The sequence below is a fragment of the Oncorhynchus kisutch genome, unplaced genomic scaffold (assembly GCF_002021735.2).
Source record: "Oncorhynchus kisutch isolate 150728-3 unplaced genomic scaffold, Okis_V2 Okis01b-Okis20b_hom, whole genome shotgun sequence".
NCBI classification, from domain to species: domain Eukaryota; kingdom Metazoa; phylum Chordata; class Actinopteri; order Salmoniformes; family Salmonidae; genus Oncorhynchus; species Oncorhynchus kisutch.
The window spans coordinates 3,277,722-3,497,295 of NW_022261978.1; the positions used below are offsets into that span (position 1 = coordinate 3,277,722).

The 219,574-nt window shown below is 45.8% G+C and overlaps 12 protein-coding genes and 1 long non-coding RNA gene across 20 annotated transcripts; 6 read left to right on the forward strand and 7 right to left on the reverse strand.

The window, feature by feature from the left end:
• The first annotated feature begins 6,286 nt into the window (after positions 1 to 6,286).
• On the forward strand, positions 6,287 to 24,762 carry LOC109876261 (centriolar coiled-coil protein of 110 kDa-like). 2 transcript variants are annotated; one of them, XM_031811163.1, is made up of 8 exons: positions 6,380 to 7,997; positions 8,315 to 8,433; positions 15,440 to 15,625; positions 16,245 to 16,361; positions 16,479 to 16,571; positions 16,791 to 16,904; positions 23,230 to 23,315; positions 23,818 to 24,762. In XM_031811163.1, exons 1-8 carry the CDS (start codon positions 7,499 to 7,501, stop codon positions 24,035 to 24,037), a joined length of 1,434 nt encoding a protein of 477 aa, XP_031667023.1. In that variant the 5' UTR covers positions 6,380 to 7,498; the 3' UTR covers positions 24,038 to 24,762. The 2 variants fall into 2 exon arrangements, with proteins under 2 accessions (XP_031667024.1, XP_031667023.1); XM_031811164.1 differs by lacking the exon at positions 15,440 to 15,625 and having other exon boundaries at positions 6,287 to 7,997; positions 23,818 to 24,761.
• Positions 24,763 to 25,406: 644 nt separating this feature from the next.
• sirt7 (sirtuin 7) lies at positions 25,407 to 31,200 on the forward strand. 2 transcript variants are annotated; one of them, XM_020468706.2, is made up of 10 exons: positions 25,407 to 25,816; positions 26,246 to 26,383; positions 26,661 to 26,765; positions 27,279 to 27,349; positions 27,577 to 27,649; positions 27,762 to 27,860; positions 28,110 to 28,346; positions 28,666 to 28,746; positions 29,172 to 29,278; positions 29,663 to 31,200. In XM_020468706.2, exons 1-10 carry the CDS (start codon positions 25,712 to 25,714, stop codon positions 29,871 to 29,873), a joined length of 1,227 nt encoding a protein of 408 aa, XP_020324295.1. In that variant the 5' UTR covers positions 25,407 to 25,711; the 3' UTR covers positions 29,874 to 31,200. The 2 variants fall into 2 exon arrangements, with proteins under 2 accessions (XP_020324295.1, XP_020324296.1); XM_020468707.2 differs by having other exon boundaries at positions 25,706 to 26,034.
• A 1,937-nt stretch (positions 31,201 to 33,137) lies between these two features.
• LOC109876257 (zinc finger protein 180-like) lies at positions 33,138 to 40,425 on the reverse strand. The gene is made up of 3 exons (XM_020468708.2): positions 40,257 to 40,425; positions 36,423 to 36,597; positions 33,138 to 33,961 (listed from the first exon to the last, which is right to left on the reverse strand). Exons 1-3 carry the CDS (start codon positions 40,263 to 40,265, stop codon positions 33,159 to 33,161), a joined length of 987 nt encoding a protein of 328 aa, XP_020324297.2. The 5' UTR covers positions 40,266 to 40,425; the 3' UTR covers positions 33,138 to 33,158.
• A 6,350-nt stretch (positions 40,426 to 46,775) lies between these two features.
• LOC116358803 (ethanolamine-phosphate cytidylyltransferase-like) lies at positions 46,776 to 72,066 on the forward strand. The gene is made up of 13 exons (XM_031811005.1): positions 46,776 to 47,094; positions 51,658 to 51,746; positions 51,877 to 51,925; positions 52,120 to 52,232; positions 53,710 to 53,861; positions 54,128 to 54,169; positions 55,062 to 55,200; positions 56,164 to 56,246; positions 64,545 to 64,622; positions 65,779 to 65,844; positions 67,456 to 67,521; positions 67,616 to 67,704; positions 68,635 to 72,066. The coding sequence occupies exons 1-13, from the start codon at positions 46,973 to 46,975 to the stop codon at positions 68,750 to 68,752; spliced, it is 1,206 nt and encodes a 401-aa protein (XP_031666865.1). The 5' UTR covers positions 46,776 to 46,972; the 3' UTR covers positions 68,753 to 72,066.
• Positions 68,851 to 76,385, reverse strand: LOC116358805 (uncharacterized). Its single transcript, XR_004206485.1, has 3 exons — positions 76,066 to 76,385; positions 75,735 to 75,791; positions 68,851 to 72,522 (listed from the first exon to the last, which is right to left on the reverse strand). It is a non-coding gene; the product is annotated as an uncharacterized LOC116358805 (long non-coding RNA).
• Positions 72,743 to 110,900, forward strand: LOC116358804 (guanine nucleotide-binding protein G(o) subunit alpha-like). 2 transcript variants are annotated; one of them, XM_031811006.1, is made up of 10 exons: positions 72,744 to 73,593; positions 73,706 to 73,881; positions 77,511 to 77,602; positions 88,778 to 88,870; positions 89,831 to 89,991; positions 94,005 to 94,133; positions 103,200 to 103,329; positions 103,472 to 103,543; positions 108,339 to 108,426; positions 108,731 to 110,900. In XM_031811006.1, the coding sequence occupies exons 2-10, from the start codon at positions 73,746 to 73,748 to the stop codon at positions 108,919 to 108,921; spliced, it is 1,092 nt and encodes a 363-aa protein (XP_031666866.1). In that variant the 5' UTR covers positions 72,744 to 73,593; positions 73,706 to 73,745; the 3' UTR covers positions 108,922 to 110,900. The 2 variants fall into 2 exon arrangements, with proteins under 2 accessions (XP_031666867.1, XP_031666866.1); XM_031811007.1 differs by lacking the exon at positions 88,778 to 88,870 and having other exon boundaries at positions 72,743 to 73,881.
• Positions 110,901 to 111,664: 764 nt separating this feature from the next.
• Positions 111,665 to 113,486, reverse strand: LOC109876260 (neuropeptide B). The gene is made up of 2 exons (XM_031811424.1): positions 112,882 to 113,486; positions 111,665 to 112,244 (listed from the first exon to the last, which is right to left on the reverse strand). Exons 1-2 carry the CDS (start codon positions 113,149 to 113,151, stop codon positions 112,116 to 112,118), a joined length of 399 nt encoding a protein of 132 aa, XP_031667284.1. The 5' UTR covers positions 113,152 to 113,486; the 3' UTR covers positions 111,665 to 112,115.
• Positions 113,487 to 115,037: 1,551 nt separating this feature from the next.
• LOC109876262 (N-sulphoglucosamine sulphohydrolase-like) lies at positions 115,038 to 126,883 on the reverse strand. 2 transcript variants are annotated; one of them, XR_004206513.1, is made up of 11 exons: positions 126,504 to 126,882; positions 126,135 to 126,295; positions 125,710 to 125,815; positions 125,417 to 125,502; positions 124,081 to 124,314; positions 123,853 to 123,934; positions 122,665 to 122,868; positions 121,002 to 121,199; positions 120,229 to 120,435; positions 116,010 to 116,111; positions 115,038 to 115,748 (listed from the first exon to the last, which is right to left on the reverse strand). XR_004206513.1 is itself a non-coding variant. In XM_031811218.1 (11 exons), the coding sequence occupies exons 1-11, from the start codon at positions 126,592 to 126,594 to the stop codon at positions 115,640 to 115,642; spliced, it is 1,539 nt and encodes a 512-aa protein (XP_031667078.1). In that variant the 5' UTR covers positions 126,595 to 126,883; the 3' UTR covers positions 115,038 to 115,639. The 2 variants fall into 2 exon arrangements, 1 of the variants encoding a protein (XP_031667078.1); XM_031811218.1 differs by having other exon boundaries at positions 121,043 to 121,199; positions 126,504 to 126,883.
• A 61-nt stretch (positions 126,884 to 126,944) lies between these two features.
• On the forward strand, positions 126,945 to 146,342 carry LOC109865144 (sodium-independent sulfate anion transporter). Of its 4 annotated transcripts, XM_031811215.1 has the most exons (18): positions 126,945 to 127,145; positions 133,067 to 133,282; positions 133,530 to 133,743; positions 134,478 to 134,586; positions 136,702 to 136,894; positions 137,806 to 137,891; positions 137,962 to 138,026; positions 139,515 to 139,529; positions 139,967 to 140,109; positions 140,180 to 140,358; positions 140,727 to 140,799; positions 141,026 to 141,137; positions 141,430 to 141,485; positions 142,003 to 142,143; positions 142,252 to 142,379; positions 142,941 to 143,040; positions 143,177 to 143,310; positions 144,726 to 146,342. In XM_031811215.1, the coding sequence occupies exons 3-18, from the start codon at positions 133,553 to 133,555 to the stop codon at positions 144,822 to 144,824; spliced, it is 1,824 nt and encodes a 607-aa protein (XP_031667075.1). In that variant the 5' UTR covers positions 126,945 to 127,145; positions 133,067 to 133,282; positions 133,530 to 133,552; the 3' UTR covers positions 144,825 to 146,342. The 4 variants fall into 4 exon arrangements, with proteins under 4 accessions (XP_031667075.1, XP_031667073.1, XP_031667077.1 ...); XM_031811213.1 differs by lacking the exon at positions 139,515 to 139,529 and having other exon boundaries at positions 126,946 to 127,145; positions 137,962 to 138,041; XM_031811217.1 differs by lacking the exon at positions 139,515 to 139,529 and having other exon boundaries at positions 126,946 to 127,145; positions 133,578 to 133,743; positions 137,962 to 138,041.
• A 12,718-nt stretch (positions 146,343 to 159,060) lies between these two features.
• On the reverse strand, positions 159,061 to 169,513 carry LOC116358896 (zinc finger protein 37). The gene is made up of 3 exons (XM_031811210.1): positions 168,827 to 169,513; positions 162,341 to 163,772; positions 159,061 to 160,643 (listed from the first exon to the last, which is right to left on the reverse strand). The coding sequence occupies exons 2-3, from the start codon at positions 163,433 to 163,435 to the stop codon at positions 159,435 to 159,437; spliced, it is 2,304 nt and encodes a 767-aa protein (XP_031667070.1). The 5' UTR covers positions 163,436 to 163,772; positions 168,827 to 169,513; the 3' UTR covers positions 159,061 to 159,434.
• Positions 169,514 to 171,147: 1,634 nt separating this feature from the next.
• Positions 171,148 to 189,383, reverse strand: LOC116358897 (zinc finger protein 501). Its single transcript, XM_031811211.1, has 5 exons — positions 188,997 to 189,383; positions 187,724 to 188,339; positions 184,636 to 185,672; positions 174,414 to 175,032; positions 171,148 to 173,978 (listed from the first exon to the last, which is right to left on the reverse strand). The coding sequence occupies exons 2-4, from the start codon at positions 188,012 to 188,014 to the stop codon at positions 175,029 to 175,031; spliced, it is 1,332 nt and encodes a 443-aa protein (XP_031667071.1). The 5' UTR covers positions 188,015 to 188,339; positions 188,997 to 189,383; the 3' UTR covers positions 171,148 to 173,978; positions 174,414 to 175,028.
• LOC116358818 (zinc finger protein 580-like) lies at positions 173,486 to 173,968 on the reverse strand. The gene has a single exon (XM_031811051.1). It carries the CDS (start codon positions 173,966 to 173,968, stop codon positions 173,486 to 173,488), a length of 483 nt encoding a protein of 160 aa, XP_031666911.1.
• Positions 189,384 to 195,448: 6,065 nt separating the features above from the next.
• Positions 195,449 to 210,028, forward strand: LOC109877498 (uromodulin-like). The gene is made up of 9 exons (XM_031811052.1): positions 195,449 to 195,509; positions 199,384 to 200,187; positions 200,490 to 200,575; positions 201,074 to 201,226; positions 201,869 to 202,020; positions 206,653 to 206,901; positions 208,168 to 208,318; positions 209,411 to 209,486; positions 209,672 to 210,028. The coding sequence occupies exons 1-9, from the start codon at positions 195,449 to 195,451 to the stop codon at positions 209,689 to 209,691; spliced, it is 1,752 nt and encodes a 583-aa protein (XP_031666912.1). The 3' UTR covers positions 209,692 to 210,028.
• Positions 210,029 to 219,574: the final 9,546 nt, after the last annotated feature.

Here is a 219,574-nt window from a genome sequence, read left to right on the forward strand (position 1 = left end):
ATTGTCCGCAACTTCTAGAGTACAAATGACCGATTTCCATCATGGTTTTATAATCACCGCTTATTTGCCGTTAACTAGATATCAAAACCTAGACAGTATTGAATATGTTTGCTTCATCTTCACAATAGGTTGGGGAAACCCTGCCATAGGCTTTAATGGAAGTTACTTGCTGTGCAGTAGATGGGAATGCTCTCTCTCTCTTCACACAGTAACTAAATGGGCAGGAAAGGGGGTGGAAAGGGAGGAGGAAAGGGGGGGAGGAAAGGGGAGGAGGAAGGGGGGAAGGGCGGAGGACAGGGGGAAAGGGAGGAGGAAAGGGAGGAGGAAAGGGGGGGAGGGAAGGGAGGGGGAAGGGAGGAAAGGAGGAAAGGGGGGAAAGGGAGGGGAGGGAGAGGGAAGGAGGGAAAGGGAGCAGGAAAGGGGGGTGGTTTTAAAAGTACAGAAACTGTTTAAAACCACAGGAATGGTTGCACTGATGGTTTTGATCAACCAAGAAAGTACAGAGTGCTGCAAATCTCGACTGAAAAGGTTTGATAAGAAAGAACCCTTTCCTTATCTCTTTAATTTGAAACTCACACATCTGGCATTTAGGTGTACGTACTGTATATAGTGATAAAAATGTAAAATATCTATTTTGATTCTCTTTTAAATGGGCAAAAAATATATATTGTTTGACTGGTGATCTGTGAAATTGTTCTGATGGAGTTTTTGGTCCTCGTAATCTCTTCCCTCCTCCCATTTGCTTTCGTAACTTCTGATGTTGTTCTACTTTTGACTGTGGCAAGTCCTGTGGCGTTTCAAACATTCTGTGAGCTATGTGTTAAGGGTTTTTGGAGAAACATTTTAATATACTCAAATTAGATAACGTAAAGCAAAAGTGGCCACCACCAAGTTATATTAGTTCAGTTTGTTTAGTTTTGATTGTTTTGTTGATTTGTTCCTCCTCTTGTTGTCGGGCACACATGAATGTTGTCGTGGTGACTGTTGTCAAGTGAACGTCTATATATGCAAAAACTGGTGTGGGGCTTGAGGAAGGAGGCGGAGCTAGAACTGCTAGAGCTTGATGAGTAGTGATGTCGTGGTTGGTGGTCTAAAAGTTGTTGTCAGCTTAATAAATTCAGGTACAGTGTGACTGAGGTCAATATCTTTTATACAAGTGCTTATCTATATAACCCCCCCCCCTCCCCTCCCCATAACACACCACATGTTGGGTCAACTGGTGAGCATATGACTATATGACTCAGGGGTGTTTCTGTCTATGCCTCCCAAATGACACCCTATTCCCTTCATAGTGCACTACCAGGGCCCTGGTCAAAAGTAGTGCACTATAAAGGGAATTAGGTGTAATTTGGGACACAGTCTGTGTGTGTCTCCAAAGTATACAATGATCAGTGAAAAGCTATGAAACAAGTAGTAGAGTTTTGTGAATATGGGAATTATTAGTAACAAATGACCTGGAAATGTAAAAAATCTGTGTTTTGTAAAATGTTCTCTATGGGGTGTAATACATTATTATAAATCGCAGTGTCACAGTACTTTGTATGGGGAAACACCCTAATGTGACAGTGAGTCCATTTCATTGTAAGTATTTATTAATTGATAACTAAATTATTGTACTTTTTTTGCTATTTGTAGATAAGTAATGCTGATGTATTGGTAACCATGGGAATGAACTGTTTTGTCATCGACCCTTTAATTTATTGATGTACATACTGTATTGTTTGTTGATAAACAGTTGACTTTATTTTGTATATGACCAATAAACACAATTTGAAGAGGACAAACTGTATCTTCCCTATTGTTCCATAGTTATATAGGGGTCCAAATCACTGGGTCCAAATCACTTTGGGCTTTAAAGTCATGAGCCAGCAGACAGGCATGACAGGGACCATAGGAGTTGGCAAGTCTGCACAAACTGATCTGGGACCAGGCTATAGGCTATAATGTGACTATATGATGATGCAGACAGCATGACAGGGACCATAGGAGTTGGCAAGACTGCACAAACTGATCTGGGACCAGGCTATAATGTGACTATAAGATGATGCCTGAAAAGTCTTTGTAGTCAGTCAATTTGAAGAAATGTTCAAGTCCTGGTGTATTTTATAGTCTATTCTGTTGCTTTATTTTACAGTATTGTAGTCTGCCTGAATGTCTGACGATGAGGTGTTTCTCTCTGGTTCGTTCATCTTTATTTCAACTTCAAAGTCGTCATCCCAAATGGCACCCTATTCCCTTTCTTTTAGTGGCACTACTCGTCAAAAGCAGTGCACTGTATAGGGAATAGGGTGTCATTTGGGACACAGGCAACACCTTATTTTCTCTTTCCAGTGGAATCCAGTTAAAAGTGGGGCGATGGAGGATGACTTAATTCCAGTAACCTCTCAGCGGTGGACATATTTTCTGGCCCAGATATTAGAACAAAGGGCAGAGGCCTCCGTCGCTGATCTAGACTGGGTTTATCGCTACACTGTGACGGATTGATACCTTCCTAGGTGCTAAGTAGTGCACTATATAGAGAATAGGGGTGCCAGGATGCATAGGGCTCTGGTAAAGGTTGTACACTATATAGAGAATAGGGCACCATCCTCTGTCTGCCTAGTTCTATCAACACTATCCATCCACAACATGTATCTGACCCGGCTCCATTTTTCTCTCCCCTCCATCCTCCTCTCACTGCTCACATGACCATTTGTGACCTCTTAATGACGTGAGTACGCTTGAATAATGATTAATACATGACATTTGTGTTTAAGACCCATGGACTTCCCGTTGATGGAAGAAAAATAGAGTAACATTATGCACAGCATACGTTGACCCATCGACCTTACATGGACTTTATGCAGCACATTTATATAGAATAGAAACAAATACAAATAAAATGTATATTACAATGGACGTATACCTTAGTGTAGAATCATCACTATAATTGCTAAGATCAGCATTTATTTAGCTGATTCGTCAATTCATTATCAGCGGTCCATGGACGTGCTACCAATAAACATCAAGATCTCGGTATGTAGTTTTTAAACTGTTTTATTACTGTCCGTACAAATGAATCATATTGTGTTTACTCAACCTATTAGCCAGTAACGTCAGTAGGTGGCAGGAGCAAATAACTGACCGAAGATTAGTTGTTTGTCAAAATACCCGGAGAGTTGTAAAATACGAAACGAGTAGGTTTCAGCTATTTCGCGCAGGTTTGCCAACTAGCACTTTCAAAAACAGTAATATCAAGATAATACAACTAATTATCGCTAATATATACAATATATAGGTTAATTAATGACATTATAGACGTACTTAAAGTCGGACTTGGAGTTATTTTGTGTGTTCAATCTTGAATCCAAATCCACCTGGTGTTGATCCATGACGGGTTTTGTAGACGCCATGACACTTTCCTCCAAACTGTCAGTTTGTTGTCTCGACGAGGCGGGTGAAATGTAAACATACAAATGATGTCTCTTGGAAATTTGTTTAATGTAATAGTTTTAAAGCCATTCGCTAAGCAATATTTTTGGCGAGTGTTTGTAAACGTTGTTTGATAAAGTTGGCGCTATTTTGTTTGAATGATTAGTTGACCGTTAGCTAACTTTCTAGATAACGTTAGCCGCTAGCTAGATTAGCTAACAACAAGAAAAAAAGAAAAAAACTATAGTTATTTCGTGATCATCAAATAATGCATTGCTATAAAAACGAATTAACGAACATTTCGTTTTGTACAGATGGAAGACTATGAAAAGTTCATACAACGCCGACTTTACGAACGGCAAAGGAAGGATAGCAACGACCACAACAAGAACCAACGCCGGACACTGGAATCACCATGTACTCGCCACGGATCATCAGCGATCCGTTTCCATGGCTCACCCATCCTTCCTCCATTGGTAAGGCTCGTGTTGCTGTATAACTCTATGGATATCACCACTTACATGTTCCATGGTATGTTGCCTGTGAGGAATGATGGAGCTAGTTATATGCTAGCCAGGGAACCAGTCTTTTTGCATGACAATTCCATACGGAGTTGGAAAGAGCAGAGACGACTGGCACCCAGGCTAGCTAGGTATTTATAGTCTTTATATTTTTAACCTACTGTTGAAGTCGTTGTTAGCAAGGGCTTTTCTGTGACTATATGGTATATGCATATGACTTTCTTTTTTGGGCCCTACTAATGATATCTATCATTATAAGACACGCCTCTCTCATGGCAATCACATATTTGAGGCCCAAATGGCACCCTATTCCTATATAAGTCCTATGGGCCCTGGTCAAAAGTGTGTACTGTAAAGGGAATAGGGGCACATAGACAAAGTCTGACTGTGTTGCCACACTCCCAGCTCACAGGAGTGCAAAGAGAAGAGATGCAGAGACACAGAGAGCAGCCAAGAGGACGATGGATAGGAGGAAGACTCAACCTCTGACGAGGATGTCCTACTTCAGAACATTCTACACAGTTCAATAAATCCACATGAATTTCAAGTCAAATAAGGCTGGTTTCCCAGACATTGATTAACATTATTGGAGAATCTCTAAGGCTGGGAAACGGTCCCATATAATTTAATTATACACTCTGCTACTTCAGCTAACTTAATGTATTGCCTAGCCTATAAGGTGAAAAGTATGTATTTATGTCATAACAAAGTTATGATTGTTTTCATTCTTTTCCTGTTGTTCCTGGTCATGTTTTTTAAATGAGTTTTCTGTCTGGGTATTCTAGCTGAGGCAAAGCACCAACACTGGAGGAGTTCTTTCAGGGTGAACCAGGACTAACGGCAACCAAAACCACCCAACCTACACCACAGCAATGTCCGCCAGGTTCTAATGTCGCAGAATGATGATGTCACCGAGACCAAGGACAGCTTGCCGGGGTTGTCCTCCCCACCAACCTTAACCGTCATGCATGATGGAAAGCAGGCATCCTCGTCCGAGGTCCTCCTATGACGTCGACAGCCTACGGCGCCTTCACAACAAATCACCTTACAACTCTCCATAACACCACCACTGTGAGGGAGACCTTCCTAGATAAGCTGGTCTGTGACTCAATGACACCTTCTCTAGCTAGAGAGACAACCACAACACACCAACCAGGTTGCTCCACAAACAGAGACCCGGACCAGGGAGAGACTCTTGTATGACCAGGATAAGACCACCAATGCTGAGTGTGTTCTGGAGGAGGACCTGGGTTCAGAGATAGCAACGGTGGATCCTCTAGCTGACATAAGCCACCAGTCTTCTGGGTACTTGACGTGTGAAAACGCGGAGGCCTGGGTCCTGAGTCGGACTGAGGCTGGGGAGAGCATTTTGTCAGGGCCCGAGGAGGGGACAACCAGTTGGAACTGGGGAGTTTCTCCTACACAGCACCTCCGATACAACCACAACCAAGGCATGTAATATCATCAGCCATCCTCCCATTGATGCTGAAGATCTGGAGGAGGGGGTCGTCCCCGTGTGACGATGACCTCATAACCGGTCGCCCCGCAGATGAGGCGAGCGTGACGTCGTCCTGGTGTAATGACGTCATACCAGACTATTTAGAGGAAGCGTTGGTGAAGAGGCCTCTAGAGAGCAGAGATATCACACCTCCTGTAGAAGACCGCAGAGCAAGTCACCCAGGAAAGAAGTGTAGCACTGCTAATATTGTGGCCTTTCCCCCAGCATCAAGCCTCATCATCACTATCAGACCGTCCTGAACCCAAGATTGTAGTGACATGTCCTCAGGCTGAGGCCTCGACACCGGACCTCTGCAAACCAGACCAGAACCAGGCGTCAGACTTAGACCTGGACCGACCGGAGGGACCATACCGGCTCAGCCTCCAGACTCTTCTAAAGAAATCCCAGGCCGCTTTGGAACGCCCCAAACCAGGCAGGAACCAGCCAGGATCAGAACCAAAGAGCCAGGCTGGAGATGTAGACTTGGACCCGGAACCAGAGGCCAGGGCCGTACCGCCTCAGCCTCCAGACCCTGCTGAAGAAGTCCCAGGAGCACCGGAGACGCCAGCGTCAGCTGAAGAAACCAGGCCAAGGCCTCTACTTGTCCTACCAGGTGAGTGTTGGATGTTATTTTATTCATCTGTTTTATTGACTTCTGTTTGTGTGTTCAGGCAAGAGGGCAGACATATTAGAGGTTTGAAAAACCATCTTTAGCTTGGCTTTAAGTCAGTGGTTTTACTGTTATTTAGACATCTTTTTTTAGTTTTCATCTCATTTTTTGTGGTCTGTTTTTTATCTCCTTAATTTGAATGTTTTTACTGTAAGTTGTTGTGATTTGAAATGTTTGTTTTATTTTAGGACCCAGGAGGGCCTCGACACACCAGGAAGATGGAGGAGGAGATGAGTTTCTCAGACAAGGAGAATGAGGAGTTCCTGCAGTCAGGGGAGAGTGGTGGCGGAGGGAAGGAAAACCCGGGACAGGGATTGGAGAAAGGATCATCTGGGAATGGGAGTCCAGTTTTCCGGACCGCCACCACTAGAGATATTCCCTAAGGAAGCGTGGGTTCAACGTGAGGAGGAGAAGGCGAGGTCTAGCATTGTGGAAAGAATGGGACTCGAAAAAGGATGTCGTGAAGGAATATTGAAGGAATTGGAGGGCTGGAAATGGGCCTTCACATTTGGTTGGTCTAGAAGGAGACACCCAATCTCCTCCAGGAGTGGAGCTGATTGATGCTGGCTCGGCAGTCGAAGACATCCAGCTACACCTCTCACCAGACGTCACAGCAGCACCGTCAACACTAATGAGAACCTTCCACATCCTATCTCAGCCGATGCCTCCATAACCCAGAAATCATTCTACCTAGTCAGGGAGAAGAGCTCTACCCTGCCGAGGCCTTCCTCTCTGGGGGGGTAGTAGGTTCCAGACCGTCCCTACCCCCCAGTTTAGTATGAGCCCTATCCGCTGTAAGAGTAAAGGAGACAGTGGGGGAGGAGGGCGTGGCACCCCCAAGAGGCAGATCCTGGTAAACACACCTTTGAATGTAGACAACGAGGTAGGGTCAGTGACTGGGCAGGAAAATGTTGCTTGGACCAAAGGCATCTGCATAGAGCACCCCTAGTGGCTGGGGGGGTGGTATATCACAAGGCTTTACTGCTCCTACAACTCCCCTAGTGGCTGGGGATGGTACAACACCTATGCGTAGGAGCTCAGACCAGGCAGAACAGATAGCTCAGCTGGAGCTCAACCTGTCCAGCCTCAAAATACTGATCTCAGACCTGGAGTCCACACTAACAGAGACACCAGAGAGCCACCAGACACACACAACAGCCACACTGATAATAGTAGTAACCTTACCATGGAGCCGCCACATAAATACATGACTACCCATACACCTGAGAGTCAGGCAGAGAGTAACCCTTACTGACAGTGAGAAAGGAAGAGGGGATGGAGGTCAGAGGTCAGCTGGTAAGATGACGGTGGTCCCCTGTAGAGTCCAGGGGTGTGACAGCGTACCTCCATTGGTCAAGGAGGTGGAGATCACTGTTACAACAGGTTACAAAAAACAAGATGGTCGCCAGCAGCAGCCTCTTGCAGCGCGCCTCGTCACCTCCCTCACTCAGAAGAGGAGAGTTTCTGACGTGTTCCGGAAGGTTCCATATGATGTCATCAAGGTTCCGTCGGAAGTCATCAAGGTTCGGAATGACGTCGTCAAGATTCCAGCATCACACAAAACACCTTTCTCCGTCCTCTCAGACGCCAGTAACAACCAGCACCAGCCAATGGAGTGGAAGAGTTATCCGGAGGACCCCGCCCACTTCCAATCCATCAACCAATCGTATGACGTGGACACGCCCTCATGGCTCTGGCTCCAGGGAGGGGTCAGGGTCAGAGGGGTCGTTGAAAGGTCATGACCCCGCGGGGAAGCAGCTGACCCCTGAGAACGGAGGTGGTGGTCAGGGAGGGGCGTCAAGGGCCAAACGTAGACTGGTCATGCACACGACAGAGGGGAACAGGGGAGGAGGACGAAGAGAGGTGATGGACAGGCCTCCCTCCAGTACTCCTGAAGGTAAGGCCAGCCAAGGACCACAGTGGGTTTAGATTAGGACGTCTTCCTTTCTGAGGTACAGAGGTAGAGAGACAAACATTCACATAGTAATGGATGGTCATCTCAATCTTCATTCCATGTTTTCTCAATCCATTATATAACATTCAGTGGCTCCAAACTCAAATAAAGCATTTTCTGCTGTTTATTCATTCATTATAAAGGCAACAAGTGCAGAACAAACGTTTGTCAATCCATAATATCCCTGAATAAGAGTCTGTAAAGCACATCAGACTCCTAGCTAGCCCTTCCTGTCTGACTGTTACCTGTCTCTCTCCTAGCTGCGGTGCAGTCACACAGTCAGGAGAGCCAGCAGCTGAAGCAGCTCCAGCTGACCCATGCAGGCCAGGTCAGAGCCCTGAAGGAGGAGCAGAGGAGACAGCAGCAACAACTACTGCAGGTGAGAGAGACCGCTGACCAACACCTCAATATGACCACAGTATTACTACTATAGCTACAATACTAACCACAATACAACCTCTTACAAGTTTGTACTCAATACAATTTCAATTCCAGTCAAATCAGAAAGTAAACCAAATTCCAATTCCACACTCCTCATTGAAAGGCTTTGAAGAGAATTGGTAATTGTAATTTCAGTGTACTTCCTGAATTGTCCAGAATTAAAAGGGAATTGACCCCAACCCTGACCTCTAAACAATTGATGAAGCAGCAGCAACTACTGCAGTGAGAGAGACCGCTGGGCCGCAATATGACCACTACACTTGCAACTCCAATAACTGTGACGTCTAACCAAGGTCACCTATAAACCCAGCCAGCTGGCAACCAGGTATCCTCCTGCCATGCTTCTCTCAATCAATTCCTCCTCTCTCCTCCTCTCTCATTCCATCTCCCTCCGTCCTCTCTCCAATTCCTTCCTCCTTTGCCTCTCTTCATTCCTCACTCTCCTCTCTCAATTCCTCCTTCCTCTCTCAATTCCTCTTCCCTCCTCTCAATTCCTTCCCCTCTCCCTCCTTCTCTCTCAATTCCGCCCCTTCGCTCTCTTCCTCTCTTCTCTCTCTTCTCTCTCCTCCTCTCATCTCTCTCTCTCAGCCTCTCGCCTCTCTCTCTCTCTCCCTCTCCTTCTCTCTCTCTCTCTCTCACTCTCTCCCTCTCTCCCTCTCTCCTCCTCTCTCCCTCTCTCAAGAGTCTGCCTCTCATCTCTCTCTCTCTCTCTCTCATCCGCCTCATCTCGCTGCTCCCCTCTGACTCTCTCTCTCAATTCCTCTCGATTTTTCTTTGGTTTCTCTCTCTCTCTCTCTCTCTCAATTCTTTTGTTTCTCTCCCCTCTCTCTCAATTTCTCTCTCTTATTCTCTCAGATTCTTAAAATGCCCCAGCTTGTTCTGTTACATCAACCTTAATGTTCCTCAAAAGAGAGACAGGGATTTCAGCTCCTTGGCTTAATTATATCCTCACACACACAGCTTGTGTAGACTGCAGACATATGCCCATTACAAGGGACCTTGAAACTCTCCTCCAGTTTTAAGGACCAGGGAGAGATTCTACTATAAATGTTTCATTGGAGCCCTAAGAGGAAGTGTGTGTGTGTGTGTTAAACTGAAGGACAACCAACACGTTAGCTGGCGTCCATTCCTTGTATTTCAAATAAAATGTTATGCCCCGAATACAACAGGTGTAGTAGACCTTACCGTGAAATGCTGAATACAACAGGTGTAGTAGACCTTACCGTGAAATGCTGAATACAACATGTGTAGTAGACCTTACCGTGAAATGCTGAATACAACAGGTGTAGTAGACCTTACCGTGAAATGCTGAATACAACAGGTGTAGTAGACCTTTCCGTGAAATGCTGAATACAACAGGTGTAGTAGACCTTACCGTGAAATGCTGAATACAACAGGTGTAGTAGACCTTTCCGTGAAATGCTGAATACAACAGGTGTAGTAGACCTTACCGTGTAATGCTGAATACAACAGGTGTAGTAGACCTTTCCGTGAAATGCTGAATACAACAGGTGTAGTAGACCTTACCATGAAATGCTGAATACAACAGGTGTAGTAGACCTTTCCGTGAAATGCTGAATACAACAGGTGTAGTAGACCTTACCATGAAATGCTGAATACAACAGGTGTAGTAGACCTTACCATGAAATGCTGAATACAACAGGTGTAGTAGACCTTACCATGAAATGCTTACTTACAAGCCCTTAACCAACAATGCAGTTCAAGAAATAGAGTTAAGAAAATATTTACTGAATAAACTAAAGTTTTAAAAAATAAATCAAAGTAACAAGAAAATGACAACAATAACGAGGCTATATACAGATGGTTAGTCAAGGTCATCTGTACATATACAGTGCCTTGCGAAAGTATTCGGCCCCCTTGAACTTTTCGACCTTTTGCCACATTTCAGGCTTCAAACATAAAGATATAAAACTGTATTTTTTGTGAAGAATCAACAACAAGTGGGACACAATCATGAAGTGGAACGACATTTATTGGATATTTCAAACTTTTTTAACAAATCAAAAACAGAAAAATTGGGCGTGCAAAATTATTCAGCCCCCTTAAGTTAATACTTTGTAGCGCCACCTTTTGCTGCGATTACAGCTGTAAGTCGCTTGGGGTATGTCTCTATCAGTTTTGCACATCGAGAGACTGACATTTTTTCCCATTCCTCCTTGCAAAACAGCTCGAGCTCAGTGAGGTTGGATGGAGAGCATTTGTGAACAGCAGTTTTCAGTTCTTTCCACAGATTCTCGATTGGATTCAGGTCTGGACTTTGACTTGGCCATTCTAACACCTGGATATGTTTATTTTTGTTTTGGATCATTGTCTTGTTGGAAGACAAATCTCTGTCCCAGTCTCAGGTCTTTTGCAGACTCCATCAGGTTTTCTTCCAGAATGGTCCTGTATTTGGCTCCATCCATCTTCCCATCAATTTTAACCATCTTCCCTGTCCCTGCTGAAGAAAAGCAGGCCCAAACCATGATGCTGCCACCACCATGTTTGACAGCGGGGATGGTGTGTTCAGGGTGATGAGCTGTGTTGCTTTTACGCCAAACATAACGTTTTGCATTGTTGCCAAAAAGTTCAATTTTGGTTTCATCTGACCAGAGCAACTTCTTCCACATGTTTGGTGTGTCTCGTGCCAAACTTTAAACGACACTTTTTATGGATATCTTTAAGAAATGGCTTTCTTCTTGCCACTCTTCCATAAAGGCCAGATTTGTGCAATATACAACTGATTGTTGTCCTATGGACAGAGTCTCCCACCTCAGCTGTAGATCTCTGCAGTTCATCCAGAGTGATCATGGGCCTCTTGGCTGCATCTCTGATCAGTCTTCTCCTTGTATGAGCTGAAAGTTTAGAGGGACAGCCAGGTCTTGGTAGATTTGCAGTGGTCTGATACTCCTTCCATTTCAATATTATCGCTTGCACAGTGCTCCTTGGGATGTTTAAAGCTTGGGAAATCTTTTTGTATCCTAATCCGGCTTTAAACTTCTTCACAACAGTATCTCGGACCTGCCTGGTGTGTTCCTTGTTCTTCATGATGCTCTCTGCGCTTTTAACGGACCTCTGAGACTATCACAGTGCAGGTGCATTTATACGGAGACTTGATTACACACAGGTGGATTGTATTCATCATCATTAGTCATTTAGGTCAACATTGGATCATTCAGAGATCCTCACTGAACTTCTGGAGAGAGTTTGCTGCACTGAAAGTAAAGGGGCTGAATAATTTTGCACGTCCAATTTTTCAGTTTTTGATTAGTTAAAAAAGTTTGAAATATCCAATAAATGTCGTTCCACTTCATGATTGTGTCCCACTTGTTGTTGATTCTTCACGAAAAAATACAGTTTTATATCTTTGTTTGAAGCCTGAAATGTGGCAAGAGGTCGCAAAGTTCGAGGGGGCCGAATACTTTCGCAAGGCACTGTAGGTGGGATAAAGCTGCTCTGCATAGATAAAGAGCAGCGAGTAGCAACAGTGTAAAAACAGGTAGCTTGGGGGTAGAATCTGTTAAGGAGCCTTTTGAATCGAGACTTTGCTCTCCAGTACTGCTTGTCGTATGGTAGCAGAGAGAACAGTCTATGACCTGGGTGACTGGAGTCTTTGACCATTTTTTGGGCCTTCCTCTGACACCGCCTACTATATAGGTCCTGGATGGAAGGAAGCTTGGCCCCAGTGATGTACTGGGTCGTACGCACTACCCTCTGTAATGCCTTACGTTCAGATGCCGAGCAGTTGCCATACCAGGCGGTGATGCAACCAGTGCTCTCGATGGTGTAACTGTAGAACCTTTTGAGGATCTGGAGACCCATGGCAAGTCTTTTCAGTCTCCGGAGGGGGAAAAGGTGTTGTCCTGCCCTCTTCACAACTGTCTTGGTGTGTTTGGAACATGATAGTTGGTTGGTGATGTGGAAACCAATGAACTTGAAGCTCTCAATCTGCTCCACTACAGCCCCGTTGATGTTAGTGGGGGCCTGTTCAGCCCACCTTTTCCTGTAGTCCACAATCAGCTCCTTTGTCTTGTCCACGTTGAGGGAGAGGTTGTTCTGGCACCACACGGCCAGGTCTCTGACCTACTCCCTATAAGCTGTCTCATCATAGTCGGTGATCAGGCTCACCACTGTTGTCGTCAGCAAACTCAATGATGGTGTTGGACTCATGCCTGGCCATGCAGTTGTGGATGAACAGGGAGTACAGGAGGGGACAATGCAAACACCCATGAGGGGCCCCCGTGTTGAGGATCAGTGTGGCAGATGTGCTGCTTACCTACCCTCACCACCTTGAGGCGGCCTGTCTGGAAGTCCAGGATCCAGTTGCAGAGGGAGGTGTTTAGTCCCAGGGTCCTTAGCTTAGTGATGAGCTTTGAGGGCACTATGGTGTTGAACGCTGAGCTGTAGTCAATGAATAGCATTCTCACATAGGTGTTCCTTTTGTCCAGGTGGGAAAGGACAGTGTGGAGTGTGATTGAGATGGCGTCATCTGTGGATCTGTTGGGGCGGTATGCGAATTGGAGTGGGTCTAGGGTGTCCGGGAGGATGCTGTTGATGTGAGCCATGACCAGCCTTTCAAAGCACTTCATGGCTACTGATGTGAAAATCATTTAGGCAGGTTACCTTCTGTCTGTGTGTGTCTGTGTAGCTCTAACACCATCATTAACATAAAGCTGTTTCATAATAAAACCTGTCTTCTCCTCTCCCTCCATCATTGAGGATGTGTTGCCTGTAATACAGAGATGGAGGGAGACAGGGATGTAGGGTAGCTGGGCCGTGGATAGAGAGAGAGGGAGACAGGGATGTAGGGTAGCTGGGCCGTGGATAGAGAGAGAGGGAGACAGGGATGTAGGGTAGCTGGGCCGTGGATAGAGAGAGAGGGAGACAGGGATGTAGGGTAGCTGGGCCGTGGATAGAGAGATGGAGGGAGACAGGGATGTAGGGTAGCTGGGCCGTGGATAGAGAGATGGAGGGAGACAGGGATGTAGGGTAGCTGGGCCGTGGATAGAGAGATGGAGGGAGACAGGGATGTAGGGTAGCTGGGCCGTGGATAGAGAGATGGAGGGAGACAGTGATGTAGGGTAGCTGGGCCGTGGATAGAGAGATGGAGGGAGACAGGGATGTAGGGTAGCTGGGCCGTGGATAGAGAGATGGAGGGAGACAGGGATGTAGGGTAGCTGGGCCGTGGATAGAGAGATGGAGGGAGACAGGGATGTAGGGTAGCTGGGCCGTGGATAGAGAGATGGAGGGAGACGGGGATGTAGGGTAGCTGGGCCGTGGATAGAGAGATGGAGGGAGACGGGGATGTAGGGTAGCTGGGCCGTGGATAGAGAGATGGAGGGAGACGGGGATGTAGGGTAGCTGGGCCGTGGATAGAGAGATGGAGGGAGACGGGGATGTAGGGTAGCTGGGCCGTGGATAGAGAGATGGAGGGAGACAGGGATGTAGGGTAGCTGGGCCGTGGATAGAGAGATGGAGGGAGACAGTGATGTAGGGTAGCTGGGCCGTGGATAGAGAGATGGAGGGAGACAGTGATGTAGGGTAGCTGGGCCGTGGATAGAGAGATGGAGGGAGACAGGGATGTAGGGTAGCTGGGCCGTGGATAGAGAGATGGAGGGAGACAGGGATGTAGGGTAGCTGGGCCGTGGATAGAGAGATGGAGGGAGACAGGGATGTAGGGTAGCTGGGCCGTGGATAGAGAGATGGAGGGAGACAGGGATGTAGGGTAGCTGGGCCGTGGATAGAGAGATGGAGGGAGACAGTGATGTAGGGTAGCTGGGCCGTGGATAGAGAGATGGAGGGAGACAGGGATGTAGGGTAGCTGGGCCGTGGATAGAGAGATGGAGGGAGACAGGGATGTAGGGTAGCTGGGCCGTGGATAGAGAGATGGAGGGAGACAGGGATGTAGGGTAGCTGGGCCGTGGATAGAGAGATGGAGGGAGACAGGGATGTAGGGTAGCTGGGCCGTGGATAGAGAGATGGAGGGAGACAGGGATGTAGGGTAGCTGGGCCGTGGATAGAGAGATGGAGGGAGACAGGGATGTAGGGTAGCTGGGCCGTGGATAGAGAGATGGAGGGAGACGGGGATGTAGGGTAGCTGGGCCGTGGATAGAGAGATGGAGGGAGACGGGGATGTAGGGTAGCTGGGCCGTGGATAGAGAGATGGAGGGAGACAGGGATGTAGGGTAGCTGGGCCGTGGATAGAGAGATGGAGGGAGACAGGGATGTAGGGTAGCTGGGCCGTGGATAGAGAGATGGAGGGAGACAGTGATGTAGGGTAGCTGGGCCGTGGATAGAGAGATGGAGGGAGACAGTGATGTAGGGTAGCTGGGCCGTGGATAGAGAGATGGAGGGAGACAGGGATGTAGGGTAGCTGGGCCGTGGATAGAGAGATGGAGGGAGACAGGGATGTAGGGTAGCTGGGCCGTGGATAGAGAGATGGAGGGAGACAGGGATGTAGGGTAGCTGGGCCGTGGATAGAGAGATGGAGGGAGACAGGGATGTAGGGTAGCTGGGCCGTGGATAGAGAGATGGAGAGAGACAGGGATGTAGGGTAGCTGGGCCGTGGATAGAGAGATGGAGGGAGACAGGGATGTAGGGTAGCTGGGCCGTGGATAGAGAGATGGAGGGAGACGGGGATGTAGGGTAGCTGGGATGGAAGGAAGGAGGGGGGATCTGACACTGAAAAGGAGACGATCATTAGTTTAATTCATGAGGGGTGCTGGTTAAGTGCCAGATAGTCGCTCTGAGCGCTAATGGTCCTCTCTCTCTTTCTCTCTCATTCCTCTCTCTCTCTCATTCCTCTCTCTCTCTTTCCTCTCTTTCCTCTCTCTCTTGCCTCTCTCTCTCATTCCTCTCTCTTTCTCTCTCTCATTCCTCTCGGTCTCTCTCATCCCCCCCCCCCCCCCCCCCCCCCCCTCTCATTCCTCTCTCCCGTCTGTTAGATTCTGGCCGTACGTTACCAGCTACTCCAGAGTTTGTCCTTCCCTGTGTCCTCCTGCCCCACATCCAGCGCATGTCTAGGGGACAACACAACCTCCCTCCTCCCCCTCTCTTCCATCCCCCTCTCCATCCCTCTATTCTCCCCCTCAGCAGGATCCCTCCTTTCAGACCCAGACTCCCCCTCACGGGTAAATTCAATTCACACCTGACTGACTTTGTATATTTGGATCTTCAGTTTATAATCAACAAGTGAGAAGCACAACAGTTAGTTGTAGGATGATTCAAGTCAGGGTGTGTGTATGTGTGTGTTCGTATGTGTGTGTCTGTGTGTCTACAGCTACAGTTGGCCACCAGTTGAAAGGACCTTGAGAATCTGGGTAGGAAATTAATTGGTTGTCATTGACAGAATTGGTATTTCTCCTCTCGTCTCGTCCCCTCCCCTCTCCCCACCCCCTCTTCTCTCCCCACCCCCCTCCTCTCTCCCACCCCCCTCGTCTCGTCCCTTCCCTCTCCCCACCCCCCTCGTCTCGTCCCTTCCCTCTCCCCACACCCTCTTCTCTCCCCACCCCCCTCCTCTCTCCCCACCCCCCTCCTCTCTCCCCACACCCTCCTCTCTCTCTCTCTCCCCATCCCCTCCCCCCACCTCTCTCCCCTCCTCTCTCCCCACCTCTCTCCCCACACCCCTCCTCTCTCCCCACACCCTCCTCTCTCCCCACCCCTTCCTCTCTCTCTCTCTCCCCACCCCTCCCCCCACCTCTCTCCCCTCCTCTCTCCCCACCTCTCTCCCCCACCCCCTCCTCTCCTCAGTCTCCCAGGTGTCTGTCTGTGTGTTACGGTCCCCTGGTGGCAGCAGCAGTGAAGGGATACCTAACCAGGAGGCTCCTACACACAGAGAGAGTGGGACAGCTGCTATGTACCATCAAGGTGACACACACAGTCTCAGAAACACACAGCCCATCATGGGATTTATCAAAGATGTGATTTACGGATGTGTGTTTAATCATTTATTTTGTGTATGACTGTGTGTGTCCCCTCCCTCAGGACACGCAGCAGTTCCTACAGTCCTTCCAGCCCCAGAGCCCTGGGAGAGACAGCAGGCAAGACCTGGTGCTGCAGGAGAGAGTCACACTGCAGGTAACTAACACACACACACACGCGCACAACACCGTCTCTACACACGCACTCTGGCGTGCACAACACCGTCTCTACAGACACTCTGGCGTGCACAACACCGTCTCTACACACACTCTGGTGTGCACAACACCGTCTCTACACACACACACACTCTGGCGTGCACAACACCGTCTCTACACACACAGAAGACTAATTCTCAGGAGTGGTGTTTTGTTCCAGCTCCGCTCGGCGCGTTATGAGGTCCAGGACATCTTCTGTCTGTCAGCAGGAGACAGGATGCAGATCATCAGCTGGGACAGACAGCTGGCCAGGGACAGAGAGATGAGACGCAAGGTAACCACTGGGGGGGGGGACAGAGGGATGAGACGCAAGGTAACCACTGGGGGGGGGGACGGACAGAGAGATGAGACGCAAGGTAACCACTGGGGGGGGGACAGAGAGATGAGACGCAAGGTAACCACTGGGGGGGGGGGGGGGACAGAGAGATGAGACGCAAGGTAACCACTGGGGGGGGGGGGGGGGACAGAGAGATGAGACGCAAGGTAACCACTGGGGGGGGGGGGGGGGGGACAGAGAGATGAGACGCAAGGTAACCACTGGGGGGGGGACAGAGAGATGAGACGCAAGGTAACCACTGGGGGGGGGGGGGGACAGAGAGATGAGACGCAAGGTAACCACTGGGGGGGGGGGGGGGGACAGAGAGATGAGACGCAAGGTAACCACTGGGGGGGGGGGGGGACAGAGAGATGAGACGCAAGGTAACCACTGGGGGGGTGACAGAGAGATGAGACGCAAGGTAACCACTGGGGGGGACAGAGAGATGAGACGCAAGGTAACCACTGGGGGGGGGGACAGAGAGATGAGACGCAAGGTAACCACTGGGGGGGGGACAGAGAGATGAGACGCAAGGTAACCACTGGGGGGGGACAGAGAGATGAGACGCAAGGTAACCACTGGGGGGGGACAGAGAGATGAGACGCAAGGTAACCACTGGGGGGGGTACAGAGAGATGAGACGCAAGGTAACCACTGGGGGGGGGGGCAGAGAGATGAGACGCAAGGTAACCACTGGGGGGGGGGACAGAGAGATGAGACGCAAGGTAACCACTGGGGGGGGGGGACAGAGAGATGAGACGCAAGGTAACCACTGGGGGGGGGGACAGAGAGATGAGACGCAAGGTAACAACTGGGGGGGGGACAGAGAGATGAGACGCAAGGTAACCACTGGGGGGGGTACAGAGAGATGAGACGCAAGGTAACCACTGGGGGGGACAGAGAGATGAGACGCAAGGTAACCACTGGGGGGGGGACAGAGAGATGAGACGCAAGGTAACCACTGGGCGGGGTACAGAGAGATGAGACGCAAGGTAACCACTGGGGGGGGGACAGAGAGATGAGACGCAAGGTAACCACTGGGGGGGACAGGGAGATGAGACGCAAGGTAACCACTGGGGGGGACAGAGAGATGAGACACAAGGTAACCACTGGGGGGGGACAGAGAGATGAGACGCAAGGTAACCACTGGGGGGGGTACAGAGAGATGAGACGCAAGGTAACCACTGGGGGGGGGGCAGAGAGATGAGACGCAAGGTAACCACTGGGGGGGGGGACAGAGAGATGAGACGCAAGGTAACCACTGGGGGGGGGGGACAGAGAGATGAGACGCAAGGTAACCACTGGGGGGGGGGACAGAGAGATGAGACGCAAGGTAACAACTGGGGGGGGACAGAGAGATGAGACGCAAGGTAACCACTGGGGGGGGTACAGAGAGATGAGACGCAAGGTAACCACTGGGGGGGGACAGAGAGATGAGACGCAAGGTAACCACTGGGGGGGGGACAGAGAGATGAGACGCAAGGTAACCACTGGGCGGGGTACAGAGAGATGAGACGCAAGGTAACCACTGGGGGGGGGACAGAGAGATGAGACACAAGGTAACCACTGGGGGGGACAGAGAGATGAGACGCAAGGTAACCACTGGGGGGGGACAGGGAGATGAGACGCAAGGTAACCACTGGGGGGGTGGGGGGACAGAGAGATGAGACGCAAGGTAACCACTGGGGGGGGGGCAGGGAGATGAGACGCAAGGTAACCACTGGGGGGGGGACAGAGAGATGAGACGCAAGGTAACCACTGGGGGGGGTACAGAGAGATGAGACGCAAGGTAACCACTGGGGGGGGACAGAGAGATGAGACGCAAGGTAACCACTGGGGGGGGACAGGGAGATGAGATGCAAGGTAACCACTGGGGGGGACAGAGAGATGAGACACAAGGTAACCACTGGGGGGGGACAGAGAGATGAGACGCAAGGTAACCACTGGGGGGGGACAGGGAGATGAGACGCAAGGTAACCACTGGGGGGGGACAGGGAGATGAGACGCAAGGTAACCACTGGGGGGGGGACAGAGAGATGAGACGCAAGGTAACCACTGGGGGGGTGGGGGGACAGAGAGATGAGACGCAAGGTAACCACTGGGGGGGGGGCAGGGAGATGAGACGCAAGGTAACCACTGGGGGGGGGACAGAGAGATGAGACGCAAGGTAACCACTGGGGGGGGACAGAGAGATGAGACGCAAGGTAACCACTGGGGGGGGGGGGGACAGAGAGATGAGACGCAAGGTAACCACTGGGGGGGACAGGGAGATGAGACGCAAGGTAACCACTGGGGGGGGACAGGGAGATGAGACGCAAGGTAACCACTGGGGGGGACAGAGAGATGAGACACAAGGTAACCACTGGGGGGGGACAGAGAGATGAGACGCAAGGTAACCACTGGGGGGGGACAGGGAGATGAGACGCAAGGTAACCACTGGGGGGGACAGAGAGATGAGACACAAGGTAACCACTGGGGGGGGACAGAGAGATGAGACGCAAGGTAACCACTGGGGGGGGACAGGGAGATGAGACGCAAGGTAACCACTGGGGGGGACAGGGAGATGAGACACAAGGTAACCACGGGGGGGGGACAGAGAGATGAGACACAAGGTAACCACGGGGGGGGGGGGACAGAGAGATGAGACGCAAGGTAACCACTGGGGGGGGACAGGGAGATGAGACGCAAGGTAACCACTGGGGGGGGGGGGGGGGGGGGGGGGGGGGATGAGACACAAGGTAACCACGGGGGGGGGGGACAGAGAGATGAGACGCAAGGTAACCACGGGGGGGGGGGGGACAGAGAGATGAGACGCAAGGTAACCACTGGGGGGGGACAGGGAGATGAGACGCAAGGTAACCACTGGGGGGGGGACAGAGAGATGAGACGCAAGGTAACCACTGGGGGGGTGGGGGGACAGAGAGATGAGACGCAAGGTAACCACGGGGGGGGGGGACAGAGAGATGAGATGCAAGGTAACCACTGGGGGGGGGGGGGGGGGACAGAGAGATGAGACACAAGGTAACCACTGGGGGGGGACAGAGAGATGAGACGCAAGGTAACCACTGGGGGGGGGGACAGAGAGATGAGACACAAGGTAACCAAGGGGGGGGGGGACAGGGAGATGAGACGCAAGGTAACCACTGGGGGGGGGGGGGGGACAGAGAGATGAGACGCAAGGTAACCACTGGGGGGGGACAGAGAGATGAGACGCAAGGTAACCACTGGGGGGGGGGACAGAGAGATGAGACACAAGGTAACCAAGGGGGGGGGGGGGGACAGGGAGATGAGACGCAAGGTAACCACTGGGGGGGGTACAGAGAGATGAGACGCAAGGTAACCACTGGGGGGGGGGGGGACAGAGAGATGAGACACAAGGTAACCAAGGGGGGGGGGGGGACAGGGAGATGAGACGCAAGGTAACCAAGGGGGGGGGGGGGGGGGGGGAGATGAGACGCAAGGTAACCACTGGGGGGGGTACAGAGAGATGAGACGCAAGGTAACCACTGGGGGGGGGGGACAGAGAGATGAGACACAAGGTAACCAAGGGGGGGGGGGGGACAGGGAGATGAGACGCAAGGTAACCACTGCGGGGGGAACAGGGAGATGAGACGCAAGGTAACCGCGGGGGGGAACAGGGAGATGAGACGCAAGGTAACCACTGGGGGGGGACAGAGAGATGAGACGCAAGGTAACCACTGGGGGGGGACAGAGAGATGAGACGCAAGGTAACCACTGGGGGGGGGGGGGGACAGAGAGATGAGACGCAAGGTAACCACTGGGGGGGACAGGGAGATGAGACGCAAGGTAACCACTGGGGGGGGACAGGGAGATGAGACGCAAGGTAACCACTGGGGGGGACAGAGAGATGAGACACAAGGTAACCACTGGGGGGGGACAGAGAGATGAGACGCAAGGTAACCACTGGGGGGGACAGGGAGATGAGACGCAAGGTAACCACTGGGGGGACAGAGAGATGAGACACAAGGTAACCACTGGGGGGGGACAGAGAGATGAGACGCAAGGTAACCACTGGGGGGGGACAGGGAGATGAGACGCAAGGTAACCACTGGGGGGGGACAGGGAGATGAGACACAAGGTAACCACGGGGGGGGGACAGAGAGATGAGACGCAAGGTAACCACGGGGGGGGGGGGACAGAGAGATGAGACGCAAGGTAACCACTGGGGGGGGACAGGGAGATGAGACGCAAGGTAACCACTGGGGGGGGGGGGGGGGGATGAGACACAAGGTAACCACGGGGGGGGGGACAGAGAGATGAGACGCAAGGTAACCACGGGGGGGGGGGGGACAGAGAGATGAGACGCAAGGTAACCACTGGGGGGGGACAGGGAGATGAGACGCAAGGTAACCACTGGGGGGGGGACAGAGAGATGAGACGCAAGGTAACCACTGGGGGGGTGGGGGGACAGAGAGATGAGACGCAAGGTAACCACGGGGGGGGGGGACAGAGAGATGAGATGCAAGGTAACCACTGGGGGGGGGGGGGGACAGAGAGATGAGACACAAGGTAACCACTGGGGGGGGACAGAGAGATGAGACGCAAGGTAACCACTGGGGGGGGGGACAGAGAGATGAGACACAAGGTAACCAAGGGGGGGGGGGACAGGGAGATGAGACGCAAGGTAACCACTGGGGGGGGGGGGGGGACAGAGAGATGAGACGCAAGGTAACCACTGGGGGGGGACAGAGAGATGAGACGCAAGGTAACCACTGGGGGGGGGGACAGAGAGATGAGACACAAGGTAACCAAGGGGGGGGGGGGGACAGGGAGATGAGACGCAAGGTAACCACTGGGGGGGGGTACAGAGAGATGAGACGCAAGGTAACCACTGGGGGGGGGGGGGACAGAGAGATGAGACACAAGGTAACCAAGGGGGGGGGGGGACAGGGAGATGAGACGCAAGGTAACCACTGCGGGGGGAACAGGGAGATGAGACGCAAGGTAACCGCGGGGGGGGAACAGGGAGATGAGACGCAAGGTAACCGCGGGGGGGGGGTGACAGAGAGAAGAGACGCAAGGTAACCATGGGGGGGGGACAGGGAGATGAGACGCAAGGTAACCACTGGGGGGGGGGACAGAGAGATGAGACGCAAGGTAACCACTGGGGGGGGGGGACAGAGAGATGAGACGCAAGGTAACCACGGGGGGGGGACAGAGAGATGAGACGCAAGGCAACCACGGGGGGGGGGGCAGAGAGATGAGATGCAAGGTAACCACGGGGGGGAGAGATGAGATGCAAGGTAACCACTGGGGGGGAGACAGAGAGATGAGACGCAAGGTAACCACGGGGGCGGGGGGAGGGGGAGATGGCCATTTGAGAACAAGTTCTCATTTACAACTGTGACCTGGCCATGATAAAGCAAAGCAGTTCGACACAAACAACAACACAGAGTTACACATGGAATAAACAAACACATGGAATAAACAAACATACAGTCAATAATACAGTATAAACAAGTCTATATACATTGTGTGCAAATGAGGTGAGATAAGGGAGGAAAGGCAGTAAGTAGGCCATGGTGGCAAAGTAGTAACCATACAGCAATTAAACACGGGAGTGGTAGATGTGCAGAAGATGAATGTGCAAAATACACTGTTTTTTTATGCAAGTGAACTTGTGGATACCATTTGTATGTCTCTGTCCATTAGGAAGGAAGTTAGAGGTGGTATTGCTAGCAGATACCATAGACCTCCAGTCGTTATGCTAACGCTAGTTAGAAATTGCTCTAGCATTAGTGAGCAACATCTTTCACACTGCACACAGAGACATGACCTCATCAGACTCTGGGGAAGTAGACAAAGGGCCTCACAGCCAAAATCCCCAACTATCTCTACGTTAACACTACAATCGCCCTCTAAACCCGACAAATAGCATTTAGGTATCATGATGACATTTGAGATAAATTAGTGACTTCCTAGTGCACAATAAAGCCTCCAACATGAGATGCTTTGGGGTCTGGATAGAAAGATCATGAGATGCTTTGGGGTCTGGATAGAAAGATCATGAGATGCTTTGGGGTCTGGATAGAAAGATCATGAGATGCTTTGGGGTCTGGATAGAAAGATCATGAGATGCTTTGGGGTCTGGATAGAAAGATTAGGATTGAATGTGGAACAAATATACATCAGCATACACACATTGAAGGTGTGTGTGTGTGTGTGTGTGTGTGTGTGTGTGTGTGTGTGTGTGTGTGTGTGTGTGTGTGTGTGTGTGTGTGTGTGTGTGTGTGTGTGTGGTGTGTGTGTGTTTGGGTCCACAGACTGGGGAAACGGGGTCGACCAGGGGGAAGACTTCTCTGTCAGCTGCTACACAGAAAGCCCTGGAGAGGAAGAGAGGAGTCATGATGTGAGTCCTGTAATAGAAAACGTGTCACTAGACCAGATAGTTATTGTATATAAAACAGACATTGTCTGAGCAAAACAGCAAGTGTATGACTTGTATGTTCAGGGTTATCAGCACACGGTCAGGGTTGTGTTAATAACATGTTTGGTTATAGAAGAGCCATTTTATTTTTTTTATTTTACCTTTATTTAACCAGGCAAGTCAGTTAAGAACACATTCTTATTTTCAATGACGGCCTGGGAACAGTGGGTTAACTGCCTGTTCAGGGGCAGAACGACAGATTTGTACCTTGTCAGCTCGGGGGTTTGAACTCACAACCTTCCGGTTACTAGTCCAACGCTCTAACCACTAGGCTACCCTGCCGCCCCTGGTGGGCAGTAGTCACTACCCAAGCTAGTACAGCCCAGGCAGTGACTACTGCCCACCATAGTGATATTATGATACTAGTAAAAGAGTCCTACTGTCTCATTAATCAACCTATTGTTCCCCTCTCTTCTCCCATCAGGAGGAAAGCGGCAGAGGGGCAGAGGGGGACTGGAGCTGGGGTTGTAGCTGGCCAGAAGGGCCCTCTGGCTGGGGCAGAGGGGACTGGAGCTGGGGTTGTAGCTGGCCAGAAGGGCCCTCTGGCTGGGGCAGAGGGGAACGTTGTGAAGCAGATACGTGGGTCTTTTCGACCCAACCCTCAAAGGGTCCCCAAGACCACCCAGTCCCGCAGATCTCGGTGAAGAATGTCTACTTATCAGGCTAGACTGGACCGGAACTGGGTCGTGTTCATTTTGGCACAGTGTAGCAAAACGTTTTGCACAGGAGAACAAAAACGAGTGTTTCTTATTGGACAAATTCAGGGTCATATTCATTAGTGAAAATGTTTTGGAAAACGAAAACAAGCGTTTCTTATTGGACAAGTTCAGGTAGTCCTTCCCTTGACCCAGGAAATGAATACTGTTGATACCTAAAAAGATATACACACACAATCCATCTTACTTAACCCTAAAACAATAGGCCCCTATGGGCCCTGGTCAAAAGTAGTGCACTATAAAGGGTTGCCATTTGGGACGCTTCCATAGTGTTTCTTGCTAACCAGTGGACATCTGGAAAGTATTGTATTTTAACTTGATTGTATTCTACAAAGACACAACTCACTGCATTCAAATGCATCTTAGCTACTACATGCTGTATGTGACAATCTATTCTTACCACAAGACCTCAGGACTTGTTTTTGGACACACTGTTTGTCATATGTTAGTTTTACACATTTTATACTATTTATATTTCCTATACCAATTTGTGGTACGGTATTGGGATGGCAATGCAACCAAAGCCCAGAAAACCCAAGTCTATATTTGAAGGTCTGTTCTGAGTGTTCATCTTTCCTACTGTTTTTGTTCTAAATTATTTAGAAGTGTTTTTTAATAAAGTTTTTTTAAATAAAAAATTTACTTGTCAGGTTGGTTTAATGTAAACTGAACAAAAATATAAACACAACATTCAACAATTAACGATTTTACTGAGTTAGAGTTCATATAAGGAAATCAGTCAATTGAAATGAATTCATTTAGGTCTTAATCTATGGATTTCACATGACTGGGCAGGGGCACAGCCATGGGTGGGCCTGGAGGGCATAGGCCCTCCCAATTGGGAGCCAATCAGAATGAGTTTTTTCCCCACAAAAGGGCTTTAATACAAACAAATACTCAGTTTCATCAGCTGTACGGGTGGTTGATCTCAGACAATCCCCCAGGTGAAGAAGCCGGATGTAGAGGACCTGGGCTGGTGTGGTTACACACGCTCTACGGTTGGGAGGCCAGTTGGATGTACTGCCAAATTCTCTTAAACGATGTGAGGTGGCTTATGGTAGAGAAATTACCATTCAATTTTCTGGCAACAGCTCTGGTGGACATCCCTGCAGTCACATGCCAATTACATGCTCCTTTGAAACTTGAGACATCTGTGGTCTTGTGTGACAAAACTGAACACTTTATAGAGTGTCCTTCTATTGTCCCCAGCACAAGGTGCACCTGTGTAATGATCATGCTCTTTAATCAGCTTCTTGATATGCCACACCTGACAGGTAGATGTATTATCTTGGCAGAGGAGAAATGCTCACTAACAGGGATGTAAACAAATTTGTGCACAAAATTTGAGCGAAATAAGCTTTTTGTGCGTATGTAACATGTCTAGGCTCTTATCTCAGCTCATGAGAACAACACTTTACATGTTGCATTTATATTTTTGTTCGGTATAGTTATAAAATTAATTTCTGAGTTCTAGTAAACGTTAATATTGTGAGAACGCCAGTGGGCGCAGTTTTTTTTCGAAAGCTACATTTGGCCTATTCGACGACATCCGTCCATAGCTGTCGTTGGTTTGTCTGTCAGTGTGATTCCACGTCTGTGAGAATGGAAGAGAAACCAGACACAGGCGCGTCTTCTCGGGATGAGAGAAAAGCTAAAGAGAAGGCTGAAATACTGCAAAGGGAAACCCAGCGGAAGAGTTTCAAACTGGTCAGAGAGGAGAGACTGGAGATTTGTGTAGTCCACTGTTTACAAGCTAGCTAGATGTTATGCTAGACGGCTAGCAAGCTACACCGGCGGCTTGCAAAATAACACTTATTGCAATGCACTGCAACGTTTAACAATGTTGAACTTTGGATAAAACTCTGACAGTGTTCGTACCGAGTGACATTTTCAAGAGTAGATATTGCCCATTCATGTATTCCAAAGTTAGTAACTTGCATTCTTTTGCGTCATTCTCAATGTAAAATAAGCAGCTGACAATGACTACCGAAATGTTCAGGGCTCATAAAAAGCTTCTCCGAGTAGGAGTACTGATTTAGGATCAGTTTTCCCTATTAGATCACATGATCCTAGATCAGCACTCTTACGGTTTATACCATTTGTACATGTAATTATCTATCGTCGCCTCCTTTCCAGGTAGCTAAGATCCTGAAGAAGCGGGAGAGTGAACGGACGCAGGAGGAGTCTGCGGATCTACTTCTGCACCAGGACACCGTACAGGAGCTGTGTTCGCGGCAGGTCCGCAGGAACCTTCTAAAGAGGAAGCAAGAAGAGGTCTGGTTGACGCATCTTTAGAACTGCCCAATAACACAGCCTGGTTCCAGATCTGTTTGGGCGATCTTCCCAACTGCTTGTCACTTCAAACATGACAATTTCATTGGAAGTTGGCACAAACAGACTGGCACCCAGGCTACCAATAACATGGTCTAAGTGCTGCGCTCTCTCCTTGCTTGTCTCATGTCTTAGTCTTTACTGACCTGAAACACCAGGCTAGGAGGGGTGACTATTAGCATGGAATTTGCTTGATATCTCTGTCTTTGTGCTGTTGTAGGTATTTGATGATACAGAGGACCTGAGGTGTAAAGTGGGACAGTTGGCTGAGGCAGTCAGACAGGCTCAACACCTGGTTATCTACACTGGAGCCGGGATCAGTACGGTAAATACTGGGGCTCTGTATTTCACCCTATGGCTGTGCTCCACTGGTCTAAGGGACAGTTTTATTTATGCTATCATGTCAACTCATTGTCATGCCAACCAAATATTTGGCAGCAGTGGCGTTGGCAAGAGCACACACAGATCTGGGGTCAGGGTATAACTTTGTTCTGGGGTGTGTTCACAGGAACCGAATGGCCAAAAGGGGAGGGACTAACCTGAACCAAAATGAAATGCTTGTTTTCATTGCGAAAGGTTTCTACGGTGTGCACTCATATAGCCTTTTTCAAATCTCTCCTCGGGGACCCCCGGCCGTTCTTGAACTTTTCCAGAGGTAGCACACCTTATTCAACTTACAGGAGTTATTAGGGCCTTGCTCAATGGCACATCGGCAGATTTTTCACCTAGTCTGCTCGGAGTTTCGAACCAGCGACCTTTCCGGTTACTGGCCCAATCGGCTAGGCTACCTGTCACCCATCATGACAAGAGTGACATGTGTCTGTGTCATGTTTTGCAGGCAGCGTCCATCCCAGACTACAGGGGACCAAATGGGGTTTGGACACAGCTACAGAAGGGCAGAGCAGTCAGGTGAGACAGGCTGGAGTACACAAGATGGCATCTTCGTCATACTGCACGTAATTAAGTCAACAAGATGGCATCTTCGTCATACTGCACGTAATTAAGTCAACAAGATGGCAACTTCGTCATACTGCATGAAATTAGGTCAACAAGAGGGCATCTTTGTCATACTGCATGTAAGTCAAGAGGGCAACTTCGTCATAGTGCATGTCATTAAGTCATCTCTCTCTCAACAGCTCGTCAGACCTGAGTGAAGCAGAACCTACTCTTACACACATGTGTATCAGGATGCTGCATGAGGAGAACATGGTCAGTGAGCTGGTTGTGTGTCGTCATGGACCTTGTGCTTTTAGCTTCGTCCGATTATTGAGGTGTCTGTATGATGATTTCCAACGTGTGTTTGGCATTCGTGTGTGTGCAGGTGCAGCACGTAGTGTCTCAGAACTGTGATGGGCTCCACCTGCGTAGCGGTCTTCCCAGACACACCCTCTCTGAGCTGCACGGCAACATGTTCATCGAGGTAGGACACACACACTCTCACTACATACAGTACATACAGTGTATACTACATACACTACATACAGTATATACATACAGTATATACTACATACAGTATATAGTATATACTACATACAGTATATAGTATATACAGTATATATTATATACAGTATATATTATATACTACATACAGTATATACAGTATATACTACATACAGTATGTTCCACCTAAAGAACTCACTGCATTATTCTGACATTTCCTATTTTACAGGTGTGTACTTCCTGTTCCCCGGTGAGGGAGTTTGTGCGACTCTTTGACGTGACGGAGCGCACCGCGAGGTACCGGCACGGGACGGGGCGTCGGTGTGCCCACTGCGGGGGCGAGCTCAGGGACACCATCGTACATTTCGGGGAGAGGGGCACCCTGGAGCAGCCTCTCAACTGGAGGGGGGCATCAAACGCTGCTGAGAGGGCTGACGTTATCCTCTGTCTGGGCTCCAGTCTGAAGGTAAGGACCACATGTACTAACACACAGCATCAATGAAGCCTGAAGGTAAGGACCACATGTACAAACACACAGCATCAATGAAGCCTGGAGGGTAAGGACCACATGTACAAACACACAGCAGGACTGGCAGGATGAATAGACTAAAACAGAGTGCTGCCACCTCACAGGACAATGAAATTAAATGCAAAATGAAATGAGACTTCTGTGAATATTGAATAGAATTGAGTGTTTTTTTTTGTTGTAGAACCTTGACTGGCTCCTCCTACTCCGTTTGTATGTCATCAGTGTGGTTAGACTGATCTTTCCATCTCGTTACCAGGTGCTGAAGAAGTATGGCTGTCTATGGAGCATGAATAGACCTGCTACCAGGAGACCCAAACTCTATATCGTCAATCTACAGGTCATCTTGCTACTACTTACCATGATCCAGCGTCTCCTAATCCTGGTCCCTGGCATTGCCCCAGCATTAACATATTCATGATTAGTGCTAGGACAATGCTTTTTTAAATTGTACCCCTTTGGGCCCCCGGGACCAGGATTGGGAAACACTGACTTGAACCAATAAAGCCTTTGTGTTAGAGTTGAATCTTGATCATTCAATGTAGTTTCACTTAGTTCTCCCACAGAGATGGGGCCCTGGTCACAAGTAGTGCACTATAAGGGGCCCTGGTCACAAGTAGTGCACTATAAAGGGCCCTGGTCACAAGTAGTGCACTATAAGGGGCCCTGGTCACAAGTAGTGCACTATAAGGGGCCCTGGTCACAAGTAGTGCACTATAAGGGGAATAGGGTGCCTGATTGATGATGACCTCTGTCTTGTTTTAGTGGACACCTAAAGACGACCTGGCCACGCTGAAGATCCATGGGAAATGTGACGACGTGATGCGTCTCCTTATGGAGCAGCTGAACATTCAGATCCCTGCCTACAACCAGTAAGACCTGTCTCAAAACACACACCTCGGCTGTCTTCACTAGGAAGCGAACTGGTTGGAACGGGGAGGGACATACCTCAACTTGTTGTTGCTAAAAGTTTTCCGTTGCAAATAGTTATTTTTTAAAAATGTAACCATTATTTAACTAGGCAAGTCGTGATCAGTTGAATGTTATGGTGTTGAATCGGTTGAGTTAGTACGAGGACAATCATTTTTTAATTGCACAGCTTTGGGTCCCCAGGACCAAGATTGGAAACCACTAACTTGAACCAATAAAGCCTGTGTTACAGAGTTGATTGCTATTAGTTATGCTGTGGTGTGCACTAATGAATACACCCCACCTGGATCACCCTGACTGACTCATTCCTAACTGCCCTTCCTCAGGACAGAGGACCCTGTACTCAGCTTGGCCACGCCGCTGAGACCAGAAGAGGAGGACAGTTACACTCGTAAACTCATAGCTCCGCCCGCTGGCGGGAAGGACTGCTCACCAGACTCCCTGGGACAGGGTGGAGGAACAGCAGTACAAGGAGGCTGGTTCGGACGAGGATACTCCAAAGGGAGGAAGAGGAAGAGGAGGAAGGTGGTGGTGTAGCAGAACGTTAATCATAGTAGAAATTTGACACACGATTCTCCATCTCCTTTTTGTTCTGATTGGTTGTTTTGAAATGGACGTTGATAGTAAGGAAGACGTACCAACAGAAAGAAGTGAGGGGGGAAAACCTCACTAAGACGGAGCTGTTTGTGATGCAGAGTATTATGACGTATTATTATGGTTTCAGATACTACCTCTCTAAGCCTGAGGGAGCATCCTAATAATCTCTCCTTTCTGGTCGTCACTAGTTACCACAGCCGCAAAGTCACAAACCCTGCCTCTTTCCCTGCCTCTTTCCACAATTTAAAATGTCATTTTAACCCTAACCACACTGCTAACCTTATGCCTAATCTTGAATTATGACCAAAAAGCCCCCCCCCCCCCCCAAAAAAAATGAATAAATAAATATATATGATATAGCCAATTTTGACTTTGTGGTTGTGCTATCTAGTGGAAACACTTTCTCCTGAAGTGTGCACTTGTTGACTTCCCGTCATGGGTTTAAATGAAAATGGCCGGTATTTGGAAACTCCCTATGATGCCTACACTAACCCAATGCTTTTAAGTTTGTGGGGAGTAGTGAACACTTCAGGAGGAGAGATTATTGGGCTGTAAACTTAAGAGTTTTGTTTTTCAATTGAATGGTGCTTTTATGTAGTTTTCATAGGAGTGGTGTTTTGTGTTTGTTACATGCACAGCACCTTACTAACTTTCCTCAGGGTTTCCGTCGGCGATGCCATCCTATTACAGTACAGCACATTCATGGCATTAGTATCTGTCATTGGATGGTGTTATTGTCAGGCATTTGGTTTTACAATAATGGACGTGTGAATTTAGGGTTTGTCCCAAATGGCAACCTATTCTCTATGGGTCCTGGTCAAAAGTAGAACTCTACATGGGGAAGAGGGTACCATTTGGGATGGAATCTCAGTGTTAAATGTTGTGTTTTCTTGGTGCTACACATCAGTGTTCTCCCCAAAGAATAGAAGAGTCGCTGCCCTCCTTGTGGACTGGCTACGTCACTATGGAAACACTTTACAAATAATGTGACTTATTTCTTTTTTTGAAGCATAAACCAGGTTTCCATTCAACCGTTTTGTTATTACATATCAAAATATGGAAGACCAAGGTGGGATACTTTTGTCTGTAAAATGTATTATGCAGGAAATGTCGGTGTAAACGCTTTTATGAGCAAATATTGATTTAATAGCCGTCATATTAAAGTTAACTTAGTGAGAAGACCACTTCTGTAATCACGTGACTAAGACTCGTTAGGAAATCATGTCGTTTACTAGGCTACAGATTAAATAAATTACGATGAACTTCACAGGGTGGTGAAAGTGCACGGTGATGAGCTTGATGCTCCTTTCAATAAATATCGAGGGTCTTATTCTGTTGACGTGATATTCGATGCTTGGCTGCCGTTTGACATAATGTCATGTAGCCGAAACCAGCACTGTACCTGAGAGCTGTTGGCTAGAGCACAACATGCGATGGAATTTTTTATTTGGTACATGGGAATTCAACCATAAAAGGTATTTTTAGGTGCGCTACATTTTGTTGCTCTAGATTTTTTATTTTATTTTTTAATTTCACCTTTATTTAACCAGGTAGGCTAGTTGAGAACACCTTTATTTAACCAGGTAGGCTAGTTGAGAACAAGTTCTCATTTGCAACTGAGACCTGGCCAAGATAAAGCCTAGCAGTGTGAGCAGACAACACAGAGTTACACATGGAGTAAACAATTAACAAGTCAATAACACAGTAGAAACCAAAGGGGGAGTCTATATACATTGTGTGCAAAAGGCATGAGGAGGTAGGCAAATAATTACAATTTTGCAGATTAACACTGGAGTGATAAATGATCAGATGGTCATGTACAGGTAGAGATATTGGTGTGCAAAAGAGCAGAAAAGTAAATAAATAAAAACAGTATGGGGATGAGGTAGGGAGATTGGGTGGGCTATTTACCGATGGACTATGTACAGCTGCAGCGATCGGTTAACTGCTCAGATAGCAGATGTTTGAAGTTGGTGAGGGAGATAAAAGTCTCCAACTTCAGCGATTTTTGCAATTCGTTCCAGTCACAGGCAGCAGAGAACTGGAACAAAAGGCGGCCAAATGAGGTGTTAGCTTTAGGGATGATCAGTGAGATACACCTGCTGGAGCGCGTGCTACGGGTGGGTGTTGCCATCATGACCAGTGAACTGAGATAAGGCGGAGCTTTACCTAGCATGGACTTGTAGATGACCTGGAGCCAGTGGGTCTGGCGACGAATATGTAGCGAGGGCCAGCCGACTAGAGCATACAAGTCGCAGTGGTGGGTGGTATAAGGTGCTTTAGTGACAAAACGGATGGCACTGTGATAAACTGCATCCAGTTTGCTGAGTAGAGTGTTGGAAGCAATTTTGTAGATGACATCGCCGAAGTCGAGGATCGGTAGGATAGTCAGTTTTACTAGGGTAAGTTTGGCGGCGTGAGTGAAGGAGGCTTTGTTGCGGAATAGAAAGCAGATTTTCGATTGGAGATGTTTGATATGAGTCTGGAAGGAGAGTTTACAGTCTAGCCAGACACCTAGGTACTTATAGATGTCCACATATTCAAGGTCGGAAATGGCAGGTACAGGTGTTCACCACCTTGTTAAAAAATCCTGGGGAGAACCCTGCCTCACGTTTACATAATGTTACTGGAACTTCTGTTGTTCCCGTCTTTTTTAATAGAAAGACGCTCATGGGGAAGTTTCTCATAAGTACATATCTGGGATCAGCCTCCACAATCATAACCTTAACAGTTAGTGGGGGGGGAATGACCCGGGATCAGCGTTTAGGAGCAACTTCTTTACACCGAGAAAGGCAATGATGAGCACTGAGTGATCATGATTACTACCATCATTACAATGTGAAGCCTTGTGGTAAGTCTCTACTTTGCTATATGTATAACCCTTTTGTTTCAGAGTTACTGTGAAGTCAACCCGAAGGCCAGCAGATGGCGATGTTGAGTAGTTTCATCTTGAGTAGTGTCATTTTTCCAAATAAAAATAAAAAGTACGCTGACCACGCAGCCCCTTGGTCCACTTCCTTTAACAGCCTGTGACAAGGAGTTAATGACATAAGATACAGCTCTGAACACCCCACCACACACCACTCCTACTCCAAGACGCCTGATACATATGGATCCAGAGCTGCATATTATCTACACAGGTTACCATGGTAATCAGACTGAGTAAACTGTTAGCCAATGGGAGATAGATGACTCTTTGCAAGATGTTTTCTAATGAAACTGTATTTAGGGATCTTGAACCGGTGCCAGAGAGGAAAGGGCTTTCTGGTGTTTTTTCAGTGACTCTGAATGAGCAAAGCTTTTTCCACATAGACAAGAGTAAGGTTTCTCTCCAGTGTGTGTGAGCTGGTGTTTAGTCAGGTTGAAATCTCTAGCAAAACTCTTCCCACACTGATCACAGCTATATGGTTTCTCTCCTGTGTGCATACGTTGATGTGTAGTTAGGTGACCTGAATTCCTGAAGCTCTTCCCACATTGATCACAGCTGTAAGGCTTCTCTCCTGTGTGTGTGCGTTGGTGTGTAGTTAGGGTCCCTGATTGATTGAAGCTCTTCCCACACTGATCACAGCTATATGGTTTCTCTCCTGTGTGTATGCGTTGGTGTGTAGTCAGTTGTCCTGACGTCCTGAAACTCTTCCCACACTGATCACACCTATACAGCTTCTCTCCTGTGTGTATGCATTGGTGTGTAGTCAGGTGTCCTGAATGATTGAAGCTCTTCCCACACTGATCACAGCTATAAGGCTTCTCTCCTGTGTGTAAGCGCTGGTGTGTAGTCAGGATTCCTGATACAGCAAATCTCTTCCCACACTGATCACAGCTATAAAGTTTCTCTCCTGTGTGTATTTGTTGGTGTGTAATCAGGTGTTGTGATTGTTTGAAGCTCTTCCCACACTGATCACAGCTATTGAGACGTTCTGATCTGAAGAGACTCTTCTGGAGAGTTGTCTTGTCAGCATCACGTCGTTGTTTAGGATCTCCAGATGATAAGCCCCTCCCACTGAGAGAGCAACGGTTTGGGCTGTACCCTGTGAAACAAAGATATTGAATAACATGGACATCTGAATCAGGGTACCTGACGGGACTTTAGTAAATGCAGAAAATTGCCAAATCAAAATAAACATTTTTTTATTTGATGCCGAATTCGAACATATAAAGTTTGTTTGTGAAAACTATTTCTAAGATGTATACTTTGTTTTTCCTGAACTCACTGCACTCGACCAAAAGGAGGAGACTTGAGCTGCTCCTGCTAGAACATATGCAGATTAAACAGGACAAAGACATATCTGACATGGGCAGAAAACTTACATTGTTGTTAATCTGGGGCAGCAGGGTAGCCTAGTGGTTAGAGCGTTGGACTATTAACCGGAAGGTTGCAAGTTCAAACCCCCGAGCTGACAAGGTACAAATCTGTCGTTCTTCCCCTGAACAGGCAGTTAACCCACTGTTCCTAGGCTGTCATTGAAAATAAGAATTTGTTCTTAACTGACTTGCCTGGTTAAATAAAGGTAAAAAAATATAAAAAAATCTAACTACACGGTCTAATTTACAGGAGCTGCTACAGTGACAGAACACCATGCTGAGGAGAGTGCACAGTTATGAACTTGAAAATGTATCAATAAACCAATTAGGCACTTTTGGGCAGACTGGATACAACATTTTGAACAGTAATGCAATGGATCATTGAATCAGTCAAAAACGTTGCACATATACTGCAAAATCTAAGTACGTGTACTATGCATTTTGCTCGCATTTGTGCATCACAACACTGAAGTGTAAGGAGCCTCCAATTTATAAATAGACCGGATCTTTATATTTACCACTTGGGTCCTGTTTCAGTAATAATGAAATCAGACCTTCTTGTTGCGTGTCTGATATTCTACCATTTATACAGGAGTGGTTAAAACATGCTAAGAACGGTCCTCTGAAAATATCCCAAAAGGTTTGGTCTTGTCAACTGGTATGCTGTCCAACCATGGAGTTTTCCCAGATTCATTCATCAAGAAGTTCCTTCTGTGTAACTTGGCTTCACATGAGTCTTTCTGTACAGCTGTTCATTTGACATTATTCATAGAAAAATAATCCCTACAGTTCTTCGGTTGGTGGAGATGGAGGAGACTGAAATGAAAACGCTTAAAGTACTTTGCTTCCTCTTTCAACATATTGTTTGGTGAATCATGGGGTGACTAGATCATCTTCCTCTTTCATCATATTGTCTGGTGAATCATGGGGTGACTAGATCATCTTCCTCTTTCATCATATTGTCTGGTGAATCATGGGATGACTAGATCATCTTCCTCTTTCATCATATTGTCTGGTGAATCATGGGGTGACTAGATCATCTTCCTCTTTCATCATATTGTCTGGTGAATCATGGGGTGACTAGATCATCTTCCTCTTTCATCATATTGTTTGGTGAATCATGGGGTGACTAGATCATCTGTCACAAGTCATTTGGTGCATTTTTCCTACTGTCATAACTAGTTTGTTGCCTTGACAAAGTCCTTTCTGAAGATTGTTATGAATATGAATAGTGATTCATTTACGTCTGTCCCTCGTTTTAAGTTCAACCCTGTTTCATAAACTCAACTCTCGTTTCAATATGGTGAAACTATTCCTCAAAAAAATTCAAATCCAAAAGAAACAATGAACATCTAATAGTCAAATCAGAGTAAAAGCAGGTGAGCTGGTTCTACTGGTTTTGTCAATTTACTGCTGTTTTGTGGTGGAAAACTATGCAAGTCAACCCTTTTACCCAAACATAGACATGCTAGAAATGTTTCTGTTGTTGTGAAGATTGCATTCAATTGCCGCTCCCTGTTACACAATACAATCTTCCATCCCCCCGTCACAAGCGGTTTTATGGCTGATTTAAAGGACTATTTCACCCATGTAATCCAGTGGTTTTGATGTTTTCAGTCGTCCCTTGTTACATTCAACCGTGTCTCTTTATTTGGCACATAGGCACTTAGTACAGTAATATTTGTATTCAATATGTCTTGAGATGAAAAAACATGTGTTCTATTAAGTTGAACATGTGCTCTATATGACAGAATGTTCAAATTAGGTGAAATATATATTTTGGACCAAGTTACACTTTTAAAAATGGGTGAAACTACCCAGATATTTTAATCAATATATAATTCATCAATTAATGACTAAAGTGCATAAAGATGGCAGAATTATGATATGAAGTCATAGTTTTAGAACTATCCAGAAAGATTTGAAACTACGGTGCTCGACATTGTTCAATCTTCCAATAAATCAACACACTCTACTTTTTACGAGTTTTCAAACTGCCAGCGTCTTGAAACTAAAATTGAGATCATGTTTACTGTGCTAATGACCATACCAAAAAAACAACAAAAGATAGCAGTGTGGAAAACAGTGAACTCAGAAAAAGGAGTAATGTGGTAAGTACATGCGGGCCGCCATCTTTATGCACCTCCGCTATCGTTTCAGAAGCAGACTGTAGTCTAATCTACACACCATGGTTCTTACTAAATGAAATCCAATTTCCCTCTTCCTTCTCTTCTCCTCCTCTCTCAGTTCCACTCTGCCCCGGTGTTTTCCTGCAGTCGACCAGACGCAGCAGTAAAGCGGTCCCGCGAGGCGTTTGACCTGGGGACTCCGTGAGGGTAGAGGGGAACGGGCTAGCTTTGTCCTGTTGGCCGCAATAAATATCAAACATAGTTTATCATTAAACCAAATATTGTATCACTTTAGTCAACACCTCTGATTTGGGAGCATCTCTAGAATATCTCCGTTTTCCTCAAATGTTAAATCGTTCACTACTTCCCACTAATCTAATAGCAGTGTGTTGGTGGAGGCATGGGCTAGTCAGAGTTTCCATCATATTTACTATACCAGTAATTTACTTTCAAAACAGAGGAAGAGGCGACTTGTGGCTTATTTGATCGAATATACGTTTCGTAATTATTAAGTTGTTACGAGTGTACTGATAAAAGTAGGACACGTGACATGTCAGCAATATTGAGAGAAAAAAAAAACACTAGTGCCAGGTCGACATTAGTTACCATAGCCACAAAGTCATAACCTGTATTACTTTACCCCACTGGTCATCTATGAACGTTTGAACATCTTGAGGAACAATCTGGCCTTAACAATTTATCATCTTAAAATGTCATATTAAACCTAACCTTAACCACACTGCTAACCTTATGCCTGACCCTAACCTTAAAATATATATATATATTTTTTTAGTTTCCATGAATTTCTACGATATAAATGTTTTACTTTGTGGCTGTGATAACGACTACCTTCCATTTTTTAAGACACTTCTTTTCATTGCCATTACACATAAGAAGCCAACCACTGGCAATTCATTATGGGGTTTAGTTACAGGAACGTGGTGTCTCACCCCACAACAGGGGAGCTACAGAAGAGTTAGGAGAATGAATGTGGACAGAATAATAGCTTTGGATGGGTGGGTGATAACCAGAGGAGGCAGATGGGATTGTATGGCAGGGACCTTAGTCCCACAGTACCTATCGCGGTGACAACCAGAAGAGGCAGATGGGATTGTATGGCAGGGACTTTAGTCCCACAGTACCTATCACTGTGAGTCCACCATGGCTCCTCCAACCTCCAGTAGTTGATTTACACGTGTTGGAGAGAGTACAGAGAGACATGTAGGCAGGGAGGGGGTTGATCCATGACAGTTCTTTAAAAGGCGTCTGGAAAGTGTCCATCTGTATTCTTTACCCCAATATACAGATGGATGGAAAGACCCAAGGACAGGTCAGACTGGACCAGCCTTTGTTGAACAGGAAAGTGGCTGTCAGGAGACGTATTACAGACCACCTGGCTGTGTACATGGCAGCGCTGATGGCCAAACTGTTGGCCTTGCAGTGGGTGGAGGAAGTCAAACCAGACAGAGTAGCTATATGTTAATGTGCTGTGTTGATGAGTCTGTAATCATTTAGCTCACATAGCAGACAAGGAGCGCTACATGAGGAAATTCTAATTCAGGCCCGGTTGAGACAGATGGGTGTCCATATAAGGTTTGCTTGGGTCCCGGCCCATGTGGGGGTGGAAGGGAATGAGGAAGTAGATGCACTAGCTAAACAGGCCATTAGGAGAGGAGCAAGTCAGAGGCTGAGGGAATGATATGGGCAGTGGTGGTGCAGAGATGGCAGGAGCAGTAGAACAGTGACACTAAAGACAGGCCTCTATTCACTGTGGTGGTGCAGAGATGGCAGGAGCAGTGGAACAGTGACAATAAGGGCAGGCCTCTATTCACTGTGGTGGTGCAGAGATGGCAGGCCTCTATTCACTGTGGTGGTGCAGAGATGGCAGGAGCAGTGGAACAGTGACAATAAAGACAGGCCTCTATTCACTGTGGTGGTGCAGAGATGGCAGGAGCAGTGGAACAGTGACAATAAGGGCAGGCCTCTATTCACTGTGGTGGTGCAGAGATGGCAGGAGCAGTGGAACAGTGACAATAAGGGCAGGCCTCTATTCACTGTGGTGGTGCAGAGATGGCAGGAGCAGTGGAACAGTGACAATAAGGGCAGGCCTCTATTCACTGTGGTGGTGCAGAGATGGCAGGAGCAGTGGAACAGTGACAATAAGGGCAGGCCTCTATTCACTGTGGTGGTGCAGAGATGGCAGGCCTCTATTCACTGTGGTGGTGCAGAGATGGCAGGAGCAGTGGAACAGTGACAATAAGGGCAGGCCTCTATTCACTGTTGACATTTTAGTCATTTAGCAGACACTGATCTAGAGCGACTTACACAAACAATTAGAGTTAAGTTGCTCAGAGGCACAGACAGATTTGTCACCTATTCGGCTCGGGTTACTGGCCCAACGCTCTAAACTGCTAGGTTTACCTGCCACCCCTATTCCAGGTACAGAGTAAAGTAGGGGAGGATGGTAGGAATGGACAGAAGAGAGGAGGCTTTCCTTACAATGCTAAGGGTAGGACACAGCCAGGTGAATAAGTGATTACATGTGACAGGAAAGCACCCAACAGGAAGGTGTAATTACTTCCAGGAAACAGAGACAGTGGAGAATGTACTGATACAGTGTGGGCAGTATGATAGGGAAACAGAGACAGTGGAGAATGTACTGATACAGTGTGGGCAGTATGATAGGGAAACAGAGACAGTGGAGAATGTACTGATACAGTGTGGGCAGTATGATAGGGAAACAGAGACAGTGGAGAATGTACTGATACAGTGTGGGCAGTATGATAGGGAAACAGAGACTGTAGAGAATGTACTGATACAGTGTGGGCAGTATGATAGGGAAACAGAGACAGTGGAGAATGTACTGATACAGTGTGGGCAGTATGATAGGGAAACAGAGACAGTGGAGAATGTACTGATACAGTGTGGGCAGTATGATAGGGAAACAGAGACAGTGGAGAATGTACTGATACAGTGTGGGCAGTATGATAGGGAAACAGAGACAGTGGAGAATGTACTGATACAGTGTGGGCAGTATGATAGGGAAACAGAGACTGTGGAGAATGTACTGATACAGTGTGGGCAGTATGATAGGGAAACAGAGACAGTGGAGAATGTACTGATACAGTGTGGGCAGTATGATAGGGAAACAGAGACAGTGGAGAATGTACTGATACAGTGTGGGCAGTATGATAGGGAAACAGAGACAGTGGAGAATGTACTGATACAGTGTGGGCAGTATGATAGGGAAACAGAGACTGTGGAGAATGTACTGATACAGTGTGGGCAGTATGATAGGGAAACAGAGACAGTGGAGAATGTACTGATACAGTGTGGGCAGTATGATAGGGAAACAGAGACAGTGGAGAATGTACTGATACAGTGTGGGCAGTATGATAGGGAAACAGAGACAGTGGAGAATGTACTGATACAGTGTGGGCAGTATGATAGGGAAACAGAGACAGTGGAGAATGTACTGATACAGTGTGGGCAGTATGATAGGGAAAGAGAGAGACTGATACTGTATGAGGGAGAAAGGGGTACAGGAATTGAGGTTGATAAGCATACTGAGTTGAACATCGTTAGATAACAGTCGCAAAAATTTATATTTTTTTCATATAATTAATAATCTGACCTTCAAATAAGTGGAGGTGAACAAGTGTACACTTTGAGAGGAAGGAGAGATGCTTAGGCGTAGATTCCTCCGCATTATAAAATAGGACGCTACTTTGCCGAAGGAAAAAAAAATCCCAACAAGTTTTACCGTCATGTTCTTTTGTCCAGCCGTTTAAACTGAACACAGCAATGTAGAGGATCAAAGATGATGAAAACTAGTCCTAGACGTTTTATACAACACATCAGACCTACACTGTTAAAAGTAAACCAGACTTACCGGATTCATCGTGGAAGCTATTGTTTATTCCGCGTTTCTTACTAAAGAAAATAAATGTGTAGGCTACAGCGCAGTTACTATGTTGTCACAATGTTAACAGAAGGTTTGGGGGGTTTCCGGCCGCAAGAGAATTCCAGTCTCGATGTTGCAACCGATGCACACCCCTAGACCAGAGCAATCAAACATCTACTTAAATATCCAAGCTCAATTACTTTATGACAACATAACGTCTCACATCACATGTAGGCTAATCTTACTTCAGAAAGTTATTTGATAAGATTGCACCGATCTATAAAAGTCGAGTAAAGTCAAGAAAACAACCAACAACACCACTTTCACTAAGAATCCTGTTTTCTGCTATCGGCTACTTTTACCTGACAGCAACTTGGAACAGAGTTCTATTTGAGTCCAGATGTTCTCAAGGCTGTTGTTGCATCTCCCTCCATGCAGCCTGGAATCATAGAGAGAGACAACAAACACACTTTATAACTGGTGAAAAACTACACCTGATACTTCCATTAAGCAGGAAAAAGTCTCTATCATAACAGATGTGTAGCACTGTAAGACACGTGTTTCTCTGTTGTTGTTTTAAACCTGTTTTATTCTCAGGACCAGGACTATAACGTTGAGTGTTGTGACACAGGGAAACAACATATCCTGGTCTCTTCTACATAATACTACATTAAAAAAAAAGAATATGCAATCAGCAATGTAAACAAAACAAGAAAACATGAACCTACATTGCAGATGTATGTTTTACTGTGACATTTACATGCAAGCATTCGTTCTGCGTAAACAGTAGAATGTTGAGGTATAATATTATCAAGTGTATTTCCAGAGTGAAGAGAGAGAGGTTTGGTAGGAGACCTTACTGGCTGTGAGGAAACAGAAGAGTGTGAGGTCTGTGGTTGACCTATAAGTACTGATGGGCAGAGCTGGCTTCCTGCCCCCATGATGCCTCTTCCTAACAACCGACACATCATTCAATTCACAATGAAAATGTGTGAACATCTTTCTGGAGCTTAATACACAATAAGGGAAGTTTGAAGATATCCATATTCAAATCCTTTCAAATCTATGCATCAACATCTGACAACACTAATAGGCCTGTGGCTTCTGTACTTCTATATGTCCCATAATACAAGAGGTCTATGCTCCTTGTAAAAAAAAAAAATCGTTGTTATTATAGATTTTAATACGCCCACGAAGGTTCGACCATCAGGCAGGGCCATGACTACACCAGTGAGGAACCAATTAAGTTCCTGCCTAGCAACAGAGTTTTATTGGCTGTCTAGATGTGCAAGGAGTTGACGCCTCACCTAGTAGGACGGTATAAATATATGTGCTTCTATAATCATCTCTTTGTCTTTGCAGCTGTATGACCCAGTGGGTGAATCACGTTGGGTGAATCACGTTGGGTGAATCACGTTGGGTGAATCACGTTGGGTGAATCACGTTGGTTTGAGCTTTTTCTAGTTGTCTGTGAGTTTTTACTGTTTGTTCTGAATTTAACAATACACACCTAGTATTGTTGAAACATTATTCTACATTATACAGTTATTTAATGGATAATAGGAGTTAATGACATAAGATACAGCTCTGAACACCCCACCACACACCACTCCTACTCCAAGACGCCTGATACATATGGATCCGGAGCTGCATATTATCTACACAGGTTACCATGGTAATCAGACTGAGTAAACTGTTAGACAATGGGAGATAGATGACTCTTTACAATATGTTTTCTATTGAAACTTTATTTAGGGATCTGAAACCAGTGCCAGAGAGAAGGGAGATGAAAGATAACAGGTTTGTGCTTTCTGGTGTTTTATCAGTGACCCTGAATGAGCAAAGCTCTTTCCACATAGACAGGAGTGAGGACTCTCTCCAATGTGTGTGAGCTGGTGTTTAGTCAGAGTGAAATCTCGAGCAAAACTCTTTCCACACTGATCACAGCTATAAGGCTTCTCTCCTGTGTGTATGCGTTGGTGTGTAGTCAGGGCTCCTGATTGTTTGAAGCATTTATATGATTTCTCTGATGAGATTTTAAGGTTTTAGATACAGCGAAACCCTTCCCACACTGAGAGCAGTGGTATGGTTTCTCTCTGGTGTGAATCCCTCTGTTTAGTAGAATTCTTCCCACAGTCAGAGCAGCAGTGGTAAGGTTTCTTCCCTATATCTCTCTGCTGGTGTTTCTTGATGTGTCCTGTTCTGGAGAGACTCTTCTCTGTCTTGTCAGCATCATGATGTTGTTGAGGCTCCCCAGATGATAAGCCCCTCCCACTGAGAGAGCAACGATTAGGGCTGTCCCCTGTGAAACAAAGACATTGAATAGTTAGGTTTTGCAAATATGGGTCCATAAACAGATGAGTTGTTCCATGAATTGAATGCCTTTTGTGTCCCTTTCATATTTTTTCTGTAGAAATTGTGCACCAATATTAAATTTTAAATCTGTTATATTTAATAAAGTTCCCTTTAATACAGAACACATGGAGGATTCGATTAATCAGATGTTTAATATGAATAAATACTTGGTAAAGTGACACAATTCAGCATTGAGGTCCTTCTGTCAACCCTGTGTAACTTCTAGAAAGATTTTAACCCACCTAATACAGAGTTTGGTTTTTCAATTGAATGGTGCTTTTATGTAGTTTTCATAGGAGTGGTGTTTTGTGTTTGTTACATGCACAGCACCTTACTAACTTTCCTCAGGGTTGCCGTCGGCGATGCCATCCTATTACAGTACAGCACATTCATGGCATTAGTATCTGTCATTGGATGGTGTTATTGTCAGGCATTTGGTTTTACAATAATGGAAGTGTGAATTTAGGGGTTGTCCCAAATGGCAACCTATTCTCTATGGGTCCTGGTCAAAAGTAGAACTCTACATGGGGAAGAGGGTACCATTTGGGATGGAATCTCAGTGTTAAATGTTGTGTTTTCTTGGTGCTACACATCAGTGTTCTCCCCAAAGAATAGAAGAGGCGCTGCCCTCCTTGTGGACTGGTTACGCCACTATGGAAACACTTAAAAAAAAACGTTATTTGTTTTCATAGACCAGGTTTCCATCCAACCTAGACAAGGTGGGATTGCACTAGCAGCTAACCCTAAACCCATTAAAACCTCACCACTATACCAACTAACCCTACACCCATTAAAACCTCACCACTATACCAACTAACCCTACACCCATTAAAACCTCACCACTATACCAACTAACCCTACACCCATTAAAACCTCACCACTATACCAACTAACCCTACACCCATTAAAACCTCACCACTATACCAGCTAACCCTACACCCATTAAAACCTCACCACTATACCAACTAACCCTACACCCATTAAAACCTCACCACTATACCAACTAACCCGACACCCATTAAAACGTCACCACGATTCCAACTAACCCTACACCCATTAAAACCTCACCACTATACCAACTAACCCTACACCTATTAAAACCTCACCACTATACCAACTAACCCGACACCCATTAAAACGTCACCACTATACCAACTAACCCTACACCCATTAAAACCTCACCACTATACCAACTAACCCCTACACCCATTAAAACCTCACCACTATACCAACTAACCCTACACCCATTAAAACCTCACCACTATAACAACTAACCCTAAACCCATTAAAACGTCACCACTATTGTGCTGCTATCCTGTTAGAAGGTAACAGATTATTTTATTACTGTGGTTAAAATGGATTTTCATTGTGTTCCATGGTGTTTTCGCCCCCTAGTGGAGCTTTCTGGTACTTATAAAGACTGTACGGAAACAGGAAGTAGAGTAGTCGTTCTGTACGCAGAGAAGCAGCTAAAAACAACGCTATGGTGCAGGTCTTTCAGTGCAGTTTTTTCTTGTCACGCTTCAGCCTCGGAAAATATTTGTGTGTAATTGCTAGTGATGATAATCTTGTTATTGATATTGTTTACTTATCAATGTTAGTTGCATTTACTCAAACAAATGACCTTGCCTTTCATGTATGCCTTCAGCCGTATTACTTTGCTCGTGCGTCATGTAAACGAAGGAGAACATACAATACTTTAGTTTTATTACTGTTTCTAGTGTAATATGCTTTGTTATTGTACAGAGTTGGTGGCACATTATTAGAATAATGAAAGGAGTTCGCTAGTTGCTACTCATTTGGTAATTAGCTATCTGGTTTGTCATCATGCCAGATACATTGTACCTTGGCACGTGCTTTGTATTTATGCAAATTCAACTTGAAATGTATAATGTACAGCTGCAGTATGTCGATGTGAATTGAATACGAAAGTATATTATTTTCTGTATTTTGAAGTCTCACAACATAAACGTTTTCAATATATTAATTCAAGAAAAGTCACGCCTTGGGAGTTTTATTGAAGACTTCGTTGTTAGCTATCTGTCTAGTTTTGCATGGGAACGCAATTTCAGGGAAGAATAACTATACAAACTAACCCAACACCCATTAAAACCTCACCACTATACCAACTAACCCTACATCCATTAAAACCTCACCGCTATACCAACTAACCCTACACCCATTAAAACCTCACCACTATTCCAACCCATTAAAACCTCACCACTATACCAACTAAACCTACACCCATTAAAACCTCACCACTATACCAACTAACCCTAAACCCATTAAAACGTCACCACTATTGTGCTGCCATCCTGTTAGAAGGTAACAGATTATTTTATTACTGTGGTTAAAATGGATTTTCATTGTGTTCCATGGTGTTTTTCGCCCCCTAGTGGAGCTTTCTGGTACTTATAAAGACTACGGAAACAAGGAAGTAGAGTAGTCGTTCTGTACGCAGAGAAGCAGCTAAAAACAACGCTATGGTGCAGGTCTTTCAGTGCAGTTTTTTCTTGTCACGCTTCAGCCTCGGAAAATATTTCAATATATTAATTCAAGAAAAGTCACGCCTTGGGAGTTTTATTGAAGACTTCGTTGTTAGCTATCTGTCTAGTTTTGCATGGGAACGCAATTTCAGGGAAGAATAACTATACCAACTAACCCTACACCCATTAAAACCTCACCACTATACCAACTAAACCTACACCCATTAAAACGTCACCACTATACCAACTAACCCTACACCCATTAAAACGTCACCACTATACCAACTAACCCTACACCCATTAACTCACCACTATACAGCTACCCTACACCCATTAAAACCTCACCACTGTTCCACTACAGCACCAGTCTGTTTGTTTCCCCCCTAGTCTGATAGTTTTCAAAATAAAAGACTGAATGTGATACACAGCATCCGAGAAGAGCATTGGCGACTCTAGCATGGTGGTGGAAAATGGTGTTTCAGAAAGTACACACAGTTTCCCTGTGGTTTTATTCTGCCTGCTCGCCGTTAAAGGGGAAAGTTACCTAAAATCCCACATTTCCCAAGTGATTCCATACATTGAAACTAGTTAGGTGGAGTTCTCCTCTCTCTCCCTACAGTGTAGAACTGGAGAGCTGCTAAAATGAGTCATGTGACGTGTCTTTGTGCGGCTCATTGTCAGTCAAAGAACAATTAAGAAAACCGTGAATTGAGGACAAATTACTTTTATTTAAAGGGTCTGGCCAAATTAGCTATTTTAATTAAAAATACTATCGGTTTTAAGTCAGGAAATGTGTACTTAACACCTAAAACAATTGTGATGATTTTATATTATTATTTCAGGTGGCCGACTGCAACAACAGGGAAGGAGAAGGCACATTTCACCAAACTAATTTCAATGTTTGGGATTTTAGGTAAACTTCCCCTTTATATGGAGGAAATCTACAACTTCGCAGCCTGAATGGAGAATGTTTTATCTACGAACCGGTCCATGGGGATATGAGTGTATAGCAGGGATATAAGCATATAAACCCTGTCGTCTACACCTGTTGTATTGGCCCAATAACGTTTCATTTGATATGATAAAACGACTCAAAACGACTTCAAACGTTGCATGACGTATGTTTTTCTCTCTCAACCACATTGGTTAACAGGAAAGTGTTCTGGTACTTTGTTTACACGCTAATCGCGGAGATTTATTGGAAATGTATAGGATGCGTTCGTAACTTCGCTCTGGCTATCTACTCCGATTTCAGAGCACTCTCGTCTGAGTGCCAGAGCGCAGAATAACTGATGAATTTACGAAAGCTCAACACCTGTTGAAAATGTCTGGTGTCAGTAAACGTCGGCAAAAAAAAAAAAAGCAGCACAGTTACAATCACCAACCACTTGGATACAATGAAATAAGCCTAACCAGCTCTGCTAGGACGAGTAAAATGTTCAGAGCGAGGGGTTCTCTCATTTGTGCCTGGAAGTAGCAAGCCGGTTAGCTTGGGCGCTTGACTGCCGTTGTGAGGTTAAAACGCTCAGATCAACCCTACTCCGCGAAACCCTCTGTGTTTAAGAACGCCCTGAGCGCACCCCGGCACCCGAGATTGAATTCACGAACACACCCTAAATCTACGTTGTGCGGGTTTGCGTAATCACGTGATGTGAGTTTTTACGCAGCCAGCAGCATGGCCGCTACCTAGGAGTAGTCATGGTTCGACCGTGACGCGAATTCCACTCCAAAGGAGGCGTTGTCCTACCGGCGGGTTCATTCTTACGTTAAACCGGGGGATGGGATCACCCAACCCGTCATTTTAACGGCATTATTTTATTATTTTGTGGTTTTAGCTCAGAGTTTTAATATTATTTTATCAACATGATCAAGAACGGTCACCACACATCGAGTGAGCAGGGGATAGAGAGCGGTGCTAAGCAGGGAGACTTGGCTTGCAGCCCAGAGAAGAGGAAGCGCTCTGTCCGGGTGTGGTGTGATGGCTGGTAAGTCGTGTAGCTACGCCTCCTGTCCAGCTAGCGACTTATATTAGCTACATGTACAACGTTGCCTAGCTGCGAAAAGGGTTTATATCATGTTTGGTGGTCTGTTGTGTGTATAGTAACCTCAGTAATTTAAGTAGCTAGGTAACGTTAGCTAGGCTAGTGACTAACTGTTAGCGTAGCTTTACCAACAATGTTACATTTTGGTTGATCAACTGTTGATTATAACCACTAAGCTAGATAACGGCACATCGTTACATTCCGCTTCACACCAACTGGCTAACTAGGTACTTTTGCTACTTTGTAAACATGAACTTGAGTTGCTGCATGGCAAAACAAAAGTGTCTACTGATGTGATTATTTTGTGATTTCAAATACCCCTAAAGTCAGATAACTACAGTACCTACTAGCCAGCTATACTGTTTCAGTTGCTACCTTTCTGAGAGAGGGGCTGTGAATATGATCACAGCCTGCCCGTGTCGACCAGTAGGAACGGAATGATCTCAGCTAGACTTAAGTTTCTGTGCACATGGTTTGCTAAATGCGGTTTAGGTAGGATGTTACGTAACCTTGGCTGTCACTGTGATGTATGGATATTGGGGAGGCAGGTAGCCTAGTGGTAAGGTTGTTGGATCGAAAATCCCTGAGTTGACAAGGTAAACATCTGTCGTTCTGCCTCTGAACAAGGCAGTTAACCCACTGTTCCCCGGTTCTCCTTTGCACCTCAGTATCTCTACTTGCACATCTATCACTCCCGTGTTTAATTGCTGTATTGTAATTGTTTCGCCACCATGGCCTATTTATTGCCTTTCCTCCCTTATCTCACCTCATTTGCTCATATTGTATATAGACTTTTGTTTTCTACTGTATTATTGACTGTGTTTGTTTATTCCATGTGTAACTGTGTTGTTTGTGTCACACTGCTTTGCTTTATCTTGGCCAGGTCGTAGCTGTAAATGAGGACTTGTTCTCAACTGGCCTACCTGGTGAAATAAAAATGTAATAAAAAGGCCGTCAATTTAAATAAGAATTTGTTCTTAAACTGGCTTAAATAAAGCTTATTATTGGAGTTGCAGTTGCTGACTTGCTGCTAGCTAACAATTAGCCTGGTCCCAAATCGGTTTGTGTTTGACAATTCCTTGAGGAGCAGAAACAGACTGGCACCAGTCTAGTTGTCTACAACCATAGACCATATCAGTTCTAGCTCTGTGTATGGCTACAGCCTTTCTCATATACAGCTGACCTGTACAGTAGTTGGCTGGCAACGGTTGGTAGGCCGGAAGAACGGTCATTCATTTGTTGATTGATCTGAAAGCCACTGTTTTAGCTACTTGGTATCAATTTCATGCTATAGAAAGGTATACAGACTAGCCCAAACTAATACCTCTTATTACGTTTATAATAACTGTATTTTACTAACTGTAAACATGACGAGCCCAGTGGGACTAAGGCTGTTGTCATGGCAACACTACTGTATGTTGCAACGCTTGACTTGTTGTCAGAGGACAATGTGCAGAGTGACATAGTTAGCTACCCAACCCAGTTGGCAAGGAAGTACAAAGTCCACCCTTATCAGCTGACCATAGCATCACATCTCCTAGTGTGTGACACTTTTGTTTACGTTTATATTTTGGTCATTTAGCAGACGGTCTTATCACATTGATGTTTGTTTCCCAAACAAAAACAGTTGTTAACTTTCAGCAGTAGCTTGGCATTAGGTCAAGTCAACACCTGTTTTATTTGGTGCATGTGACAAATAACATTTGATTAGTAGCTAATAGGCCTTTATTCAAGTTTGTAAAAGACATGAATGCCTGATAAGGCTCCTTCCTGGGTGACGTTTCCCCTAGCTACAGATCTAGGATCATCTCCCCAATCCTAACCTTAACCATGAATGGGGGAAATGCCTAAATGACCCAAGATCAGAGTCTACTCTAGGGGCACCTTCTTCCTCCCTTGATAAGGATGAGGTAGAAGCTCTGTGATCGATTCTGCTGTCTGCCAGGTGGAGAATGACCTGCAGTAACCTTTGTCTCCCTGTGGATTAGAGAGGAGTCAGGAGAGTAAGTTATTAGCCAAGGCCAATAACACGCTCTGATGCCCTTGCTCTGGCTTGGTTCAAATACTTTACCTGGGTTATATTCATTAAGTCAACTTGTCCCATAAAGAAATGTGCTTGTTTTGTTTCAACCCCATACGGTGTGCACTAAATCAATAGGAAATACCACCCTGGCTTACTATCACTGATTCAACACCACTGGATAGGGGAAAGTAAAGGATTCTACTACTTAGCTTTCACCTATTAACAGACACCAGATCAGTGATTAGGCTCTTTCAAAGAAGAAGGGGGAGGAGGAAGGAAGGATGCATTTTGAGAGTACTCAAACAGGGCTAGTCTCTCACTCCCGCCAATCCACACCACCTAGTACCTACAGCCTGCATTGTGCTCATCATGGGATGTGTCCAAAATGGCAGCCTATGTTGTGCACTTCTTTTGACCAAGGGCACCTCTTTTGATCAGAGCCCTATAGTGCACTTACTGTAATACTAAATAGCCTTTTATGGGGTAGTGTCCCAAACTGAACCCTATTCCCTTTATAGGGCACTACTTTAGACCAGGGCCCTATTCCCTTTATAGGGCACTACTTTTGCCCAGGACCCATAAGGCTCAGGTTAAATGTAGTGCATCATGTAGGGTACAGAGTACCATTTGGTTCGCTGACGTGGTCTTGCTGAGTTTACTTGAGGCGAGAGCCGACTGACTCCCACCTCCCCGTTCTCACCTTGTGACTGGTGGTGGCATAGCTATAAACACTGCTCTCACACAGACACAGATACTCTGCCCTCGTGGTACCCAGACAGAAAGCTAGTTTGTGATAGCTTGTTTTGACATGGTATAAATAACTAACCAACCGTCTGTCTGTGTACATAGTGATTAAGTATTAATAACTAACCAACATAGTGAACATGTCGTCCAGTGACAGATACAGCATGGGGGTGGCAGAGGGGTCTTTTAGGGGGTGGCAGAGGGGTCTTTTAGGGGGTAGCAGGGAGTTCTTTTAGGGGGTAGCAGGGAGTTCTTTTAGGGGGTAGCAGGGGGGTCTTTTAGGGGGTAGCAGGGGGTTCTTTTAGGGGGTAGCAGGAGGGTCTTTTAGGGGGTAGCAGGAGGGTCTTTTAGGGGGTAGCAGGAGGGTCTTTTAGGGGGTAGCAGGGGGGTCTTTTAGGGGGTAGCAGGGTTTTTCTTTAGGGGGTAGCAGGAGGGTTTTTTAGGGGGTAGCAGGAGGGGTCTTTTAGGGGGTGGCAGAGGGGTCTTTTAGGGGGTAGCAGGAGGGTCTTTTAGGGGGTAGCAGGGGGGTCTTTTAGGTGGTAGCAGGGGGGTCTTTTAGGGGGTAGCAGAATGGTCTTTTAGGGGGTAGCAGGAGTGTCTTTTAGGGGGTAGCAGGTTAGCTACTTAATTAATACTTAATCACTATGTAAACAGACAGACGGTTGGTTAGTTATTTATACCCACTATTCTGGACTGCCATGTCAAAACAAGCTATCACAAACTAGCTTTCTGTCTGGGTACCACGAGGGCAGAGTATCTGTGTCTGTGTGAGAGCAGTGTTTATAGCAGGGGGGTCCTTTAGGGGGTAGCAGGGGTTCTTTTAGGTTGTAGCAGAGGGGTCTTTTAGGTTGTAGCAGAGGGGTCTTTTAGGTTGTAGCAGAGGGGTCTTTTAGGGGAGCAGGGAGAGGGAAAGAAAGTGGGAGAGGGCGAGAGATGAGTGATAAGAGTACATCAAAATAAAACAGAAGCACTCAGTGTACTTTGTTACAGCGGAGTATGTCCCAAATGGCACCCTATTTCCTACAGCCTACAGTGTGCACTCAGAATAATTTCTTTACATGGTGGAATGAATTAGAGGGAGTGGCTGTTTGGCCAAAACCCAGCAAGTTATGTGGATAGGACAGACCTATCAGAGGCAGGCTCTCTGTACTATAGTGGCAGTGTAAAGGAGAGTTGTTGGGAGTCCCCAGTTGATCTGCCTGTCTGCTGGTCTTAGCCTGGGATACTGTCGTCTTGGTTACACCTCAGGGATAATTCCCATGGTAATCCTGGTGAGAGGAATCAGTACTTACACACACACATTACAGAGAGAGGATGACACACATACTGCCAGATCCACACATTGTACTTTCCTCGGGCTGAATCCTAACCTGAGAAACGTAACTTGTTTTGTTCAGTGTAAATCCTACCATGGCTGGTCATCATGTGACCGGAGGACAGAAGGAGGACGGAGCAGAATGTAGGGTTGTGTGGGGTGATGGGTCTGCTGTGTGGAAGGAGAGAGAGGTTCCTCCATATCTATTCCATGAGGGAGGGGAGTGAGGGAGTGAGGGAGGGCAGGCAGGCAGGCAGGCAGGCAGGCAACCACCCACCACCACCACCACTGGATAGAGATGCCAACTATCAAGTATAGAGCAGCTTCTCATTAAAACACTAGCCCCTCCCTTAGACCAGCTCAGTTATACACACACGGTCTGTCCCACGTTAATGACATCATGCTCTCTCTCCCTGTCCTGTAGTTATGACATGGTGCACTACGGCCACTCCAACCAGCTGAGACAGGCTAAGGCCATGGGAGATTACCTCATCGTTGGAGTACATACAGATGGTGAACACACACACACACGGAGACACGCATATTAATCATAAGTATCTCATTCTCTGTTTCTTCACTTGTCTCTCTGTTCCCCTCCACTACACTACAGTAATATACAGTCACTTCCCTTCTCTCCCTCCAGAAGAGATCTCGAAGCACAAGGGTCCTCCTGTCTTCACCCAGGCAGAGAGGTATGAAAATCACTGCATTTCATTTTCATGTAAATGGACAATAAAGTTGTGGTATGTAAATGGACAATGAAGTTGTGGTATGTAAATGGACAATGAAGTTGTGGTATGTAAATGGACAATGAAGTTGTGGTATGTAATGGACAATGAAGTTGTGGTATGTAAATGGACAATGAAGTTGTGGTATGGTGTTGTAGGTATAAGATGGTGCGGGCTATCAAGTGGGTGGATGAGATCGTAGAGGGTGCTCCCTACGTCACCACACTGGACACACTGGACAAATACAACAGTGACTTCTGCGTTCACGGAGGTAAGGGGGAGGGAGCGGGAGGTAAGGGGAGGGTAAGGGGAGGGAGGGAGCGGGAGGTAAGGGGAGGAAGGTAAGGGGAGGAAGGTAAGGGGAGGGAGGTAAGGGGAGGGAGGTAAGGGGAGGGAGGTAAGGGGAGGAAGGTAAGGGGAGGGAGGTAAGGGGAGGGAGGTAAGGGGAGGGAGGTAGGGGAGGGAGGTAAGGGGAGGAGGAGGTAAGGGGAGGGAAGGTAAGGGGGAGGGAGGTAAGGGGAGGGAGGTAAGGGGAGGGAGGGAAGGGGAGGGAGGTAAGGGGAGGGAGGTAAGGGGGAGGGAGGTAAGGGGGAGGGAGGTAAGGGGAGGGGGAGGGAGGTAAGGGGAGGGAGCGGGAGGTTAAGGGGAGGGAGCGGGAGGTAAGGGGAGGGAGCGGGAGGTAAGTGGAGGGAGCGGGAGGTAAGGGGAGGGAGGGAGCGGGTGGTAAGGGGAGGGAGGGAGCGGGTGGGGGAGGTAAGGGGAGGGAGGGAGCGGGTGGGGGAGGTAAGGGGACGGGAGCGGGAGGTAAGGGGACGGGAGCGGGAGGTAATGGGACGGGAGGTAAGGGAGCGAGCGAGCGGGAGGTAAGGGAGCGAGCGAGCGGAGGTAAGGGGAGGGAGCGAGCGGGAGGTAAGGGGAGGGAGCGAGCGGGAGGTAAGGGGGAGGGAGCGAGCGAGCGGGAGGTAATGGGAGGTAATGGGAGGGAGCGGGAGGTAAGGGGAGGGAGGGAGGGAGCGGGAGGAAAGGGGAGGGAGGGAGGGAGCGGGAGGTAAGGGGAGGGGGAGGGAGGGAGGGAGTGGGAGGTAAGGGGAGGGAGGGAGGGAGGGAGGGAGGGAGCGGGAGGTAAGGGGAGAGGGCGGGAGGTAAGGGGAGGGGAGCGGGAGGTAAGGGGAGAGGGCGGGAGGTAAGGGGAGGGACGGAGCGGGAGGTAAGGGGAGGGAGCGGGCGCGAGGTAAGGGGAGGGAGCGGGAGGTAAAGGGAGGGAGGTAAGGGGAGGGAGCGCGAGGTAAGGGGAGGGAGCGCGAGGTAAGGGGAGGGAGCGGGAGCTAAGGGGAGGGAGCGGGAGGTAAAGGGAGGGAGGTAAGGGGAGGGAGCAGGAGGTAAGGGGAGGAGGCGGAGGTAAGGGGAGGAAGCGGACGCTAAAGGGGAGGGCGCGGGAGGTAAAGGGAGCGGAGGGGAGGGAGCGGAGGTGAGGGAGGGAGGGAGCGGAGTGAGGGAGGGAGCGGAGGTAGGGGGAGGGAGGGAGCGGGAGGTAAAGGGAGTGGGACGTAGGGGGAGGGGGGCCCTGACAGATCGATTTGTTACTTTTTACAGGAGAACAGGGACTCATCCTCCTTCCATATTTATGTGTTTATTTAGACAGTTGAGAATGTACATTCCAGGCTGCAGTGGCAGAACAGTGTCAGAGGTGGGATTCTGTCATGTTGGGCTGATGTCAGAAACTCCAACGTTGTCCTTGTGTACCTTAGATGACATCACTCTGACGGTGGACGGTAAGGACACGTATGCGGAGGTGAAGAGAGAGGGCCGGTACCGGGAGTGTAGACGCACCCAGGGGGTCTCCACCACAGACCTGGTGGGCCGCATGCTGCTCATGACTAAAACCCACCACAGTAACATCGTGAGTACCACACACACAGAGTGCACACTGACCCTACAGTACCATAGTGTGTGTGCTTACAGCAGGGGAGGCTGGTGAGGGGAGGACGGTTCATACTAAAGGTTGGAACGGAGGGAAGGGTATTAAACACATTCCATTCATTCTGCTCCAGCCCATCCTCCCCAATTAAGGTGTCACCAACCTCCTGTGGCTTACACTGTTGTAATGGCAGAAATCACACAGGACTGACCTCAAGCAAAACTCTCTCTTCCTCTGTCGGTTTACAGGACAACTCAGACTACCAACAGCACACGGACAACTTTGGGAAGGTAAATATTACTATTCAAATATATTCTGGAGAGGAAGTGGAGATGACAACACTCTGTGGTTGTGGATTATTCTGAACACAAGGGGGCGCAATTCCCCTGCTCAGGACAACCATGGTGTGCTGTACATCTCAGTGAAAATAGTTCTGTAGTGTATTCAGATGGAATGTTCAGAAAGTTAAGTCCGATTTTTATTTTATATTTTTTAACAAAACGTCTCTTTGGAACATCCATGTGAGCCTGCTTTCTGAGGTGTTACTTCTTCAGGCTTTCCGACTACTATGAGATGGCTGGGTTTCTGAGGAGTTCCTCAGGCTTTCCAACTACTATGAGATGGCTGGGTTTCTGAGGAGTTACTTCTTCAGGCTTTCCAACTACTATGAGATGGCTGGGTTTCTGAGGAGTTACTTCTTCAGGCTTTCCGACTACTATGAGATGGCTGGGTTTCTGAGGAGTTCCTCAGGCTTTCCAACTACTATGAGATGGCTGGGTTTCTGAGGAGTTACTTCTTCAGGCTTTCCAACTACTATGAGATGGCTGGGTTTCTGAGGAGTTCCTCAGGCTTTCCAACTACTATGAGATGGCTGGGTTTCTGAGGAGTTCCTCAGGCTTTCCAACTACTATGAGATGGCTGGGTTTCTGAGGAGTTCCTCAGGCTTTCCAACTACTATGAGATGGCTGGGTTTCTGAGGAGTTCCTCAGGCTTTCCAACTACTATGAGATGGCTGGGTTTCTGAGGTTAGGGTTTAGAATGGGCCCTTCCCCTCTCTCCTCCCCTCCATGTTCTCCCCAGGGTCCTAAGGGCCACAGTCTATGGACAGGAGTTGGGATAGGTTTGTGTTAGGTTTAGATGAGGGTTAGAGGTTATGACTATAATAGTGTTTCGTCTCCCCAGGGTCCTAAGGGCCACAGTCCATGGACAGGAGTGTCCCAGTTCCTCCAGACCTCCCAGAAGATCATCCAGTTTGCCTCAGGACAGGAGGCCCAACCTGGGGACACCATCATCTACGTAGCCGGGGCCTTCGACCTCTTCCGTATCCTTATGTATCGCTGTGTCTGTGAGAGAGACAGACACATGGTGGTTGTGTGTCTGTGAGAGAGACAGACACATGGTGGTTGTGTGTCTGTGAGAGAGACAGACACATGGTGGTTGTGTGTCTGTGAGAGACAGACACATGGTGGTTGTGTGTCTGTGAGAGAGACAGACACATGGTGGTTGTGTGTCTGTGAGAGAGACAGACACATGGTGGTTGTGTGTCTGTGAGAGAGACAGACACATGGTGGTTGTGTGTCTGTGAGCTAGACAAATGGTGGTTGTGTGTCTGTGAGAGAGACAGACACATGGTGGTTGTGTGTCTGTGAGAGAGACAGACACATGGTGGTTGTGTGTCTGTGAGAGAGACAGACACATGGTGGTTGTGTGTCTGTGAGCTAGACAAATGGTGGTTGTGTGTCTGTGAGAGAGACAGACACATGGTGGTTGTGTGTCTGTGAGCTAGACAAATGGTGGTTGTGTGTCTGTGAGCTAGACAATGGTGGTTGTGTGTCTGTGAGCTAGACAAATGGTGGTTGTGTGTCTGTGAGAGAGACAGACACATGGTGGTTGTGTGTCTGTGAGAGAGACACTTGGTGGTTGTGTGTCTGTGAGAGAGACACTTGGTGGTTGTGTGTCTGTGAGAGAGACAGACACTTGGTGGTTGTGTGTCTGTGAGAGAGACAGACACTTGGTGGTTGTGTGTCTGTGAGAGAGACAGACACTTGGTGGTTGTGTGTCTGTGAGAGAGACAGACACATGGTGGTTGTGTGTCTGTGAGAGAGACAGACACATGGTGGTTGTGTGTCTGTGAGAGAGGCCGAGACAAAGGGTGGTTGTGTGTCTGTGAGAGAGGCCGAGACAAAGGGTGGTTGTGTGTCTGTGAGAGAGGCCGAGACAAAGGGTGGTTGTCTCTCTCTCTCTCTCTGTGTGTGTTATTACCTTGACCACTCCTCCCCGTCAGACATTGGTCATGTTGACTTCCTAGAGACGGTCTACAAACAGGCTGAGAGGCCTTACGTCATCGTGGGACTGCACTTTGACCAGGTATGTACACACACACAAACAAACACACACACGTTCAGAAAACGCTGACCCCATCAGATTCAGTCAACATTTGCACTGAGCCAAAGGGTAGAGTTGCCACTTTCAAGATGCGGACTCTAACCCGGAATTTATAAGAAATCTTGCTATGCCCTCCGACGAACCATCAAACAGGCCAAGCGCCAATACAGGGCTAATATTGAATCGTACTACACCGGCTCCGACGCGCGTCTTATGTGGCAGGGCTTGCAAACTATTACAGACTACAAAGGGAAGCACAGCCGCGAGCTGCCCAGTGACACGAGCCTACCAGACGAGCTAAATCACTTCTACGCTCGCTTCGAGGCAAGCAAAACTGAGGCATGCATGAGAGCATCAGCTGTTCCGGACGACTGTGTGATCACGCTCTCCATAGCCGACGTGAATAAGACCTTCAAACAATTCAACATTCACAAAGGCGCCGGGCCAGACTGATTATGTGCTCCGGGCATGTGCTGACCAACTGGCAGGTGTCTTCACTGACATTTTAAAACATGTCCCTGATTGAGTCTGTAATACCAACATGTTTCAAGCAGACCACCATAGTCCCTGTGCCAAAGAACACTAAGGCAACCTGCCTAAATGACTACAGACCTGTAGCACTCACCTCCGTAGCCATGAAGTGCTTTGAAAGGCTGGTAATGGCTCACATCAACACCATTATCCCAGAAACCCTAGACCCACTCCAATTTGCATACCACCAAAACAGATCCACAGATATCCACACTGCCCTTTCCCACCTGGACAAAAGGAACACCTTTGTGAGAATGCTGTTCATTGACTACAGCTCAGCGTTCAACACCATAATGCCCTCAAAGCTCATCACTAAGCTAAAGACCCTGGGACTAAACACCTCCCTCTGCAACGGGATTCTGGACTTCCAGACAGGTCGATCCCAGGTGCTGCTACCTACCCTCAACACAACTGCCACACTGATCCTCAACACTGGAGCCCCTCAAGGGTGCGTGCTCAGTCCCCTCCTGTACTCCCTGTTCACCCACTACTGCGTGGCCAGGTACGACTCCCAACACCATCATTAAGTTTGCAGATGACGCAACAGTGGTGGGCCTGATCATCAACAACGACGAGACAGCCTATAGGAAGGAGGTCAGAGACGTGGCCGGGTGGTGCCAGAATAACAACCTATCCCTCAACGTGATCAAGACAAAGGAGATGATTGTGGACTACAGGAAAAGGAGGAACGAGCACACCCCATTCTCATCGACGGGGCTGTAGTGGAGCAGGTTCCTTGGTGTCCAAGTTCCTTGGTGTCCACATCACCAACAAACGAACATGGTCGTAACACACCAAGACAGTCGTGAAGAGGGTACAACAAAATCTTTTCCCCCTCAGGAAACTAAAAGATTTGGCATGGGTCCTCAGATCCTCAAAAGGTTCTACAGCTGCACCATTGAGAGCATGACTGGTTGCATCACCGCCTGGTATGTCAACTGCTGGGCCTCCGACCGCAAGCCACTACAGAGGGTAGTGCAAACAACCCAGTACATTACTAGGGCTAAGCTGCCTGCCATGCAGGACCTCTACACCAGGCGGTGTCAGAAGAAGGCCCTAAAAATGTTTAACCCCCAAGCCATAAGACTCCTGAACAGGTAATCAAATGGCTACCCGGACTATATACATTGTGTCCCCCCCCCCAACCCCTCTTTTACACTGCTGCTACTCTGTTTATCATATATCTATAGTCACTTTAACCATACCTACATGTACATACTACCTCAATCAGCCCGACTAACCGGTGTCTGTATGTAGCCTCGCTACTGTTTATAGCCTCTCTACTGTATGTAGCCTCTCTACTGTATGTAGCCTCGCTACTGTTTATAGCCTCTACTGTTTATAGCCTCTCTACTGTATGTAGCCTCTCTACTGTATGTAGCCTCTCTACTGTATGTAGCCCCTCTACTGTATGTAGCCTCTCTACTGTATGTAGCCTCTCTACTGTATATAGCCTCTCTACTGTATGTAGCCTCTCTACTGTATAGAGCCTCCCTACTGTATGTAGCCTCTCTACTGTATGTAGCCTCCCTACTGTATAGAGCCTCCCTACTGTATAGAGCCTCCCTACTGTATAGAGCCTCCCTACTGTATAGAGCCTCCCTACTGTATGTATCCTCACTACTGTATGTATCCTCACTACTGTATGTAGCCTCACTACTGTATGTAGCCTCTCTACTGTATATAGCCTCTCTACTGTATGTAGCCTCTCTACTGTATGTAGCCTCTCTACTGTATGTAGCCTCCCTACTGTATATAGCCTCTCTACTGTTTATAGCCTCTCTACTGTTTATAGCCTCTCTACTGTTTATAGCCCCTCTACTGTTTGTAGCCCCTACTGTATGTAGCCTCTCTACTGTGTGTAGCCTCTCTACTGTGTGTATCCTCTTTACTGTATGTAGCCTCTTTACTGTATGTAGCCTCTCTACTGTATGTAGCCTCTCTACTGTATGTAGCCTCTACTGTGTGTAGCCTCTCTACTGTGTGTAGCCTCTCTACTGTGTGTAGCCTCTCTACTGTGTGTAGCCTCTCTACTGTGTGTAGCCTCTCTACTGTATAGAGCCTCTCTACTGTATAGAGCCTCTCTACTGTATAGAGCCTCTCTACTGTATAGAGCCTCTCTACTGTATAGAGCCTCTATTGTATATAGCCCCTCTACTGTATATAGCCTCTACTGTATGTAGCCTCTACTGTATGTAGCCTCTACTGTATAGAGCCTCTATTGTATATAGCCTCTCTACTGTATATAGCCTCTCTACTGTATGTAGCCTCTACTGTATGTAGCCTCTACTGTATGTAGCCTCTCTACTGTATGTAGCCTCCCTACTGTATGTTTCCTCTCTACTGTATGTTTCCTCTCTACTGTATGTAGCCTCTCTACTGTATATAGCCTCTCTACTGTGTGTAGCCTCTCTACTGTGTGTAGCCTCTCTACTGTGTGTAGCCTCTCTACTGTGTGTAGCCTCTCTACTGTATGTAGCCTCTCTACTGTGTGTAGCCTCTCTACTGTGTGTAGCCTCTCTACTGTATGTAGCCTCTCTACTGTATGTAGCCTCTCTACTGTATATAGCCTCCCTACTGTATATAGCCTCTCTACTGTATATAGCCTCTCTACTGTATATAGCCTCTCTACTGTATGTAGCCTCTCTACTGTATAGAGCCTCTCTACTGTATATAGCCTCTCTACTGTATATAGCCTCTCTACTGAATATAGCCTCTCTACTGTATATAACCTCTCTACTGTATGTAGCCTCTCTACTGTATATAGCCTCTCTACTGTATGTAGCCTCTCTACTGTATGTAGCCTCTCTACTGTATGTAGCCTCTCTACTGTATATAGCCTCTCTACTGTATGTAGCCTCTACTGTATGTAGCCTCTCTACTGTATATAGCCTCTCTACTGTATATAGCCTCTCTACTGTATATAGCCTCTCTACTGTATATAACCTCTCTACTGTATATAACCTCTCTACTGTATGTAGCCTCTCTACTGTATATAGCCTCTCTACTGTATGTAGCCTCTCTACTGTATATAGCCTCTCTACTGTATGTAGCCTCTCTACTGTATGTAGCCTCTCTACTGTATATAGCCTCTCTACTGTATGTAGCCTCTACTGTTATTATTCACTGTCTTTTTACTGTGTTTTATTTCCTTACCTATCTATTGTTCACCTAATACCTACTATTTTTGCACTGTTGGTGAGGGGCCTGTAAGTGAACATTTCACCTGTTGGTGAGGGGCCTGTAAGTGAACATTTCACTTGTTGGTGAGGGGCCTGTAAGTGAACATTTCACCTGTTGGTGAGGGGCCTGTAAGTGAACATTTCACCTGTTGGTGAGGGGCCTGTAAGTGAACATTTCACCTGTTGGTGAGGGGCCTGTAAGTGAACATTTCACCTGTTGGTTAGGGGCCTGTAAGTGAACATTTCACCTGTTGGTGAGGGGCCTGTAAGTGAACATTTCACTTGTTGGTTAGGGTCCTGTAAGTGAACATTTCACCTGTTGGTGAGGGGCCTGTAAGTGAACATTTCACCTGTTGGTGAGGGGCCTGTAAGTGAACATTTCACTTGTTGGTGAGGGGCCTGTAAGTGAACATTTCACCTGTTGGTGAGGGGCCTGTAAGTGAACATTTCACCTGTTGGTGAGGGGCCTGTAAGTGAACATTTCACCTGTTGGTGAGGGGCCTGTAAGAGAACATTTCACCTGTTGGTTAGGGGCCTGTAAGTGAACATTTCACCTGTTGGTGAGGGGCCTGTAAGTGAACATTTCACTTGTTGGTTAGGGTCCTGTAAGTGAACATTTCACCTGTTGGTGAGGGGCCTGTAAGTGAACATTTCACCTGTTGGTGAGGGGCCTGTAAGTGAACATTTCACCTGTTGGTGAGGGGCCTGTAAGTGAACATTTCACCTGTTGGTGAGGGGCCTGTAAGTGAACATTTCACCTGTTGGTGAGGGGCCTGTAAGTAAACATTTCACCTATTGGTGAGGGGCCTGTAAGTAAACATTTCACCTGTTGGTGAGGGGCCTGTAAGTAAACATTTCACCTGTTGGTGAGGGGCCTGTAAGTAAACATTTCACCTGTTGGTGAGGGGCCTGTAAGTAAACATTTCACCTGTTGGTGAGGGGCCTGTAAGTAAACATTTCACCTGTTGGTGAGGGGCCTGTAAGTAAACATTTCACCTGTTGGTGAGGGGCCTGTAAGTAAACATTTCACCTGTTGGTGAGGGGCCTGTAAGTAACATTTCACCTGTTGTATTCGGCGCAGGTGACAAACTTTGATTTGATTTGAAACGCTGACCCCATCAGAATCTATGTGAATGTGGTTTTCTAACCCTGTACACATGATGGGGGGGTGCTGACTGTGTGTCACTGTCCCGCTCTCTCTCTCACACACAGGCCCGTGGTACGCGCAGACACACACACACACAGGCCCGTGGTACGCGCAGACACACACACACAGGCCCATGGTACGCGCAGACACACACACACAGGACCGTGGTACGTGCAGACACACACACACACACAGGCCCGTGGTACGCGCAGACACACACACACACACACAGGCCCGTGGTACACGCAGACACACGCAGACACACACACACACACACACACACACACACACACACACACAGGCCCGTGGTACACGCAGACACACACACTGCTACAGAGAAACATGTGGATCCAGTTGACTACATTATATGAAGGGCTGACATGTCTAAAAGCTACAGAGGGCCTCGCTGCTCGTGTTCCCCAACTCCATTCCAATGAAACACGCTGCCATTGGTCGAGAGCCAGTATAAATACTCTGTCATTGGTCCTCGACTGTGGGGGTCGTCCTATTCCTTTCAGACGCTGTTCCAAGGGCGGTTGTGATGGAATGTTGAAGGTTCAATCCTAGCAGGAGGAGACTTTGCTCAACTCGATCTTCATGGGGGGAGAAAAAGTCAGCGGGTTTTAACCAAAAACAGATTTCAAAAAATACATTTAAAAAAGGGCCAACCTTCACCATTAGTGGGGATGACAGAACTGACCTAAGATCAGTGTCTAGAGGCAACCTTCACCATTAGTGGGGATGACAGAACTGACCTAAGATCAGTGTCTAGAGGCAACCTTCACCATTAGTGGGGATGACAGAACTGACCTAAGATCAGTGTCTAGAGGCAACCTTCACCATTAGTGGGGATGACAGAACTGACCTAAGATCAGTGTCTAGAGGCAACCTTCACCATTAGTGGGGATGACAGAACTGACCTAAGATCAGTGTCTAGAGGCAACCTTCACCATTAGTGGGGATGACAGAACTGACCTAAGATCAGTGTCTAGAGGCAACCTTCACCATTAGTGGGGATGACAGAACTGACCTAAGATCAGTGTCTAGAGGCAACCTTCACCATTAGTGGGGATGACAGAACTGACCTAAGATCAGTGTCTAGAGGCAACCTCCACCATTAGTGGGGATGACAGAACTGACCTAAGATCAGTGTCTAGAGGCAACCTTCACCATTAGTGGGGATGACAGAACTGACCTAAGATCAGTGTCTAGAGGCAACCTTCACCATTAGTGGGGATGACAGAACTGACCTAAGATCAGTGTCTAGAGGCAACCTTCACCATTAGTGGGGATGACAGAACTGACCTAAGATCAGTGTCTAGAGGCAACCTTCACCATTAGTGGGGATGACAGAACTGACCTAAGATCAGTGTCTAGAGGCAACCTCCACCATTAGTGGGGATGACAGAACTGACCTAAGATCAGTGTCTAGAGGCAACCTTCACCATTAGTGGGGATGACAGAACTGACCTAAGATCAGTGTCTAGAGGCAACCTTCACCATTAGTGGGGATGACAGAACTGACCTAAGATCAGTGTCTAGAGGCAACCTTCACCATTAGTGGGGATGACAGAACTGACCTAAGATCAGTGTCTAGAGGCAACCTTCACCATTAGTGGGGATGACAGAACTGACCTAAGATCAGTGTCTAGAGGCAACCTTCACCATTAGTGGGGATGACAGAACTGACCTAAGATCAGTGTCTAGAGGCAACCTTCACCATTAGTGGGGATGACAGAACTGACCTAAGATCAGTGTCTAGAGGCAACCTTCACCATTAGTGGGGATGACAGAACTGACCTAAGATCAGTGTCTAGAGGCAACCTCCACCATTAGTGGGGATGACAGAACTGACCTAAGATCAGTGTCTAGAGGCAACCTTCACCATTAGTGGGGATGACAGAACTGACCTAAGATCAGTGTCTAGAGGCAACCTTCACCATTAGTGGGGATGACAGAACTGACCTAAGATCAGTGTCTAGAGGCAACCTTCACCATTAGTGGGGATGACAGAACTGACCTAAGATCAGTGTCTAGAGGCAACCTTCACCATTAGTTGGGATGACAGAACTGACTTAAGATCAGTGTCTAGAGGCAACCTTCACCATTAGTGGGGATGACAGAACTGACCTAAGATCAGTGTCTAGAGGCAACCTTCACCATTAGTGGGGATGACAGAACTGACCTAAGATCAGTGTCTAGAGGCAACCTTCACCATTAGTGGGGATGACAGAACTGACCTAAGATCAGTGTCTAGAGGCAACCTTCACCATTAGTGGGGATGACAGAACTGACCTAAGATCAGTGTCTAGAGGCAACCTTCACCATTAGTGGGGATGACAGAACTGACCTAAGATCAGTGTCTAGAGGCAACCTTCACCATTAGTGGGGATGACAGAACTGACCTAAGATCAGTGTCTAGAGGCAACCTTCACCATTAGTGGGGATGACAGAACTGACCTAAGATCAGTGTCTAGAGGCAACCTTCACCATTAGTTGGGATGACAGAACTGACTTAAGATCAGTGTCTAGAGGCAACCTTCACCATTAGTGGGGATGACAGAACTGACCTAAGATCAGTGTCTAGAGGCAACCTTCACCATTAGTGGGGATGACAGAACTGACCTAAGATCAGTGTCTAGAGGCAACCTTCACCATTAGTGGGGATGACAGAACTGACCTAAGATCAGTGTCTAGAGGCAACCTTCACCATTAGTGGGATGACAGAACTGACCTAAGATCAGTGTCTAGAGGCAACCTTCACCATTAGTGGGGATGACAGAACTGACCTAAGATCAGTGTCTAGAGGCAACCTTCACCATTAGTGGGGATGACAGAACTGACCTAAGATCAGTGTCTAGAGGCAACCTTCACCATTAGTGGGGATGACAGAACTGACCTAAGATCAGTGTCTAGAGGCAACCTTCACCATTAGTGGGGATGACAGAACTGACCTAAGATCAGTGTCTAGAGGCAACCTTCACCATTAGTGGGGATGACAGAACTGACCTAAGATCAGTGTCTAGAGGCAACCTTCACCATTAGTGGGGATGACAGAACTGACCTAAGATCAGTGTCTAGAGGCAATATTAAACTACTTCTTTGTAACCTCCCATAGACTTCGATAGACAACAGTAGTGGCCAAAAGCATGGGCATTTGAGGACTTTCACCATTTCGAAGTAGTCAACTGGGCTCACATTGTTTACCAACTCATAAGTAGTAGAAGAAGACGGTTGGAAATGGAAATGCCCTCGATGCCGCTGCCCATGGTTTCACAGACACCAAAATGGGACAAATACCCCTGTTTCACATTGCAATAAAGCCTCATGCCATTGGTCGAGAACTAGTCAAATATCCTGACATTGGTCGAAAGCTAGTAAATATCCTGTCATTGGTTGTTGTGTTTTTCTGTCAACCAGGAAGTGAATCGCTACAAAGGGAAGAACTACCCAATCATGAACATCCACGAGAGAACCCTGAGTGTCCTGGCCTGCAGGGTGAGAACATACACACATTAAACATACAGCGACGCCCACCGACACACAGTCGCCCACCAACACACACCCCGACCGACACACACTCATAGAAAGACACACACCAACACACAGGCGCCCACCAACACACACCCCGACACACACTCATAGACACACACCAACACAGACACACACCAACACACAAACACACGCGCAGACACACACCGACACGAACCGACACAGACACACCAACACACACACACTCGAAGACACACACACACATCAATACACACACACACACCAACACACACACACACACCAACACACACACACACACCAACAGACACACACAGCTTCTTTGTAACCCCATGGGCCCAATAGTCACAGACAGTTAAAGCTGTCTGCTCTGCCTAGAGAGAAATGTTCTCCTTACACACACACACACACACACACACACACTGAAGGATGGTAGGCTCTCTCCTCCATTCATCTCTTATCAGACCAGCTACAGAAGATCCTCTCTCCTCCATTCATCTCTTATCAGACCAGCTACAGAAGATCCTCTCTCCTCCATTCATCTCTTATCAGACCAGCTACAGAAGATCCTCTCTCCTCCATTCATCTCTTATCAGACCAGCTACAGAAGATCCTCTCTCCTCCATTCATCTCTTATCAGACCAGCTACAGAAGATCCTCTCTCCTCCATTCATCTCTTATCAGACCAGCTACAGAAGATCCTCTCTCCTCCATTCATCTCTTATCAGACCAGCTACAGAAGATCCTCTCTCCTCCATTCATCTCTTATCAGACCAGCTACAGAAGAATGATCCTCTGTCCTCCCGGTGTGTGTGTTCACATCAAACCGTCTGCTTGTGTATCTTCAATCTTTTAATGTGTGTCGACGTGTCTTTAGAATGTGTTTTATGAAATCGTTATCCGAATCCGAAACGGCACTCGATTACTCAAACCACACAAAGGGTATCTATACACACGCACCGGATGACGCAATTCTATAACCATTCAGAGTTAACACAAAGCCTGAAACTGTCTCCTTGTCCTGTGACAGAGCTATGACTCAATGACTTTTGATAGTCACCCTCGACCTAAATACAACCATTACACAACACTCACAACTCACTCATTTATTTTTGTTTAATTATCTCTCCCTCTCCTCCTCCAGTATGTATCAGAGGTGGTGATTGGGGCTCCCTACGCTGTGGGTAAAGATCTGCTGGACCACTTCAAGGTGAGGCACACACACACACACACACACACACGAAGACACACACATTGAAACAGTGGTGTTGTTTGACTGGGAGAAGAGACGTCTTTCCTAACATGCATAGCCTCTCTTAGGGAGAAACATGTACAATGACCGTGTGTGTGTGTGTGTGTGTGTGTGTGTGTGTGTAAACGGACCTTTCTCCTGTGTGTATGGGACTGGGCATTGATCCAGACTGGGGTGCTGCAGTAATGTCAGGCTGTTACTGTATAGCAGACATACTACAGATGTCCCTCTCGCTCTCTCTCCCTCTCGCTCCCCCTCTCGCTCTCTCTCCCCCTCTCGCTCCCCCTCTCGCTCTCTCTCCCCTTCTCACTCTCCCTCGCTCCCCCTCTCGCTCTCTCTCCCCCTCTCGCTCTCTCTCCCCCTCTCGCTCTCTCCCCCCCCTCGCTCTCTCCCCCTCTCGCTCTCTCTCCCTCTCTCTCCCCCTCTCGCTCTCTCCCCCTCGCTCCCCCTCTCGCTCTCTCTCCCTCGCTCCCCCTCTCGCTCTCTCCCCCTCTCGCTCTCTCCCCCTCTCGCTCTCTCCCCCTCTCGCTCTCTCCCCCTCTCGCTCTCTCCCCCTCTCGCTCTCTCCCCCTCTCGCTCTCCCCCTCTCGCTCTCTCCCCCTCGCTCTCTCTCCCCCTCGCTCTCTCTCCCCCTCGCTCTCTCTCCCCCTCGCTCTCTCTTCCCCTCGCTCTCTCTCGTCCTCGCTCTCTCTCGTCCTCGCTCTCTCTCGTCCTCGCTCTCTCTCGTCCTCGCTCTCTCTCGTCCTCGCTCTCTCTCGTCCTCGCTCTCTCTCGTCCTCGCTCTCTCTCGTCCTCGCTCCCCCCTCTCTCTCTCTCGTCCTCGCTCCCTCTCTCTCTCTCGTCCTCGCTCCCTCTCTCTCTCTCGTCCTCGCTCCCTCTCTCTCTCTCGTCCTCGCTCCCTCTCTCTCTCTCGTCCTCGCTCCCTCTCTCTCTCTCGTCCTCGCTCCCTCTCTCTCTCTCGTCCTCGCTCCCTCTCTCTCTCTCGTCCTCGCTCCCTCTCTCGTCCTCGTCCTCGCTCTCGCTCCCCCTCTCTCGTCCTCGCTCCCCTCTCTCGTCCTCGCTCCCCTCTCTCGTCCTCGCTCCCCCTCTCTCGTCCTCGCTCCCCCTCTCTCGTCCTCGCTCCCCTCTCTCGTCCTCGCTCCCCCTCTCTCGTCCTCGCTCCCCCTCTCTCGTCCTCGCTCCCCCTCTCTCGTCCTCGCTCTCTCGTCCTCGCTCCCCCTCGCTCTCTCGTCCTCGCTCCCCCTCGCTCTCTCGTCCTCGCTCCCCCTCTCGCTCTCTCGTCCTCGCTCTCTCTCGCTCCCCCTCTCGCTCTCTCTCGTCCTCGCTCTCTCTCGCTCCCCCTCTCGCTCTCTCCCCCTCGCCTCTCTCCCCCTCCCTGTTATACCATATATATTATTGCTCATATGTTAATTGACCATGTCACTTCCTGTTATACCATAGATATTATTGATCATATTTTAAATGACCATGTCACTTCCTGTTATACCATAGATATTTATGATAAATCATGTAGGTTATATAATTGATCCTATTGACTATACTCATGATCTATGATGTCACTTCTTGTAGGTGGACCTGGTGTGTCATGGGAAGACAGAGGTGTTTCCTGACAGGGACACTGCAGACCCTTATGCTGTGAGTACTGACTGTGTGTGTGTGTTTGTCTGTTTTCCAGTATTCGTGTGTGTGTCTTTTTGTGTGATTGCATGTTATCGTGTGTGTGTCCCAGGAGCCTAAGAAGAGAGGTATCTTCCGTACAGTAGACAGTGGTAACGGTTTGACCACCGATGACATCGTACAGAGAATCATCAAGAACCGGTAAGGGCCTCTCTCACCCATCTATCACGTCTCTCACCCATCTATCACGTCTCTCACCCCTCTATCACGTCTCTCACCCCTCTATCACGTCTCTCACCCCTCTATCACGTCTCTCACCCATCTATCACTGACTACCTTTGTCTCTCCTTGTCCCTCATCTTTTTCTCACTCGTTTGGTTATTTTGCCATCCCTCTCTCCCCACCTCCTCCACATCCCTCTCCCCACCTCCTCCACATCCCTCTCCCCACCTCTTCCACATCCCTCTCCCCACCTCTTCCACAACCCTCTCCCCACCTCCTCCACACCCCTCTCACCACCTCTTCCACACCCCTCTCCCCACCTCTTCCACACCACTCTCCCCACCTCTTCCACACCCCTCTCCCCACCTCTTCCACACCACTCTCCCCACCTCCTCCACACCCCTCTCCCCACCTCCTCCACACCCCTCTCCCCACCTCCTCCACACCCCTCTCCCCACCTCTTCCACACCCCTCTCCCCACCTCTTCCACACCCCTCTCCCCACCTCTTCCACACTCCTCTCCCCACCTCTTCCACACTCCTCTCCCCACCTCTTCCACACTCCTCTCCCCACCTCTTCCACACTCCTCTCCCCATCTCTTCCACACCCCTCTCCCCATCTCTTCCACACCCCTCTCCCCATCTCTTCCACACCCCTCTCCCCACCTCTTCCACACCCCTCTCCCCACCTCTTCCCCACCCCTCTCCCCACCTCTCTCCCCACCCCTCCCTACCTCCCTCCCCACCTCTCTCCCCACCTCCTCCACATCCCTCTCCCCACCTCCTCCCCACCTCCCCCACATCCCTCTCCCCACCTCCTCCCCACCTCTCTCCCTCCTTATTTGGTTTTATTGTAACATTGTACCAAATGCACTATACAAACGAAGTTGGTTTGATTGTCTCTCTCCAGGCTGCTGTTTGAGGCAAGGAACCAGAAGAAGGAGGCCAAGGAGATTGCGGTGTTTGAGGCGATGAAAAGCCAGGCAGAGGGAGAGCAGGCCGGGGACACGGCCCAGGCAGCACAGTAACCAGATCAAACTAGTTAAAACCAGACCCAGCTGTCCCAAATTTCATCCTAACTCAGAGTTTCTCAAACTAGAGAAACTCTGAAATAACTATTTTTTTTTTTTTATTGCGTTTGGTTCAAAGAACTGGGGTTAAGTCAGTAACCTCCGGTAGCTGCTAGGTGCCGTTGTCATAGTTTCGAGCGGTTTCTTTCTTCCTGTCTTTCGAACGGTTTAATCTAGAGTTTCCCTCCTCAATACCCAGAAGCCTCAGAACAGAGTGGACAAGACCAGGCACTAAAATCAGACAGGAGGAACAACAACAATCACTGGTGTTATTTTCTACTCAGCAAATCAAACTAAATGATTGGCTGATGATCTTCTGAACTTCCCAATACCTTTCTGATGCATTTGTCACTTCAAACAATCCTTCATATTGAAACACTGTGAAATGTACTGTCAACTGATTTGTAATAGATGGTTATAGTCCCAGTTTAAGAACCAAACATTGGCTGTTGATTTCATCACCTTTTTTTAAAATGACAAAATGGGGTCACGGAACAAAAAGTTTGGGAACTCCTGTCCTAACCAGCTCCATATGGTTCAAACACGACCCGAACCGGGTCAGACTGAACCAAGCCAGCCCAAACCAGTCTAGTCCTACTACTTGTACTGTATACACATCCTTTAGTGAAGCATTGCCTGCTAGCCCGTCCTAGACCGGCTTTACCCCCCCAGTCCACAACGGGACAAACTCATTCCACCGACGGCCGAGTGTCTGCAGGGTTTTCACTCCCTTGTACTTGATTGATGAATTAAGGTCAGTAATTAGTAAGGAACTCCCCTCACCTGGTTGTCCAGGTCTTAACTGAAAGGACAAAAGACAAACCAGAGGACACTAGGCCCCCCATGAAATGAGTTTCCACCTGACCCAAACCGGATCAGACCGGATCAAACTGCAGAAACAGACTTTAACCAAGACACCTCCTCTCCTTCACCAGCTAAGGAGAACACACAAATAACCCTCTTCCCTCTGTCAGTGGAGGCTGCTGAGGGGAGGATGGCCCATAATAATGTCTGGAGTGGAATATCTGGAATGGACTGTGTTAAATCTTCTCCCACTTTCAGGCAGAAAGAAAGGAGAGGAAAGGAAGAGAATCCCAAGTGTGTCTGATGAAAAAGAGAACATTGAGAGACTTGTGAAGAAGAGAGGAAAGTCTATGTAGTTGTGTGTGTACTGTATATTTAGTAGGGCCTTCTCGTCTGATCTACCAAATGGCACACTATTCCCTATGGACCCTGGTCAAACGGCTGCTGACCCCAGCCCTGCGCTTACAGCCGCTGACCCCAGCCCTGCGCTTACAGCCGCTGACCCCAGCCCTGCGCTTACAGCCGCTGACCCCAGCCCTGCGGTTACAGCCGCTGACCCCAGCCCTGCGGTTACAGCCGCTGACCCCAGCCCTGCGGTTACAGCCGCTGACCCCAGCCCTGCGGTTACAGCCGCTGACCCCAGTCCTTTGCTTACAGCCGCTGACCCCAGCCCTGCGGTTACAGCCGCTGACCCCAGTCCTTTGCTTACAGCCGCTGACCCCAGCCCTGCCGTTACAGCCACTGACCCCAGAACACATACATGCCAGAGTTGGCGTCCCCACTTGCGCTGTCGAATAACTGGCTGTTCTGTGGCGTGACCGGTACGACTCTTCAGGTGGCCTGTCACGTGTGTTCGAGGCAGAGGTCTTGGGTTTGCGCCTCACTAGGAGCTGACTCAGGAGGAAGGTGGTGCTCTTTAAGCAAGCAGCATGACCTCATTCACATCGCTATGGGTTGGAGTCCGGTCCACTATCTCTTCAATACATTTAACCAGTGTATGATATAGGGAGTCATTTCAGATGCAGCCCTCTGTCTTGTATGTAACATGATGATTCAGGACTCTGTCTTGTATGTAACATGATGATTCAGGACCCTGTCTTGTATGTAACATGATGATTCAGGACCCTGTCTTGTATGTAACATGATGATTCAGGACTCTGTCTTGTATGTAACATGATGATTCAGGACTCTGTCTTGTATGTAACATGATGATTCAGGACTCTGTCTGTATGTAACATGATGATTCAGGACTCTGTCTTGTATGTAACATGATGATTCAGGACTCTGTCTTGTATGTAACATGATGATTCAGGACTCTGTCTTGTATGTAACATGATGATTCAGGACTCTGTCTTGTATGTAACATGATGATTCAGGACTCTGTCTTGTATGTAACATGATGATTCAGGACTCTGTCTTGTATGTAACATGATGATTCAGGACTCTGTCTTGTATGTAACATGATGATTCAGGACTCTGTCTTGTATGTAACATGATGATTCAGGACTCTGTCTTGTATGTAACATGATGATTCAGGACTCTGTCTTGTATGTAACATGATGATTCAGATGTTTTCTTGTTTTTCATGTGTTATGTGGATAATTAATTTAAAACATTTTTTAGAGTCAATGGACAATGACTGGGGAGTCAACTGGGTGTGTGAGAGACTGTTTAAAGGGAGTGTGTGTGTGAGAGAGAGACTGTTTTAAAGGGAGTGTGTGTGTGTGTGTGAGAGACTGTTTTAAAGGGAGTGTGTGTGTGTGAGAGAGACTGTTTTAAAGGGAGTGTGTGTGTGTGTGAGAGAGACTGTTTTAAAGGGAGTGTGTGTGTGTGTGAGAGAGAGACTGTTTTAAAGGGAGTGTGTGTGTGTGTGTGAGAGAGAGAGACTGTTTTTGTGTGAATGAGAGATGAATACCAAAACAAATGGGCATGTATATTGTGTGGCTCCACCCCTCTAAAGTTACTCTGTAAATCTGTCAATTCATTGTCTGGTAATGACAAGAAAATACAAAATACTGAGCCATTATTTACTGAGGTTGAGCCTCTTTGTAGTTGTTCAATAGTCCATATCTGACGTGAAGTGGAAAGGAACAGGTTAACATTATTTACCTACGAAGCTGAAAAAATTGTATAAACACACATTTGCTTACCACTAATGTCTGTAATGATAGTTTCAGAAGAGTACTTTTTCCTATAATCGTCTTCACCCATCTTACAAACTTATATATTTCCACACTGAGGTTGAAATGACACTGAAATTATGATGTCCTTTTTAGTGAAAAAGTGATGGTAATGTCAGCCTGTTCAGGTGGGAGATTTTGGCCCACAGCAAATCAAATGTTATTTGTCACCGAATCCAACAGGTGTCGACCTTACAGTGAAATGCTTACGGGCCCTTAACCAACAATGTAGTTAAGAAAAATAGGTGTTAAAGTATTTACAAAAATAAACGAAGGGGGAAAGCATGACATCACAATCTGATCTAATTATTCTGACCAATGACCAGTCATCTTATTTGCATATGTATCCTCCTTGAACAGAGCTCTCCAAACGTGTTCCTGGAGACCTACCCTCCTGTAGGTTTTTAGCTCCAACCCCAGTTGTAAACCAACATGATTTAGCGACTCACGCAGCTAATTATTAGATTCATGTTCGCTAGATTAGTGTTGGAGCAAAAAACCTACAGAAGTGTAGCTCTCCAGGAACAGGGTTGGAGAGCCCTGCTCTAGAGTTTAGAATTAAATCAAATGTTGCAATGTACAAAGAATGTGATGGGGTGACCCACCTGGACCCTGTCGCCATCCACAGTTCGAGGACCACTGGTGTTGAAGATCCTATCTGCCAACCAGGGCTGTGTGTGTAAATATATTGAAGTGTGTATCAACCCCCTCATGACCAGAGAGCATTCCAATGGCAGAAGGAGGCTGGGAAATAAATGATTAAAAAAAGAGATATTGGATTTTTATAAAAAATGAGGGATTAATTGGACATACAAGTGATGATTTTAAAATACAATTTAAACGACTGCATGGGGGCTTTAAACTAAACTATTTAGAGAGTTTTTGAAAATGAAAGGTGTCTGGCGTTTCACCAAAGCTCTGACGGGGTCAACTACATGTCTACATCCACTCAAATCACACCACCCCATACCCAACTGATTAACAACCGTTTAGGTCAGCATGTCGCGCGGAAAACCGGTAAACTAGACCGGTGGTTGCGGCTGTGTGGTCACAGATTACGCTGAGCTGTCGAAATGAGGACACGGCTCGAGTCTCTTGAATAAAAAACGTTCACCTCATTAGGAACACAAAGGGAAACTAATCCCTGACCCACGCGTTTGGCAGGATTTGAGGCGTTGGTGAGCGTGAACGCACTGACATTCAAAACAGTGATTATTATGTTTGTTATTTTCATAGTACCGCACCTTGTGGATACAGTGGACATGGCAGCACTCACTCAGGCGTCAATTTCTCCTCCCGAAACGTCACTTCCACGGGATATCTGAAACTTTTCCAACGCTGCAATACCGTGGGAGTCTATGAGACTGTGTGGGAGGGATCTCCCGTCCTAAATCAACTAGCTGGGGAAACTTTTCGGGAGTTAGGATTCTGGAGGCTACTATAGCGGCGCTCACCGTCTCACTCTATTTTTTGAAAATGTTGTTTGTCTCTCGAGTCTAACACAACAAGGAAGTATTCACAATAGCCTTGCTGATTTGGTGGTTGGTTGGGTAACGAGACACTTTTTTTGTCTAGTGAGTAGGTACACGTTTGAACCTTTTTCGATTGGATATATTGCGAGCGATTCCGCATCATGTAACAACGGATGGACAATGCGCTTCCGATGCGAACCGATTGAATAACTTCTAACCTATTCAATTACTTGTTTTCTTCGTTATTAATTTAGTTATAAAAAGGAATAGGACAGAACATTTGGCCATATTGTTGCAGACATTTGGCATAGAAAACCCACCCCAAAATGTGACACATCAAGAGGTAAAAGCGATAATCAAAACCCAATTGTATAAACATGTTCGAGTCAACTATCACCGTCAACCCACGGTGACTGATCCCTAAAGTGGATCCCCCTTCCCCGGTATTATTCTAGCTCGTGCGTGTCCGGTGAACGAGGAGATGAGCAAGGCGAGATGGGACAGTGTCTCAGTTCAGAACAAGACCTAACGGAGGAGGGGAAGAAGGCGAAGCTTCAGAGCGCGAAGATAGACAGGGACCTGTATGAATACGCCAAGAGGGAAATGAACGTGGTCAAAATTCTAATGCTCGGTAAGTATCTCTTTCTCTCAATTACATTCAATGGGCTTTATTGACATGGGAACATATGTTTACATTGCCAAAGCAAGTGAAATAGATAAACAAAAGCGAAAATAATCGAAAATGAACAGGGAAACATTCCAGTCGCAAGTTTCAATGGAATAGACACATTTCAAATGCCACTCTACTCTCTGTGTGGTGGTGGTGGTAGTAATAGTAGTTAGTGGACAATATTCTACGTTCGGCAGAAGAGTGTTTTGATGTTCTGTATTGTGCAGCCGAGTGTTCTCTGGTCAGATCAACTGGACAAACTCCTGGCCCTAAGTTAAGACACTAGGCTTGCACAACACATTTGCAAGTTTAGCCTATGTTCATTAATGAACTAAAAAGCCCCACACACTTCTAGCTCAAACGAGGCTATTGGAACAACAGCAACGAGCTAAAAAAGACCCATACTAGATCAAATGATTGGTTTAACAGAAACACAGTGGGGAGTTTAAAGGGTGCAGGGCAGGCGTTTCCACACAATGGTCGAACATTCTTCCTGGTCAGTCACAGTGAATGAATCGCAGTGCAGATAGAGGCCAATGTGGTTTGTGTTGAGATTAACCAGAACAAGATAAATACCCAGGGCCCGGTTGCATAAAACATCTTAAGTAGCTTTTCACCCTTTATCTTTTCCCTTCATTGTTTTTTTGCACAAAACATTTAAAGGCTAATTTCCCCCTTAAAGTTAGTGAAAAAAGTTAGTTGCCCTCGAGGCCCCTTAAGTGCTTCATTCAGTAGGGATATCCATGTAAACAGCATTCAGTGTGGATGTCCATGTAAACAGCATTCAGTGTGGATGTCCATGTAGACAGCATTCAGTAGGGATATCCATGTAAACTGCATTCAGTAGGGATATCCATGTAAACAGCATTCAGTAGGGATATCCATGTGAACAGCATTCAGTAGGGATATCCATGTAAACAGCATTCAGTAGGGATATCCATGTAAACAGCATTCAGTAGGGATATCCATGTAAACAGCATTCAGTAGGGATATCCATGTAAACAGCATTCAGTAGGGATATCCATGTAAACAGCATTCAGTAGGGATATCCATGTAAACAGCATTCAGTAGGGATATCCATGTAAACAGCATTCAGTAGGGATATCCATGTAAACAGCATTCAGTAGGGATATCCATGTAAACAGCATTCAGTAGGGATATCCATGTAAACAGCATTCAGTAGGGATATCCATGTAAACAGCATTCAATAGGGATATCCATGTAAACAGCATTCAGTAGGGATATCCATGTAAACAGCATTCAGTAGGGATATCCATGTGAACAGCATTCAGTAGGGATATCCATGTAAACAGCATTCAGTAGGGATATCCATGTAAACAGCATTCAGTAGGGATATCCATGTAAACAGCATTCAGTAGGGATATCAATGTAAACAGCATTCAGTAGGGATATCCATGTAAACAGCACTTGTGGAAGTGAATGTTTCTTTCCTCTGCCCTGGTTTCAAAATAAACTTCCCACCAGCTAGCTAGGTAGCTGAACAAGGAAAGGTCCACAACCCATGGCTACACAACCCATGGCTACACAACCCATGGCTACACAACCCATGGCTACACAACCCATGGCTACACAGCTAGCTGGCTACACAACCCATGTCTACACAACCCATGGCTACACAGCTAGCTGGCTACACAACCCATGGCTACACAACCCATGGCTACACAGCTAGCTGGCTACATACTCTATACCACAGGAGGTTGGTGGCACATTCATTCGGGAGGACGTGCTTGTGTTAATGGCTGAAGCAGAATAAGTGGAATGGTATCAAACACGTGGTGTTGTATGCATACTACCGTGCTCCGCACTCATGCTCTGAGTGCATTCTCCCAGGATGTCCTCTTGAGTACGTTCTTGTTGGGACGAGCGTGTGGAGAAATCATAACACGTAACATTTAACACAGTAGGGGGAGTAATGCTTATCTCACACTGCACCACAAATCAAATGTTTTATTTCATAATTATCAGCTAGATATATGTGAGCCATAGTACTCTAGCTAGCCAGCTAGTTAAACAGGCAAAAATGGTCTAAAACTAATGTTATGCAAGGTAGATGTAAATGTTTAGTGGGCAACTAGCTAGCTAACCATTATTTGTGGCTAGCTATTGACTTGACTATGGACTTACCCATTCACTGAACCTTCTTCCAGCCAGGACAATGACAATAGAGAGGAAACCAGATATACGCAATTCAAACGTTTTACTTCATAACTATAAGCTAGCTACTTGTAATAATGTAGCTAACCAGATAGTTTAACAGGCAAAAATGACCTACGACTAATGTTATGCAAAGTAGATGTCAATTCTTCGTGGCTAGTCAACAGTACTGCGTTATCTTGATGTGCTAGAAACTACTAGAAACATGTTGAGAAAAAGTAACTACTAGTAGCTAGCCAGTTAGCCCTATTGACTTATTATGGGCTTGCGATCTACAGTACGTAGGCTGATAAACATGCCAAAATGAACGTATCAAGGTCAAATATTGTAGTCGGGCAACATACAATATGTGAATAGGCAAGATTTTATTCCAAATTTGGAGTGTGTGTTCTCTCACTTCAGCTCAAATAATTGGCCGCCAATGATTTTAATAAATTTTCCTTCATTTTTTACATGATTGAGTCATATTTCTTCGCATACTTTCTGTTGAAGCTTGCATCGATGCAAGCTTCGAAATATGTACAAACGGAGTAGGCATTAGAGAAGTGCCCTCCGTGCTCCGTTTTGATATGGACTTATACTCTGACCCTCGCTTGCTCCGGAGAAAAGCTCATGGTTTCTGTGTCATTCCGTTTGCTCCGTTCCAGCCGTTATGAGTCGCCCTCCCTTCTGCAGCCTCCGCTGCTCTGGACTTCGCTTGATGTGCTAGAAATTAATAGAAACAAGTTGAGTAAAAAGTAACTAAAAATAAACACATTTTATTATCTAATGAATCAATTTGTTTCTCTGGTCTTGAACGTAGAAGTTCTATTTTGCGATCTCCAAAAATACATGCGATGTCTTTGAATAATTTTTGGAAAACCTTTTTAATGAACTAAGACTTTAATTAAGACTTTAACTAAGTAATTTCCATGGTAACCAGAGACTCTTTCTGTTGGACATGTCTTCAAACTACCGTAAAACCCTTAAATGATGCCCTCACCTAAAGGGCAACATCCTTAAACAATTCCCTTAGGTAGAGGAAAATGATTCCTTAAGGGAAACACTAAAGATGTTTTATGCTGTCTTGTCAACTCTCCTATCTATGGTCATTGTCCAATCACAGCACAAACTGATCTGGGGCCTCAAGATAAAGCCATTGTCCTTGAACTTGTTGTAATACAATGTAAGAAACTATTTTTCTCTCTCTCTCTCTTTTTCTCTCTCGCTCGCTCTCTCTCGTCAAAGGGGTTTATCGGCATGGGAAACATGTTTACATTGCCAAAGCAAGTGAAATAAACAAAAGTGAGAAGACACAAACCATGAAAAAAATAGAATTTAACAGTAAATATTACCCTCAAGGTTTCAAAAACAAAGAGAGCCATGATAATATAACACTTGAAATGTCTCTCTCTCCATCCCTGCGTCTCATCCAGGAGCAGCAGAGAGTGGGAAGAGTACTCTGGTCAAACAGATGAAGATCATCCACAGCCACGGCTTTACCAAGCAAGAGCTGACCAGCTTCAAGGTACACACACACACACACACACACACACACACACACACACACACAGAGAGTCCCACAGGTAATCTAAATACAGTAGAAGCCTGATCAAATTGCTTGCCAGTCATTGTATGGACGTCTCAGTTGTCCTATCCACACAGACCAGGTGCTGGTTGCTACTCACTATAATGGAACTGGCCAGGTGAGATAGATAGATGATCATATCACTCATCCGATAAGAAGTAGAATAAGTGAGGAGGGGGGGGGGGGGAATAAGCTGAGTGAGGGCATGGTGCCTTCTGGGGACACATCTGCATCAACTCTTCCTGTGTGTTTGTCCTAAAGTCTGGGGTTAAATAGAGGAATGTGGACAATACTGAGACACACTCCCTCACTGACTGGGTGAACCACCGACTCTCCCTCTCTCTCTCTCTCTCTCTCTCCCTCTTTTCCCACCAACTTTCCCTTTCTTCCATTCCTCTTTATTCTCCTTCTCACTTAGATTTTTACTCCTCTTCATTTCTCCCTTGCTCTCTCCTTCCCTCCCCTCTCTCCTTCCCTCCCCTCTCTCCTTCCCTCCCCTCTCTCCTCCTTCCCTCCCTCTCTCGTCTCCTTCCCTCCCTCTCTCGTCTCCTTCCCTCCCTCTCTCGTCTCCTTCCCTCCCTCTCTCGTCTCCCTCTCCTTCCCTCCTCTCCTCTCCTTCCTCTCCTTCCCCCCTCTCCTCTCCTCTCCTCTCCTCTCCTCTCCTCTCCTCTCCTCTCCTCTCCTCTCCTCTCCTCTCCTCTCCTCTCCTCTCCTCTCCTCTCCTCTCCTCTCCTCTCCTCTCCTCTCCTCCCCTACCCTCTCTCCTCTCCTCCCCTACCCTCTTTCCTTCCTTCCCTCCCCTCTCTCCTCCCTTCCCTCCCTCTCTCTCCTCCCTTCCCTCCCCCTCTCTCCTCCCTTCCCTCCCCCTCTCTCCTCCCTTCCCTCCCCCTCTCTCCTCCCTTCCCTCCCCCTCTCTCCTCCCTTCCCTCCCCCTCTCTCCTCCCTTCCCTCCCCCTCTCTCCTCCCTTCCCTCCCCCTCTCTCCTCCCTTCCCGCCCCCTCTCTCCTCCCTTCCCTTCCCGCCCCCTCTCTGTCCTCTCCTTCCCTCCCCCTCTCTCTCCTCTCCTTCCCTCCCACTCTCTCTCCTCTCCTTCCCTCCCCCTCTCTCCTCTCCTTCCCTCCCCCTCTCTCCTCTCCTTCCCTCCCCCTCTCTCCCCTCCTTCCTTCCCCCTCTCTCCCCTCCTTCCTTCCCCCTCTCTCCCCTCCTTCCTTCCCCCTCTCTCCCCTCCTTCCCTTCCCCCTCTCTCCCCTCCTTCCCTTCCCCCTCTCTCCTCTCCTTCCCTTCCCCTCGCTCCTCTCCTTCCCTTCCGCTCGCTCCTCTCCTTCCCTCCCCCTCTCTCCTCTCCTCTCTTTCCCTCTCCTCTCTTTCCCTCTCCTCTCTTTCCCTCCCTCCTCTCCTCTCTTTCCTCTCCTTCCCTCCCCCTCTCCTCTCCTTCCCTCCCCCTCTCCTCTCCTTCCCTCCCTCTGACTTCTCTATAATGTAGCAACATAATGAACAGGTGTTGAGAGGAATGACCTGTTTTTTAAAGGGTGAGCACTTTGATGGCTACCAGTTTACTAACAGGTGTTCAGCAGCAAGAATGTTCAATTATGAGAGGAATTTGGTTTGAGTTATTAGTGCGTCATACATGTGTGTGTGTAAATATTATTTTCTAGACTTGGAGTATTCTTGCTCTGAATTGGTCCTTGGCAGCTGTCTGCTGTCATGCTACACCGGAACACACACACACCGGATAGACTCTGATATGCCAGATGAAGGTCCTGGGTGGTGATGTGTGAAGGTTATGGCCTTTCCGTCCTCTTTCTCATAAAAGTCAGATTATCCAAGACTCACTCCACCATCACTGCCCCATCAGTCCCCCTTTCATCTAAAGAGAGACGTTTGGTAACGTGAACCCCATGGTAACTTGAACACCATGGTAACTTGAACACCATGGTAACTTGAACACCGTGGTAACTTGAACACCGTGGTAACTTGAACACCGTGGTAACTTGAACACCGTGGTAACTTGAACACCGTGGTAACTTGAACACCGTGGTAACTTGAACACCGTGGTAACTTGAACACCGTGGTAACTTGAACACCATGGTAACTTGAACACCATGGTAACTTGAACACCATGGTAACTTGAACACTCTCTTCCAGTGGAATAAATCACATGCTGCCTCACTGCCCTATCTATATGCCTTTCCCTTCCCTGAACCAACAAAAACAGAGACACACCCTGCTTTCTCTCTTACGTACGTACATACGTACACACACACACACACACTCACTCACTCACCCCGCCTTCCCCTGTCCTGTCCCGACTATGCCCTGTACAGCAGATCTCTGCTCTAGGCCTGCTGCAGACTGGTAGAGACTCTTTGATTAACCACATTCTGTAGCAGGAAGCATCCCAAATGGCACCCTATTCCCTACGTAGTGCACTACTTTAGACCAGAGCCCAAATGGCACCCTATTCCCTACGTAGTGCACTACTTTAGACCAGAGCCCAAATGGCACCCTATTCCCTATATAGTGTACTACTTTAGACCAGAGCCCATAGGGCACCCTATTCCCTACGTAGTGCACTACTTTAGACCAGAGCCCATAGGGCACCCTATTCCCTACGTAGTGCACTACTTTAGACCAGAGCCCAAATGGCACCCTATTCCCTACGTAGTGCACTACTTTAGACCAGAGCCTATAGGGCTATATAGGAAATAGGGTGCCATTTGGGACCCACTCCTTTCTCTGTCCCATCGTTGGCATGTGTTGTAGCACTGTGACAAGATAGACCGATGTGGATGGGTGCATGCTCTCTCTGCGGTCTCCTGAAGTCCACGATCGGCTGCTTCGTTTTGTTGACGTTGAGGGAGAGGTTAATTCCCTGGCACCACTAAGTGTGGTGGTTTTGGCGCTTTCAGTTTTGTGTGGATGTTGCCATCTATCCAGGGTTTTTGGTTTGGATAAACTCTGATCCTCACAGTGGGAACAGCATCGTCTATGCACTTCCTGATGAACTCAGTCACTGAGTTAGTGTATACGTGAATGCTATTCTCAGAGGCGACCCGGAACATATCGCTGTCCACATGACCAAAACAATCCTGAAGAATAGATTCTGATTGGTCAGACCAATGTTAAACTGTTCTTATCACGGGTACTTCCTGTTTAAGTTTCTGCCTATAGGAGGGGAGGAACAGAATGTAGGCATGATCTGATTTGCTGAGGGCCTTGTAGCTGTCCCGGAAGGGGGAGTAGCAATGGTCAGAGTTCTCAATGAGAGAATAGCGCAGGAGATGTTGATTTAAACTTCCCTAAATAAATGCGGCCTCAGGATATGCGGTTTCCACAAAGTCCAGTGTATTTTCTTGAAAGCCGTCAGTGTCTGCCTGAGGGGGAATATACACGGCCGTGACGATGACCCAATTCTCTCGGGAGGTAATGCGGCCGGCATTTGATGGAGAGGTATTTCAAATCGGGAGAACAAAAGGACTTGATTTCCTGTACGTTACCTTAATCACACCATGAGTAGTTAATCGTGGAACAAACACCTCCCCCTTTCTTTTTGCCGGAGAGTTCGTTCTTTCTGTCCGTGATGTATGGAGAACCCCGCTGGCTGTATGGACGGGGACAGTATACCCGGAGAGAGCCATGATTCCGTGAAACAGAGTAAGTTATAGTCCTTGATGTCTCGAATGCGATCCTCCCCCTGAGCCCGTCTACTTTATTGTCCAGGGATTGAACATCCGTGAGTAATATACTCAGAAGTGGTGGGTGGTAATGCACGCCTCCTGAGTCCTGTAGGGAATAATACAAGAAATGTTCTGAGGAAATAATGCATGAAATACCACAAAAAAAACAATACTGCAAAGTTGTCCAGGAGCTAGGAACATGTCTGTTGGTGCCATCTTGAACTCAGTGAAGAAAATGTTCCAAGTTCCCTCGGCGTGCACATCACTGAAAACCTGAAATGGTCCATCCACACAGGTAGTGTGATGAAGAAGGCGCAACCGCGACGCTGAAGAAATTCGGCTTGGCCCCCCCCTACGAACTTCTACAGATGCACCATTGAGAGCATTCTGTCAGGCTGTATCATCGCCTGGTACCACAAATGCACTGTCTGCAACCGCAGGGCTCTCTAGAGGGTGGTGTGGTCAACGCATCACCGGGGGAACACTGCCTGCCCTCCAGGACATCTACAGTATGTTAAGGTTTTCTTGTGTCGAAGGAGAGGAGGACCCAAATGCAGCGTGGTTATTACGGTTCATGTTTAATAAAAAGATAAACACGAACAATACAAACAATAAACGTAATGTGAAAACCTAAACAGCCTTATCTGGTGCAAACTAACACAGAGACAGGAACAATCACCCACCAAACACTCAAAGAATATGGCTGCCTAAATATGGTTCCCAATCAGAGACAACGATAATCACCTGCCTCTGATTGAGAACCACTTCAGGCAACCATAGACTTTTCTAGATAACCCCCTATACCACAATCCCAATACCTACAAAAAAAACAAGACTAAACACACCACATAATTAACCCATGTCACACCCTGGCCTGACCAAAATAATAAAGAAACACAAAATACTAAGACCAGGGCGTGACACAGCAGGGTTTCCCAAACTGGGTCCTGGGCCCCCTGGGGGTACGTTCTGTTTTTCTCCCTGGCACGACACAGCTGATTCAAATAATCATAGCTTGATGATGAGTTGGTTATTTGAATCAGCTGAGTAGCACTAGGGTAAAAACTAAAACATGCATGCTTCATTCAGTGTAGATGAAGGGGAGGACACAGGTTAAAATAATAATTTTTAAGCCTTCACCGGTTTGAGTATGTGAAGAATTGCAATGCTGCTGGGTTTTTCATGCTCAACAGTTTCCCATGTGTATGAAGAATGTTCCACCACCCAAAGGACATCCAGCCAACTTGACAACTGTGGAAAGCATTGGAGTCAACATGGGCCAGCATCCCTGTGGAACGCGTTCAACACCTAATAGAGTCCTGACGAGGCTTTTCTGAGGGCAAAAGGAGGTGCAACTCAATATGAGGAAGGGGTTCCTAATGTTTTGTACACTCAGTGTATTTCTATATTCTGGACTCTGACATTGCTCGTTCTGATATTTCTTAATTCCTTTCTTTTTCATTTTTTGGATTAGTGTGTGTATAGTTTTGTATTGTTAGGTATTACTGCGCTGTTGGAGCTAGAAAAAGAAGATTTTCGCTGCACCTGCATTAGCATCTGCAAAATATGTGTACGCAACCAATAAAATGTTATTTGATTTGACATAGAGAGACATAAAGAAGGCCCTTCCTCTGTCTCATCCCTCCTTTATTTGCATCAGATCCCAGGCCTGGGGCTGTGGAGTGGTTTTATTCAGCAGAGAGATTTTTCTCTCATTCCACCAGCTATGTCAACAAGGAGGGGGGCACTCAGAACTCTGGGGATGTAATTTCATTGTCTGAGGATTCTAGAACAGTGTTGAAAATTCTAGAACAGTGTTGACGATTCTAGAACACTGAAGATTCTTGAGCTGTGTCCAATTCTAGAACAGTGTAAATTCCGTTGAGCAGAAAAGCTCTCAGCTTTAACACAACACTGCAGTAGTTAATGATTGAACGCCAGATCTCAGCCAGTTCAGCTGCATTCCACATATTGTTTTTGTAACATTGTCCAGAAATACTATATCAAGAAGAGACTGTTGAATCCTCACTTCCAGGCAGTACATAGTAACCTCTAGCTACCACAACAATACAAACATACCCCCAGTCCTAAAAAGAAAGGAAGTTGGACAACCGTTATGACACCCCTGCAATCTGTCCCTCCAAGTCCCTTGGCAGGCTAGTAGGTGGTTTTGTCTGTGTCCTTCGTGATCACAGGGTTGTTTTCGTGGTCGGGATGTGGCAGTTTGAACCTGCTCATCCACACAATATGAATGTACAGCTGAACAACATCCAGTTTGTGGTCCAGACGTCGTCCTTTCTGACCATTATTGTACCAGTGTACCGATTCACTTGTAGTTCTACATGATCCTGTCTGATAACGCCCTGGGTACGTTTTCATTCATAGACGTGCGCATGCCGCCCCAATAAACAATGTACACACAACTGTCATACATACATTCTATTGACCTGCTCTGTAAGGTGTGGCTGAATGAGGGGTTTGGCGGAAACTCACACACACACACACACACACTACTTTGGGATTAGTCCTTAACCTGTCTAGACCTGAGGCTGCTGTAGCAGTTAGGAGTAGTGAAGACTTAAAAAAAAAAAAAAACTTTATTTAACCAGGCAAGTCAGTTAAGAACAAATTATTTTCAATGACGGCCTGGGAACAGTGGGTTAACTGCCTGTTCAGGGGCAGAACGACAGATTTGTACCTTGTCAGCTCGGGGGTTTGAACTTGCAACCTTCCGGTTACTAGTCCAACGCTCTAACCACTAGGCTACCCTGCCGCCCCAGAGGCTGCTGTAGGAGTAGTGAAGACAGAGGCTGCTGTAGGAGTAGTGAAGACAGAGGCTGCTGTAGGAGTAGTGAAGACTGAGGCTGCTGTAGGAGTAGGGAAGACTGAGGCTGCTGTAGGAGTAGGGAAGACTGAGGCTGCTGTAGGAGTAGTGAAGACTGAGGCTGCTGTAGGAGTAGGGAAGACTGAGGCTGCTGTAGGAGTAGGGAAGACTGAGGCTGCTGTAGGAGTAGGGAAGACTGAGGCTGCTGTAGGAGTAGGGAAGACTGAGGCTGCTGTAGGAGTAGGGAAGACTGAGGCTGCTGTAGGAGTAGGGAAGACTGAGGCTGCTGTAGGAGTAGGGAAGACTGAGGCTGCTGTAGGAGTAGGGAAGACTGAGGCTGCTGTAGGAGTAGGGAAGACTGAGGCTGCTGTAGGAGTAGGGAAGACTGAGGCTGCTGTAGGAGTAGGGAAGACTGAGGCTGCTGTAGGAGTAGTGAAGACTGAGGCTGCTGTAGGAGTAGGGAAGACTGAGGCTGCGTCCCAATGGCTCCCTATTCCCTCTATAGTGCACTATGGGCCCAGGTCAGAAGTAGTGCACTATACAGGCAGTAGGGTGCCATTTGGGATGCAAACTGAGGCCCTCAGTCTTTTCTGACGTGTTGCTTTTTTCCCTCTGCAGTCTTCATTGTTCTCTCACTTTCCCTTCTTCCCTTTCTCTCCCTCCTTTTCTCTGGCTCACCCTCCTTACTCTCTCTGTGTCGTGTGTGTGTGTGTGTGTGTGTGTGTGTGTGTGTGTGTGTGTGTGTGTGTGTGTGTGTTCCCGTATCTCGCCTCGGGGTGAGTAGTGACTGGAGCATTAGCTATGCTGACAGCATAGCAGACAATAGCTGCAGAGGTGAATGGGGGTATCTGGGATTGTATCCTCCTTCCTACACACATATAGACTATACACAGGGGTGACGTAGCCCTCAGATATTGAGATCAGATTACTTTACAAACACCTGGGGGGAGGAGAGAGGGTCTGTGTCCATTAGTCTGTTAACAGAGGAGGCTAAGTTTCTAGTCAATGGAGGATGTTTCTTTGAAGAGGGAGGGTGCAGGGGAGAAAAATCGAGAGGGGGGAGAGAGAAAGTAGGATGGAGATGGTGGGGGAGGGGAGAGAGAAAGTAGGATGGAGATGGTGGGGGAGGGGAGAGAGAGAAGTTGGGATGGAGATGGTGGGGGAGGAGAGAGAGAAGTTGGGATGGAGATGGTGGGGGAGGGGAGAGAGAAAGTAGGATGGAGATGGTGGGGGAGGGGAGAGAGAAAGTAGGATGGAGATGGTGGGGGAGGGGAGAGAGAAAGTAGGATGGAGATGGTGGGGGAGGGGAGAGAGAAAGTAGGATGGAGATGGTGGGGGAGGGGAGAGAGAGAAGTTGGGATGGAGATGGTGGGGGAGTTGGGATGGAGAGAAGTTGGGATGGAGATGGTGGGGGAGGGGAGAGAGAGAAGTTGGGATGGAGATGGTGGGGGAGGGGAGAGAGAAGTTGGGATGGAGATGGTGGGGGAGGGGAGAGAGAGAAGTTGGGATGGAGATGGTGGGGGAGGGGAGAGAGAGAAGTTGGGATGGAGATGGTGGGGGAGGGGAGAGAGAAGTTGGGATGGAGATGGTGGGGGAGGGGAGAGAGAGAAGTTGGGATGGAGATGGTGGGGGAGGGGAGAGAGAGAAGTTGGGATGGAGATGGTGGGGGAGGGGAGAGAGAGAAGTTGGGATGGAGATGGTGGGGGAGGGGAGAGAGAGAAGTTGGGATGGAGATGGTGGGGGAGGGGAGAGAGAGAGGTTGGGATGGAGATGGTGGGGGAGGGGAGAGAGAGAAGTTGGGATGGAGATGGTGGGGGAGGGGAGAGAGAAGTTGGGATGGAGATGGTGGGGGAGGGGAGAGAGAGAAGTTGGGATGGAGATGGTGGGGGAGGGGAGAGAGAGAAGTTGGGATGGAGATGGTGGGGGAGGGGAGAGAGAGAGAAGTTGGGATGGAGATGGTGGGGGAGGGGAGAGAGAGAAGTTGGGATGGAGATGGTGGGGGAGGGGAGAGAGAGAAGTTGGGATGGAGATGGTGGGGGAGGGGAGAGAGAAGTTGGGATGGAGATGGTGGGGGAGGGGAGAGAGAGAAGTTGGGATGGAGATGGTGGGGGAGGGGAGAGAGAGAAGTTGGGATGGAGATGGTGGGGGAGGGGAGAGAGAGAAGTTGGGATGGAGATGGTGGGGGAGGGGAGAGAGAGAAATTGGGATGGAGAAAAGCTATTTTTTTATAAAACTTTTCTGGGAAGCTCTGGTACGACTGATCTGACATCACACACTTCAAATAAAGCGGCCGGGAAACAAGGCCAGGAATGTGTTTGTTTTGAACGGGGAGACGGGAGGGTAGAGGAAGGATCTGACCATCAGGTGGGGTGTGGGTGTTTAAAATCTGAATACATCAGGACAGATGTCATCAGGACAGATCTCATCACTGTGTAAAGGGGCCTTTTTTGGCCTGCACACTGTGACACTTTTGAAGGGGGGAGGTTTTGACCAACACAAGACAGTGAGGGTACAGGGGGAGGTCTAGAGCATGGTGCCCGTGGGACAGCAGCAGACCGGGGTTAGAGGTCACCAAGCCGAACCACATGCTGCTTGTTAGGACCAGGGAAAGGTACGGAGGAGATTTAAAGTCTGATTTGGAGCCTCTTCTCATACTTTAGAAAAGCACATTTTACCCTCCCTTATTTTCTTTCTGTCTTCCCTTACATCCTGGAGGAGGCGAAGAAGAGCGAGATGGGAGAGAGAGAAGGAATGAGAGTGTCTCTCTCTCTGAGCTGCTTATTTTTCTGACACAAATCAATATACAGGTGTCAGCAAAGATTACTATTGGAGAATGAGTTCATAAAGAATCATTACTCCCTGACGGCTGACTGTCCTCAGCCTGGCCCGGCTTAACACATTACTGATACTGAAGTTGTGTGTCACCACTCTCATAGTTAGTTACAGGATCTCTTATCACACTGTAGGTGCGCCCCACTGAGAAAGGCAAACACCTCCAATAAACTTCAGAAAAGACAGACAGACAGAGAGGAAGAAAGGAGACTGATAACATCGGGATGGAATGTAATGCTTATCTCTTTCTGGCAGGGGGGGAAGAGAGAGGGGGGGGGGAGGGGGGAAAAGAAGGGGGGAAAGAAGGGGGGGAGCGCGAGGGAGAGGGGGGGTAGGAGGGAGGGAGGGAGAGGGGGGGTAAGAGGGAGGGAGGGGGGGGAAAGAAGGGGGGGAGCGCGAGGGAGAGGGGGGGGTAGGAGGGAGGGAGGGAGAGGGGGGGTAGGAGGGAGGGAGGGAGGGAGGGAGAGGGGGGGAAAGAAGGGGGGGAAAGAGAGGGAGGGAGAGGAAGAGAGAGGGGGGGTTAGAGACTATCATAGATTCCCCCCCCCTAATCCCATTGAGTCACTCAGATTCAAACAGTTTTGAGTTCAGTTGATATTGAGTTTTGTTTAGTTACAGTCAGGGTTGGGGTCAATTCAATTTAAATTCCAGTTCATTCAGAAAGTAAACCAAATTCCAAATGTTCCTCATTAAAAAGCATTGAGGACCATTGGAATTAGAATGTCAGTGTACTTTTTGAATTCACTGGAATTTTAAATGGAATTGAACCCAACCTTGGATCCAGTTGAGTTTTTGATTTTGTGTTGGTCATCTTCAGACATCAGTCTTCACACTGGTCTGATATCTCCTCTTAACAAGTCTGATATCTCCTCTTAACAGGTCTGATATCTCCTCTTTAGCCTGGAGTCTTCACACAGGTCTGATATCTCTTCTTAACAGGTCTGATATCTCCTCTTAACAGGTCTGATATCTCCTCTTAACAGGTCTGATATCTCCTCTTAACAGGTCTGATATCTCCTCTTAACAGGTCTGATATCTCCTCTTAACAGGTCTGATATCTCCTCTTAACAGGTCTGATATCTCGTCTTTACAGGGCTGATATCTCGTCTTTACAGGGCTGATATCTCGTCTTTACAGGGCTGATATCTCGTCTTTACAGGGCTGATATCTCGTCTTTACAGGGCTGGTATCTCGTCTTTACAGGGCTGGTATCTCGTCTTTACAGGGCTGGTATCTCCTCTTAACAGGGCTGGTATCTCCTCTTAACAGGGCTGGTATCTCCTCTTAACAGGGCTGGTATCTCCTCTTAACAGGGCTGGTATCTCCTCTTAACAGGGCTGGTATCTCCTCTTAACAGGGCTGGTATCTCCTCTTAACAGGGCTGGTATCTCCTCTTAACAGGGCTGGTATCTCCTCTTAACAGGGCTGGTATCTCCTCTTAACAGGGCTGGTATCTCCTCTTAACAGGGCTGGTATCTCGTCTTTAGTCTGATTTGAATGAAACCCTTTTCATTTGAAGAGGTTATATAAAGGTTGTCTGTATGGTGTTGTCACTGTTGCCATGTAATTCATGGCTGATCTTTTTGGTTATAGAGGCTACAGTTGTGTCTGAAATGGCACCGTTACCCATAGTGCACTAATATGACTAAAGTAGTTTCATACACAGGGGTGTCAGATGCGTTCTATATGTACTTTTCCTGTGTGGTGTGAACACCGTTGCCGTGGTAACTGTTTTTACATTTTTTTTTTACCTCTGACCCCTGCCCTGTTGACCCCGTACAGCCGGCTGTGCTGGACAATCTTCTGACCTCTATGAAGTTTGTCCTCCATGGGATGGGCATTCTCCGGATCAACCTGACTAACAGCAAGAACAAGGTTAGAGAGGGAGATGGAGTGTCCTGTCTCTGTCTGTCTGTCTGTCTGTCTGTCTGACTTGTCTATCGCTCTCACTGTCTGTCTGTCTGGTCTATTGCTCTCACTGTCTGCCTGTGTCTGTGTTTGTCTGTCTGTGTCTCTTTCTTGCTCTCTTCGTCTCCACCTTATAGAAACACTACTTCACTTGATGGCTTTAGTGTGTGTGATTTGTCCAGACAGACACTAGAGGGCAGCATGCCTACAGCAGACAGTAGTGTCTGACACACACACACACACACACACACACACACACACACACACACACACACACACACACACACACACAGAAGGCTGGCGGGTCCCAGTGGTCTGATTGGCTGCTGCTGCTCTCCATGTTTACTCAGCCCTGACCCATTAGTCTGCTGGCAGCTCAGGACATTCCCCACACAGACACACACAGACACACACAGACACACACAGACACACACAGACACACACAGACACTCGCACACACACAGACACACACAGACACTCGCACACACACAGACACAGATACACATGCACAAACACACTCTCTCTAGTTTTATTTTGTGTTAGAATGTCATAGTTCAAATGGGCATCAATAATAGCCAGTTAAGTGACTGAGTTGTAGTGTAATTGCTCTGTAATGACATGGTACAGAGGTGTGATCGGGAGACGGTGCGTGAGAGACTGGGTGGGAGGTGTTATTGTCAGGTTTGAATACCTGTATTGCCAAAGGTAACAGAGCTCAAAGCATCCCCACCCACACTGAGTCTGACGGCTCATAACTAGAGCTGTGAAACTGTGATGAATTCTGTTTCCATCTACTGATAACCTTTCCTTGTTATTCGTGCTGTGTGAGAGAGTTTGGGGTCGGCAGCGTGTGTAGCTTCACGTCCAGTCAGTACTGTGTCATGTAAACTGTATGGACATGATACCCTCTTTGTTCTCACCCCCCAGGTGCACGCCCACTCTGTGTTGTCCTGTGGGAGGTGTTTTGATGAGGATCAGGTGCTGTTTCCTTTCATTGGCCACGCCCTTTCCTGTCTGTGGGCTGACCAGGGGGTCCGAGAGGCCGCAGCCAGGGGTTACGAGTTTGAACTCAACGACTCTGCCCTGTAGTGAGTAAACTAATAACACTGACCTGTTACAACACACTGCAGGGTGAGTACTGACCTGTTACAATACACTGCAGGGTGAGTACTGACCTGTTACAACACACTGCAGGGTGAGTACTGACCTGTTACAACACACTGCAGGGTGAGTACTGACCTGTTACAACACACTGCAGGGTGAATACTGACCTGACACATCTTACCTATTACAACACACTGTAGGGTGAATACTGACCTGACACACCTGCACTGTACACCTGTACAACTCACCTATATTTTCACTCTTTCTCTATTTCTGTGTCTCTCTGTCTCTCTCACACACTGGTTGAATCCGCGTATGTTATAGAGAGATCCAGGGGTCTAATTATCTGAGGGTGGAGGCCTGCTGTCCTGTGATTAGCCTTGTGGTGGGTCACTGACAATCCACACACACACACTGTCACAAAGAATCAACCATGATCACCCTGAGAGCCAGACAAAGGAGAAAATACCTATTATGAGAGAGAAGCGGTGGTCATTATGGACACATCTATGTGACGGAGGTGAGTCTGAAGTAGAGAGGGAGAAAGAGGGGAAATGAACAGAGAGAAGGCTGAACCAACCAGCCCAGCAGGAGGCTGTCATCTCTCTTCCTCTCCCCCAGCATGAGGCCTCTGCTCTGGCTTTATCTACAGCGACAGGTCCCCTGGAGACCCACTGAGCACCAGCCGGACACCACAGCCTGGGAAATACACCTCGGACAAAGTCACGCAGACACACAGACACACACACACACACGCAGACACACAGACACACGCAGACACACAGACACACACACAGACACACACACAGACACACACACAGACACACACACAGACACACACACAGACACACACACACACACACACACACACACACACACACACACACACACACACACAAATGCTTGCAGACAGAGAAACACACAGAATGGAAGCTTTGCCGCATCAAAGTGATGGTGACATTCTAGCCCAGTCATCCCCTATCAGCTACTTGGGCTGTAACACACACACACACACACACACACATCTCACACACACACACACACACACACACAGAAACCGACACACACACACACCCCAGTATAATCCATCTATTAGATAATCCATAGCCTCAGAGCACCAGTATTATGTAAAGCTATAACTCTATCTAAAACCCATTAATCCAGTAGTATGAATATTCAGTATGGAGATGAGTATCGTAGCATCTCCTGGGGGTTAGTTTATCACTGCATTCTACACCTGACAGCAGCTTCATTTGTAAGTCAGGAGGTGACGGAACAAAAAGTGAGCGTGAGAGGAGGGTGAGCTGGGGAGTTCTCAGGTACCAGAACGCATGACGAGAAGATGCCCTTTTATAATAAATCCTTGCATGCATATCATCACATTTGAGTCGTGGCATAGAGCAGTAGAGTAGAGGCACTTACACAGGTAGAGTAGAGGCACTTACACAGGTTGCACACACTGGGAACATGTTGAGTAGAGGCACTTACACAGGTAGAGTAGAGGCACTTACACAGGTAGAGTAGAGGCACTTACACAGGTAGAGTAGAGGCACTTACACAGGTAGAGTAGAGGCACTTACACAGGTAGAGTAGAGGCACTTACACAGGTAGAGTAGAGGCACTGACACAGGTAGAGTAGAGGCACTGACATAGGTAGAGTAGAGGCACTGACACAGGTAGAGTAGAGACACTGACACAGGTAGAGTAGAGGCACTGACACAGGTAGAGTAGAGGCACTGACACAGGTAGAGGCACTTACACAGGTAGAGTAGAGGCACTGACACAGGTAGAGTAGAGACACTGACACAGGTAGAGTAGAGACACTGACACAGGTAGAGTAGAGGCACTGACACAGGTAGAGGCACTGACACAGGTAGAGTAGAGGCACTGACACAGGTAGAGGCACTTACACAGGTAGAGTAGAGGCACTTACACAGGTAGAGTAGAGGCACTTACACAGGTAGAGTAGAGGCACTTACACAGGTAGAGTAGAGGCACGTACACAGGTAGGGTAGAGGCACGTACACAGGTAGAGTAGAGGCACGTACACAGGTAGAGTAGAGGCACGTACACAGGTAGAGTAGAGGCACTGACACAGGTTGCACACACTGGGAACATGTAGAGTAGAGGCACTGACACAGGTAGAGTAGAGGCACTGACACAGGTAGAGTAGAGGCACTTACACAGGTTGCACACACTGGGAACATGTTGAGTAGAGGCACTGACACAGGTAGAGTAGAGGCACTTACACAGGTTGCCCACACTGGGAACATGTTGAGTAGAGGCACTGACACGGGTAGAGTAGAGGCACTTACACAGGTTGCACACACTGGGAACATGTTGAGTAGAGGCACTGACACAGGTAGAGTAGAGGCACTGACACAGGTAGAGTAGAGGCACTGACACAGGTAGAGTAGAGGCACTGACACAGGTAGAGTAGAGGCACTGACACAGGTAGAGTAGAGGCACTGACACAGGTAGAGTAGAGGCACTGACACAGGTAGAGTAGAGGCACTGACACAGGTAGAGTAGAGGCACTGACACAGGTAGAGTAGAGGCACTGACACAGGTAGAGTAGAGGCACTGACACAGGTAGAGTAGAGACACTGACACAGGTAGAGTAGAGACACTGACACAGGTAGAGTAGAGACACTGACACAGGTAGAGTAGAGACACTGACACAGGTAGAGTAGAGGCACTGACACAGGTAGAGGCACTGACACAGGTAGAGGCACTGACACAGGTAGAGGCACTGACACAGGTAGAGTAGAGGCACGTACACAGGTAGAGTAGAGGCACGTACACAGGTAGAGTAGAGGCACGTACACAGGTAGAGTAGAGGCACGTACACAGGTAGAGTAGAGGCACTGACACAGGTAGAGTAGAGGCACTGACACAGGTTGCACACACTGGGAACATGTAGAGTAGAGGCACTGACACAGGTAGAGTAGAGGCACTTACACAGGTTGCCCACACTGGGAACATGTTGAGTAGAGGCACTGACACGGGTAGAGTAGAGGCACTTACACAGGTTGCACACACTGGGAACATGTTGAGTAGAGGCACTGACACAGGTAGAGTAGAGGCACTGACACAGGTTGCACACACTGGGAACATGTTGAGTAGAGGCACTGACACAGGTAGAGTAGAGGCACTGACACAGGTAGAGTAGAGGCACTGACACAGGTAGAGTAGAGGCACTGACACAGGTAGAGTAGAGGCACTTACACAGGTAGAGTAGAGGCACTTACACAGGTAGAGTAGAGGCACTGACACAGGTTGCACACACTGGGAACATGTTGAGTAGTCGGTTCTGGGAAAAGCCTTTTATCAACACATTTCATGCAGTTATACGTAATTTTACATGACTGTAGACTTTGGTAGAATCTTTTCATTATAATTTTTTTAACACCACGCAAATAATTGAAATGGCAGGCTACTTTGCCACTGACAAACTGAGAATCAAAAATCAATAAATATTGACCTTGTCTTGAACCCATCAATAGTCCAGGTCTAGAATCTACTCTGAGAAATATTGACCTTGTCTTGAACCCATCAATAGTCCAGGTCTAGAATCTACTCTGAGAAATATTAGGCCCGGGCTGAAAATCTACTTTTTCACATTACATTTTTTTTTTTGTGGGGGCAGGAGAATTAATCGAAGAGGCAACTCGAATGAACTTTGATTGCTTTTTATTATAATTTTGAAACAATTATTTTTCATGCCTCGAGAGGTACCGGAATAAAACAGTCTAAAACTGAGAGATGCCGGATCCTGACAGGCATACTGTATGTCTCTCTCTCCATCTCTCTTTCTCTCTTCCTGTTCCGGCAGGATCCGGCTTAAATTAAGCACAGCCTGACCGGCATACTGTATGTCTCTCTGTCTCTCTCTCTCCATCTCTCTTTCTCTAGCTTTTGAAATGGTTACCTTTTCAGATATACAATGTTTAGATCAAATAATCTAATCTTTGTCTTTCTCATCCTCCTCCTGTAGTTTCTTTGGGAACATGGGTCGTATCATCTCTCTGGACTACGTTCCCACGGAGACGGATGTCCTGAGGGTCAGACTGAGGACCACTGGGGTCATAGAGACGCAGTTCAAAGTCAAACACCTGCTCTTCAGGTAAATAATACTATTGTGTGTCTTCTCTTGTTGTTGTAGAAAATACAACTTTCCCAAAATACGAAGGCCTACTATCAGGGCTCTACATTTTAAAGAAATTAATTGGTAGCACTGGTGCTCCCAATTTAAACATGTTAGGAGCACCAGATTAAATTTAGGAGCACCAGAAAATGTTTTCCCAATTGATTGAGTGTATATTGGGCCTGTATGAGTTCTAGCTTCTTCTGAAGCACATGTTGTGCCCTAGAAACTAACACGTAACTCTTCAAAGACATGCGTTCATTATAAAAGCTCCAATGTTGATATGAATACCTGTCATTGAAATGAGTCATTCGTGTAATATATATTTTTTTACATGGTGTAAAAGTACCATTGCCCTATTGAGATATATATTACATTGAAAATGGTGCACTGTCTCTTTAAAAACGTTGTGCGTTGATTACATGCAAGAGATCTGTCATTAATTAATTAATTGCTATGGTTATTGATCTCCTGAAGAAGCTATCCCTTTTCCTTTCGTTCCAACTGTTTGGATATCAGTGGAGGCTGGTTAGAGGAGCTATAGGAGGATGGGCTCGTTGTAATGGCTGAAATGGAATGTCTGGAACAGAGTCAAACAGGTGGTTTCCAGATGCTCTTTGTGTTTGATACCGTTCCATCCATTCCATTACAACGAGCCCATCCTCCTGTAGCTCCTCCCACCAGCCTCCACTGGTCGATAATACTGGTCAAGTTACCAGGTTGTCAGCTAGCTAGCCAATGAGGTAACACGACCGAACAAAGTGTGAACAAGTGGTTAACGATGCACAAGTAGTTTTAGAACAGCCCACGACACAATGCTCCCAAAATAAAACTGGTGGTCACACGGCAAAATATTTTAGTCGCATTGGTCTTTAAAGCCCCGCTGACGATAGTTTTCAGGTTTTAACTTAAAAGTGATCAAAAATACCTGTGACAGGTGCTGGTATCTTTTCATCTTTGGGACCATGTCTTGTTATCTCACACAGCCTCATTTTGTCACAGAGACTTTATCTCTAACAGCCAATTTGGCTAGTGCCAATCAGACAAACTTATATCTGATTGGTCTGTGATTGAGTCAGCAGGAAGTCAATATGTCAATACCCTAACAGGCCTTATCAACACACAGTGGACTAGAGTCTGATAACCAGGCACACGCACACATACAAACAAACGTAGTAGGGATGTGACATGGAGAGAAACGTTAAACTGCCACTTATTTTTATCGGCTTCCATTAAAACACTAAGAACAATTTATACAATTCCTTGTGAATTCACAATGCAGCTGCACTGCTGCCAGCAACAGGTTGGGTCTCATCACGGCGCGTCCCTTTCAGATGGTGAAGCACCGGTACCACCACTACTGTTGGGTCTCATCATGGAGCGTCCCTTTCAGATGGTGAAGCACCGGTACCACCACTACTGTTGGGTCTCATCACGGCACGTCCCTTTCAGATGGTGAAGCACTGGTACCACCACTACTGTTGGGTCTCATCATGGAGCGTCCCTTTCAGATGGTGAAGCACCGGTACCACCACTACTGTTGGGTCTCATCATGGAGCGTCCTTTTCAGATGGTGAAGCACCGGTACCAGCACTACTGTTGGGTCTCATCATGGAGCGTCCCTTTCAGATGGTGAAGCACCGGTACCACCACTACTGTTGGGTCTCATCATGGAGTGTCCTTTTCAGATGGTGAAGCACCAGTACCACCACTACTGTTGGGTCTCATCACGGCGCGTCCCTTTCAGATGGTGAAGCACCGGTACCACCACTACTGTTGGGTCTCCCTTTCAAATGGTGAAGCACCGGTACCACCACTACTGTTGGGTCTCCCTTTCAAATGGTGAAGCACCGGTACCACCACTACTGTTGGGTCTCCCTTTCAGATGGTGAAGCACCGGTACCACCACTACTGTTGGGTCTCCCTTTCAGATGGTGAAGCACCGGTACCACCACTACTGTTGGGTCTCATCACGGCGCGTCCCTTTCAGATGGTGAAGCACCGGTACCACCACTACTGTTGGGTCTCATCACGGTGCGTCCCTTTCAGATGGTGAAGCACCGGTACCACCACTACTGTTGGGTCTCATCACGGTGCGTCCCTTTCAGATGTTGAAGCACCGGTACCACCACTACTGTTGGGTCTCATCACGGTGCGTCCCTTTCAGATGGTGAAGCACCGGTACCACCACTACTGTTGGGTCTCATCACGGTGCGTCCCTTTCAGATGGTGAAGCACCGGTACCACCACTACTGTTGGGTCTCATCACGGCGCGTCCCTTTCAGATGGTGAAGCACCGGTACCACCACTACTGTTGGGTCTCATCACGGCGCGTCCCTTTCAGATGGTGAAGCACCGGTACCACCACTACTGTTGGGTCTCATCACGGCGCGTCCCTTTCAGATGGTGAAGCACCGGTACCACCACTACTGTTGGGTCTCATCACGGCGCGTCCTTTTCAGATGGTGAAGCACCGGTACCACCACTACTGTTGGGTCTCATCACGGTGCGTCCCTTTCAGATGGTGAAGCACCGGTACCACCACTACTGTTGGGTCTCATCACGGTGCGTCCCTTTCAGATGGTGAAGCACCGGTACCACCACTACTGTTGGGTCTCATCACGGTGCGTCCCTTTCAGATGGTGAAGCACCGGTACCACCACTACTGTTGGGTCTCATCACGGTGCGTCCCTTTCAGATGGTGAAGCACCGGTACCACCACTACTGTTGGGTCTCATCACGGTGCGTCCCTTTCAGATGGTGAAGCACCGGTACCACCACTACTGTTGGGTCTCATCACGGTGCGTCCTTTTCAGATGGGGAAGCACCGGTACCACCACTACTGTTGGGTCTCACGGCGCGTCCCTTTCAGATGGTGAAGCACCGGTACCACCACTACTGTTGGGTCTCATCACGGAGCGTCCTTTTCAGATGGTGAAGCACCGGTACCACCACTACTGTTGGGTCTCCCTTTCAGATGGTGAAGCACCGGTACCACCACTACTGTTGGGTCTCATCACAGAGCGTCCCTTTCAGATGGTGAAGCACTGGTACCACCACTACTGTACCTCAACTCCACTTTCCTAAATGTGCATTTCCTCCCTCCCTTCTCAACGTTCAGCGGTACAGGACTTCACTGCTGTCGCTGGCCTTTCTCTGCCATTTCCAACTGTTAACTGAAATGACGAAGGGGTGGAGAGTCGACTCCAAAAATAATTGATTACTCGACTCGGAGCGCGTCGAATCCTAGTGCGTTGACTCCTAGCTCCTCTCTCTCTCTCTCTCTCAAAGCAACTGTTCCAATGGGGCTCCTTTCTCTCTAAACAACTGTTCCAATGGAGGTCCTCTCTCTCTCTAAACAACTGTTCCAATGGAGCTCCTCTCTCTCTCTCTAAACAACTGTTCCAATGGAGCTCCTCTCTCTCTCTCTCTCTAAACAACTGTTCCAATGGAGGTCCTCTCTCTCTCTAAACAACTGTTCCAATGGAGCTCCTCTCTCTCTCTCTCTCTCTCTCTCTCTCTCTCTAAACAACTGTTCCAATGGAGCTCCTCTCTCTCTCTCTAAACAACTGTTCCAATGGAGCTCCTCTCTCTCTCTCTCTCTCTCTCTCTCTCTCTAAACAACTGTTCCAATGGAGCTCCTCTCTCTCTCTAAACAACTGTTCCAATGGAGCTCCTCTCTCTCTCTAAACAACTGTTCCAATGGAGCTCCTCTCTCTCTCTCTCTCTCTCTCTCTAAACAACTGTTCCAATGGAGCTCCTCTCTCTCTCTCTAAACAACTGTTCCAATGGAGCTCCTCTCTCTCTCTCGCTCTAAACAACTGTTCCAATGGAGCTCCTCTCTCTCTCTCGCTCTAAACAACTGTTCCAATGGAGCTCCTCTCTCTCTCTCTCTAAACAACTGTTCCAATGGAGCTCCTCTCTCTCTCTCTCTCTCTCTCTAAACAACTTTTCCAATGGAGCTCCTCTCTCTCTAAACAACTGTTCCAATGGAGCTCCTCTCTCTCTCTCTCTCTCTCTCTCTAAACAACTGTTCCAATGGAGCTCCTCTCTCTCTCTCTCTCTCTCTAAACAACTTTTCCAATGGAGCTCCTCTCTCTCTCTCTCTCTCTCTCTCTCTCTCTCTCTCTAAACAACTGTTCCAATGGAGCTCCTCTCTCTCTCTCTCTCTCTCTCTAAACAACTGTTCCAATGGAGCTCCTCTCTCTCTCTCTAAACACAATCTGTATCCCAAGTGGGACTCTTATCTAAATAATACACTTCTTTAGAGTAGTGTACCCTATAGGGAATAGGGTGTCATTTGGGATGTAACACTTCAGTCTCCTACACCTGCTCTGTGAAATTCACTTCCTATGAATTATAATAACTAACGATATTACCTCTGCATTTCATATGAATTATGAAAACGTAACAATATTACCTCTGTATTTAAAATGATAAACCATATTACCTGGGCTGTGGCGAGAGGCTTTTCATAAGGTGCCTTTGTTTTGCATCTAAACATTGTCACACTTCGTTGTGGGAACTGCATGTCAATATGACACAGACCCTTTTACGTGTGTGTGTGTGTGTGTGTGTGTGTGTGTGTGTGTGTGTGTGTGTGTGTGTGTGTGTGTGTGTGTGTGTGTGTGTGTGCTTCACAAATTGGCAGAATATCTGTGTGATGGCCTCTGTCTAGGAGCAATACAATAGTTGATTTGGTTTACCAGAATCAACACCACACCCCACACACGCACATACAATCAGCATGTAGGGTCATGGACACATGAAATTGAAAGCTGTCAATCAAACTGCACTATAGATGCTTTTATTGACAAAAATTACCCATCACATAAAACACACACACACACTCTCTCACACACACACACACACACACACACACACACACACACACACACACTCTCACATCCACACACACACACACACCCCACTCTAGTCGTAAATCTCTGTGGATGGGGGTACGGGGACCGAGTCCCCCGTTTTCAATTTCCTCAAAGACAATAACCCTCAGCACAACACAACATGGACAGACACACGGGGAAAAGGTCAAATCTCTCCAAAGAAAATGATTTTTTTTTGTCCATTTCACCTTTGTTTAAACAAGATAGATACTGAAGTGGAGGTATCTGTTATACACACTTACTGGGAGAGGAGAGGAGAGGAGAGGAGAGGAGAGGAGAGGAGAGGAGAGGAGAGGAGAGGAGAGGAGAGGAGAGGAGAGGAGAGGAGAGGAGAGGAGAGGAGACATGACAGTTCTCTGGAATATCTTGTAACATTTATGAGATGAGACTTTTCCTGTGTGTATTTCACACCCAATTTCACTTCAATTTATGTTTTCAAACACACTAAATTATGAATCACGCCAAATGTTCATTATTTGAATAATTGAAACGTAAACATTGGGCCAGGGATGTTGCACCACGTCTCTGGGCAGAGGCTCATCCTGATCTTTATATAGTGTGTGTTGTGCTTTGAAATGTTTGACAGTCTGTAGACGTCTCAATACATACGGCCCCTGTAGTAGTCTACGTTTCAGACCCATAGGTGTGTGTGCGTCATCTAGATGTCAAATAAAAGTATTTTGAATTATTGCTGGCTGACAGGAAGTGGTTTCTGTTTGGTCTCTCTCTTGGTCTCTCTCTTGATCTTTCTCGTTTTCCTCCTTTCTGGTCTCTCTCCTCCTCCTCACGCTTTGCTTTTGTTGTTTTTCTGTCACGTTGACTACTGCCAAATCCCACAGCCACTGCGGGGGCACTGGGGGCACTGCGGGGCACTGCGGGGGCACTGCGGGGGTAGGTTAAATGGTAGAGCACTAAAAGGACCAGTGGATGAATGGGTGTGTAAGGCCTTTGTTGTCACCCATTGTCTGCCTCTCTTTCGAAAAGACACAGGCTTTCACAGGCTTTTTATGACCCATAGTTGTTGCCAGTGTGTTTGCGTTGTGGGCGGAGCTGTAATACCTGATCAGGTAAAAGGAGGAGAGGGAGGCTTCACTATAATATCTGTCCTTCTCTATTCTCTCTTTCATTCTCTCTAAAGTATGAGGTGAGGGACCCAGAGAAAGATGGGGATGGAGAGATGTATTCCTGAACCTCACACACACACACACACACACTCTTCCTCAGTCAAGGTCAACGTAGGTCGCAGATCGTTAGCTAACCCCTAATTAACTATGTAATGAAAGAACGAATGGAACACTTGTTTAATCCTCCAATCACATCGTCTCCTCCGTCTACCAGCCCTCGCCGCCCAGATGTCACGGGACAGTTTAGTGCACACAGCCTGCTTACCATTGACCTGTGACCCCCTCATTCCGCCTCTAGAGAGATGAGACACCATCCCAAGTGGCACCCTATTCAGTTCCCATAGGGCTTTGGTGAAAAGTAGTGTACTATATAGGGAATAGGGTGCTATAGGGACGCGGCCCTCTCTCCATTTCACCTTGTCTTCATCAGAGCATCAGATAATTAACCGACACTGATGAATGACCAAGGAATATACAAGTTAAGTGGGGCTGGGGGAGGGGAAGAGGGTGGGGCTGGGGGAGGGGAAGGAGAAAAGAGGGGGAGGGTGGTGGGGGGGAAGAGAAAAGAGGGGGAGGGTGGTGGGAGGGGAGAGAGAAAAGAGGGTGGCGGGGGAGGGGAAAGAGGGTGAGGGTGGGGCTGGGGAGGGGAAGGTGAAAAGAGGGTGGGGCTGGGGGGAGGGGAAGGAGAAAAGAGGGGGAGGGTGGTGGGGGGAAGAGAAAAGAGAGGGAGGGTGGTGGGGGGAAGAGAAAAGAGAGGGAGGGTGGTGGGGGGAAGAGGAAAGAGGGGGAGGGTGGTGGGGGGAAGAGAAAAGAGGGGGAGGGTGGTGGGGGGGAAGAGAAAAGAGGGGGAGGGTGGTGGGAGGGGAGAGAGAAAAGAGGGTGGCGGGGGAGGGGAAAGAGGGTGAGGGTGGGGCTGGGGAGGGGAAGGTGAAAAGAGGGTGGGGCTGGGGGGAGGGGAAGGAGAAAAGAGGGGGAGGGTGGTGGGGGGAAGAGAAAAGAGAGGGAGGGTGGTGGGGGGAAGAGGAAAGAGGGGGAGGGTGGTGGGGGGAAGAGAAAAGAGGGGGAGGGTGGTGGGGCTGGGGGGGGGGGGAAGAGGGTGGGGCTGGGGGAGGGGAAAGAGAAAGAGAAAAGAGGGTATCGGCTAGCATCATTAGTTCATTTTGTGATTTTGAGATGTGGTTGAAATTCGTTTTTTTTAATTGGCATTCCATACACGGGGCCCGATTGGCATTCCATACACGGGGCCCGATTGGCATTCCATACACGAGGCCCTATTGTCATTCCATACACGGGGCCCTATTGGCATTCCATACACGGGGCCCTATTGGCATTCCAAACACGGGGCCCGATTGGCATTCCAAACACGGGGCCCGATTGGCATTCCAAACACGGGGCCCGATTGGCATTCCAAACACGGGGCCCGATTGCCTCTGGTCAAACGTAGTGCACTATATAGGAATTAGGGGTGCCATTTGGGATGCAGAATGCATCTCACTGTCTCTGTCTATTGCCTTGGACTTATTTACTTCAGATAAAACGCTCAAAACACATCAAGAGAAATAAACTAAGTCCAATTAGCTACAGACCAGATGATCTGCTGCTCAGATGTTATAGATGTAGCTGGATGATATGATATACTACACACACACCGAACACTGTGATAACACTAGCTGAACAGATGTTATAGACGTGGCTGGATGATATGATATACTACCCACACACCGAACACTGTGATAACACTAGCTGAACAGATGTTATAGACGTGGCTGGATGATATGATATACTACCCACACACCAAACACTGTGATAACACTAGCTGAACAGATGTTATAGATGTAGCTGGATGATATGATATACTACACACACACCGAACACTGTGATAACACTAGCTGAACAGATGTTATAGACGTGGCTGGATGATATGATATACTGCACACACACCAAACACTGTGATAACACTAGCTGAACAGATGGAGCAAGTTGCTAGACAAGGTTGTGTACGAATAATACCCCCAAATAAATAGTATGCGAAAAACAAAACATTTCAGTATGTGACATTTTGTAAATTGTACTCTGAATGCATCATCTAATGCGCCATTTGTTCATTTTGGTACAACGTGTCAATGTATCTGATTAGCAGCTGATTTCACACCATATTAGCCAGCACCAGACCTCCAAGTTGTTTGGGTTTTAGTGTAGAATCTTCTGAGAGCAGAGACAAACTCACCAATACTCAACATGGACTGTAGCATATCAAGTTAATTGCAAATTAATAATTGTTATGGTTTATTGTGAGTAAAAAGTGATTTTTTTTAAAACCGTATTCATTGCCGTTGAGTGTGACGGTGTTCAACCGTTCGCCCCCGGACCTTTTAGGAGGGGAGGAGAAAAGAGACTGGCATCACTAAATCCCAAATGAGATCCCTTTTTGTTTTAATGACGTTGGCTTACGCTAAAATACTACAGAGGTTTCCATCATCTCTGGCTTATTCTAAGCCCACTGGCCGTGTCCCAAATGACACTCTATTCCCCATGTAGTGCACTACTTCAACCAGAGCCCCGTGGGCCCTGATCAAAAAGACTGCTCTGAATCGGGAATAGTGTGCCAATTGGGACGCAAGCTCTGTGTGGACCTCGAGGGGCTTCACGGAGGACCCAGGTGTTCCTGAAGGACCCAACAGACGGTTCCCTCAATCTGAGTAAATGAATTAACTTACTAATTGTCTTTTAGCTAATTGATAAACACACGATCTAAATAGCAGCAGGTGTCCTATTTGAACCTACGCTGTGAACCTCCTGGTGACAGCTAACTGTCATTATCACATGGCTCTAAAAGACTCTAAACACATTGGCCAAACCACGACCACACTAATAACCTGTCTCGCTGGCTGCCCAAGTTCTCTACTCCACATAATCAATGAGTCTGATGTGTTCCATCTAATGTACAGATTTCTCACTCGCTCATTAAAAAAAAAGATATATTTATACAAAATAATTGTCTCCCCCTTCCCCCTCTCCAGGATGTATGATGTAGGGGGTCAGAGGACAGAGAGGAGGAAGTGGATTGGTTGTTTCGAGGACGTCCGGGCCGTGGTATTTGTTGTTTCTCTCAGTGGATACGACATGACTCTAGTAGAGGACCCATGTATGGTGAGACACCCTCTCTATTGTTACCCCGACATCTTTACCTGTCATTTCCCTGATGAACACGGTTACAATATTACTACACATGGTCTGACGTGACAGACGCCTGTTTTACTAATGTTACATCTAATGAATTCCCCTCTTTCAGAACCGCCTACAGGAGAGTCTGAAACTCTTCTCTTCCATCTGCAACAACATCTTCTTCAAGAGTACCTCAATGGTAAGAGAGAGTCTAGATACTGTAGTACCTCAATGGTAAGAGACAGTCTAGATACCCTAGGACCTCAATGGTAAGAGAGAGTCCTAGATACTGTAGGACCTCAGTGGTAAGAGACAGTATAGATACCCTAGGACCTCAATGGTAAGAGACCGTCTAAATACTGTAGTACCTCAATGGTAACAGACAGTCTCTATACCAGTGTACCTCAATGGTAAGAGAGAGTCTAGATACTGTAGGACCTCAGTGGTAACAGACAGTCTCTATACTGTAGGACCTCAGTGGTAACAGACAGTCTCTATACTGTAGGACCTCAGTGGTAACAGACAGTCTCTATACTGTAGGACCTCAGTGGTAACAGACCGTCTCTATACTGTAGTACCTCAGTGGTAACAGACAGTCTCTATAACGGGGTACCTCAGTGGTAACAGACAGTCTCTATACTGTAGTACCTCAGTGGTAACAGACAGTCTCTATAACGGGGTACCTCAGTGGTAACAGACAGTCTCTATACTGTAGTACCTCAGTGGTAACAGACAGTCTCTATACTGTAGGACCTCAGTGGTAACAGACAGTCTCTATACTGTAGGACCTCAGTGGGAACAGACCGTCTCTATACTGTAGGACCTCAGTGGTAACAGACCGTCTCTATACTGTAGGACCTCAGTGGGAACAGACAGTCTCTATACTGTAGGACCTCAGTGGTATCTGACAGTCTCTATACTGTAGGACCTCAGTGGTAACAGACAGTCTCTATACTGTAGGACCTCAGTGGTAACAGACAGTCTCTATACTGTAGGACCTCAGTGGTAACAGACAGTCTCTATACTGTAGGACCTCAGTGGTAACAGACAGTCTCTATACTGTAGGACCTCAGTGGTAACAGACAGTCTCTATAACGGGGTACCTCAGTGGTAACAGACAGTCTCTATACTGTAGTACCTCAGTGGTAACAGACAGTCTCTATACTGTAGTACCTCAGTGGTAACAGACAGTCTCTATACTGTAGGACCTCAGTGGGAACAGACCGTCTCTATACTGTAGGACCTCAGTGGGAACAGACAGTCTCTATACTGTAGGACCTCAGTGGTATCAGACAGTCTCTATACTGTAGGACCTCAGTGGTAACAGACAGTCTCTATACTGTAGGACCTCAGTGGTAACAGACAGTCTCTATACTGTAGGACCTCAGTGGTATCTGACAGTCTCTATACTGTAGGACCTCAGTGGTAACAGACAGTCTCTATACTGTAGGACCTCAGTGGTAACAGACAGTCTCTATAACGGGGTACCTCAGTGGTAACAGACAGTCTCTATACTGTAGGACCTCAGTGGTAACAGACAGTCTCTATACTGTAGTACCTCAGTGGGAACAGACAGTCTCTATACTGTAGGACCTCAGTGGTATCTGACAGTCTCTATACTGTAGGACCTCAGTGGTAACAGACAGTCTCTATACTGTAGGACCTCAGTGGTAACAGACAGTCTCTATACTGTAGGACCTCAGTGGTAACAGACAGTCTCTATACTGTAGGACCTCAGTGGTAACAGACAGTCTCTATACTGTAGGACCTCAGTGGTAACAGACAGTCTCTATAACGGGGTACCTCAGTGGTAACAGACAGTCTCTATACTGTAGTACCTCAGTGGTAACAGACAGTCTCTATACTGTAGTACCTCAGTGGTAACAGACAGTCTCTATACTGTAGTACCTCAGTGGTAACAGACAGTCTCTATACTGTAGGACCTCAGTGGTAACAGACAGTCTCTATACTGTAGGACCTCAGTGGTAACAGACAGTCTCTATACTGTAGGACCTCAGTGGGAACAGACAGTCTCTATACTGTAGGACCTCAGTGGGAACAGACAGTCTCTATACTGTAGGACCTCAGTGGGAACAGACCGTCTCTATACTGTAGGACCTCAGTGGGAACAGACCGTCTCTATACTGTAGGACCTCAGTGGGAACAGACCGTCTCTATACTGTAGGACCTCAGTGGGAACAGACCGTCTCTATACTGTAGGCCCTCAGTGGGAACAGACAGTCTCTATACTGTAGGACCTCAGTGGGAACAGACAGTCTCTATACTGTAGGACCTCAGTGGTAACAGACAGTCTCTATACTGTAGGACCTCAGTGGGAACAGACCGTCTCTATACTGTAGGACCTCAGTGGGAACAGACCGTCTCTATACTGTAGGACCTCAGTGGGAACAGACCGTCTCTATACTGTAGGCCCTCAGTGGGAACAGACAGTCTCTATACTGTAGGACCTCAGTGGGAACAGACAGTCTCTATACTGTAGGACCTCAGTGGTAACAGACAGTCTCTATACTGTAGGACCTCAGTGGTAACAGACAGTCTCTATACTGTAGTACCTCAGTGGTAACAGACAGTCTCTATACTGTAGGACCTCAGTGGTAACAGACAGTCTCTATACTGTAGGACCTCAGTGGTAACAGACAGTCTCTATACTGTGGTACCTCAGTGGTAACAGACAGTCTCTATACTGTAGTACCTCAGTGGTAACAGACAGTCTCTATAACGGGGTACCTCAGTGGTAACAGACAGTCTCTATACTGTAGTACCTCAGTGGTAACAGACAGGCTCTATAACGGGGTACCTCAGTGGTAAGGCCCTAGTCTAAAGCCCAATTCAAACGAAAAGCAAAAAAAAAATTGCGCTTGTAAACAACCTTGTACACGCTGGAATTAGAATACACAGGAGTCAATGAGAGAGAACAGATGGACCGTCAACGACGTCAAACGTCTGAAAGAATGGTGTTTGGTTAGAGATCATGTAACCAGCAGGCTGGACTAGAAGAAAATATGCCAAACTAGCCTAGCATGCAAGTTAATTTATTTATCTTTTCAAATGTTGTAGTGCACAGATTTTGCCATGATTTATTTTATTTTATTTTATTATGGCTAGAAAAGTCCCATCCGTACAGAAACTCTTCCATTGATAGTTACAACTACTTGGCCAAGTCTAAACAGAGTTTGGTTGATAGTTACAGCTACTTGGCCAAGTCTAAACAGAGTTTGGTTGATAGTTACAGCTACTTGACCAAGTCTAAACAGAGTTTGGTTGACATGGTTGTCCTCTAGTTGTCCTTTTGCTAATGGACAGGATGGAGAAGACGCTACACACACACACGCTACACACACACACACACGCTACACACACTAGACACTCACTGTTACGCATAGAGAGTCCATGGGGAGGACAGAGTGGGAACGGATGAGTGAAGCAAACATGGTGGATGTCTTTCTCCATCTCGTTCTCTCTCTTTCTCACTTGTCATTTATGTCACTCGTGGCTTCTGAGTGGACATGCCTCTGCAATATCTCACCACACACCTACACACACGCGTACATACACACACACACACACACCTATACACCTACACACACACACACACACACCTACACACACACACACACACACACACACACACACACGACCGACCACAGGCTTTGTTCTAATAGGTCCCTTGTCACTCGTAATTAAACAGCGAACAGTAATTTAGGTGCATTCAGCTTCCAGCCCACACACACACACACCAACACACACACACCAACACACACACACACCAACACACACACACACCAACACACACACACCAACACACACACCAACACACACACACGCCAACACACACACCCGCCCTCATCAAATGAAAGACGGTGTAACGAGCTTGTTTAATGGGACCTCCTTTAGTGTGTTTTTCATGCCCACTTGGGGTGGTGGTGTGTGCATGCGTACGTGTGTGAGACCGAGTAATGAATCTATCAGGGTGTGTCTGTGAGTCTGCTAACCTATAACCCTCCACCCACTGTTCCACTGTGTTAATTACACACCACATTCACACACACACACTCTCATTATTCTCTTCATTCAACTCAGTTCATCCATCATTATCTAGCTAGTTGTTGTTCTTTTAACCAAATGCACCAGAGCCAGGTAGAATGAGAACTCCTCATAGACTTTTAATTGGTCCACTAGTGAACCACTACAGTGAACTAAAGATGCGGCCCAAATGTCACCCGGTTCCCTTTATGTCCCTTCATATGGGCCCTGGTAAACAAAGTAGTGCACTATATAGGGAATAGCACGCCATTTGGGATGCAAGCCACTGAGTCAGAGTGTTGTGTACTGTGAAAGGGACAGTCAGTCAGGGACAGTGTGTTGACTCACACCACAATACTAGCGACAGTGAGCTCAATCAATCCTCCTGTAGCCAAGGCTTCACTAGGTAATTGATCTGAATTCGCCAGTGATCGCTCTCCCGATCACATGTACAGATTTGACCATTCATCAACTGGCATTTACGGTTGATTGATGAGTAGTATAAGTCTGCAGTTATATCCGTATCACATGGAAGTGGTATTTACAGTAAATGGTTTGACACCAGTAACCACAATATTATTCTTGTTTGAACATTGATTGAACGTTGATTGAACATTGATTGAACGTTGATTGAACGTTGATTGAACATTGATTGAACGTTGATTGAACGTTGATTGAACATTGATTGAACGTTGATTGAACGTTGATTGAACGTTGATTGAACGTTGATTGAACGATGATTGAACATTGATTGAACATTGATTGAACGTTGATTGAACATTGATTGAACGTTGATTGAACATTGATTGAACGTTGTTTGAACATTGATTGAACATCCTCCCTATTGTTCATCTGTATGTTTGTTTACCGCGTTATTTATTTGTGTATAATTGCCGACCAGGGATGTCGGATATTTTTGATTTATTCATGTATTTGTTTATTTATTGCAGATCTTATTTATGAACAAGATCGATCTTTTTCAAGAGAAGATTTTACATTCGGGGCGGCATCTGCGGCTGTATGTGCCGCAGTTTAAAGGTCAGTCACGCTGACCACACCCTAATACACACACATACACGACACGTGCACCACACGCAATAGGTAAAACATATGTGACCAGACTGATAATGCTATTGCAATCCATTGGTGTTTGACATGAAATGGCCTTCTTTGTCATTGATAAAATAACAATATACAGGCTTGAGATTGGATGAAGCCATCATGATAATACAACATCTTATCAAGATATGAAACTAACTCTGAAAACGGTATTGCCTTAAACCCTCTTTCTTTCCATCTCCCCCTCTTCCCTCTCTCTCCCTCTCCCTCTCTCTCTCCTCAGGTGCAGACTGTGACGTTGACGCTGCGGCCCGATACATTGCCGGAATGTTTGTGTCTCTCAACGCCACGCCCAGCAAACTCATCTACCACCACTTCACCACGGCAACGGACACCTCCAACGTACAGATTGTCTTCCAGGTCGTCATGGACACCATCATCAAAGAGAACCTAGAGGCCGTCTCTCTGCTATGATTGGTTCTAAGAGTTCCTATGAGTTCTAACAGTTCCGATGGTGCTGGTTGGCTTCTGGACTCTGGGGTGAAGTTTCCCTCGGTACAGAGCTAGACTCAGCTTCCCCTCACCAAATCATAACCTTAAAGGGTCAATCAGCTGTTGCTACGTCCATTTTTGGACTTAGCAACTGGCCCATTGATTCTTGAAGAATGGAACTTATAAATGGCTCATGAGCTTAATTCAAAATATACGCTTGTTTTACTCCGTTTGTAAACAACGTAAATGTGAACAAATAGCCTCAACATGGTTCAAACTAGAATGTTGATATCATGGATTGACAGTCTTTGCATCCATAGCTCTAGCTATGCATTTGAGAGAGGTTCCACTTCTCCAGCCCCGTCCCTCAGCTGTTTACCAAAACGGGCGGGGAGGACGCTTTGTTATTGTTTCAACTGCTGATTTCCACTTTAACCGTTAGTGGGGATAATGGAAAACTGACCCAAGATCAGTGACTAGGGGCTCCGTCAACCTACTCTGTTTTCTGGTTACGGAAGAAAAGCGTGTTTAAGTCGACTTCATAATGAAAGACCCATCGGTTCAGTTCCTCTGGACTTCCCAGAACGAGGAGGAGGTCTATTGGAGAACATTTCACTTCACGGAACGAGGAGGAGGTCTATTGGAGAACATTTCACTTCACGGAACGAGGAGGAGGTCTATTGGAGAACATTTGACTTCCCAGAACGAGGAGGAGGTCTATTGGAGAACATTTGACTTCACGGAACGAGGAGGAGGTCCATTGGAGAACATTTGACTTCACGGAACGAGGAGGAGGTCTATTGGAGAACATTTGACTTCCCAGAACGAGGAGGAGGTCCATTGGAGAACATTTGACTTCACGGAACGAGGAGGAGGTCCATTGGAGAACATTTCACTTCCCGGAACGAGGAGGAGGTCCATTGGAGAACATTTCACTTCCCGGAACGAGGAGGTCCATTGGAGAACATTTCACTTCCCGGAACGAGGAGGAGGTCCATTGGAGAACATTTCACTTCCCGGAACGAGAAGGAGGTCCATTGGAGAACATTTCACTTCCCGGAACGAGGAGGAGGTCCATTGGGGGAACATTTCACTTCCCGGAACGAGGAGGAGGTCCATTGGGGGAACATTTCACTTCCCGGAACGAGGAGGAGGTCCATTGGGGGAACATTTCACTTCCCTCTCCTTGTTTTTGTGAACAATCATGGACTATGGTACATATTTATTTGTGTTATTGTTGTTGCTATGCAACCCTAATCAGAATAGGAATAATACAACATCAACATTTTAATTCTTAACATACTTGTTATATTTCTGATTCATATCAGAGCTCATTGGAGGGACCCTGTAGACGGTAATGATAGGTTTCCTCTCATCTTTGGTTGCTCGGTTACAGTCATCCGGCTAAATGCTCACTCAGCTTAGTGCATGTCTTAGTGTGTGTGTGGGCAGGCAGGAGGATTTACCGTTTGTCCATTAGATGCGCGGGCAGTGTGGTACTGGTGTGGAGGTGTGGAGTTATGGGTCACTCATCCATACAGACTGTGTGTTAAGGGGTTCTCTCATGCATACAGACTACGTGCATTTTCCTCCCATCCATCAATGCCTATCACTCCTTAATGGGACAGAGATCACAGAAAACAACTGGCTTTATTTAACTGCAGTAAATCTCATCACTCTTGTGTCCTGCTCTCCTTTCCTCTCTCTTGCTCTCTCTCTCTCTCTCTCAAACACCTCTTCCTCTCTCTCTCCCTCTCTCAAACACCTCTTCCTCTCTCTCTCTCCCTCTCTCAAACACCTCTTCCTTTCTCTCTCCTCTTTTTTCTTAATTTACATGTTTTATTCTGTCATTCATTTGGGGATTTTTGTCTAAATTGCTCAACAGACAAGTATCTGTTGGAAGACTATTGCTATCAAACTATTGTCTAAGCATTTGAGAAATAAAATCTTACCATTATGTATTTATAAGAATCATTCCTAATTGTGCCTGTTTATGGGGGTCTTGTCGTATTTAAAATCTGTTTTATATGCTTCTGTCATCTAATAACATTTTAATCTTGAGTTTTTGGGTTGAGATTTGGACACAGAATTGGATTATAATTCAGTTGATCTTGTGAAATAACTTGACCTTGGTGTCTTCAGATTAATTGGCTATGCCGATGAAATAATTATTTGAATGTTTCGGAGTCGTTTGTTTACTGGCCGTGTCGTCGTTTTTAGGAAGTAAACAAAGCAGATTTAAGTAATAAGGCCTGAGGGCGGTGTGGTATATATGCAATATACCACGGCTAAGGGCTGTTCTTAAGCACGACACACTGAGGAGTGCCTTGATACAGCCCTTAGCCGTGGTATATTGGCCATATACCACGAACCCCTGAGGTGCCTTATTGCTGTTATAAACTTTGTTACCAATGTAATTCGAACAGTACTTGTTGTCATACTCATGGTATATGGTCTGATATACCATGGCTTTCAGCCAATCAGCATTCAGGGCTCTAACTACCCCGTATAGAATAGGCTATGTAGTGCAACTGACTGCAGAAAAATTTGCTTCAGTGAAAAACATTGTCAGGATGAAAATACTTCAATATAAGTGATTTCTGTTGCTGAGGCTTTGAAATAGGCTAAGTCCAACTGCACAAAATAACATCTTCATTTGTTTCCACAATGAATATGTAGCCTAGGCTACTATCAGTCAAGCATAAATACAAATGTACACCAATCAAATTAGCGATATTTGTTCATTTTAATTAAATAAATAAAAGTACTTGGACAGGTTCTGCTCAGCAGGCGACGATTTATGAACATGTAATAATAGCCTACATTAGGCAACGCAGGTAACCTACAAGGGAGCATCTGGGTGAGGGTCGGCATAGGAATATAGGGGAGTATGGGGGGGGTGACAAAAGATAGCTTTGTAGCCTAGTAACAACTTTCTCTCACACACATTGCACTTTGGGTTTTTCGTTTAGTCTTTTTTTGTTTTGTTTTACACCGCTAGTATTAAACAAACATTATTCACATCCGTTTTTTTTATATATATATAAATGATGCGAAAACATTCAATGTCATCATCGATCACCGGTCCTTTTTCTCTCACGCTGCCTGCGTTCTAGCCCGTCTACCTCGCGGAAAGTCAACTGTTGTTGTTGGCGCCGGCGGGAGATTTGTTGGTCTCACGCGGCCAGGCAGTCCAGCGAGTCCAGGGAGAGGAACACGTCAGCCTTGCACTGGAACGTACTCGTCCCGTCCCGCAGCAGCTCGCAGCTCTTCAGGTTGGGAGAGATGTCTGTCACACAGATAGCCTGAGAGAAACGGCGAGTTAAATGATGTTCAGTCATTAATTGTGGCACATTAAAGTAGACCTGTTTGGGGGAAATGTGCTGAAATGTAGAAAAATATAAATGGATACAAATTTCAAGAAATGAAAATAATTTGTACTTATTGTCACATTGAAATATAGACCGACTACTGAGACATTTTGTCTTGTCAAAGGTTGGTTTTAGTTCAGTTTTTGTCACATTCAGGTTACTATTTATAGGCTATTATTCACGTAGGTCTAGCCTATAGTCTACAATGTATTTTATCGGGTATAAAGACTGCTTAAACGGTTTAATTTATCTGACAGTAGGCAAGTTGCGCGTCTCTTTGGTGCTGAAGGACAGCGCCTTTTACGCAGTGGTCTGATCTGGCGCGCTACTTTCTAGTCTATACCAATTTATATAATCTCACGTTTAAAAGATGTTTAAATTTTTAAATGTGACTACGGCACTTTGCCCCCCAAAAATACATTGTCAAATTTTGCCATTGTAATAATGGTAATCAATTCACTTCATTAATTTGCGTGCAGGTAGAATCTCAGAATAAATGTACTTAATTTTCTTTGGGTACCATCTACCTTAGACTTTAATTCAACGATTTTACCTCTCAAATCACACTTACCATGTTTTTGAGCACGGGGGTCTGTCGGTTACCGTCAGTCACCAAGTTGTTCTCGGTGCCGGTATTCTCCCCGCTGTCCATCACCGTTTCTTCTGACTCAGACCTCCGGATGTACGGGGACCTCCGGATCCCGGACAGCAGACCCGAGGCTCGGCCGACCGAGTGGTAGCTCGGTCCGGTGGACTGCTTGTACCACGCCTCGATAGGGTGGCACGAGATAAGCATGGAGATACCGACGCACACCACGGCGAATCTAACAGACCTCTCCATCTCGTGCCTTTTTTACGCAGCTGGATGGAATGTTGGTTTGACGGTTGGTTCGGTTGTCGTCGGGATGTTTTTGGTTCTTCTGTTCTTGTCTTCTTCTCTGGTGAGCTGTAGCCTAGGTTACCAATATCAACTGACGTTCTTGTTGGTGGTTCTTCCGTTGGTTGGGTGTTCTCGAATGTTGTGACCGTTTTATATAGGCGCGCGGCACGATCGTGACCTGTCAATTGGATCAGAAAGATTGAATGATTCATCTTTACGCACGCAGATGAACAATCCAATCCGGATGTATGCGTTTTCTCTTTACCCCCTGTGTTTGGGGAGGTTGACATAGTGACATCACACCGATCCTCATCTGTTTCTTGAAAACTAGAAAGTAAATTACGTTTATTGGCATATGACTGGAATTTCGTCATAAAAGGTCCAGCTTCAGATGCTTTAACTTTACAGAAATGAGAGGAGAGAGACACCCACAGTGTTCAAGTGCTCGTAAATTATAGGCTATCCTAAAAAGCACACGTTTTCAGTTCGCTTGTTAGTTTATCCTTCTGTATAACCCCGTACCTCCACAACAGTGTAAATAAGATCCCCATTTTTAGATAACAGCCTATATAACCAATGAATGGTGTGGCTGCTGAACAAGTTGAGACTAAATTACTTGGTGTTACCTTAGATTCTAAACTGTCATGGTCAAAACATAAATATTCAACGGTTGTAAAGATGGGGAGAGGTCTGTCCGTAATAAATAATGATCTGCTTTTATGACACCTCACTCCAAAAAGCAAGTGTGGGCTCTAGTTTAGTCTTCTCTTGATTATTGCCCAGTCGTGTGGTCAAGCTGCAGCTGGCCCAGAACGGAGCGGCACGTCTTGCTCTTCATTGTAATCAGAGGGCTCAATTTACACACAGCTCTGACACACACACTTAACCAACTAGACATGTCACCAGGGGTCTTTTGTTTCACAGTCCCCAAATCCAGAACAAATTCAAGAAAGCGTACAGTATTATATAGTCATTATTAAAGGGAACTCCCATCTCTTATTGCTTAAATAAACAGCAAACCTGGTTTTAAAAAAACCAGATAAAGCAACACCTCAAGGCACAACGCCTCTCCCCTATTTGATAGTTTGGGTGTACAGTATGTATTGATATGTAGGCTACATGTGCCATTTAATTTTTTGTTGTTGATGTAGTTCTGTCCTTGAGATGTTCTTGTCTATTACTGTTCTGTATTATGTCATGGTTTGTGTGGACCCCAGGAAGAGGAGCTGATGCTATCGCAACCGCTAATGGGGGTCCTAATTAAATACCACCTTGTCATCCATATACATGACCAAATGGGAATATAATAATTACGCAGAGGCTCCATTAAACTTTTAAAATATATATATTTTATATTTTTTAAATAATATCCATCTCCAATATCGGAGAACAGATCATCAATAATCTGACTAAATAACGCGAATGGAACTGAGTAGTCTGATTTAAAACGAATCGGTGAATCAAATCTGTCGTTCTTGTGATTCAGCCGAATCTGATGGTAGCCGACTTGTGTGATCCACATGCAACAGGCTGATATAATATAGCCTAGAAACAATCCTAGATTTTCCTCTTGGGCTATAAAATATGTTTTCATTTTACTGTTAGGCCTACGTAGCCTATCACACATGTGTTTTCATCATCAGAAATAATTAACACAAGCTTGGAATGAAAAGGTCTGTAAATAAAACAGAACATTTCTGTTTCCTTCTTACATTTCCGTTCATCCCATCCCCAAATATAAGTTTGATACCAAAGAGAAAGAGACTTTAAACCGTGATTCTCCAACTAGTTCATAGAACTATATCAGCTTTTAAAAACTTAAATAAAGATGACATTATTATGAAATAAACAGGAGAAGCAAAAAAAATACTTTATTTGACAAAATGCATAAAATCCCAACAACATCTAGATGTTGTCAAACTGAAATCATACAAAACATACATTGTATGAAGTCCAGAACATTTGTACTGAAGCTATGCCACGTTTGTTTTGTTTTTCAGCCATCGATGGTCTTAATCACAACCCATAGTTCTTCCTGTTCAGGTCACGAGGTGGTTTCTGGTCAAAACTCCTGGCCCTATAGTCATCACTCATGGGTTATAACTCACATTAAAATAAAGACAGTTGTGGCTGGCACAAAATCCCCAACTACCCCTTTAATGGCCACATGTACTCTTAATGGCCACATGTACTCTTAATGGCCACATGTACTCTTAGCCTCTACCTGGTACAGCCAGAAAAGGATGGGTCATCTTACTTCCTAGAGTCCTTCTTTCTAGGGAGATGTTCCTGGCCACTGTGATTCTTCTTCTGCATTGATTGCTCTGTGGAGGTTCAGGCCGGCTAACTATGAATCACACTGTGACTACTGCTGATGTTAAAAGGGCTTTATAAAATAAATATGATTGGATCCACAATCAATCAAAGTCCAGTTGTGGTCTAGTTGCGGTCAGAGTCCGTTGTAGAGCGGTCGACAGTGTGGTTCCAGTTTGTCCTCCAGCACAGCGTCTGGTCCACAGACCCACGGATCCCCAGTGTCCCACTGCCACTTCAGCAGTCTGGAAACATAACATTAGGAAATAATTAACACAACAAATAACATAAGCTATAACATAAGAAATACCCCCAAGGGGAAAATGGTTTGGCTTTCTCGAAATTCCCAAGTTTGTGTTTGAAGAATTCCATATTTCTTGCTGATTCCATCCTGGTTCTGGGAATCTTCCAAACCGGATTTCTGGGAATTTTGCAATCCTCCATAATATCCATATCGACGATACAATAATCGATCCATAATATCCCTAGAGAACAGTAATACTAACCTGTCTCTGAGGCTCTCCAGGACCGGGGCGAGAGCCGGGTCCCCAGCCAGGTTCACAGCCTCCTCTGGGTCCGACCGCAAGTCAAAAAGCTCCCAGCGGTCCCTGTAGTAGTCATAGAAATAGAATGAATTTCCAGGGTTAGAGGTTCCAAGCCCATTCTATTCATTATATTTCTATGGTAATAGTAGTATCATAGATATAGAACCCTTTATATTGTATAGTTTTTATATTGTATATAGAATCCTATGCTTTATATTGTATAGTTTTATATTGTATGGTTTCATTTCTATGGTAATGAAGATGGTACTACTGTTCTTATACCACTACATAATAGAGAGTAATTAAGGCCCAAAGGTGTGTGGTCTATTGACATATCCCTCAACCCCCTGAGGGCCTTATTGCTATTAGAAACTGGTTACCAACATCAATAGAAAAGTAAACAAGTATTTTTGCACAACCGTGGTATATTTAAGCAATAAGGCCTGAGGGGGTGTGGTATATGGCCAATATACCATGGCTAAGGGCTGTTCTTATGCACAACGCATCGCGGAGTGCCCGGATACAGCCTGTAGCCGTGGTATATTTAAGCAATAAGGCCTGAGGAGGTGTGGTATATGGCCAATATACCATGGCCAAGGGCTGTTCTTATGCACGACGCATTACGGAGTGCCCGGATACAGCCCTTAGCCGTGGTATATTTAAGCAATAAGGCCTGAGGGGGTGTGGTATATGGCCAATATACCATGGCCAAGGGCTGTTCTTGTGCACGACGCATCGCAGAGTGCCCGGATACAGCCCGTAGCCATAGTATATGGGGCGGTAGGGTAGCCTAGTGGTTAGAGCGTTGGACTAGCAGCTGAAAGGTTGCAAGTTCAAATCCCCGAGCTGACATGGTACAAATCTGTCGTTCTGCCCTGAACAGGCAGTTAACCCACTGTTCCCCGGTAGGCTGTCATTGAAAATAAGAATTTGTTCTTAACTGACTTGCCTAGTTAAAAAAAAAACGATTGGCTATACCGCAAACCCCCGAGGTGCCTTATTGCTATTATAAACTGGTTACCAATGTAATTAGAGCAGTAAAAATACATGTTGTCGTCATACACGTGGTGTACAGTCTGATATACCACGGATGTCAGCCAATCAGCATTCAGGGCTGGAACCACACAGTTTATAATGTCTGATATACAGTGCATTCGGAGAAGTATTCAGACCCCTTGACTTTTTCCACATTTTGTTACGTTACAGCCTTATTCTAAAATGGATTAAATCAATAAAAATCCTAAATCTACACACATCTAATGACAAAGTGAAAACAGGTTTGTAGACATGTTTGCAAATGTATTACAAATAAAAAACAGATACCTTACTTACATAATTATTCAGACCCTTTGCTATGAGACTCAAAATTGAGCTCCGGTCCTTTCTGTTTCCATTGATCATCCTTGAGATGTTTCTACAACTTGAATTTACCACAGGCGGACTCCAATCAATTGATTGGACATGATTTGGAAAGGCACACACCTGTCTATAGAAGGTCCAACAGTTGACAGTGCATGTCAGAGCAAAAACCAAGTCATGAGGTTGAAGGATTTGTCCGTAGAGTTTCAAGACAGGATTGTGTCGGGGCACAGATCTGGGGAAGGGTACCAAAACATTTATGCAGCATTGATGGTCCCCAAGAACACAGTGGCCTCCATCATTCTTAAATGGAGGAAGTTTAGAACCACCAAGACTCTTGCTAGAGCTGACCGCCCAGCCGAACTGAGCAATCGGGGAAAAGGGCCTAAGTCAGGGTGGTGACCAAGAACCCAATGGTCACTCTGACAGAGCTCCACAGTTCCTCTGTGTAGATGGGAGAAACTTCCAGAAGGGCAACCATCTCTGCAGCACTCCACCAAGCAGGCCTTTATGGTAGAGTGGCCAGACAGAAGGGCAACCATCTCTGCAGCACTCCACCAAGCAGGCCTTTATGGTAGAGTGGCCAGACAGAAGGGCAACCATCTCTGCAGCACTCCACCAAGCAGGCCTTTATGGTAGAGTGGCCAGACAGAAGGGCAACCATCTCTGCAGCACTCCACCAAGCAGGCCTTTATGGTAGAGTGGCCAGACAGAAGGGCAACCATCTCTGCAGCACTCCACCAAGCAGGCCTTTATGGTAGAGTGGCCAGACAGAAGGGCAACCATCTCTGCAGCACTCCACCAAGCAGGCCTTTATGGTAGAGTGGCCAGACAGAAGGGCAACCATCTCTGCAGCACTCCACCAAGCAGGCCTTTATGGTAGAGTGGCCAGACAGAAGGGCAACCATCTCTGCAGCACTCCACCAAGCAGGCCTTTATGGTAGAGTGGCCAGACAGAAGGGCAACCATCTCTGCAGCACTCCACCAAGCAGGCCTTTATGGTAGAGTGGCCAGACAGAAGGGCAACCATCTCTGCAGCACTCCACCAAGCAGGCCTTTATGGTAGAGTGGCCAGACAGAAGGGCAACCATCTCTGCAGCACTCCACCAAGCAGGCCTTTATGGTAGAGTGGCCAGACAGAAGGGCAACCATCTCTGCAGCACTCCACCAAGCAGGCCTTTATGGTAGAGTGGCCAGACAGAAGGGCAACCATCTCTGCAGCACTCCACCAAGCAGGCCTTTATGGTAGAGTGGCCAGACAGAAGGGCAACCATCTCTGCAGCACTCCACCAAGCAGGCCTTTATGGTAGAGTGGCCAGACAGAAGGGCAACCATCTCTGCAGCACTCCACCAAGCAGGCCTTTATGGTAGAGTGGCCAGACAGAAGGGCAACCATCTCTGCAGCACTCCACCAAGCAGGCCTTTATGGTAGAGTGGCCAGACAGAAGGGCAACCATCTCTGCAGCCCTCCACCAAGCAGGCCTTTATGGTAGAGTGGCCAGACAGAAGGGAAACCATCTCTGCAGCACTCCACCAAGCAGGCCTTTATGGTAGAGTGGCCAGACAGAAGGGCAACCATCTCTGCAGCACTCCACCAAGCAGGCCTTTATGGTAGAGTGGCCAGACAGAAGGGCAACCATCTCTGCAGCACTCCACCAAGCAGGCCTTTATGGTAGAGTGGCCAGACAGAAGGGCAACCATCTCTGCAGCACTCCACCAAGCAGGCCTTTATGGTAGAGTGGCCAGACAGAAGGGCAACCATCTCTGCAGCACTCCACCAAGCAGGCCTTAATGAGTAAAGGGTCTGAATACTTAAGTAAATGTATTATGAGTTATTTTATTCACAAACATTTCTAAAAACCTGTTTTTGCTTTATCATCATGGTGTGTAGATTGATGAGAAAAAACAACAATTTCATAAATTTTTGAATAAGGCTGTAACGTAACAAAATGTGGAAAAAGTCAAGGGGTCTGAATACTTTCCAAATGCACTGTACATACGGCTGAAAAAGTTGTTTCAGCCAATCAGCATCCAGGACCCAAAGTTCCCGGTTTATAGTCTAGTATAATAGTGTTCGATGTATCGGTCTAAGCTCCTGACTCCGAGCCACAAACGCCACCGCAGCGACAGGGGTTCTCTGGGGTTTCTACACCCCTCACTATGTCTATCTGTCCTCTCTAAACTCAGATACATAAAGGGATCTCCTTCAAAAAGTACCTGTAGTAGTACTGTTGCAGAGCCTTGAACCAGCCTGTGGGCCGCCTGGCCAGGGTGTTATTCAGATATATAGTAGTGTAAAATATAGTATAATAGTATATAATAGTGTATAATAGTGTATAATATAATAGTGTATAATATAGTATACTAGTGTATAATATAATAGTGTATAATATAGTATATAATAGTATTATACCAGTACCTGTAGTAGTATTGTTGCAGGGTCTTGAACCAGCCTGTGGGCCGCCTGGCCAGGGTGTTATTCAGATATATAGTATAATAGTGTATAATATAATATAGTATACTAGTGTATAATATAGTATACTAGTGTATAATATAATAGTGTATAATATCGTATACTAGTGTATAATATAATAGTGTATAATATAGTATACTAGTGTATAATATAATAGTGTATAATAGTGTATAATATAGTATACTAGTGTATAATATAATAGTGTATAATATAGTATACTAGTGTATAATATAATAGTGTATAATATAATAGTGTATAATATAGTATAATAGTGTATAATATAATAGTGTATACTAGTGTATAATATAATAGTGTATAATATAGTATATAATAGTATTATACCAGTACCTGTAGTAGTATTGTTGCAGGGTCTTGAACCAGCCTGTGGGCCGTCCGGTCAGGGTGTTGTTCAACAGGTCCTGGAAGGTGGGAGAGACGTAGAAGTCCTGGTCTATAGGGAAGGGCATGCGGTAGTGGAGGTTGTGGAGCAGGCGGTACGCCCCCTGGTGGATGGAGCGCATAGGGTAGTACATGGTCACCTCATGGAGGGACTGGCTGCCGTAGACAGTGTGGAAGAACAAAGAAAACATTTTAAAAAGCAATCATCCAAAGTACAGTGTAGTAATGAGTAATTACAATACTCGTTAGACTGAAATAATAATGAAACAGTCATAAGGACCCTGTAATGTAAAGTGTTACCGAATACACACAAAGAAAGGAAGTCACACTATGGGCCAGTTTCCCGGACACAGATTCTAACTAGTCCTGAACTAAAAATCACTCTCAACGGAGAATCTGCATGGAACATGCTGTTAAGTCCAGGACTACAGTAGGTGTAATCACAGTGTCTGGGAAATCACCCTATATATATATATATATATATATATATATATATATATATATATATATATATATATATATATATATATATATATGTCTCAGTGGTTAACTGGTTATAACACCAACATCTAACACACTGTGCCTTCCTTCCTTTGTACCTGGCGTAGACGGTGTGCCAGGCAGCGGGGGAGGGTTTTACCTGGCATAGACGGTGTGCCAGGCAGCGGGGGAGGGTTTTACCTGGCATAGACGGTGTGCCAGGCAGCGGGGGAGGGTTTTACCTGGCGTAGACAGTGTGCCAGGCAGCGGGGGAGGGTTTTACCTGGCATAGACGGTGTGCCAGGCGGCGGGTGAGGGTTCGGAGACTAGGGCAGGGAGGAGGGAGCGGCCTGTGAGGCTGACAGGGGTGGTGGGGGTGCCCGGGAGGAAGTATGAGGGGTATGGGATGGAGAACCAGTCCAGTAAGGTGGGGGTGATGTCTGGAGGGAGGTAGAGAGGGAGAGAGAGAGAGAGATGGTTAGGTTCTATCACAATTTATCTTCCTGTGACTTCTCACATCCAATTTCCTTGCCTCCTTAAAGCACATTGGAGGAGAACATCCAAGGTTTTCCCCCTCTGAACTTCTCCACCAATGGGCTTTGAGAAAGAGGAGAGAGAGGATGTGAGGAATCGTGGAAAGGCAAATTGAGATTTAAACATAGTGGTTAAATTACTTTTAAAATCCTTCCTTCCTCCTTTCCTTGAGGTGATCTCCCAAACATATACTGTAGAAAGGTAGTTATGTCTCCCCCTAATGGTAACAGTGGTATTACACATGCATCAAGAAATACATCCACACATCCATTAATTAATTCTCCCCAGCTATTATCAGTCAATCCACCAATACCTTCTTCCCTATTCCCTTTTCTTCTCTCTCTCTCTCTCTCTTTCCCTCCAACCATCATTCTCTCTCCATCCCTCCCATCATTCTCTGAATGATGGTTGGAGGGAGGGAGGCCTGGCTGGTCCGTCTCCCCCATCTCTCCTGCTGCCCATCCCTCCCTCTCACCCAGTAGGCTGACATAGGCCTGGCTGGTCCCTCCCTCCCTCCCTCCCACCCAGTAGACTGACGTAGGCCTGGCTGGTCCCTCCCTCCCCCCCTCTCCTGCTCCCTCCCTCCCCCTCTCACCCAGTAGGCTGACATAGGCCTGGCTGGTCCCTCCCTCCCTCCCTCCCTCCCTCCCTCCCTCCCTCCCTCCCTCCCTCCCTCCCTCCCTCCCTCCCTCCCTCCCTCCCTCCCTCCCCATCTCTCCTGCTCCCTCCCTCCCCCTCTCACCCAGTAGGCTGACATAGGCCTGGCTGGTCCCTCCCTCCCTCCCTCCCTCCCTCCCTCCCTCCCTCCCTCCCTCCCTCCCTCCCTCCCTCCCTCCCAGTAGACTGACGTAGGCCTGGCCACCCCACATATGCTCTCTCTAATTCTCTCTTTCTTTCTCTCTCTCGGAGGACCTGAGCCCTAGGACCATGCCCCAGGATTACCTGACATGATGACTCCTTGCTGCCCCCAGTCCTCCTGACCGTGCTGCTGCTCTAGTTTCAACCGTTCTGCCTTATTATTATACGACCATGCTGGTCATTTATGAACATTTGAACATCTTGGCCATGTTCTGTTATAATCTCCACCCGGCACAGCCAGAAGAGGACTGGCCACCCCACATAGCCTGGTTCCTCTCTATGTTTCTTCCTAGGTTTTGGCCTTTCTAGGGAGTTTTTCCTAGCCACAGTGCTTCTACACCTGCATTGCTTGCTGTTTGGGGTTTTAGGCTGGGTTTCTGTACAGCACTTTGAGATATCAGCTGATGTACGAAGGGCTATATAAATAAATTTGATTTGATTTGGTCCCTCCCTCCCTCCCAGTAGACTGACGTAGGCCTGGCTGGTCCCTCCCTCCCTCCTGCTCCCCCTCACCCAGTAGGCTGACGTAGGCCTGGCTGGTCCCTCCCCATCTCTCCCTGTGTTCAGGTGATGACACCAGCATGGGTTCTGCGGTGCCTGATCCGTACAGGTTGGTGCGTCCGTTGGGGAAAGGGATACCGTTATCAGAGCTGTAGATCACCAAGGTGTCATTCTCATAACCAGCCTCCCTCAACTCAGCCAGCACCAGACCAATACCTATGGAACACAGATGAGGACACGTTGTGAACAGAGTGCCCAATGGTGGCGGTGGGGTTATGGTATGGGCAGGCATACGCTACGGACAACGAACACAATTGCATTTTATCGATGGCAATTTGAATGCACAGAGACACCGTGACGAGATCCTGAGGCCCATTATGAGGCCCATTTTTTTAAAGGTAATGTGACCAACAGACGCACATCTGTATTCCCAGTCATGTGAAATCCATAGATTAGGGCCTAATGAAATTATATCAACCTGGCTGGTTTCCTTATATGAACTGTAACTCAGACAAAGTGTTTCAAATTGTTGTGTTTATATTTGTGTTCAGTATAGTTTGAGAAATGTAGAAACCAGAACTCTGAATGGGTCATGTGATGAGCGATTGCGTTGACTCCCTCCATGAGTTCATTTTGGTAGTGCGTCAATTTATCTGATTATCAGCTGTTGTCAAACACGTGAGTCGGGAAAAGACGAGTGAATTCTACTAGAAATGAGTATGCAGTTTAAGTATGTAGTACGCTGGTGTGGGTATTCGGACACGGCCATGGATGGATTCATGGTGTAGAATCAGACTAATACCTACAGCGGAGAAGTTTACTTGTCATGTATTAGCTATGTAATAAATAGATTTCAAATACACGTCTGTGAGTGTTCTTGCATGTGTGTGTCGGTGTGTGTTCCTCTCTCTATTCATATCGGTGTGTGTTCCTCTCTCTATTCATATCGGTGTGTGTTCCTCTCTCTATTCATATCGGTGTGTGTGTCGGTGTGAGTTCCTCTCTCTATTCATATCGGTGTGTGTTCCTCTCTCTATTCATATCGGTGTGTGTGTCGGTGTGAGTTCCTCTCTCTATTCATATCGGTGTGTGTTCCTCTCTCTATTCATATCGGTGTGTGTGTGTGTGTGTGTGTGTGTGTCGGTGTGTGTTCCTCTCTCTATTCATATCGGTGTGTGTGTGTGTTCTTCCTCCTCTTACCTTGGTCCAGTCTGCTAACTGTAGTGTACTGGGCAGCCAAATCAGCTCTCGCTACAGGGGTGTCTGGGACGAACTGGGGCACCTGGGTAAGTGTTATATTACATATGATATTATATTCAATGAAATAATTAATGATAGTACTCTCAAATAGCAGGTGGAAAGTGATATACTGTCTTAGAATAGATTAGCATAGAACAGAGTACAACAGAACCAGCACCAGATCCTTACCTTGACTTGGTCTGGGGTGTAGTATTCTGGCTTCCAATCTGGAATCCTCCCCATTCCACTCTGGCCGTTCCCAAACTTCTCACAGAATGCTCCGTACTGCGGCTGGGAATGGCCACAGCGGTGGGTGTCGTGGAACGCCACATACAAGAAGAACGGTCTCTCTTCCTCTTCCTTTCTCTGGGTCTGGAAGAACTTCCTGACCAGTAGTTTGATCCGGGTGATATTCCGACCCACCTAGTAGTAGTAGTAGTAGTATATGAGTAGTAGTAGTATAGGAGTAGCAGTAGTAGTAGTAGTAGCAGTAGTAGTAGTAGTATAGGAGTAGTAGTAGCAGTAGTAGTAGTAGCAGTAGGAGTAGTAGTAGTAGTAGTAGTAGTAGTAGTAGTAGTAGTAGTAGTAGTAGTAGTAGTAGTAGTAGTAGTAGTAGGAGTAGTAGGAGTAGTAGCAGTATAGGAGTAGTAGTAGTATAGGAGTAGCAGTAGTAGTAGTAGTAGCAGTAGTAGTAGTAGGAGTAGTAGTAGTATAGGAGTAGCAGTAGTAGTAGTAGTAGTATAGGAGTAGTAGTAGTAGTAGTATAGGAGTAGTAGTAGTAGCAGTATAGGAGTAGCAGTATAGGAGTAGTAGCAGTATCAGTAGTATAGGAGTAGGAGTAGTAGCAGTATAGGAGTAGCAGTATAGGAGTAGTAGCAGTATCAGTAGTAGTAGTAGTAGTAGTAGCAGTAGTAATAGCAGTAGTAGCAGCAGTAGTAGTAGCAGTAGTAGTAGTAGTAATAGCAGTAGTAGCAGGAGTAGTAATAGCAGTAGTAGCAGCAGTAGTAGTAGTAATAGTAGTAATAGCAGTAGTAGTAGCAGTAATAGTAGTAATAGCAGTAGTAATAGTAGTAATAGCAGTAGTAATAACAGTAGTAATAGTAGTAATAGCAGTAGTAATAGCAGTAGTAGCAGTAGTAATAGTAGTAATAGCAGTAGTAATAGCAGTAGTAGCAGTAGTAATAGTAGTAATAGCAGTAGTAGTAGCAGCAGTAATATCAGTAGTAGCAGGAGTAGTAACAGTAGTAATAGCAGTAGTAATAACAGTAGTAGTAGTAGCAGTAGTAACAGTAGTAATAACAGTAGCAGTAGTAGTAGCAGGAGTAGTAACAGTAGTAATAGCAGTAGTAATAACAGTAGTAGTAGTAGCAGTAGTAGTAGCAGTAGTAGTACAATTTATTGGTTGAGCTGATTAACTGTTTAATTATACACCAATTTACAATCATAGATTGTCATAAAATAAGATCCTAAAATAGCATAATAACGCTAAACAAACAATATATAAAGAATGGTTTAATAATTGTACCTGAAGTACAGAGTTGTTTTCCTCTGTGTAGGCGAAGTCAAAGGGATAGACAGGACCAGGACCTACGTGTTTCTTCCCAATGATCCCTGTATGGAGGAGGAACAGGGACACTGGCACTCTGGTACACTCCATCAAAACACACATGTCCCCGCGCACCTGTCATGAATGTGTGTGCGTACGTGTGATGATGAGTGTGTGTGTTATCTACCTGTGTGTGTGTAAGGTCTTGACAATGCTAAGGGTGGGTGTGTTCGTGTGATGATGAATGTGTAGGGTGAATGTGTGTTAACTACCTGTGCGTATGTTAGCTTGGCCCAGCAGTAAAGGTAGGCTTTGTACTCCGTCAAACGAGTTGAAGTGATGAACTCCCTGGTGCAGGCCGTACATACCATTCTGATGCTGTGGACAGAGGAACACGGGAAAACAGAATGGATGAATATTAAACCTGCCCTGGAAGGCAACCTATTCGCTATATGGCCCTGGTCAAAAGTAGTGCACTGTATAGGGTATAGTGTTCCATCTGGGATGTCCCCACTTTATGTTGCTGTATGCATCATGAAGAAAAATTAGGAGTGTGTTCCAAAGGGCACCCTGTTATTTAGTACACTACTTTTGACCAGGACCCATAGGGAGGAGGTGAACACACACTTTTTCCTCTCTCTCGCTCTTGCTTTCTCTCTATACACACACACACACACACACACACACACACACACACCTGTGGCAGGCCTGTCAGTATGGTGGATCGGCTGGGAGAACAGCTACTAACGGAGGTGAAGGCATTCTGGAACACCAGGCTGCGTCGACCCAGAGCGGCTAGGTGAGGCGTACGGACCACGGTGTTGTTATAGACCGACGTCTCGAAGCCTGCGTCGTCCGCTGAGAGAGCGAGGGGGGGAAGGGATTGGGGGAGTGGAGAGAGTGAAGGGGGGAGAGATGAAGTGTGTTGACCGAGTAGCTAAGTAGAAGAACTAATGTCAAAAACTCACAAATACATCTGATCGAATTCATTGATAAGTGACACGCAGTGTCGATCTTTGATTAATTCAACTGCAGTTAAAATAACCCAAAGGAAAAAGGGACATACCGATAATAAGAAGAACATTCCTCTTCTTGCTCTCTACAACACAGCATATTACCGCCAGCAACAAAACTATCACATCATGACCAACGGCCATATCCGTCTCATAAAGTTTCAAATCGTAAACACAATCTTTTCAGTTGCAGTAAATTGCAGAGTCCACTTTTTAAGAAAATATAGCATCAGCTCTATAAAGCTTATCTCAAACACTCCAGTCAATGTGTTTGTTTGACATTATTGACATATTCTACATTGAAGTAAGCCTATCCTCTATTTACTGATTACTTTCGCAATAATCAATGTTTTGTTTTCTCTTGATCAAAGAAAATGCAGTGTGAAAATCAATTTGATCTACTCCCGGAAACAGCGCTAACACAGCGCTTCAAACCCCGCCCACTTTGGTCACATGATCGTGGTCACATGAGGCGGAGTGTTTAAGTTTTGCCGGAGAAGAGTGGACGCAACGGAAGTCGCGCTTTTTTTCTTTCTTGCTCAGCGCAAGTGACATTTAAGGGAAGTGGTTTTGAAGAAACTGCAGTGATTATGTTGCTGACCTCGCTTAGTTGCTGCGGTCAGTAAACGAAAGAATAGATGTATTGTGATTGAAGAACGCAGGCGTTTCATAAAGAATAGATCGCCTGGAAATAGGTTTGTCTATTTAAGTAATTCATTCTGTGTCCATTCCACTGGATCATTTTTATTGCCAGTCAGTATTTGCCTTCCCAGTATGTGTATCCGTCCGTCCGTGTGTGTATCCGTCCGTCCGTGTGTGTATCCGTCGGTCCGTGTGTGTGTCCGTCCGTGTGTGTCTGTCTCTGTCTGTACAGTGTATATTGTAATAAACCCAGGGTCGTTACGCATACATACATACATACATATGTATGTATGTATTTGGGGCAGCAGGGTACCCTAGTGGTTAGAGCGTTGGACTAGTAACCGGAAGGTTGCGAGTTCAAGCCCCCGAGCTGACAAGGTACAAATCTGTCGGTTAACCCAGTTAACCCACTGTTCCTAGGACGTCATTGAAAATAAGAATGTGTTCTTAACTGACTTGCCTAGTTAAATAAAGGTAAAAAAAAAAAAAAAAGTGTGTGGGTACGGGTGAATGTGTGTTACCTACCTGTGCTTGACCCAGCAGTAGAGGTAGGCTTTGTACTCCGTCAGACCATTTTGTGTGTGTGTGTGCCTGTGCCTGAGGCCTGAGCAGCTATGAAAATGACTGTGGACCCAATAACAAATTTTAAACTGTATGAGACCAGAATGCAAATTGTAAAGTAAATCTTCAACGAAATTGTCATGTGATCGTGGCTAGCCAGTGTCAAATAAATTTGCCAGCCAGCACCATAGCAGTATATTCTAAATTGGATGTGGTGGGTTGGCATGGTGATACTATAGCCATATATTCTAAATGGGATGTGGTGGGTTGGCATGGTGATTGGATGTGGTGGGTTGGCATGGTGATACCATAGCCATATATTCTAAATGGGATGTGGTGGGTTGGCATGGTGATACCATAGCTGTATATTCTAAATGGGATGGGTGTGTTGGCATGGTGATGCCATAGCCGTATATTCTAAATGGAATCAGGTGGGTTGGCATGGTGATACCATAGCCATATATTCTAAATGGGATGGGGTGGGTTGGCATGGTGATACCATAGCCATATATTCTAAATGGGATGGGTTGGGTTGGCATGGTGATACCATAGCCATATATTCTAAATGGGTTGGGTTGGCATGGTGATACCATAGCCATATATTCTAAATGGGATGGGTTGGCATGGTGATACCATAGCCATATATTCTAAATGGGATGTGGTGGGTTGGCATGGTGATACCACAGCCATATATTCTAAATGGGATGGGGTGGGTTGGCATGGTGATACCATAGCCATATATTCTAAATGGGATGGGGTGGGTTGGCATGGTGATACCATAGCCATATATTCTAAATGGGATGGGGTGGGTTGGCATGGTGATACCATAGCCATCTATTCTAAATGGGATGGGGTGGGTTGGCATGGTGACACCATAGCCATATATTCTAAATGGGATGGGGTGGGTTGGCATGGTGACACCATAGCTGTAAATTCTAAATGGTATGGGGTGGGTTGGCATGGTGATACCATAGCCATATATTCTAAATGGGGTGGGTTGGCATGGTGATACCATAGCCATATTTATTTATTTATTTATTTTACCTTTATTTAACCAGGTAGGCAAGTTGAGAACAAGTTCTCATTTACAATTGCGACCTGGCCAAGATAAAGCAAAGCAGTTCGACAGATAAAACGACACAGAGTTACACATGGAGTAAAAACAAACATACAGTCAATAATGCAGTATAAACAAGTCTATATACAATGTGAGCAAATGAGGTGAGAAGGGAGGTAAAGGCAAAAAAGGCCATGATGGCAAAGTAAATACAATATAGCAAGTAAAATACTGGAATGGTAGTTTTGCAATGGAAGAATGTGCAAAGTAGAAATAAAAAATAATGGGGTGCAAAGGAGCTAAATAAATAAATAAATAAAAATTAAATACAGTTGGGAAAGAGGTAGTTGTTTGGGCTAAATTATAGGTGGGCTATGTACAGGTGCAGTAATCTGTGAGCTGCTCTGACAGTTGGTGCTTAAAGCTAGTGAGGGAGATAAGTGTTTCCAGTTTCAGAGATTTTTGTAGTTCGTTCCAGTCATTGGCAGCAGAGAACTGGAAGGAGAGGCGGCCAAAGAAAGAATTGGTTTTGGGGGTGACTAGAGAGATATACCTGCTGGAGCGTGTGCTACAGGTGGGAGATGCTATGGTGACCAGCGAGCTGAGATAAGGGGGGACTTTACCTAGCAGGGTCTTGTAGATGACATGGAGCCAGTGGGTTTGGCGACGAGTATGAAGCGAGGGCCAGCCAACGAGAGCGTACAGGTCGCAATGGTGGGTAGTATATGGGGCTTTGGTGATAAAACGGATTGCACTGTGATAGACTGCATCCAATTTGTTGAGTAGGGTATTGGAGGCTATTTTGTAAATGACATCGCCAAAGTCGAGGATTGGTAGGATGGTCAGTTTTACAAGGGTATGTTTGGCAGCATGAGTGAAGGATGCTTTGTTGCGAAATAGGAAGCCAATTCTAGATTTAACTTTGGATTGGAGATGTTTGATATGGGTCTGGAAGGAGAGTTTACAGTCTAACCAGACACCTAAGTATTTGTAGTTGTCCACGTATTCTAAGTCAGAGCCGTCCAGAGTAGTGATGTTGGACAGGCGGGTAGGTGCAGGTAGCGATCGGTTGATATAAAGTGCCTTGCGAAAGTATTCGGCCCCCTTGAACTTTGCGACCTTTTGCCACATTTCAGGCTTCAAACATAAAGATATAAAACTGTATTTTTTTGTGAAGAATCAACAACAAGTGGGACACAATCATGAAGTGGAACGACATTTATTGGATATTTCAAACTTTTTTAACAAATCAAAAACTGAATAATTGGGCGTGCAAAATTATTCAGCCCCTTTACTTTCAGTGCAGCAAACTCTCTCCAGAAGTTCAGTGAGGATCTCTGAATGATTCAATGTTGACCTAAATGACTAATGATGATAAATACAATCCACCTGTGTGTAATCAAGTCTCCGTATAAATGCACCTGCACTGTGATAGTCTCAGAGGTCCGTTAAAAGCGCAGAGAGCATCATGAAGAACAAGGAACACACCAGGCAGGTCCGAGATACTGTTGTGAAGAAGTTTAAAGCCGGATTTGGATACAAAAAGATTTCCCAAGCTTTAAACATCCCAAGGAGCACTGTGCAAGCGATAATATTGAAATGGAAGTAGTATCAGACCACTGCAAATCTACCAAGACCTGGCCGTCCCTCTAAACTTTCAGCTCATACAAGGAGAAGACTGATCAGAGATGCAGCCAAGAGGCCCATGATCACTCTGGATGAACTGCAGAGATCTACAGCTGAGGTGGGAGACTCTGTCCATAGGACAACAATCAGTCGTATATTGCACAAATCTGGCCTTTATGGAAGAGTGGCAAGAAGAAAGCCATTTCTTAAAGATATCCATAAAAAGTGTTGTTTAAAGTTTGCCACAAGCCACCTGGGAGACACACCAAACATGTGGAAGAAGGTGCTCTGGTCAGATGAAACCAAAATTGAGCTTTTTGGCAACAATGCAAAACTTTATGTTTGGCGTAAAAGCAACACAGCTCATCACCCTGAACACACCATCCCCACTGTCAAACATGGTGGTGGCAGCATCATGGTTTGGGCCTGCTTTTCTTCAGCAGGGACAGGGAAGATGGTTAAAATTGATGGGAAGATGGATGGAGCCAAATACAGGACAATTCTGGAAGAAAACCTGATGGAGTCTGCAAAAGACCTGAGACTGGGACGGAGATTTGTCTTCCAACAAGACAATGATCCAAAACATAAAGCAAAATCTACAATGGAATGGTTCAAAAATAAACATATCCAGGTGTTAGAAGTCAAAGTCCAGACCTGAATCCAATCGAGAATCTGTGGAAAGAACTGAAAACTGCTGTTCACAAATGCTCTCCATCCAACCTCACTGAGCTCGAGCTGTTTTGCAAGGAGGAATGGGAAAAAATGTCAGTCTCTCGATGTGCAAAACTGATAGAGACATACCCCAAGCGACTTACAGCTGTAATCGCAGCAAAAGGTGGCGCTACAAAGTATTAACTTAAGGGGGCTGAATAATTTTGCACGCCCAATTTTTCAGTTTTTGATTTGTTAAAAAAGTTTGAAATATCCAATAAATGTCGTTCCACTTCATGATTGTGTCCCACTTGTTGTTGATTCTTCACAAAAAAATACAGTTTTATATCTTTATGTTTGAAGACTGAAATGTGGCAAAAGGTCGCAAAGTTCAAGGGGGCAGAATACTTTTGCAAGGCACTGTATTTTGGGTGGATTGGCATGGTGCTACCATAGCCATATATTCTAAATGGGATGGGTTGGCATGGTGATACCATAGCCATAAATTCTAAATGGGATGGGTTGGCATGGTGATACCATAGCCATATATTCTAAATGGGATGGGTTGGCATGGTGATACCATAGCCATATATTCTGGATGGGATGGGGTGGGTTGGCATGGTGATACCATAGCCATATATTCTAAATGGGGTGGGTTGGCATGGTGATATCATAGCTGTATATTCTAAATGGGATGGGTTGGCATGGTGATACCATAGCCATATATTCTAAATGGGGTGGGTTGGCATGGGGATACCATAGCCATATATTCTGGATGGGGTGGGTTGGCATGGTGATACCATAGGCATATATTTTGGGTGGGTTGGCATGGTGATACCATAGCTGTATATTCTAAATGGGATGGGGTGGGTTGGCATGGTGATACCATAGCCATATATTCTAAATGGGTTGGCATGGTGATACCATAGCCGTATATTCTAGATGGGATGTGGTGTGTTGGCATGGTAATACCATAGCAAATTCTAAATGGGATGGGGTGAGTTGGCATGGTGATGCCATATGTTCTAAATGGGATGTTGTGGCATGGTGACACCATAGCCATATATTCTGGATGGGATGGGGTGGGTTGGCATGGTGATACCATAGCCATGTATTCTAAATGGGGTGGGTTGGCATGGTGATACCATAACCATGTATTCTAAATGGGGTGGGTTGGCATGGTGATACCATAACCATGTATTCTAAATGGGGTGGGTTGGCATGGTGATACCATAACCATATATTCTAAATGGGATGGGTTGGCATGGTGATACCATAGCCATATATTCTAAATGGGATGTGGTGGGTTGGCTTGGTGATACCATAGCCGTATATTCTAAATGGGATGGGTGTGTTGGCATGGTGATGCCATAGCCGTATATTCTAAATGGAATCAGGTGGGTTGGCATGGTGATGCCATAGATTTTAAATGGAGTGGGTTGGCATGGTGACACCATAGCCATAGATTTTTAATGGAGTGGGTTGGCATGGTGATAGTTAAATCAATCTGCGTATGTTCTTTTGCCTCGACTGAATTTAGAAACTATAGATTCAATAAATAAGTGAGCCAAAAATATTTTGCTCATGCTCTGTTGGCAGTACAGTAGAACTCAGAACTCGTGAAAGTAGACTGACTGATAAATGCACGTAGCTCAGTCTTGTTCATCTTGGTTGGCACCCTGATTTAAATCTCACACTTGTGGGTAGGATTTTAATAGTTAAAGGAAAACTCCACCCTAAAATGACCCTTTGGTACAGTTTGTTCCATGAGTCCATTGTTGACATAGTCCCAAAATGTTATGCTAGTCAGCAATCAAATTTTTAAGATAAGCAACTTTCAAAATAGAGACATCATCACCATATGATGCCGAATACGTCATACGGGGATGATTTCTGTATTTTGAAAGTAGCTTATCTTGAAAACTCAATTGCTGACAAGCAAAACCATGTTCCTTTAAGTCTGTCAGGAGACGACAGTCTACAGTATGTCCTCTATTTTACCGTCTTTGTTCTTTATGGGCTTTTATTGCTGGTTTAATTGACCACTTTTCTCCTTTTCTTTCTGTTCTTTCATCACAGTGAGTGAACCAGTAATACCACACATGGAATGGAGACACACTGGGAGGATCTGGCCTTTCTGGATTCTAGAATGATGTGAGGTCTGCCGGTTCTGGGAACGTTGGTGACTCTCTGCTCTCTTGGTGTTTAGTCCTCTTTTACCTGCCTAGTTGGAGTGTGGAGACGTGGATGTCAGATTATAGTCGAGTTTGAACCTCACCCACCCTGAGGACTGAGGTAACCAAACACAACCTACCTGGCCTACTGCTGCCACCTACAGTACCTTCCTGGTTTTGCCTGTTTGTGTGTCTATGGAATGGACACATTGGATTGTTTTTTTTGTGTGTGTGTGTGTGTGTGTGTGTGTACTGTAGTCTCAAAATCTGCTTGTCAGCACTTTGTGTCTGTCTGTCTGCCTGCCTGCCTGTCTGCCTGTCTGCCTGTCTGCCTGTCTGTCTATGACTCTGCTCTCTGTCTACATTAGCATCTCTCCGCCTCCTCCATCTCATGTTCGGCCCTTCGCCAACTACAGACCCTCCTCTGTCCTGTTCCGTCCTGGTTCCAGGCAACATGATGGAGCCCCTGTTGGACCGGCCCGGGCCCCAGATTGGAAGGTCCTCTCTGGGGGAGAGAATGACCTCCTGCTGCTCCTACAGAACCCTCCAGGCCTGGCTCCCCATCCTCACCTGGTTACCCAAGTAGGTGTCCCACCCTCATCTCTTTCTCTGGTGATGAGAGACAAAGGCTGCCCAGCTAGCACATAATGTTCTGAGAACCATGTGTTTCTTAGGTGGAAACGTCAGTACTTCAGCATGACGTTTTCTACAGGTTTCTTCATGGTTCGATTTAAAGTCATGTTCTCAGAACATTAAGAAAACCTTCCATAAAAACCACGAGAAAACATTCCTAAAGTTCAAAGAACGTTCTTAGAATGTTATTTAAAAACATATACATTCCGTTCTCAGCGTCAACAAAACTCTCTCCTTTATCTTTCTACCTATGTTCAGTTGTTGGCCCCGTGCCCACTAATTGGCCAACCCTGATCTTAATGAGTGGTTGATTACTTTGATATGGGGTCTAAATGAGCTAAAAGGAACAGCTTTGAAAGGGTTAATAAAACATGGCCTGCTAGCTCCATCCTGGTGGCGCAGTGGACTAATTCCATGGATACAGAACAGAAGAGCATAGATTTGAATGTCACTGACGCCTTGCCACAATAAAAAAGAAATGTATTTGCATGATTGATACTTAGGACACATGGAAATTCATATGCTTATCTGTGCTGGGAGTTCAGAACAGTGAACCCAAACTAAACTAGCTGGGTTATTAAGGCTTATTGAAGACATATGTCTTGGTCTCTGTCTCTCTCTCTCTCTCAATCTAAATCCTTGGGGAGCTAACACAAGTCTTTCTGTGTTTTCTCCACCTCCAGGTACAGGCTGAGCTGGCTCCAGATGGACCTGATAGCAGGTCTCACCGTGGGTCTAACCACCGTACCACAGGCCCTGGCTTATGCTGAGGTGGCCGGCCTACCTGTACAGGTGAGGGATCCAATGGATCACAGTTCATAGGCCTGAGTGTCTATAGACCATAGTATGTACAGGTGAGAGGGAGGAGCAAGGGGCAGGGGTTTGTCTGTACAGGTGAGAGGGAGGAGCCAGGGGTGGCGGTTTGTCTGTACAGGTGAGAGGGAGGAGCCAGGGGTGGGGGTTTGTCTGTATAGGTGAGAGGGAGGAGCAAGGGGCAGGGGTTTGTCTGTACAGGTAAGAGGGAGGAGCAAGGGGCAGGGGTTTGTCTGTACAGGTGAGAGGGAGGGGCTGGGGGCAGGGTATATCTGTACAGGTGAGAGGGAGGGGCTGGGGGCAGGGTTTATCTGTACAGGTGAGAGGGAGGGTCTGGGGGAGGGTTTGTCTGTACAGGTGAGAGGGGACAGGGGCAGGGTTTATCTGTACAGGTGAGAGGGAGGGGCTGGGGGCAGGGTATATCTGTACAGGCGAGAGGGAGGGGCTGGGGGCAGGGTTTATCTGTACAGGTGAGAGGGAGGGGACAGGGGCAGGGTATATCTGTACAGGTGAGAGGGAGGGGCTGGGGGCAGGGTATATCTGTACAGGTGAGAGGGAGGGGCTGGGGGCAGGGTATATCTGTACAGGTGAGAGGGAGGGGCTGGGGGCAGGGTATATCTGTACAGGTGAGAGGGAGGGGCTGGGGGCAGGGTTTATCTGTACAGGTGAGAGGGAGGGGACAGGGGCAGGGTATATCTGTACAGGTGAGAGGGAGGGGACAGGGGCAGGGTTTATCTGTACAGGTGAGAGGGAGGGGACAGGGGCAGGGTATATCTGTACAGGTGAGAGGGAGGGGCTGGGGGCAGGGTATATCTGTACAGGTGAGAGGGAGGGGACAGGGGCAGGGTTTATCTGTACAGGTGAGAGGGAGGGGACAGGGGCAGGGTATATCTGTACAGGTGAGAGGGAGGGGCTGGGGGCAGGGTATATCTGTACAGGTGAGAGGGAGGGGACAGGGGCAGGGTTTATCTGTACAGGTGAGAGGGAGGAGTCGGGGTTAAATAGTTAGGCCTACCTGTACTGGTGAGTGGTAGTAGAAGTACCTGCTATATCTCTGGGACAAGGCCTCTCACGCCAGAAGGATCACATGCTGTTTCTAGTGTTGTATTGATAAACTTTTGGCACCTATGTTGTTACATTATCCAACCCCTCACAGTAAAAACATAGTTGAGGGTAATGTTGAACATGTTATTGGATCATGTAGCTTTATAGACAGGTTGCATCCCAAATGGCACCCTATTCCCTATATAGTGCACTACTTTTGACCGGAGCCCTATGGGGGAATGACTAGTTTAGAGAATAGGGACACAGTTCATAGGCCTGAGTGTCTATAGACCATAGTCATCAAGTCCTCTCGTGTTTTAGTACACTACAGCTTTACCTCGGGGACTCTTTTACCTGCTACCTGACATAACACTCTTCTCCTACAATCCCCCTCTCTTCTCCTCTACTCTCTTTTTGTTTCCTACCCAGACCTCTCGCTCTCTCTCTCTCTCGCTCTCTCTCTCGCTCTCTCTCTCTCGCTCTCTCTCGCTCTTTCTCGCTCTTTCTCGCCCTGTCTGTCTTGTCTGTCTTGTCTGGCTCTCGCTCTCTCTCAATTAAATTCAAATGGCTTTATTGTCATGGGATTCATATGTTTACGTTGCCAAAGCAAGTGAAATGGATGAACAAACGTGAAATAAACATTAAAAACTAACAGTAAACATTACACTCACACATTTTCCAAAATAATAAAGACATTTCAAATGTAATGTTATGTCTATATACAGTGTTGTAGCGATGTGCAAATAGTTAGTTAAAGTACAAAATGGAAAATAAATACATATGGGTTGTATTTACAATGGTGTTTGTTCTTCACTGGTTGCCCTTTTCTCGTGGCAACAGGTCACACATCTTGCTGCTGTGATGGAACACTGTGGTATTTCACCCAGTAGATATGGGAGTTTATCAAAATTGGATTTGTTTTCTAATTCTTTGTGGATCTGTGTAATCTGAAGGAAATATATGTCTCTAATATGGTTATACATTTGGCAGGAGGTTAGGAAGTGCAGCTCTCTCTACTTCCTTTAAGTCAAATGATCCCCCTCTCTACAGTACGGCTTGTACTCAGCCTTCATGGGTGGGTTCATCTATACGTTTCTGGGAACCTCCAAGGATGTAACCCTGGGTCCTACTGCCATCATGTCCCTGCTGTGTGCCTCCTACGTGGGGGGAGACCCGGTCCGAGCCGTCCTCCTCAGCCTGATCTGTGGAACCATACAGACCGCCATGGCTCTACTACGTTTGGGTAGGGGAGAAATAATAGTTTGTTGTAGATTGTCTTCATAGTTCTGTTTCTATATCATCCTCATAGTTCTGGTTCTAGATCATCCTCATAGTTCTGGTTCTAGATCACCCTCATAGTTCTGGTTCTAGATCACCCTCGCAGTTCTGGTTCTAGTTCACCCTCGTAGTCATGGTTCTAGTTCACCCTCGTAGTCATGGTTCTAGATCAACCTTGTAGTCATGGTTCTAGATCAACCTCGTAGTCCTGGTTCTAGATCAACCTCGTAGTCCTGGTTCTAGATTATCCTCGTAGTTCTGGATCATGGTGCTGGTTCTAGATCACCCTCATAGTTCTGGTTCTAGATCACCCTCAGTTCTGGTTCTAGATCACCCTCATAGTTATGGTTCTAGATCACCCTCATAGTTATGGTTCTAGATCACCCTCGTAGTCCTGGTTCTAGATCACCCTCGTAGTCCTGGTTCTAGATCAACCTCGTAGTCATGGTTCTAGATCAACCTCGTAGTCATGGTTCTAGATCAACCTCGTAGGCCTGGTTCTAGATCAACCTCGTAGTTCTGGTTCTAGATCAACCTCGTAGTTCTGGAACATGGTGCTGGTTCTAGATCACCCTCATAGTTCTGGTTCTAGATCACCCTCAGTTATGGTTCTAGATCACCCTCATAGTTATGGTTCTAGATCACCCTCATAGTTATGGTTCTAGATCACCCTCGTAGTCCTGGTTCTAGATGAACCTCGTAGTCCTGGTTCTAGATGAACCTTGTAGTCCTGGTTCTAGATCATCCTCGTAGTGCTGGTTCGGGATCATCATAGTGCTGGTTCTAGATTACCCTCATAGTTATGGTTCTAGATCATCCTCATAGTTCTGGTTCTAGATCATCAAAGTTCTATTTCTAGATAATTTTTGGTTTCAGGGTTTCTTCTGGACTTCATCTCATTTCCGGTGATCAAAGGCTTCACCTGTGCTGCCGCGGTAACCATAGGCTTCGGTCAAGTCAAGGTGAGACACACACACACACACACCATCCCTGTATGAGGACAGTGTTAATTCAGTGTTGTTTTGTCTCCAGAATGTGCTGGGACTGAAGGACATACCTCATGAGTTCTTCCTGCAGGTCTACTACACCTTCTACAGGATACCTGAGACCAGGTAGAGTAGAGGACTGGTCTACACCTTCTACAGGATACATGAGACCAGGTAGAGTAGAGGACTGGTCTACACCTTCTACAGGATACCTGAGACCAGGTAGAGTAGAGGACTGGTCTACACCCTCTACAGGAAACCTGAGACCAGGTAGAGTAGAGGACTGGTCTACACCTTCTACAGGATACCTGAGACCAGGTAGAGTAGAGGACTGGTCTACACCTTCTACAGGATACCTGAGACCAGGTAGAGTAGAGGACTGGTCTACACCTTCTACAGGATACCTGAGACCAGGTAGAGTAGAGGACTGGTCTACACCTTCTACAGGATACCTGAGACCAGGTAGAGTAGAGGACTGGTCTACACCTTCTACAGGATACCTGCGACCAGGTAGAGTAGAGGACTGGTCTACACCTTCTATAGGATATCTGAGACCAGGTAGAGTAGAGGACTGGTCTACACCTTCTATAGGATACCTGTGACCAGGTAGAGTAGAGGACTGGTCTACACCTTCTACAGGATACCTGAGACCAGGTAGAGTAGAGGACTGGTCTACACCTTCTACAGGATACCTGAGACCAGGTAGAGTAGAGGACTGGTCTACACCTTCTATAGGATACCTGAGACCAGGTAGAGTAGAGGACTGGTCTACACCTTCTACAGGATACCTGAGACCAGGTAGAGTAGAGGACTGGTCTACACCTTCTACAGGATACCTGAGACCAGGTAGAGTAGAGGACTGGTCTACACCTTCTACAGGATACCTGAGACCAGGTAGAGTAGAGGACTGGTCTACACCTTCTACAGGATACCTGAGACCAGGTAGAGTAGAGGACTGGTCTACACCTTCTACAGGATACCTGAGACCAGGTAGAGTAGAGGACTGGTCTACACCTTCTACAGGATACCTGAGACCAGGTAGAGTAGAGGACTGGTCTACACCTTCTATAGGATACCTGAGACCAGGTAGAGTAGAGGACCGGTCTACACCTTCTACAGGATACCTGAGACCAGGTAGAGTAGAGGACCGGTCTACACCTTCTATAGGATACCTGAGACCAGGTAGAGTAGAGGACTGGTCTACACCTTCTACAGGATACCTGAGACCAGGTAGAGTAGAGGACTGGTCTACACCTTCTACAGGATACCTGAGACCAGGTAGAGTAGAGGACTGGTCTACACCTTCTACAGGATACCTGAGACCAGGTAGAGTAGAGGACTGGTCTACACCTTCTACAGGATACCTGAGACCAGGTAGAGTAGAGGACTGGTCTACACCTTCTACAGGATACCTGAGACCAGGTAGAGTAGAGGACTGGTCTACACCTTCTACAGGATACCTGAGACCAGGTAGAGTAGAGGACTGGTCTACACCTTCTACAGGATACCTGAGACCAGGTAGAGTAGAGGACTGGTCTACACCTTCTACAGGATACCTGAGACCAGGTAGAGTAGAGGACTGGTCTACACCTTCTACAGGATACCTGAGACCAGGTAGAGTAGAGGACTGGTCTACACCTTCTATAGGATACCTGAGACCAGGTAGAGTAGAGGACTGGTCTACACCTTCTATAGGATATCTGAGACCAGGTAGAGTAGAGGACTGGTCTACACCTTCTATAGGATACCTGTGACCAGGTAGAGTAGAGGACTGGTCTACACCTTCTATAGGATATCTGAGACCAGGTAGAGTAGAGGACTGGTCTACACCTTCTATAGGATACCTGTGACCAGGTAGAGTAGAGGACTGGTCTACACCTTCTACATGATACCTGAGACCAAGTAGAGTAGGCCTACAGTAGGCTACACTTTTGTGTGTGTGTAATGTTGTTGTAACGTGTGTAATGTTGTAATGTGTTTTTGTAATATCGTTGTAATGTGTGTGTAGGATAGGAGACGTGGTTCTAGGTCTGCTGTGTGTGTGTGTGTAGGATAGGAGACGTGGTTCTAGGTCTGCTGTGTCTGTGTCTGCTGGTGACGTTGCAGTGGATGAAGAGTACCCTGGAACCCCCGTCAGAACAGGAGGCCCTCCTCACCAGGGCCGCTCACAGTCTGGTCTGGGGCATCGCTACCGGTCAGTACCGGTAGGGGGAGGAGGGTGTGTGTGTGAGAGAGTATATAATGTGTGTGTCTCCCCACCTCAGTGCGTAATGCGTTGGTCGTAGTGGCGGCATCCTTCCTGGCGTTCTCATGGAACGCGTTTGGCTCACCGGTCTTCACCATTACCGGGAAAACATCCCAGGGCCTGCCGCCATTCAGAGCCCCTCCCCTCTTCGAGACCACGCCCAACGGTACCAGCATCAGCTTCGGAGAGATCATAGAGGTGAGTGACAGACCAATAGGGATAGAGAGTTGGTGAGTGACAGGGGGACAGACCAATAGGGATACAGAGTTGACACTGGAGAGTGGGTGTCGTAATTGAGTTATCCCCGTTGGGGAGAGCAGGGGGAGAGTGAGCTGAACCAATGATATTACAGTATTGATTTGTTAGTGTTGAGTTGTCACAGTATTGTGTTTCCAATTAGGTTACAGTGAAAAGTAACAAGTAGCTATTACAGCAAAGGTCCCCAGTCGCTCTTGGTCAGTATGCTAAGCCAATCAGGGAACAGTAATTAGTCATTAGAACACCGTTGTCCAATCACATCTCGGATATGAGTGATTGAAAACCCTTTCTGACCAATCCCGTGGCAGGATTTTGGAGGAGGGCTGGCTGTCATCCCCTTCATGGGAGTACTGGAGAGCATTGCCATCGCTAAAGCCTTCGGTGAGAGCTGTGTGTGTGTGTGTGTGTGCGCGATGTTAATGGTGCGCTCTTTCTGTACCAACGTGTGTTGATAAATGTTTATTTCTTATTTATTTGACCAGAGAAGTCACATTGAGGATGGAATATCTAAAAAATCTTGCATAATTATTCTGTTTCTCGATCTTCTTTCCTTTTAAGTGAGTTTAAATGCACTTTGAATAAAGTTTGATTTGATTTGAATCCCCAGCCAGTCAGAATGACTATAGGATCAATGCCAACCAGGAACTGTTTGCTATTGGTCTAACCAACATTATGGGATCCTTCGTCTCAGCCTATCCAGTCACAGGAAGCTTCGGAAGGTGTGTGTGCATTAGTGTTGCCATGACACCAGTATGGTGATACTAGGAAGTAAGGAAACAAAGGAAACAAACAGCCTGATGTTGTCACCCAGAATCACATTTGTTTATTTTGCAAGTTGTACCACACAATATGTTACAAAAGTAGGTTTTAAAGGAGTTTAGTCTGCTTAGTGTTTATTTTTTGCCATGGAAAATACTGACATGGTGACAACACTAATGTCCGTGTGTTTCCTGTGTAGTGTGTGTGTGTTTGTGTTATATACACGCTCATGTATAATCTGCCCATGTTCAGGACTGCAGTGAACTCCCAGACAGGGGTGTGTACACCAGCCGGAGGCATAGTCACTGGTAAGACAGAATTTACTACAAATATCACTCCCTTTTCTCTCTCTCTCCTATCCATCCATCTTTCTCTCTCTCTCTGTACTGTACTGCAATGTTGTTGTAGTATAGTTGTTTACTGTATAATACTGCAGTACACTTGTAATTATTGTGTAGTGTTTGACGCCCCCTGGTGTTGAGGTGTGGTAGTTAGTATACTGTAATTAATGTGTGGTATCTGTCTGAGGTGTGGTAGTTAGTATACTGTAATTAATGTGTGGTATCTGTCTGGTGTTGAGGTGCGGTAGTGTATTGTGTAGTAGTTAGTATACTGTAATTAATGTGTGGTATCTGTCTGGTGTTGAGGTGTGGTAGTGTATTGTGTAGTAGTTAGTATACTGTAATGTGTGGTATCTGTCTGGTGTTGAGGTGTAGTAGTTAGTATACTGTAATGTGTGGTATCTGTCTGATGTTGAGGTGTGGTAGTGTATTGTGTATTAGTTAGTATACTGTAATTAATGTGTGGTATCTGTCTGGTGTTGAGGTGTGGTAGTGCTGTTGTCCCTGGCCTTCCTGATGCCAGCATTCTACTACATCCCTAAAGCCTCTCTGGCAGCAGTCATCATCTGTGCTGTGGCTCCCCTGGTCGACTACCGTGTCGTCATGCAGTTCTGGAGGATACGCAGTGAGTCGTTTGTGTTGAATCTGTGTGTTTGTCTCACAGTTTTTACATCTTTGTGTGTCAGTGTGTATTTCAAATCTGTGTGTGTGTGTTTTCAAATCTGTGTGTTAGAGCTTGATCTGGTGCCGTTCCTGATCACCTTCCTGTTGAGTTTCTGGGAGGTGCAGTACGGCATTGTGGGAGGTGTAGTTGTTTCTGGACTCATGCTGCTCTACAATGTAGCCAGGCCCAGCATAAAGGTAATGTGTATGTGTGCGTGCGTGCATTCATTTGTGTGTGTGTGCATAATACTATGGGCTGTGTGTGTGTGTGCACGTGCACGTGCGCATGTAACAGGTGTGTCTGTGTGTAACAGGTGTGTCTGTGTGTAACAGGTAACTGTGTGTAATGTGTGTGTGTGTGTTCTCTCTGTGTGTACAGGTGTGTGTGTACAAGTGTGTGTGTTCTCTGTGTATACAGGTGTGTGTGTTCTCTCTGTGTGTATACAGGTGTGTGTGTTCTCTCTGTGTGTATACAGGTGTGTGTGTTCTCTCTGTGTGTATACAGGTGTGTGTGTTCTCTCTGTGTGTATACAGGTGTGTGTGTTCTCTCTGTGTGTATACAGGTGTGTGTGTGTGTTCTCTCTGTGTGTATACAGGTGTGTGTGTGTGTTCTCTCTGTGTGTGTATACAGGTGTGTGTGTGTGTTCTCTCTGTGTGTATACAGGTGTGTGTGTGTGTGTGTTCTCTCTGTGTGTAACAGGTGTGTGTGTGTTCTCTCTGTGTGTAACAGGTGTGTGTGTGTTCTCTCTGTGTGTACAGGTGTGTGATCATGGTGTTTTGGTGATGGAGTTAGATAGTGGACTCAGTTTCCCCTCCACAGAGTACCTCAACACTGTCCTATACACTCAGGCACTGCAGGGTAAGAGAGTGTGTGTATTCTGGAATGCTGGAACATTGTTCATGTGGGAGGCAATCCGTCTGCCTAGGGAGACTAATCTTTCCTCCTCTTGTGTGTGCCCCCCCTCTCTCCTCTCCCCCCTCCCTGTCTCCCTCAGCCTCTCCTCCTAGATCAGTGGTCCTGGACTGTCATCATGTCAATACTGTAGACTATACAGTTGTCAACGAGCTCAGGGACCTGCTACGACAGTTCAAACTACGAGGGGTCGCACTCATCTTCTCTGGCCTGCAGGTACTGACTGACTGGGTGTGTTCTGGCCTGCAGGTACGGACTGACTGGGTGTGTTCTGGCCTGCAGGTACGGACTGACTGGGTGTGTTCTGGCCTGCAGGTACTGACTGACTGGGTGTGTTCTGGCCTGCAGGTACTGACTGACTGGGTGTGTTCTGGCCTGCAGGTACTGACTGACTGGGTGTGTTCTGGCCTGCAGGTACTGACTGACTGGGTGTGTTCTGGCCTGCAGGTACTGACTGACTGGGTGTGTTCTGGCCTGCAGGTACTGACTGACTGGGTGTGTTCTGGCCTGCAGGTACTGACTGACTGGGTGTGTTCTGGCCTGCAGGTACTGACTGACTGGGTGTGTTCTGGCCTGCAGGTACTGGGTGTGTTCTGGCCTGCAGGTACTGGGTGTGTTCTGGCCTGCAGGTACTGACTGACTGGGTGTGTTCTGGCCTGCAGGTACTGACTGACTGGGTGTGTTCTGGCCTGCAGGTACGGACTGACTGGGTGTGTTCTGGCCTGCAGGTACTGACTGACTGGGTGTGTTCTGGCCTGCAGGTACTGAGTGACTGGGTGTGTTCTGGCCTGCAGGTACTGACTGACTGGGTGTGTTCTGGCCTGCAGGTACTGACTGACTGGGTGTGTTCTGGCCTGCAGGTACTGACTGACTGGGTGTGTTCTGGCCTGCAGGTACTGACTGACTGGGTGTGTTCTGGCCTGCAGGTACTGACTGACTGGGTGTGTTCTGGCCTGCAGGTACTGAGTGACTGGGTGTGTTCTGGCCTGCAGGTACTGAGTGACTGGGTGTGTTCTGGCCTGCAGGTACTGAGTGACTGGGTGTGTTCTGGCCTGCAGGTACTGAGTGACTGGGTGTGTTCTGGCCTGCAGGTACTGAGTGACTGGGTGTGTTCTGGCCTGCAGGTACTGACTGACTGGGTGTGTTCTGGCCTGCAGGTACTGACTGACTGGGTGTGTTCTGGCCTGCAGGTACTGACTGACTGGGTGTGTTCTGGCCTGCAGGTACTGACTGACTGGGTGTGTTCTGGCCTGCAGGTACTGACTGACTGGGTGTGTTCTGGCCTGCAGGTACTGACTGACTGGGTGTGTTCTGGCCTGCAGGTACTGACTGACTGGGTGTGTTCTGGCCTGCAGGTACTGACTGACTGGGTGTGTTCTGGCCTGCAGGTACTGACTGACTGGGTGTGTTCTGGCCTGCAGGTACTGACTGACTGGGTGTGTTCTGGCCTGCAGGTACTGACTGACTGGGTGTGTTCTGGCCTGCAGGTACGGACTGACTGGGTGTGTTCTGGCCTGCAGGTACGGACTGACTGGGTGTGTTCTGGCCTGCAGGTACATTAGTCGACCAACAATGATGAAGTATAATCAGATTGATTGCATCTGTCTCTTCCCTCTGTCTACCTCTCTCAGTATTCGGTCTTGGAGGTCCTGTTGGCAGCAGACCTGCCGGATCTTAGACACACCGCCAGTGTGGAGGCGGCACTAACCATCCTATTGGGTAGCACTTAGTGACTGACATTACAACCAACCAATCACAGACGAGAACAGTGATATATATATTTATATATATATATATTTTTATACTGTCCTGAACCAATCCCTGCTGAGTGCACCAATTACACTCGACTCAACGGACCCTGACACTGAAATCAGAATGATTGGTATGGATCTGGACCAATCAGGGTACAGCGGGGGCCAAGAATGTCCCTCCCCCTCACCAATTGATTGGCTGTCAAGCAGTTGACAGGTTATCAATCCCCTTTTTTTTAACCAAGCATGAGAACTGATCTCTTATGCTTTTCCACTTTGAAGATGCTGCTGTGTGATCGGTTTCTTCTTGTAGCTTTTATAATGACTTTTATGTTGAAGTTATCTGTAGACACTGATCAAGTCTAGAGTAGGTTTGTGGTTTCTATCACTAATGGACATTTGAATGTCTCTGTGTGCAGTTTGAAGGTAGTTTCTGGCCCATTGCTAACTAGCGTTAGCATAATGACTGGAAGTTTACAGGAACAGCTAGCACACACACACACACTACCTTTATCCTGGGTCTGTTTTAACACGTTTGCTCTGTGTTAACCCCTTCAGAGCAAACGTACACAGAGGAACTGGTGGACAGGAAATCACTTCTCAGGAAGTGATGCAAGGAAAGAAGCCCCACCCTCTCAGCACTTAACTTCCTATTTGTGTTCCAAATCAAAATTCCAAATCCTTTCCAAGCCCCTACCCGTGTGTCCCAATCCTGGTCCCGTGGACCCTAAGGGGGACACATTTTTGTTTTTTTTGCCCTCGCACTCACAAACCTGATTCAACCAAATGCTTGATGAGAAGTTGATTAGTTGAATTAAGCTAAAAGCAAAACATGTGCACCGCCTTGGGTCCCCGGACCAGGATTGGGAAGCCCTCACCGGAGTCAGTGTGTGTGGATAGGTGGAAGCAATATGGAGGAAATAGCACTTAGCCTGTCCAGAGATATAACTGTGTATCTAATACCTATGGAATGTTTTGATTTGATTTACATAGGTGTTAATAGGACGTGTCAAATATCCTTAGACTGGTGAGGTACTTACACTATTGCAAATGTGCTTTTAAATGTTCTTCTTATACACATGAATACATATAATATATTATTGTATACATTTGCTTGATCAATTAGACTTTGATAAATGACAATTATTGATGCCTTTCAAATTGATCAATTGTGCTTTATTGGTTGGCTCTATTGGATGAGAAGTTGACTGTCTCCTACTCTCTCTGTGTGTGTGTGTGTGTGTGTGTGTGTGTGTGTGTGTGTGTGTGTGTGAGTATTTACCTGTATGATCATGATCACATTCCAAATGGTTTGTGCCGTGTATGTTCTGCACTTAATACAATTATTTTGTTGTTTTTTAACACTTTGAAACTATTTAATTCTTACTTAGAAATGTATCTGATAAGACTGACAAGTTGTTTACAGCTCCAAACGTAGTTTTATGCAGTGAATTAACCAGTGGTGTAAAGTGCTTAAGTAAAGATACTTTAAACAACTGAAGTCGTTTTGGGGATATCTGTACTTTACTATTTATATATTTGACTACTTTTACTCCACTACATTCCTAAAGAATATAATGTCCTTTTTACTCCACTACATTCCTAAAGAAAATAATGTCCTTTTTACTCCACTACATTCCTAAAGAAAATAATGTCCTTTTTACTCCACTACATTCCTAAAGAAAATAATGTCCTTTTTACTCCACTACATTCCTAAAGAAAATAATGTCCTTTTTACTCCACTACATTCCTAAAGAAAATAATGTCCTTTTTACTCCACTACATTCCTAAAGAATATAATGTCCTTTTTACTCCACTACATTCCTAAAGAAAATAATGTCCTTTTTACTCCACTACATTCCTAAAGAAAATAATGTCCTTTTACTCCACTACATTCCTAAAGAAAATAATGTCCTTTTTACTCCACTACATTCCTAAAGAAAATAATGTCCTTTTTACTCCACTACATTCCTAAAGAAAATAATGTCCTTTTTACTCCACTACATTCCTAAAGAAAATAATGTCCTTTTTACTCCACTACATTCCTAAAGAAAATAATGTCCTTTTTACTCCACTACATTCCTAAAGAAAATAATGTCCTTTTTACTCCACTACATTCCTAAAGAAAATAATGTCCTTTTTACTCCACTACATTCCTAAAGAAAATAATGTCCTTTTTACTCCACTACATTCCTAAAGAAAATAATGTCCTTTTACTCCACTACATTCCTAAAGAAAATAATGTCCTTTTTACTCCACTACATTCCTAAAGAAAATAATGTCCTTTTTACTCCACTACATTCCTAAAGAAAATAATGTCCTTTTTACTCCACTACATTCCTAAAGAAAATAATGTCCTTTTTACTCCACTACATTCCTAAAGAAAATAATGTCCTTTTTACTCCACTACATTCCTAAAGAAAATAATGTCCTTTTTACTCCACTACATTCCTAAAGAAAATAATGTCCTTTTTACTCCACTACATTCCTAAAGAAAATAATGTCCTTTTTACTCCACTACATTCCTAAAGAAAATAATGTCCTTTTTACTCCACTACATTCCTAAAGAAAATAATGTCCTTTTTACTCCACTACATTCCTAAAGAAAATAATGTCCTTTTTACTCCACTACATTCCTAAAGAAAATAATGTCCTTTTTACTCCACTACATTCCTAAAGAAAATAATGTCCTTTTTACTCCACTACATTCCTAAAGAAAATAATGTCCTTTTTACTCCACTACATTCCTAAAGAAAATAATGTCCTTTTTACTCCACTACATTCCTAAAGAAAATAATGTCCTTTTTACTCCACTACATTCCTAAAGAAAATAATGTCCTTTTTACTCCACTACATTCCTAAAGAAAATAATGTCCTTTTTACTCCACTACATTCCTAAAGAAAATAATGTCCTTTTTACTCCACTACATTCCTAAAGAAAATAATGTCCTTTTTACTCCACTACATTCCTAAAGAAAATAATGTCCTTTTTACTCCACTACATTCCTAAAGAAAATAATGTCCTTTTTACTCCACTACATTCCTAAAGAAAATAATGTCCTTTTTACTCCACTACATTCCTAAAGAAAATAATGTCCTTTTTACTCCACTACATTCCTAAAGAAAATAATGTCCTTTTTACTCCACTACATTCCTAAAGAAAATAATGTCCTTTTTACTCCACTACATTCCTAAAGAAAATAATGTCCTTTTTACTCCACTACATTCCTAAAGAAAATAATGTCCTTTTTACTCCACTACATTCCTAAAGAAATAATGTCCTTTTTACTCCACTACATTCCTAAAGAAAATAATGTCCTTTTTACTCCACTACATTCCTAAAGAAAATAATGTCCTTTTTACTCCACTACATTCCTAAAGAAAATAATGTCCTTTTTACTCCACTACATTCCTAAAGAAAATAATGTCCTTTTTACTCCACTACATTCCTAAAGAAAATAATGTCCTTTTTACTCCACTACATTCCTAAAGAAAATAATGTCCTTTTTACTCCACTACATTCCTAAAGAAAATAATGTCCTTTTTACTCCACTACATTCCTAAAGAAAATAATGTCCTTTTTACTCCACTACATTCCTAAAGAAATAATGTCCTTTTACTCCACTACATTCCTAAAGAAAATAATGTCCTTTTTACTCCACTACATTCCTAAAGAAAATAATGTCCTTTTTACTCCACTACATTCCTAAAGAAAATAATGTCCTTTTTACTCCACTACATTCCTAAAGAAAATAATGTCCTTTTTACTCCACTACATTCCTAAAGAAAATAATGTCCTTTTTACTCCACTACATTCCTAAAGAAAATAATGTCCTTTTTACTCCACTACATTCCTAAAGAAAATAATGTCCTTTTTACTCCACTACATTCCTAAAGAAAATAATGTCCTTTTTACTCCACTACATTCCTAAAGAAAATAATGTCCTTTTTACTCCACTACATTCCTAAAGAAAATAATGTCCTTTTTACTCCACTACATTCCTAAAGAAAATAATGTCCTTTTTACTCCACTACATTCCTAAAGAAAATAATGTCCTTTTTACTCCACTACATTCCTAAAGAAAATAATGTCCTTTTTACTCCACTACATTCCTAAAGAAAATAATGTCCTTTTTACTCCACTACATTCCTAAAGAAAATAATGTCCTTTTTACTCCACTACATTCCTAAAGAAAATAATGTCCTTTTTACTCCACTACATTCCTAAAGAAAATAATGTCCTTTTTACTCCACTACATTCCTAAAGAAAATAATGTCCTTTTACTCCACTACATTCCTAAAGAAAATAATGTCCTTTTTACTCCACTACATTCCTAAAGAAAATAATGTCCTTTTTACTCCACTACATTCCTAAAGAAAATAATGTCCTTTTTACTCCACTACATTCCTAAAGAAAATAATGTCCTTTTTACTCCACTACATTCCTAAAGAAAATAATGTCCTTTTTACTCCACTACATTCCTAAAGAAAATAATGTCCTTTTTACTCCACTACATTCCTAAAGAAAATAATGTCCTTTTTACTCCACTACATTCCTAAAGAAAATAATGTCCTTTTTACTCCACTACATTCCTAAAGAAAATAATGTCCTTTTTACTCCACTACATTCCTAAAGAAAATAATGTCCTTTTTACTCCACTACATTCCTAAAGAAAATAATGTCCTTTTTACTCCACTACATTCCTAAAGAAAATAATGTCCTTTTTACTCCACTACATTCCTAAAGAAAATAATGTCCTTTTTACTCCACTACATTCCTAAAGAAAATAATGTCCTTTTTACTCCACTACATTCCTAAAGAAAATAATGTCCTTTTTACTCCACTACATTCCTAAAGAAAATAATGTCCTTTTTACTCCACTACATTCCTAAAGAAAATAATGTCCTTTTTACTCCACTACATTCCTAAAGAAAATAATGTCCTTTTTACTCCACTACATTCCTAAAGAAAATAATGTCCTTTTTACTCCACTACATTCCTAAAGAAAATAATGTCCTTTTTACTCCACTACATTCCTAAAGAAAATAATGTCCTTTTTACTCCACTACATTCCTAAAGAAAATAATGTCCTTTTTACTCCACTACATTCCTAAAGAAAATAATGTCCTTTTTACTCCACTACATTCCTAAAGAAAATAATGTCCTTTTTACTCCACTACATTCCTAAAGAAAATAATGTCCTTTTTACTCCACTACATTCCTAAAGAAAATAATGTCCTTTTTACTCCACTACATTCCTAAAGAAAATAATGTCCTTTTTACTCCACTACATTCCTAAAGAAAATAATGTCCTTTTTACTCCACTACATTCCTAAAGAAAATAATGTCCTTTTTACTCCACTACATTCCTAAAGAAATAATGTCCTTTTTACTCCACTACATTCCTAAAGAAAATAATGTCCTTTTTACTCCACTACATTCCTAAAGAAAATAATGTCCTTTTTACTCCACTACATTCCTAAAGAAAATAATGTCCTTTTTACTCCACTACATTCCTAAAGAAAATAATGTCCTTTTTACTCCACTACATTCCTAAAGAAAATAATGTCCTTTTTACTCCACTACATTCCTAAAGAAAATAATGTCCTTTTTACTCCACTACATTCCTAAAGAAAATAATGTCCTTTTTACTCCACTACATTCCTAAAGAAAATAATGTCCTTTTTACTCCACTACATTCCTAAAGAAAATAATGTCCTTTTTACTCCACTACATTCCTAAAGAAAATAATGTCCTTTTTACTCCACTACATTCCTAAAGAAAATAATGTCCTTTTTACTCCACTACATTCCTAAAGAAAATAATGTCCTTTTTACTCCACTACATTCCTAAAGAAAATAATGTCCTTTTTACTCCACTACATTCCTAAAGAAATAATGTCCTTTTTACTCCACTACATTCCTAAAGAAAATAATGTCCTTTTTACTCCACTACATTCCTAAAGAAAATAATGTCCTTTTTACTCCACTACATTCCTAAAGAAAATAATGTCCTTTTTACTCCACTACATTCCTAAAGAAAATAATGTCCTTTTTACTCCACTACATTCCTAAAGAAAATAATGGACTTTTTACTCCATTTTCCCTGACAACCAAAAGTGCTCATTACATTTTGGATGATTAACAGGACAGGAAAATGACCAGGTGAATGACCAAAATGACCATCCCTGGTCATCCCTACTGTCATCCCTACTGTCTCTGATGTGGTGGACTCACTAAACAGAGAACATCCCTGGTCATCCCTACTGTCTCTGATGTGGAGGACTCACTAAACAGAGAACATCCCTACTGCCTCTGATGTGGAGGACTCACTAAACAGAGAACATCCCTGGTCATCCCTACTGCCTCTGATGTGGTGGACACACTAAACAGAGAACATCCCTGGTCATCCCTACTGTCATCCCTACTGCCTCTGATGTGGTGGACACACTAAACAGAGAACATCCCTGGTCATCCCTACTGCCTCTGATGTGGTGGACACACTAAACAGAGAACATCCCTGGTCATCCCTACTGTCATCCCTACTGCCTCTGATGTGGTGGACTCACTAAACAGAGAACATCCCTGGTCATCCCTAATGCCTCTGATGTGGTGGACTCACTAAACAGAACATCCCTGGTCATCCCTACTGCCTCTGATCTGGAGGACTCACTAAACAGAGAACATCCCTGGCCATCCCTAATGCCTCTGATGTGGTGGACACACTAAACAGAGAACATTCCTGGTCATCCCTAATGCCTCTGATGTGGTAGACACACTAAACAGAGAACATCCCTGGTCATCCCTACTGTCATCCCTACTGCCTCTGATGTGGTGGACTCACTAAACAGAGAACATCCCTGGTCATCCCTAATGCCTCTGATGTGGTGGACTCACTAAACAGAGAACATCCCTGGTCATCCCTACTGCCTCTGATCTGGAGGACTCACTAAACAGAGAACATCCCTGGCCATCCCTAATGCCTCTGATGTGGTGGACACACTAAACAGAGAACATTCCTGGTCATCCCTAATGCCTCTGATGTGGTACACACACTAAACAGAGAACATCCCTGGTCATCCCTACTGTCATCCCTACTGCCTCTGATGTGGTGGACTCACTAAACAGAGAACATCCCTGGTCATCCCTAATGCCTCTGATGTGGTGGACTCACTAAACAGAGAACATCCCTGGTCATCCCTACTGCCTCTGATCTGGAGGACTCACTAAACAGAGAACATCCCTGGTCATCCCTACTGCCTCATGTGATGGACTCACTAAACAGAGAACATCCCTGGTCATCCCTACTGCCTCTGATGTGGTGGACTCACTAAACAGAGAACATCCCTGGTCATCCCTACTGCCTCTGATGTGGTGGACACACTAAACAGAGAACATCCCTGGTCATCCCTAATGCCTCATGTGATGGACTCACTAAACACAAATTCTTCATTTGTAAATGATGTCTGGGTGTTGGAATGTGCCCCTGGCTAGCTGTAAATAAATAAATAAAAACATAAATTGTGCTGTTTGGATTGCCTAATAGATGTCATTTGAAATTATTTATACTTTTACTTTTGATACTTAAATATATGTTTTCAATTACATTTGATACTTAAATGTTTTCAATTACATTAGATACTTAAATATATGTTTTCAATTACATTTGATACTTAAATATATGTTTTCAATTACATTTGATACTTAAATATATGTTTTCAATTACATTTGATACTTAAATATATGTTTTCAATTACATTTGATACTTAAGACTATTTAAAACCAAATACTTTGACTTACTCAAGTAGTATTTTACTGGGTGACTCACTTTTACTTGAATCATTTTCTATTAAGGTATGAATGCGCTCTATGGTGCGGTCAGCATGTAACATGAGTGTTGCAAAATAAATGTACACATCTAATTCAATCATTGCATCCACACTGCTTGGGCGAGTCAACGAGCGTCTGTGGAGCCAGAGGCTAAAATAGAACTTGATTCTATTTGTCCCGCCTCTCCTCATTGGTTTTTAGGAGCATATACCCACGTGGGTGATTGAAAGGTGAACTGAGGTCCACACTCCAGTCCAGTTGGTGGTGGTAATGCACCTTAAAGTTGTTTGCCAACTGCCATATAAAGTCCAAAGTGGAAGAAGCTTGAAGGAGGAGAAATTTCTAGAAACTAACTCGGTTTACCCTTTTATCTGTGGAGTAGAGCACCTTGTGTATTTAAGGTAAAAGAACAACCCAATGTTTATATCCCAGGAAAAATGAGCTAGCAACAGCAAGCTAGCTAAATTCAACCTGTCCCCAAATTAATATAGTTGGTTCAGAGTTTGTTTTGATATTTCAACCTGTTTTTCCTGATTGCATCTGGTGTGGGTGGACAAAATCAACACTCTTTGTGCACGGGGGCTTTGTCATGCTGAAACAGGAAAGGGCTTTCCCCAAAGTGTTGCCACAAATTTGAAAGCACAGAATCGTCTAGAATGTCATTGTATGCTGTAGCGTTAAGATTTCCCTTCACTGGAACTAAGGGGCCTAGCCCAAACCATGAAAAACAGACTGAGACCATTATTCCTCCTCCACCAAACTTTACAGTTGTCCCTATACATTGGGGCTGGTAGCGTTCTCCTGGCATCTGCCGAACCCAGATTCGTCTGTTGGACTGCCAAATGGTGAAGCGTGATTCATTACTCCAGAGAACGCGTTTCCACTGCTCCAGAGTCCAATGGTGGCGAGCTTTACATCACTCCAGCCAATGCTTGGCATTCCGCATGGTGATCTTAGGCTTGTGTGCGGCTGCTCTGCTATTGCATGAATCTCCTGAGGAACAGTTCTTGTGCTGACGCTGCTTCCAGAGGCAGTTTGGAACTCAGTAGTGAGTGTTGCAACCGAGGACAGACGATTTTTACGCGCTACGCCCTTTAGCACTCGGGGGTCTTGTTCTGTGAGCTTGTGTGGCCTACCACTTTGCGGCTGAACCGTTGTTGCTCCTAGATGTTTCCACTTCACAATAACAGCACCTACAGTTGACTGGGGCAGCTCTAGCAGGGCAGAACTTTGACGAACTGACTTGTTGGAAAGGTGGCATCCTATGACTGTGCCACGTTGAATGTCACTGAGCTCTTCAGTAAAGCCATTCTACTTCCAATGTTTGTCTATGGTTATTGCATGGCTGTGCGCTCAATTTTATACACCTGTCAGCAGCAGGTGTGGCTGAAATAGCCAAATCCACTAATTTGAAGGGGTGTCCACATACTGTTGTGTATCCATGTAATGGAAGATGGAGAGAGAGAATGGAGTCTTTGATGAGAAGAACAAGGACCAGCTGCTGACCAGCGTAAAAACAAGGTATTTTAATCTCTCACACAGCTTTGGCACCTGTTGCATAGGCTTTATTGAATATACACTTCAAACAACATGTATTCTTACAATTCATCTTAATTGAAGTTATTGATTATGTTTATCTGTGTTGGGACATCCACAACCAGATTCTGACGTTAATGTCTAAGAGAAAAAGAGTCCATAAATTAACCAATACAGTTCGAGGCTGGTCTGATACAATGTGAGTTGCTGCCGTTTTCTCAAGTGTTTATCACCGTAAGCAACATAAACCCAGGTGTAAATTTATCAAACTTCTGTGCTGTTACCAGAGAGATGCAGAACCAACTGAGCCTGACGTCCAATCACCAAATTGGGACTCCCAATCACAGCCGGTTGTGATACAGCCCGGAATCGAACCAGGGTCTGTAGTGACACCTCTAGCACTGAGATGCAGTGCCTAATTCTGCTGCACCACTCGGTAGCCCTGGATTCAGTACAACAGACTCACATAACTTACTGCTGTTCATGATTGTACAGGTAGTGCACATACACACACTTCTGATAAAGTTTATAATCTTTTGGGGTTGAACATGTGCTCACTTTCTCTCTAATGTTAATAAGAAACATGGTCAGACAGATTGGTTATGTTACTGTTCCTTTTCAAGTCAACATGTAAATAGCTACCAAACAAGTTTATGGCTAACTAGTGGCTAACTAGTGGCTAACTAGTGGCTAACTAGTGTGGTAGCAATTCTATAGAAAACGAGACTGCAGATTCCTCTTACAACGACTTTATTATAAGATTTGCCAAAATGAAGCGATCAGCGTTGAAGGCTTAACAAACATAGTCGGGACTTGTTTTTTTTTAATAGAAAAAGTACAACCTCTTGTGTCTACGTGGCAAGTTAGCAGATGTGTGGAAACAAGGGCGGAACATGGTGTAAAAGGCCATGGGTTTTGTCTGTGCATGTTAAGATAGCACGAGGGCTCAACCGTATAACTGCGTTCTGTCACAGTTCACATCATAATGTGCTCCTCCTTCCTGCAAGGTTCCACACAGCTGACTTCCTGGAGATAGTAAACTCAGGGGATGTCTCACATGCTACGGTCTGATGTAATCCACTACTCTCATACAGCCGTACCATTCTGATGTAATCCACTACTCTCATACAGCCGTACCATTCTGATGTAATTCACTGCTCTCATACAGCCGTACCATTCTGATGTAATCCACTACTCTCATACAGCCGTACCATTCTGATGTAATCCACTACTCTCATACAGCCGTACCATTCTGATGTAATCCACTACACTCATACAGCCGTACCATTCTGACCCCTGACTACGTATATGGGAGGGTCTCAAAGTGTCTTTTCAGGCTAGGCCCAGTACCTCAAGTCAAACAAGTCACATAATTTATTATAATGCTGTAAAACTGAAATGAGTTTGACCTCTTTTCTAACAGCATGGCACGTGTTCAACTAGAAGAGAAAAATAACTCTAGACGACTTTTACACAGAGACAAATGTAAAGCTCTCCCTCGCCCTCCTTTTGGCAAATATGACTATAACTCTATCTTCCTGAATCCTGCTTACAGGCAAAAACTCAAACAGGAAGTACCAGTGATGCGCTCAATACGGAAGTGGTCAGATCAAGCGGATGCTAAGCTACAGGACTGTTTCACTCAGACTGGAATGTGTTCCGGGATTCATCCAATAACATGGAGGAGTTTACCACATCAGTCACCGACTTCATTAACAAGTGCATCGACAACGTTGTCCTCACAGTGACCATACAGGTACATATTTCAACCAGAGGCCCTGGATTACAGGCAACATCCACACTGAGCTGTAAACCAGCTCCCGCTTTCAAGGAGTGGGACACTAACCCAGACAATTATGAGAAAATCCGCTATGTCCTCCGACAAACCATCAAACGTCAATGCAGGATTAAGATCGAATCCTGCTACACCAGCTTTGATGCTCGTCAGATGTGGCAGGGCTTGCAAACTATCACGGATCATAAAGGGAAACTGTGACGCGAGCCGACCAGACGAGCTAAATGCCTTCTATGCTAACTTCAAGGCAAGCAACACTGAACCATGCATGAGAACAACATCTGTTCGGAACGACTGTTTGATCACATCGGTAGCTGATGAAAGACCTTTAATCAGACTAACATTCACAGGGCCGCAAGGCCAGACGGATTACAAGGACAAGTACTCAGAGCATGCAGCTTGCAAGAATCTTACATTTCAACCTCTCTCTGACCCAGTCTGAAATACCTACATGTTTCAAGCAAACCACCATAGTCCCTATGCCCAAAAAAGGTAACCTAAATGACTATTGCCCAGTAGCATTCACATCTATAGCCATGACATGTTTTGAAAGGCTGGTCATGGCTCACATCAACACCATTATCCAAGACACTTTGGACCCACTTCAACTCAGATACCACCTCAACAGATCCACAGATGATCTCTACTGCACGCCACACTGTCCTTTCCACTTGGACAAAAGGAACACCTACACGAGAATGTTGTTCATTGACCACAGCTCAGCGTTCAACACCATAGTGCCCTCCAAGCTCATCACTAAGCTAAGGACCCTGGGACTGAAAACCTCCCTCAACAACTGGACTTCCTGATGGGCCGCCCCCAGGTGGTGAGGGTAGGCAACAACACACCTGCCACGGTGGCCCTCAACACGGGTGGATAAAATTGGATTTGTATTACATGTAACCCTGTCAATCAATACCCATAGTCCAGTGGAGGCTGCTGAGGGGAGGACGGCTCATAATGATAATGGAACAGAGCAAATGGAACGGCATCAAACCATGTGTTTTATGTATTGGATACCATTCCATTGATTCAGCTCCAGCCATTACCACGAGCCCCTCCTCCCGAATTAAGGTACCACCAACCTCCTGTGGCATAGTATACGTTGGTAACTTCCTGTTTAGTTTCAAGATATTTTCTGACCTTTTTTTCTGAGGGTTTCTTCGATTTTTTATGTAGAATCTGTCCAATCGAACAATATACTGACGCTCCTTCAGGTGTCATAAGTGCAGTTGAACCATTTGTTATTCATTGGTCCTTTTCACAACAAGACGATTGATTAACGGTCCAAAGGTGATAAGAGTATGGAAGACACGTATCCACTGTCCCCTCCCATCAGTCCAGCCAGGCAATTCATAAACTTGATCTCCACTTGGAGAAAAAGCATCAAGACATTATTTCCCTTTGCTTCTAGCCCAGCATTTGGTTTGCAACAGTGGGGGTTTGCATAAACCTTGCTGCCCCTCCGACCTCGGCAACTGTTGTGACTTCTGGCTATGGATATTCAAGATGATTTGATCTAATTTAACTCATGTGGTAGTCCTATCCAAATGAATCTAAGAGGGGCACCATTAAGGGTTTTAATATAGACTGAATTAACTCGATCAGTAGTTATCATTAACCGGTATACCATCTAACCCTCTATCAACAACAGTGTTAATCAACAGTCAATTGATTATGTTCTCATTCTGAATGGTTGTCGAGCACTAAAACATCCAAGAACCCAATGTCTTGCAAATGAACTCAATGCCACAAATAATTCATTCAAGGTTTTATTTACTAGACTAAATAAGTTGGAAAATTCAATAGTTAACAGATACGATCTAGAGGCAGGGTATACAAGATACAGCACAGTTGTCTAAGGGATCATCTCCACAGGTCAATTAACCTCCGTACCCAACAGTAACATGGGGAGGGGGGAACAGTAACACGGGGAGGGGGGGAACAGTAACACGGGGAGGGGGGGGAACAGTAACACGGGGAGGGGGGGAACAGTAACACGGGGAGGGGGGGAACAGTAACACGGGGTGGGGGGGAACAGTAACACGGGGAGGGGGGAACAGTAACACGGGGAGGAGGGGAACAGTAACACGGGGAGGGGGGGGAACAGTAACACGGGGAGGGGGGGGAACAGTAACACGGGGAGGGGGGGAACAGTAACACGGGGAGGGGGGGGGAACAGTAACACGGGGAGGGGGGGGACAGTAACACGGGGAGGGGGGGAACAGTAACACGGGGAGGGGGGGAACAGTATCACGGGGAGGGGGGAACAGTAAGAAGGGGAGTGGGGGACAGTAACAAGGGGAGGGGGGGGACAGTAACACGGGGAGGGGGGGGACAGTAACACGGGGAGGGGGGGGACAGTAACACGGGGAGGGGGGCAACAGTAACACGGGGAGGGGGGGACAGTAACACGGGGAGGGGGGAACAGTAACACGGGGAGGGGGGAACAGTAACACGGGGAGGGGGGAACAGTAACACGGGGAGGGGAACAGTATCACGGGGAGGGGGAACAGTATCACGGAGAGGGGAACAGTATCGGGGAGGGGGGGAACAGTATCACGGAGAGGGGAACAGTATCACGGGGAGGGGGGAACAGTATCACGGAGAGGGGAACAGTATCACGGGGAGGGGGGAACAATAACACGGGGAGGGGGGAACAGTATCACGGAGAGGGGAACAGTATCACGGGGAGGGGGGAACAGTAACACGGGGAAGGGGGGGAACAGTAACACGGGGGGGAAACAGTAACACGGGGAGGGGGAACAGTAACACGGGGAGAGGGGAACAGTAACACAGGGAGGGGGGAACAGTAACACTGAGAGGGGAACAGTAACACGGGGAGGGGGGAACAGTAACACGGAGAGGGGAACAGTAACACGGAGAGGGGAACAGTAACACGGGGAGGGAGGGGAACAGTAACACGGGGAGGGAGGGGAACAGTAACACGGGGAGGGAGGGGAACAGTAACACGGGGAGGGAGGGGAACAGTAACACGGGGAGGGGGAACAGTAACACGGGGAGGGGGGGAACAGTAACACGGGGAGGGGGGAACAGTAACACGGGAGGGGGGGAACAGTAACACGGGGAGGGGAAACAACACTACTTTTGATCAGAGCTGTAGGTTTATTTGGTCATTAAGTAGTGCACTATATTAGGGAATAGGGAACGCAGCTCGGTGTCTGTATGAACAAAGTCCAGTTCCCCTCGTCAAAACACCTGAGAACCCTCTCACCTACGTGGCTGCTTCCAGCTGTACTGCTTTAAGGACCCGCTTTCCAGTTCTCTCCAGTTCCTACACTCAGAACACTGGGGCTGTGAGCCAAATGGCTCCCTATTCAGTGCTCTACCTTTGACCAGAATCCTATGGCCCTAGTGCACAATTTAGAGAATAGGGTGCCATTTGGGGCATAGCCCCGAGGTTCCTCTCACCTGGTTTGCTGCTCACACTTGTGCCTCTTCAGGGACCCACTCTGACTGTAGCTCCTACAGCACTCTGTGCATTTGTACGGCTTCTCTCCTGTGTGGACAACCATGTGCACTTTACGAGACGCCGAAGTGATGAAGCACTTGTCACACTCGGAGCATTTGTATGGTTTCTCCCCTGTGTGTCTTCTCATGTGCTGCGCTAGATGCCCACTCTGACTGTATCTCCTACAGCACTCTGTGCATTTGTACGGCTTCTCTCCTGTGTGGACAACCATGTGTACTTTACGAGACGCCGAAGTGATGAAGCACTTGTCACACTCGGAGCATTTGTACGGTTTCTCCCCTGTGTGTTTCATTGTAACGTGGTCTTTCAGTTGGTACCCCTCGTTGAACTGCTTCCCACAGTCCTGGCAAGAGAACAGCGTTTTCCTGCTGTGTTGTCGCCGGTGGATCATAAGGGTGTGCGGCCGGGCAAAGGTCATGGGACACTCTGGGCAGGACAGCGGGCGCTCGCCGGTGTGGCTCAGCCGGTGATACTTCAGACTAATGTAACGGACAAAACTCTGGCCGCACTCCGGGCACAAGTACGGTTTATTCCCACTGTGGGCCGTCATGTGGCTCTTCAGGTGGTCGGAGATTTTGAAGCTTTGGCCGCACTGGGGGCAGACGTAGGGCCGTGCGTCGCTGTGGAACCGCATGTGTCGAGTCAGGTTGGATTTGAACGTGAAGGTCCTGCCGCATTGGAGGCAGGCGAAGGGGCGTTCCACCTCGTGGATTGGTCGGTGCTCGTCTAGACTGCCTTTCCGGGAGAAGGTTTTATGGCAAACCTCACAGGAGTGCGGCCGGTACTGGGTGTGGCTCCGGGAATGAAACTTAAACTGAATTTTGGAGAAGAACTTCTGGCCGCAGTCTGGACACGGGAACCTGGGGACCTTCTGGTTGTGAGGCCAACATTCCAGGTCAGACCGCAACGCAGCCGGATTGAATGGCTGAACGGTAGACAACTGCAGCTGCCTCCCATCATCCTGGTGGTACAGGGGGGCATCCTTCATCTTCATACCCAAGTGATGTGCATCTGTCCTGGGGTCGCTCTCTGTAGGTCCCCTGGTGTTAACCATCTCTGGGTCGTAGCTCTCTGTCTTCACAGAGTTCAACCAGTGTTCATCACTTCTTGTACCGATAGGCAGCTCGTCCATCTCTTGTTTCACCTGGTTTAGAATAAAAGAGCTTTATTTTCCCAGAGGAAACTTAAGTGATAGTAAGATACGTCAAGATATCTAGTAAATATATACAGTGCATTCGGAGAGTATTCAGACCCCTTGACTTTTTCCTCAATCTTACATTAGCCTTGTTCTAAAATTGATTAAATACACCCCCCCCACCCCCAATCTACACACAATACCCGGTAATGACATCACAATACCCGGTAATGACATCACAATACCCCATAATGACAAAGCAAAAACTGTTTTTATTTTTTATGTTTGTAAATGTATTAAAAAGTAAAAAACTATCACATTTACGTAAGTATTCAGATCCTTTACTCAGTACTTTATTGAAGCACCTTTGGAACCTTTGGTAGTGATTACAGCCTTGAGCCTTCTTGGGTATGATGCTACAAGCTTGACTCACCTGCATTTGGGGAGTTTCTCCCCATTCTTCTCTGCAGATCCTCTTAAGCTCTGTCAGGTTGGATGGGGAGTGTTGCTTCACTGTTATTTTCAGGTCTCTCCAGAGATGTTCAATCGGGTTCAAGTCCGGGCTCTGGCAGGGCCACTCAAGATCATTCAGAAACTTATCCCGAAGCCACTCCTGTGGTGTCTTGACTGTGTGCTTAGGGTGGTTGTCCTGTTGGAAGGAACCATCGCCCCAGTCTGAGGTCCTGAGTGCTCTGGAGCAGGTTTTCATCAAGGATCTCTCTGTACTTTGCTCTGTTCATCTTTGCCTCGATCCTGACTATTCTCCTAGTCCCTGCCGTTGAAAAACATCCCCACAGTATGATGCTGCCACCACCATGCTTCACAGTAGAGATGGTGCCAGATTTCCTCCAGACGTGACGCTTGGCATTCAGGCCAAAATAGTTTGATCTTGGTTTCATTAGACCAGAGAATCTTGTTTCTCATGGTCAGAGTCCTTTAGGTGCCTTTTGGCAAACTCCAAGCAGGCTGTCATGTGCCTTTTACTGAGGAGTGGCTTCCATCTGGCCTCTACCATAAAGGCCTGGTTCGTGGAGTGCTGCAGAGACGGACGAATCTTCCAGGAGGACAACCATCTCCACAGAGGAACTCTGGACCTCTGTCCGAGTGACCATCGGCTTCTTGGTCAGGACTCTTGGTGGTTCCAAACTTCTTCCATTTTAAAATGATGGAGGCAACTGTGTTCTTGGGGACCTTCAATGTTGCAGACATTTTTGGTACCCTTCCTCAGATCGGTGCCTCGACACAATCCTGTCTCGGAGCTCTATGGACAATTCCTTCGACCTCATGGCTTGGTTTTATCTCTGACATGCACTGTCAACTGTGGGACCTTATATAGACAGGTGTGTGCCTTTCCAAATCATGTCCAATTAATTGAATTTACCACAGATGGACTCCAATCAAGTTGTAGAAACATGTCAAGGATGATCAATGGAAACAGGATGCACCTGAGCACAATTTTGAGTCTCATAGCAAAGGTTCTGAATACTTTGTAAACATTTCTAAAAACCTGTTTTGCTTTGTCATTATGGGGTATCGTGTGTAGATTGATAAACATTTTTTATGTGGAAAAAGTTTTAAAAATGTGGAAAAAGTCAAGGGGTCAGAATACTTTCCGAATGAACTGCAGCTGCAACATTCACACAGATACAAATGGTATAAAAGATCTCAATTACATTTTCATTTAAAAGCTACAAGTTTAAACCTACCTCTTGTTTTGCTGCGTCAGGCCTCAAGATGGAGCGGGAGAATTTGAGAATGATCTTGGGTTTGTTTTTGCTTCCCTTCGGGCCGTGCTGATGTCTAGAAACTACTGATACCTGGCTAGAAACACTTTCACTGTCAGCAGAGTTGTGTCCATTTCCTGTGGATTGTTTCTTTCCTCTGCTGGTGGTGTTTTTCTTCTTTGTTGGTTTTCTACCTGGTTTGTTGTTCTTCTTCGGGTTGTTCTGGTTAAGTCTGGGAGCACAGAGAGACAGTTGATCCTTTGTCAGTCTGTGGAGTCTCAAGATGGGTAAAGAAACAGCAGCGGACATCTTGAGTTGATTCAGGTTAACGCTATGCAGAGAATCTCCTTCCTCCATTTTGAGTTGATTCAGGTTAACGCTATGCAGAGAATCTCCTTCCTCCATTTTGAGTTGATTCAGGTTAACGCTGTGCAGAGAATCTCCTTCCTCCATCTTGAGTTGATTCAGGTTAACGCTATGCAGAGAATCTCCTTCCTCCATCTTGAGTTGATTCAGGTTAACGCTATGCAGAGAATCTCCTTCCTCCATCTTGAGTTGATTCAGGTTAACGCTATGCAGAGAATCTCCTTCCTCCATCTTGAGTTGATTCAGGTTAACGCTATGCAGAGAATCTCCTTCCTCCATTTTGAGTTGATTCAGGTTAACGCTATGCAGAGAATCTCCTTCCTCCATTTTGAGTTGATTCAGGTTAACGCTATGCAGAGAATCTCCTTCCTCCATGTTGAGTTGATTCAGGTTAACGCTATGCAGAGAATCTCCTTCCTCCATCTTGAGTTGATTCAGGTTAACGCTATGCAGAGAATCTCCTTCCTCCATTTTGAGTTGATTCAGGTTGACGCTATGCAGAGAATCTCCTTCCTCCATGTTGAGTTGATTCAGGTTAACGCTATGGGGAGAATCTCCTTCCTCCATCTTGAGTTGATTCAGGTTAACGCTATGCAGAGAATCTCCTTCCTCCATTTTGAGTTGATTCAGGTTAACGCTATGCAGAGAATCTCCTTCCTCCATTTTGAGTTGATTCAGGTTAAAGCTATGCAGAGAATCTCCTTCCTCCATTTTAAGTTGATGTAGTTAACCTGGGCAGAGAAACTTGTTCTGTTAAACTAACGGCCTTCATATCAGTAAATGTTTCAAACTTCCAGGGTCTTATTGCTCTAGGCTGGTGCCATGTGGGTAACTGTGATGGCTTGTCTTCTCCTTATAAGACCGCTCTAGGCTGGTGCCATGTGGGTAACTGTGATGGCTTGTCTTCTCCTTATAAGACAGCTCTAGGCTGGTGCCATGTGGGTAACTGTGATGGCTTGTCTTCTCCTTATAAGACAGCTCTAGGCTGGTGCGATGTGGGTGATTGTGATGGCTTGTCTTCTCCTTATAAGACAGAGCTGGTCATCATCTGTAAGAAGTAATGGAGAGACATGTAAGAATAAAGAAGAATATCAACTAGACAAAATCCAATTGACAAAATCAGAATAAGGGAATCCAAGGCCTGTTCGCCCCGCTATTATCCAGAAGGTGAGGTCCATACAGGTGCATCAAAGCTGGGACCGAAAGATTGAAAAACAGCTTCTATCTCATGGCCATCAGACTTTTAAATAGCCATCTCTAGCAGGCCTCTATCCAGTATCCTGCCCTGAACTTAAGTCATTGTCACTAGCTGACTATCACCCAATTACTCATCTCTGCACCTTAGAGGCTGCTGCCCTATGTACATAGACAGGGAACACTGGTCACTTCAATAATGTTTACATACTGTTTTACCCATTTCATAAGTACAGTATATTCTAGTCAAGTACATCTTATTCAACTATTGCTGTACATACAGTGCCTTCAGAATGTATTCAGACCCCTTGAATTGTCCACCTTTTGTTACATTAAATCCTTACTCTAAATTGAAGAAAAAAATATACTAAAATCCTCAGCCATCTACACACAATGCCCAATAATGACAAAGCAAAAACAGGTTTTTAGAAATGTTTGCAAATAAATAAAAATGTATTTACAAAAGTATTCAGACCCTTTGCTCTGAGACTCGAAATTGAGCTCAGGTGCATCCTGTTTCCATTGACCATCCTTGATGTTTCTACAATTTTGATTGGAGTCCACCTGTGGTAAATTCAATTGATTGGACATTATTTGTAAAGGCACACACCTGTCTATATAAGGTCCCACAGTTGACAGTGCATGTCAGAGCAAAAACCAAGCCATGAGGTCGAATGAATTGTCCTTAGAGCTCTGAGACAGGATTGTATCGAGGCACCGATCTGAGGAAGGGTACCAAAACATTTATGCAGCATAGAAGGTCCACAAAAACACAGTGGCCTCCATCATTTTTAAAATGGAAGAAGTTTGGAACCACCAAGATTCTTCCTAGAGCTGGCCGCCTGGCCAAACTGAGCAATCTGGGCCTTGGTCAGGGATGGTCACCTGACAGAGCTTTAGAGTTCCTCTGTGGAGATGGGAGAACCTTCCAGAAGGACAACCATCTCTACAGCAACAACAAATACAGGTGTGCCAAGCTTGTAGCATCATACCTTAGTCATTATGTGATATTGTGTGTAGATTGAAAACGATTTTAGAATAAGGCTGTAACCTAACAACATTTGTAAAACGTCAAGGGGTCTGAATTCTTTCTGAAGGCACTGTATATGGTAGAGACATAGAATTTGGACTATCGTTTTTCTGATGCAATTCTCTATTGAACATTGTCATAAACATTGAATTAAATAATGTTTGAACACTCTACAGTATCCTTCGCTCCCACCTGCCGAACACTTGCCTTCACCGTCGTTAACAGAACTGCGGGAAAAGATTGCCCAACAGGTGGAGGTGAATTGACACTGGCTAGCTAGCTACTTTTGTCACCCCTGCCTCTTCTTATTTATCTGTGGAATACATTCCTACCGTATGAGAACTGTTTGCTTGCCAAATGCTAGCCAGCTAGCTAATATTTAGAATGAAACATGTTTGGCTACAGTTATGGTAGCCGTTTTACAATCGCTTTAGCTTTGCTTTCTAGCTTGATGGTTAGCGCCAGAGGTTAGCTATAGTATTTAGCTACTGCCAACATGTTGTTGTTGTCGTGTAATTATCATATTTTGCCTGGTCCACTGCAGAATGGATGATGGCATTTGAATACAACTTGGGAAAAGGGATTCCGGACACATTTAAATCTAAGTATAGACACATGCAGTGGTGTGTGTTCATGGTTGCCAAGGGAAACCACCCTAAAAAATTGACCGAGAATTTTTTTTTTTTTTTAGCTTTGTCTTTTCATAATTTTCCTTCAATTTGCAAGAGGCTGAATGTATCTCACCCGAGAAAGCATCCAAGCAAGTGAAACAGTGCCCCCCTGTCCCTGTATGTGTAGGCCATCTATCTGATGCTGTCTGCTCAGAAAGACTATGACATTGATGCTAGCCGTAGCTGAATGCAAGGGAAGCCAGCAAGCATTTGGCCTCCCGTGATTAAAAAAAGTATAAAATAGTAGCCAAACAGCATTGAGCTAAACTGAGTGAGCTCAGCTGTGAATGGTCCTGGCACACCAAAAAAAAGGGTCAACGGATGCCAGTTTGGATTTGGCTTCACTCCTATCACATCAAGAGAAATAAGTAATTGACAGAAACAACATGAATTGTTGCATCTCGTTGTGTTGTTGGCCTTCGGTGTTCTAGCTAGCTAGATAAAATTGGCCTGTTCCTAAATTAGACATGGATGGAGATAGGGATTTGGACTTGTGGTTTTACTTAATTCTCCATACTGGCCAATGATTATAAGGATGGAAGTTCAATATGTAGCTAGATGTAGAAGGCTAATGTTAACTAGCTAACATTGCCCATGAAAGGAAGTTAGGATGATGAGCCAGCATTTTAGCCAGGTAGCACAGGACAACAAAAAATGAAAGTGTTTACTGTATGACCGTCATAGACCGTTTCATCAACATGGAAAACGAAGAGGAAGGCATTGTTCTCTAGAACTGGGGAGAGTCAACATGTTTTTCTACTTGCATGATAGCACACACAAAGCAGAACCATGGACTGCCACATCATATTTAGCTTACGTTGATTGAACAAAATGGTTTTTCAATACCTTTTATTGTCACTGTCCTAGACTAATAAGCACACGTGATTTGATGATGTTGACCTGGTGCTGGAATAGTGGAGGCCGCTCCTGTTTTCTTTGCGACTTGCGGTAACTCTCCGTGGTTCTAAATTCAGTAGTTGTTTAGTAGTTTGAAAATGTGGGAAACATTCATTTGCTTGACCATGCTGTAGGTCAAGTAAGAGTTTGTTAGATGCAATATGCTTTGTGGACTTGTGAATGGTTTTGTGATGAAACAAAGGTGTGGTTGAATATTCTGCCACTGTCTTCTTATTGAGGCAAGGCATATGACCTAACAGGTTTTAGAGCAAACAATGCAATCATCACAACACATAGGTTGCAATATGTGTCATATACATGTCATAATGGCCATAAAAACACGGAAATGGTTCCAAAGGTTTTTCCGCCATTCATTTCTCACATTCAAATGAATTGTGTGTTTGGTGTTTTATTATTTACCTTTATTTTACTAGGCAAGTCAGTTAAAAACAAATTCTTAATTTCAATGACGGCCTAGGAACAGTGGGTTAACTGCCTGTTCAAGGGCAGAACGACAGATTTTGTACCTTGTCAGCTCGGGGATTTGAACTTGCAACCTTTCGGTTACTAGTCCAATGCTCTAACCACTAGGCTTACCTTACGTTTTGATAGCCTTGGAATTCTCTCTTGGACAAGGGGAGTTTTATCACTATATTCACCTCAATTTACTCCCCAAAATGTGCTATGCTAATTATTGATAAAAGTTATCTTGTCCGAGAGACCGTTGTTATCAAAATGTCACGCCAGGGTAAGCCTACACGAAACACTGACCTTTTATATGAAGTAGTTCTAAATTCCCAGATGGAAAAATGAATTGTGAAAAAACGATTGGAACCATTTCCAGGTTTTATGACTCATGAAGAAGGAGCAATGAGACAGATGTATAAATGTGGATGTATAAATGTGAAGCTTGGTGTTTCCACTCACTACCAAATACGGAATTACAATTAATATGAGGAAATCAGTCAATTTAAATAAATTCATTAGGCCCTAAGCTATGGATTTCTCATGACTGGTAAAACAGATATGCATCCGTTGGTCACATTAGATTTGTTTAAAAAATGGGCCTCAGGATATCGTCACAATATGTTTGTGCAATCAAATTGCCATCGATAAAATGCAATTGTGTTCGTTGTCCCTAGCTTATGCCTGCCCATACCATAACCCCATCGCCACCATGGGGCACTTTTCACCACGTTGACGTCAGCAAACCGTTCGCCCACTCAAACGCCATACATGTGGTCTGTGGTAGTGAGGCCGGTTGGACCTACTGCCAAATTCTCTGAAGTGAAGTTGGAGGTGGCTTACGGTAGATAAATGAACATTAACTTCTCTGGCAACAGCTCTGGTGGACATTCCTGCAGTCAGCATACCATTTGCACGTACCCTCAAAACTTGAGACATCTGTGGTGTTGTGTGATATAAGTGCATGTTTTCGAGTGGCCTTTTATTATCCCCAGCACAAGGTGCACCTGTGTAATGATCATAATCAGCTTGTTGATATGCCAGACCTGTCCAATGGATGGATTATATTGGCTAAGGAGAAATGCTCACTAACAGTGATGTAAACAATAGTTCAGCAAATTAAAAATGGGACCAACAGTTTAATGCGTTTATATTTTTGTTCATTGTATGAGCAGAACTGTCCGAGTCTATATTCAAGTAATACAAATAAATTACCATCGACCACGCCCATAAATTGGGGGAAACAATAATTATTTCCCATTCACCACCATCTTCGACGTTGATTTTACAACAATAACAAAACATGTTCAATGTACATGGAACCAGATAAAAACTCCCGACCTGCGGTCGCAAACAAGGAAATAAAGCCTGTGTGCCTTCAGTCTATTCGCCATTGGAGAGTGGGAAATGCAGGGAGCAGGTGTCCAAGTACAGTAGGCAACACGTAGCTATGTGTGTGAAAAATATGTGATCACAGGTAATAGATTTAACTTGTTTAGTATAGTTCATGTGTAACTCCACTCGCTACTTGTAGCTGTATAGTCTATGTGTTGTTGGTCGTGGTTTGATTATGTCCCGGTCGGAAGCTAGCTACAGTAGCTAGCTGCTAACGTTATTAGGTGAAAAGGGGCACGAGGGAAGCCCTAAATTATTAAATTTGTCTAACCAGGCAAGTCAGTTAAGAACAAATTATTATTTCCAATGACGGCCTACCCCAGGCTAAACCCGGACGACGCTGGGACAATTGTGCGCCGCCCTATGGGACTCCCAATCACGGCCGGATGTGATCCAGCCCGCATAGACAACAACTGCATTAACTGTCAAGTCTAGAAACGGACAGTCTACCTGCAGAGACGGAGGCAGCAATCTTCAGCGGGTATGAGTGATCCGAGTTGGTCCGACAAGCTAGTACATTTATCTCTGAGAAATAATTACGATCCCTGTTTGTAATAAACACTGTTATCCATACACAGGGTTGCCAGGTCATGTGAAAAACCTGGGCAAAAGACCTGAAACGAGGACAATTTTTTTTTTCACATCAAGAGATGAGTTGTAATAAAGCATTTTCCCATAACGTTATTAGCCTATTAACAAGGAACATAGACGTAACTACATGCTAAATGTGTTATGCGTGAAGCAACGCAGAGTGCCTGGATAAAACCTTATTGGACATATACTACAAACCTCCGGGGTGCCTTATTGCTATTATAAACTGGTTACCAATGTAAAAGTTGTCATACCCATATGGTATATGGTCTAATATACCACAGCGTTCAGCCAATCAGCATTCAGGGCTCGAACTCGGGTTATAATTGTAAATAAATCACTTTTGTGCATAACTATAGATCAATACACATAGTTTGAGTGATGAAAGTTGGACAATGTTCAGGGACGGAGGATCTACAAATCTGAGCGAGAAACACTTGGATGGAAAAAAAAACCTGAATGTTTGGCTATTTTCTGTCAATTGTGCTGTTCGTATGAAGCCAGATGTTAAGATGACAAACTGTTATAAATTGACCATTTGTGAGATTGCCTTGTCATTTTAATAAGCAAAGGCTACAAACTAAAATCTGGGGTTATGATTGTAATTCAACTTCGCCATGGTTTGCTTAGATGCAGGTATTTGCTTAGATGTATCCTATAGCCCCTGATAGGCCTACATCTAATTTCAGATAGTCTACAGTAGACCAGGCAAAATGTAAACTGAACAATTTAGCGTATTGCTTAGTTCAAATTAATACTCATTTATTCTACATGAATAGCTTGGCGATTTGAGGTAAGAAGTGCTTGTGTTTCCCTATAACCTGCTGGGAAATTTATTTTTTTAAGAGAAATGCCATGGCGACCGCGGTGCAACTTAGAAGTAGCCCAAAAACCCACAACCAATACATTTTTACCCGTGACATCATTTTCAAAGTTGCCCAATTGTCAAAACTGCAAACATGGCAACCCTGAACAGACAGATCAAAGGAAGTTGTGACTGCTTCTGCTGCTCTTCTTGGTCAAGACATCCACATTACTGCCACCTAGCGGAGCGGAGGAATTAGACATTTAGTTCCATTTAATACATGTACAATACCAATTAGATAGATTCTTATGGGTTTCCCCTATTCATCTGTGCGTGTACGATCTACAATCATTACCTCTACATAAACCTTAGAGACAGTATAAACTGAGTGTACAAAACATCAAGGACACCTTCCTAATATTGAGTTGAACCCCAGCCACCACTTTTGCCCTCAGAACAGCCTCAATTCATTTGGGCACGGACTCCACAGAGACGCTGGTCCATGTTGACTCCAATGCTTCCTACTGTTGTGTCAAGTTGGCTGGATGTCCTTTGGGTGGTGGAACATTCTTGATGCACACGGGAACTGTTGAGTGTGAAAAACCCAGCAGCGTTGCAGTTCTTGACACAAACTGGTGTGCCTGGCACCCACTACCATACCCCATTCTTTAACCTGTCTCCTCCCCTTCATCTTTAACCTGTCTCCTCCCCTTCATCTTTAACCTGTCTCCTCCCCTTCATCTTTAACCTGTCTCCTCCCCTTCATCTTTAACCTGACTCCTCCCCTTCATCTTTAACCTGACTCCTCCCCTTCATCTTTAACCTGACTCCTCCCCTTCACCTTTAACCTGTCTCCTCCCCTTCAACTTTAACCTGTCTCCTCCCCTTCAACTTTAACCTGTCTCCTCCCCTTCAACTTTAACCTGTCTCCTTCCCTTCATCTTTAACCCGTCTCCTTCCCTTCATCTTTAACCCGTCTCCTCCCCTTCATCTTTAACCCGACCCCTCCCCTTCATTTTTAACCCGACCCCTCCCCTTCATCTTTAACCCGACCCCTCCCCTTCATCTTTAACCCGACCCCTCCCCTTCATCTTTAACCCGACCCCTCCCCTTCATCTTTAACCCGTCTCCTCCCCTTCATCTTTAACCCGACCCCTCCCCTTCATCTTTAACCCGTCTCCTCCCCTTCATCTTTAACCCGTCTCCTCCCCTTCATCTTTAACCCGACTCCTCCCCTTAATCTACACTGATTGAACTGTTTAACAAGTGACATCAATAAGGGATCATATCTTTCACCTGGGTAGTCTGTCATGGAAAGAGGTGTTCTTAATGTTTTGTACTCCTTTTCATTCATTTGTTAAATAATTAGTTTACATAAAAAAAATCTCAATTTATTTCATGATTTGTTACAGAATTTGACTTCGGCATACAAATGTGTTGGACAACAATGTATGATACAGAATGTATCTCCTTAATGACATATGACCATCATTCAAACTCACATAAAATGGGAGTAAATAAAAGTCAACAATGAGTCGAACCAAAATTTAGATCAAAGCTCTGTAATTCAATGTAGTCATAATGTATTGATTTTCACATCACCATCTTGTATTTTGCTCCATAAGTCATCAACCATCAATTTGAACACAGCTCCAACTGCCACTAACATCACCATGGTGACCACCAGACCCTTCTTTCTCTCTTACTGGGTGTGTTGACATTGAAGTGGTTTCCACCATTGCTCTCCACCATCTCCTCTCTCTTCTCCAGCAGCTCAGTGACTGTGGTCACCTTTCTCCTTGTTGTTGAAGACATGATATCTGCCCCTGCAGGTACTGATTAGTTGCAGCAGTTGACTGTTGTCCTTCACTGGTCTCCCCTCTAGCTGGTCTCCCCCAGTGAACAGCACCATGGTGTACATTAAAGACTTCTCTAAAGTTCTCCTGGATCCACCTCATGAGGGTATCCCTCTGCGAACCTCACCCGCTGATCACCAGCAGGAACGTGTGAGATCCTGGAGAGGCGGAAAGACCCGGGGTGTGGTCGACGTGGCGGGAGGCCCGGGGTGTGGTCGACGTGGCGGGAGGCCCGGGGTGTGGTCGACGTGGCGGGAGGCCCGGGGTGTGGTCGACGTGGCGGGAGCAGTGGGTGGCCCGTCCGGTTGACCCTCTAGCGGTAGTAGCAGCTGGCCCGGTCTAACTCTCACAATCTGTGGTCATGGCAACCATAGAGAAGTCCACTCAGAAGGTCTCTGCCAATGATGGTGTTTCCTGCTGAACTCTGACCCTGCCCAGTGTTACCAATCAGAAGCAGCCTCAACGCTGCCACTATGGAGACACATACACACAATACAGTCTAACAAGTCAGTTTATTGATCCGTTCAATTCATCAGTCAACCATTTGGACAGGGCCGTTTCAATACAACTTCTCTATTAAGTAGGACCTAGTCCTGGGATAAAAACCCTATTTCAATGGAGATTCTCTTGCTTTTTAGTCCAGGATTTGGCTTAATCTGTGTCCGGGAAACCTCCCTTGAACATTTACAACACACATCAGGTAAGTTAAACTGCATCACAGTGAAAGTGGTTGATTTCATTGAGGGTTAAATAATTGATAGAAGAGTGAATAGGCCTAGAGATTTCCCTGGTCAGGTGATCTTACATTTTGAGTTCTACTGGGGACAGTTTAACTGCAGTAAGTTCATGAGGCAGTTATAAATTATATTTTTCAAGAATCAATGGCTACGTGTCCAAAAAGTCCAAAAATGAATGTACCAATCACAGATTGTCCCTTTTTAAGTCCTGTATAAAGTCCAGTTTCCCTACTCAGAACACCGGAGAATCCTATAACCTGGTTCCTTTCACCTGGGCTCATTTTAAGGATCGACTCTCCGTTGCTCTCCAGTTCCGACACTGAGAACACTGGGACGGTGTCCCAAATGGCATCCTATTCCATATAGTGCACTACTTTTGACCAGAGCCCTGTGGGCCCTAGTGCACTTTATAGGGAGGCATTTGGGATGTACCCCAGAGGTTCCTCTCACCTGGGTTTCTTCTTACACCTGTGCCTCTTCAGGGACCCAGTTTGACTGTAGCTCTTACCGCACTGCGTGCATTTGTACGGCTTCTCCCCTGTGTGGACAACCATGTGCACTTTACGCAACGTAGAATTGACAAAGCACTTGTCGCACTCGGAGCATTTGTATGGTTTCTCCCCCTGTGTGTCTCCTCATGTGCTGCGTTAGATTCCCACTCTGACTGTAGCTAATACCACACTCCATGCATTTGTACGGCTTCTCTCCGGTGTGGACAACCATGTGTGCATTACGGGCCCCCGAAGTGACAAAGCACTTGTCGCAATCGGAGCATTTGTAAGGTTTCTCCCCTGTGTGTTTCCTTCTGACGTGGTATTTTAGCTTGCACCCCTGTTTGACCTGGTTCCCACAGTCCTGGCAAGAGAACAGCGTCTCCCCGGTGTACCATAAGGAAGTGCGGTCGGGCAAAGGTCATGGGACACTCTGGTCAGGACAGCGGGCGCTCGCCGGTGTGGCTCAGCCGATGATACTTCAGACTCATGTAACTCTGGCCACACGTACAGTTTACACCCACTGTGGGCCGTCTTGTGACGCTTCAGGTGGGCGGAGATCTTGAAGCCTTGGCCGCACTGGGGGCAGACATAGGGCTGCGCATCGCTGTGGAAACGCATGTGCCGGGTCAGGTTGGATTTGAATGTGAAGGTCCTGCCGCACTGCGGGCAGATGAAAGGACGTTCCGCATCGTGGATTGGTCGTCCAAGCAGGCTTTCCGGGAGAAGGTTTTATGGCACACCTCGCAGGAGTACGGCCAGTACTGTGTGTGGATCCGGGAGTGGAACTCCAGCGTGGTTTTGGAGAAGAACTTCCGTCCACAATCTGGGCACGGAAACCGGCGGACCTTCTGGTTGCGAGGCCGCCGTTCTGGGTCGGACCGGAATGCAGTCAGATTGAACGGCTGGCTGGTAGCCGACCGCAGGCGTCTCCTTCCATCTTGGAAGTACAGGGGGGCAGCCTCTGCCTTGATACCCAGGTGATGTGCATCTGTCTTGGGGTCGCTCTCTGTAGGAGGTCCCTTGGTGTTACCCATCTCTGGGTCATAGCTCTCTGGCTTCACAGAGTTCAACCAGTGTTCAATTTTTGTCCCGATAGGCAGCTCGTCCATCTCGTTTCACCTGGTTTAAATTAGAATACCTTTATTTTTCTCTGAGGAAACTTACAAACCAGTCAAGATATCTAGTAAACATATAGCTGTAACATTCACACAGACAGATATCTAGTAAACATATAGCTGCAACATTCACACAGACAGATATCTAGTAAACATATAGCTGCAACATTCACACAGACATATCTAGTAAACATATAGCTGTAACATTCACACAGACAGATATCTAGTAAACATATAGCTGTAACATTCACACAGACCGTTATCTAGTAAACATATAGCTGCAACATTCACACAGACAGATATCTAGTAAACATATAGCTGTAACATTCACACAGACAGATATCTAGTAAACATATAGCTGTAACATTCACACAGACAGATACAAATGCTATACAATCTCAATTAAATGTTAATTTAAAAGCCAGAATTTTGAACCTACCTCTTGTTTTACCTCGTCAGGCCTCAAGATGGCGCTGGAGAGTTGTAGACTTATCTTGGGTTTGTTTTTGCTTCCCTTGGGGCGACCCCACCACTTAGGGGCCGATGATACCTGGCTACAAACACTTTCACTGTCAGCAGAGTTGTTTCCTTTTCCTGTGGATTGGTTCCTTCCTCTGGTGGTGGAGTTTTTCTTTGTTGGTTTTCTGCCTGGTTTGTTATTGTTCTTCTGAGCAGCGAGAGACAGTTGATCCTTCGTTAGTCTGTGGAGTCTCACGATAGGTAAAGAAACGACAGCAGCCATTTTGAGTTGATGTAAGGCGAGTTTCTCTGGTCAAAAGTTGCTGACGCCTGACAGATCTTACTTAAAATACCTATCCAGGCATTGTATCAACTAACCAAATCATGTTATAGCTGTCAGTCTATAACACCGTTGATGTTGTGGCAGGCAACCATTGGTTGATGAATGTAACATCTGAGCAGGGGAACATTACCCCTAGTCTCAATCTGGGCAGAGAAACGTGTTCTGTTAAACTAATGTCTCAGGGTCTTGTAGCTCTAGGATGGAACCATGTGGGGGATGTCTGGTCCTCTCCTTTAAAAACCGAGCTGGTCATCATCTGTAAGAAACAATGGAGAGAAAGTCAATAAGAATTGAGAAAAGTAAGCCTACAAAGTAAGAAAAGAGGCATATCAACCCGAAGAAAAAAAATGGAATTGACCAGAGTAAGAATAATGGAAACTAATAGTATCATCTCTCCAAAGTAGATATATTAATATAGTAAAGATGCCCTATGCAGAAATCCCTCCGCCATTTCCTGGTTGATAATGTTGGAATAGTTCACCTACTTTCAGTTTGACAAAACCAGCATGTATAGTGTAGAGAATCCTTGTACCCTAAACCGCTATGAAGTAGCTTTTCCGTAACCAGTATAGTATTTTCAGCTGTTGGAAGCTGGTGTACAAAACTGAAGGTAAAAGATGCATAAAACACTTTTTATGAACGGGAGGCACAGAAATAGTACACATAGAACAGATCAACCGCTTCTGAGACTTGCTTTCAATGAGAATGACAGATCTATAACTTACATTTCTATGTGAATTTGGTCCCGGTAGCCCAAAAAGTTACATATTGCATCTTTAAATAAACAATTCTTGGTGTCTAAGACCGTTTAAAAAAAAATACTTTTAACATCCCTAAACTAAAAAAACCACAAGATAACTCTAGGTTAAATAGAACTTCATGGTGAAATACAACACTAATTACATGTTGATGTAAGAGTATTTTTTAAGGATAAAACAAAGTCCACCAAATGCATTCTGTTGGTGCAAAACGAATCCGAATCTAAAGTTACTTTTGGATAAATACCGCATTGATTATATATTGATAATCAACTCCCCCGTTGGATATTTGCAGCTGTAGTTATTCAGTAGCTAGCTAGTCGATGATGCTTGGTCAACTAGCTCTGGTCTACTACTGCAAGAGACATCTAATGGCCTACCTGCAGGGACGGCAGCAATCTGCAGTGGTCATGGCTGGTACGAGTCGGTTTACTGAGAAGCCTGTACATTTCATTTCAAGATAAATAATTGCAATCCCCGTTTGCAAGAAACACTGTTGCATTCCAAGATAAATAATACCACATGTATCCACAGCGCATGGGAAGTAGTGACTACTGTTGTTGATTTTGTTCCAAGACCTCCACATTCTCAGTGCTGCCACCTAGCGGAGCGGATGAAGACATTTCGTCCCATTTCCATACTACAACATGCTCTATTAGAGATATTCTTATAGACCCAATTCTTATGGATTTTCTCTTTTCATCTGTGGATATACTGTCTGCACCTAAAACCATAACCACATAGTAATACACAGAGACAACTTAATGTAGCTAGTTGTGCTAGATCTTTTATGTCCACATTAGTTTTGCCTCCTGTAAGGCAGAAAGTGTATGTTGTAAAATATTGTCTTTCTTTGCTCTTCACCTTCACCTCTCTCAGCCTCTTCTCTCCTCTGTTGCTCTTCAGCTCTGATCTCTCAGCCTCTTCTCTCCTCTGTTGCTCTTCAGCTCTGATCTCTCAGCCTCTTCTCTCCTCTGTTGCTCTTCAGCTCTGATCTCTCAGCCTCTTCTCTCCTCTGTTGCTCTTCAGCTCTGATCTCTCAGCCTCTTCTCTCCTCTGTTGCTCTTCAGCTCTGATCTCTCAGCCTCTTCTCTCCTCTGTTGCTCTTCAGCTCTGATCTCTCTGCCTCTTCTCTCCTCCGTTGCTCTTCAGCTCTGATCTTTCTGCCTCTTCTCTCCTCTGTTGCTCTTCAGCTCTGATCTCTCTGCCTCTTCTCTCCTCCGTTGCTCTTCAGCTCTGATCTTTCTGCCTCTTCTCTCCTCTGTTGCTCTGATCTCTCAGCCTCTTCTCTCCTCTATTGCTCTTCAGCTCTGATCTCTCAGCCTCTTCTCTCCTCTGTTGCTCTTCAGCTCTGATCTTTCTGCCTCTTCTCTCCTCTGTTGCTCTTCAGCTCTGATCTCTCTGCCTCTTCTCTCCTCTGTTGCTCTGATCTCTCAGCCTCTTCTCTCCTCTATTGCTCTTCAGCTCTGATCTCTCAGCCTCTTCTCTCCTCTGTTGCTCTTCAGCTCTGATCTCTCAGCCTCTTCTCTCCTCTGTTGCTCTGATCTCTCAGCCTCTTCTCTCCTCTATTGCTCTGATCTCACAGCCTCTTCTCTCCTCTGTTGCTCTTCAGCTCTGATCTCTCAGCCTCTTCTCTCCTCTGTTGCTCTTCAGCTCTGATCTCTCTGCCTCTTCTCTCCTCTGTTGCTCTTCAGCTCTGATCTCTCTGCCTCTTCTCTCCTCCGTTGCTCTTCAGCTCTGATCTTTCTGCCTCTTCCATGTAGTAGTATCCCCAGTTCTGGTATGATACTGGATCAATATTGTCAAGCAGTCATTTAACTTCTCCAATGTTGCCTTTGACTTCAATGTTGAAAACATTGGATCCACCACCAGTTAGCATTGAGCACCTGAAGGTCTGGACTGCTCTTCAGACAGGCCATTATAGGTTTACCCTTCAACAGGTCTATATGTGTGAACAGTACTCCGGTGAACTTTGTGATCCAAAACTCTCCTGGATTGTTCCTTCTCCTCGCCCCCCCCCCCCCCCCCCCCCCCCCCCCCCCCCCCCCCAGCAGTAGAACACGAGGACGAGAGCGATCCAGGCATTTCACTGATTACTCCTGGGGTTTCCATGACAATGATGTTGGTCCCATCCAGAACTCTATATTCTGACTGACACTGTGGTCACAGACACAGAGGAAGCCTCTACTGTGAAGACATTTCTCCCCAGTTTGGTGTTTCCTCTTTCCTCCTACAGTCATACCCAGCAGAACTATTCTAAGTCACATCTTACTGTCCCACTGGGCAAAAAAAATATGGTTGAATCAATGTTGTTTCAACATCATTTAAACCAAAAATATTCAATGTGATGACGTTGAATCAACGTGGAAAACTGACTGGATTTGCCAAAAGTCATCAACTTAAAGGGGAATTGTTTTTTTTCCACCCAACTTTCAACCTAAATTCAATGATAGGGTGAAATATTTGGTTGATTTCACATTAGTTTAAATCATAATTTATCTGCATGAACAACAGAGTGAAATGCATGAATCAAATGTAAAACACAGTAAACATGAGTGTCAGTAAGACTCTCTGAGCTACTGATACTCTTGACGATAAGGCCAGGGGCTTTCTGCCCAGAGAAAATCACAGACAATCTAAATGAGTGTCAGTAAGACTCTCTGAGCTACTGATACTCTTGACGACAAGGCCAGGGGCTTTCTGCCCAGAGAAAATCACAGACAATCTAAATGAGTCCTATAAGTGATGATATTCATGAACCTGAAACCAGGAAAAGTCGAGACACCAAAAACAAAATGAAAAGCTCATTCTGAGGGGCTTCTTACCTGAGTCGGTCTGTTCTCCTCTAATGACCTCAGCCATACTGTGGTAGTCTCCTCTAATGACCTCAGCCATACTGTGGTAGTCTCCTCTAATGACCTCAGCCATACTGTGGTAGTCTCCTCTAATGACCTCAGCCATACTGTGGTAGTCTCCTCTAATGACCTCAGCCATACTGTGGTAGTCTCCTCTAATGACCTCAGCCATACTGTGGTAGTCTCCTCTAATGACCTCAGCCATACTGTGGTAGTCTCCTCTAATGACCTCAGCCATACTGTGGTAGTCTCCTCTAATGACCTCAGCCATACTGTGGTAGTCTCCTCTAATGACCTCAGCCATACTGTGGTAGTCTCCTCTAATGACCTCAGCCATACTGTGGTAGTCTCCTCTAATGACCTCAGCCATACTGTGGTAGTCTTGTGTAACAGAGGTGAAATCAAAACATTAGAAATACAATCTAACACTACTATATAAATACTATATATAAATACTATATATAAATACTATATATAAATACTATATATAAATACTATATAAATATACTATATATAAATACTATATATAAATACTATATATAAATACTATATATAAATATACTATATATAAATATACTATATATAAATACTATATATAAATACTATATATAAATACTATATATAAATATACTATATATAAAATACTATATATAAATACTATATATAAATACTATATATAAATACTATATATAAATATACTATATATAAAAATACTATATATAAATACTATATAAATATACTATATATAAATACTATATATAAATACTATATATAAATACTATATATAAATACGATATATAAATTGATTTAAAGCATTTATTTTATTTTTAAGTCAGAATATTTGACTAAATTCTGGTAATCAACTATGACTCCTCCTGACAGCCCAGGAGTTACAGCATTACTTCCTTTTTGTTCATCATCAAAACGTTTGTATTTTCCCAGTAATTCCTTCCCTCCTGACATAAGCAAATATTTAAAAACATTTACCTCGACAGTATGGTACGCAGGTGCTTCTATTTGTCCTATTTCACACTTGTACAAGTGTGTACTTGTGTGAATTGGAAATGTTTGTATATCTCCCTGAGACAGCCTGAAGAGCTGAGGTCGAAGCCAAGGTCAGCCATTATCAACGGGGTTACAGGAAGTGCCATGGAATGACCTCATCAATGAAACAGGTGTGGTTTACTTTGATACGTTGTCTACTGAGAGCGTTCAACATGTCATCAAATGACTGAACAGATGTTATGGGACATCTTGTCCCAATGTAACTTATAGCAAGCAATATTGCAGCAATTTTATATTGATTCCTGTTATATTTCATATTGTTTTTAAGTCTTCAATATACCTCCTTAATCAGTATAAGTAAAAAATATATATTCATTCCTAGTCCATTTTAGTTTGCTCAAAACATAGCAGATTCATTCATCTACTTTTAGTCAATTCTCAAGTTCAAAGTTCATGCAGCGCTGGCGTTTTTCTGTAGTGCCCTTCAACTGCCCCGTTAGGCTACAAGGTCAAAGGTCAAAGCAAAATGTCACATAGATCCTCCCTACAGCCAACCCTGTTAATCACACTAACCTGCTGGATACGTAAGACATGGCTCTGGTTTAGTAGCCAAAAGGGATCTCACCTTTTAAGCAGTGTGATTCTTCAGTTACATTGTAATCTCCTCCATCATTCCGTAAAGAGCGTCCCTGAACCTGTCAGTGTTGTTTAAACCAGCCCTTTTACGGTCTCCTCTTTCTGACTGGCCCTTATCACTCACCAACACGCTTATTGATCAGTTCTATTAATCACTTGGGCATAAATGACATAAGCATGGCACCACAGGAGGCTGGTGGCACCTTCATTGGGGAGGACGGGCTTGTGGTAATGGAGCGGAACAGGTGGAACGGCATCACACACACGGTTTCCATGGTTTCCATGTGTTAGAATCCATTCCATTTACACCGTTCCACCCATCATCATGGTACAACCTGTTCTATACATCCTGATAATCATCACACACGGTTTCCATGGTTTCCATGTGTTAGACTCCATTCCATTTACTCCGTTCCACCCATCATCATGTTACAACCTGTTCTATACATCATGATAATCATCAAATCAAATGTATTTATATAAAGCCCTTCTTACATCAGCTGATATCTCAACGTGCTGTACAGAAACCCAGGCTGAAACCCCAAACAGCAAGCAATGCAGGTGTAGAGATGTAAGAATCGTCTCCAACAAAAGGCTTTCAGTCTCAACCATGCCATTAATAGTAGATGCATGTTTTTTTATACAAAGCATTTTGCTACACTCGCATTAACATCTGCTAACCATGTGTATGTGACCAATAACATCTGCTAACCATGTGTATGTGACCAATAACATCTGCTAACCATGTGTATGTGACCAATAACATCTGCTAACCATGTGTATGTGACCATTAACATCTGCTAACCATGTGTATGTGACCATTAACATCTGCTAACCATGTGTATGTGACCAATAACATCTGCTAACCATGTGTATGTGACCATTAACATCTGCTAACCATGTGTATGTGACCAATAACATCTGCTAACCATGTGTATGTGACCATTAACATCTGCTAACCATGTGCATGTGACCAATAACATCTGCTAACCATGTGTATGTGACCAATAACATCTGCTAACCATGTGTATGTGACCATTAACATCTGCTAACCATGTGCATGTGACCAATAACATCTGCTAACCATGTGTATGTGACCAATAACATCTGCTAACCATGTGTATGTGACCAATAACATCTGCTAACCATGGGTATGTGACCATTAACATCTGCTAACCATGTGTATGTGACCAATAACATCTGCTAACCATGTGTATGTGACCATTAACATCTGCTAACCATGTGTATGTGACCATTAACATCTGCTAACCATGTGTATGTGACCATTAACATCTGCTAACCATGTGCATGTGACCAATAACATCTGCTAACCATGTGTATGTGACCAATAACATCTGCTAACCATGTGTATGTGACCATTAACATCTGCTAACCATGTGTATGTGACCATTAACATCTGCTAACCATGTGTATGTGACCATTAACATCTGCTAACCATGTGCATGTGACCATTAACATCTGCTAACCATGTGTATGTGACCAATAACATCTGCTAACCATGGGTATGTGACCAATAACATCTGCTAACCATGGGTATGTGACCAATAACATCTGCTAACCATGTGTATGTGACCATTAACATCTGCTAACCATGGGTATGTGACCATTAACATCTGCTAACCATGTGTATGTGACCAATAACATCTGCTAACCATGGGTATGTGACCAATAACATCTGCTAACCATGGGTATGTGACCAATAACATCTGCTAACCATGTGTATGTGACCATTAACATCTGCTAACCATGGGTATGTGACCATTAACATCTGCTAACCATGTATATGTGACCAATAACATCTGCTAACCATGGGTATGTGACCAATAACATCTGCTAACCATGTGTATGTGACCAATAACATCTGCTAACCATGTGTATGTGACCATTAACATCTGCTAACCATGTGCATGTGACCAATAACATCTGCTAACCATGTGTATGTGACCAATAACATCTGCTAACCATGTGTATGTGACCAATAACATCTGCTAACCATGTGTATGTGACCATTAACATCTGCTAACCATGGGTATGTGACCATTAACATCTGCTAACCATGTGCATGTGACCAATAACATCTGCTAACCATGTGTATGTGACCAATAACATCTGCTAACCATGTGTATGTGACCAATAACATCTGCTAACCATGTGTATGTGACCAATAACATCTGCTAACCATGTCTATGTGACCATTAACATCTGCTAACCATGGGTATGTGACCATTAACATCTGCTAACCATGGGTATGTGACCATTAACATCTGCTAACCATGTGTATGTGACCAATAACATCTGCTAACCATGGGTATGTGACCATTAACATCTGCTAACCATGTGTATGTGACCATTAACATCTGCTAACCATGTGTATGTGACCAATAACATCTGCTAACCATGGGTATGTGACCAATAACATCTGCTAACCATGGGTATGTGACCAATAACATCTGCTAACCATGTGTATGTGACCAATAACATCTGCTAACCATGTGTATGTGACCATTAACATCTGCTAACCATGTGTATGTGACCAATAACATCTGCTAACCATGTGTATGTGACATAAAATTTGATTTGAAGTTTCAATACAAAGACTGTTTTACAACATGGAGGGCCGGTTTCCACAGATTAAGCCTAACGCTTAGGATAAAAACCTATTACACTGGAGATTCTCCTGCTTTTAGTTCCAGGACTTGGCTTAATCTGCGTCTGGGGAACCCGTCCCGCAACGGTCACATCACACATCAGGTGAGAGTGGGACTGCATCACAGGGAAAACAGGTCAGCCCATTGAGGGTTCAGTAACTGATAGAACAGTCAATGAACAGCCCATTGAGGGTTCAATAACTGATGGAACAGTCAATGGAACAGCCTATTGAGGGTTCAATAACTGCTAGAACAGTCAATGGAACAGCCTATTGAGGGTTCAATAACTGATGGAACAGTCAATGGAACAGCCTATTGAGGGTTCAATAACTGATAGAACAGTCAAGGGAACAGCCTATTGAGGGTTCAATAACTGATAGAACAGTCAATGGAACAGCCTATTGAGGGTTCAATAACTGAGAACAGTCAAGGGAACAGCCTATTGAGGGTTCAATAACTGACAGAACAGTCAATGGAACAGCCTATTGAGGGTTCAATAACTGATGGAACAGTCAATGGAACAGCCTATTGAGGGTTCCATAACTGATAGAACAGTCAATGGAACAGCCTATTGAGGGTTCAATAACTGATGGAACAGTCAATGGAACAGCCTATTGAGGGTTCAATAACTGATAGAACAGTCAATGGAACAGCCTATTGAGGGTTCAATAACTGATAGAACAGTCAATGGAACAGCCTATTGAGGGTTCCATAACTGATAGAACAGTCAATGGAACAGCCTATTGAGGGTTCAATAACTGATGGAACAGTCAATGGAACAGCCTATTGAGGGTTCAATAACTGATAGAACAGTCAATGGAACAGCCTATTGAGGGTTCCATAACTGATAGAACAGTCAATGGAACAGCCTATTGAGGGTTCAATAACTGATGGAACAGTCAATGGAACAGCCTATTATTTTCCCTGGTGATGCAATCATATATTTAGAGGTCTGATGGGGTCAGACAATTTAACTAAATTCAAGAGGCATTTCTAAATTACATTTCTTCTTGAAGAATATATGTACCAATCCCAGATTGCTCCTTTAAATCCTGCATAAACAAAGGCCAGTTTCCCAACTCAGGACACCTGAGAATCCTCTCACCTGGCTTCTGTCACCTACGTGGCTGCTTACACCTGTTCTGCCTGCGGCTATGGAACCCTGACCTGTTCACCGGACGTGCTACCTGTCCCAGACCTGCTGTTTTCATCTCTCTAGAGACAGCAGGAGCGGTAGAGATACTCTTAATGATCGGCTATGAAAAGACAACTGACATTTACTCCTGAGGTGCTGACTTGCTGCACCCTCGATAACTACTGTGATTATTATTATTTGACCATGCTGGTCATTTATGAACATTTGAACATCTTGGCCATGTTCTGTTATAATCTCCACCCCGCACAGCCAGAAGAGGACTGGCCACCCCCCATAGCCTGGTTCCTCTCTAGGTTCCTTCCTAGGTTTTGGCCTTTCTAGGGAGTTTTTCCTAGCCACCGTGCTTCTACACCTGCATTGCTTGCTGTTTGGGGTTTTAGGCTGGGTTTCTGTACAGCACTTTGAGACATCAGCTGATGTAAGAAGGGCTTTATAAATACATTTGATTTTGATTTGTACTGCTTTAAGGATCCACTCTCCAGTTCTCTCCAGTTCCTACACTCAGAACACTGGGTCTACGTCCCAAATGGAAACCTATTCCCTATATAGTGCACTACTTTTGACCAGAGCCCCATTCCCTATATAGTGCACTACTTTTGACCAGAGCCCTATTCCCTATATAGTGCACTACTTTTGACCAGAGCCCTATTCCCTATATAGTGCACTACTTTTGACCAGAGCCCTATTCCCTATATAGTGCACTACTTTTGACCAGAGCCCTATGGTCACTAGTTAGAGAATAGGGTGCCATTTGGGGCGTAGCCCCGAGGTTCCGCTCACCTGGTTTGCTGCTCACACCTGTGCCTCTTCAGGCCCCCACTCTGACTGTAGCTCCTACAGCACTCTGTGCATTTGTACGGCTTCTCTCCTGTGTGGACAACCATGTGTACTTTACGAGACGCCGAAGTGACGAAGCACTTGTCACACTCGGAGCATTTGTATGGTTTCTCCCCTGTGTGTTTCCTTCTAACGTGGTCTTTCAGTTGGCACCCCTGTTTGAACCTCTTCCCACAGTCCTGGCAAGAGAACGGCGTCTCCCCGGTGTGTTGTCGTCGGTGGATCATAAGGGTGTGCGGCCGGGCAAAGGTCATGGGACACTCTGGGCAGGACAGCGGGCGCTCGCCGGTGTGGCTCAGCCGGTGATACTTCAGACTCATGTAACGGACGAAACTCTGGCCGCACTCCGGGCACACGTACGGTTTATACCCGCTGTGGGAAATCATGTGGCTCTTGAGTTGGGCGGAGATCTTGAAGCCTTGGCCGCACTGGGAGCAGACGTAGGGCCGCGCGTCGCTGTGGAACCGCATGTGGCGGGTCAGGTTGGATTTGAACGTGAAGGTTCTGCCGCATTGGAGGCAGGCGAAGGGACGTTCCACCTCATGGATTGGTCGGTGCTCGACCAGACCGCCTTTCCGGGAGAAGGTTTTATGGCACACCTCACAGGAGTACGGCTGGTACTGGGTGTGGATCCGGGAGTGTAACTCCAGCGTGGTTTTGGAGAAGAACTTCTGGCCGCAGTCTGGACACGGAAACCGGCGGACCTTCTGGTTGCGAGGCCACCATTCCGGCTCAGACCGCAACGCAGCCAGATTGAACAGCTGAACGGTAGCCGACCGCAGCCGCCTCCCTCCATCCTGGTGGTACAGGGGGGCATCCTCCGTCTTGATACCCAGCTGATGTGCATCTGTCCTGGGGTCGCTCTCTGTAGGTCCCCTGGTGTTACCCATCTCTGGGTCGTAGCTCTCTGTCTTCACAGAGTTCAACCAGTGTTCATCACTTCTTGTACCGATAGGCAGCTCGTCCATCTCTTGTTTCACCTGGTTTAGAACAGAATAGCTTTATTTTCCAAGAGGAAACTTCAGTGGTGGTCGTATGACACAAAGATATCTAGTAAAACATATACCTGCAACATTCACACAGACATATATAGTAAACATACACTACCAGTCAAAAATTTTAGAACTCCTACTTCAAGGGTTTTTCTTTATTTTTTTACTATTTCTACATTGTATAATAACAGTGAAGACATCAAAACTATGAAATAACACATATGGAATCATGTAAGCAAAAAAGTGTTAAACAAATCAAAAATATTTGAGATTTTTCAAATAGCCACTCTTTGCCTTGACAGCTTTGCACACTATTGCCATTCTCTCAACCAGCTTCACCTGGAATGCCTTTCCAACAGTCTAGAAGGAGTTCCCACATATGCTGGGCACTTGTTGGCTGCTTTTCCTTCACTATGCTGTCCGACTCATCCCAAACCATCTCAATTTGGTTGAGGTCGGGGGATTGTGGAGGCCAGGTCATCTGAGGCAGCAGTCCATCACTCTCCTTCTTGGTAAAATAGCCCTTACACAGCCTGGAGGTGTGTTGGGTCATTGTCCTGTTGAAAAACAAATGATAGTCCCACTAAGCGCAAACCAGATGTGAAGGCGTATCACTGCAGAATGCTGTGGTAGCCACTTGGTTAAGTAAGTGTGTCTTGAATTCTACATAAATCACAGACCGTGTCACCAGCAAAGCACCCCCACACCATAACACCTCCTCCTCCATGCTTTACGGTGGGAAATACACATGGGGAGATCATCCATTCACCCACACCGCATCTCACAAAGACACGGCGGTTGGAACCAAAAATCTCAAATTTGGACTCTAGACCAAAGGACACATTTCCACCGATCTAATGTCTGTTGCTCGTGTTTCTTGGTCCAAGCAAGTCTCTTCTTCTTGTTGGTGTCCTTTAGTAGTGGTTTCTGTGCAGCAATTTGACCATAAAGGCCTGATTCACACAGTCTCCTCTGAACAGTTGATGTTGAGATGTGGCTGTTACTTGAACTTTGAAGCATTTATTTGGGCTGCAATTTGAGGCTGGTAACTCTTATGAACTTGTCCTCTGCAGCAGAGGTAACTCAGGTTTCTTGCGACTGCACTTGAAGAAACATTGAAAGTTCTTGAAATTTTCCACATTGACTGACCTTCATGTCTTAAAGTAAGGGACTGTTGTTTCCCTTTGCTTATTTGAGCTGTTCTTGCCATAATATGAACTTGGTCTTTTACCAAATAGGGCTGTCTTCTGTATACCCCCCTTTGTCACAGCAAAACTGATTGGCTCAAACGCATTGAGGAACGAAATTCCACAAATGTAACTTTTAACAAGGCACACCTGCTAATTGAAATGCACTCCAGGTGACTACCTCATGAAGCTGGTTGAGAGAATGCCAAGCGTGTGCAAAGCTGTCATCAAGGCAACGGGTGGCTACTTGAAGAATCTCAAATATGTTTTGCTTTGTGGTTACTACATGATTCCATATGTTTATTTAATAGTTTTGATGTCTTCACTATTATTCTACAATGTAGAAAATAGTAAAAATAAAGAAAAACCTTGAATGAGTAGGTGTTCTAAAACTTTTGACTGGTAGTGTATAGCTGCAACATTCACACAGACAGATCTAGTAAACATATAGCTGTAACATTCACACAGACATATCTAGTAAACATATAGCTGCAACATTCACACAGACAGCCATCTAGTAAACATATAGCTGTAACATTCACACAGACAGATGTCTAGTAAACATATAGCTGTAACATTCACACAGACAGATATCTAGTAAACATATAGCTGTAACATTCACACAGACAGATATCTAGTAAACATATAGCTGTAACATTCACACAGACAGATATCTAGTAAACATATAGCTGTAACATTCACACAGACAGATATCTAGTAAACATATAGCTGTAACATTCACACAGACAGATATCTAGTAAACATATAGCTGTAACATTCACACAGACAGATACAAATGCTATACAATATCTAAATTAAATGTTAATTTAAAAGCCAGAATTTTGAACCTACCTCTTGTTTTACCTCGTCAGGCCTCAAGATGGCGCTGGAGAGTTGTAGACTTATCTTGGGTTTGTTTTTGCTTCCCTTGGGGCGACCCCACCACTTAGGGGCCGATGATACCTGGCTACAAACACTTTCACTGTCAGCAGAGTTGTTTCCTTTTCCTGTGGATTGGTTCCTTCCTCTGGTGGTGGAGTTCTTCTTCTTTGTTGGTTTTCTGCCTGGTTTGTTATTGTTCTCCTGAGCAGCAAGAGACAGTTGATCCTTCGTTAGTCTGTGGAGTCTCACGATAGCAGCCATTTTGAGATGATTCAGGTTAACGCTATGCAGTGAATCTCCTCCCTCTATTTTGAGTTGATGTAAGAAGCGTTCCTCTGCTCAGAAGTTGCTGACGCCTGACATGATCTCACAACGCCTGGATATGTATTTTAAGTTTCAACTAACCACATCATGTTATAGCAATGGTTGATGAAATAACATCTGAGTAGGGGAACATCACCCCTAGTCTCAATCTGGGCAGAGAAACGTGTTCTGTTAAACTAATGTCTCAGGGTCTTGTAGCTCTAGGATGGAACCATGTGGGGGATGTCTTGTCCTCTCCTTTAAAGACAGAGCTGGTCATCATCTGGAAGAAATAATGGATTCAATGGAGAGAAAGTAAATAAGAATACTAGAATTGAGAAAATTAAGCCTATATCATAAGATTTAAGAGTATAAATTAGACTCAATCAAATTAACTAAGAATAAGGAATCCAATAGTATTATCTCTCCAAAGTAGATATATTAAATAAACTATTATTGGTGAGAAAGACCCCCTGACTGGTTTTTAAACCTTTCACATCATTAATCTAAAAATCTATGAAATCATTATAGGATAAATAGATCTTCATTGTGAAATTCAACACTACATTTTGCTGCAAGATAGGTCTCTTTTAAAGATTAAAAAAAGTCTACCAAATGTATTATGTTGGTGCAAAACGAAGCAGTACCTAAGTAGTACCGAAGCAGTACCTACTTCCGGATGAATAATGCATTGATTACATATTGACAATTAACTCGACAGATACTTAAAGCGAAGTTTATTTGATAGCTTGCATTGTGGAAAGCTATAGCTACTGTAGTTATTCAGTTGATTGGCTGATTTATGACGTTTGGTCAGCTTGCTCTGGTCTAATCGCGCAAAGACAACGAGTTGTTCCTAAATAGAGTTACACGCACTGGACCAGAGCTAGCTAAACATAAGCTAGCTAGTTACTACTGCAAGAGACATCAAATAGCCTACCTGCAGAGACGAAGGCAACAATCTGAGGCGGGCATGGGTGTTCAGAGTCGGTTTACTGAGAAGCCAGTACAGTTATATCAGGAAATAATTGCAATCCCAGTTTGCAATAAACACATTTGCATTCAAAGATAAACAATAACGCACATGAATCCACAGCGCAAAGGAAGTAGTGACTGGTTCTGCTGATTTTGTTCGACGTCCACATTCTCAATGCTGCCACCTTGCGGATCGGATGAATCAGACATATCGTCCCATTTCCAAGTATGCTCTATAAGAGATAAAGATAGACCTACCCCCTAATTCTCATGGGTTGCCCATAATCATCTGTACGTGTACTGTCAGTGACATAACTATCTGTTCGTAAATCCACATGGTAAAACACGTATCTACTGTTTGAAAAGACAGTATAGATTTGCTTTTCATTCATTTGTTAAATCATTTTATTTGGTCATAAAATGATACGCTAATTCTGATTTATTTATTTAAAAAAATGTATTTAATTTTTCCCATCATTTGTTATAATTATTTTTTACGTAATTTTATATCAGCATACAAATGTGTTAGATAAAACAATGCATGATACAGTATTGCTTAATATTTTCTCCTTGACTGACATATGACTATAATTCACACTCACATAAATTACAGGAATGAGTCTAACCAAAGCTTGGATTAAAGCTCTAATTTAGTAGTAACACATTGATAATCATTCTCTCAGTAGTTCATTGTCCGTTTCTCTCCAAGTTCCCACCATCTTGTATTTTGCTCCATAAGTCATCAATGATCAATTTGAACACAGCTCCAACTGCCACTAACATCACCATGGTGACCACCACACCAGACCCTTCTTTCTCCCTTACTGGGTGTGTTGACATTGAAGTGGTTTCCACCATTGATCTCCACCATCTCCTCTCTCTTCTCCAGCAGCTCAGTGACTGTGGTCACCTTTCTCCTTGTTGTTGAAGACATGATATCTGCCCCTACAGGTACTAGTTGTAGCAGTTGACTGTTGTCCTTCAGTAGGTCCTCCACTGGTCTCCCCTCTAGCTGGTCTCCCCCAGTGAACAGCACCATGGTGTACATTAAAGACTTCTCTAAAGTTCTCCTGGACCCATCTCACGACGGCGTTCCTCTCCTCCTCTGTGAACCTCACCTCCTGATCACCAGCAGGAACGCGTGGGGCGGCGAGAACAACACACTCTGCCCTGCGCCGTTTCCATGGAAATGCCCGGTGTGTCGATGACGATGACATGGCGGCAGCGGAGGGGGGGGTCCGGTAGCGGTAGCAGCAGCTGGCCCGGTCCAACACTGGCACTCTGTTGTCACGGCAACCCGGATGGCGTTTCCTGCTGCACCCCGACCCTGGCCAGTGTTACCAATCAGGACCAGACTCAACACTGACAGGGGTTTGATTTACAACAGTGAGGGACGACTTCCCGGACACAGATTAAACCTAGCTAGTCCTATAGGCTAATAACCAACAGTTCTCTTGCTCTTTAGACCAGGACTTGGATAGTTCACTCACATTACATTCAGAAGTCTATGGACAAGCTATGACAGCAACAGATGCTTTGGTGTTGTTTACCTGGTCACTGTTTCAAAAGCTAACTTTTTAGCATTTACGGCACGAATCCAATGCACGTCAATGGTACCTAAGCGTTTTCACACTTCATGTCCAATTCACCTATAAGTAACTTCATTGAGCTACACAATACATTTGTAGATACTTTAGGATGATTTGGAAATGAAGAGCAAAAAAAAGATCCACTATAGCCTTTCTCACGTTGTCATGTTTCTCTCCCACATGGACGACCATGTGTACTTCTGGTTGGATTGGAACATGAAGGCAGGCATACTTTCAGTTTGATTACTAACTCGTGGAAGTCGAATGGAGATGGCCCTTAATGGTGTTGCCTATGCTGTCACAGAAGCCAGTGTGTCAGAGCCGACAATAGACAACGGACCTGATCGGACAGCTCAGAGCACCTGATTGGACAGCTCAGAGCACCTGATTGGACAGCTCAGAGCACCTGATTGGACAGCTCAGAGCACCTGCTCTTTTCTGTCCATAAAAACAAATGGATTGGTGGAAGAGGCGGGGCAGGAGCAAGGAAGGAGGGTGTGGTCAGGAGCAAGGAAGGAGGGTGTGGTCAGGAGCAAGGAAGGAGGGTGTGGTCAGGAGCAAGGAAGGAGGGTGTGGTCAAGCAAGGCATCCCCGAGGCTAAATGCCCGGAGGTTTTTATCAGAACAGGCATAGATTAGTTTCACCTTTTGTCTTTTCCTGACATGAGTTTGTGTTTAAAATCAGCTTTATTCAAATTATAGCTCACAACTGTGCGGGGGAAGAGGGGTGGGGGCGCTAAGGAGGCCATTCACATATATCTACACACTTTCATACACGCACACCTTCCATCTCTCTCCATTGTTACTGTTGGTTGAGGACCTTCCACTTCTCTCCATTGTTACTGTTGGTTGAGGACCTTCCACTTCTCTCCATTGTTACTGTTGGTTGAGGACCTTCCACTTCTCTCCATTGTTACTGTTGGTTGAGGACCTTCCACCTCTCTCCATTGTTACTGTTGGTTGAGGACCTTCCACTTCTCTCCATTGTTACTGTTGGTTGAGGACCTTCCACTTCTCTCCATTGTTACTGTTGGTTGAGGACCTTCCACTTCTCTCCATTGTTACTGTTGGTTGAGGACCTTCCACTTCTCTCCATTGTTACTGTTGGTTGAGGACCTTCCACCTCTCTCCATTGTTACTGTTGGTTGAGGACCTTCCACCTCTCTCCATTGTTACTGTTGGTTGAGGACCTTCCACCTCTCTCCATTGTTACTGTTGGTTGAGGACCTTCCACCTCTCTCCATTGTTACTGTTGGTTGAGGACCTTCCACCTCTCTCCATTGTTACTGTTGGTTGAGGACCTTCCACTTCTCTCCATTGTTACTGTTGGTTGAGGACCTTCCACTTCTCTCCATTGTTACTGTTGGTTGAGGACCTTCCACCTCTCTCCATTGTTACTGTTGGTTGAGGACCTTCCACCTCTCTCCATTGTTACTGTTGGTTGAGGACCTTCCACCTCTCTCCATTGTTACTGTTGGTTGAGGACCTTCCACCTCTCTCCATTGTTACTGTTGGTTGAGGACCTTCCACTTCTCTTCATTGTTACTGTTGGTTGAGGACCTTCCACTTCTCTTCATTGTTACTGTTGGTTGAGGACCTTCCACCTCTCTCCATTGTTACTGTTGGTTGAGGACCTTCCACTTCTCTTCATTGTTACTGTTGGTTGAGGACCTTCCACTTCTCCTCATTGTTACTGTTGGTTGAGGACCTTCCACTTATCTCCATTGTTACTGTTGGTTGAGGACCTTCCACCTCTCTTCATTGTTACTGTTGGTTGAGGACCTTCCACCTCTCTCCATTGTTACTGTTGGTTGAGGACCTTCCACTTCTCTCCATTGTTACATTAAACTCAACGTGGGTGTTGCCTTCAGGCCCTTGTACTGGGACTGAGATTCAATCCAATTCAACACACAACAATATACATCATAGGATAGCTGCTCTATAATACGCCTTGGATTGAATCCAGGTGTGTGTGTGTGTGTGTGTGTGGCAGTGTGTGTGTGTGTGTGTGTGGCAGTGTGTGTGTGTGTTGTTTGTGTGTGTCCTATTTCCTAACTCAGTTGTGAATTGATTTAATCAGACCACTAAGATTAACCAGTAGGCTATATTTTATGATGTTTTTGAGAATGGACCTGAGGATTGTTTGTACAGCATTAGATAAGAGTTTCTTGCGTAACTGACTGATGACAATTACACACGTTTATAGTGTGTGTGTGTGTGTGTGTGTGTGTGTGTGTGTGTGTAAATGTACTGTGAGCACAACACAAGATTATCATGGGAAGATATTGGGTTCTCTAATAAATATAACTTGATATCAGTGACAGCATCTTTCCAGGGGGTGAACTGGTACATCAAGCTGCCTCACCCTACAGAAACAGGAGATAGACTAGTGTCCTGTCCAGGGGGTGTACTGGTACATCATTCTGCCTCACCCTACAGAAACAGGAGATAGACTAGTGTCCTGTCCAGGGGGTGTACTGGTACATCATTCTGCCTCACCCTACAGAAACAGGAGATAGACTAGTGTCCTGTCCAGGGGGTGTACTGGTACATCATTCTGCCTCACCCTACAGAAACAGGAGATAGACTAGTGTCCTGTCCAGGGGGTGTACTGGTACATCATTCTGCCTCACCCTACAGAAACAGGAGATAGACTAGTGTCCTGTCCAAGGGGTGTACTGGTACATCATTCTGCCTCACCCTACAGAAACAGGAGATAGACTAGTGTCCTGTCCAGGGGGTGTACTGGTACATCATTCTGCCTCACCCTACAGAAACAGGAGATAGACTAGTGTCCTGTCCAGGGGGTGTACTGGTACATCATTCTGCCTCACACCACTCATTGTTTCTCAGTCCTGGTCCTTGGGACCCAAAGGGATATACAGTGTTGTGTTTACCCTAGCACCCACACACTTCATTCCAATAATCAACATCATCATCATCAAGCATTTGATTTGAATCAGCTGTGTTAGTACAGGGGCGAAGCCAAAAACGTGCCTCTCTTTGGATCCCTGGGAAACACCTGGGCTACAGAAAGAGGAAATCAAAATGGGCTTTTTGGTCTTCATTTAAAGTTATGGTTAGGCATAAAGTAAGCAGTGTGGTTGGTCTTCATTTAAAGTTATGGTTAGGCATAAAGTAAGCAGTGTGGTTGGTCTTCATTTAAAGTTATGATTAGGCATAAAGTAAGCAGTGTGGTTGGTCTTCATTTAAAGTTATGGTTAGGCATAAAGTAAGCAGTGTGGTTGGTCTTCATTTAAAGTTATGGTTAGGCATAAAGTAAGCAGTGTGGTTGGTCTTCATTTAAAGTTATGGTTAGACATAAAGTAGGCAGTGTGGTTGGTCTTCATTTAAAGTTAGGCATAAAGTAAGCAGTGAGGTTGGTCTTCATTTAAAGTTATGGTTAGACATAAAGTAGGCAGTGTGGTTGGTCTTCATTTAAAGTTATGATTAGGCATACAGTAAGCAGTGAGGTTGGTCTTCATTTAAAGTTATGGTTAGGCATACAGTAGGCAGTGAGGTTAAGGTTAGGTTTCAAATCAGATTAGAAGAAGAAACATTTTTGAAAGAGGCGGAGCTTCTGACTTTACCACCATAACGACCGATAGGCTCCCGCCCAATGGGCCCTTCTGGCTCCGACCAGTATGACCTATGGTCATGACTTATTATCAATGACAGACCAACATAACACTCTGAGTGATGAGCTCATTAGTTCAGCTCCATACAGGTAATAAAGGGACATTACACCTTCAACTAAAAGGTTGTCAGACGTTTTCAGTTTTCAGACTTCTAAAGTTAACTCATGTCAGAGTGAATGGAAAAGATAAGCACTGGAGAAACCCTTTGGATTGAGGCATATGGCATGATCTACACAACCAATGTTGTGGGTTCCATCTTGAAACCTTGAAACCAGTCTACTTTTGAGGTCTGAAAGTCTTTAATTTACGAGTGAAATGTCCCTTTAAAGCTGTGTTTCCCAATCCTGGTCCTGGGGACCCGAACGGGGACACATTTTTCCAATGTGCTAACATACCTGATTCAAATCAAATTTGATTGATGGTGAGTTGATTAGCTGAATCGAATGTGTTCGGTGCTAGGGCAAAATGTAACCCCCCCCCCCCCCCTGCCCCCCGCTTTTGGAATTGGGAAACACTGCTTTAAACAATACACTTTATTCAGCTGTTCAGTGTTTCAGTGTCATCACCATGGGCACATTGGCACAAGGCTAACTGGCATAGATTATATTTCTAATAGTTAATTAGTAACGATTAATTAGTAACTTCGTTAAAAACAATATCCCTTTACTGTAGTCACATGATGCGCCCCCCACCCCCTCCTCCCCTGAACCTACTGGATATATTCTCTAGCTCAATGGTCAAATCCATCATATGCTGATTGGTAAGTGAGCGATGTCTTTTTCCATAGTTTCAACTATGTCTTATTCCTTCTGCATGAAAATATGTCACATTTCATTGTTTGATTTTGCCACAATTGAAGTGAATTCAGGAACTCAGGAACTCAGGAATTCAGGAATTCAGGAACTCAGGAAGTGGAAGTTGATCATTTGTTATTTTTAAACGCTTCTTTAATTATAAAACTAAAAACGTGTTCGTTTCGCTCATTAGCCTTTATCATGTTTTGACCCTGACGGAGACTTTTAGGCCAAAATACGTAGGTTTATGATGAAAGAAAACATGTTTTTTAATCAACTTCCTCTGCCAGAAGTGCTCCCTTTGGCTATAACTGTACCAACAAAAAAAATCAATATAATTTTTTAATTCTTTATTTTCCAGCCGTGTGTCTGATCTGAAGAGAAGCTGAACAGAATGATGTCATCGGGTGTTCTGATGATGCTCCTGTTCTTTAACCATGTTACTGCAGACAGCTCAGGTAAAGGCTTGATTCTCATTTAGGGAACGGAATGAGAGCTTCACACAGAATACTGTTGCTCCCCAGTGCAGGTTATGGGTGATGGAAGCACTGGGGAGCAGCTATATATATACATATATACTGTATATATAATAACAATATAATATAACAATACTGAGGTAAAGGAAGGAGAGGAATATATATATATATATATTCATCTCCTTCCTTTATCTCAGTATTATTATATCATTATATTATAAGGATGGAGAGGAAAATATAGGAATATATATATATATATTCATCTCCTTCCTTTATCTCAGTATTATTATATTATTATATTATAAGGAAGGAGTGGAAAATAGGAATATATATATATATATATATATATATATATATATTCATCTCCTTCCTTTATCTCAGTATTATTATATCATTATATTATAAGGATGGAGAGGAAAATATAGGAATATATATATATATATTCATCTCCTTCCTTTATCTCAGTATTATTATATCATTATATTATAAGGAAGGAGTGGAAAATAGGAATATATATATATATATATATATATATATTCATCTCCTTCCTTTATCTCAGTATTATTATATCATTATATTATAAGGATGGAGAGGAAAATATAGGAATATATATATATATATTCATCTCCTTCCTTTATCTCAGTATTATTATATCATTATATTATAAGGATGGAGAGGAAAATATAGGAATATATATATTCATCTCCTTCCTTTATCTCAGTATTATTATATTATTATATTATAAGGAAGGAGTGGAAAATAGGAATATATATATATATATATATATATATATATATATATATATATATATATTCATCTCCTTCCTTTATCTCAGTATTATTATATCATTATATTATAAGGATGGAGAGGAAAATATAGGAATATATATATATATATTCATCTCCTTCCTTTATCTCAGTATTATTATATCATTATATTATAAGGAAGGAGTGGAAAATAGGAATATATATATATATATATATATATATATATATATTCATCTCCTTCCTTTATCTCAGTATTATTATATCATTATATTATAAGGATGGAGAGGAAAATATAGGAATATATATATATATATTCATCTCCTTCCTTTATCTCAGTATTATTATATCATTATATTATAAGGAAGGAGAGGAATATATAGGAATATATATATATATATTCATCTCCTTCCTTTACCTCAGTATTATTATTTATTAACTCAGCACGGTATTCATCAGGTGTAAGATGTGCATTTAACCTTATTTATTGCCATTTCAAGACGTTGGTTAGAGTCCCAAATGGCTTCCTAATCCCTATATGATACACCATTTTTGACCAGAGCCCTGGCACTATATAGGGAACAGGACGTCATATGGGATATTGTGTTATTGTGTTAAAGATCTGGGCAATAAGATTTAGATTTATTAGATTTATTTTAAAGATTCAGACTTTGCTCTTCAATAAATATTCAACGAAACGTGACAGGATGACAAAAATGTCATATTCTGAATCAGCTGACGATAGAGAACAAGTTGTTTTTGTTGTTCTGTTCCGTTGATTTCAATGGCTTATTGTCTGTGTACTCAGAGCTATGGGACTGTCTTAAAAGTGCAAGTGATTAACTGAAAAATGTCTTTGCAACCACATGACTTAGACATCTCAAACCAACTGTAATAGGTTCACTATGTCATGTGGTTGAGAAGATATTGACATTTTTTCACATGCAATAATAGGTGTTGCAGTTTTAAGATGGTCCCTTAATCTTTAAAGCAGTGGAGGGCTACTGCCGTGTTCATGTGCAGGAAATTCAGACATTTCTGACTTGCTCACTGGTTGTAGTTTTTCACATGCCGAGTTTAATGAATCAGCAAGTAGGATACACAGCATAGATTTAGCCTCCAAAGAAGGATATATGACAGCGAATTTCATAAACAATGGATTTGTTCCCTATCTTCAGATGATTTAGAACATGTTTGTGATTTCTATCATTCTGGCACGTTCCTTTGAAGGGGCATTGATGATTAAAGTCTGGATCATTAATATAAAGCTTATTATAAACCGGGTAGTTCAGGTCTTGGATGCCGATTGGCTAAAAACAGAATTCCAGCCGTATGTTAGGCAATATACCATGGGTATAACGCAAAACCATTTGTTTACTGTTATATTTATGTTGGTAACCGGTTTATAATAGCAATAAGTCATCTCAAGAGTTTGTGAGTTTGTGGTGTACAGCCAATAAACCACTAATAAGGGCTGTATCCAGGCACTTCACTTCACGGCATGCCTAAGAACAGCCCTTAACCATGGAACATTCTTAGAACATAGGGTTCCAAAAGGGTTCTTTGCAGAAGGTCAGGGTTCTACCAATAACCATTTTCATCTGAAGAACCCTTTTTGGAAGATGAGGGAAAAAAAAGTGTAGACCTCCACAAGTCTGGTTCATCATTGGGAGCAATTTCTAAATGGTCGAAGAGGACTCCAGTGGCAACCTGTGAAGCTCTGGGTGAACTCCATGCCCAAGAGGGTTAAGGCAGTGCTGGAAAATGATGGTGGCCACACAAAATATTTACACTTTGGGCCCAATTTGGACATTTTCACTTAGGGGTGGACTCACTTTTGTTGCCAGCGGTTTAGACATTAATGGCTGTGTGTTGAGTTATTTTGAGGGGACAGCAAATTTACACTGTTCAACAAACTATACACTCACTACTTTACATTGTAGCAAAGTGTCATTTCTTCAGTGTTGTCACATGAAAAGATATACTCAAATATTTACAAAAATGTGAAGGGTGTACTCACTTTTGTGATATACTGTATATCCACAGTAAAAGCCCTGACCTCAATCCTATAGAACATTTGTGGGCAGAACTGAAAGAGTGTGTGCGAGCAAGGAGGTCGACAAACCTGACTCAGTTACACCTGCTCTGTCAGGAGGAATGGGACAAAATTCACCCAACTTATTGTGGAAGGCTACCCAAAACGTTTGACCCAAGTTAAGCAATTTAAAGGCAATGCTACCAAATACTAATTGAGTGTATGTAAACTTCTGACCCACTGGGAATGTGACGAAAGAAATAAAAGCTGAAATAAATCATTCTCTCGGCTATTATTCTGACATTTCACATTCTTGACATAAAGTGGTGATCCTAACTGACCTAAAACAGGGAATTCCTAACTAGGATTAAAGGTCAGGAATTGTGAAAAACTGAGTTTAAATGTATTTGGCTACGGTGTATGTAAACTAATGACTTCAACTGTACTACTGGATGAGATAAATTGTAATTGTTTTTTAGCAGAATTATGTGAGGTTTTATGTGTTGCTGTTCTTAGGCACGATGTGAAGGGGAGTGCCTGGATACAGCCCTTAGCAGTGACATATTGGCCATATACCACAAACCCCTGATGTGCATTATTGCTATTATAAACTAGTTACCAAAGTTATTATAACAGTAAACAAGTAATTTTGCATCATACTTGTGGTATATTTAAGCAATAAGGCACGAGGGGTGTTGTATATGGCCAATATATCACGGCTAAGGGCTGTTCTTAGCCTGTGGAAATATAACACAAATCTTCAAGGTGCCTTATTGCTATTATAAACTGTTTACCAATGTAATTAGAGCAGTAATTATAAATGTTTTTTCATACCCGTGGTATACGGTCTGAATACCACGTCTGTCATCCAATCAGCATTCAGGGCTCTAACCAACCAGTTTATAATGTCTGATATTCCACAGCTTTCAACCAATCAGCATCCAGGACCCAAACTACCCTGTGTATAACGGCCAATATATCACACCTCCTCGGGCCTTATAGATTACATTTAATGTAGTGTCTTGTCATAAGCTTTATGGGGGAATTGTTTTCCCAGGTACGGTTGTTACCAGTTGTGAGGCGTGTCATGACCAAGCCACCTGCCTAGACTCACCTGTGGAACGTGAGAGGGGAGATGCTTTCCAAACCTGGTCCGTCACTTGCACCTGTCAAGATGGCTTCGTTGGCGACGGCATCACCTGCTACGACCTTGACTTCTGCGCTAAAGGCTCCTGCTGTCGTCAAGGTTACGGCTGGTCCTCGGAGCTGGGCTGTGTGGACGTTGACGAGTGTTCCCTCCCAGACCAACCCTGCAGCCCTCCTCAGGTCTGTGAGAACACCCCCGGATCCTTCAACTGCCTGGTGCCTCCTGAAGACGACCTCCACTCCAGTCCTGGAGACTCCCGTTCAGTGCAGTTTCAGTGCGGGGGGAGACAGTGTCCAGTGGGAGAGGACTGTATCAGTGTTGGTGGATCGTCCCTCTGTGCAGACCCCTGCCTGCACTACTCTGTACTGAATGACGACTGGCGTTCCACCACCAACTACGGTCCAGCTAACGGCTACCACTGTGACTCGTCTGTCAACTGGCAGGGTTGGTATCGCCTGTTCCTGGGGAACACCAGTGTTCAGATGCCAGAGAGGTGTGTGGAAAGGTACATGTGTGGGACGGAGATCCCCTTGTGGCTTCCATTAGCTCATCCCCAGCTGTTAGACGGGGTGGTTCAGAGGAGCGTCTGTGGACACTATTATTATGACTGCTGCTACTGGAGGCAAAATCCCATCCATGTCAAAGCCTGCTATGGAAACTACTATGTCTACAAGTTTGTCCCTACAACAACATGCAACATGGCCTACTGTGCAGGTATGACATCATAATGTCCTTGTCACTGTGCAGGTATGACATCATAATGTCCTTGTCACTGTGCAGGTATGACGTCATAATGTCCTTGTCACTGTGCAGGTATGACATCATAATGTCCTTGTCACTGTGCAGGTATGACATCATAATGTCCTTGTCACTGTGCAGTTATGACGTCATATTGTCCTTGTCACTGTGCAGGTATGACCTCATAATGTCCTTGTCACTGTTTTTTAAAGACATCAAAGAGTGTTCAAATAACTAGACATAACAAAGTCATTTAACGCTACCTCTGTCTCTTCCAGATGTCAACACCACGGTGTGTTCCACATGTGGAGTGTTTGATGCCTGTGTGAGAGACAATGAGACCACCTGGAATGTGAGAGGAAAGGTGAGTGCTGAACAAATATAAACTGTATGGTCAGATCGGTATTTTTTTCAAACACTATGAAACGCAGAGATTTAGGGGTGAAATTATGCATCTTTAAGAGGCGTATCTTTTAACCAATAAGGTCAGAGGAGGCGTGGTATATTGGCCATATGTCACAAACCCCCAAGGTGCATTATTACTATTATAAACTGATTACCAATGGAATTAGAACAGTAAAAATACATGTTTCCTCATACCCGTGGCTTTCAGCCAATCAACATTCAGGGTTCCAGCCCTGAATGATGATTGGTTGATAAGGCAGTTTGGGGGTTTGTGGTATATGGCCAATATACCACGGCTGAGGGATGTATGCAGGCATTCCGTGTTGCGTGGTGTATAAGAAGCCACACAGAGATCTCAGTCTCACACATGTACCTGTTCACACGCCTTATTGCTTAAATAACCTCCTGAGTGGTTTACTTAGCTCCAGAGCTGGTGTGTGGGCGGAGCCTCCTGAAGGTGGGCCTTCCAAATGTTTACCTGGAGGCTGCTGGTCTGGATGCTTCCTCTGCCCACCTGGCTGACGGACGCTGCTCCGCCCACGAGGATCATAACGGCTCAGTGTGGTACCAGGTGGAGCGACGGGAGGGACTCTGTGGAAACACTCTGGAGGTGAGAAATATTTTCACTTTATGTTCAAGAAGGTTCTATATTGCTGCCCCAATATTTTTCCCTGGAGACGTTTTATGAATTATTACTAAACACACACTTTAGTTGGTTCACATCTTACTTATGGAACGACCTTCAGAATAACCTACAGTTACATTTGACATTTAGCAGCCGCTCTTATCCAGAGCCACATGCAGTAGTGAGTTGATACGTTGATACCTTTCATACCGGTCCCTCGTGGGAATCGAACCCACAACTCTGGCGCCACACTCTACCAACCGAGCTACACGGGATGCAGTGGTGCCTTTCAGTTCAGATTGTTGGTGGAGGAACCTCTGCTTGTTTTTTCAATTGTGTTTTTGTATTTTTGTGTTTTCTATGCTCCTGCCTTGACTGAAGTATGTGAGTCTCTACCGTTTAATGTGTAATAGCTGCTGGTCACGTGACCTTGGTCTCAATAGGACTTTAAATAAAGGTCATGTAAATAAATAGGGTTGAAGACGACATGACATCAGTGTTAACGGTGGTTAATGGTCAAACAAATCCCTGTGATTTCACGGTAGTCTACACATCACTAATGCAAGCAGGCCTAATAAATGCATGAATATGACATATTTCTTAACCCCCCTCCTCCCTTTTTCCCAGACAAACACCACCCATGCTGTCTACTCCAACAGCTTATTAGTTTATCCAGTAGATGGGAGGAACGTCTCCCGACCCTTCGGCTTTCCCTTCTCCTGTGTCTATCCTCTGGAGACAGAGAGCCGTCTGGATGTGGCCATCAGACCTCTCCCACTGTGAGAAAATATGCAGAAAGTTCATTCTGTTTATTCTGTTGTCTTAAAAAAGTGATATCTAGAACCTAAAAGGATTATTTGGCTGTCCCCATAGGAGAACCCATAGGAGAACCCATAGGAGAACCCTTTGAATAACCCCTTTTGGTTCCAGGCAGAAACCTTTTGGTTCCAGATATAATTATTTTGAGTTCCATGTAGAACCCTCTCCACAGAGGGAGAGAAACAAAACAGGTTCAACCTGGAACCAGAAAGGGTTCTCCTATGGGGACAGCCAAAGAACCCTTTTGGAACTGTTTAGTCTAACAGTGTCATCATTATGAACATTCAACTGTTATTTTAATGTTCATAAAGTTTGATTTGATTTGTAGCGTCACCTCCACCACCACCACCACCTAGCGTCACCTCCACCACCACCACCACCTAGCTTCACCTCCACCACCACCTAGCGTCACCTCCACCACCACCTAGCGTCACCTCCACCACCACCACCACCTAGCGTCACCTCCACCACCACCACCACCTAGCGTCACCTCCACCACCACCACCACCTAGCATCACCTCCACCACCACCTAGCGTCACCTCCACCACCACCACCACCTAGCATCACCTCCTCCACCACCACCACCTAGCGTCACCTCCACCTCCACCACCACCTAGCGTCACCTCCACCACCACCACCACCTAGCATCACCTCCACCTCCACCTAGCGTCACCTCCACCACCACCACCACCTAGCATCACCTCCACCTCCACCTAGCGTCACCTCCACCACCACCACCACCTAGCATCACCTCCACCTCCACCTAGCGTCACCTCCACCACCACCACCACCTAGCATCACCTTCCACCACCACCTAGCGTCACCTCCACCACCACCACCACCTAGCATCACCTCCACCACCACCTAGCGTCACCCTCCACCACCACCACCACCTAGCATCACCTCCACCACCACCTAGCGTCACCTCCACCTCCACCACCACCTAGCGTCACCTCCACCACCACCACCACCTAGCGTCACCTCCACCACCACCACCACCTAGCGTCACCTCCACCACCACCACCACCTAGCGTCACCTCCACCACCACCTAGCGTCACCCCTCCACCACCACCACCACCTAGCGTCACCTCCACCACCACCACCACCTAGCGTCACCTCCACCACCACCTAGCGTCACCTCCAACCACCACCACCACCTAGCGTCACCTCCACCCCACCACCACCTAGCATCACCTCCACCACCACCTAGCGTCACCTCCACCACCACCTAGCGTCACCCCCACCACCACCTAGCGTCACCTCCACCACCACCACCACCTAGCGTCACCTCCACCACCACCTAGCGTCACCTCCACCACCACCACCACCTAGCGTCACCTCCACCACCACCTAGCGTCACCTCACCACCACCACCACCTAGCGTCACCTCCACCACCACCTAGCGTCACCTCCATCACCACCTAGCGTCACCTCCACCACCACCTAGCGTCACCTCCACCACCACCTAGCGTCACCTCCACCACCACCTAGACTCCACCACCACCACCTAGCGTCACCATCCACCACCTCCACCACCACCTAGCGTCACCTCCACCACCACACCACCTAGCGTCACCTCCACCACCACCTAGCGTCACCTCCACCACCACCACCAACTAGCGTCACCTCCACCACCACCTAGCGTCACCTCCACCACCACCACCACCTAGCGTCACCTCCACCACCACCACCACCTAGCATCACCTCCCCACCACCCACCACCTAGCGTCACCTCCACCACCACCACCACCCTAGCGTCACCTCCACCACCACCTAGCGTCACCTCCACCACCACCACCACCTAGCGTCACCTCCACCACCACCTAGCGTCACCTCCACCACCACCACCACCTAGCGTCACCCTCCACCACCACCACCACCTAGCATCACCTCCACCACCACCACCACCTAGCATCACCCTCCACCACCACCACCACCTAGCGTCACCCTCCACCACCACCTAGCGTCACCTCCACCACCACCACCACCTAGCATCACCTCCACCTCCACCTAGCGTCACCTCCACCACCACCACCACCTAGCATCACCCTCCACCTCCACCTAGCGTCACCTCCACCACCACCACCACCTAGCATCACCTCCACCTCCACCTAGCGTCACCTCCACCACCACCACCACCTAGCATCACCTCCACCACCACCTAGCGTCACCTCCACCACCACCACCACCTAGCATCACCTCCACCACCACCTAGCGTCACCCTCCACCACCACCACCACCTAGCATCACCTCCACCACCACCTAGCGTCACCTCCACCTCCACCACCACCTAGCGTCACCTCCACCACCACCACCACCTAGCGTCACCTCCACCACCACCACCACCTAGCGTCACCTCCACACCACCACCACCTAGCGTCACCTCCACCACCACCACCACCCTAGCGTCACCTCCACCACCACCTAGCGTCACCTCCACCACCACCACCACCTAGCGTCACCTCCACCACACCACCACCTAGCGTCACCTCACCTCCAGCTCCACCCCCCTACCACCACCACCACCAACCTAGCGTCACCTCCACCACCACCACCACCTAGCCTCACCTCCACCACCACCACCTAGCAATCACCTCCACCACCACTAGCGTCACCTCCACCCCTAGCGTCACCTCCACCACCACCTAGCGTCACCTTCCACCACCACCACCACCTAGCGTCACCTCCACCACCACCTAGCGTCACCTCCACCACCACCACCACCTAGCGTCACCTCCACCACCACCTAGCGTCACCTCCACCACCACCACCACCTAGCGTCACCTCCACCACCACCTAGCGTCACCTCCATCACCACCTAGCGTCACCTCCACCACCACCTAGCGTCACCTCCACCACCACCTAGCGTCACCTCCCACCACCACCACACCTAGCGTCACCTCCACCACCTCCACCAACCACCTAGCGTCACCTCCCACCACCACCACCACCTAGCGTCACCTCCACCACCACCTAGCGTCACCTCCCACCACCACCACCACCTAGCGTCACCTCCACCACCACCTAGCGTCACCGTCCACACCACCACCACCTAGCGTCACCTCCCCACCACCACCACCTAGCATCACCTCCACCACGCACCACCACCTAGCGTCACCTCCACCACCACCACACCTAGCGTCACCTCCACCACCACTAGCGTCAACCTCACCACCACCACCACCTAGCGTCACCTCACCACCACCACCACCTAGCGTCACCTCCACCACCACCACCACTAGCGTCACCTCCACACCACCACCACCTAGCGTCACCTCCACACCACCACCACCTAGCGTCACCTCCACCAACACCACCACCTAGCGTCACCTCCACCCACCCCTAGCGTCACCTCACCACCACCACCACCACCTAGCGTCACCTCCACCACACCTAGCGTCACCTCCACCACCACCACCACTCTAGCGTCACACTCACCACACCCACCACCTAGCATCACCTCCACCACCACCACACCACCTAGCGTCACCTCCACCACCACCACCACCTAGCGTCACCTCCACCACCACCTAGCGTCACCACCACCACCACCACCACCACCTAGCGTCACCTCCACCACCACCTAGCGTCACCTCCACCACCACCACCACCTAGCGTCACCTCCACCACCACCACCACCTAGCATCACCTCCACCACCACCACCTAGCGTCACCTCCACCACCACCACCACCTAGCGTCACCTCCACCACCACCACCACCACCACCTAGCGTCACCACCACCACCACCACCACCTAAGCATCACCTCCACCACCACCTAGCGTCACCCACCACCACACCACCACCACCACCTAGCGTCACCTCCACCACCACCTAGCGTCACCTCCACCACCACCACCACCTAGCGTCACCTCCACCACCACCACCACCTAGCATCACCTCCACCACCACCACCTAGCGTCACCTCCACCACCACCACCACCCTAGCGCACCACCACACCACCACCACCACCACCTAGCGTCACCACCACCACCACCACCACCTAGCGGTCACCTCCACCACCACCACCACTAGCGTCACCATCCACCACCACCACCACCTAGCGTCACCTCCCACCACCACACCACCTAGCGTCACCTCCACCACCACCACCACCTAGCGTCACCTCACCACCACCACCACCTAGCGTCACCTCCACCACACCACCACCACCTAGCGTCACCTCCACCACCACCACCACCACCTTAGCGTCACCTCCACCACCACCACCACCACCTAGCGTCACCTCCACCACCACCACCACCTACCTAAGCGTCACCTCCACCACCAACCACCACCTAGCGTCACCTCCACCACCACCACCACCTAGCGGTCACCTCCACCACCACCACCACCTAGCGTCACCTCCACCACCACCACCACCTGCGTCACCTCCACCACCACCACCACCTAGCGTCACCTCCACCACCACCACCACCTAGCGTCACCTCCACCACCACCACCTAGCTGTCACTCCACCACCACCAACCACCCACCTAGCGTCACCCCTCCACCACCACCACCACCTAGCGTCACCTCCACCACCACCACCACCTAGCATCACCTTTGTACCTTTGTACCTCTTCACAGAACTGATCATAAAGTTGTCCGAGTCGGTGCCAAGGCCAAGGCCTCCATGTCTCTGTACCGCGACTCCAACTACACACAGCCTTACCCAGCTGGTCAGCCAGTCACCCTGATTGCGGGTTCCTCCCTGCACGTGGGCGTGTCCGTAGAGGAGTCCGAGGCAGAACGTTTCGTTGTTGTTCTGGAAGACTGCTACACCACGGAATCCCCCAGCCCTGATAATCTCCCACGGACCTACATGATTCAGGACAGGTCCATGACTCTGTTCATCGGCTGTTTGCATGGCCATGTGTGTTTGTTTTGTGTGTGAAGTATGGTGTGTTTGTTGCTGTGTACGGTCTGTGTAGCCGTGCATGGCCATGTGTGTTTGTTGCTGTGTACGGTCTGTGTAGTCGTGCATGGCCATGCGTGTTTGTTGCTGTGTACGGTCTGTGTAGTCGTGCATGGCCATGTGTGTTTGTTGCTGTGTACGGTCTGTGTAGCCGTGCATGGCCATGTGTGTTTGTTGCTGTGTACGGTCTGTGTAGTCGTGCATGGCCATGTGTGTTTGTTGCTGTGTACGGTCTGTGTAGCCGTGCATGGCCATGTGTGTTTGTTGCTGTGTACGGTCTGTGTAGTCGTGCATGGCCATGTGTGTTTGTTGCTGTGTACGGTCTGTGTAGCCGTGCATGGCCATGTGTGTTTGTTGCTGTGTACGGTCTGTGTAGTCGTGCATGGCCATGTGTGTTTGTTGCTGTGTACGGTCTGTGTAGTCGTGCATGGCCATGTGTGTTTGTTGCTGTGTACGGTCTGTGTAGTCGTGCATGGCCATGTGTGTTTGTTGCTGTGTACGGTCTGTGTAGCCGTGCATGGCCATGTGTGTTTGTTGCTGTGTACGGTCTGTGTAGTCGTGCATGGCCATGTGTGTTTGTTGCTGTGTACGGTCTGTGTAGCCGTGCATGGCCATGTGTGTTTGTTGCTGTGTACGGTCTGTGTAGCCGTGCATGGCCATGTGTGTTTGTTGCTGTGTACGGTCTGTGTAGTCGTGCATGGCCATGTGTGTTTGTTGCTGTGTACGGTCTGTGTAGCCGTGCATGGCCATGTGTGTTTGTTGCTGTGTACGGTCTGTGTAGTCGTGCATGGCCATGTGTGTTTGTTGCTGTGTACGGTCTGTGTAGCCGTGCATGGCCATGTGTGTTTGTTGCTGTGTACGGTCTGTGTAGCCGTGCATGGCCATGTGTGTTTGTTGCTGTGTACGGTCTGTGTAGTCGTGCATGGCCATGTGTGTTTGTTGCTGTGTACGGTCTGTGTAGCCGTGCATGGCCATGTGTGTTTGTTGCTGTGTACGGTCTGTGTAGTCGTGCATGGCCATGTGTGTTTGTTGCTGTGTACGGTCTGTGTAGTCGTGCATGGCCATGTGTGTTTGTTGCTGTGTACGGTCTGTGTAGTCGTGCATGGCCATGTGTGTTTGTTGCTGTGTACGGTCTGTGTAGCCGTGCATGCCTTGACACCTTTGCTGTTTCTTGGCTCTTCTCCCAGGTGTCCTACAAATCGTACCCAGGTGACAGTGGAGGAAAGTGGCTCGTCCCTCAGGGCTTCGTTCTCTGCTCTACTGCAGGGGGAATACCGTTACATCTTCCTGCACTGCAGCCTCAGCCTGTGTGACCAGGGGAGCTCCTCCTGCACTCCAGTGAGTCCTGATGTTCTTCTCAGACTCATTAGCTCTCTCCTTGGGCTTTCAGGTCTCTCTGACTTAGTGGTTGGTCTCTGACTCAGTGTTTGGTCTCTGACTTAGTGGTTGGTCTCTCTGACTTAGTGTTTGGTCTCTCTGACTTAGTGGTTGGTCTCTCTGACTTAGTGTTTGGTTTCTCTGACTCAGTGTTTGGTCTCTGACTTAGTGTTTGGTCTCTGACTTAGTGTTTGGTCTCTGACTTAGTGGTTGGTCTCTCTGACTTAGTGTTTGGTCTCTCTGACTTAGTGGTTGGTCTCTCTGACTTAGTGTTTGTTTCTCTGCCTTGGTGTTTGGTCTCTCTGACTTAGTGTTTGGTTTCTCTGCCTTGGTGTTTGGTCACTCTGACTTAGTGTTTGGTTTCTCTGACTCAGTGTTTGGTCTCTGACTTAGTGGTTGGTCTCTGACTTAGTGGTTGGTCTCTCTGACTTAGTGGTTGGTCTCTCTGACTCAGTGTTTTTCTGACTTAGTGTTTGGTTTCTCTGACTCAGTGTTTGGTCTCTGACTTAGTGGTTGGTATCTCTGACTCAGTGTTTGGTCTCTGACTTAGTGGTTGGTATCTCTGACTCAGTGTTTGGTCTCTGACTTAGTGGTTGGTCTCTCTGACTTAGTGTTTGGTTTCTCTGACTTAGTGGTTGGTCTCTCTGCCTTGGTGTTTGGTCACTCTGACTTAGTGTTTGGTTTCTCTGACTCAGTGTTTGGTCTCTGACTTAGTGGTTGGTCTCTGACTTAGTGGTTGGTCTCTCTGACTTAGTGGTTGGTCTCTCTGACTCAGTGTTTTTCTGACTTAGTGTTTGGTTTCTCTGACTCAGTGTTTGGTCTCTGACTTAGTGGTTGGTATCTCTGACTCAGTGTTTGGTCTCTGACTTAGTGGTTGGTCTCTCTGACTTAGTGTTTGGTTTCTCTGACTTAGTGGTTGGTCTCTCTGACTTAGTGGTTGGTCTCTCTGACTTAGTGGTTGGTCTCTCTGACTTAGTGGTTGGTCTCTGACTTAGTGGTTGGTCTCTGACTTAGTGGTTGGTCTCTGACTTAGTGTTTGGTCTCTCTCTACAGGTGTGTTCCAGGAGGAGATCCCGCTCTGTGTCCAAGTCCATCCGCCTCAAGCCGCTCACCATCGGTCCAATCATCTGTAAATATTTTACTTTAGTAATGACTTACATAGTTTATGAGCTAATATATTGTAGAGGTTTTGGCCCGAAATGTAGAGTAGTCGGGAAATGAACAAAAATAAATGACCGATATTCTGGTCAAAAGCACTTGGCCGTCGTTCTAGTGTGTTTCCTCTCTAACAGTCAGATTCTCTTTGACCCCCAGGGGCCCAGAGTCTGGAGTGAGCCTTGGGAACCCCTCCCAGGGGCCCAGAGTCTGGACTGAGCCTTGGGAGCGCCCAGCATGTCATATGATGGATGGGTCCCTCCTGCACTTCTCCCCTGATCTCCATCCCAACCTACAGCCCAGTGTAACTTTCAAGGGCACAGAAATACTTGTTTTGATTCTAGTAATGAATTTATGCACTACAGTGTGATTTCATTGTACTGTGTATGTTGTATACACATAGACTTGCATTGTTTTAGGACTGATCATTTCCTCAAATCATTGTGTAAGTTCCAACCAAACCTGAGTTGCTGTGTGTGTATGCTGTGATTTGACGATGAATAAATAACTAAACTAAATAAATAACTCTGTGCGATGATGCTCATTGTCTAATGATTGTCGATTTAACAGGTTGTAAACATGTCTATATTTATTGTAAGCATATATGTATTGTAAGGCAGGTTAAACACATATTTACGAACAATGTGTGGTTTATTTGGTATAGGCAAAAATACTAATTGACCATAGTAAATCTTAGGAAAGCTGGCTAAACTTGTTAAAGACAAGTGACATTCATGATATGTATTTAGTCAATGTGAACACTGAACACTTCCTAGGTTGTTTTACCAAAGCAGGAAGACTGATTGGTGTATTGAGATAGTGCTGTTTGTTCCACAGTAGAATAACACAATGAAAGTCTTCAGAATGACCATGACAGTCGGAGTAGTAGTTTATGATGCTCCTTTCTTATGACTCCATTGTTACTGTTGGTTGAGGACCTTCCATCTCTCTCCATTGTTACTGTTGGTTGAGGACCTTCCATCTCTCTCCATTGTTACTGTTGGTTGAGGACCTTCCATCTCTCTCCATTGTTACTGTTGGTTGAGGACCTTCCACTTCTCTCCATTGTTACTGTTGGTTGAGGACCTTCCATCTCTCTCCATTGTTACTGTTGGTTGAGGACCTTCCACTTCTCTCCATTGTTACTGTTGGTTGAGGACCTTCCACTTCTCTCCATTGTTACTGTTGGTTGAGGACCTTCCACTTCTCTCCATTGTTACTGTTGGTTGAGGACCTTCCATCTCTCTCCTTTGTTACTGTTGGTTGAGGACCTTCCACTTCTCTCCATTGTTACTGTTGGTTGAGGACCTTCCATCTCTCTCCATTGTTACTGTTGGTTGAGGACCTTCCACTTCTCTCCATTGTTACTGTTGGTTGAGGACCTTCCACTTCTCTCCATTGTAACTGTTGGTTGAGGACCTTCCACTTCTCTCCATTGTTACTGTTGGTTGAGGACCTTCCACTTCTCTCCATTGTTACTGTTGGTTGAGGACCTTCCACCTCTCTCCATTGTTACTGTTGGTTGAGGACCTTCCATCTCTCTCCATTGTTACTGTTGGTTGAGGACCTTCCATCTCTCTCCATTGTTACTGTTGGTTGAGGACCTTCCATCTCTCTCCATTGTTACTGTTGGTTGAGGACCTTCCACTTCTCTCCATTGTTACTGTTGGTTGAGGACCTTCCATCTCTCTCCATTGTTACTGTTGGTTGAGGACCTTCCACTTCTCTCCATTGTTACTGTTGGTTGAGGACCTTCCACTTCTCTCCATTGTTACTGTTGGTTGAGGACCTTCCATCTCTCTCCATTGTTACTGTTGGTTGAGGACCTTCCACTTCTCTCCATTGTTACTGTTGGTTGAGGACCTTCCACTTCTCTCCATTGTTACTGTTGGTTGAGGACCTTCCACTTCTCTCCATTGTTACTTTTGGTTGAGGACCTTCCACTTCTCTCCATTGTTACTGTTGGTTGAGGACCTTCCACCTCTCTCCATTGTTACTGTTGGTTGAGGACCTTCCATCTCTCTCCATTGTTACTGTTGGTTGAGGACCTTCCATCTCTCCCCATTGTTACTGTTGGTTGAGGACCTTCCACTTCTCTCCATTGTTACTGTTGGTTGAGGACCTTCCATCTCTCTCCATTGTTACTGTTGGTTGAGGACCTTCCACTTCTCTCCATTGTTACTGTTGGTTGAGGACCTTCCACTTCTCTCCATTGTTACTGTTGGTTGAGGACCTTCCATCTCTCTCCTTTGTTACTGTTGGTTGAGGACCTTCCACTTCTCTCCATTGTTACTGTTGGTTGAGGACCTTCCACTTCTCTCCATTGTTACTGTTGGTTGAGGACCTTCCACCTCTCTTCATTGTTACTGTTGGTTGAGGACCTTCCACCTCTCTCCATTGTTACTGTTGGTTGAGGACCTTCCACTTCTCTCCATTGTTACTGTAAACTGAATGTGGGTTGTGCCTTCAGGCCTCGTTTGTGTAGGTGTGTGTGTTTATTACAAAGAGCTCATTAACACAGGGTCAAGCTAGAACCTGTAAAACAGTTATCAGTTTCATTTAATACCCTCTAAACTTCGATAGAGCTGTTTGTAAAGCACCAAGGTGCTGTTGGTTTGGGGAAAGTTTTAAGAGGTATCAGTTCTCCAGTCTCTCCACTAGGTGGAGCTGTGGCGCTGTGGTAAGAGAAAGGTTGGCTGTTGGCCCAGTCCTGAATCAATCCCGAGCAGTGGAACTTGCTGAGGGGAGGACGGATCATAATAATGTCTGGAACGGAGCACATGGAATGGCATCAAACAGGAAACCATGGAAACCATGTGGTCCACCAACATTCTGTGATCCCTAGACTCTAATCCAGTGTTTGCCAAACCCCTCCTGGATCACTCTAGTTTCTCCACTTGTTTGATGTATTCCAGTAGTAGCACCAGCTAGTCTAGTCAACATGTGTAGATCTGAGAGAATGGGATAAATAAGCAACATGGTGGTAGGTCAACCCTGCCCTCTGATAGGCCAGGAGTTTTCACCATATTGCTTTCCTCTCTATCCGGGGACCATATGTATTTTTGGGTCGGCAGGTGGCCTAGTGGTTAGTGCATTGGGCCAGTAACCGAAAGGTCTGATAAGATGACATGGACTGGGTGGGGTCGGGGGGGTCTGATAAGATGACACGGACTGGGTGGGGTCGGGGGTGGGTCAGGGGGGGTCTGATAAGATGACATGGACAGGGTGGAGTCAGGGGGGGGTCAGGGGGGGTCTGATAAGATGACATGGACAGGGTGGGGGCAGGGGGGTGGTCTGATAAGATGACATGGACAGGGTGGGGTCAGGGGGGGTCTGATAAGGTTGACATGGACAGGGTGGAGTCAGGAGGGGTCTGATAAGATGACATGGACAGGGTGGAGTCAGGGGGGGTCTGATCCTAGATCTGCGCTCTTGATACAGTACCTTGATGCAGTACCTTGATACAGTACCTTGATACAGTACCTTGATGCAGTACATTGATGCAGTACATTGATGCAGTACCTTGATGCAGTACCTTGATGCAGTACATTGATACAGTACCTTGATGCAGTACCTTGATACAGTACCTTGATGCAGTACCTTGATGCAGTACATTGATGCAGTACATTGATGCAGTACATTGATACAGTACCTTGATGCAGTACCTTGATGCAGTACCTTGATACAGTACCTTGATACAGTACCTTGATGCAGTACCTTGATGCAGTACCTTGATGCAGTACCTTGATACAGTACCTTGATGCAGTACCTTGATGCAGTACCTTGATGCAGTACATTGATACAGTACCTTGATGCAGTACCTTGATGCAGTACCTTGATACAGTACCTTGATGCAGTACCTTAAATGCAGTACCTTGATGCAGTACCTTGATGCAGTACCTTGATACAGTACCTTGATGCAGTACATTGATGCAGTACATTGATGCAGTACCTTGATGCAGTACCTTGATGCAGTACATTGATACAGTACCTTGATGCAGTACCATTGATACAGTACCTTGATGCAGTACCTTGATGCAGTACATTGATGCAGTACATTGATGCAGTACATTGATACAGTACCTTGATGCAGTACCTTGATGCAGTACATTGATACAGTACCTTGATGCAGTACCTTGATGCAGTACCTTGATGCAGTACCTTGATGCAGTACCTTGATGCAGTACATTGATACAGTACCTTGATACAGTACCTTGATACAGTATTCATACCTCTTGGATTACTTCACATTTTATTATCTTTAAACGTGGAAGTCAAATGGATGTAAATGTAATTGTTGGTCAATAACCTACTGAAATAACTCTGGAATGTCAAAATGAAAAAAAAAAAATAATGAAAAAAAAAAAGATTCATAAAAATGTCAACTCAAATCTAGTCGTTGCGTAAGTATTCAGACGCTTTGTTTAGGCAAACCTAATACGCCTTATAAGTTACATGGACTCACTCTGTGTGAAATAACAGTGGTTGAATGACTAACCCATCCTCTGTCCCCCATTCATACAACATCTGTATGGTCCCTCAGTCAAGATTCAACAACAAAGAGCAGGGAGCTTTGAGAAAGCCTCATGAAGAAGGGCAGTGATTGGTAGATGGGTAACAATAACAAATCAGACATTGAATATCTCTTTAAGCCAAATGGCCAAGTTAATAATGATGTTGTGGATGATGTATTAAACCACCCAGACACATCAAAGATACAGTCGTCCTTCTGAACTGAGCTGCAGGACAGGAAGGAACCTGCTCAGGGATACAGTCGTCCTTCTGAACTGAACTGCAGGAAAGGAAGGAACATGCTCAGGGATACAGTCGTCCTTCTGAACTGAGCTGCAGGACAGGAAGGAACCTGCTCAGGGATACAGTCGTCCTTCTGAACTGAGCTGCAGGACAGGAAGGAACCTGCTCAGGGATACAGTCGTCCTTCTGAACTGAGCTGCAGGACAGGAAGGAACCTGCTCAGGGATACAGTCGTCCTTCTGAACTGAGCTGCAGGACAGGAAGGAACCTGCTCAGGGATACAGTCGTCCTTCTGAACTGAGCTGCAGGACAGGAAGGAACCTGCTCAGGGATACAGTCGTCCTTCTGAACTGAGCTGCAGGACAGGAAGGAACCTGCGCAGGGATACAGTCGTCCTTCTGAACTGAGCTGCAGGACAGGAAGGAACCTGCTCAGGGATACAGTCGTCCTTCTGAACTGAACTGCAGGAAAGGAAGGAACATGCTCAGGGATACAGTCGTCCTTCTGAACTGAGCTGCAGGACAGGAAGGAACCTGCTCAGGGATACAGTCGTCCTTCTGAACTGAGCTGCAGGACAGGAAGGAACCTGCTCAGGGATACAGTCGTCCTTCTGAACTGAGCTGCAGGACAGGAAGGAACCTGCTCAGGGATACAGTCGTCCTTCTGAACTGAGCTGCAGGACAGGAAGGAACCTGCTCAGGGATACAGTCGTCCTTCTGAACTGAGCTGCAGGACAGGAAGGAACCTGCTCAGGGATACAGTCGTCCTTCTGAACTGAGCTGCAGGACAGGAAGGAACCTGCTCAGGGATACAGTCGTCCTTCTGAACTGAGCTGCAGGACAGGAAGGAACCTGCTCAGGGATACAGTCGTCCTTCTGAACTGAGCTGCAGGACAGGAAGGAACCTGCTCAGGGATGTCACCATGAGGCCAATGGTGACATTAAAACAGTTACAGAGTTCAGTGACTGTGATCGGAGAAAACTGAGGATGGATCAACAACATTGTAGTGACTCCACAATGATTACTTAAGCGTATGAAAAGAAGAATACAAGTATATAGAATACAAATATTGCAAAACATTCATGTACGCAACAAGTCACTAAAGTAATACTGCAAATCAGTACTGAAAAGGAATAAACTTTTTGGCCTAAATGCAAAGCATTATGTTTGGGGCAAATCCAACACACCACATCACTGAGTAACTACCTTTTATTTTCAATCATGGTGGTGGCTGCATCATGGAATGGGTATGCTTGTCATCGGCAAACAGTAGGTTTTTTTTTAGGATAAAATTAAAAGGGGTGGAGCTAAGCACAGGCAAAATCCTAGAGGAAACCTTGCTTTACACCACACTCTGGGAGAGGAATTCACCTTTCAGCAGGACAATAACTTACAACACAAGGCCAAATCTACACTGGAGTTTCTTACTAAGAAGACAGTGAATGTTCCTGAGTGGCCTCGTTACAGTTTTGATTTAAATCTGTTTGACAATCTATGGCAAGACTTGGCCATTTCTGTCTAGCCATGATCCCCAACATCTTGACAGAGCTTGAGGCATTCTGAACAGAATAATGGGCTAATATTGCACAATCCAGGTGTGTAAAGCTCTTAGAGACGTACCCAAGAAGACTCACAGCTGTAATCGCTGCCAAAGGTGTTTCTAACACGTATGAATATTTATGCAACAACTAGATTGATGTATTTTCCCTTCAGAAATAATTCACCTTTCTCTTCCACTTTGACAATACAGAGTCTTTTGCGTAGATTGTAGATTTTTTTTTTTACAATTAAATCCATTTTAAATCCACTTTGTAACAATACAATGTGAATACATCCAAGGAGTAGGACTACTTCTCCAAGGCAGTGTACCTTCAGCCCTGATCTACACAGGTGCCGAGGCTGGGGGACAGGAGCTGTGGACTGTTCCTGGACCACGTCATCCTCTTGTCTTCACTTTGAGTTGAGTCGTTCATATGTGAACCTTTGAGTTGAGTCGTTCATATGTGAACCTTTGGGTTGAGTCGTTCATATGTGAACTTTGAGTTGAGTCGTTCATATGTGAACCTTTGAGTTGAGTCGTTCATATGTGAACCTTTGAGTTGAGTCGTTCATATGTGAACTTTGAGTTGAGTCGTTCATATGTGAACTTTGAGTTGAGTCGTTCATATGTGAACTTTGAGTTGAGTCATTCATACGTGAACCTTGAGTTGAGTCGTTCATATGTGAACTTTGAGTTGAGTCGTTCATATGTGAACTTTGAGTTGAGTCGTTCATATGTGAACCTTGAGTTGAGTCGTTCATATGTGCACTTTGAGTTGAGTCGTTCATATGTGAACTTTGAGTTGAGTCGTTCATATGTGCACTTTGAGTTGAGTCGTTCATATGTGAACTTTGAGTTGAGTCGTTCATATGTGCACTTTGAGTTGAGTCGTTCATATGTGAACTTTGAGTGAAGCCGAATCATGAAGACATACAGAGCACTATTTTAAGGTTTACATTTGTTTTACCACGTGGTTAAAGTGAGCTTCAAGTTAAGTTTATAATGGAACATTTCTGCATCATCTTCATTAAACAAAGGCTTGTGTGGGAACATTAAATCCTTTAAGACGCTTTATACCAGTGCTAAGTCTCAATAATGAGGCTTTTGAAATTTAAAGACCCCAACATCCCTTTAAAAACTATGGTGGTGATGTCATTATTTCTACAGTGGGCTGGCTGAGCCCCTCCCCCTTTTTACAGGCACGCTATGATGATGTCACAGAGGGTAAATGACAATCCCATTTAAAACAATGAAAAAGGATTTATAGAATACACTTTCCCGCTGAAAGCACTCAATACAGAATTACCACATTCTTAGTTCCAATCCCAAATCGCTCCCTAAACCTAATGACCTATGCACTTCTGGAGATATGAGAGGATTTGATTGGTATAAGCAATATGGTTGAAACTTCCACCCCTAGCCTATCAGAGGGAAAGGCCTACCACCATAGTTTGACCTACACCTGTGGATAGATGATGTTTATTTAAGTCAACAACAAGACATGTGAGTGGATCACAGAGGGAATGGATTCACTCAGGTCCAGGAAAAGAAACACAGTGGTTCGGAAATGATTAAAAAATCATTGTGATTCACATCAATGGACCCAAGCAGCTTCTCAGAAGCCTTCTTGTTGTCCATGAACTGGCCCTCAGGGATGACACTGGCATTCAGTACGGTGTACCTGAATGAGGAGACAGTTTTAAGACATGCCAAGTTGTTATAGGTTGGTTATACTGTGAGGTCCAAAATGATTGACATCCTTGATAAAGATGAGCAATGATGACTGTATAAAATAAATCATTCAAATACTGAGCTACATTTTATGCTACAAAAAAGGAGGAAGTTATATTATTTGATACTAATATAATTGCTCAGAGAAAGAGATCTTGTTTAACAAGTAATACGTATTTTCTCAAAAGGTAGATGTCTAAATAATTGGCACCACTAAAGAGAGAGAGAAAGGGGGAGCAAGAGAGAGGCAGAGCAAGACAGAGAGAATGAGAGAAAGGGGAAGCCAGAGAGAGGGAGAGCAAGACAGAGAGAATGAGAGAAAGGGGAAGCCAGAGAGAGGGAGAGCAAGACAGAGAGAATGAGAGAAAGGGGAAGCCAGAGAGAGGGAGAGCAAGACAGAGAGAATGAGAGAAAGGGGAAGCCAGAGAGAGGGAGAGAAAGGGGAAGCCAGAGAGAGGCAGAGCAAGACAGAGAGAATGAGAGAAAGGGGAAGCCAGAGAGAGGGAGAGAAAGGGGAAGCCAGAGAGAGGCAGAGCAAGACAGAGAGAATGAGAGAAAGGGGAAGACAGAGAGAATGAGAGAAAGGGGAAGCCAGAGAGAGGGAGAGAAAGGGGAAGCCAGAGAGAGGCAGAGCAAGACAGAGAGAATGAGAGAAAGGGGAAGCCAGAGAGAGGCAGAGCAAGACAGAGAGAATGAGAGAAAGGGGAAGCCAGAGAGAGGCAGAGCAAGACAGAGAGAGGGAGAGAAAGGGGAAGCCAGAGAGAGGGAGAGAAAGGGGAAGCCAGAGAGAGGCAGAGCAAGACAGAGAGAATGAGAGAAAGGGGAAGCCTAAGTAGTCTTAGTTGTGTTTTATGTAGTTGTGGTCTGCTTCGTTGTGTTGTGGATACAGTAGTGAAACAGCAGGCCTCAGCTTGGGTCCATGCTCAGTTCCAATGTTTTAGCCTATAGCTAATATTGGATATAAACAATCGTAGTAGTTTTCCATTGTTTGCTGTAAAACATTTTGATACATGAGCATTTGTAACGTTCGTTATGAACACCCCATTGTCTCCAAGGTTACCATTGTTTGCATTGTGTGTGTGTTCACTACCTCTGTGTGACACTCTCCAGACAGGAAGTTCAGGCTGGCCTTTTGGCCAATGGTTTTACAGTAGTCAGACGCTGTCGCTGACTGTCAGATAAATAACTCTACTTCTACTTTCCATTTTATTATTATACATTCTGTTGTTGCATGTTTTTGCTTTGTTTCTTGTGTTATTATTGTGATTATTATTGTTATTATTAGGGTTGTTATTATTATTATTAGGGTTGTGTGTGGGGGGGGGGGGTAGGGTTGTGTGTGTGGGGGGGGGGGTAGGGTTGTGTGTGGGGGGGGGGTGGTGTGTGTGTGTGGGGTTGGTGTGTGTGTGTGGGGGGGGGGGGGTAGGGTTGTGTGTGGTGGGGGGGGGGGGGGGGTAGGGTTGTGTGTGTGGGGGGGGGGGGGGGGTAGGGTTGTGTGTGTGTGGGGGGGTGGTGTGTGTGGGGGGGGGGGTAGGGTTGTGTGTGTGGTGGGGGGGGGGTAGGGTTGTGTGTGTGGGGGGGGGGTGTGGGGGGGAGGGTAGGGTTGGTGGTGTGTGTGAGTGGGGGGGGGGTAGGGTGGTGTGTGTGTGTGTGTGGGGGGGGGGGTAGGGTGGTGTTGTGTGTGGGGGGGGGGGGGTAGGGGTGGTGTGTGTGTGGGGGGGGGTGGGGTTGTGTGTGTGTGTGGGGGGGGGGGGTAGATTGAAATGGGTGGTGGGTTAAAATGGGTGGGCAAGAAAAGCTGTTAAAAAAAATATCCTACCCCATACATGCTAACCTGTTATTGTCAACGGTGAGAAGTTTCTGTTAAGTAACGTTCTGGCCTTAGCACCAGTGAGTAGGGCAGGGGAAGTACAAAACAGAGTTACAAAAGAGAGAGAGGGAGAGAGAGACAGGAAAGGAGAGGGAGAGAGAAGAGGGGAGTATGGAGAGAAGAGAGAGAGAGGGAGAGGGAGAGAGAGAGAGAGAGAGAAAGAGAG

What these genes read in the sequence shown, in the direction of transcription:
- LOC109876261 (XM_031811163.1), top strand. Translation starts at nt 7,499, where the DNA reads ATGGTCGCCAGCAGCAGCCTCTTGCAGCGCGCCTCGTCACCTCCCTCA. An exon ending in AGCAGCAACAACTACTGCAG is followed by an intron (nt 8,434 to 15,439) that starts GTGAGAGAGACC and finishes CCCGTCTGTTAG; the next exon opens with ATTCTGGCCGTACGTTACCA. An exon ending in ACAGAGAGATGAGACGCAAG is followed by an intron (nt 16,905 to 23,229) that starts GTAACCACTGGG and finishes TTGGGTCCACAG; the next exon opens with ACTGGGGAAACGGGGTCGAC.
- sirt7 (XM_020468706.2), top strand. Translation starts at nt 25,712, where the DNA reads ATGGAAGAGAAACCAGACACAGGCGCGTCTTCTCGGGATGAGAGAAAA. An exon ending in TAAAGAGGAAGCAAGAAGAG is followed by an intron (nt 26,384 to 26,660) that starts GTCTGGTTGACG and finishes GTGCTGTTGTAG; the next exon opens with GTATTTGATGATACAGAGGA. An exon ending in GTCTGGGCTCCAGTCTGAAG is followed by an intron (nt 28,347 to 28,665) that starts GTAAGGACCACA and finishes TCTCGTTACCAG; the next exon opens with GTGCTGAAGAAGTATGGCTG.
- LOC109876257 (XM_020468708.2), bottom strand. An exon ending in TTCATTTAGTAAGAACCATG is followed by an intron (nt 33,962 to 36,422) that starts GTGTGTAGATTA and finishes TTTGTTTCACAG; the next exon opens with GGTACAGCCCAAACCGTTGC.
- LOC116358803 (XM_031811005.1), top strand. Translation starts at nt 46,973, where the DNA reads ATGATCAAGAACGGTCACCACACATCGAGTGAGCAGGGGATAGAGAGC. An exon ending in TGACTTCTGCGTTCACGGAG is followed by an intron (nt 52,233 to 53,709) that starts GTAAGGGGGAGG and finishes TGTGTACCTTAG; the next exon opens with ATGACATCACTCTGACGGTG. An exon ending in TGAGTGTCCTGGCCTGCAGG is followed by an intron (nt 64,623 to 65,778) that starts GTGAGAACATAC and finishes CTCCTCCTCCAG; the next exon opens with TATGTATCAGAGGTGGTGAT.
- LOC116358804 (XM_031811006.1), top strand. Translation starts at nt 73,746, where the DNA reads ATGGGACAGTGTCTCAGTTCAGAACAAGACCTAACGGAGGAGGGGAAG. An exon ending in TCTTCAAGAGTACCTCAATG is followed by an intron (nt 103,544 to 108,338) that starts GTAAGAGAGAGT and finishes TATTTATTGCAG; the next exon opens with ATCTTATTTATGAACAAGAT. An exon ending in GTATGTGCCGCAGTTTAAAG is followed by an intron (nt 108,427 to 108,730) that starts GTCAGTCACGCT and finishes CTCTCTCCTCAG; the next exon opens with GTGCAGACTGTGACGTTGAC.
- LOC109876260 (XM_031811424.1), bottom strand. Translation starts at nt 113,151, where the DNA reads ATGGAGAGGTCTGTTAGATTCGCCGTGGTGTGCGTCGGTATCTCCATG. An exon ending in CCCCCGTGCTCAAAAACATG is followed by an intron (nt 112,245 to 112,881) that starts GTAAGTGTGATT and finishes CGTTTCTCTCAG; the next exon opens with GCTATCTGTGTGACAGACAT.
- LOC109876262 (XM_031811218.1), bottom strand. Translation starts at nt 126,594, where the DNA reads ATGGCCGTTGGTCATGATGTGATAGTTTTGTTGCTGGCGGTAATATGC. An exon ending in GAATGTTCTTCTTATTATCG is followed by an intron (nt 126,296 to 126,503) that starts GTATGTCCCTTT and finishes TCGCTCTCTCAG; the next exon opens with CGGACGACGCAGGCTTCGAG. An exon ending in TACTGACAGGCCTGCCACAG is followed by an intron (nt 125,816 to 126,134) that starts GTGTGTGTGTGT and finishes CTCTGTCCACAG; the next exon opens with CATCAGAATGGTATGTACGG.
- LOC109865144 (XM_031811215.1), top strand. Translation starts at nt 133,553, where the DNA reads ATGTTCGGCCCTTCGCCAACTACAGACCCTCCTCTGTCCTGTTCCGTC. An exon ending in ATCCTCACCTGGTTACCCAA is followed by an intron (nt 133,744 to 134,477) that starts GTAGGTGTCCCA and finishes CTCCACCTCCAG; the next exon opens with GTACAGGCTGAGCTGGCTCC. An exon ending in GCAGTTCTGGAGGATACGCA is followed by an intron (nt 142,144 to 142,251) that starts GTGAGTCGTTTG and finishes TCTGTGTGTTAG; the next exon opens with AGCTTGATCTGGTGCCGTTC.
- LOC116358896 (XM_031811210.1), bottom strand. Translation starts at nt 163,435, where the DNA reads ATGGAGGAAGGAGATTCTCTGCATAGCTTTAACCTGAATCAACTCAAA. An exon ending in CTGACGCAGCAAAACAAGAG is followed by an intron (nt 160,644 to 162,340) that starts GTAGGTTTAAAC and finishes ATTCTAAACCAG; the next exon opens with GTGAAACAAGAGATGGACGA.
- LOC116358818 (XM_031811051.1), bottom strand. Translation starts at nt 173,968, where the DNA reads ATGGACGAGCTGCCTATCGGGACAAAAATTGAACACTGGTTGAACTCT.
- LOC116358897 (XM_031811211.1), bottom strand. Translation starts at nt 188,014, where the DNA reads ATGGCTGCTATCGTGAGACTCCACAGACTAACGAAGGATCAACTGTCT. An exon ending in CTGACGAGGTAAAACAAGAG is followed by an intron (nt 185,673 to 187,723) that starts GTAGGTTCAAAA and finishes GTTCTAAACCAG; the next exon opens with GTGAAACAAGAGATGGACGA.
- LOC109877498 (XM_031811052.1), top strand. Translation starts at nt 195,449, where the DNA reads ATGTCATCGGGTGTTCTGATGATGCTCCTGTTCTTTAACCATGTTACT. An exon ending in GCCATCAGACCTCTCCCACT is followed by an intron (nt 202,021 to 206,652) that starts GTGAGAAAATAT and finishes ACCTCTTCACAG; the next exon opens with AACTGATCATAAAGTTGTCC. An exon ending in CACCATCGGTCCAATCATCT is followed by an intron (nt 209,487 to 209,671) that starts GTAAATATTTTA and finishes TTTGACCCCCAG; the next exon opens with GGGCCCAGAGTCTGGAGTGA.